Source organism: Thalassophryne amazonica, chromosome 8, assembly GCF_902500255.1.
Source record: "Thalassophryne amazonica chromosome 8, fThaAma1.1, whole genome shotgun sequence".
Taxonomy (NCBI): Eukaryota; Metazoa; Chordata; class Actinopteri; order Batrachoidiformes; family Batrachoididae; genus Thalassophryne; species Thalassophryne amazonica.
Genome location: NC_047110.1, coordinates 114,966,602 through 115,193,139, shown reverse-complemented (window position 1 = coordinate 115,193,139; position 226,538 = coordinate 114,966,602). Strand labels below are relative to the sequence as shown.

Sequence of the window (226,538 nt, the reverse complement as noted above, 5' to 3'; positions counted from 1 at the left end):
GTGTGCTTTTATATCCACCCATATAACTGCAAACACGTGGGTGTGTTAATTGTTCATCAGTGTGTCTCTGATGTGCACATCACTCTGATGACTTCATGTTTTCACACTATTAACAGTTCCCAGCATCACCTCTACGTGTCCACAGAGGAACAGTAGATGTAGAAACGTGCGCACACCAGCCAGGATTTGTTTGTGACTCTCTGCACATTTCCACTGTCATTTCACTTTTGATGTATCTAAACGTTAGCATGGAGGTTTTCTGTGTATGCACACTATGTACATGAGGCCCCTGGTCTGTGGTTCACATCGAGATTTTGACCTCCATTGGAGTCTTTATAGGTTTGAGTGTATTTCTAGAAGGAGAGAGCATATCTCACCCATATTGGCCTCTCTTCATTGGCTTCCTGTTAATTCTAGAATAGAATTTAAAATTCTTCTTCTTACTTATAAGGTTTTGAATAATCAGGTCCCATCTTATCTTAGGGACCTCATAGTACCATATCACCCCAATAGAGCGCTTCGCTCTCAGACTGCAGGCTTACTTGTAGTTCCTAGGGTTTGTAAGAGTAGAATGGGAGGCAGAGCCTTCAGCTTTCAGGCTCCTCTCCTGTGGAACCAGCTCCCAATTCAGATCAGGGAGACAGACACCCTCTCTACTTTTAAGATTAGGCTTAAAACTTTCCTTTTTGCTAAAGCTTATAGTTAGGGCTGGATCAGGTGACCCTGAACCATCCCTTAGTTATGCTGCTATAGACGTAGACTGCTGGGGGGTTCCCATGATGCACTGTTTCTTTCTCTTTTTGCTCTGTATGCACCACTCTGCATTTAATCATTAGTGATCGATCTCTGCTCCCCTCCACAGCATGTCTTTTTCCTGGTTCTCTCTCTCAGCCCCAACCAGTCCCAGCAGAAGACTGCCCCTCCCTGAGCCTGGTTCTGCTGGAGGTTTCTTCCTGTTAAAAGGGAGTTTTTCCTTCCCACTGTTGCCAAGTGCTTGCTCACAGGGGGTCGTTTTGACCGTTGGGGTTTTTCTGTAATTATTGTATGGCTTTTGCCTTACAATATAAAGCGCCTTGGGGCAACTGTTTGTTGTGATTTGGCGCTATATAAATAAAATTGATTCGATTTGATTTGTATCAAAGATTTGCTGTTTCCAGAGTTTAAAAAACATTAAATTTTAATGATGATGCAGACATGTATCCAGCATTTCATTACCAGTACTGATCCTCAAAAAAAAAAAAAAATCCAAAGTCCACTTTGCCGGTTCTGCTGTGCAGGAACACGCAGAGTTTTACTGAAATCATGTTTTTCTCAGACCCACGGTGCAAGAAAAGTAAAAAGGTGCAAACATATAAAAAGTACATTAAAAACTACTAAAAGTATGTACAAAATATGAGTTTGAATATGGAAATATGGAGACATTTTTAAATATATTTGCATTATATTTGGGGGGAGGGGTGGAAGTTCCAGAACAGAACATATTTTTCTTTGATCACCAAACATCATTTTTCATTTTTAATTTAATTATTTTCCTTTTAAGTGACTAAGGATCTTTTCCTTTTATTTATATTTAGATCACAAGGACGTTTTCCTTTTTTAATTTATTTTCTTAATTTTTAAATCGATTTTTATTTTTTAATCTGGCTGGTTCCCGCCTCCTCCGCTGGAAAGGAGGCGGGAACACGCTGGCAAAACCGGTGTCGCCGACCGAATGGTCCCCCCTAAAAATTGGTCTGCTCTGTCTTCACTGTGCATGTGTCATTTTGGACCACAGCAGCTCGTCTGAGTCTGACTCTCTTAAAGCAATCAAATGGATTAATAGGGTTATTAACCATCAGATGACAAAGTAAAACCTCTTAAATCATTTTAAAATCAAAGCAGAAACAAGGTGATAATCAGTGAATCACTGCTGATGGTATGACATGACGTAGGCATAGCAGCTGCTGCGGCGCTCTGATCGCTTCCCCCATCTTTTATTAGAATCAGAAACAGAAAAATCTTTATTGTCATTGCACACGTGCAACAAAATTTAAAAGCAACTCCACAATGACAGAAATCACACTCACCCATTTAAGAGTAACAAATTGGGACATTAAAATATTACACACACAATAGACACAGACTACAATGAATTCAGGGCACTTATTGCCCAAGGGAAAAAACTGTTCATCGGTCTGGTTGTGTGCCCCTTTAAAGCCCTATAGCGCCTCCTGGTGGCATAAGGGTGGACAATGAATGAGCCTGATGAGATGGATCCTGTATTATCCCTCTTGCCCGACGTAAGGATCTTGTTTTGTATATCTATGCGAGGTGGGAGATCAGACTTAATAATGTTTTGAGCAGATTGAACTCCTCTGTCCAGCGCCTTCTTGTCCGACACTGCAGCTGCTAAACCACACCAGCACGTCAGGAGTCAAAATCAAATCAAATCAATTTTATTTATATAGCGCCAAATCACAACAAACAGTTGCCCCAAGGTGCTTTATATTGTAAGGCAAAAGCCATACAATCAATCAATCAATCAATTTTTTATATAGCGCCAAATCACAACAAACAGTTGCCCCAAGGTGCTTTATATTGTAAGGCAAAAGCCATACAATCAATCAATCAATCAATTTTTTATACAGCGCCAAATCACAACAAACAGTTGCCCCAAGCCTGCAGTCTGAGAGCGAAGCGCTCTATTGGGGTGATATGGTACTATGAGGTCCCTAAGATAAGATGGGACCTGATTATTCAAAACCTTATAAGTAAGAAGAAGAATTTTAAATTCTGGAATTAACAGGAAGCCAATGAAGAGAAGCCAATATGGGTGAGATATGCTCTCTCCTTCTAGTCCCCGTCAGTACTCTAGCTGCAGCATTTTGAATTAACTGAAGGCTTTTCAGGGAACTTTTAGGACAACCTGATAATGAATTACAATAGTCCAGCCTAGAGGAAACAAATGCATGAATTAGTTTTTCAGCATCACTCTGAGACAAGACCTTTCTAATTTTAGAGATATTGCGTAAATGCAAAAAAGCAGTCCTACATATTTGTTTAATATGCGCTTTGAATGACATATCCTGATCAAAAATGACTCCAAGATTTCTCACAGTATTACTAGAGGTCAGGGTAATGCCATCCAGAGTAAGGATCTGGTTAGACACCATGTTTCTAAGATTTGTGGGGCCAAGTACAATAACTTCAGTTTTATCTGAGTTTAAAAGCAGGAAATTAGAGGTCATCCATGTCTTTATGTCTGTAAGACATTCCTGCAGTTTAACTAATTGGTGTGTGTCCTCTGGCTTCATGGATAGATAAAGCTGGGTATCATCTGCGTAACAATGAAAATTTAAGCAATGCTTTCTAATAATACTGCCTAAGGGAAGCATGTATAAAGTGAATAAAATTGGTCCTAGCACAGAACCTTGTGGAACTCCATAATTAACAGACTGTGAAAAAGACTCCCCATTTACATGAACAAATTGTAATCTATTAGATAAATATGATTCAAACCACGGCAGCGCAGTGCCTTTAATACCTATGGCATGCTCTAATCTCTGTAATAAAATTTTATGGTCAACAGTATCAAAAGCAGCACTGAGGTCTAACAGGACAAGCAAGGAGCCTGAGCTTATGCGGGAGGTTGAGAGATACCGACTAGAGATAGTCGGGCTCACCTCCACGCACAGCATGGGCTCTGGTACCCAACTCCTGGAGAGGGGCTGGACGCTTCATTTTTCTGGCGTTGCCCACGGGGAGAGGCGGAGAGCTGGGGTTGCATTGCTTATTGCTCCCCAGCTCAGTCGCCATGTGTTGGAGTTCACTCCGGTGAACGAGAGGGTCTTGTCCCTACGCCTTCGGGTCGGGGACAGGTCTCTTACCATTGTCTCGGCCTACGGGCCGAGCGGTAGTGCAGAGTACCTGACCTTCCTGGAGTCCCTGGGAGGGGTACTAGATAGCGCTCCGACTGGGGACTCCATTGTTCTCCTGGGGGATTTCAATGCCCACATGGGCGGCGACAGTGAGACCTGGAGGGGGGTGATTGGGAAGCACGGCCTCCCCGATGTCAGGGAGGTCTTCAACGCCCACCTCTGGGAGAGCTTCTCCCAGATCCCGGGGGAGGTTGGACACATGGAGTCCGAGTGGACCATGTTCTCCACCTCCATTGTTGATGCGGCCGCTCGTAGCTGTGGTCGCAAGGTCTCTGGTGCCTGTCGTGGCGGCAATCCCCGAACCCGGTGGTGGACACCGGAAGTAAGGGATGCCGTGAAGCTGAAGAAGGAGTCCTATTTATCTTTGTTGGTAGGTGGGACCCCAGAGGCAGGTGACAGGTACTGGCAGGCCAAGTGTGCCGCAGCCCGTGCGGTCGCAGAGGCAAAAACTCGGGTCTGGGAGGAGTTTGGGGAGGCTATGGAGGAGGACTTTCGATCGGCCTCGAAGAGATTCTGGCAAACCGTCCGACACCTCAGGAGGCGGAAACAGCTCTTCACCGGCACTGTTTACGGTGCGGGTGGGGAGTTGTTGACCCTGACTGGGGATGTTGTTGGGCGGTGGAAGGAGTACTTCGAGGATCTCCTCAATCCCATCGTCATGCCTTCCAAAGAGGAAGCAGAGACGGGGGACCCAGAGGCGGACTCATTCATTACCCAGGCAGAAGTCACCGAGGTGGTTAGAAAGCTCCTCGGTGGCAAGGCTCCTGGGGTGGATGAAATCCGTCCTGAGTACCTTAAGTCTCTGGATGTTGTGGGACTGTCTTGGCTGACATGCCTCTGCAACATCGCGTGGCGATCGGGGACAGTGCAGACCGGGGTGGTGGTCCCTCTGTTTAAGAAGGGGGACCGGAGGGTGTGTTCCAACTATAGGGGGATCACACTCCTCAGCCTCCCCGGTAAGGTCTATTCCAGAGTACTGGAGAGGAGAATTCGACCGATGGTCAAACCTCGGATTCAGGAGGAGCAGTGTGGTTTTCGTCCTGGTCGCAGCACACTGGACCAGCTCTACACGCTCCATCGGGTGCTTGAAGGTTCGCATTGCCGGTAGTAAGTCAAACCTGTTTCCAGTGCGCATTGGCCTCCGCCAGGGCTGCCCTTTGTCACCGGTTCTGTTCATTATTTTTATGGACAGAATTTCTATGTGCAGCCAGGATGTAGAGGGGGTCTGGTTTGGGAACCACAGAATCTCATCTCTGCTGTTTGCGGACGATGTGGTTCTGTTGGCTTCGTCAAATCAGGACCTTCAGCGTGCACTGGGGTGGTTTGCAGCTGAGTGTGAGGCGTCCGGGATGAAGATCAGCACCTCCAAATCCGAGGCCATGGTTCTCGACCGGAAAAAGGTGCTTTGCCCTCTTCAGGATGGTGGAGTGTCCTTGCCTCAAGTGGAGGAGTTTAAGTATCTTGGGGTCTTGTTCATGAGTGAGGGACGGATGGAGCGTGAGATCGATAGATGGATCGGTGCAGCAGCTGTAGTGATGCGGTCGCTGTATCGGACCGTCGTGGTGAAGAGAGAGCTGAGTAGGGGGGCAAAGCTCTCGATTTACCGATGGATCTACGTTCCGATCCTCACCTATGGTCATGAGATTTGGCTCATGACCGAAAGAACGAGATCGCGGGTACAAGCGGCCGAGATGAGTTTCCTACGCAGGGTGGCTGGGCGCTCCCTTAGAGATAGGGTGAGGAGCTCGGTCACTCGGGAGGAGCTTGGAGTCGAGCCGCTGCTCCTCCATGTCGAAAGGAGTCAGTTGAGGTGGCTTGGGCATCTTTTCCGGATGCCCCCTGGACGCCTCGCTGGAGAGGTGTTCCGGGCACGTCCCATTGAGAGGAGGCCCCGGGGAAGACCCAGGACACGCTGGAAGGATTACATCTCTCGGCTGGTTTGAGAACGCCTTGGGGTTCCCTCGGAGGAGCTGGGGGAGGTGTGTGTGGATCGGGAGGTCTGGGCGGCTTTGCTTGAGCTGCTGCCCCTGCGACCCGACTCCGGATAAAGCGGAAGAAAATGGATGGATGGAGTCTTCACAGCTTTAGGGTTTGACGATGGCTGAATCGAGACTTTGTAATGTTGTAATTCAAGCAAGTAGAGTTTGAACGAGGGCTTTTTTTTTCCTGAAAATTTACATTCATGAATATGAAATTTAGCAAATATAATTAAGAAATGTATAAGATAAGTCTTTCTTTTTAGAGTTACATACATTATAGAAACCAAAGAGCACATCAGAGTACATTAGACAGAAGTTACCAAGAATATTAGACTGTATAAAGCAAATGACATCTTTCCAAAATGCAACAGTTAGAGGGCAAGTCCAAAAGAGATGGATGAGAGTTTCACTGGCCTGAGAACAAAAAGAGCAGCTGCAGTCCATGTCCTTGTGAAGAGACTTTTTTGCAGGTAGCATCTGTGGAGAAGTTTGAAGCACACATCTTGAAATTTGTCTGTAGCACAAACTGCTTCCAATAATGAATAACATAAGGAATAGTGTTTTTCTGGAATAAAAATCTATTTTATTTCTCATGGAAGGGCTGGAAGATAAACATAATTTGCCCTGAGATGATTCAAAAACTGGCAAATCAGGGGGCCTCGCAGAAGATAGTACCCCTCCCTTAAACAGCATCAACACACCTTGGGGGGGGGGTTATTGCATCCATACCAACAGCGTATTCCTTTGGGGTAACTGGAATCTTATAAGATGATAAAAATTCAGAGTAAGACATCAGAAGCCCCTGACTATTGAAAAGTTGCCAAACAAAAATGATATTGTTATTGTACCAGTTAAGGAAAAATAGAGATTTGTTTTTATACAGTATATAACTATTGTTCCAAATTTGAAAAGTGTGGGGAGAGAATGAGTGTTTATACAACAGTGACCAGGCTAGAAGCATTTGATTATGAAAATTGGCCAATTTTATGGGTAATTTGTCAATTTTGTAGTGTGATTTTAAAACTAATGGGAGACCACCTATTTTTGAGAAAATAAAATTTGGAATGAAATTCCATATGGAATTGGGATTTAAGAAGAACTTTTTGAGCCAATTAATTTTAAAAGTGTAGTTTAAAGAGGTGAAATCTAAAAAGTTTAGACCTCCAGAGTCTAACAAATTCATTAGCACACTGTCTTTTATAAAGTGGGTCTTGTTTTTCCAAACAAATCTATAGAGCTATTTATCAATGATTTTACACTTTGAAGCATTGATGTTCAAAGAGAGAGCTGCATAGGTCAATCTAGAAATACCCTCTGCTTTAGATAACAGAATTCTACCTCTTAAAGATAAGTCTCTTTGAACCCAATGATTCAGTTTCTTTTTGGTTTTATCAATGACAGGATCAAAGTTCAAATTGCATCTTTCTTCTATGCTTTTGGAAATAACTCCAAGGTAGGTTTCTTGAGATTTGACAGGAATAGAGTAAAAGGATGATTGACAACAGCCTGAGCTCACGTTTATTTACATTAAGTTTAAGGCCTGAGGCTTCAGAGAAATTCTTTATGAGACCAATTGTTGTGAAAGTGTCGTGACACGGACCCACAACAGGGGGCAGTAATGAACGGACAATGGATAAGCCAAAAGTAACAATTTAATGTTGTGAATCGCACAACGACGTACAGACAATAACAATATGGTGGACTGTCAATCATACACCAGGTGACGTGTGGGCAGGCTCGACGATAGAAGACGCCTGGCGAGAGAAGAGCCGGATCCCACACAGCTTCCACCACCAACGGAGCTGAAGAACACCGGAGCCGCCAAGCCCTGCGCCCCAGGTGGCCGCTGTCTTCAGCAGTCAGACCCGGTACTGCTGGCAGAGAACAGAGACAGTCCTGATGAGTGTGAGTTCGCACACTCAGTAATCCCACAGTCAGTGTTCAGTAAAGGAGGGAGAACCTCCACCTCCAATCACACACTTGTGCAGCTCCTGTTTAACCACTTATCTTGGTTTGGGGTGTGAGGCGAAGCCATCGCTGATCACACCAAACGCCAATCCCACAGATAAGGCAGAACACCACAGGATAATGGCTGCAAAAGAAGTTCAGGTTATCACTCAATGATTTGAGTCAGCAGAGAAAGTTACCTGAATGGTAGCTGATTTCTCGGCGGGGAGGTGGAGTTGCAGTTCGGCCTTTATGGTGGTGGTGATGAGTAGTGGATGAGTGACAGCTGGTACGGATGATGAGTGACAGCTGTCACTCCTGGTTGCTCCGACGCCCTCTCGTGCTTGAAGCCCGCACTTCAAGCAGGGCGCCATCTGGTGGTAGTGGGCCAGCAGTACCTCCTCTTCAGCGGCCCACACAACACCAATAGTGATAAGAATTTGGTCAGAGTCACACAGTGGTGACATCAGCCACCTGACTGATACTAACTTCTCCATCAGCAATTGAGATGCCGCGAATGTTACTGTCCCAGATGTAAGTTGCAAGAATTTGCGCTGCAATCAAGAAAAACTACGGAGAAACTGGCCAGCTAGAATCTCGGATAATTTTACAGTTGGTAATAGAATTCAAAAACGGACTAATTTTTTTGTTCAGAATAGCAAGACAAGTAGAGATTGTTGTAAATATCTGAACAAAAAGATGCTACAGAAATGGAAATCAGTTACAATTTCATTGTTAAGTTTGATTGAGTCTAAGGTATTGATAAGTTTTGATTTTCTAAACCAAAAAAGTAAGAAGAGCATTGCTCACCCTCCTCTAACCATCTCAGTCTTGATCTGACAAACGCAAATAAATGTCATCAAGTTTGTCTTGGCAATCCACAAGGTGGATCATCCTCAGACATATTCTCACAATTCATATGGGATAAAGATGCAATCTGACAGCAGAGATCATCTTCCTCTTGTCTTCTGAGCTTTGCTGGTTCCTCCTACTGTAAGATCTCATAAACTTTCCAATGTCATATTTCAGTAATTCCCAGGTTGGACCGAAAGAACTGTTTTTACATGCGTCATGCCAGCGTGAGGAAATAAGACTTCTGATAGTTTCAGTAACAGTGACATGTGTCAAAAGGCTGTCATTGATCTTCCAACATACAGCTCTGGGGATGTTAATTTTGGGCAGAAGCCTCAAATCAAGGCTCACAATTTGTGATCGGAGAAAGGAGCTGTGTGTAGAACCACATTTGAATTATCCCTTACCAAAAAATAGTACTGATAAGTATATAAAAAGTAAACTAGAAGTATACTTGAAACATACTTGCATATACTACTTTTTGGTAAGGGATGATTAATCTTACTGGAAACCAACCGAAGTCAATACGAGACATTTTAGATCTTTTGTGCTCCAAGTAAAGGATTTTAGCGCCTAAAGACAACAACATCACATTTATCTGTAAAATCGGATAATCGATCTAAGTGGAAAAAGCTGCGTAACATAATGAGCACAGGGGAGGCGGGAACCAGCGCATCTCTGTGAGCCAATCAGAAGCGCTCAGTGCAAAGAAATCTCAGCCAATGAAATGGGGGGAGAGGTGGGACCTGTGCAATGACGTCACGTACTGTGAGCACCCCCCCCCCCCGCTGTCCTTTGTCATGCCTGATCTTAATTTTTAAAGGAAATAAATGTCTTGATGGTTGTTAAATTATTTCTACATTTTAGACTTTATTTTAGTCTTTTAATATAATCCTAATCTCTTGGCCAAAGCTTGTTTATGACGATTAAACTAATTGGAATCAGGCGTCTGCTCAGGCCGCTTCGGGTCTTCGTCTCGGTGACATTTCTGATTCAATAACTGCTCCGGATGACTTCCAGAAGGAGAAAATAACAGTCCGCCAGATTTCAGCCGGTTCTGGCTGACAGCCGGAGCAGGACGAAGCATGTCTCGGGTTCTCAGGCTGCTGGCTGCGGCCTGGCGGCCTCCGGGTCCCCGGGCTCGCCTGAGCTCGGTGTCCGCTCGAAGCTTCTCGTCAGGCGTCTGCTGGAGCTCCGAAACCCCGGTGAGAAAAAACACGCAAAAACAGCATTAATGTCTAATGGCCACTTGGGGAAAACCTGTAAATTCAGCACCGATAAAAGTCTGAGTCTTTGTGGAACATCACAAACTGGTAAATTTAGTAAGGTTTTCCCTCTGTGTCCGGGTCGCCTCAGGTGGATTTGGCACACGTTTATCGCCGGAAGCCTTTCCTGATGTAACTCCGCGTTCCGTGGAGACACACACCGGGAACTGTCCTCTTATAGTGTTTCTTAAAGCCAGAAAGTTGCCATTTGAAATGACTTTAGTTTTGTCTCATGTCTGTGATCTGCTTTTTTTCTACAAAATTAAACAACTGAATGAACATCCTCTGAGGCCGGTGATTCCATCATTTTTGCCAGGGGTTGTACTACAGCACTCAGTTTGGGATAAAGTAATTTTTAAAAATTTTGGAGAATTTTTGATTGTTTTATTTTTAATAGCATCAAAGTCATAAGATGTAGTGACACAAAATTTACTGCATACAACAGGGGTGTCCTGCTGATTATACTACAACAGTCACTTTGGGAAAAAGTAATTGTAAAAAAGTTTTGGAGAATTTTTTTATTGTTTAAATTTTCAATAGCATCAAAGTCATAAGGTGTAGTGAAACAAAATTTAATGCACACTGCACACAACAGTGGCGTCCTGTTGATTATACTACAACACTCAGTTTGGGGAAAAGTCATTTTCAAAAATTTTGGAGAATTTTTGATTGTTTAAATTTTCAATAGCATCAAAGTCATGAGGTGTAGTGACACAAAATTTACTGCTCACAACAGTGGTGTCTTGCTGATTATACTACAACACTGACTTTGGGGAAAAAGTCATTTAAAACATTTTTTGTGCAGTACATTTTGTGTCACTACACCTTATGCCTTTGATGCTATTGAAAATATAAACAATAAAAAATTCTCCAGTAAATTTTTAAAATTACTTTTTACCAAAGTGAGTGTTGTAGTATAATTGGCAGGACACCACTGTTATGTGCAGTGAATTTGGCGACACCACACCTTATGACTTTGATGCTATTGAAAATTTAAACAAAAAATTCTCCAAAAAATTTTAAAATGACTTTTTCCCAAAGTGAGTGTTGTAGTATAATCAGCAGGACACCACTGTTGTGTGCAGTAAATTTTGTGTCACTACACCTCATGACTTTGATGCTATTGAAAATAAAACAATCAAAAATTCTCCTAATTTTTTTTAATGACTTTTTCCCAAAGTGAGTGTTGTAGTATAATCAGCAGGACACCCCTGTTGTGTGCAGTAAATTTTGTGTCACTGCACCTTATGACTTTGATGCTATTGAAAATTAGAACAATCAAAAACTCTCCAATTTTTTTTTTAAAATGACTTTTTCCCAAAGTGAGTATTGTAGTATAATCAGCAGGGCACCCCTGTTGTGTGCAGTAAATGTGTCACTACATCTTATGACTTTGATGCTATTGAAAATATAATCAATGTAAAATTCTCCAAAATTTTTTAAAATTACTTTTTTCCAAACTGAGTGCTGTAGTATAATCAGCAGGACACCCCTGTTGTATGCAGTAAATTTTGTGTCACTACATCTTATGACTTTGATGCTATTGAAAATTTAAACAACAAAAAATTCTCCAAAATTTTTGAAAATGACTTTCTAAAAATGTAGTATAATCAGCAGGACACCACTGTTGTGTGCAGTAAATTTTGTGTCACTACACCTCATGACTTTGATGCTATTGAAAATAAAACAATCAAAAATTCTCCTAATTTTTTTTAATGACTTTTTCCCAAAGTGAGTGTTGTAGTATAATCAGCAGGACACCCCTGTTGTGTGCAGTAAATTTTGTCACTGCACCTTATGACTTTGATGCTATTGAAAATTAGAACAATCAAAAACTCTCCAATTTTTTTTTTAAAATGACTTTTTCCCAAAGTGAGTATTGTAGTATAATCAGCAGGGCACCCCTGTTGTGTGCAGTAAATGTGTCACTACATCTTATGACTTTGATGCTATTGAAAATATAATCAATGTAAAATTCTCCAACATTTTTTAAAATTACTTTTTTCCAAACTGAGTGCTGTAGTATAATCAGCAGGACACCCCTGTTGTATGCAGTAAATTTTGTGTCACTACATCTTATGACTTTGATGCTATTGAAAATTTAAACAACAAAAAATTCTCCAAAATTTTTGAAAATGACTTTCTAAAAATGTAGTATAATCAGCAGGACACCACTGTTGTGTGCAGTAAATTTTGTGTCACTACACCTTATGACTTTGATGCTATTGAAAATATAATCAATGAAAAATTCTCCAAATTCTTTTAAAATTACTTTTTTCCAAACTGAGCTCTGTAGTATAATCAGCAGGACACCACTGATGTGTGCAGTGAATTTGGTGATATCACTCCTTATTACAATGATTTATTCAATAATTTTCTGGTGTCTTTTTTTTTCCATGTATGCACTTTGTAGACGGTCCCTAAGCTTCGTTTCTCTGCCTCCTGCCAGTTCAGATCAGTGTTATTTTTTTCAGCTCAGAGGACGGCTCATATGGATAAAAATAAGGTTGTAGCTCGTTGTCTACCTTCCTGAGGTTAGAAACTAGTGGTGTTTGTCTTTCTACAATGTTTCTCTTAAGAGCTATTGAGCCGTGAACTTCGAATCTGTGAATATCTTTCTAACTTTACCTAAGTCCGTAGTGTGGGTTTCCTTTGGGTGCTCCGGTTTCCTCCAAAGACATGCAGTTTAGGTGGACTGGAAACTTCAGAATTGTCCAGGTCTCCCTTGTAAAAGAGATCTCGATCTCAATGGGACTAACCCGGTTAAATAAATAAAACTTGGTGTCCTTTAAAAACTGCTCTCACAAAACCACACATATGTACAGATGTTTCTTCATACATCTTTACTTTTCACTCTGCAAACTAACTCCACCGACCAGCTGCCTTTTTTTCAACGAGCTTGAATGGTTGTATCTCAAAAACGTAAAAAAAAAAAAAAAAAAAAAAAATTAAAGTAAAATTTACCAATAACTTCTCTGAAAATGAAAATGTGAAACATTGGTCACACTGTTCAGTTTGGAAGCATCTGAGTTTCAATATATGGAATATTTTGTCATTCTTTAGCCGGTGTTGTGAGTCTCCATGAAATTTTGTTGACATCGGCACAAATGACTCCGTTCTGGGGTTCTGCGTGTGCGTAGACAAGTAAACCCACCCTGTCAGGGTACAGGCTTGGGTACTGGTACTCTGACTGCCCCAAAAAGTCAAACTAAATCTACTCAAAAGTGTTCATCTTTTAGGAATTGGTCCTTCAACTCTTTGTCAAGCACTCTGTGTCTGAGTCCTTGTGCTCTGAGCGCTCCTTCGGGATGTTGGGTCTAATCCTGAAAATAGAATGTGGCTACAGTTACTGGACACGGAATGCCTGTGATTGGCTGATCATTATCACATGCCAAACCCAGTGCCATCGCTTTTCCTTGAGTTTCTCTAGATGAGGAAGATTCATTTGTTAGTCTTTTTATATCTGTTTATTCCAGTCAAGGGTTATGGGGGTGGAGCCTATCCAAGCGGTCATAGGGCATGAGGCGGGGTTCACCCTGGACAGGACGCCGGTCTGTCACAGGGCCACATACAGAGAAACACATTCACACCTACGGTCAATTTAAAGTGTCCAGTTCAGCGGACCTGCGTGTCTGTGAAGCCGGAGCACCTGGAGGGAACCCACATGAACACGGGGAGAACATGCAAACTCTACACAGAAAGGCCCCAGGTGGAAAGAGAACCTGAAACCTTCTATAGTGTGAGCCACAAAGACACCTCTCACTCACAGCAGAGTCCTTAACCCTTATTTAATTTTTTTACCTGTATGTAGGTTTTGGACCAGTGCACTGAAAGTTGGTGTGTTAGTACCAATTAAAACTTACCACCAAGCAGCAAAACCCAACAGGTCCTTGACTGGCCACTTGGGGCTAGCTCCAAAAGAGAGCACATTCCCATAGGAGTCCATGTTAAAATGTCCAACAGGTCCAGAGACTACGCTCGCTGCCCGCTGTTTTGATGCTGATGTTGACCGCCGCCGCAGAGTTCCGTGGCCACCGAGAGAGGACTTGGATTCTTTGCGGGTCCCGCATCCATACCTCCGAAGGCAGTGAGCGAAGGGAGAGTTTTGCGTGTGTCTGTTTATAATCTTCTTGCCCAGAAGAAAAAAGAGAGTGTTTACACATGAGAGAATGTTAATGCCTGTTTGAGAAAAGTGTGTAGTGTGGGGTTTTACAGCCTTAAAACATCTATAATAATTGCAAAAAATAGTGCTGACTACTTCTCAGATTTTGCTTATCGCTAGGGATGGGTATCGAGAACCGGTTCCTTTCGGGTATTGTTAAGAAGTGATTCGATCCACTGACATCAATAACCTTTTTACTTAACGATTCCCTTATCTGTCCTTCAGAGTGGCCGTTGTTTTTGGGGGTGTTTGTTAGGAAAATTATAATTTCTCGACATTGTTTACAGACCCTGCAGCGGGTCTGAATTAATGATCTATCTATTAAGCTCACAGAATCGGCAGGGAAGTCGCAAATATTACTGAACTTCAAGAGAGTCGAGTGTGACGGTGCTAACGTGCTGTATGCTGCTTGTTAAACGTGAGGAGAGGAGCGCCACCCTCAGTCCAGAAAATGTAGATGCACTTTTTATTCCTCCGTAGCAACATTTAACGTGTTTGATGTTAGTTCAACGTGATGATTCTGATAGTAGCCCTAATTAGTTTCTGTGCAGTGTTTTCTTACAAAGTAGGTCTGTCACAATTATTACAATATTCGTCAATCGCGATTATTTTTCATATTCGCGATTACTGTGAATTACTTATTTTATCCACAAAGCATAAAACAACTCAGAATCTGACATCATTGTGCTGCAGCCTCGCTCTCGTCTTAAGGCAGGACAATAACATGGAGGCTGAAGAGCGATCCGTCCTGCCGTTTGGATAAGACGGCAGATTAAAACAGTGGCTGTCTTCTTCAAAAGCCGTCTAAAATGCAGAGCTGTCGGGGTGTGTGTGCGTGTGCGTGTGTGTGTGTGTGTGCGCGCGCGCGCGGTCAACAGGCTGCAGACTGCGAGGGAGGGGGTGCGTGAGGGAGATTCCTGAATGCAGGCGCGACATGTTACAGTCTGAGAACCATCAGTGCGCAGCGAGCGCGGAGCAGAGAGGATTTTAACCCGAGTGAACATGTTAACAAAACACAGTGAAGCTGCTTTTACTTCTCTCCGAACTTTCTCTAAAGGTGTGATTCTGCCGTTACCGTCCTGTTCACACCATGTGCGTGTTGTATGCTGAATTTATGAGATCATGAGATGAAATAAATGGTCAAATATCTTTAAAAACATATTTAAAAATGAGAATATATGAATGAACTGAGCCACAAAAAAAAAAGTGTTCAGATGCACAGATCACAAAAAGCAGGTGAGAACTCTGAACTTTAACAGCTGTTACTTTCCAAAGGTATTTATTTGTTCAATCTTGAGCTTAATGTAGTGTTTAAGCACAAAACGTGACTGATGAGGAGAAACAATTTCAGAAATGCAACAGAAACAACCACAAATCAGAAAAAGTTGGGACTATAAAATGAAGATAAAAATGTTGCACCATTCCCAGTTTCTCCACTCAGAGAAGCCAAACATTCTTCCAGAGTTGTGTAATTATACTACGATAGTAGAATATAAAGAAGGGAAAAAAGAAACAAAAAAATAGACAATATATTCGTCAATCGCAATTATTTGTCTGACAATTAATCGTCTCCAGGAATTCCTAATCGTGACAGCCCTATTACAAAGCGACAGATATTCAAGTGTGCTGAAGAGTGAGGAAGTAGACCGATATGGCCACTGTATTTTTATTTATTTTATTTTTTTTAATATTTGCATCATATGCACTTTTGTTTTCTTTTGGGTTAGGGTTATCTTCATGTGTGTGGTCTGTCAGGTTTTGGAAACCTAAAGATAATTTTAAAATCCTGTCGTGTGAACTAGGCTTAAGGTAGACATGGTGTGACCCTTGTAGTATTATTATTTATTTATTGCTGTAACTGACCTCCAAAAGAGCTAGAAACAGGGACTTAGCACCTGGTCCTCCGTTGACCAGAGACCATGCATTATTTATGATTTGTCTTTTAGTGAAGTTTTTTTTTTCTTCATTTGGATTTAGGCAATAAGTGCCTCCCTGTATTACCACAGATGAACGGTTTCTGTTGCCATATCTTTTGAAATAAAGCTGCAAAACACAATAGATTATTTTATGTGACATGGGAGTAGATTTTCACTTCTGTGGAAGTGGGATGGAACAGGAGTGAAAATCTACCCCCATGTCACCCTCTAAAACAGTCTATGCTTCCTGCCCATAAATAACTAGGTATATATCACTAGTTAATATTTATTTTGGATAGCAATCCCAGGGTGGCAGGTCGGGTCAGTGAAGAAATACACAGGGGTCAAGATTTAAAATCGTATATTGAAAACTACCACATTTGTCTGATCCTAAAGAGTCCAAAAAGCTATAGTTTGGACTCTCTGTGACTGAGAGTTCTGGAGTAAAAACAGACAAAAAATAGTGAGAAAAGTCAATTTCAGTTTGTACAGAGGTCAAAGATTAAAGTTGCTCCAGTTTAGGTAAAAAGTGATGCAGAGATTATTAGTTGAGCTAATTGGTATTAAAAAGGAATAGTTTGCACCATATTATGGGGTAACGTGTTGACCTTATTTGACCTTTTACTTTAGAGACCAAACATCCAACATAGTCAGAACTCTTCCATTTATCTGATTAGCTCAATTAATTATTTGAGGTCAGAACCGTGTTGGACCTGAGATGAGATTTATTGTCATTACACGAGTGCAACAACAACGAAATCTGGTTTGTGTTCTTGGTGCAGTAACATTTCCACGCTCTCTGACAGAACGCCTCTTTGAGTCGGACGACCTTCCTCTGCTGCAGTAGACTCCAGTCACTTTACACACGTCTTTACTCCAGTCAGCCTAAAGGTGAGAGACGCCCATGTTACAATAAAAAAAAAAAGCCACTCCAGTGAGAGTCTGCTTTTCTTTTGAAAGGAACGTTTCAGTTTGTGCATCACCTGAATATTACGTCATCCCTCTTTGATCTTTTTTTTATTCCTCATCTGGTAAATTTCATTGTTATTTACATCACATCATTTAATATATGGCAGCGTTTAATCAACTTTTATTAAGAAAGGGGGCAGGCAGGTACTCAGATACGATGATTGAATATATGGAGCTGTTTCTAAGGTTGTGAGAGTCGGAGTGAGATTCTGAATCCTGGATGAGACATTAATGTCCTGTAGGATCTGGAGGGGAACTGTCCAACAGGGTGGTGGCAGGATTTAACACTCCAGTCGGTGTAACATGCAGCCACATGAGGACAGAGCAGGTGTGGTGCTGAGCCGCCGTCCTGTAGGAAGCACAAACTCCTCAGTCAGTCGGCGTAGAAGTTTGGTTTGATGATAAAGAGCATCATGTAAAACAAAAACAAAGCACAATCTTGGATTTATGAAATTAAGAAACGGTATAAAAAACTGTAACAACTCGGTAGTGAAAGTTATTTTCCATCTCTGTGCTCTGACTGAACTCTTGCTTGCATGTGTGATGTTTATAAGAATCTGAAGGCTTCCTTTGATAGTAAATGTAAACAGGAAGTCAGTGCAGAAACACTAACCAATCATCTTTGTGTTTCAGATGGCAAGGGAGGCGGAGAGAAGAGAGGTGGAGGAAAAGACTGGTGGAGTCGTTTTCAAAAGGTTTGAATCTTCACATGGAAAACTTAAAACTGCAGTAATGTGGTCAGGTCTGGGTGCGCTGATACATCGTGTTGCCGCATCTGCATCGCAAAACCACCCCATGTCCAGGATGGAAACCAACCACAGTTTGGTTGTACATGTGAATAAAATGATGTCATCAGCATAAAATGTAAAATTTACATTATTTCACAGATTATTTAAAAACAGCTGTAGTTCAGGAAGGGACACCTGAGGGACCTAATTTTTGGTTCATAAACTTTCATATGATGCTGCTCTTGGCAATTTCCTTGTGTTATCGGTAACTTCTTGTAGGTGTTTGCCCAGTCACTGTGCCGTGTTTTCACGTGGCCGTTGTTGTTATCTGTAACTTCTCGTAGGTGTTTGCCCGCTCACTGTGCCGTGTTGTCACGCGGCCGTTGTTGTTATCGGTAACTTCTCGTAGGTGTTTGCCCGCTCACTGTGACGTGTTGTCACGCGGCCGTTGTTGTTGTTGTTATCGGTAACTTCTCGTAGGTGTTTGCCCGCTCACTGTGACGTGTTTTCATGCGGCCGTTGTTGTTATCGGTAACTTCTCGTAGGTGTTTGCCCGCTCACTGTGACGTGTTTTCACGCGGCCGTTGTTGTTATCGGTAACTTCTAAAATAAATAGTAAATGGACTGCATTTATATAGCACTTTTCCATCTGCATCAGACACTCAAAGTGCTTTATGATGATGCCTCACATTCACTCTGTCAGGCTGCTGCCATACAAGGCGCTCTCTACACACTGGGAGCAACTAGGGGATTAAGGACCTTGCCCAAGGGCCCTTAGTGATTTTCCGGTCAGGCTGGGATTTGAACTGAGGATCCTCTGGTTTCAAGCCCAACAGTTTAACCACTAGACCATCACCTCCTCTTCCCTTCCCTACTTCTCGTAGATGTTTGCCGGTCACTGTGCCACATTGGTGTTCTTGTTATTGGTAATTTCTCACAGATTGCCTGGTCTTCACAGCCTTTGTGTTCTGTTGTGGGCTTCTTGCTGCTCTGCAGGGCGACTTTCCGTGGGACGAGAAGGATTTTCGCTACATTGCAGTCACTGTTGCAAGCATCAGTTCACTTCTGCTCTACAGCTACTTCAGAGACAATGGGCGCAAGGTCACCTGGAAGGATTTTGTCCATCGGTACCTGAGCAGAGGCGCGGTGAGGAGCGCTTTGTGCTTAAACTGAAGTGTTTAGGCTTTAAACATTAAGTAAGTGTGTTTGTGGTCTGTGATGTTTTTGTGCAGGTCGACCGGCTGGAAGTTGTCAACAAAGAGTTTGTCAGAGTTTTTCTGATTCCAGGAGCTGATGTTGACACAGTGAGAGAAACACATTAAATATCAGAATTCAAAGATTTTTAATAAAATTTAGATTTTTAACGTTTGTTGAACCAACTGCAGATAAAAATTCTGATTCAAACACAAGTCAGTGCAAAAAAAAAAAAAAATCTTGTCATAAATATGGAAAATAAAAATATAAAATAAATATAAAAGTTTTCACCTCATTTTAATGTGTATTTGAACATTCTTTTGATTTGTGGTTGCAGAGTTTTGTCTGGTTCAACATCGGCAGCGTGGAGACGTTTGAGAGGAAGCTCCAGTTGGCGTGCCTGGAGCTCGGACTGGAGCCGTCCAACCGTCCTGCCGTCGTCTACAGCAGCGAGATTGATGGGTTTGTTTTCTGGCACATTGACGTTTCCTTGCAGACTTCTTGTAAATCCTCTGATTAAAGCTTGTGTTGACGTGACCTTTAACATTCTGGCACAGTGGCGGGACAGTCGAGCCAAAGCTCAGCTATGAATGAATGAGCGAGTGCAGGAATTCTCCTGTCACATGAGGTTAATATTCAGCGGGTCGAGCTGCACGTCACGCGGTGCGCTCCTCTAGGCTCATTCACGCTCTCGGAAAACTGCTGAACATTAAATGAACAGCTTTGACTGGAAACCTACAAATAATTCACAAACATGGAAAATATAAAACAATTAAATATATACTTTAAAGATTGAAAAAAGTCATATGACTGCTGTCTGGAGAGAAGAGGGTACTTTTCTGTTTAGAGGCTCCCATGTTGCCACTCATTAGAAGAGATGCAAAGAGGGGAAACATTTGCAAATGGCCACCTTAAATACCCTTTCTCATGATTGGATTCACCTGTGTAAGGAGGTCAAGGGTCAATGAGCTTAGCAAACCCATTTTTTGTTCCAATAATTAGTGCTAAATGTATTGGAATCAATAAAATGACAAGTGCCCAAATTTATGTACCTGCCTAATTTTGTTTAAATAATAAGCGAAGTGCACAACGCATCTGCGCATGCGTGGGTCAGACAGGGGCAAACATTCCAGCTACCAAACACACACCGCTACTGTTGAATTTCGTATACAGTAGCATTAGCGGACTGTAAAAGTTAAGGCTTTCACAGGGATTGTTTCAAAGGCTTTAAGTGACACATACAATAATGACAGGGGCACATTGTGCTGTTTTCAAATGCTCAAACGGAATTTATAGGCTTGAAAGTTGGCTGAAAACACACGATTACAAAGCTTTGCCGAGTCCACATAAAGACAAAGAAGAAGAAATGTGGTTGTAAACCTCCGTTCATTCTACACAATTTCCTCACAGAAAAGAAAAATCCAGACGGACGTAAAAGACGGACTAAAATTGTAAGTTTCTTGCACACATTTATTTTGTCAATATCCTGAAACTGTGCCGAATTATAATGTGGCTGATGACGCCGTTTTTGTGCATCAGCCTATGACTGTAATGTCGCGCCATGAATGGCGTGGCGCGTAATATTGACATGTTCTATAAACAAACTGCATGCATGCACGTCATTGTATGTCAACTTATCAAAGCAAACGTGACACCAAAGAGGTTATATGTGAGACCCACCTTCCTTGTCGTCATTATGAAGCCGGCGGAGTCGTGATTTCTCATCCCTGGAGTGGATGTTCACTCCCGTCCCATCCCGCTCCCAGAAAAAAAATCCCATCCTGTCCCAATCCTGGACTGAAGTAAAAAAATAAATCCCATCCCATCCCACTCCTGTAAAGATGACTCCCAATCCCATCCTGCTCCCGCTCAAAATCAGTCCCACTCCCGTATGTCTCGCGCCGTGATGATCAATCAGGGACTGAATATGTAGTGACGTGGAGATGTCTGGACTTTGACTGAAGATGTGAACATGTCCTGTATCTGGTAGCAGCCTGTGAGCAGGACTTATGTCTCTTTTGTCCTTTATTTCACAATTATGACAGAGTTTTTGGAGCGAGCAGCAGCACCACAGCAGCGGGAGCGGAGTTTCTTTTTATTTTTATTAGTATTATTATATTAATAGTATAATATTATTATTATTATTTTTGATCAGGATATGTCATTCAATGCGCATATTAAACAAATATGTAGGACTGCTTTTTTGCATTTGCACAATATCTCTAAAATTAGAAAGGTCTTGTCTCAGAGTGATGCTGAAAAACTAATTCATGCATTTATTTCCTCTAGGCTGGACTATAGTAATTCATTATTATCAGGTTGTCCTAAAAGTTCCCTGAAAAGCCTTCAGTTAATTCAAAATGCTGCAGCTAGAGTACTGACAGGGACTAGAAGGAGAGAGCATATCTCACCCATATTGGCCTCTCTTCATTGGCTTCCTGTTAATTCTAGAATAGAATTTAAAATTCTTCTTCTTACTTATAAGGTTTTGAATAATCAGGTCCCATCTTATCTTAGGGACCTCATAGTACCATATCACCCCAATAGAGCGCTTCGCTCTCAGACTGCAGGCTTACTTGTAGTTCCTAGGGTTTTAAGAGTAGAATGGGAGGCAGAGCCTTCAGCTTTCAGGCTCCTCTCCTGTGGAACCAGCTCCCAATTCAGATCAGGGAGACAGACACCATCTCTACTTTTAAGATTAGGCTTAAAACTTTCCTTTTTGCTAAAGCTTATAGTTAGGGTTGGATCAGTTGACCCTGAACCATCCCTTAGTTATGCTGTTATAGACTTAGACTGCTGGGGGGTTCCCATGATGCACTGAGTGTTTCTTTCTCTTTTTGCTCTGTATGCACCACTCTGCATTTAATCATTAGTGATTGATCTCTGCTCCCCTCCACAGCATGTCTTTTTCCTGGTTCTCTCCCTCAGCCCCAACCAGTCCCAGCAGAAGACTGCCCCTCCCTGAGCCTGGTTCTGCTGGAGGTTTCTTCCTGTTAAAAGGGAGTTTTTCCTTCCCACTGTCGCCAAGTGCTTGCTCACAGGGGGTCGTTTTGACCGTTGGGGTTTTTCCGTAATTATTGTATGGCTTTTGCCTTACAATATAAAGCGCTTTGGGGCAACTGTTTGTTGTGATTTGTCGTTATATAAATAAAATTGATTTTATTTGATTTTACGTCCGCGTGCAAGCGAATCGTTCATGGAGATTATTTTACTTATTAACTACACAGATGTATAATAAAACAAATGGTGACTGGTTTCTAAACACAATTATGACAGTTTTTTGGTGGAAGAGCGAGCTGCAGCAAGCAGCGGAGTTTCTTTTTTTTTTTTTTTTTTTATTGTTTACATGTATGCGTGTGAACGGGACAGTTGGTCCTCAAATTGGGTCCTGCAGAGGAGGAAGGACCACTGAAAGCAGCCATCATCCAGACTCAGCTCCTGCAGCAAATTATGATCCTCTCTGTATTGGGAGCTTTCCACAACAACTCGCTCCGTGTGATCAAGGTCGGTCATCTTAACTTGACTGACCGGAGCCGGCGAGCGTAATGGAAGCTCCTCCTATTTGATGATGCACCGGGGCTAATTTTTGCAGCAAAAGCAGAGCGACACACCGGGGGAAGGAGGCGCATCCATCGCCACGTGACCCCCGCGAATTTGTAGCGTCTGATTGCGCCCGGTGTGAACGCGGCATTAAATAGATGAAAATCATCATCTATTTTTGGCATTCCCGTCCCATCCCAATCACGGGATTGATAAAATTTTGACTCCCATCCCGCGGGAATCCCGCAGGAATCACGTGACCCACGGGAATTCCCGAAAAATGTCATCCTCTAGTTGGCACCAGTGGTAGTTTCTGTACCGATGCAGCACACGCAAGCACAGCCAGCTCTTCTTTCTGTTTCTGTCCACTGCCGTACGTAGTCCTGGTTGTAACAGGTAATCTGCGGAGCTGACAAAAATGCTTTAAATCGTCAACTTTCCAGCGGTTGAAATGATCCAAATCATTGCACTCCTTGCTGCTTTCTGCCACCATAACATGTAGACTGGTAGTCGAAAAATTTAGCCTACCCATAATGCACCGTGTGGCCTGAGAAGTGCACTTTGGTTATTATTGCACAGTTTCCGTAAATCCTATAAACTTCATTTCACTTCTCAAATATCACTGTGTTTGTTTGCTATATGATATATTTAACTGAAATTTCTGATCCAAACAACCAATGATTTATAAAGGAAAATCATGGAAATTATCAGGGGGGCCCAAACTTTTACATACAACTGTAATTCATAAAATATGGACAACGTCTCATTTTGGGAGAAAAAAAATGGTTTGGTTTGTTGTCTGTATTACGTTTGGAAAGAGATGTCATTTGATTTAAAACAGCGATTCCCTTTTAAGTTAAAAATTACAACCTGGCAGAGAGCGGAGCAGTGTTTGGAGCGGTACAAACTGGACGATTCTCGTTTCTTGCCTGCAACAAGACAAGCGTCCCAGTTAGTGACTTTCATCTGCACAAAAGTGACATGACATTTTTAAATGGCTTTGAGAGTGGTTAAGAAGCAAACTTGCCACTTCTGAAAAGCAGCGAAGCGGTGAACCAACGAAGCAGTGGTTTGGAGCACTGCTTCACCCTGTCTCTGTGAGAGCAGATTTTAAGGTTTTATTATTGACTTGTAAAGTTGTTCATGGGCTGGTGCCATCTTATCTGGCTGATCTGGTGGAACCTTACGTGCCGGCCAGGGCTTTACGGTCACAGGATGCGGGACTTCTCTGTGTTCCCAGGGTGAAGAAGTCGTCAGTGGGTCAAAGAGCTTTTTCTCATCGTGCACCCACCCTGTGGAACAGTCTTCCTGCAACCGTGAGACAGTCGGAGTCCGTGGACATTTTTAAGTCAAGACTGAAAACCCATTTTTATTCTCTTTCTTATGAATAGTTTTTATTTTTTATCTGTTTTATTCTTTTACTTGTTTTTAATTATGTATTTGAATTTATTTTATTTTTTGATTAATTTTTAATTATTTATTTAATTTTTATATTGAATTGTTCTGTGTGAGGCGCCTTGAGATGGCTTTTGTTGTGATTTGGCACATTATAAGATGATTAAATTAAATTGCTTTGTTGGTTCTCTGCTTCAAACAGAGCTGCTGCAGAAGCGGTTGATTGCAGACCCTGCAGCGAGTCTACAATCAACGCAGAGAAATGATGGTTTTCCCGATAAACGACAGCCGCTCTGAAGGACCGATAAGGGAATCGTTAAGCAAAAAGGCTATTGATGTTGGTGGATTGAATCATTTCTTAACGATTCTCAAAAAGAATCGGTTCTCGATACCCAACCTGAGACAGGATCAGGCTGACACGGAGCAGACCAACATGATATTTTTAAGTTTATATAAAACATTCAACAGAAGGTGTGTAGCCAGAAAGTAAAAAATACATACATCCACACACAACTCGCACAAATGAAATGTGCGCTCTCACACAAACGCTCACCAATGCTGAGAGTGTGGAATCAGACGCTTTGTTCCCACTTGGCGCCTGTGTGGTTTGTGCTATCTGACCCGTTATATTTTTGGCTTCAGGCATTACGTCTGCAACGATAGGACGCAACACCTGAGAATTCATGTCGTCTCTGCGTTGTCACGTGTCTGCTGCATTCTTTTCTCAAAAAAACAAACAAACTGCAGAGCGCTCAAGTGAGGGAGGCGGGTTCGAGTCCCAACAGGGTCCTGAGCTGAGCTTTGGTCACCGACAGATTTTTATTCATCATGTGTTGACGATGGTCTTTGTTTAGTCTTCAAGACTCATTCAGACTAAACAGGAAGAACATGACGTCTGCTGCATCTCCACAGGTCCTTTCTGATGAGCATGGTCCCCACCGTGCTCACCATCGGCTTCCTGATCTTCATGTTGCGGAAAGGACTGCTTGGAGGTGGGGCTACAGGCGGAAAGGGCGGGATCTTCAGCATGAGCGAGTCAACAGCAAAGATGCTGATGAACAACATTGACGTGAAGTTTAAAGACGTGGCGGGCTGCGAGGAGGCCAAGCTGGAGATCATGGAGTTCGTCAACTTCTTGAAGAAACCGCAGCAGTACCAGGAACTGGGCGCCAAGATCCCCAAGGTACTGAGAACATGCTTCATTCATGCGTCAAGTCAAAATTGTTCTTTCCTGTCTGGGTTAAATTGTGTCTCTGTGGTTTCCCAGGGTGCCATGCTGACTGGACCTCCTGGGACGGGGAAAACCCTGTTAGCCAAAGCCACAGCCGGTGAGGCCAACGTACCCTTCATCACCGTCAACGGCTCGGAGTTCCTGGAGATGTTTGTGGGCGTTGGCCCTGCCAGGGTAAGTAAAGAGACATTTGAAGGGCGCGAGCCTCCACGTGTCCACCAAAAACCAACTTCCTTTCTCCTCAGGTGAGAGACATGTTCACCATGGCGAGGAAGAACGCACCGTGTATACTCTTCATCGACGAGATCGACGCCGTGGGCCGCAAGAGGGGCGGGAACTTCGGCAGTCAGAGCGAACAGGAGAACACTTTGAATCAGCTGCTGGTAGAGATGGATGGTACTGCAGGACCTCATGGCCTTTAAAAAGAAATAATAATAACTGAAGTGTTACAAAACGTGCACGGACAGTCACGTGACCTGTGGCTGAACCAATCACGAGGGATGGGAATTTAGGATTTTGTTTCTCTGTTCACGTCTCTATGTGGGGAAAAATGTCAGCCGGAGCAGGTTTTCAGTGTCTGCATTTGTTTTACTTTTTGACTTTGAGGGTCTGTCTGAAATTGCGCAAGTTTGTATGGAATTACATTAAAAGGAGCTGGCGGACATGCCTAGACGTCCGCCCTCAGAAGACCACTAGGGGGCATCCTCACGATGCCCCCTAGTGGTCTTCTGAGGGCGGACCACCAGGCACGTCCAACTGGAAGGAGACCCCAGGGAAGACTGGCTTGGGAGCCCCTCAAGATCCTCCAGGAAGAGTTCAGGGCTTCATGCTGAGGCCCATCGCGGAGCAATTTAAAACGTTGCTCTGAGACGCTCAGCTGCGCGTACCACACGCCACTTTTCACTTGTGAATGTGACAAAATGTTGCATCTGTGTATCTGATGTGAAGCTCTTGAGAGGACTTGGCCAAGCATGGGGAAGTGTGGGTCCTTGTACCTTTCAGTGGCTGTGACCGGAGAGTCCAGGTTCAAGTCCCCCATGTGTATTCTGACAAACTAAAACGTGCGTCGTAAGGTCACTTCAACCCTGGCCGATCGCTTTGTTTGATTGTTTCAGGTTTTAACACCGACACCAACGTGGTGGTCCTGGCTGGAACCAACAGACCTGACATTCTGGACCCGGCGCTGCTGAGACCGGGACGGTTTGACCGTCAGATCTATCTGGGTAATGCTGCTGTCTGATTGGTAATTTTAGTGACACTGGAAGTTTAAAAAAAATAGAAGTAAAACAGAAATTTAAAGCCTATTTAAGATCACTGACAAAACGATCACTGAGTGAGGCTGGAGCTGAAGTCCACCGCTCTGCTGGGTGCGGCAGAAAAACACTGGACTGGAGGATTCTACAGAACTCTTGGGTTCTTCTGGCTTCACTGATGAATGAAGTCTTGCAGGTGCCCAAGCATCCATGTGACCAGACTTCAAGATCAAAGCTGGATGGTTTTTACCAACACTTATTCAGTTGATCGGACTGAACTCTCGGACATCCTGAGGATTTGTGGGATCCCCAAGAAGTTGCCGGACAGCATCACCTGCCTGTACACAGATACTGAGTGCTGTATGGTTGAGTGTTTCCCAGTATAGTCTGGTGTTCCTCAGGGTTGTGTTCTTGTTCCTATACTGGTCAGTTCTTGCACAGACTGTGTGCTGGGTTGGGTTGTAGAGACCAGAGGTTTAGGTGTCTTTTTGAGCAAAGGTCTGCTCACCCTGACTTTGTAGACCCAGACTGGATGACCTGAGAAGCTGAGAGAGGAATCTGAGTGTCTGGGTTTGTGATGGTCCTGGATTAAGACTAAGATCCAGGTTTTCAGTGACTTCCTGGTAAGGATGCACCGATCCTGATACCAGTATCGGGTATCAGCCAGATCCCGTATTCATTTACTCGTAATCATAAAACATCTCCGATACTATGACACCCGATGCTCCTTTACAGCAGCGTGATGTCAACCTCTCAATGTGGGATTTTCACACACACACTGTAATTTCCAGACTATAAGTCATTACTTTTTCATACGCCATGTTCCACCTTTGGGGGGGAAAAACATCTACGGTTTGTATTTGTGTATGTTACACAAGATAGATAGATTGTCCCGCCTCCTCGTAGGTCCTCCAGACATCAAGGGCAGAGCGTCCATCTTTAAAGTCCACCTGAATCCAATCAGACTGGATCCCAGCCTGGACAAAGACGCCCTCGCCAGGAAGATGGCTGCAGCCACGCCCGGATTCACCGGTACCGCCCACCTACACTGCCCCGCGAAGTCTTACTGTGACAGCCATTTCTCAAATTCTCCAAAATTAAATAGAATAAAAACATTGTCCCGTTAACAGAATAAACGCAGGTCAAAGTACTTGATTTCTAAAAACTGATTCAGATACAGTTTATACCTGCTGGTCTCTGCTTCGCCCACAGTGGGTTAACTCCACCCACAGCATTATTCAGGTTCAGGGAGACTTCAAGTTTTAACTGGCTGCTTTTTTTTTTTTTTTTTAATAACTTTTATGTTTTTACTTCCTGATGGACCAATCAGGAGCTGACATCGCTAACGTCTGTAATGAGGCAGCGCTGATCGCTGCCAGACATCTGCACCCGTCCGTCAACAGCAGACACTTGGAACAAGCCATCGAGCGTGTCATCGGAGGTGAGCGCACCGCCGCCCTCAGACCGGTCCTGGTTTGTCTCCAACAGTGGCTGTTGTCATGGTTACGCTGTTTGTTTTTAACCAGCTGTCTGTGGTTTCAGGTCTGGAGAAGAAGACTCAGGTCCTACAGCCGACCGAGAAGAAGACGGTCGCTTATCACGAGGCTGGTCACGCCATCGTGGGCTGGTTCCTGCAGCACGCCGACCCGCTGCTGAAGGTGTGAATGTGTGAAACTCCAGGCACGCCTGTGATGGTGGAACCTGCAGCTTTAGGACCAGATTCTTCTCTGCAGTCACACAAAACCCATGAAATGCTTACGAAAATCATCCGCTCATAGTGATAATAACATGAATTAAAACATTCACAAAGCTGTTTAAAAAAAACTTCAGATGAAGTGTGTGGTGACAGAGGCATGGTGAGGGAAGCCACCGAGACACGCCGCAGTGCTGAAGGTTTTAACAAGCTTCATCAGTTCATCAGCTTCCCGGTGAAACAAGAATTTTGTTGAAGATGTGAAATTTCAGCTGCGTTTTGTTAGAAGGCACATGGGAGACTACAGCCTAGACAGTTTAAAAAAAAAAAAAAAAAAAAAAAAAAAAAACAGTTCCTGAACGATTAATCTGATATTTTTCATAAAAATCAAACTCAAGAACAACTTGAGGTTTTATTTCAGTTCTTTAAAATTAGAAAATGGTAAATGGACTGCATTTATATCGCACTTTTCCATCTGCATCAGACGCTCAAAGCACTTTACAATAATGCCTCACATTCACCCTGATGTCAGGGTGCTGCCATACAAGGTACCCACTACACACTGGGAGCAATAGGGGATTAAAGACCTTGCCCATGGGCCCTAACTGATTTTCCAGTCAGGCTAGGATTTGAACCAAAGATCTTTAGGTCTCAAGCCCAACACCTTAACCACTACACACCATCACCTCCCCTGGTGAAAAACTGGTTGCTGTTCAAATACGTCTGGACCTGACTGAGTGAATCCTCTAAAACGTAACATTCTGTGTGAGCGGGCAACGGCCGCGTCCATTAGCTTACTGCCATGAAACCGCCTAAAGGGCCGCGCAGCTCTTACAAAGACTGTAAAATAGTTTCTGGTTTTGACTCTGTTGCCGTGAAGCCGCCCTGCTGTCCTCACGTGTGATTGGCTGGAGAGCAACAGCCAGTTTTAAAACTGTCATTTTATTCTGGATGGATTTATTTACTTTGTTGATGATGTCACGCTGTGTCCAGGTGTCCATCATCCCGCGGGGGCGGGGTCTGGGTTACTCCCAGTACCTGCCCAGAGAGCAGTACCTGTACAGCAGAGAGCAGCTCTTCGACAGGATGTGCATGCTGCTCGGGGGTCGCGTTGCCGAGCAGGTTTTCTTCGGCAAGGTCACAACCGGCGCTCAAGATGACCTGAAGAAGGTCACGCAGTCTGCTTATGCTCAGGTACGCCACCTACCTGCCAGCTTCCTCTGCTCTGGTTCAGTCACTGTCAGCCTGCTGGACCAGCCTGGGAAAATGGATCAAACAGCACCCCCTGGTGCCAGTCTGTAACTGACAGCCAACACCTTTTATCCCCTGGGCATGAAACACGGGGTCCATGTCAGCTCCCTGCACTGTTCTACTACAGCAGTATAACATGTTTATATGGGGGGGAAAAACTATAGTTAGGAAGGATGAAATGCCACTTGCACAAATCCTTAAGGTAGCAAAAGTGTTAATATCGGGATGCAGCGATCATCAGTTTAGTGAGAATCAACTGCAAATGAAAACAAAAAATGTGCTGTGATAAATTGTTCACTGCATCGACTTGGTGATTAAACTTAAGTTCTGTTTATAGATTTATACTCTGATTAGCTCCCGTGTTTAGTGGAACAACAACCTTATTTATCACTACGGCGATGCATCAACTCCTCAACTAAGACTGAACTCGAAGCTGGACTGCCTGATGTCTTAGCTTCACATTTGGCTAAAACCCAGTCAGTAGACAGACTTGTGGATAGTTTAAACTCGGTGCTCAAAACTACACTCGACATGATTGCGCGCGACCTCAAGCATAAGACTAGAGGTCTAGAACGGAAATGGTGTAGTAAGTATTAGAAGTATTCCACCTTGTGTGGCGTGATGCTATCTTAGATTATAAACATGTATTACTGGCTACAAAGTGGACCTATTAATCTGGTTTGATCAACAAAAACAAGCATAACTCAAAGTTCTTGTTCGACACGGTGGCAACACTTATTCATGGACAACCACCTGTAGTTCACTCTCCTTTTACAGCTATTTTATCAAGTTCTGTTAACTTTAATAAATATGTGTATTAGCTCACTGTGTGCGACCATGGTGTAAGCGGATTAAACAACTCAAAGCCGTGCATTATACGGTTTGAATGCACTTCGCAGAGTAACACCACTCCGCTTCACGTCGTGGTGTTTTAGACTCCGCATCGTGCATTCACATTCCTAAATGTTTCAAATCTGCAGTGATTAAACCATTACTTAAGAAACCTAATCTTGACCCTAGTGTATTGAAAAACTATCGGCCGATATCAAATCTATCATTTTGCTCTAAAATTCTGGAAAAACTGGTTTCACAGCAACTCGTGGACTATCTTACTGAGAATAATCTCTTTGAGCCACTGCAGTCTGCTTTTAGAAAATATCATTCCACAGAGACGGCTCTCACTAAAGTGGTGAATGATCTTCTGCTTACAATGGATTGAAACACCACTACGGTTCTGGTGCTGTTAGATCTCAGTGCTGCTTTGATACAGTGGATCATCATATTCTAGTTAATAGGCTGGAAAATCATTTTGGGATTACTGGGAGTGCCCTTGCATGGCTGACATCATACCTGACTAGTCCTTCTCACTGTGCTTTGTACAGTAACACTACCTCTAACCTTAGTGGCATGAAATTTGAGGTTCCACAGGGGTCTGTCTTAGACAGCCTGCTCTTCTCCCTTTATATAGCACCCCTTGGACACATATTGCGGCGTTTTGAGATTACCTTTCACTGCTATGCTGATAATACTCAGTTATACATGCCGATAACTGCTGGTAATCTCATTCACATAAAATCCTGAGATGATTGCCTTGTATCATTGAGAAACTGGATGTCTGAGACCCTGATTCATGCATTTATCTCTTCTAGATTGGACTACTGCAATGTTCTATTTTCTGGTTTACTGCAGTCTAGCATTAGGGCTCTCCAATTGGTTCAAAATGATGCTGCCAGAGTTTTGACAGGAATCAATCAATCAATCAATCAACTTTTTTCTTATATAGCGCCAAATCACAACAAACAGTTGCCCCAAGGCGCTCCATATTGCAAGGCAAGGCCATACAATAATTATGAAAAACCCCAACGGTCAAAACGACCCCCCATGAGCAAGCACCTGGCCACAGCGGGAAGGAAAAACCCCCCCTTAACAGGAAGAAACCTCCAGCAGAACCAGGCTCAGGGAGGGGCAGTCCTCTGCTGAGACTGGTTGGGGCTGAGGGAAAGAACCAGGAAAAAGACATGCCGAGAAGGGGGGCAGAGATCGATCACTAATGATTAAATGCAGAGTGATGCATACGGAGCAAAAAGAGAAAGAAACAGTGCATCATGGGAACCCCCCCACAGTCTACGTCTAAAGCAACATAACCAAGGGATGGTCCAAGGTCACCCGATCCAGCCCCAACTATAAGCCTTAGCGAAAAGGAAAGTTTTAAGCCTAATCTTAAAAGTAGAGAGGGTATCTGTCTCCCTGATCTGAATTGGGAGCTGGTTCCACAGGAGAGGAGCCTGAAAGCTGAAGGCTCTGCCTCCCATTCTACTCTTACAAACCCTAGGAACTACAAGTAAGCCTGCAGTCTGAGAGCGAAGCGCTCTAATGGGGTAATATGGTACTACAAGGTCCCTAAGATAAGATGGGACCTGATTATTCAAAACCTTATAAGTAAGAAGAAGAATTTTAAATTCTATTCTAGAATTAACAGGAAGCCAATGAAGAGAGGCCAACACGGGTGAGATATGCTCTCTCCTGCTAGTCCCCGTCAGTACTCTAGCTGCAGCATTCTGAACCAACTGAAGGCTTTTTAGGGAACCTTTAGGACAACCTGATAATAATGAATTACAATAGTCCAGCCTAGAGGAAATAAATGCATGAATTAGTTTTTCAGCATCACTCTGAGACAAGACCTTTCTGATTTTAGAGATATTGCGTAAATGCAAAAAGGCAGTCCTACATATTTGTTTAATATGCGCTTTGAATGACATATCCTGATCAAAAATGACTCCAAGATTTCTCACAGTATTACTAGAGATCAGGGAAATGCCATCCAGAGTAACGATCTGGTTAGACACCATGCTTCTAAGATTTGTGGGGCCAAGTACAATAACTTCAGTTTTATCTGAGTTTAAAAGCAGGAAATTAGAGGTCATCCATGTCTTTATGTCTGTAAGACAATCCTGCAGTTTAGCTAATTGGTGTGTATCCTCTGGCTTCATGGATAGATAAAGCTGGGTATCATCTGCGTAACAATGAAAATTTAAGCAATACCGTCTAATAATACTGCCTAAGGGATGCATGTATAAAGTGAATAAAATTGGTCCTAGCACAGAACCTTGTGGAACTCCATAATTAACTTTAGTCTGTGAAGAAGATTCCCCATTTACATGAACAAACTGTAATCTATTAAACAAATATGATTCAAACCACCGCAGCGCAGTGCCTTTAATACCTATGACATGCTCTAATCTCTGTAATAAAATTTTATGGTCAACAGTATCAAAAGCAGCACTGAGGTCCAACAGAACAAGCACAGAGATAAGTCCACTGTCCGAAGCCATAAGAAGATCATTTGTAACCTTCACTAATGCTGTTTCTGTACTATGATGAATTCTAAAACCTGACTGAAACTCTTCAAATAGACCATTCCTCTGCAGGTGATCAGTTAGCTGTTTTACAACTACCCTCTCAAGAATCTTTGAGAGAAAAGAAAGGTTGGAGATTGGCCTATAATTAGCTAAGATAGCTGGGTCAAGTGATGGCTTTTTAAGTAATGGTTTAATTACTGCCACCTTAAAGGCCTGTGGTACATAGCCAACTAACAAAGATAGATTGATCATATTTAAGATTGAAGCATTAAATAATGGTAGGACTTCCTTGAGCAGCCTGGTAGGAATGGGGTCTAATAAACATGTTGATGGTTTGGATGAAGTAACTAATGAAAATAACTCAGACAGAACAATCGGAGAGAAAGAGTCTAACCAAATACCGGCATCACTGAAAGCAGCCAAAGATAACGATACATCTTTGGGATGGTTATGAGTAATTTTTTCTCTAATAGTCAAAATTTTGTTAGCAAAGAAAGTCATGAAGTCATTACTAGTTAAAGTTAATGGAATACTCAGCTCAATAGAGCTCTGACTCTTTGTCAGCCTGGCTACAGTGCTGAAAAGAAACCTGGGGTTGTTCTTATTTTCTTCAATTAGTGATGAGTAGAAAGATGTCCTAGCTTTACGGAGGGCTTTTTTATAGAGCAACAAACTCTTTTTCCAGGCTAAGTGAAGATCTTCTAAATTAGTGAGACGCCATTTCCTCTCCAACTTACGGGTTATCTGCTTTAAGCTACGAGTTTGTGAGTTATACCACGGAGTCAGACACTTCTGATTTAAAGCTCTCTTTTTCAGAGGAGCTACAGCATCCAAAGTTGTCTTCAATGAGGATGTAAAACTATTGATGAGATACTCTAACTCCCTTACAGAGTTTAGGTAGCTACTCTGCACTGTGTTGGTATATGACATTAGAGAACATAAAGAAGGAATCATATCCTTAAACCTAGTTACAGCGCTTTCTGAAAGACTTCTAGTGTAATGAAACTTATTCCCCACTGCAGGGTAGTCCATCAGAGTAAATGTAAATGTTATTAAAAAATGATCAGACAGAAGGGAGTTTTCAGGGAATACTGTTAAGTCTTCTATTTCCATACCATAAGTCAGAACAAGATCTAAAATATGATTAAAGTGGTGGGTGGACTCATTTACTTTTTGAGCAAAGCCGATAGAGTCTAATAATAGATTAAATGCAGTGTTGAGGCTGTCATTCTCAGCATCTGTGTGGATGTTAAAATCGCCCACTATAATTATCTTATCTGAGCTAAGCACTAAGTCAGACAAAAGGTCTGAAAATTCACAGAGAAACTCACAGTAACGACCAGGTGGACGATAGATAACAACAAATAAAACTGGTTTTTGGGACTTCCAATTTGGATGGACAAGACTAAGAGACAAGCTTTCAAATGAATTAAAGCTCTCTCTAGGTTTTTGATTAATTAATAAGCTGGAATGGAAGATTGCTGCTAATCCTCCGCCCCGGCCCGTGCTACGAGCATTCTGACAGTTAGTGTGACTCGGGGGTGTTGACTCATTTAAACTAACATATTCATCCTGCTGTAACCAGGTTAGGCAGAATAAATCAATACGTTGATCAATTATTATATCATTTACCAACAGGGACTTAGAAGAGAGAGACCTAATGTTTAATAGACCACATTTAACTGTTTTAGTCTGTGGTGCAATTGAAGGTGCTATATTATTTTTTCTTTTTGAATTTTTATGCTTAAATAGATTTTTGCTGGTTATTGGTGGTCTGGGAGCAGGCACCGTCTCTACGGGGATGGGGTAATGAGGGGATGGCAGGGGGAGAGAAGCCGCAGAGAGGTGTATAAGACCACAGCTCTGCCTCCTGGTCCCAATGCTAGACAGTCACAGTTTGGAGGATCCAAAAAATTGGCCAGATTTCTAGAAATGAGAGCTGCTCCCTCTAAAGTGGGATGGATGCCGTCTCTCCTAACAAGACCAGGTTTTCCCCAGAAGCTTTGCCAATTATCAATGAAGCCCACCTCATTTTTTGGACACCACTCAGACAGCCAGCAATTCAAGGAGAACATGCGGCTAAACATGTCACTCCCGGTCTGATTGGGGAGGGGCCCAGAGAAAACTACAGAGTCCGACATTGTTTTTGCAAAGTTACACACCGATTTAATGTTAATTTTAGTGACCTCCGATTGGCGTAACCGAGTGTCATTACTGCCGACGTGAATTACAATCTTACCAAATTTACGCTTAGCCTTAGCCAGCAATTTCAAATGTCCTTCGATGTCGCCTGCTCTGGCCCCCGGAAGACAATTGACAATGGTTACTGGTGTCGCTAACTTCACATTTCTCAAAACAGAGTCGCCAATAACCAGAGTTTGATCCTCGGCGAGTGTATCGTCGAGTGGGGAAAAACGGTTAGAGATGTGAACGGGTTGACGGTGTACACGGGGCTTCTGTTTAGGGCTACGCTTCCTCCTCACAGTCACCCAGTCAGCCTGCTTTCCCGGCTGCTCGGGATCTGCCAGGGGGGAACTAACGGCGGCTAAGCTACCTTGGTCCGCACCGACTACAGGGGCCTGGCTAGCTGTAGAATTTTCCACGGTGCGGAGCCGAGCCTCCAATTCGCCCAGCCTGGCCTCCAAAGCTACGAATAAGCTGCACTTATTACAAGTACCGTTACTGCTAAAGGAGGCCGAGGAATAACTAAACATTTCACACCCAGAGCAGAAAAGTACGGGAGAGACGGGAGAAGCCGCCATGCTAAATCGGCTAAGAGCTAGTAGCTGCGCTAAGCTTGCGGATTCCCAAAAACACACAAAGTGAATAATGTGCAAATAATCCAGAGGTGATTCAGCAGAAGGAGTGCCCCAATCAAGGCACCAAACAGGCCATGAAGCAGCACAGGCAACGCACGACAACAGCGAACGCACGACAACGGTGCTAAAATAAAATAAAAATAAAAAATAAAAACGAAAGCGTTAGCAAGCTAGTTAGCTTGCCAACGCTAATGAAAGTTAGCTGATAAAAGTGCTCCGTCGCGATGTTTCGACCGTTAGAGGTCTTCCTTAGGCGTTGGAGCACAGTAAAAAAGTTAAAAAAAGTAAAAAGGTAAAAAAGTCTTGAAAAAGACTGTTAGTTCAAGTCCAAAGCAGCAGGTAGCAGTCTCTGTGTAAACAGTCCCAACAGAGAGCCCACAAATGCTAAATCCAATCCAATTCTTTTATGAGAATAAATTCACCCAAGCAGAAAGTTTGACCACATTACACCCATTTTGGCTTCCTGTCCCACTGAGATCAGATTTTAAGGTTCTGCTACTAGTCTGTAAAATTATTCACAGACTGGCACCTCCCTACCTAGCTGACCTAATTAAACCCTACATACCAGCCCAGGCTTTACGTTCTCAGGGTGCAGGACTACTTTGTGTCCCTAAGGTGAATAAGAAGTCTGCGGGTCACAGAGCTTTCTCTTATTGTGTCCCTGTTCTGTGGAATGATCTCCCTGCATCAATAAAACAGTCAGATTCTGTGGAGATTTTCAAGTCCAGACTTAAGACGCACTTATTTTCCCTTTCATATGGCTAACATACTGGCATACTATGTTACTATGCTTTTTACTTTATTTTACTTTTATTGTGCCTTTTTAATCTTTTAATTAATTTTATTTTGGGTTTTTTTTTTATTATTGTTTTGTGTGAAGCACCTTGAGGCGACTGATTTGGTGCTATATAAAATGAATAAATTGAAATTGAATTGATTCCATTAAGGTCTTAATAAAAAAGTTTTTTATTGTATCTTAATTATGTGATGATGAAAATATGCGGTGAGTTGACTTGTTCCCTGAAACTCGCGGGTTTATATATGAAAATGAACTTTTATTTATAAATTTAAAATCACGCTCACAGAAAGTAATCTAATTACTCGCAGTTATTAGAGTTACACTAGTTTTAGCTGCCAAATCTGAATCTGAAGTTTTTAGCAGATATTGGCTTTGCTTATCAAACATGGAGGACAATCGTCTGGCTCATGCCGACCACAAAATACACATTAACGCTCCATTATTATGATTACTTAATTAATCCCCTGATTAATTTACCAATAAATAACCGGAAACTCATATTTACACATTTTATCATTTAAAAAAAAACTATACAAATAAGAAACAGTCAAAAGGTATCGGCATAAAACTTGCAAATCAGCAAGCAGATCCAGCTCAGATCTGCTGTGGGTCCCCCAAGTGGAAAACGGAGGGATTTACTATAGTTCACATTTCTGTCTGTCGGTCAGTGAGCTGGTGACTGTTTGTTCTGGTGTTAACAGATGATGTCACTATCTAAAGGTGTAATTTTTTGGGGGGGGGGGGATTGGTGTTGAAAGATTTAAAAAGGCCACTTGCTGTACCGACTCTGACCTGCAGGTGGTGCAGTTCGGGATGAGCGAGAAGGTGGGCCAGGTGTCATTCGACATGCCGCGGCAGGGCGAGACGGTCCTGGAGAAGCCCTACAGTGAAGCCACAGCGGAGCTAATCGACGAGGAGGTGCGAGAGCTGGTGGAGCGAGCACACCGGCGCACCCTACAGCTCGTCCTGGAGAAGAAGGAGCTGGTGGACATGGTGAGACCTGAAGAGTTTATGCTAGCTTGTCAGTGTTAGCGATGCCTTTTGGTTGTATTCTGCCTCAGCATGTTAGCGTTTGAGTTAGCATCCACTCCATCCTCAGGTGGGGACACGTCTCCTTGAGAAGGAGGTTCTGGACAAAGCTGACATGTTGGAGCTTCTGGGCCCGCGGCCGTTTGAGGAGAAGTCAACGTACGAGGAGTTTGTGGAGGGAACAGGGAGCTTTGAGGAGGACACGATGCTGCCCAAGGGCCTCCAAGACTGGAACCAGGAGCGGCGGGACAAGTTCCAGGACACTGAGCTGCCTCAGGACAAACAGTAGGCTGTGTAGGGTCCAAAAATGCATGGTGTCCTTGAACGCAGCACAGAGTCAGTGAAGGCATCAGGAGCAGTTAATCTCAAACATGTAATCCAGATTATCAGATGGACCAACTCACTGTGGATTTCTGGGATTTTTGGATCAGTCAGCGCAATAAACAGCAGCTTTTTCACATTTCAACACAAAGGCTGAGGGAAACGTGACTCAGTGATAAAGTTATTTATAAAGTCTGGGTTGAAATGTGAAGATTTTCTGAGAACTCGGTTTTTGTTTTGTTTTTTAATCTGACAGTTTGTGTGATGGTCGGACCGCTGATGATGTCATAAATAAAACCATGCGGGTCATCACCTCAGTCGTTTGTACTGATGACGAGGATCATGACGCCTTGTTTAAATATTAAAGAAGAAAAAAAAATCTGATTCTGTTGTATAATTTAAATGGTTCACAGATGCGTTGTGTTTAATATGAGGCGACTGCGCGCTCAGTGGCGGGATGTTTATGGACAGAAAATGGCTCAGAGAAGCCAGCCCCCCGATTTATTCAGCAGAACTTGAAGGCATCACAGATGAAGCGCTTTGACACGTTCACTGTGGGCCATCTATGACCATAAGAACCAGAGTGGTGGTTGTGTCCCAAGGTTCTGGATATGGAATATCGCCACCTGGTGGACATTATACAAATAATGTTTGAGTTCAATAGTACAAATATTTTATGAGGTGAAAAATTAACATGATTGATTTCAAGCTGCTGATTATTTTTAATGTTCATCCAGAGAACATGTAAAAAACCTTCAGTGGTCTGATTAAATCAGTTTGTGAACAGACTTTTCATACTTATTATAAATATTAAATGCCTTTTTAAAAACAAGTTTGCAGCTGTTCTTTGCTGAATCAGTGGAAATATTTATTCCCACTTTGAGGAAAACAGGGTTTTTTGGTTCTTTGTGACAGTAATGTGTCATAAAGCAGCTTCTGACGCTGCTTTTATTTTTTTGTTGTTAAAGGAGTCAGAATGCAAAGTTGGTTCTTAAATCTATATTTTAAGGTTGAAGACCACATTTAAACTTCTGTGACATGTCATGAAAGAAGGGGCGTGGCCAGCACCTGCTCCTTTCAGAACAGGTCATTTCTTCAGCGTGTAAACTTTGACTTTGAGGATGTTTAACCTGAAACCACGCCCACCTCTAAACAAAACCCCACCTTCTGTAAATACGAACACTGGCTGAAAATTTTTGGTCTGGAAGAAATTTCACTTGTTTGTATTTACACTTTAAATACCAACTTCTTCACATTTTTATTTTCTTTCTGGCTTTGTTCTGAAACTACTACTGTATAATAATTCCACCAAAATGCTACATTGTGCTGAAGGCTGACTGCTCTGTCCAGTAGGAGGCGCCACAGTCCAGTCTGGTTTGTGGAGGTGGTTTAAATCCTTTTAGCCCTTGAAGTCCCTGCGGCAGACTGACCGCAAGAGAAGAAGAAAAACCTTTTTGGTCCTTTCTGCTGCCCGTCTGTCTACAGCTCCTCAGAAGATCCTGATTGGTGCAGCTCTATGGAGAACCAATGAGATGACAGCGGAGGCGGAGAAAAGACTGCGTGACAAAAACATGGTCGCCGCGCTGCCACATTCCTTCGCGTCTTCCTGTAAAAGATTAGTAGCAGAAATACTTCAAAGTACCTCAGAGGGTAATATTTGTACTTTTGCCAACATCAAGATGATTTGTAAAATAGAAATAAAAAAGCACAGTTAGAATATGTTTACTGCCCCCTAGTGGGTGTTTGAAGGAACATCCACATTCTGATTTTGTCTTAGCAGCTGAAACCCAAAGGGGCGTGGTTGACATTTACCACGCTGTGATAGGCCAAGGCATCATGTTTAATCAAGTTTGAGTGAAGGTTTTACAGTTTATACATTTGCTGTATTTTCCTGGTCATTTTCCATAAATTAAATATTTCTTTGTTTTGTTTCAGTCAAAGGGGTGTGGCTTTGTATGCTACCATTAGCACTGAGGCGTGGTGTGTGTTGGCTATGGTATCAGCTGTATTAGCCTGCTAATGAACCAAAAGCTTGTGAAATGTCAATGATGTGTAAATAGTTGGGGGTGGGGGGGCAGCACCGACCTTGGGGTGGTAGGCGTGGCAGGACTCCGGCCGACGTCTCACTTTCTGTGACTTCATCCTGTTGCATTTGACTGTGGCGTTATGTTCACTGGCATTAAGGAAAACAGAGAGCTGATGCTGAGTCAGAGTTTGTTTCAGCCAGCAGGGGGCGTGCTGTGAAGGATATATTTCATCTCTTTGGGTTGGAGCAGGATGGGTCCATACTGACGGGAACAGTCACAGTCGGCCTGAGTCACGACCAGAACCAGGTTACTGTCAGGAACCTGCTGCACCACGAACATCCTGCAACAAAATCAAACCAGTCTGCCAACATTCCACTTATTCACTGATCATTTAAAGGTGGACAATTTATTTTTTGACTGACAGGTTTGTTTCTTTGTTTTTTGTCACAGGCTGTTTTATTGGCAATTATTTTATTGTGAACTAAATATTTCACACTGGACAGGCTGGCTGGTTATGAGCGACATTTTATTAAAGAGTCGCACATATCGAGGACTTGGAATCTCGCCTTTAAATAGTCGCTCACAGCGAAGGCTTGAAATCGCTCCTTTAAAGAGTCGCTCACATTGAGGGCTTGAAATCGCTCCTTTAAAGAGTCGCTCACATTGAGGACTTGAAATCGCTCCTTTAAAGAGTCGCTCACAGCGAGGGCTTGAAATCGCTCCTTTAAAGAGTCACTCACATTGAGGACTTGAAATCGCTCCTTTAAAGAGTCACTCACAGCGAGGGCTTGAAATCGCTCCTTTAAAGAGTCACTCACAGCGAGGGCTTGAAATCGCTCCTTTAAAGAGTCACTCACAGCGAGGGCTTGAAATCGCTCCTTTAAAGAGTCACTCACAGCGAGGGCTTGAAATCGCTCCTTTAAAGAGTCACTCACAGCGAGGGCTTGAAATCGCTCCTTTAAAGAGTCACTCACAGCGAGGGCTTGAAATCGCTCCTTTAAAGAGTCACTCACAGCGAGGGCTTGAAATCGCTCCTTTAAAGAGTCGCTCACATTGAGGGCTTGAAATCGCTCCTTTAAAGTGTCTCTCACATTGAGGGCTTGAAATCGCTCCTTTAAAGAGTCGCTCACATGGAGATCTTGAAATCGCTCCCCTAAAGAGTCGTACAGACCGAGGGCTTGAAATCGCCCTTTTAAAGAGTCGCTCAGAGCGAGGGCTTGAAATCACGCCTTTAAAGAGTCGCTCACATTGGGATCTTGAAATCGCGCTTTTAAAGAGTCGCTCAGACCGAGGGCTTAAAATTGCGCCTTTAAGAGTCGTACTTCTGACAGCGTCCACACTTGATCAGGCTGTTGGCCTCTTGGACTGTGGAGTCGTACATGAATCCAGGATAGGCTGTGTCACATGGCTGCAGAGGCTCCACCTTCTTCTGTTTGTGACCTGAGACACAAACAAAGTGGTTTAATTTAAACTCCGCCCCCTGATGCTGGACAGACTCACATTCTGGACTCACTTGTGTGATAATTCGCTTTGGCTGAATGAAGACACCAGAGACATTGAGACACCCAGAGACAAGATGAAGATGATGATGAAGATGATGATGATGTCATCATTGTGATACAGGAGTTGTAAATGAGACCAAAAGAAGAAAGAAGCAACTTATTTATTAGAATTTGATGCTAACAACACACTGTAGATTTTTGCTAGGTTAACCAATGCTAACAGTACACTATAGATTTTTGCTAGGTTAACCGATGCTAACAGTACACTGTAGATTTTTGCTAGGTTAACCAATGCTAACAGTACACTGTAGATTTTTGCTAGGTTAACCAATGCTAACAGTACACTGTAGATTTTTGCTAGGTTAACCAATGCTAACAGTACACTGTAGATTTTTGCTAGGTTAATCGATGCTAACAGTACACTATAGATTTTTGCTAGGTTAATCGATGCTAACAGTACACTGTAGATTATTGCTAGGTTAACCAATGCTAATAGTACACTGTAGATTATTGTTAGGTTAACCAATGCTAACAGTACACTATAGATTTTTGCTAGGTTAACCGATGCTAACAGTACACTATAGATTTTTGCTAGGTTAATCGATGCTAACAGTACACTGTAGATTTTTGCTAGGTTAACCGATGCTAACAGTACACTGTAGATTTTTGCTAGGTTAACCGATGCTAACAGTACACTGTAGATTTTTGCTAGGTTAACCGATGCTAACAGTACACTGTAGATTTTTGCTAGGTTAACCAATGCTAACAGTACACTATAGATTTTTGCTAGGTTAATTGATGCTAACAGTACACTGTAGATTATTGCTAGGTTAACCAATGCTAACAGTACACTGTAGATTATTGTTAGGTTAGCCTATGCTAACAGTACACTGTAGATTATTGCTAGGTTAACCAATGCTAACAGTACACTATAGATTTTTGCTAGGTTAACCAATGCTAACAGTACACTGTACATTTTTGCTAGGTTAACCGATGCTAACAGTACACTGTAGATTATTGCTAGGATAACCGATGCTAACAGTACACTGTAGATTATTGCTAGGTTAACCAATGCTAACAGTACACTGTAGATTATTGTTAGGTTAGCCTATGCTAATAGTACACTGCAGATTATTGCTAGGTTAGCCTATGCTAACAGTACACTGTAGATTATTGTTAGGTTAGCCTATGCTAATAGTACACTGCAGATTATTGCTAGGTTAGCCTATGCTAACAGTACACTGTAGATTATTGTTAGGTTAGCCTATGCTAATAGTACACTGCAGATTATTGCTAGGTTAGCCTATGCTAACAGTACACTGTAGATTATTGCTAGGTTAGCTAATGCTAACAGCAGACTAAATAAATATATATATAATATGATGACACAATCAGCGACAAACACGTTGCTCATTGACTAATCTTACCGTCGACCACCAAATCCGAGTGCCAAAGACCGCAAAGGTTAAAGTCCAGGAGGAACCTGAAAGGAAAATCACAGAAAAAAAAAAGAAATAATTAAACCCATCTATACCTTTTAGACATTAATCATTCCGCAGACTCCTTCAATTTAAAGAAACAGAACATTAATATTTTTGATGCTGTTTGTCAGAGGTGCAAAGTTTCAGCTTTTATTTGAGGATAAATCCAAAGTTTGACAATCAAAGTTTGACACAAAGTGTTTGGACGTTTGCTCAGCTAGCCCAATTAGCTCAGTTAGCTCAGTGTTACTTTTGCAACATCTCGCTCTAATTATTTCTGCCATTGTGAAATTAAATTAAAGTTACTGACACTTACATCAGAATGTTGTAGAAGAACCACCGTAATAGCGTGACCATGCTGTAGAACGGCTGCAGGAAAAAATTAAACATGATTTTCAAAGTAACTCTGACCAGTTTATTATCAAGAATGAATATCAAATGTTTAAGCCAAATAGTAGAACAGAGTGTTTATTGTACATATATATATATCAACATTTGTCCTCTGCATTTAACCATCCTAATTACAGTTAGACACAATCCAACCACTAGGGGCAGTGTGCAGCCACAGTGTGGCAGTGTAAAACTCCTAAAAAAAATCCAGCGCTTACTGATGAGTTGATCGGACTCACAGTGATCAAAGGTTGAGCGTCGCTGGCGTGATGATGATTGTTCTTACACATCCCCTGATAATCGAACAATGAAACCCTGAAAACAAACACAAGACAGAAAAATAACAACAAAACACATTCAGGGTGCCTACAATCAGCCACACCTTAGCAACAACCACGCCTTAGCAACAGCCATGCCTTAGCAACAACCACGCCTTAGCAACAGCCACGCCTTAGCAACAACCACGCCCTAGCAACAGCCACGTGTTAGCAACAGCCAGTCTGTAGTCAAAGGTGAGTGTTTGTCTGTCTGTATTTCTGTCTGTCTGTGTGTCTTTGTGCCAACACCACAGTGGTGGTGAAGAAAGCCCAGTAGAGACTTCGGTGGCTTTTCAGTCGTGTGACTATCCGAGAAATTGTGGAAGAGGTGGGCATGTCAGGGCATGTTACAACATGTCCTGTAAGACTTCAACACGGTGGCGCTTTTGCTCTGTCAGCTTTGTGCCGAAGCCATCGGCATGAATTTCGCTGCAACTCTTTTCATGGCCAAATCTTCTGTCACAGTGGAATGTGCTGAAAAATTGCTGATGTCCACCTCTTCCACAATTTTTTGGATAGTCACACGACGATCCCACATTACCACAATGTTCACTTTGGAAATGATCTGGTCATTTCTGCATGTTGATGGCCGACCGGAGCGTGGCACGTTCTCCACCGTTGTGCGGCCGTCTTTAAACCGGTTGTACAGCTCCTTAATCTGTGTGATGCCCAGAGGATCGTCACCGAAAGCCGTCTGAATAATCCGAATGGTTTCCACCTGGCTGTCGTTCAGTTTCTGGCAAAATGTGATGTGGCGCTGCTCCAATTGTTCCGTCTTTTTCCTTGGAATGAAAAAATGAAGAGCGCACGACACACACCTCACACAAAGGCTGGGACCACATCAGAGGGGGGTCTTGGCGACTGGGCAGCCCAGGAGCTCCATATACTTTGCCCAGGCTTGGGCCCTGGAGAGGTCACTCAGTGCTGCTGTTCCAGCGATAGAACCAACACTGGAGACGGCAGTTATGAGTTATAAGTCTAGAGCGTAGTGGCGTGAGCTCGGACGCTACGGGTTGTCTCTGACGGTGGGAGGGATCATCGTAGTCCCACTGGTCAGCTATCGCCCGCCTCAAGCTGGGCAGCCCCCGGCCAATAAGGTGCTGACCCGTCACGGTCTGCCTGCTTCAATGGGTGCTTGGAGCTCAGGACAAAAACCGAAGAGCAGACTGTAAACCCTGCATCAGGCAAGAAAGCCGCCAGTGCTGAGACTGGCAACCTGGAATGTTAGGACCATGTGTCCTGGCCTCTCCGACGACCTACAACAAGTCGATGATGCAAGAAAGACAGCCATCATCAAACGCGAGCTCAAGAGGCTCGACATTGATATTGCGGCCTTGCAAGAGAACAGGCTTGCATCCAGCGGCAGCATCAAAGATGCAGGGAGGCAGGGATCACTGAACTAGAGTCAGCAATCTCAGCTAAATGCGATGCACTGCTTGAGTACAAGAGAGACCCCTCTGAGAAGACACTTGCTGCACTTAGAAAGGCCAGAAGTGACACCCAGAGGATCGTCCGACGCTGCGCCAATGACTACTGGCTAAACCTATGCCGCGGCATCCAACTCTCCGCCAACTGCGGCAACGTCCGTGGGATGTACGAAGGACTGAAGAAGGCGTTTGGTCCAAGCGCCATCAAGATCACACCACTGAAGTCTGCCCCAGGAGATATCATCACGGACCGCGGCAAATGGATGGAGAGATGGGCGGAGCACTACCAGCAACTGTATTCATGGGAGAACATCGTCATCAATACAGCAGTCAAGCGCATCACCCCCCTGCCAGTCATGGATGAACGTGACGCCCCACTCAACTCAGCAAAGCCATCGACACCCTCGTCAGTGGCAAAGCTCCAGGTAGCGATGGCATTCCAACTGAAGTCATCAAGGCCGGCAAAAAGACTGTTCTCCTCGACCACCTCCACGAACTTCTGCTCCAGTGCTGGGAGGAAGGGTCAGTCCCACAGGACATGCGTGACGCCAACATCACAACGCTGTACAAAAACAAAGGAGACCGCAGTGACTGTAATAACTACTGTGGTATCTCCCTGCTCAGCATCGTCGGCAAGGTCTTCGCACGTGTGGTACTGGATAGATTCCAGCCGCTCGCGGAACGTGTTTACCCAGAGGCGCAATGCGGCTTCAGAGCGGGAAGGTCGACTGTAGACATGATATTTTCACTACGACAGCTGCAGGAGAAGATGAGGAAGCTGAGGAAGCTTCTGCGATTTGAAGTGAAACGTCCTCACATCAAGCAACCCAGTCCAGTCGAAGATTCAAGCTTCTCTGCTATGGAAACCACCTGGACAACTGAGAGCCTACACAGAAACAGCTGCAGGAGAAGTGTCGTGAGCAGAGACAACCACTCTACCTCGCCTTCATTGATCTGACGAAGGCGTTCGACCTGGTCAGCAGGAGTGGCCTCTTCACGCTACTACAAAGGATTGGATGCCCCCCCCGAGCTTCTGAGGATGATAGTCTCCTTCCACCAAGACATGAGAGGTACTGTCAAGTACGACGGCTCATCATCAGAACCCTTTCCCATCATCAGCGGCGTGAAACAAGGATGTGTCCTTGCCCCAACGCTCTTCAGCACCTTCTTCTCTCTCCTGCTGCAAAACGCCTTCGACCAGAGTGAAGACGGCGTTTACATCCACACTCGGAGTGACAGGAGCCTCTTCAATCTGGCCCGCCTGCGTGCCAAGACCAAAGTCCGCAAGGTCCTCCTCAGGGAGATGCTGTTCGCAGACGACGCTGCCCTGGCCGCACATTCTGAAGAAGCCCTTCAGCGACTCATAGATTGCTTCGCTCACGCATGTGATGAGTTTGGACTAACTATAAGCCTCAAGAAAACCAACATCATGGGCCAAGACGTCAGCAGCATACCCCGCATATCAATTGGTGACCACACACTGGAAGTGGTGGAGGACGTCACCTACCTGGGCTCCACCATAACCAGCAACCTCTCACTGGACACTGAGCTGAACACTCGCATCGGCAAAGCAGCAACAGCAACAGCCCGCCTGACAAAGAGGGTGTGGAACAACACCATGCTGACCACTAACACCAAGATGAGAGTGTATCAAGCCTGCATGCTGGGTACGCTCCTCTACAGCAGTGAGTCATGGATCCTGTACTCGCGCCAAGAGGGCAGATTGAATGCATTCCACCTGTGCAGTATCAGAAAGATTCTGGGCATCATCTGGCAGGACTGTGTCCCTAACAAGGACGTGCTTGCCAGAGTAAAAATCCCAAGCACGTTTGCCCTCCTTTCCGTGAGACGTCTACGTTGGCTCGGACACTTCGTCCGCATGCAGGATGGCCGAATTCCAAAAGACATTCTGTATGGCAAGCTAGCTACTGGCACCAGACCAACCGGCAGACAGTTTCTCAGGTTCAAGGATGTCTGTAAGAGAGACCTGAAACTCAGCAACATCCGCCCTGCCGACCTCGAATCCATAGCTGCTGACCGAGACGCCTGGAGGATCACAGTGAAGAGCAGCGTGCAGCTGTGCGAGAATAGAAGAGAGGACAAGTGGGAGGAGAAAAGACAACGCAGACGACAGAATGCAGCATCAGTGGCAGTACCGGGAGAGGCTGACGCGGGATACACCTGCAGAAATTGCAACAGGACCTGCCGCTCCCAAATTGGCCTGTTCAGCCACAGCAGGCGCTGCCACTTAACCACAGACTGACTTTACCAGGCGCAAAGACTCCATTGTCTTCCGAGACAGACAGATGCCAACAACATATACTCGGAATAATTTACCATTAAATTTCACTATCTTTTATATTGGCTAAAACTTACTCGCACCACAAAGCACCTTTTTGGAGTTGCACTCAAATCTCGTTGTAATTCAATTACAATGACAATAAAGGTGATTCTGATTCTGAATTCTGAATTATTTGTTTCTGTCTGTGTGTCTTAGTTTCTGTCTGTCTGTCTGTATGTGTGTCTGTCTATGTTTCTGTGTTTGTCTGTGTCTGTCTGTTTTTGTCTTTGTGTGTCTGTCTGTCTGTGTTTTTGTTTTTCTGTGTTTCTGTCTGTATGTGTGTCTGTCTTTTTGTCTGTCTGTGTTTCTGTCTTTCTGTCTGTTTCTGTGTGTCTGTGTGTCTGTGTTTCTGTGTGTCTGTGTTTCCGTCTGTGTTTCTGTCTGTGTTTCTGTGTTTGTGTTTCCGTCTGTTTCTGTCTGTTTGTGTTTCTGTGTATCTGTGTTTCTGTCTGTATGTGTGTCTGTCTTTTTGTCTGTCTGTCTGTGTTTCTGTCTGTGTGTCTTAGTTTCTGTCTGTCTGTGTTTCTGTGTGTTTGTGTTTCCGTCTGTGTGTCTGTTTGTGTTTCTGTGTATCTGTGTTTCTGTCTGTATGTGTGTCTGTCTTTTTGTCTGTCTGTCTGTGTTTCTGTGTGTTTGTGTTTCTGTCTGTCTGTGTTTCCGTCTGTTTCTATCTGTCTGTGTTTCCGTCTGTGTTTCTGTCTGTCTGTGTGTCTTTCTGTCTGTTTGTCTGTCTGTCTGTGTTTCTGTATTTCTGTCTGTGTGTGTTTCTGTCTGTCTGTCTGTCTGTCTGTGTGTATTTCTGTCTGTTTGTCTGTCTGTCTGTGTTTCTGTATTTCTGTCTGTCTGTGTTTCTGTCTGTCTGTCTGTGTTTCCGTCTGTTTCTATCTGTCTGTGTTTCCGTCTGTTTCTGTCTGTCTGTCTGTCTGTATTTCTGTCTGTCTGTGTTTCCGTCTGTGTGTCTGTCTGTGTTTCCGTCTGTTTCTATCTGTCTGTGTTTCCGTCTGTTTCTGTCTGTCTGTCTGTCTGTATTTCTGTCTGTCTGTGTTTCTGTCTGTGTTTCCGTCTGTTTCTATCTGTCTGTGTTTCCGTCTGTTTCTGTCTGTCTGTCTGTCTGTATTTCTGTCTGTCTGTGTTTCCGTCTGTGTGTCTGTCTGTGTTTCTGTCTGTCTGTGTTTCCGTCTGTGTTTCTGTCTGTCTGTCTGTCTGTCTGCGTTTCGGTCTGTGTTTCCGTCTGTGTTTCTGTCTGTCTGTCTGTCTGTCTGTTTCCGTCTGTGTGTCTGTCTGTCTGTGTTTCAGTCTGTGTTTCCGTCTGTGTTTCTGTCTGTCTGTGTTGTTTCTTTGCAGACTTTGATAGCATTTGATCGCGAACGTTCAACTGCGGATCAATAAAAGCTTCATTTGAAACGAACACTGTGTCGTACTTCCTGAACATTCCCATCTTCATCAGTGACGCCATGACGGAACCGTCCACCTGCCCGAAGAAACGTCCGACCTGGAAAAGAGGAAACGGGCAGAGTATTAGGAACGATAAACGTTCACCCACAGGACGAAGACAGCTCGGGACCACACAGACAAACAGACCGGGACCAGGACAGGGACCAGAAGACTTAGACCTCGTGGCTCCATATATGGAGCCCTGTCTGTTGTGAGAGGGGGCATGGCCAGCAGCAGCTCCTTTCCGTTTAAAGTAACAGTCACACAGATGATCTGATCTCACTGAACATGTGACCCTGTCAATCAAAATGATCGTTCTGCTGGTTTTCGGCAGAATGTCGGATTCGTCCAGGAGGCTTGACTCCTGAGCCTGTTTCCGTGACTGGCAGAACCAGAACACACACGTGCTGCACCACCAGTTAAAACCAGCTCCAGCAGAGACAGAAGCGGGTTCAGTTCTGTTCTGCTGACCCGGACAACAGCATCAACACCCGACACACTACTTACTGTGAAATCCGAGACGTGTTTCCGGTCTATTGACACAGCCGGACACTCTGCCTGTGAGGTTTTAGCAACGTGTTGAGCAACACCAGCAACTGAACATACGCAGAAACAAACTGGAACTGACATTTCATGACCAAATCTTTTTGTTTTTTGTTTTTTTTTTGCCGTAACCGAATCAATTGTTCCCCAACGCTGTTTTAGGTCACATCATGTGACCTTCGGCTCTCAGGGCCCGTAAGGTCGATGAGGTGAGCACTGATCTGGAAACAAACTGGGAGTGACGTCGTCACGGCCGAGTCCTCGTGGCGGATTCGGCGGACGGCCCAGTTGGATTTATTTATTTTAACTTCTGCCTCACTCCATGTTTGATGTTACGGCTTTTAAACATTTTACAAAACAGCTTTCTGACATTTAGTGATGCTGCACGTCCTCTCGCCTGCCACCGTCTGTTCGGTGGCCACATGAAGCCATTTGTTCAAAATCACCACGTTTAAAAAAATAAATGTGATTTTCAGACCGCAGGACTGATGCGTTTGTGGACCGATGGGACTAATAATGCAGTCAAACCGTCCAGAACAATGTTTACTGCAGAACCTTTCAAAAGGAACCAGTCTGAGCAGAAAGACTGTAAGTTATGTGATGTTTTGTCCTCAGGCTTCAGTCTGGTCTCAGGTTCATGCGTCCTGATTCTTCGCCTCTTTGTTTTTCGAGCAGCTGAAGTTTACTGAATAAAATAATGAGCGACGTGAGCGATGTGTCGTTTCTCGCTCTGACCCCGTTCGTCCGCACTGATTTATCTACGTCCCGCCATGTGCTCGCGGTGGCGTTTACACAGGAGGATTGTGGATGTTTGTGGAGCTCAGGAACATGACACAGAAGTTATTTATCATCAGAGGCGCTCGGTCCAGCTGTAGGACGCTCACTGAAGGACAGGAAGTGTCCTCAGGGATGGACTGAGTTTGTGTTTCCACTCGTAGTTCAGACGCTCACCTTCATTTAGAGGTCGACCCACGTGCCTTCTGACAAACTTCAGGTTGACTGAAAACAAACTTTGTGGTTTTCTCAGAAATGAAATATTTTAATCAATCAATCAATCAATTTTATTTATATAGCGCCAAATCACAACAAACAGTTGCCCCAAGGCGCTTTATATTGTAAGGCAAAGCCATACAATAATTACGTAAAAACCCCAATGGTCAAAACGACCCCCTGTGAGCAAGCACTTGGCGACAGTGGGAAGGAAAAATTCCCTTTTAACAGGAAGAAACCTCCAGCAGAACCAGGCTCAGGGAGGGGCAGTCTTCTGCTGGGACTGGTTGGGGCTGAGTGAGAGAACCAGGAAAAAGACATGCTGTGGAAGAGAGCAGAGATCAATCACTAATGATTAAATGCAGAGTGGTGTATACAGAGCAAAAAGAGAAAGAAACACTCAGTGCATCATGGGAACCCCCCAGCAGTCTACGTCTATAGCAGCATAACTAAGGGATGGTTCAGGGTCACCCGATCCAGCCCTAACTATAAGCTTTAACAAAAAGGAAAGTTTTAAGCCTAATCTTAAAAGTAGAGAGGGTGTCTGTCTCCCTGATCTGAATTGGGAGCTGGTTCCACAGGAGAGGAGCCTGAAAGCTGAAGGCTCTGCCTCCCATTCTACTCTTACAAACCCTAGGAACTACAAGTAAGCCTGCAGTCTGAGAGCGAAGCGCTCTATTGGGGTGATATGGTACTATGAGGTCCCTAAGATAAGATGGGACCTGATTATTCAAAACCTTATAAGTAAGAAGAAGAATTATAAATTCTATTCTAGAATTAACAGGAAGCCAATGAAGAGAGGCCAATATGGGTGAGATATGCTCTCTCCTTCTAGTCCCCGTTAGTACTCTAGCTGCAGCATTTTGAATTAACTGAAGGCTTTTCAGGGAACGTTTAGGACAACCTGATAATAATGAATTACAATAGTCCAGCCTAGAGGAAATAAATGCATGAATTAGTTTTTCAGCATCACTCTGAGACAAGACCTTTCTAATTTTAGAGATATTGCGTAAATGCAAAAAAGCAGTCCTACATATTTGTTTAATATGCGCTTTGAATAACATATCCTGATCAAAAATGACTCCAAGATTTCTCACAGTATTACTAGAGGTCAGGGTAATGCCATCCAGAGTAAGGATCTGGTTAGACACCATGTTTCTAAGATTTGTGGGGCCAAGTACAATAACTTCAGTTTTATCTGAGTTTAAAAGCAGGAAATTAGAGGTCATCCATGTCTTTATGTCTGTAAGACAATCCTGCAGTTTAGCTAATTGGTGTGTCCTCTGGCTTCATGGATAGATAAAGCTGGGTATCATCTGCATAACAATGAAAATTTAAGCAATGCCGTCTAATAATACTGCCTAAGGGAAGCATGTATAAAGTGAATAAAATTGGTCCTAGCACAGAACCTTGTGGAACTCCATAATTAACCTTAGTCTGTGAAGAAGATTCCCCATTTACATGAACAAATTGTAATCTATTAGATAAATATGATTCAAACCACCGCAGCGCAGTGCCTTTAATACCTATGGCATGCTCTAATCTCTGTAATAAAATTTTATGGTCAACAGTATCAAAAGCAGCACTGAGGTCTAACAGAACAAGCACAGAGATGAGTCCACTGTCTGAGGCCATAAGAAGATCATTTGTAACCTTCACTAATGCTGTTTCTGTACTATGATGAATTCTAAAACCTGACTGAAACTCTTCAAATAGACCATTCCTCTGCAGATGATCAGTTAGCTGTTTTACAACTACCCTTTCAAGAATTTTTGAGAGAAAAGGAAGGTTGGAGATTGGCCTATAATTAGCTAAGATAGCTGGGTCAAGTGATGGCTTTTTAAGTAATGGTTTAATTACTGCCACCTTAAAAGCCTGTGGTACATAGCCAACTAATAAAGATAGATTGATCATATTTAAGATCGAAGCATTAAATAATGGTAGGGCTTCCTTGAGCAGCCTGGTAGGAATGGGGTCTAATAGACATGTTGATGGTTTGGATGAAGTAACTAATGAAAATAACTCAGACAGAACAATCTGAGAGAAAGAGTCTAACCAAATACCGGCATCACTGAAAGCAGCCAAAGATAACGATACATCTTTGGGATGGTTATGAGTAATATTTTCTCTAATAGTTAAAATTTTATTAGCAAAGAAAGTCATGACGTCATTACTAGTTAAAGTTAAAGGAATACTCGGCTCAATAGGGCTCTGACTCTTTGTCAGCCTGGCTACAGTGCTGAAAAGAAACCTGGGGTTGTTCTTATTTTCTTCAATTAGTGATGAGTAGTAAGATGTCCTAGCTTTACGGAGGGCTTTTTTATAGAGCAACAGACTCTTTTTCCAGGCTAAGTGAAGATCTTCTAAATTAGTGAGATGCCATTTCCTCTCCAACTTATGGGTTATCTGCTTTAAGCTGCGAGTTTGTAAGTTATTAAGTTGTCTTCAATGAGGATGTAAAACTACTGACGAGATACTCTATCTCCCTTACAGAGTTTAGGTAGCTACTCTGCACTTTGTTGGTATATGGCATTAGAGAACATAAAGGAGGAATCATATCCTTAAACCTAGTTACAGCGCTTTCTGAAAGACTTCTAGTGTAATGAAATTTATTCCCCACTGCTGGGTAGTCCATCAGAGTAAATGTAAATGTTATAAGAAATGATCAGACAGAAGGGAGTTTTCAGGGAATACTGTTAAGTCTTCAATTTCCATACCATAAGTCAGAACAAGATCTAAGGTATGATTAAAGTGGTGGGTGGACTCATTTACATTTTGAGCAAAGCCAATTGAGTCTAATAATAGATTAAATGCAGTGTTGAGGCTGTCATTCTCAGCATCTGTGTGGATGTTAAAATCGCCCACTATAATTATCTTATCTGAGCTAAGCACTAAGTCAGACAAAAGGTCTGAAAATTCACAGAGAAACTCACAGTAACGACCAGGTGGACGATAGATACTAACAAATACAACTGGTTTTTGGGACTTCCAATTTGGATGGACAAGACTAAGAGTCAATCTTTCAAATGAATTAAAGCTCTGTCTGGGTTTTTGATTAATTAATAAGCTGGAATGGAAGATTGCTGCTAATCCTCCGCCTCGGCCCGTGCTACGAGCGTTCTGGCAGTTAGTGTGACTCGGGGGTGTTGACTCATTTAAACTAACATATTCATTCTGCTGTAACCAGGTTTCTGTAAGGCAGAATAAATCAATATGTTGATCAATTATTATATCATTTACTAACAGGGACTTAGAAGAGAGAGACCTAATGTTTAATAGTCCACATTTAACTGTTTTAGTCTGTGGTGCAGTTGAAGGTGCTATATTATTTTTTGTTTTTGAATTTTTATGCTTAAATAGATTTTTGCTGGTTATTGGTGGTCTGGGAGCAGGCACCGTCTCTACGGGGATGGGGTAATGAGGGGATGGCAGGGAGAGAGAAGCTGCAGAGAGGTGTGTAAAACTACAACTCTGCTTCCTGGTCCCAACCCTGGATAGTCACGGTTTGGAGGATTTAAGAAAATTGGCCAGATTTCTAGAAATGAGAGCTGCTCCATCCAAAGTGGGATGGATGCCGTCTCTCCTAACAAGACCAGGTTTTCCCCAGAAGCTTTGCCAATTATCTATGAAGCCCACCTCATTTTTTGGACACCACTCAGACAGCCAGCAATTCAAGGAGAACATGCGGCTAAACGTCATGATGACAAACAGAACTTTCTCTTTTCTAACTGAGGATGTTTTGTCCTGCAGCGCCACCAACAGTCACAACCTTCTGCAGTGAAGGTTTTGATAGAAAAACACAAGAACCATGAAGACACTTCTTTTTCCCCAGCACCGACCAGAACCCTGAACGTGAGCTGCAAGAACCTGTTTCATTTATGGATCCAAATCACAACAAACATATAGAACAGGTCCAGACTGGACTCTGCGGGTCCAGACTGTATTATTTACATCTCATTAACGGTCGCATTCCTCCCCTCTCCTCCTTTCTGTTCTCTATCTCTGCTCCGACCTTCAAAATCCCAGCTTCACCAGACTGAATTCTTCAAAGTAAGATTTGGATTAACTGTGGAATTGATCAGCTGGTCTCTCAACGCTATTGACACCATTTTTTTTCGACAAGGAAATCAGGGTTGGGGGACCCTGCGTGCACTGATGGAACCTACCCAGCGGGCTATGCTCTCGATGCCTGGGACAGACGGGGTGTGACATATGGCTCCACTTTCTGTGGAAGATGTTGAGGATTTATTTTTATTCGTTTTATGGTGGGAGGTTTGGCGCTGATTGGTTTGTGCGCTGCCCTGACCCACAGGAATATTAGCAAGATGGCTGCTTCAAGAATCTCATTCCCTCATCTGTCCGTCATGATTAATGAGATGGGCAATGCTGTGTAATATCAGCCTGCATGAACTCTTGAACTCAAATGCAAATTAGAGACCATCTTGGAGCATTTATGCTGCATTGCAAAGGAATGTACTGCTGAGGACCGGAGAATATTCTTCATAAATTTGGACTCTAGACGGTCAGAGGTGCAGTAAATGGAATTCTGTATCTCTCCACCTAACATCAACATGGCAGCCTTATCGGCTCGTGAAGGACAAATTCCCTGCGCTTCTCCCAAAAGGATCTACGGCTTTGGTGAAGGAATTCGGCTCCCCCTTCTCATCTATCTACCCCCCCAGCCTGCTGTTGCCTAGCAACGTCAGACTTTATACACACACAGACAGAAACTGACAGAAACTTAACTCATCTGCACACGACGCAAGTCTCCCTCCCTCCATCCCTATTACCCCGCGTGTCTCTCCACTCCCCTCACCCTGGCTTCCTCCCTGCCACCTCCAAGGCAGCGAGGTTTTTACTGCTGCAGCCTTCAACCCCCCCAAGCTGGGCGGCGTGGGCCCCTCCTGCTGCAGCCTTCACCCACTTTACCTCAATTCGGATGACGGACTGCTTCAAGTGTAGTGCACACAAACAATGTCAAATGTATATGTGTTGTCTTTAATTCTGATGTGTGCCATTATTAAGTAATAATTGTGGATTAATTGCTGTATCTTGTCTGAGGTAACTGGAGAGTAAACATAATTTCGTTGTTGTTGCACTTGTGTAATGACAATGACAATCTCATCTCATCTCATCTCATCTCAAATATCATAAATGCAAACACGGAAAAAAATCTCCCTTTTAACAGGAAGAAACCTGAAGCAGAACCAGAGCCTGTGAGGGGGTCGTCAGAGTCAAGCACCGTGCACATTAACAGATGGCTCGGGCTGCAAACACATTCAGGTTCTAATCCTTTGACCTTCAGTCCCGGTTCTGAAACTTAAACATCCTCAAACTTGGAAACTTCCTGCATCGCCAACTCCTGCTGACCCTGTCAGACACACCCACTGAGGCTGCCATGGCTACATGTCAACTCAGACAGACACCAACAGTTCTGGCCGCAAAACTCAGATCAGCCCAAGAACCAAAACCACCGCAAGCAGGTTTAAGTGGTTTTGCTGTTTTGAGTCACCAATTTAAAGAAGCGGACTGGATGGGTTCTGAACTCATCTTACCTCATCCCTCTCCTTTGATAAGACGATAAAACCGTTGTTATCGACCAGGAAACAGTTCAGGTCCTGGAAAGAAAACAGGTTTGTGTCAGATCAGGTTTTTCAAAGGGAGAATCTGTGGGTCAGAACCGGGTGGTACTCACCGCACTGTCACAGCTCAGAGGACAGACACCATCGATGTTTGAGCACTGAGGGACACAAAGACCACAGACAGCACAAGTCAGCGTCCTGATCTGAGTGAAAGTATCTTTGATCTTCAATCACTGCTGACACGGCCACAGTGGCAGCTCCAGGACTTTAAAGAGGAGGGGGCCAGAACCTCAGTCAGCGGAGACAAAACAAAAAGAAACACTGCTGGGGTTCAGAGGGCTAAAAACTAATGGATCTGTTTTATGATTTTAACTAAAGAGCTGTGATCATTAACACTCTTCAAAGTAAGTGGTGTTAAAAAGTCATTAGAATGATGGGTCCGGTAACCAAATTAAACCAGGTTTACTTACATCTGTGTCGCTGGGCTGGAAGGAACGAGAAGCCAAGAAAGACAGAGAAAAGAAAAACACACAATGATACGTCAGCTATCACCTGAACAACAAATAAACCCTGACAAAGAGACGTTCTGTGATGTCATAAAGCAAAGCGGCTGTTTGTTAGGTTTGTAGTTTCAGAGTAAACCCAAATATGCAGGTAGTAACTACACAACAAGAAAAATATGGTCTGAAAAACCTTTTTTGATGGATGATCTAATTTTTCTTGATCTTTGCTCAAACTACTCCTAAATGTAATCCCCTCTGGATATCTATCAAAGACATAGTCCTACCATTTTTGAAGGAAATCTGTCCATTCTTTAGTTATCTTCCACACACACACACACACACACACACACACACACACACACACACACACACACACACACACACACACACACACACACACACACACACACACACACACACACACACACACACACACACACACAGTAAAATAAATGATGACATCACCGTGTCTTCGGTTACCTGAATGGTGATGGACCACAGTCTCTTCTCCAGCAGGTCAACGGACATCTGCAGCCCGATGGCTAAAAACAGAAAAAGACAGAAACAGTGTTAAGACAGACGAGCGTGTTGTCCATGGGGATCCATGGGCTCTAGATTGGTCATGTTTATAAAATAGGTAGCTGGCATTTTTCAAGGGTGGTAATAAATTAAGCAAAGCTTGTATAATGAGTTGGAATGACGTGTGACTCCAGAATGTTTTTAGAACCTTGGACCTCGACAGTTTTTAGAGTAAGAACTCAACCCTTTTACTTCCAGATAATTATGCAATTGTTTAATGCTAATTTACTGCTTTAATGTATTTATAAATTGTTTGGTTTTTGTATTCTCACACACACCATGAATTATTATTATTATTTTGTTATTACTTCTATTTTGTCATTTTATTTTTAAATGGACCACAATGGAAATAAGTGTTTTCACTTTCTGGTGTCATCCACGTATTTTTAATGTATTTACAATTATCAATCAATCAATCAATCAATTTTTTTTTTATATAGCGCCAAATCACAACAAATAGTTGCCCCAAGGCGCTTTATATTGTAAGGCAAGGCCATACAATAATTATGTAAAACCCCAACGGTCAAAACGACCCCCTGTGAGCAAGCACTTGGCTACAGTGGGAAGGAAAAACTCCCTTTTAACAGGAAGAAACCTCCAGCAGAACCAGGCTCAGGGAGGGGCAGTCTTCTGCTGGGACTGGTTGAGGCTGAGGGAGAGAACCAGGAAAAAGACATGCTGTGGAGGGGAGCAGAGATCAATCACTAATGATTAAATGCAGAGTGGTGCATACAGAGCAAAAAGAGAAAGAAACACTCAGTGCATCATGGGAACCCCCCAGCAGTCTATGTCTATAGCAGCATAACTAAGGGATGGTTCAAGGTTATATTAATCAATCCATTATCAATTATATTATGTACTTCCATTGAACTTAAATTAAATAAAATCAAGGGCGCAATTTAGAACTTGAAATTGGGGGGACAAAGTGTGAGGCCCACAGGGCTGAAGCCCATAGGCCGGGGGTCTGTGGGCGGCTTTTGGCCCCCAGAAGCCAACGGTTTCTAGATAAGCTCAGATGCATTCTGAGCATCCAGAACAGTAATTTTAATGTTTTGAGATCATAAAGTGGACACCATTTGACTTATACAATTTGAAACTGTGGATATAAGTACTTTATTCTGAGAACAGCCAGCATTGATTTTATTAACATCCTGGTGTAAATATGGTATCACCACATGTGTAGAACTCAAAAAGAATGATAGGTTGAGTTTTCATTAAAAAAACAACTGCAATGTGGTAAAATGTATTCATAAATATGAAAGAACAGCCTCTTAATAATAATTAACTATCGCATACTGTATATTTTTTTTCTCAAGATTTGTTTTTGCATAAGTTTGAAAAAACAATGGATCATAAGTTTAGGATAAATTACTTATCATGAATTTAATTTTCGAAGTGGCACTAATGACAACACTCATACTGAACATAATTTCGCTTGCACAGACTGATTTTGGAGATCAAGCAATAATTGCAGATGGGCTTTCTGAGGTCCCAGATAGCTGTTCTGATTTCCTTTTCTAACTTTCAGAATTTAGTAAATTAGCATATGGTCCATTGATACTTATGTGTAGACACGAGTCCCTAGAGGCAACTACGAGGTCTCTCCATAAAGTAGGAACACAAAGGAACACCTCCGTTTCAGCGTGTCAGAGGACAAGTTTGGACATGTCCAGCTCTCCACAATTTCACTGATACTTACTGGACTGGTAAGCACTGAAAGCTGAGATAGACATGTCCAAACTTGTCCTCTGACACGCCAAAACGGAGGTGTTCCTTTGTCTTGCTTCCAAAGCGAATCGGTTGTGACGCGCGAAGCCTCCGCGCAGCTTTCCATGACAAAATCTCTTGTTAAAAGTGAAATCTGCCGGAAAATGGCTGATGTCCAGCTCTTGTGATAACCAGAGAAAGAGCACACAACGGTGTTGTAGCCACAGAGCCATCCGTTTAGAAATGGTCCGGTGGCTTGTGCCGCGTCGTCGCAGCTCGGAGCGCGGCGCGCCGAGCGTCCTTAAAGGGGTCCATAAAGCTGTACTAACAGACCTTATTCTTTGTGAAGCCCGTAAAATTTTCACCGAAAGCCAGATAAATTTTTCGAATGGTTTCCAGGTGCCAGTCTCTAACAGCTTCTGAAAAAAGTCTGATGGAAAAAAAACCCAAATCATTTCGCCATTTCCAGACAATGAAAATCCGACGACGGGGCGGGACCACTCCTTCCACAAGGCGTGCTCACAGGCGAATGACGTCACCGACAGACGTGGAAAAACTCACGCATGCGCACGAGGGTTCAAGCTTGTCTGACGTGAAAACATATGAATCAAATCCATATAGTTTAAAAATAAAAATAAAAAGGTACGATACTTTATGGACAGACCTCGTATTTTTGGTTTCAAATCTGGGCAAATGCAGTCCCAGAAAATTCCGAATGTGACAAACAAGAAACAGGTGTTGTAAAGAAGTCAGTGCTGCTAAAAATACAAACTTGCAGAAACAAAGATACTGTTCTGACATGGTTTGCACATAAGACTGACATAGCATGTTTCAAGTACACACATATATGTCAGAAGGTGGGGGGGACATACCATATTCTGTCCCCCCTGGTTGAAAAGGTGGGGGGAACATGTCCCCCCATCCCCCACCAAATGCACCCATGGTCACGGCATTCATTGTTGGTTTTTCGGCCTTGCCACTTACGTGTAGAAAGTTCTCCAGATTCTCTGAATCTTCTGATTATATTATGGACTGTAGATGATGGAATCCCTAAATACCTTGCAATTAAACATTGAGAAACATTGTTCTTAAACTGTTGGACTATTTTTTCATGCAGTTGTTCACAAAGTGGTGATCCTCACCCCATCTTTGCTTGTGAACGGCTGAGACTTTTGGGGATCCTCCTTTTATACCCAATCATGACACTCACCTATTTCTAATTAACCTTTTCACCTGAGAAATGTTCCAAACAGGTGTTCTTTGAGCATTCATCAACTTTCCCAGTCTTTTGCTGTAACTTTTTTGAAATGTGTTGCAGGCATCCATTTCAAAATGAGCAAATATTTGCACAAAAACAATAAAGTTTATCAGTTGAACATTAAATATCTTGTCTTTGTGGTGTATTCAATTAAATATAGGTTGAAAAGTATCTGCAAATCATTGTATTCTGTTTTTATTTACATTTCACACAACGTCCCAACTTCATTGGAATTGGGGTTGTAACATGAACCACAATAACAACATTTAAAATGCCAAAACCTGAACTCTCATGGTGCATTGCAGCACAACATCCATTGCTCACTGTGGTTAGCTAATATCACTAAATTCTCCAAAAATAATTGTCCTATCAATGTTCCATTTTTTTCAGCATTCATCCTTGACCCAATGTACATAAACATGACAAATGGCAAATGTCAGCTCTCCCGTTTCTCCATGATCAAAGCCAAATTTATCTTTATTAAATCTATAATATAGATTTAACAGAAACTGATCGATGTGGCAACAAGTCAATTCCAGCCGAAATCACATCTGTCATGTTCTGATACTGACGGCACACCAAGGACCCTGATCCCCACAACCAGGTGTGTCATTAAAGTCATCAGAGTGTCTCAGGTCACTTTGTTTTACTCAAATAATATGAGCGAAGTGGTGCGCAGCAGCGGGAACTCACTCATGGTACAGAGAATCCTAAACACACACTCACACACTCATCTTCAACTGCTTAGTCCAGTTAAAGGTTGCGGGGGGCTGGAGCCTATCCCAGCAGTCATAGAGCGTGAGGCCGGGTACACCCAGGACAGGACGCCAGTCTGACACAGGGCCACAAACAGACAAACAAACACAGTCACACCCACTTGCACACCTACGGACAATTTAAAGATTCCAATCCACCTAACCCACATGTCTTTGGATGTGGGAGGAAACCGGAGCACCCGGAGGAAACCCACGCAAGCATGGGGAACTCCACACAAAAAGGCCACAGGTGGGAATTGAACCCATGACCTTCTCGCTGTGAGGCAACAGTGCTAACCACTAAGCCACCGTGCTGCCCGAGTCCCAAACAGGAAGTGCCAAATTTTGAGTCCACAGTGAAAAGGGAAATGTCAAATGTTAAACACTTCCTGGATCAACACTTCCTGGATTGACAGATGAGATCCGACACAATCTCGTGGGAACTCGGTGGCAAGTTCACACTGAAACAGGAAGTGCCAAATTTCGAGTCCACAGTGAAACAGGAAATGTCAAATGTTAAACACTTCCTGGGTCGACACTTCCTGGATTGACAGATGAGATCCCACAGAATCTCATGGGAAATCAGTGGCAAGTTCACACTGAAACAGGAAGTGCCAAATTTTGAATCCACAGTGAAACAGGAAATGTCAAATGTTAAACACTTCCTGGATTGACAGATGAGATCCCACAGAATCTCATCGGAAATTGGTGGCAAGTTCACACTGAAACACGAAGTGCCAAATTTCGAATCCACAGTGAAACAGGAAATGTCAAATGTTGAACACTTCCTGGCATGGGTGGAGGTAGAGCGGAGGCCAGGGTTGCACTGAACTCCCCTGAAATCTGATTGGACACAGACGACTGCATTTTAAAGTGCTGTGTTCCTCCTGTACAGTAGTTGGTGCTGTGTATCACAAAAAGTTCTAATCCACATTAGTAGAAGAAGAAAAATGTTTTTTGAACTGAACATGTCATTTGATCCGTGAACTAATAATGACACCAGTTATATTGATGAGTAAACAACAGTATTTTATGTCAGAAATAAGGTCCAGGTGGTCAAAAGTGGCATTTCCCCTTTAATTTGGGTTGCCTTATATATAGTTGATTCTCCAGTGGTATTAAATGAGCAGGCAGCTGTTGATTCATGAGCTACAACATGAAGACGCTCAAGCTGAAAGAAATACAGGTAATTTACTCCTGCATAAAACCTGTGTAACCTCTTAATTTTGCTTTCTGAAGGACTTATTTTTAAATAACCTCTCAATTTTGCTGTCTGAGTGACACACCAGTGACACAACTTTAGATAAATAAAACTAAACTTATCTTCCTTAACTCAAACTGAAAGCAAATCTATACAACTTGATATAAATTAATTAAAAATATAATTAATATTAATTAAAAATGTAATGACTCGGTCTTGTCCCTCACTATGTAATGACTCAGTATTGCCCTTATTATGCCTGTTAATTGCAAAACGTGAAATACTGAAAAAATATCTCCTGAAATGTGAACTCAGGTCTCACAAAACATCAATATAATTCATGATATATATATATATATATATATATATATATATATATATATATACACTTGAAGGGAGTTTTTCCTTCCCACTGTCGCCAAGTGCTTGCTCACAGGGGGTCGTTTTGACCGTTGGGGTTTTTCCTGTTGGGAAAGTGTAGGAACACGGACCCACAACAGGGGGCGCAAATGAACGGACAATGGACGAAGTCAAATAACAACACTTTACTGTTGTGAATAAGCACAACAAACACAACAGATTACAACAATAGACAAAGAAGTCAATTCACAAAATGTGTCACGTGGGCAGGCTCGAAGATAAGAGACGTCTGTCCAAAGCAGAACCGGAACCACACGATTTCCTCCGCCACCGAACCCCGGCAATACTGGAGCCGCCAAGTCCCGAACTCCCAGGTGGCCACTGCCTCCGCGTGTCGGATCTGGTACTGCTGGCGAGGAACAAAAACAGTTAAATGTGGGTGCGTTTGCACCCAGCAACCCGTATGGCGGGAAAACCACCTCCACCTCTCGTCGGAAGAATGTCTGCTATTTAACGCACAAAAGTAACAAAGTGTTAATGTCAAAAAGACAACACAGTCGGCTGAGTACTGTACCTCCTAGGTAGAGCGATATCTCGGCAAAGAGGTGGAGATGTCGTCTTGCTGATATACCACTGCTGATCAGATGACTGGTGACAGCTGTCGTAGGCGAGAAGTGACAGCTGTCACCCCGGTTGCTCCTGTGAGGCGGCAGCGCCCTCTGGTGCCTGGAGCCCGCACTCCAGACAGGGCGCCCTCTGGTGGTGGTGGGCCAGCAGTACCTCCTCTTCAGCGGCCCACACAACAGGACCCCCCCCTCAACGGGCGCCTCCTGGCGCCCGACCAGGCTTGTCCGGGTGGCGGCGGTAGAAATCGGCCAGGAGGGCCGGGTCCAGGATGAAGCTCCTATTCACCCAGGAGCGTTCTTCAGGTCCGTACCCCTCCCAGTCCACCAAATACTGGAGCAGTCCTGATGCCCTGCGGTGGTCAGCCTTGCCCCTGGCGCAGGTGGTGCAGGCCTGGATATAATCCCGGACGTCGGCCTCCAGGGACGCCCACCAGAAGCGCTGCCGGACAACTGCCACGGTCCTACGCACCCCTGGATGACAGGAGAACTTGGAGCCGTGACAGAAGTCCAGGACTGCAGCCCTGGCCTCTGGTGGGACGTAAAGTTTGTTCTTCGGCCCAGTTCCGGGATCCGGGCTCCGTGCCAGGGCCTCCCGGACGGTTTTCTCTACGTCCCAGGTGAGGGTGGCCACGATAGCGGACTCCGGGATGACAGGTTCCGGTGGATCCGACAACTCCGTTTTGACTTCGTCTTCATGCACCCGGGACAAGGCATCCGATCTCTGGTTTTTGGTCCCGGGGCGGTAGGTGATCCGGAAGTCAAAACGGCCGAAGAACAGTGACCAGCGGGCTTGCCTGGGGTTCAGCCGCTTGGCGGTCCTGATATACTCCAGGTTCCGGTGGTCAGTGAAAACCGTGAATGGCACGGACGTTCCCTCCAACAGATGTCTCCACTCTTCAAGAGCCTCTTTCACCGCAAGGAGTTCTCGATTGCCGACGTCATAGTTCCGTTCAGCCAGGGTCAACCTGCGTGAAAAGTAGGCACACGGGTGAAGTACCTTATCGGTCTCTCCGCTCTGGGACAGCACGGCTCCTATCCCTGAGTCAGAGGCGTCCACTTCAACCATGAACTGGCAGCTAGGGTCGGGCTGCACCAAAACTGGCGCAGTAGAGAACCGTCGTTTCAACTCCTTGAACGCGGCTTCGCACCGATCCGACCAGGTGAAGGGGACTTTTGGAGAGGTCAGGGCTGTCAGGGGGCTAACTACCTGACTGTAGCCCTTAATGAACCTCCTATAGAAATTAGTGAAGCCGAGGAACTGTTGCAGCTTCCTACGGCTTGTTGGTTGGGGCCAATCTCTCACCGCCGCAACCTTGGCCGGATCAGGGGCGACGGAGTTAGCGGAGATGATAAACCCCAGGAAGGACAAAGACGTGCGGTGAAACTCGCACTTCTCGCCCTTCACAAACAGTCAGTTCTCTAACAACCGCTGCAGGACCTGACGTACATGCTGGACATGGGTCTCAGGATCCGGAGAAAAGATCGTCCAGATATACGAAGACGAATCGGTGCAGGAAGTCCCGCAAGACGTCGTTAACCAAGGCTTGGAACGTCGCGGGGGCGTTGGTGAGGCCGAACGGCATGACCAGGTACTCAAAGTGACCTAATGGGGTGTTAAATGCCGTCTTCCATTCGTCTCCCTTCCGGATCCGAACCAGGTGATACGCATTTCTAAGATCCAGCTTAGTAAAGATTTTGGCTCCATGCAGGGGGGTGAACACGGAATCTAACAATGGCAACGGGTATCGGTTGCGAACCGTAATCTCATTCAGCCCCCTGTAATCAATACATGGACGAAGTCCGCCATCTTTCTTGCCCACAAAAAAGAAACCTGCCCCCATCGGGGAGGTGGAGTTCCGGATCAGCCCGGCAGCTAATGAGTCCCGGATGTAGGTCTCCATTGATTCGCGCTCAGGTCGTGAGAGGTTGTACAGCCTGCTGGACGGGAACTCAGCGCCTGGAACCAAATCAATGGCACAATCGTATGGACGGTGCGGGGAAAGGGTGAGTGCCAGATCCTTACTGAAGACGTCAGCAAGATCGTGGTACTCAACCGGCACTGCCGTCAGATTGGGAGGGACTTTGACCTCCTCCTTAGCCTGTGAACCGGGAGGAACCGAGGATCCTAAACACCCCTGATGCCAGGTTTCGCTCCACTGAACCACCACCCCAGACGGCCAATCAATCCGGGGATTGTGCTTCAACATCCATGGGATGCCCAAAATCACGCGGGAGGTAGAAGGAGTTACAAAAAACTCAATCTCCTCCCAGTGGTTTCCAGACACCACCAGAGTTACTGGTTGTGTCTTGTGTGTGAGTAAAGGGAGGAGGGTGCCATCTAGTGCCCGCACCTGCAACGGCGAAGGAAGCGCCACCAGAGGGAGCCCTACCTCCCTTGCCCATCTGTTGTCTAGCAGATTCCCTTCTGACTCCGTGTCCATCAGTGCTCGGGCTTGAAGGGTTAAATCTCCGCTCAGGATTGTGACTGGGAGTCGTGTGGCAATTTGTGTGTGTCTCACTTGAATGTTTTGACCCCCCCTTAGCCCAGTCTCTAAGGGCGAGTGTTGTCGTTTTGGCCGTTTGGGGCAGTTTCTCTGTGTGTGCTCAGTTGAGCTGCAGAGAAAACACTCTCCACGGATCAGCCTCCCCATTTTGGCCCTGTGCATTTCCCTAACAACGTCAGCAGGGGGAGCTGTTGCCCCACAAAGCGCTGCGGCTGTGGAGCGTGGGGAGGGCGGCCCCTTATCGAACCCGGAAGGGAGAGGGGCGGCGCGTATCCGGTCACGTCCTTCGCCTCGCTCCCGACGGCGTTCCCCCAACCGATTGTCTAACCGTATAATGAGATCGATAAGCCCATCTAAATCCCGCGGTTCCTCCTTAGCTACCAGCTGCTCCTTCAGAACCAATGACAGTCCGTTTATGAAGGCGGCGCGGAGCGCAACGTTATTCCAGCCGGACCTCGCAGCCGCGATGCGGAAGTTGACTGCATAAGCGGCTGCGCTCTCGCGTCCCTGTCTCATTGACAGCAGCATGGTTGAAGCGGTCTCTCCTCTGTTAGGGTGATCAAACACTGTTCTGAACTCCCCCACAAACCCAGTGTATGCTGATAACAACCGTGAGTTCTGTTCCCAGAGCGCCGTAGCCCAGGCGCGTGCTTTACCCCGAAGCAGAGCAATCACATAAGCTATTTTACTAGCATCTGACGCATACATGACGGGACGTTGTGCGAAGACGAGCGAACGCTGCATAAGAAAATCCGCGCACGTCTCCACACAACCTCCGTACGGCTCAGGAGGGCTTATGTATGCTTCAGGGGATGGTGGGAGGGGTTGTTGAACCAACACTGGAACGTTTATATCCAGCACAGGGTCGGCAGGAGGACGAGCTCCAGCCGCTGCCTGTGCCTCATCGCCCCTGGTCCCACATCGGCCGAGATATCCTGTTGGGAAAGTGTAGGAACACGGACCCACAACAGGGGGCGCAAATGAACGGACAATGGACGAAGTCAAATAACAACACTTTACTGTTGTGAATAAGCACAACAAACACAACAGATTACAACAATAGACAAAGAAGTCAATTCACAAAATGTGTCACGTGGGCAGGCTCGAAGATAAGAGACGTCTGTCCAAAGCAGAACCGGAACCACACGATTTCCTCCGCCACCGAACCCCGGCAATACTGGAGCCGCCAAGTCCCGAACTCCCAGGTGGCCACTGCCTCCGCGTGTCGGATCTGGTACTGCTGGCGAGGAACAAAAACAGTTAAATGTGGGTGTGTTTGCACCCAGCAACCCGTATGGCGGGAAAACCACCTCCACCTCTCGTCGGAAGAATGTCTGCTATTTAACGCACAAAAGTAACAAAGTGTTAATGTCAAAAAGACAACACAGTCGGCTGAGTACTGTACCTCCTAGGTAGAGCGATATCTCGGCAAAGAGGTGGAGATGTTGTCTTGCTGATATACCACTGCTGATCAGATGATTGGTGACAGCTGTCGTAGGCGAGAAGTGACAGCTGTCACCCCGGCTGCTCCTGTGAGGCGGCAGCGCCCTCTGGTGCCTGGAGCCCGCACTCCAGACAGGGCGCCCTCTGGTGGTGGTGGGCCAGCAATACCTCCTCTTCAGCGGCCCACACAACATTTCCGTAATTGTTGCATGGCTTTGCCTTACAATATAAAGCGCCTTGGGGCAACTGTTTGTTGTGATTTGGCGCTATATAAATAAAATTGATTTGATTTGATATATATATATATATATATATATATATATATATATATATATATATATATATATATATATATATTTCAGTTTAAGTAGTTTTTGTATTTCAGTATTTCCTGCTTCAGCTTCAACGTGGTTTTCTGTGTCATCAGGAGCTCGTCAGTGATTTGACAGTAACCAGGCGGCGGCTTGCGGGACCAGAACTTGGTGAGATTTTCCTAAATGACGCTCAGACCTACTTTTTAGTCCTTTGGAGCTCATTAAAATCCAGCTGTGAACCAGACTGAGATCCAGAAGCAGAAAACTGTTCATGTTTGAAAAAATGTTTTCTTTTTCCAAAGTGATTTTAAAAAGTGATCAGTTTCCAGAAGGAACCAGCAGCTGTTAAATTCAGGGACAAATATTTCTTCACATCAGTCACATTAAATAATAATAATCATCATCATCATCATCAGCTGAAAAGCTGCTCACTATAAATAAAAATATTTTCTTTTATGTCTTGTCCTGAAATTTTATTGGCAGTTGTTTTTATTTTTTTGTTTGTTTATTTTCTTTCGTTATAATAACTCAGCCACATGGGGTGTACAGCCAGAACATTCTGAGTGCCGGTCCCAAGCCCAGATAAATGAGGAGGGTTGCGTCAGGAAGGGCATCCGGCGTAAAACAAGCCAACCCAACTATGCAGACTAAGAATCGAATTTCCATACCGGATCGGTCGCAGCTCGGGTTAACAACGTCCACCACCGGTGCTGTTGCCCAACAGGGTGCCGGTGGAAATTGGGCTACTGCTGGGCGAAGACGACGAAGAGGAGGAGAACGTTTCAACAAACAGCGGGAGAAGAAAAAAACTAGAAGAGTGGAAATGAGAGTGGGGACTTTGAATGTTGGTAGTATGACTGGTAAAGGGAGAGAGCTGGCTGATATGATGGAAAGGAGAAAGGTAGACATTGTGTGTGCAAGAGACCAAGTGGAAGGGAAGTAAGAGCAGGAGCATCGGCGGTGGGTACAAGTTGTTGTACCATGGTGAGGACAGGAAGAGAAATGATGTTGGGGTCATTTTCTGTAATTATTGTATGGCTTTTGCCTTACAATATAAAGCGCCTTGGGGCAACTGTTTGCTGTGATTTGGTGCTATATAAATAAAATTGATTTGATTTGATTTGATTTTAAAGGAAGTGTATGTTAAAAGTGTTGGAGGTTAAGCGAGTGTCTGACAGGGTGATGAGTATGAAGCTGGAAATTGAAGGTGTGATGATGAATATCATCAGTGCATATGCCCCACAGGTAGGTTGTGAGATGAAGGAGAAAGAAGATTTCTGGAGTGTGTTAGATGATGTGGTGGAGAGTGTGCCCAAGCATGAAAGAGTGGTGATAGGAGCAGACTTCAACGGGCATGTTGGTGAAGGGAACAGAGGTGATGAGGAAGTAATGGGTAGATATGGTATCAAGGATAGGAATGTGGAAGGACAGATGGTAGTTGATTTTGCAAAAAGGATGGAAATGACTGTTGTGAATACCTACTTTAAGAAAAGGGAGGAGCACAGGGTAACATATAAGAGTGGAGGAAGGTGCACACAGGTGGACTACATTCTTTATAGGAGATGCAAGCTAAAAGAAATCAGAGACTGTAAGGTGGTGGCAGGAGAGAGTGTCACTAGACAGCATAGGATGGTTGTTTGTAGGATGACTTTAGAGGTAAAGAAGAAGAGAGTGAGAGCTCAACAAAGGATCAGATGGTGGAAGCTGAAGGAGGAAGACTGTTGTGTGAAATTTAGCAAGCAGGTGAGAGAAGCACTGGTTGGAGGGGAAGCAGTTTTGGACAACTGGAAAAGTACTGCAGATGTGGTGAGGGAGACAGCTAGTACTGGGTATGACATCTGGACAGTGGAAGGAAGACAAGGAGACTTGGTGGTGGACTGAAGAGGTCCAGGAAAGCATAAGGAGAAAGAGGTTGGCGAAAAAGTTTTGGGATAGTCAGAGAGATGAAGAAAATAGACAGGGATACAAGGAGATGCGGCATAAGGCAAAAAGAGAAGTGGCAAAAGTGAAGGAAAAGGCATATTGCGAGCTGTACAAGAAGTTGAATAGTAAGGAAGGAGAAAATAACTTGTACTGATTGGCCAGACAAAAGGACAGAGCCGGAAAGGATGTGCTGCAGGTTAGAGTGGTAAAAGATGCACATGGTAATGTGCTGACAAGTGAGGAGTGTGTGCTGAGAAGATGGAGGGAATATTTTGAAGAGCTGATGAATAAAGAAAATGAGCTGGATGATGTGGTGAGAGTAAATCAGGAAGTACAAGAGATTAGTAAGGAAGACGTGAGGGCTGCTATGAAGAGGATGAAGAGTGGAAAGGCAGTTGGTCCAGATGACATTCCAGTGGAGGCATGGAAATGTCTAGGAGAGATGGCAGTAGAGTTTCTAACCAGATTGTTTAATAAAATATTGGAAAGTGAGAGGATGCCTGAGGAGTGCAGACAAAGTGTGCTGGTTCCTATTTTCAAGAACAAGGGTGATGTGCAGAGCTGCAGTAACTACAGAGGCATAAAGTTGATCAGCCACAGCATGAAGTTATGGGAAAGAGTAGTAGAAGCTAGGCTTAGAAAACAGGTGAAGATCTGTGAGCAGTAATATGGTTTCATGCCAAGAAAGAGCACTACGATGCAATGTTTGCTCTGAGAATACTGTTGGAAAAGTACAGAGAAGGACAGAAAGAGTTACACTGTGTGTTTGTGGACTTAGAAAATGCTTATGATAGGGTGCCAAGAGAGGAGGTGGTAGAGTATGAGGAAGTCTGGAGTGGCAGAGAAGTATGTTAGGGTAGTGCAGGACATGTACAAGAATAGTGTGACAGCGGTGAGATGCGCAGTCGGAATGACAGACTCATTCAAGGTGGAGGTGGGATTACACCAAGGATCAGCTCTGAGTCCTTTCTTGTTTGCAGTGGTGATGGACAGGTTGACGGATGAGATCAGACAGGAGTCCCCATGGACTATGATGTTTGCAGATGACATTGTGATCTGTAGTGAGAGTAGAGAGCAAGTTCAGTCTAGTCTGGAGAAGTGGAGATATGCTTTGGAGAGAAGGGGAATGAAAGTCAGTAGAAGCAAGACTGAGTCCATGTGTGTGAATGAGAGGGAGCCCAGTGGAATAGTGCAGTTACAAGGAGTAGAAGTGGTGAAAGTAGATGAGTTTAATATTTGGGGTCAACTGTTCAAAGTAATGGAGAGTGTGGTAGAGAGGTGAAGAAGAGAGTGCAGGCAGGGTGGAGTGGGTGGAGAAAGGTGGCAGGAGTGATTTGTGACTGAAGAATATCAGCAAGAGTGAAGGAGAGTTTACAAGACAGTAGTGAGACCAGCTATGTTGGACGGCTTAGAGACGGTGGCACTAACAAAAAGACAGGAGGCAGAGATAAAGATGCTGAGATTCTCTTTGAGAGTGATGAGAATGGACAAGATTAGGAATGAACATATCAGAGGGACAGCTCAGGTGGGACGATTTGGAGACAAAGTCAGAGAGGAGAGACTGAGATGGTTTGGACATGTGCAGAGGAGGGACCCAGGGTATATAGGGAGAAGGATGCTGAGGATGGAGCCACCAGGCAGGAGGAGAAGAGGGAGACCAAAGAGGAGGTTTATGGATGTGCTGAGGGAGGACATGCGGGTGGTTGGTGTGACAGAGGAAGATACAGAGGACAGGGTGAGATGGAAACGATTGATCTGCTGTGGCGACCCCTAACGGGAACAGCCGAAAGACAAAGAAGATTTTCTTTCATTATAATGTTAAAACTGACTAATTTCTTGAAATACAACCCCAATTCCAATGAAGTTGGGACGTTGTGTGAAATGTAAATAAAAACAGAATGCAATAGTAGAGAAGCTTGAACCTTCAACTGGACTGGGTTGCTTGACACAAGGACGTTTTGCTTCTAATCGCAGAAGCTTCCTCACCTAAAATTCTTGCTCTGGTAGTCTGACTTCTGTCTTGACTCTACAAGAGTCAAGCTTCTCTACTATGGAAACCACCTGGACAACTGAGAGCCTTCACAGAAATAGAATGCAATGATTTGCAAATCCTCTTCAACCTATATTCAATTGAATACACCACAAAGACAAGATATTTAATGTTCAACCCCACACACACACACACACACACACACACTCATCTTCAACCGCTTAGTCCAATTAAGGTTTGCAGGGAGCTGGAGCATATCCCAGCAGTCATAGAGTGTGAGGCGGGGTACACCCAGGACAGGACACCAGTTTGTCACAGGGCCACATATAGACAAACAAACACAGACACACCCACACGCACACGCACACCTATGGACAATTTAAAGATTCCAATCCACCTAACCCGCATGTCTTTGGATGTGGGAGGAAACTGAAGCACCTGGAGGAAACCCACGCAAACATGGGGAGAACATGCAAACTCCACACAGAAAGGCCACAGGTGGAAATTGAACCCATGACGACCTCGCTGTGAGGCAACAGTGCTAACCACTAAGCCAGCGTGCTGCCCTAATGTTCAAACTGATAAACTTTGTTTTGTGTAAATATTTGCTCATTTTGAAATGGATGCCTGCAACGCATTGCAAAAAAGTTGGGACAGGGGCAACAAAAGACTGGGAAAGTTGATGAATGCTCAAAGAACAGCTGTTTGGAACATTGCACAGGTGAACATGTTCATTGGAAACAGGTGAGTGTCATGATTGGGTATAACAGGAGCATCCCCAAAAGGCTCAGCCGTTCACAAGCAAAGATAGGGTGAGGATCACCACTTTGTGAACAACTGTGTGAAAAAATAGTCCAGCAGTTTAAGAACAATGTATCTCAATGTTCAGTTGCAAGGAATTTAGGGATTCCATCATCTACAGTCCATAATATAATCAGAAGATTCAGAGAATCTGGAGAACTTTGTACATGTACGCGGCAAGGCTGAAAACCAACAATGAATGCCCGTGACCTTCGATCCCTCAGGCGGCACTGCATTAAAAACTGACATCATTGTGTAAAGGATCTTACCGCGTGGGCTCAGGAACACTTCAGAAAACCATTGTCAGTTAACACAGTTCGTCGCTACATCTACAAGTGCAACTTAAAACTCCACCATGCAAAGTGAAAGCCAAACATCAACAACATCCAGAAACGCCGCCGCCTTCTCTGGGCCAGAGCTCATTTGAAATGGACAGACACAAAGTGGAAAAGTGTGCTGTGGTCTGATGAGTCCACATTTCAAATTGTTTTTGGAAATCATGGACGTCATGTCCTCCGGACAAAAGAGGAAAAAGACCATCCAGATTGTTACCAGAGCAAAGTTCAAAAGCTAGCATCTGTGATGGTATGGGGGTGTGTTAGTGCCCATGGCATGGACAACTTACACATCTGTGATGGCACCATCAATGCTGAAAGGTACTAGACTGGCCTGCCTGCAGTCCAGACCTGTCACCCATTGAAAATGTGTGGCGCATTATGAAGCACAAAATATGACAACGGATACCCCGGACTGTTGAACAACTGAAGCAAGAATGGGAAAGAATTCCACCTACAAAGCTTCAACAATTAGTGTCCTCAGTTCCCAAACGCTTATTGAGTGTTGTTAGAAGGAAAGGTGATGTAACTCATGTAATTCATTCAGCTTGGGACTCCGATGAAGGCGGTCACATCTCCTCCACTCTCCCTTATCTCTGTTCTCTGCCTTTAACCTTCAAGTCCCTACTTCATCAGACTGTGAATTCCTCAAATTATATTGGATTCTGGATCTATTGGACTACTATTGGATTAACCATGGAATTGATCAGCTGGTCTCTGAACGCTATTGACACCATTTTTTCTACAAGAAGGTCAGGACTGGGGGATCCTACCTGCCCAGATGGAACGTATCCTTCTGGCTATATCCTTGACTCCTGGAGTTCCTGGCATGTTGCATGCTTGGCGCCGTTCTCCATTGAGGACGTCGAGGATTTATTCATATTTGGTCTCATGGTAGCAGGGCTGGTACTTTTTGGCTTATGTGCTGCCCTGATCTACCAGAAAATTGGCAAGACGGCGGCATCAAGAACCACGGCAAGAATAATTATTCTTATTCTTCTCTACAAGAGTCAAGACAGAAGTCAGACCACCAGAGCAAGAATTTTAGCTGAGGAAGCTTCTGCGATTTGAAGCGAAACGTCCTCGCGTCAAGCAACCAAGTCCAGTCGAAGATTCAAGCTTCTCTACTATGGAAACCACCTGGACAACTGAGAGCCTACACAGAAAATTGGGAATTTTCTTAATTCATAATTGGGATTTGGTTGTGCAAGTGGAACTGCTAAAAAGTGTTTTTCACTGCTGTAACCATAACATTATAGGCTTATCAAGCCTGAAGGTCAAATTGCCCGACTGTTTTTCCTCCAGAGGGATTTGTTTTGGCCTGGGGAACATTGGCTGTTTCTTATCTCATCTCACAAAGACAATAAACTGCTTTTCACAGGACTGAAGCATGTTCCATTCCCTCCCCCACTCCCCTCCTTCCCCCATCAAAACCTCACCTTTCCGGCGCCCGCTAACGTCATTCCCTCCCTCTTCTGCTGGGGCGGTGCAGTTTTCGCTGCAGCCCACGTCTCCTCCCAAGCTGACGGCGGTGCATCTCAGGGTTGCTGCGTGGCCTTCACCCACTTGCCTCAATTCAGATAACGGACTTCTTCAAACTTAATGCACATAAACAGTCAAATGTGTATGTGCAGTCTTTAATTCTGATGTGTGCCATTATTACGGTAAACAAGTAATAATTGTGGACTAATTGCTGTCTGAGGTAACTGGAGTGGGGTTGTATTCTTTTTTGTTGCATTTGAGTTTTAGAGGAACAGAAAAAATTTTCTGACAATATTCTGATTTAAAATAACTCTGGCTGCCTAAAACTTTTGCACCATAGCGTACTACATCATCGACAAAAGACAAGAATGTAACTCAGATGAGTTAACAGAAGCAGATGGAGGACTAACTCGTACGGTGGTCACGTGGCCTTTGACCTCCTTGTTTTTTATTTTTTAGCTGCAGGCTGGACGCTGGCAGAGAAAATCCTCTGGGCAGCGATTCTGCGGCTCTTTTGCAGTTTCTTTTTTCTTCCTCACTGGCTTTTTATTTCACATTCACACTAAACATCAGCAAATCAAAATAAAGTGATGAAACTAAAAGCATTTTTTTCCCGCAGCACCGCCATTTGTACTGACCGTGTGGAAACAGGATTATTCTGCTTCTCTGCGTTTTCTGGTCCAAGCTGCTGATGTTTGTTCTTCTGAACATTTGCTGAGCTGCACTTAATCTCACACAGCTGCTCTCTTCACGGCGGCGCCGCTCTGCACGAGCTGCAGAAGGCGGTGCTGAAGGTGAACGGCTGAACGTGTCACATGATGAAGTGATGAAAGAGCTTAAAGCTTCCACAGGAGGATTATCTTTTGTTTTTCAGGATGCTGTCCACAGCTGGACGCTCGGCGAGGACGGCCTGAAGTCCATGTGACAGACATGAGGAACGTGGACCAGCATGGAGCAAACCGCCTGCAGGGTCCAGGTGGGTACTGGAGCTTCACGTGAGCTTCTGAAGAACATGAGGGTCCACAGATAAATGTCTCTGTAATTTACTGCATGCAAGTACCTGTGCAAAACAAAAGCTTCTTCCTGGCCGGTGAAGGAAGCCACCAAGGAGGCCTGACAAGCTTCAATGGCTGTGACTGAGACACTTCTGTCTTGCGTCTCCAGTCACAGCTTCATGGTAACACCGAGGACTTAAGATGAAATCTAGGCTGGAGTCTCCCATGTGCCTTCTGACAAACTTAAGCAGACTTTTAAATTTGATACGAGCACGTTGCCTGTGAGGATCCATAAAACAGTAGCTGACATTTTTCAAAGGTGGTAATAAATTGTGTAAAGTTTGTATAATGAGTGGGAAAGGTGTGTGAGTCCAGAATGTTTTTAGAACCTTTAGATCTCAACAGGTTTTAGAAGAAGAACTCAACCATTTTATTTACAGTGGCTTGCAAAAGTATTCAGCCCCTTGGTATTTCACACATTTTAATTTGTTTATGGCATTTCAAATACAAAAAGTAAACCAGGCTTCTCACAATAAAAATTTCAAAAATGATCTTCCTTAAACTCAAACTGAATGTAAATCTCTACAACCTAATATAAATTAATTAAAAATATAAAAGCCAAGATGATGGGTTGCATAAGTAATCAGCCCCTTTGGTATAATATCTGTAAATAATCAGTTTAATTGCCAGTTTTCCTCAGAGAAGTCAGGGGATGGAAACATAAACATTTCCAAGTCACTTTATTTACATCAGTTATGAAGAAATGCAAACAGCATGACACTCTGTGGTAAATCTGTGTGGAGTAGACAGTTCTCAAAAACTGAGTGACTGTGCAAGAAGGAGAGTGAGGAAAGCCACCAAGACACCCAGACAACCCAAAAGAATTTACAGGCTTCTGTGGCTGTGATTGAAGAAATTGTGCACAGTGCATGTTTTGCATTTTGTATCACCAGTTATACAGCTTCATGATGAAGTGGGACAGAGGAGGGTTTTCTTTCACCAAAACATGAAATCTAGGCTTGCATCTCAGCTGTACCTTCTGGCAAACTGTAGCTGAACTTTCAGGTCTTCTTTTTAAGAAAACCCTCCTCCGCCAAGGAGGTTATGTTTTCGGTCGTGTCCGTTTATTTGTTTGTTGGTTGGTTGGTTTGTTAGCAGGATTACTCAAAAAATCCTCAATGGATTTCAATGAAATTTTTACCAGGGGTGTATCTTGGCCTAACTTAGAATTCATTAAATTTTGATAATGATCCAGAACACGACCCGGATCCAGTAATTTTTTAAGGATTCTTTATCATTGCAGGATAAGGCCAATTTCAACATCTTTGCATTTAACTTCATGAAGACGGGTCACAAAGGCTGAACAAAAATTAAGTTATGACACAACAATAATTTAGCATTGGTTTCTCCTCATTGAATAAACTTATTAGAAAATAAAAATAACTTGTGTAGTTCATGCAGTTTCTCTTTATAAATACATTTGCTGAAGATCTAAGGGTTTAACCCTCTGGGGCCGATGCCGTCGTATATGACAGCTGAGACAAAGCTTTGCTAAATTATAAATAACTTTTTAATGATATGAGATAGAAACTTACTTTTTTTGCTGAAAAGTTAACTCTGCAGACTTTCGAGCCACTGTCCACCATCTTTGTACTCCTCATTAAAGCTGTGTGATGACGTGAGCAATGTGAGTGTCCAATTGGAATTGGTTCACCGTCACATGGTTTTCCAAAATCCAATTGTAGGGCAGATTTACCTCACGTGACACACCAAAGATTGTTTTTAGGAGTGATGTGTTACTAGCTGGCCCGTCTGAATAGCCCCCTGGCTGCTCCAATGCGCCCTACGCCATTACGCACAGCAAAAGTGAAAGTGAGCAGACAGAGAGCCTCTCATGCAATCTCACGTGCTCAAACAGTGTGTGAGTATCAGGCTTGCTCAACTAGTTTTCCTGTGAATGTTACTGGATAAGCCTGTGGCAAGCTCTCTCGCTCCGGCGTAAAGCACTGTTTACCATATCAATGGAGCGAGGGGGGAGGGGCCGCTCCTCAAACCTGAAACCTTTATTACACTTATAAAACCCAACTATAGCATATATATCTTGAAAGTACAGGTTGTCCTGGAAAAAAAAAGAGATATAAAACTTGATTGTGGGATGCAGGGAGAGCTGTTAACAGCAATAATAAAACATTTATGCCAGGCGAGTAAATTGTCCAAAAAATGCCCAGTAAATGGACTGCATTTATATACCGCTTTTCCATCTGCATCAGACACTCAAAGCGCTTTACAATAATGCCTCACATTCACCCTGATGTCAGGGTGCTGCCATACAAGGTGCTCACTACACACCGGGAGCAAAAGGGGATTAAGGACCTTGTCCAAGGGCCCTTAGTGATTTTCCAGTCAGGCGGGGATTTGAACTGAGGATCCTCTGGTCTCAAGCCCAATGCTTAAACACTACACTATCACCTCCTTTCCTGTAAATTACATAATTTTTAATGTTAATTTACTGTCTTAATGTAATTATGTTATTTATGTTCTTGTTATCATATGCACACTATTATTATTATTATTATTATTATTATTATTATTATTATTATTATTATTATAGCTGTGTCCAGCAACTTCCTCCATTTAAACTCTGATAAGACTGAAATGATGGTTCTTGGTCCAGTGAGACATCGGCATCAATTTGACCAGTTAACACTCAGCCTCGGCTCGTGTGTCATACATCACACTGACAAAGTGAGGAATCTTGGGGTAATTTTTGATCCTTCGTTGTCCTTTGACCTCCACATTAGAGATATTATGAGGACATCTTTCTTCCACCTGCGAAATATAGTGAAGATTTGTCCCATCTTGTCTATGGCTGATGCTGAGACCCTGATCCATGCGTCTGGGCTCTCCAATTCGTTCAAAATGCTGCTGGCAGACTTTTGACAGGAAGCAGAAAGGTTGACCACATTACACCCATTTTGGTGTCCCAGTGAGATCAGATTTTAAGATTCTGCTAATATGCATATGTCGCAGACATGAACAAGTGAAGCTCTTCAGCATCTCACCATCTCATTTAGGTCCTTCAGTAAATGCTTCTGGGGAGCATTAGCATGACTAAAAGCCTTCAGCTTCTGGGGAGGACTCCACCTCACAGACCCCCCTAATTACAGCCCTATTAACCCCGTACCACTTTAAGCATTTTTTTAAAATGCAGATGTAAATTAATATTCAAGGTTTTCAGCTAGTTGACAGTAGGGCTGTAAATTATGGCAAAATTATATCTCAATATTGTCATATTAATATGATATATGATATGATTTGACACAAAGTGCAGCAACAGTGAAAATTAAACCTTCTTAAACAAAACAGTAATAATCCCACACTCATTTTACACTCATCATAAGGTTAGGATACTGTGCCTTCCAAAAGTATTGGAACACTTGGAATTTCACACTTTTTAATTTCTTTATGCCATTTTAAATACAAGAAATACAAATAAATAAATAAATAAATAAAAAAATAAATAAAATTTTCTAAAATTATCTCCCTCAAACTCAAACTGAAAGCAAATCTCTAAAACTTGATCAAACCTGTAAATAATAATCAGTTTTATTGACAGTTTTCTTTAGACAAGTCAGGGGACGAAAACATGAACATTTCCAAGTCACTGAATATGTCTTGGACTTTATTTACATCAATTATGAAGAAATACAAAAGTTTCTTTCACCAAAACATCAGATCTAGACTTTCATCTCAAATGTACTTTCTGTCAAATTGTAGCTGAACTTTCAGGTCTTCTTTTGAAGAAAATCCTCCTCAACACCACTTCATTAGGAAGAAAGAGTTTAGATTTTTAATTCATTTCTATCAAGTTGTAGAGATTTGCTTTCGGTTTGAGTTTAAGGAAGATAACTTCAGATTTTTTTTTTTTTTTTGTATTTGTACGGAGCTCTAGAAGTGTCATTTCAAATGTGGAGAGAATGTGCACACGTTTTAAGCATTGTGAAATGATTGCACGATTTAGTAAACACAGTTATAAAACATTGTGCACGATCTACTTAAACGTGGCCACAATTTGTAAATCGTGCACTCAGTATATATTATGTTGACACACGTGGACATGAGCACCACATGTGAGCCTGACACAAAGATCCGCTGTCACCACCTGCCCATGATTATCATCACTTAATGTCAACTGTAAACTTACAGAGTTAAGTTGGAAAGATGTTCAAAGATTCGAAACCTGTGCTAAATCAACATGCAGATCCACCTCGGATTTGCTGTGGCAACCCTGAGTGCAAACAGGAGCAGCCGAAGAGACGTAATAACTTCAAAGCGAATCGCTGTTTTAAATCTAACGACACCTCTTTCCAAACGCTGTAACACAGACAAGAAACTACAACCGACCAACACCGATCTTTCTCCCAAAATGAAACGTCCTTCGTTCTTTATAAATTACAGTGAACTTGACGTGCAGCCAGGTGCGAGAGCGGAGTTTAGGGACTGTCAACAAATTACCACAGTGAAAGGAAATGCTTTGATGACAACTCAATAATGTCATATTTATGGTTTGTAGAGCCACCAAACTCACATCACACATCAGTGAGCTCCCTCTGACTGTACTACAGCACTTAGATTGAAAAATGTACCATTATATAATTTTGAAGATTTTTTTGCAATAAATTTGAATAAAATCTCTATAGCTTTTTATTTAAAGCTGGAGTTTATTGATGTGTGATGTGAGTTTGGTGGCACGACAAGCTATGACTTGACTCCGGATCCGGAGTCTTCCATGCCAAAAAGGTCATCAAAATCAGTGCAGTAGTTTTTGATCCTGCCAACAGTCAGACAGACAGACTAATAAATAAATGCTGATGATTTTATTATGTCCTTGGTGGACGTAATGAGTGCAAATAGGGAGGTTATCCAGGTACATCGAACTGGGAGGACAACCCGGGAAGACCCACTGGAGGGATTATATTTTTCCAGCTGTCCTGGGAACACCTCTGAATCCTCTGGGAAGAGTTACAGGACTCAGCCGAGTATAGGGAAGCGTGGGATGAGCTGCTGGGTCTGTAAGAATTAAGGTCCAGTTTTAATCTAAACATAGAGTGCTTATGAAAGACTTCTGTCTCTTGTCTGTCTCTGGGTGTGTGCAGGGTTGTCCAGTCTGGTGCTGGTTCTCCTGGAACTGTCCGCCTTGGTCCACGGCTGTCCTGAGGTCTGCTTGTGTTATGGCAATACCACTGACTGCTCCAGTGTTGGTCTGTCTTCTTTGATGTCCATCCTGTCATGGATAAACCTGGACTCTGTGGTCCTCCACCTGCCTAGAAACAACCTGTCCTCCCTGAGTGTCGCCCAGCTGTCCAACCTCGGCAGGCTGGAGCTCCTGGATCTGTCTCACAACCACTTTTACACCCTGAATCCTGGAGTCTTCTCTGGCCTTAGTGGACTACGCCGGCTCAACCTCTCCACTAACCACCTTGGTGGATCTCTGGAGACATCTGACCCAAGAAACAACACAGACGCTGTTCAGAATCTGAATGGACAAGCTGGTCTAAGCAAAGAAGTTTTTCAGGAGCTGAGGCAGCTACAGTGTTTGGACCTTTCCACCAATGCCCTCCTCTGGCTGCCAAAGGGACTCTTAGATGGACTTCATGCCCTGGCTTGGTTGTCCTTGGCTGGGAACAGGCTGAGGTCACTGGACAGAGTCACCTTTGAACCACTGACGGCGCTAAAGCAGCTGCAGTTGTGGGGGAACCCGTGGGAGTGCGACTGCAATCTGAGGGGCTTCAAGCACTGGATGGAATGGCTGATTTACCGCGGTGAGCAGGGAGACCAAGACAAGGTATTTAATGTTGAAACTGATAAACTTTATTGTTTTTGTGCAAATATTTGCTCATTTTGAAATGGGTGCCTGCAACATGTTTCAAAAAAGCTGGGACAGGGGCACCAAAAGACTGGGAAGGTTGATGAATGCTCAAAGAACACCTGTTTGGAACATTCCACAGGTGAACTGGTTAATTGGAAACAGGTGAGTGTCATGACTGGGTATAAAAGGAGCATCCCCAAAAGGCTCAGCCGTTCACAAGCAAAGATGGGGCGAGAATCACCACTTTGTGAACAACTTGGTGAAAAAATGGTCCAACAGTTTATGTTTCTCAACGTTCAATAGCAAGGAATTTAGGGATTCCATCATCTACAGTCCATAATATAATCAGAAGATTCAGAGAATCTGGAGAACTTTCTACACGTAAGTGGCAAGGCTGAAAACCAACATTGAATGCCCGTGACCTTTGATCCATCAGGCGGCACTGCCTTAAAAACTGACATCATTGTGTAAAAGATCTTACCGCGTGGGCTCAGGAACACTTCAGAAAACCATTGTCAGTTAACACAGTTCGTCGCTACATCTACAAGTGCAACTTAAAACTCTACCGTGCAAAGTGAAAGCCAAACATCAACAACATCCAGAAATGCCACCGCCTTCTCTGGGCCCAAGCTCATTTGAAATGGACAGACACAAAGTGGAAAAGTGTGCTGTGGTCTGAAGACACACACCACAAAAGAAACCTGGGGTTGTTCTTATTTTCACTAATTGAAGAAAATAAGAACAACCCAGGTTTCTTTTCAGCACTGTAGCCAGGCTGACAAAGAGTCAGAGCTCTATTGAGCCGAGTATTCCTTTAACTTTAACTAGTAATGACTTCATGACTTTTTTTGCTAACAAAATTTTAACTATTAGAGAAAAAATTACTCATAACCATCCCAAAGACGTATCGTTATCTTTGGCTGCTCTCGGTGATGCCGGTATTTGGTTAGACTCTTTCTCTCCGATTGTTCTGTCTGAGTTATTTTCATTAGTTACTTCATCCAAACCATCAACATGTTTATTAGACCCCATTCCTACCAGGCTGCTCAAGGAAGCCCTACCATTATTTAATGCTTCGATCTTAAATATGATCAATCTATCTTTATTAGTTGGCTATGTACCACAGGCTTTTAAGGTGGCAGTAATTAAACCATTACTTAAAAAGCCATCACTTGACCAGCTATCTTAGCTAATTATAGGCCAATCTCCAACCTTCCTTTTCTCTCAAAAATTCTTGAAAGGGTAGTTGTAAAACAGCTAACTGATCATCTGCAGAGGAATGGTCTATTTGAAGAGTTTCAGTCAGGTTTTAGAATTCATCATAGTACAGAAACAGCATTAGTGAAGGTTACAAATGATCTTCTTATGGCCTCGGACAGTGGACTCATCTCTGTGCTTGTTCTGTTAGACCTCAGTGCTGCTTTTGATACTGTTGACCATAAAATTTTATTACAGAGATTAGAGCATGCCATAGGTATTAAAGGCACTGCGCTGCGGTGGTTTGAATCATATTTGTCTAATAGATTACAATTTGTTCATGTAAATGGGGAATCTTCTTCACAGACTAAAGTTAATTATGGAGTTCCACAAGGTTCTGTGCTAGGACCAATTTTATTCACTTTATACATGCTTCCCTTAGGCAGTATTATTAGACGGCATTGCTTAAATTTCATTGTTACGCAGATGATACCCAGCTTTATCTATCCATGAAGCCAGAGGACACACACCAATTAGCTAAACTGCAGGATTGTCTTACAGACATAAAGACATGGATGACCTCTAATTTCCTGCTTTTAAACTCAGATAAAACTGAAGTTATTGTACTTGGCCCCACAAATCTTAGAAACATGGTGTCTAACCAGATCCTTACTCTGGATGGCATTACCCTGACCTCTAGTAATACTGTGAGAAATCTTGGAGTCATTTTGATCAGGATATGTCATTCAAAGCGCATATTAAACAAATATGTAGGACTGCTTTTTTGCATTTGCGCAATATCTCTAAAATCAGAAAGGTCTTGTCTCAGAGTGATGCTGAAAAACTAATTCATGCATTTATTTCCTCTAGGCTGGACTATTGTAATTCATTATTATCAGGTTGTCCTAAAAGTTCCCTAAAAAGCCTTCAGTTAATTCAAAATGCTGCAGCTAGAGTACTGACGGGGACTAGAAGGAGAGAGCATATCTCACCCATATTGGCCTCTCTTCATTGGCTTCCTGTTAATTCTAGAATAGAATTTAAAATTCTTCTTCTTACTTATAAGGTTTTGAATAATCAGGTCCCATCTTATCTTAGGGACCTCATAGTACCATATCACCCCAATAGAGCGCTTCGCTCTCAGACTGCAGGCTTACATGTAGTTCCTAAGGTTTGTAAGAGTAGAATGGGAGGCAGAGCCTTCAGCTTTCAGGCTCCTCTCCTGTGGAACCAGCTCCCAATTCAGATCAGGGAGACAGACACCCTCTCTACTTTTAAGATTAGGCTTAAAACTTTCCTTTTTGCTAAAGCTTATAGTTAGGGCTGGATCAGGTGACCCTGAACCATCCCTTAGTTATGCTGCTATAGACGTAGACTGCTGGGGGGTTCCCATGATGCACTGTTTCTTTCTCTTTTTGCTCTGTATGCACCACTCTGCATTTAATCATTAGTGATCGATCTCTGCTCCCCTCCACAGCATGTCTTTTTCCTGGTTCTCTCCCTCAGCCCCAACCAGTCCCAGCAGAAGACTGCCCCTCCCTGAGCCTGGTTCTGCTGGAGGTTTCTTCCTGTTAAAAGGGAGTTTTTCCTTCCCACTGTAGCCAAGTGCTTGCTCACAGGGGGTCGTTTTGACCGTTGGGGTTTTACGTAATTATTGTATGGCCTTGCCTTACAATATAAGCGCCTTGGGGCAACTGTTTGTTGTGATTTGGCGCTATATAAAAAAATTGATTGATTGATTGATCTTATCTTAGGGACCTCATAGTACCATATCACCCCAATAGAGTGCTTCGCTCTCAGACTGCAGGCTTACTTGTAGTTCCTAGGGTTTGTAAGAGTAGAATGGGAGGCAGAGCCTTCAGCTTTCAGGCTCCTCTCCTGTGGAACCAGCTCCCAATTCAGATCAGGGAGACAGACACCCTCTCTACTTTTAAGATTAGGCTTAAAACTTTACTTTTTGCTAAAGCTTATAGTTAGGGCTGGATCAGGTAACCCTGAACCATCCCTTAGTTATGCTGCTATAGACTTAGACTGCTGGGGGGTTCCCATGATGCACTGAGTGTTTCTTTCTCTTTTTGCTCTGTATGCACCACTCTGCATTTAATCATTAGTGATTGATCTCTGCTCTCTTCCACAGCATGTCTTTTTCCTGGTTCTCTCCCTCAGCCCCAACCAGTCCCAGCAGAAGACTGACCCTCCCTGAGCCTGGTTCTGCTGGAGGTTTTTCCTTCCCACTGTTGCCATAGGGGGTTGTTTTGACCGTTGGGGTTTTTACATAATTATTGTATGGCCTTGCCTTACAATATAAGGCGCCTTGGGGCAACTGTTTCTTGTGATTTGGCGCTATATAAATAAAATTGATTTGATTTGATTTTGGTCTGATGAGTCCACATTTCAAATTGTTTTTGGAAATCATGGACGTCGTGTCCTCCGGACAAAAGAGCTAGAATCTGTTCAAAAGCCAGCATCTGTGACGGCATGGGGGTGTGTTAGTGCCCATGGCATGGACAACTTACACATCTGTGATGGCACCATCAATGCTGAAAGGTACATCCAGGTTTTGGAGCAACACATGCTGCCATCCAAGCAACGTCTTTTTCAGGGACGTCCCTGGTTATTTCAGCAAGACAATGCCAAGACACATTCTGCAGTGTTACAACAGCGTGGCTTCGTAGTAAAATGTGTGGCGCATTATGACGTGCAAAATACGACAACCGAGACCCCGGACTGTTGAACAACTGAAATCGTACATCAAGCAAGAATGGGAAAGAATTCCACCTACAAAGCTCCAACAATTACTGTCCTCAGTTCCCAAACGCTTATTGAGTGTTGTTAGAAGGAAAGGTGATGTAACACAGTGGTAAACATACCACTGTCCCAGCTTTTTTGAAACGTGTTGCAGGCATCCATTTCCAAATGAGCAAATATTTGCATAAACAATAAAGTTTATCAGTTTGAACATTAAATATCTTGTCTTTGTGGTGTATTCAATTGAATATAGGTTGAAGAGGATTTGAAAATCATTGTATTCTGTTTTATTTACATTTTACACAACGTCCCAACTTCATTGGAATTGGGGTTGTAACCTGCTCGTTGGGTTTTAATCCAGACATGCTAAACATCAGCAGTTAATATGATCAAGTCCAGTCTGGAAGGCAACCACCCAGGCAGACAACCAGTCCATCCCCACCTCTCCAAAGTAACCATCTACCTGCTGCAGCCAGGTGAAATGAGGGCGTGTCCTTGACCAGGTGAAATGTGGGCATGTCCTTGATGAGGTGAAATGTGGGCATGTTCTTGACTAAGTGAAATGTGGGCATGTCCTTGACTAAGTGAAATGTGGGCATGTCCTTGACCAAGTGAAATGTGGGCGTGTCCTTGACCAAGTGAAATGTGGGCGTGTCCTTGACCAAGTGAAATGTGGGCATGTCCTTGACCAAGTAAAAGGTGAGCATGTCCTTGACCAGGTGGAATGTGACCATGTTCTTGACCAAGTGAAATGTGACCGTGTCCTTGACCAAGTGAAATGTGGGTGTGTCCTTGAACAGGTGAAATGTGGGCGTGTCCTTGACCAGGTAAAATGTGGGCGTGTCCTTGAACAAGTGGAAATGTGGGCGTGTCCTTGACCAGGAGGAATGTGGGCGTGTTCTTAAACAAGTGAAATGTGGGCGTGTCCTTGACCAGGAGGAATGTTGGCATGTTCTTAAACAAGTGAAATGTTGGCGTGTCCTTGACCAGGAGGAATGTGGGCATGTTCTTAAACAAGTGAAATGTGGGCGTGTCCTTGACTAAGTGAAATGTGGGCGTGTCCTTGACCAGGAGGAATGTGGGCACGTTCTTAAACAAGTGAAATGTGGGCGTGTCCTTGACCAGGAGGAATGTGGCCGTGTCCTTGACCAAGTGAAATGTGGCCGTGTCGTTGACCAAGTGAAATGTGGCCGTGTTCTTGAACAAGTGAAATGTGGCCGTGTCCTTGAACAGGTGAAATGTGGGCGTGTCCTTGACCAGGTGAAATGTGGGCATGTCCTTGAACAAGTGAAATGTGGCCGTGTCCTTGAACAGTTGAAATGTGGGCGTGTCCTTGAACAGTTGAAATGTGGGCGTGTCCTTGACTAAGTGAAATGTGGGCGTGTCCTTGACCAGGAGGAATGTGGGCATGTTCTTAAACAAGTGAAATGTGGGCGTGTCCTTGACTAAGTGGAAATGTGGGCGTGTCCTTGACCAGGAGGAATGTGGGCATGTTCTTAAACAAGTGAAATGTGGGCGTGTCCTTGACCAGGAGGAATGTGGCCGTGTCCTTGACCAAGTGAAATGTGGCCGTGTCGTTGACCAAGTGAAATGTGGCCGTGTTCTTGAACAAGTGAAATGTGGCCGTGTCCTTGAACAGGTGAAATGTGGGCGTGTCCTTGACCAGGTGAAATGTGGGCGTGTCCTTGAACAAGTGAAATGTGGCCGTGTCCTTGACCAAGTGAAATGTGGCCGTGTCCTTGAACAGTTGAAATGTGGGCGCGTCCTTGAACAGTTGAAATGTGGGCGTGTCCTTGACTAAGTGAAATGTGGGCGTGTCCTTGACTAAGTGGAAATGTGGGCGTGTCCTTGACCAGGAGGAATGTGGGCATGTTCTTAAACAAGTGAAATGTGGGCGTGTCCTTGACCAGGAGGAATGTGGCCGTGTCCTTGACCAAGTGAAATGTGGCCGTGTTCTTGAACAGGTGAAATGTGGCCGTGTCCTTGAACAGGTGAAATGTGGGCGTGTCCTTGACCAGGTGAAATGTGGCCGTGTCCTTGAACAAGTGAAATGTGGCCGTGTCCTTGACCAAGTGAAATGTGGCCGTGTCCTTGAACAGTTGAAATGTGGCCGTGTCCTTGAACAGTTGACATGTGGCCGTGTCCTTGAACAGTTGACATGTGGCCGTGTCCTTGAACAAGTGAAATGTGGCCGTGTCCTTGAACAGTTGAAATGTGGGCGTGTCCTTGAACAAGTGAAATGTGGCCGTGTCCTTGACCAAGTGAAATGTGGCCGTGTCCTTGAACAGTTGAAATGTGGCAGTGTCCTTGAACAGTTGAAATGTGGGCGTGTCCTTGAACAGTTGAAATGTGGGCGTGTCCTTGACCAGGTGAAATGTGGGCGTGTCCTTGAACAAGTGGGAATGTGGGCGTGTCCATGACCAGGTGAAATGTGGGTGTGTCCTTGAACAAGTGAAATGTGGCCGTGTCCTTGACCAGGTGAAATATGGGTGTGTTCTTGACCTTGACCGTCATGAGGTACGTACTGGACAGCAACCAGCACAAAGGTCTACATGACCAAAATGCCGTAGCTGTTTCTTCACAGTGACACTCCTCATCTGAACCTCTTAGTCTAGATAATAATATTAAACCAGACAACCACCAGGAAATGTTTCTTATTCAGCTAATAAATAAATAAACAAATATACAAATGTGCAGAATTTGATAATCAACTTCTCTGATCCACGGCAGCGTGGAAGCAGAGAACGTCGACCGTGAGCTCAGAGCAGGAAGTGAGACGTGAATGAAGTGAGTTAAACAGGAGTAAGCGCGAGTCAAACTGCAGCATGTCCTTCGGAACGTCCCGCTGGACAAGCACATTATCAAAAATAAAAACCAGCAGCACGAACACAGAGCCAAGAGGTCGAATCACAAAGGACGGAGTACGGAGGTGTGGAGGAAGAACCAATCAGATGAAGGAACAACGAACAAACACAAAAACGGCAGGGGTGGATCTAGCTTCAGGTTCAGGGGTCTGCCCCCCCCCCAGTAAACTTTTACAATTTACATCCTTTTTCCTCCATGAATGCTGACTCTCTGCTCCTCATTTTTAATGCACAATTTGTATTTTAAACACTGGAAACCTTCTCATTCTGCCAACAGCTGTACAAGAACGTTCCCAGATTTTATCTTCTTGCCTTCTTCTCCATTTACAGACGGGACAGTGGATGCCATGCGGTGCAGCGTCCCGCCGGATTTAAAGGGCTTTGACATCCGCAGCATGCCAGCAGAGATGTTCCACCACTGTCTGCAGAGTCCAACCAAGGACAGGTCTCCTGGCTCCGCCACCCGCCCTCCATGCCCACCAGGGAGGATCAGCAGCATGGAGGAGTGTGTTCGCCAAGGCCACCAGCCCATCAGTGTCCGCCGGGCACACGGGACACAGATCGTGGCGGGTGTGGTTTGCGGTACAGTGTGCATTATGATGGTGGTGGCAGCCACCTACGGCTGTGTCTACGCCTCACTGATGGCCCGTTACCTGAAAAAACTGAAGGCTCGTGGAAAGCCCCTAATGGCTGAGTGTGGCACCGAGACAGACGTGGAGGACGGGCAAACGTCACTGCTGATGTCACCACAGCAGACACCACTGCCCACAGACGCCTCCAGCATTGGGTATCAGATCAGTGGCTTCTAAAGGTGCTTGCCGGCTCCCCCAGTGGACTGAGACCGAACTGTCTTTAATATGATGTCCCTTTTAGACTCACTTTGCTGCATTTTAACGCTCCTTCTTAGGTTTCATGAAAATGGTCTTTGTATTTAGAGAAAATAAATTTAAAAAACTTAGAAATGTGACATTTCATTGACTATTCACATAGATTAATTTCCTGATTCTGTGTGGTTTTATTAAGTTTAAGATTCTTACCTGCTAAAAAGCACAAACTGAAACCTGATCAAGATCTTGTATCCCGATGAATTCTCCTCCAAAGCATTTTTTTTTAAGATGAGGGCTACTTTCCAGGTACACTGCTCAGCCACTACCCCAACCACTTACCCTAACCCAACCCAACCCTAACCACAACCCTAATCTCAACAATTTACCCTAACTCCAACCCAAACCACGTACCCCAACCCTTAACCCAACCCTTTATCCCAAGCCTAATCTCAACAATTTACCCTAACCCCAACCCAAACCACTTACCCCAAACCTTAACCCTAATCTCAACCATTTACGCTAACCCCAACCCAAAACCCAACACTTAACCCTAACCCCAACATTAACTATAACCCTAACTCTAGCCCTTAACCCTTGCCCTGCTGTACAAAACAAGCTTTCATCCAAGACACACATACAGAGGACTCATCAAATCACAGTTACAATTTCCATAAAATCTGCTCTACACCAGCAGATTTCTGGGAGGCTACAAGGATATTTTTCCGGGCCCTAAAATCCAGGGGGTACGCATGCTCCTTTCTGAGACAATCCCTCAAAACATTCCTACAACCAGTCAACAAAAAGGATGATAAAAGTAAAATCATCCCATTCCTCAGCACATTCTCACAGGCCAGCGTCCAGTTGAATAGGCATATCAAGGCGAATTTTGAAAAATTCCTCAAGGACACAGTTTACTTACACAAAGTGTGATTTTGGAATACAGGAAAAAAATTGCAATCGTCAAGACCTACTGGTGAAAAGCAGACTGGCCACATTACAAGTCACAGAACTCAGGACCAGCAATTCCAACACTTGACTTGGGTGAAAAGCAGCAAGCAGGTCTTCAAAGTCAGACCTACCTGGGATCTTAACACCAAAAACTCCATCTACATAATCCTGCGTGGAGAACGCGGAGCACAGTATGTGGGGTAAACTGGAAATACAATTAGAATGAGACTCGCACAACACAAAACAAAACAAAACACATATTGCACAACATTTTCAGCAACATTCAATGGAAAACATAAGGATCACAGGCCAACAAACCAACACAGGCTGGACTGTCAAACAGAGGAAACAAAGGGAGACGACCTGGATTAGAAAACCAACCACCCTGCAGGCCTGAATGATTCATATCGTGGTTCTGAGAGGATGGCCCGGGCACAAATGGGGGTGTGAACACTCCGGTACACTCTATCCTACAACGCTGACCTTAACCCCAAACCCTAACACTAACCTTAACCCTGACCCTAACCTCTAACACTGACCCTAACTCCAAACCCTAACACTGACCCCAACCCTAACCCTAAACCCCTAATCCCTATCCATAACCTTAACTCAAACTTTTAACCCTTAATTCTAACCCTATGACCAAACCCTAACCACTAAACCTGACCCAAACTGTAAAACTAACCCCTAAGCACGTATCCTTACACGTAACTCTAACCCTACCCCTATCCCTAATAATCCTAACTGTAGCCCTGCCCCTCACCCCCTAACCCCTGTCAATACACCTAACCCTAGCCCTAACTTTAGCTCTAGCACCAAACCTATCCTGAACCTTTGCCCTAACCACAACCTTAGCCATGCCCCTAACCCTAACCCGAGTGCTAACCCTAGCCCAAAGCCCAACCCTAACCCTTGACCTACCCCAACCATAACCCTAGCCCTAACTATAACCCCAAACCTAACCCTATCCCTAACCCCAACCTAAGCCCTATCCCTAACCTCAACCTGAGCCCTGAATCTAACTCTAACCTCTATCCCTAACCCTATCTGATTGTCACACTTGGACTCTAACCAGTGACCTAAGGTGACAACTGGTTATCTGTCTTGGTGGTTGCCATCCAGGATCCAAGACAGCTCAATAGCAAGGGGCGATTGAGAAGTTTTGGCTCAGAACTTCTTGATCACCCCTCATAGTATGGTGGATAAAGTGACATGCAGAATGATGCCTGACCATCAGGAGCTCAAAGTTTGGAAACATGGGGACCTTAAAGCCCGGTGAGTGTAGCTAATCATCAAATACAAATGTCAAACATTACTACAAAATATTTTTATAAAACTGCAAACTGTATGTAGCAACGTATTACATGATATTTGTTCACAAATTGCTTTGGGAAGTCTGTTTCTGAGAGGCTATGTCATTACATCACAGAGACTGGGCTAGGCTAACTAGCGTTCTAGCTAGCTCGCGGCTGTCATTGGCAGAGCAGAAATGATAACTGCATTAACGGAAATAATGATGAATATGACAGCAGCCACCCTGGACACAGTTTTTCTTCCATTGACCATTCAAAATTGGACTTTGACAAAAATTCACATGTGAAACTTTCCAAAGTTCAACTTGTTTTAAATAATCACACACGTCACTCAGTTACAGTCAAATAAAGTGAAATGTACTGTGAAATTTGACACCAAAGATGCTAACGAGAGTGGCTAATTATTAATGCTAACTTAGCCGCCTTAATGCTGATGAGTCAGACAAAAATCTGATGAAGGTGAACAACATGAAATTCTAAACTGTCAAACTGTTCAAGTTAATGGTTTTTGTGGCTTTAAAAGGAGTCATAAAATTGTTTTTCTATCTTAGACAAGTTAAACATCCTACATGCAAAACTTTGGCCTGGAATTACTAATTTAAGAATTATATATGTGCATTTGCTTTTGGACACGCCCACTGAACCAGCCTGTGCTATTGGACATGCCCACAAAGCCAACCTGCGCTTGTGGACACACCCACTGAGCCAGCCTGTGTTATTGGACACACCCATGGCGGGTTGCCTGTGCTACTGGACACACCCACCGAGCCAGCCTGTTTTATTAGACACGCCCATGGGCTTGCCTGTGCTATTGGACACGCCCATGGGGCCTGCCTGTGTTATTGGATATGCCCACCAAGCCTGCCTGTGCTATTGGACACGCCCCATTGAGCCAGTCTGTGGAATTGGACACACCCACCTAGTCAGCCTGTGCTATTGGACACACCCAGCAAGCCAGTCTGTGGAATTGGACACACCCACCGAGTCAGCCTGTGCTATTGGACACACCCATCAAGCAAGCCTGTGGAATTGGACACACCCACCAAGCCAGCCTGTGGAATTGGACACACCCAGTGGACCACTTAGTCACTTGGGGGGGGAGGGGGGTCTATTTCTTTAACAAATCATACCTTTTGGAACATATACATATATATACACATATATACAGTGGTGGGCACAGTTCTGATAATCCGATAACCGGTAATTATTGAAGATAATGTTTTCATTATCAGATTATCTTTTCAGATAACTTTGAAAACCATTATAGGACTTATTATCTCCCGATAAATGTTTGTCAGATAATTTTTAGACCTTTAATGTGGTAAACAAAGCTGAAAAGCTACAAACACTTATAAAATTTAAAATCAGTTGAGTGTTAAATGTTTTGTAGCAGATGTGTAGTTCTACCCTCTGCAAACAGAGGAGAGCTGCTTCTAGAAGAAACCGCTCTATCCTCTGTAGGCAAAGGAGAACTGGTTACACACACACCAAAAAAAACCTAATTTCTTTTAACCCCATACTGATACGCGGCCAATATCACACAAGTCATCCAGAGGCATACATTTTTAACTTATCGTTCAAATTTTAACCAAACTAATTTCGGACAAGTTTTTAAATTAATGTCATGTCTGAAGTTTTATAAAGTGAAAATATCAGATATATGTTTTAGTTTTAAAGTAATGCACTAATTTTTAAGGTTTTAGTGAGCACATGCTGTGTCCAGGTGCATTAGGGGGTGACAGTAACCTCTCAAAGCCTTTATGGGGTGACAGTAACTTCTTGATACCTTTAGGAGGTGACAGTAACCTCTCAATGCCTTTTGGAGGAGACAGTAACCTCTCAATATCTTTAGGAGGCGACAGTAACCTCTCGATGCTTTTAGGAGGTGACAGTAACCTCTCAATGCCTTTAGGAGGAGACAGTAACCTCTCAATGCCTTTAGGAGGCGACAATAACTTCTTGATGCCTTTAGGGGGTGACAGTAACCTCTCAATGCCTTTAGGGGGTGACAGTAACTTCTTGATGCTTTTAGGAGGAGACAGTAACCTCTTGATGCCTTTAGGAGGCAACAGTAACTTCTTGATGCCTTTAGGAGGCGACAGTAACCTCTCGATGCCTTTAGGAGGAGACAGTAACCTCTCAATACCTTTAGGAGGCAACAGTAACTTCTTGATGCCTTTAGGGGGTGACAGTAACTTCTTGATGCCTTTAGGAGGAGACAGTAACCTCTCAATACCTTTAGGAGGTGACAGAAACCTCTTGATGACTTTAGGAGGTGACAGTAACCTCTTGATGCCTTTAGGAGGAGACAATAACTTCTTGATGCCTTTAGGGGGTGACAGTAACGTCTTGATGCCTTTAGGAGGGACGTTTCTGTGTAGGCTCTCAGTTGTCCAGGTGGTTTCCATAGTAGAGAAGCTTGAATCTTCGACTGGACTGGGTTGCTTGACGCGAGGACGTTTTGCTTCAAATTGCAGAAGCTTCCTCAGCTAAAATTCTTGCTCTGGTAGTCTGACTTCTGTCTTGACTCTTGTAGAGAAGAAAATACAGAAGCCAACAAAAGCTGCAGTTTTTTAAACCTAACCAGACCCCTCCTACCGAGAGGCCGACTGTATAGGCTAGTGACTAAACAATAGCTCTAATTAGCACCTATTGTGCTCTAGTTAGCACCCTCCTAATGCCAGGGCAGCTGTTCCTCTTAATGATAGGACGGAAACATCTCCTGATGGCTCCCTTGACGACTCTCCTGATGATGTGAATGACTCATTACCATGAACAAAAGACTGAAACTGTTTTGACCTGAGTACCCCATTGTAAACAGGGGACAAAGCGTGTCTCAGACCCCCTCCCCGGTTAAGGCTGGGTTTCAACTGTTTCACAAAGAGCTGTTTCACTGCTGTTTCACAGCTGTTTCAACTGTTTCACACCTCTTGGGTGGAGTGGAGAAGACAGCCTTGACGTCTTTCACGGGCATCTCTCCCAGTCATTGGTTCAGATATGTCAATGACACATGGGTTAAAATCAAGCAACAGGAGGTTGAGGACTTTACAGAACACATCAACTCGGTGGATTCCAATATCAAGTTCACACGTGAGGATGCCAGAAACAACCATTTAGCCTTCTTGGACTGTGATGTTACGACTGGAGAGAACAGGCAGCTCCAGACAGGGGTTTACAGAAAACACACTGACCAATATCTGCTCTTTGGCTCAAACCACCCCCTTGAACACAAGCTCAGGGTGATCAGGACTCTTCAACACAGAGCCCTACAGGTGCCCACAACTGGAGAGGGAAGGGCTAAAGAACAACAACTTGTACAGAAACCCCTCACAGTATGTGGGTACCCACGATAGTCCCTGGACAAAGTGCAGAAGTCCCAGAAAAAAAAGAGACCAGATAGACAGGAGACGGAGACAAGAAGAAGAGGAGTGTCTGTCCCTTATTTAGCAGGAGTAGCGGAAAAACTACAGAGGATCTTCAGACAGCACAAAATCCCAGTTTACTTTAAACTAGTTAACACCTTGAGGCAGAAATTAGTTCACCCTAAGGACAGGATCCCTAGTTACAAACAGAGCAATGTAGTGTATTCTATCAGATGTCAGGAAAACTGTAATGAACACTACATAGGTGAGACTAAGCAACCTTTACACAAAAGGCTATACCAGCACCGCAGAGAGGGCGCAAATGGACCTCAGTCTGCAGTTCATCTCCACCTGAAAGACACTAACCACACATTTGAGAACAAGGAAGTTAAAATCTTAGCCAGAGAGAAGAAATGGTTTGAGAGAGGTGTCAAAGAAGCATTCTTTGTGAAACAGTTGAAACCCAGCCTTAACCGGGGAGGAGGCACGCTTTGTCCCCTGTTTACAATTGGGTACTCAGGTCAAAGCAGTTTTAGTCTTTTGTTCATGGTAATGAGTCATTCACGTCATCAGGAGAGTCGTCAAGGGAGCCATCAGCAGAGGCTTCCGTCCTATCATTAGGAGGGACAGCTGCCCTGGCATTAGGAGGGTGCTAACTAGAACACAATAGGTGCTAATTAGAGCTATTGTTTAGTCACTAGACTATAGCAGTCGGCCTCTCGGTAGAGGGGTCTGGTTGGGTTTAAGAAACTCCAGCTTTTGTTGGCTTCTGTATTTTCTTCTCTACAAGAGTCAAGACAGAAGTCAGACTACCAGAGCAAAAATTTTAGCTGAGGAAGCTTCTGCGATGTGAAGCGAAACGTCCTCGCGTCAAGCAACCCAGTCCAGTCGAAGATTCAAGCTTCTCTACTATTTAGGAGGAGACAGTAACCTCTTGATGCCTTTAGGAGGAGACAGTAACCTCTTGATGCCTTTAGGAGGAGACAGTAACTTCTCAATGTCTTTAGGAGACGACAGTAACCTCTCAATACCTTTAGGGGGTGACAGTAACTTCTTGATGCCTTTAGGAGGTGACAGTAACCTCTTGATGCCTTTAGGAGGCAACCGTAACCTCTCGATGCCTTTAGGAGGCGACAGTAACCTCTCAATGCCTTTAGGGGGTGTGGTAAGCAGAGAATACATTCACTCACCTCCAGCCATGGCCGTCTTTCCTTCAGAGGACACAGTCACGGCTGTCGTTGCTATGACATATTTCACTCCTGGGAAGAGAAAATATCATTGTTGTTGTGTTCTTGTAAAAACAAAGATCACAATAAGGATGATGACATGTGCCTTTCTCGCTGATGGGATAGTAGTAGAAACGTCCGGGCGTGTTTTCCACTGCCAAGCGGTACCACAGCGGGAAGTGATCGATGGTAAACAGGTTGTCTTTGTCAGCTGGAGTCAAAAACCTTCTGCAAAGACGAAGGTCAGAGTCAGATAATTAATCTGCAGGAAACACACATTCTCCAATCAGATCACACAGTCACCACCTAAATCAAAAACTTTAGGAGTCAATGTGCCTGTCGGACCTCACATCATTAGGTCGAAAAATGTTCCTGAACCCTTCAGCATTTCAATTTACAACATCAAAAATACGCGCGCACACACGCACGCATGCATGCACACACATCTATAACTCCTGTCTGGTCTTGATGGTTTCTCCTTTTTGCACAATCACTCAGTTTTTGTACCAGATTGTTTGTGTTTCTTAATAATTGATGAAAATTAAGCAGTGGTGGGCACAGCTAACCAAAAAGTTAGCTTCGATAACCGTTAATTGAAAAGTTAACTTTTATAATGCTAAACTGATAAACCACAAAATTTTTTCGCAGAAGTTACAGCTAACTGCTAACTTTTGGTATTGTTGGCTACTGATAAGTGTTTTGAGTTTAAGCACCGCCAAGTCTTCTGAGTAAAATCAAAAGCGATCATAAAGCCAAAAATGAACAATGAGCTTATGTAGTCATACGGCTGTGAACTCAGTCCTTCCTCAGCAGAAGAGAGTGGTTCATACTAGATTAAAACACTACTGGAAACAGCCACGACGACGCCCTTGTGCCACGCAGTTCAGCAGGCAGACGCAGCTGTCCATCAGTAGTGTTAACTAATTGTTATTTTAAATATTTTAGTCTTCAGAGTTTTCACAGTCCTGTTTTTGCTTTACCGTGTATCAACCTGTCTGCCTGTTTGTGGAACTTGTCTCTGCCAAATGCTTCGGTTACTGTTGCTATTTTTGGACTGTCTTTTTGTGTACCGACCCACGCAAGCCCTGACATTAAACTCTGTAAATCTGAGACCTGAATGCTGCATTTGTGTCTGACCACTTGGTGCCGACTGGCCCGTCAATTCCTTTAAAGGATATGTCATATGTGTAATATTTTCTCTCTGTAAAAATGACAGCGGTGCCGTTAATATCAATAACTGTTCGAAATTAGTTGTTTATGAGTAAAACCATAAGTGAAAAGTGTGTTGCACTTCATGTCTCCTCCACACTGACTGTCTTTTTGCATGTTGAAAGTAAATGACTTTTTATTTCTTTCTTCCTTTTGGGCAACAGCAGCCGGCTTGCTCCGCTCTCTTCTGCTGAGGGACGACTGAGCTCACAGCCGTCTGACTACTGGCAACAGGTAAGTACTAAAATATATGATTTTGATTTACTATGCCAGCAAAAAAAAGTTAGCAGACTGAAAGTTAGCAGAAGATAATTGGTTTGCTGATGGTTTTCAAAATTAGCTGAAAAGCTAATCTCCTAACAAAATAGTTAGCTTCACTAATTAGCGGTTAGTGGAACTGTGCCCACCACTGAAATTAAGTCTACGAAAATGTTCATGTATCCATCCCCTGATAACAACAAAACTGATGATTTAGGTGCTGTGCTAATGGGGTCACATTGTTTATTTTTCATTTTCATCTTAAAGGACATAATTTTAGAAATTAAAATGTGTAAAAGCTTTTTTTATGTACAATGGTCCCACAAAACAACAACAACAAAAAAAACAGAACTGAACTCCAAGCCGCCGGGCTAACGCTGAGCTTTGAGTGGATGTTTAAAATGATAAGCTCGCTAAACCACAGATTAAATTTAGAAAATTTGACCCAAACAAAATAAAACCTGTTCTAATCATAAATGATTGTAGTTTGTTGTAAATCAACACTGTCACTAGCTGTGCTAGTTAGCGTAGCTCAGTAAATGGCTGATGGGTTGAATGTATTTCATTTCTTTATTTTTCCATCAGAAGACTCACTCACTCATCTTCAAACGCTTACTCCAATTAAGGGTCGCGGGGGTGGAGCCTACGTATCCCAGCAGTCACAGGGCGTGAGGTGGGTTCACCCTGGACAGGACACCGGTCTGTCACAGGTCACATACAAACAAACACATTCACACCTACGGACAATTTAAAGTTTCCAGTCCATCCAACCTGCATGTCTTTGGATGTGGGAGGAAACTGGAGCACCCAGAGGAAACCCACACAAACACGGGGAGAACATGCAAACTCCACACGGAATGGCCACAGGTGGGAATCAAACCCATGACCTTCTTGCTGTGAGGCAACAGTACTAACCACTAAGCCACCGTGCTGCCCTCCTTCAGAAGAAGCGATATAAAATAAACATACACATATAGAAAAGTCACATTTAAATTTCAAACATCGCAATTAACAATACAGCTCCCGATGTGGAGGTCAATATATTTCTGGTCACATGGTCAGAGGTTTGAACTCTAACGAGTTTGATCCAGGCTCATTTTGTTTATTTCACTTTTTTTTTCGAGAGGATGATCAGGTGTTACTACAACAGCCTGTGAAATATTTATGGCCATGGAGACATTTACTGGATTTGTTTGTATGAAGATGACCACTATGTGTGTCAAAGGGAACAGCGCCACCATCTGGTGGAATTCCACTTCTTTCTTGTCTTGTGTTTTCAGATAAAGTCTCAGTTCCGGTGACAGCTATGACTTCGATTTCAGTCTTACTTTGCCACTCTAGATTCTGCTCCTGTGTATCTCATGACCCGCATCAGTCCGGCTCGAGTACCGAGGAACGCCGTTTCAACGCCCTCCTCCACCCTGGAGGACATAAACACACAAAATCACTCAGATTTTCTTTCACAATGGTTCATGTGCCACTTTTAAAAATAAAGTCTCACCCGTCGTCGAGCATCAGCGTGTTCCAGTACGCTTCCAGCGGCGCCGTGACCACAGCGTCAAATAGCGTCTGCTGAAGCAACAACTCATCACCTAGGCAACGGACAGACATCAGAACATCAGCCTCTTTTATTTTTGTTGGGGGTTTTTTGTTCATCACAGTATCAATAAACACAGAACCAAAGCATATGGAAGCTGCAACGACCATATTTGACCTTTAACCTTTTTGACTTTGGATTTCCAAAATTAAAGGCAGGAATTTATGAGGGGAAAAAACACTGAAAAATGTACAAGAAAAAATAAATGTTGAAATTTTAAAGTCATAAATTTCAAGAAATTCTCTGAAAGTCACAAATTCATGAGACAAGAACAAAGTACAGCGTGAAGTGCAAAGTGTGAGGCGCAAAGTGTGAAGCATAAAACATGAGACGTGAAACATAAAACACGAGGCATAGCTTCTGTTTCTATAATAAAATACCAGATTTATAGCTTAGCCTACTAACTATAATTTAATTTTACTACTAGTCTACATACTAAATTACCTATACTACAATCTTCTCCTGTATTAATATTTAGGTTTTAATACCTACTCCTGTATATTATATAGTACCATATTTATTGTATATGTTGTTTATTACCCTTAATATTTAAATATAAGTTATATATATGATGTCTTATCTTTCTTATGTCTATTTATTATTATATATACCTTTTTTCTTGAGCCGCTTAGGTGTGTAGGGACAGTTCCCATGGTATAAAAAAGCTTTTCAAACTACCATCCCTGGTTCTCAAGACCAGGCACCTAACTCTACTCTTTTCTACTCTTCCATTTTACTCTTCCTTTTTAGATATTTAAATATACCTTAGTATACTAGCATAGTTCCACCTCAGAACTGGAATATAATATATAAGATATACCTTACTGAATTTTCATGAAACATAAAACATGAGGTGTGAAATATAAAACATGAGGCGTAAAACATAAAACAGACGTGAAGTTTAAAACATGAGGCGTGAAACAAAATATGAGGCGTGAAGTATAAAACATGAGATGTAAAGCATAAAACATGAGGTGTGAAGGGGAAAGTGTAAAGTGTGAGGCATGAAGCAGAGCTCTCAAGTTCAGATATGCTCAAGGAGCTATTTTCCGCTGAATCTTGTCTTGCAGGTCATAGTGGTGAAATGTTAAAACATGTTGAGTCTCACTCCGAATGAGTGAGACTTGAGAGCTCTGATGAAGCATGAAGGGTAAAGTGTGAGGCATGAGGCGTGTGTTATGTGTCGACGCGGGTTGAGGAGCGGACCTGCGTCTGACGGAACCCAGCGCTAAAATAACCAGAAAGCGGTTCCAATAACAAAACAATTTATTTCTTCCACCCTTTGGTGCATAACAACGTGTACAAACTAAAACAGCGTCAGTCTGGTGGAGTGAAGGCTGGCACGCTCTCCAGCGCCCAAAAGGATCGAGGCCCGGCGCTTCTGGACTCACTTTTACCGCCAAACACCCCCCAGGTGGACACGACAAACCGACTCTCTGCGAAGGGTAGAAGAGGTGAGGTAAGTCAGCAGTTACAACTAATATCCTTCAAAAGGCACACACTATCAGCAACACATTCAGGTCTGTATTTAAGCTTTATGTAAATGAGCAGCTTCTCACAACAGGTGGAGGATCAGTTGTCCACACGCCACGGCAGTGAGAAGCGAGCTGCACAATTCTCATCACAATTCAAATATACTGCGTAACAAAATACCAAGTTACTATCAACAATTAGTCAAACAATTAATCACCTCTGATGTGTGCTGACAGCATGTGTCCCTCACCCTTCTTCCTTCACAGGCACGATGTGTCAAACACAGGCGCGGTCCTCAGCGTCTCACAAACGAACATCACAAGGTCGAGTTCCCGGCAATTCTGCTTGAATCACACATGGCTTAAATGCAGAATGCCATCTCATTATCTGCTTCAGCTGAAAGTCTTTAAGGTTGCACGTGAGCACCATCCACAGGTGCTGCACATAACGTTGATGAGGGTGAAGGACTCTTCTGCCAGTACCTTCTTCACAGACAATAAATCAGTTTTCATACCACCTGGAGAGCAAAGAAAAGAAAAGAACACCAACATATCCAGCCACACCCCCCCAACACACAACAGCATGAAGCATAAATCATGAGGCGTTAAACATAAAACATGAGGCGTAAAACATAAAACATAAGGCATGAAGCATAAAGCATGAGGTGTGAAGGGGAAAGTGTAAAGTGTGAGGCATGAGGCATGAAGCATAAAACATAAGGCATGAAGCATAAATCATGAGGTGTAAAACATAAAACATGAGGCGTAAATCATAAAACATAAGGCATGAAGCATAAAGCATGAGGTGTGAAGGGGAAAGTGTAAAGTGTGAGGCATGAAGCAGAGCTCTCAAGCTGAGGTGTGAAATATAAAACATGAGGCATGAAGCATAAAACATAAAGCATAAAGCATGAGGCGTGAAACATAAAACATGAGGTGTGAAGCATAAAACATAAAGCATAAAGCATGAGGCGTGAAGCATAAAACGAGATGTGAAGCATAAAGCATGAGGTGTGAAGGGGAAAGTGTAAAGTGTGAGGCATGAAGCAGAGCTCTCAAGCTGAGGTGTGAAATATAAAACATGAGGCATGAAGCATAAAACATAAAGCATAAAGCATGAGGCGTGAAACATAAAACATGAGGTGTGAAGCATAAAACATGAGGCGTGAAACATAAAACATGAGACGTGAAGTTTAAAACATGAGGCGTAAAACATAAAACATAAGGCATGAAGCATAAATCATGAGGCATGAAACAAAACATAAGGCATGAAGCATAAAGCATGAGGCGTGAAACATAAAACATGAGGTGTGAAACATAAAACATGAGACGTGAAGTTTAAAACATGAGGCGTAAAACAAAGCATGAGGCGTGAAACATAAAACGAGATGTGAAGCATAAAGCATGAGGTGTGAAGGGGAAAGTGTAAAGTGTGAGGCATGAAGCAGAGCTCTCAAGCTGAGGTGTGAAATATAAAACATGAGGTGTGAAGCATAAAACATAAGGCATAAAGCATGAGGCGTGAAACATAAAACATGAGGTGTGAAACATAAAACACGAGACGTGAAGTTTAAAACATGAGGCGTAAAACAAAACATGAGGTGTGAAGCATAAAACGAGATGTGAAGCATAAAGCATGAGGTGTGAAGGGGAAAGTGTAAAGTGTGAGGCATGAAGCAGAGCTCTCAAGCTGAGGTGTGAAATATAAAACATGAGGCGTGAAGCATAAAACATAAGGCATAAAGCATGAGGCGTGAAACACAAAACATGAGGTGTGAAGCATAAAACATGAGGCGTGAAACATAAAACGAGATGTGAAGCATAAAGCATGAGGTGTGAAGGGGAAAGTGTAAAGTGTGAGGCATGAAGCAGAGCTCTCAAGCTGAGGTGTGAAATACAAAACATGAGGCGTGAAGCATAAAACATAAGGCATAAAGCATGAGGCGTGAAACATAAAACATGAGGTGTGAAGCATAAAACATGAGGCGTGAAACAAAACATAAGGCATGAAGCATAAAGCATGAGGCGTGAAACATAAAACATGAGGTGTGAAACATAAAACATGAGACGTGAAGTTTAAAACATGAGGCGTAAAACAAAACATGAGGTGTGAAGCATAAAATGAGACATGAAGCATAAAGCATGAGGTGTGAAGGGGAAAGTGTAAAGTGTGAGGCATGAAGCAGAGCTCTCAAGCTGAGGTGTGAAATATAAAACATGAGGCATGAAGCATAAAACGAGACGTGAAGCATAAAGCATGAGGTGTGAAGGGGAAAGTGTAAAGTGTGAGGCATGAAGCAGAGCTCTCAAGCTGAGGTGTGAAATATAAAACATGAGGCGTGAAGCATAAAACATAAGGCATAAAGCATGAGGCGTGAAACATAAAACATGAGGTGTGAAGCATAAAACATGAGGCATGAAACATAAAACATGAGACGTGAAGTTTAAAACATGAGGCGTGAAGCATAAAACATAAGGCATAAAGCATAAAGCATGAGGTGTGAAACATAAAACATGAGGCGTCAAGCATAAAACATGAGTTGTGAAACATAAAGCATGAGGCGTCAAGCATAAAACATGAGGTGTGAAACGTAAAGCATGAGGCGTGAAACATAAAACATGAGACGTCAAGCATAAAACATGAGGTGTAAAACATAAAACATGAGGCGTGAAGTTTAAAACATGAGGCATGAAACATAAAACATGAGGCCTGAAACATAAAGCATGAGACATGAAACATAAAAATGAGACGTGAAGTATAAAACATGAGACATGAAGCATAAAGCATGAGGTGTAAAACATAAAACATGAGGTGTGAAGTTTAAAACATGAGGCATGAAACATAAAACATGAGGCCTGAAACATAAAGCATGAGACATGAAACATAAAGCATGAGGCGTGAAGCAGTGGTGAGCACAGTTCCGCTAACCACTAATTATCGAAGCTGTGTTTTCATGATCGGATTAGCTTTTCAGATAACTTTGAAAACCATCATCGGACCAATTATCTTCCAATAAATTTTGGCCTGATAATTTTTAGATTACTAACATGTTTTTGCAGGTGTAGTGAAAAAGCTTTAACAGTTAAAAACATTTAAGTCTAACATCAAAAATTTTAGTGCTTATCTGTTAAGTGTTTTATAGCAGATAAACAGCTCTATCCTCTGCAATCAGAGGAGAACTGGTCACAAGATAATTGCTCTTGACACCATACTAACTCACCGGCAAAATCACAGAGTCATCCATAGGCATACAGTTTTAACTTATTTGCATTTGCAGAAATGCATTTGAGATGCTCTGATCAGGCTCCACACAGACAACAGCATTAAACTCTGTATATTGTGCCTAAAACTGTGGTGAATATATTTTCTGGGTTTATAGACGTTATTGTGTTTGTTTTATGTAAAAAAAAAAATAAAAAAATACCAGAAGAAGCTCAGGTTGCTTCTCCATTATTTTCAATTGGAATCATTGTGAGCTGCAATCGCTTCCTGTTTGCTCTTTTACAACACTGTTTGTCATCTTTGTTCCAGAGTAATATATATAAGATGTCTGAAATTCGGTTTGTGTTTATTAAATTCCACGTGGATTAAACATAGCAGACACGGATTTGGAATAGTTGTTTTGGCAAGTTTTCACAGTCTCTACTGCCATCTACTGGCCAGTAGTGTTCATGGCAGTATGGGCATCTGGACGGCAGTAGATGGGGGTGTTCTATTCATTTTGACCCGGTTATATTAGGCGGTTGTCTAATCACAACTTGACTTTTGGCTTTTGCAAATGGCTTTTTTTTTTACATATGAATAAAATGTGATATTTTACAAAACATGACACGTGAAGTGTACAACATGAGGCGTGAAGCATAAAACACGAGGTGTGAAACATAAAGCATGAGGTGTGATGCATAAAACATGATGCGTGAAGTGTACAACATGAGGCATGAAGCATAAAACATGAGGCGTGAAGCATAAAACAAGAGGCGTGAAGCGTAAAACATGAGGCATGAAGCATAAAACATGAGGCGTGAAGCATAAAGCATGAGGCGTGAAGCATAAAGCATGAGGTGTGAAGTGTAAAACAAGAGGCGTGAAGCATAAAACATGAGGTGTGAAACATAAAACAAGAGGCGTGAAGCGTAAAACATGAGGCGTGAAGCGTAAAACATGAGGCGTGAAACGTAAAATATGAGGTGTGAAATGTAAAATATGAGGCGTGAAGTGTAAAACATGAGGCGTGCAGCGTAAAACATGAGGCGTGCAGCGTAAAACATGAGGTGTGAAGCATAAAACACGAGGCGTGAAGCATAAAACATGAGGCGTGAAGCATAACAAGAGGCGTGAAGTGTAAAACATGAGGCGTGAAGTATAAAACATGAGGCGTGAAGTGTAAAACATGAGGCATGAAGTATAAAACATGAGGCGTGAAGTGTAAAACATGAGGCGTGAAGTATAAAACATGAGGCGTAAAACATCAAATCAAATCAATTTTATTTATATACCGCCAAATCACAACAGTTGCCCCAAGGCGCTTTATATTGTAAGGCAAAAGCCATACAATAATTACAGAAAAACCCCAACGGTCAAAACGACCCCCTATGAGCAAGCACTTGGCGACAGTGGGAAGGAAAAACTCCCTTTTAACAGGAAGAAACCTCCAGCAGAACCAGGCTCAAGGAGGGGCAGTCTTCTGCTGGGACTGGTTGGGGCTGAGGGGAGAGAATCAGGAAAAAGACATGCTGTGGAAGAGAGCAGAGATCAATCACTAATGATTAAATGCAGAGTGGTGCATACAGAGCAAAAAGAGAAAGAAACACTCAGTGCATCATGGGAACCCCCCAGCAGTCTAAGTCTATAGCAGCATAACTAAGGGATGGTTCAGGGTCACCTGATCCAGCCCTAACTATAAGCTTTAGCAAAAAGGAAAGTTTTAAGCCTAATCTTAAAAGTAGAGAGGGTGTCTGTCTCCCTGATCTGAACTGGGAGCTGGTTCCACAGGAGAGGAGCCTGAAAGCTGAAGGCTCTATTGGGGTGATATGGTACTACGAGGTCCCTAAGATAAGATGGGACCTGATTATTCAAAACCTTATAAGTAAGAAGAAGAATTTTAAATTCTATTCTGGAATTAACAGGAAGCCAGTGAAGAAAGGCCAATATGGGTGAAATATGCTCTCTCCTTCTAGTCCCTGTCAGTACTCTAGCTGCAGCATTTTGAATTAACTGAAGGCTTTTCAGGGAACTTTTAGGACAACCTGATAATAATGAATAACAAACATGAGGCGTAAAACATAAAACATGAGGCGTGAAGTATAAAACATGAGGAGTAAAACATAAAACATGAGGAGTAAAACATAAAACATGAGGCGTGAAACATAAAACATGAGGAGTAAAACATAAAACATGAGGAGTAAAACATAAAACATGAGGCGTGAAACATAAAACATGAGTAAAACATAAAACATGAGGCGTAAAACATAAAACATGAGGCGTGAAACATAAAACATGAGGAGTAAAACATAAAACATGAGGCGTAAAACATAAAACATGAGGCGTGAAACATAAAACATGAGGAGTAAAACATAAAACATGAGGAGTAAAATATAAAACATGAGGCGTAAAACATAAAACATGAGGCGTAAAACATAAAACATGAGGAGTAAAACATAAAACATGAGGCATGAAACATAAAACATGAGGCGTAAAACATAAAACATGAGGCGTAAAACATAAAACATGAGGAGTAAAACATAAAACATGAGGCGTGAAACATAAAACATGAGGAGTAAAACATAAAACATGAGGCGTAAAACATAAAACATGAGGAGTAAAACATAAAACATGAGGCGTGAAACATAAAACATGAGGCGTGAAACATAAAACATGAGGCGTAAAACATAAAACATGAGGCGTGAAACATAAAACATGAGGCGTAAAACATAAAACATGAGGCGTAAAACATAAAACATGAGGAGTAAAACATAAAACATGAGGCGTAAAACATAAAACATGAGGCGTAAAACATAAAACATGAGGAGTAAAACATAAAACATGAGGAGTAAAACATAAAACATGAGGCGTGAAACATAAAACATGAGGAGTAAAACATAAAACATGAGGCGTAAAACATAAAACATGAGGAGTAAAACATAAAACATGAGGAGTAAAACATAAAACATGAGGCGTGAAACATAAAACATGAGGAGTAAAACATAAAACATGAGGCGTAAAACATAAAACATGAGGAGTAAAACATAAAACATGAGGCGTAAAACATAAAACATGAGGAGTAAAACATAAAACATGAGGAGTAAAACAAAACATGAGGAGTAAAACATAAAACATGAGGCGTAAAACATAAAACATGAGGAGTAAAACATAAAACATGAGGCGTGAAACATAAAACATGAGGCGTGAAACATAAAACATGAGGCGTAAAACATAAAACATGAGGCGTGAAACATAAAACATGAGGCGTGAAACATAAAACATGAGGCGTAAAACATAAAACATGAGGCGTGAAACATAAAACATGAGGCGTAAACATAAAACATGAGGCGTAAAACATAAAACATGAGGAGTAAAACATAAAACATGAGGCGTAAAACATAAAACATGAGGCGTAAAACATAAAACATGAGGCGTAAAACATAAAACAGGAGTAAAACATAAAACATGAGGAGTAAAACATAAAACATGAGGCGTGAAACATAAAACATGAGGAGTAAAACATAAAACATGAGGCGTAAAACATAAAACATGAGGAGTAAAACATAAACATGAGGAGTAAAACATAAAACATGAGGCGTGAAACATAAACATGAGGAGTAAACAAAACATGAGGCGTAAAACATAAAACATGAGGAGTAAAACATAAAACATGAGGAGTAAAACAAAACATGAGGCGTAAAACATAAAACATGAGGAGTAAAACATAAAACATGAGGCGTGAAACATAAAACATGAGGAGTAAAACATAAAACATGAGGCGTAAAACATAAAACATGAGGAGTAAAACATAAAACATGAGGAGTAAAAAAAACATGAGGCGTAAAACATAAAACATGAGGAGTAAAACATAAAACATGAGGCGAGAAACATAAAACATGAGGAGTAAAACATAAAACATGAGGCGTAAAACATAAAACATGAGGAGTAAAACATAAAACATGAGGCGTGAAACATAAAACATGAGGAGTAAAACATAAAACATGAGGCGTAAAACATAAAACATGAGGAGTAAAACATAAAACATGAGGCGTAAAACATAAAACATGAGGAGTAAAACATAAAACATGAGGAGTAAAACATAAAACATGAGGCGTGAAACATAAAACATGAGGAGTAAAACATAAAACATGAGGCGTAAAACATAAAACATGAGGCGTGAAACATAAAACATGAGGCGTGAAACATAAAACATGAGGCGTAAAACATAAAACATGAGGCGTGAAACATAAAACATGAGGCGTGAAACATAAAACATGAGGTGTGAAACATAAAACATGAGGAGTAAAACATAAAACATGAGGCGTGAAACATAAAACATGAGGTGTGAAACATAAAACATGAGTAAAACAAAACATGAGGCGTAAAACATAAAACATGAGGCGTGAAACATAAAACATGAGGCGTAAAACATAAAACATGAGGCGTAAAACATAAAACATGAGGAGTAAAACATAAAACATGAGGCGTGAAACATAAAACATGAGGCGTAAAACATAAAACATGAGGCGTAAAACATAAAACATGAGGAGTAAAACATAAAACATGAGGCGTGAAACATAAAACATGAGGAGTAAAACATAAAACATGAGGCGTAAAACATAAAACATGAGGAGTAAAACATAAAACATGAGGCGTGAAACATAAAACATGAGGCGTGAAACATAAAACATGAGGCGTAAAACATAAAACATGAGGCGTGAAACATAAAACATGAGGCGTAAAACATAAAACATGAGGCGTAAAACATAAAACATGAGGAGTAAAACATAAAACATGAGGCGTAAAACATAAAACATGAGGCGTAAAACATAAAACATGAGGAGTAAAACATAAAACATGAGGAGTAAAACATAAAACATGAGGCGTGAAACATAAAACATGAGGAGTAAAACATAAAACATGAGGCGTAAAACATAAAACATGAGGAGTAAAACATAAAACATGAGGAGTAAAACATAAAACATGAGGCGTGAAACATAAAACATGAGGAGTAAAACATAAAACATGAGGCGTAAAACATAAAACATGAGGAGTAAAACATAAAACATGAGGCGTAAAACATAAAACATGAGGAGTAAAACATAAACATGAGGAGTAAAACAAAACATGAGGAGTAAAACATAAAACATGAGGCGTAAAACATAAAACATGAGGAGTAAAACATAAAACATGAGGCGTGAAACATAAAACATGAGGCGTGAAACATAAAACATGAGGCGTAAAACATAAAACATGAGGCGTGAAACATAAAACATGAGGCGTAAAACATAAAACATGAGGCGTAAAACATAAACATGAGGAGTAAAACATAAAACATGAGGCGTAAAACATAAAACATGAGGAGTAAAACATAAAACATGAGGCGTAAAACATAAAACATGAGGAGTAAAACATAAAACATGAGGAGTAAAACATAAAACATGAGGCGTGAAACATAAAACATGAGGAGTAAAACATAAAACATGAGGCGTAAAACATAAAACATGAGGAGTAAAACATAAAACATGAGGAGTAAAACATAAAACATGAGGCGTGAAACATAAAACATGAGGAGTAAAACATAAAACATGAGGCGTAAAACATAAAACATGAGGAGTAAAACATAAAACATGAGGAGTAAAACAAAACATGAGGCGTAAAACATAAAACATGAGGAGTAAAACATAAAACATGAGGCGAGAAACATAAAACATGAGGAGTAAAACATAAAACATGAGGCGTAAAACATAAAACATGAGGAGTAAAACATAAAACATGAGGCGTGAAACATAAAACATGAGGAGTAAAACATAAAACATGAGGCGTAAAACATAAAACATGAGGAGTAAAACATAAAACATGAGGCGTAAAACATAAAACATGAGGAGTAAAACATAAAACATGAGGAGTAAAACATAAAACATGAGGCGTGAAACATAAAACATGAGGAGTAAAACATAAAACATGAGGCGTAAAACATAAAACATGAGGCGTGAAACATAAAACATGAGGCGTGAAACATAAAACATGAGGCGTAAAACATAAAACATGAGGCGTGAAACATAAAACATGAGGCGTGAAACATAAAACATGAGGTGTGAAACATAAAACATGAGGAGTAAAACATAAAACATGAGGCGTGAAACATAAAACATGAGGTGTGAAACATAAAACATGAGTAAAACAAAACATGAGGCGTAAAACATAAAACATGAGGCGTGAAACATAAAACATGAGGTGTGAAACATAAAACATGAGGTGTGAAACATAAAACATGAGGTGTGAAACATAAAACATGAGGAGTAAAACAAAACATGAGGCGTAAAACATAAAACATGAGGAGTAAAACATAAAACATGAGGCGAGAAACATAAAACATGAGGAGTAAAACATAAAACATGAGGCGTAAAACATAAAACATGAGGAGTAAAACATAAAACATGAGGCGTAAAACATAAAACATGAGGAGTAAAACATAAAACATGAGGCGTGAAACATAAAACATGAGGCGTAAAACATAAAACATGAGGCGTGAAACATAAAACATGAGGCGTGAAACATAAAACATGAGGAGTAAAACATAAAACATGAGGCGTAAAACATAAAACATGAGGAGTAAAACATAAAACATGAGGCGTGAAACATAAAACATGAGGAGTAAAACATAAAACATGAGGCGTAAAACATAAAACATGAGGAGTAAAACATAAAACATGAGGCGTAAAACATAAAACATGAGGTGTGAAACATAAAACATGAGGCGTGAAACATAAAACATGAGGTGTGAAACATAAAACATGAGGTGTGAAACATAAAACATGAGGTGTGAAACATAAAACATGAGGTGTGAAACATAAAACATGAGGCCTAAAACATAAAACATGAGGAGTAAAACATAAAACATGAGGCGAGAAACATAAAACATGAGGAGTAAAACATAAAACATGAGGCGTAAAACATAAAACATGAGGAGTAAAACATAAAACATGAGGCGTAAAACATAAAACATGAGGAGTAAAACATAAAACATGAGGCGTAAAACATAAAACATGAGGAGTAAAACATAAAACATGAGGCGTGAAACATAAAACATGAGGCGTAAAACATAAAACATGAGGCGTGAAACATAAAACATGAGGCGTGAAACATAAAACATGAGGAGTAAAACATAAAACATGAGGCGTAAAACATAAAACATGAGGAGTAAAACATAAAACATGAGGCGTGAAACATAAAACATGAGGAGTAAAACATAAAACATGAGGCGTAAAACATAAAACATGAGGAGTAAAACATAAAACATGAGGAGTAAAACATAAAACATGAGGCGTAAAACATAAAACATGAGGAGTAAAACATAAAACATGAGGCGTGAAACATAAAACATGAGGCGTAAAACATAAAACATGAGGCGTGAAACATAAAACATGAGGCGTGAAACATAAAACATGAGGTGTGAAACATAAAACATGAGGTGCAAAGTATAAAGCCTCAGGCATAAAATGTAAAGTGTGAAGCGTGAAGAGTGAAGCGCGGTGTACGCGCCTGTTCACAGGTTTTATGACAGTGGACGAGCCAGTCAAATGACACTTAGGAAACAACTGTCTTTGTAAATCTGGGACATAAACTCACACTCCAGGTCCAGTTCTTTTCCCAGCAGGTAGCGGACGGCAGCCTCAAGCTGAGTGTATTTACGATGGGCGGGGTCAATATCCGTCTCGCAGTACGTCCTGAGGAACAGACACCAGGTTGAAGAGCATCACAAAGACCAGTCTGGATGAAGCTGACAGCTGAAACATCTCAGACCTGAAACACGATTCTAAAAACAAATGATTCAATTCTCTGAGGAAAAAAGAATTCTGACTCCTGCTGGCCACGCCCACACTGGCCTTCTAACAACGATGAACACAGTCATTTTTTAAATCTCCCATTCTTCCGTTAAACACAGTGATCACATGGTTGTGGTTTCAGATCCCATGTAGAAACTCTCCAGACATATTTTGTGCATAATACAACTCATTTTAGATGTCTGTGACATATGTTACAAACTTCTGTTTGTTCTCTAAGACACGCCCACTGAGCCGGTCTGCACAGTAAGAGACACGCCCCCACACTCTGTGCCTCTGGAGAGGAGGCATGCCTGGGGTTTTTTAGTCTTCGTTGTTTTCGGGTGGTGCGGTTTGACTTCACGTTGAAGTGGTCAGTTATTTTCAGACGTACCACTCAGAGGCGATTGTCAGGTCCGGAGACGTGAGGTCATGCAAGCCTGCAGAGGTAAAAAGAAAGGAAGTAAAAATCACTGCTACACTTACCAGATCACTGTTTACATCTTCAAAAGTCAACTTCATGATTTCAATTGAAGTTATAACACATGACAAAAACACAGCTGTTTGCTCACTCAGGGCATTGTGGGAAATCTCACCTTCCTCCACAGACACGTTTCCCATGAACATCAGCTGGCCGTGATCCCGTGTCAGCACCATCCCAAAACTACACACAAGACACACCTTTAAAAGACAAAACTCACAAAATATGCTGCCACCTAGTGGACAACTCACATATACAAACTACTGTGTGAAATGTCATGGGGGGCATTAGAGTCCCTTAACTGAGGAGAGCAGCAGCAACTTAGAACATGGCGCCATTTTGGTTCCAACTGCGCTGAACTACAGAATGAACCTTTTTTAAATCATTTAACCACATACAGCAACAGATCCAGGTACAGGTGCTATCAAAATAAATATAAAAATAATGCAAAATGCTTCTCTCACCCCCGCACTGGTCAGCAATATTCCATTTCTTCCTTTATCAACTGTAGTAGTATGTATGTATTGTACCTTTTAAAGGGTCCCTGTGGACCGGCACATACAGGCCAAACACAACGTCAACTCAGCCTACGGACAGCTGAACGTAAAACAGACTTATACATTAGCTACTTTGGAACTGTTTGGTTTAAATGAGGACTTAAATCTAACTTGCTTTCTTTAATATTCATTGTTTTTCTTTGGGGTATATATTTTATACTTGTTTTTATTCAGTTGGGATGGTTTGTTTCCAATTATCAATCAATCAATCAATCAATTTTTTTTTATATAGCGCCAAATCACAACAAACAGTTGCCCCAAGGCGCTTTATATTGTAAGGCAAGGCCATACAATAATTATGTAAAACCCCAACGGTCAAAACGACCCCCTGTGAGCAAGCACTTGGCTACAGTGGGAAGGAAAAACTCCCTTTTAACAGGAAGAAACCTCCAGCAGAACCAGGCTCAGGGAGGGGCAGTCTTCTGCTGGGACTGGTTGGGGCTGAGGGAGAGAACCAGGAAAAAGACATGCTGTGGAGGGGAGCAGAGATCGATCACTAATGATTAAATGCAGAGTGGTGCATACAGAGCAAAAAGAGAAAGAAACAGTGCATCATGGGAACCCCCCAGCAGTCTACGTCTATAGCAGCATAACTAAGGGATGGTTCAGGGTCACCTGATCCAGCCCTAACTATAAGCTTTAGCAAAAAGGAAAGTTTTAAGCCTAATCTTAAAAGTAGAGAGGGTGTCTGTCTCCCTGATCTGAATTGGGAGCTGGTTCCACAGGAGAGGAGCCTGAAAGCTGAAGGCTCTGCCTCCCATTCTACTCTTACAAACCCTAGGAACTACAAGTAAGCCTGCAGTCTGAGAGCGAAGCGCTCTATTGGGGTGATATGGTACTACGAGGTCCCTAAGATAAGATGGGACCTGATTATTCAAAACCTTATAAGTAAGAAGAAGAATTTTAAATTCTATTCTAGAATTAACAGGAAGCCAATGAAGAGAGGCCAATATGGGTGAGATATGCTCTCTCCTTCTAGTCCCCGTCAGTACTCTAGCTGCAGCATTTTGAATTAACTGAAGGCTTTTTAGGGAACTTTTAGGACAACCTGATAATAATGAATTACAATAGTCCAGCCTAGAGGAAATAAATGCATGAATTAGTTTTTCAGCATCACTCTGAGACAAGACCTTTCTGATTTTAGAGATATTGCGTAAATGCAAAAAAGCAGTCCTACATATTTGTTTAATATGCGCTTTGAATGACATATCCTGATCAAAAATGACTCCAAGATTTCTCACAGTATTACTAGAGGTCAGGGTAATGCCATCCAGAGTAAGGATCTGGTTAGACACCATGTTTCTAAGATTTGTGGGGCCAAGTACAATAACTTCAGTTTTATCTGAGTTTAAAAGCAGGAAATTAGAGGTCATCCATGTCTTTATGTCTGTAAGACAATCCTGCAGTTTAGCTAATTGGTGTGTGTCCTCTGGCTTCATGGATAGATAAAGCTGGGTATCATCTGCGTAACAATGAAAATTTAAGCAATACCGTCTAATAATACTGCCTAAGGGAAGCATGTATAAAGTAAATAAAATTGGTCCTAGCACAGAACCTTGTGGAACTCCATAATTAACTTTAGTCTGTGAAGAAGATTCCCCATTTACATGAACAAATTGTAATCTATTAGACAAATATGATTCAAACCACCGCAGCGCAGTGCCTTTAATACCTATGGCATGCTCTAATCTCTGTAATAAAATTTTATGGTCAACAGTATCAAAAGCAGCACTGAGGTCTAACAGAACAAGCACAGAGATGAGTCCACTGTCCGAGGCCATAAGAAGATCATTTGTAACCTTCACTAATGCTGTTTCTGTACTATGATGAATTCTAAAACCTGACTGAAACTCTTCAAATAGACCATTCCTCTGCAGTTGATCAGTTAGCTGTTTTACAACTACCCTTTCAAGAATTTTTGAGAGAAAAGGAAGGTTGGAGATTGGCCTATAATTAGCTAAGATAGCTGGGTCAAGTGATGGCTTTTTAAGTAATGGTTTAATTACTGCCACCTTAAAAGCCTGTGGTACATAGCCAACTAATAAAGATAGATTGATCATATTTAAGATCGAAGCATTAAATAATGGTAGGGCTTCCTTGAGCAGCCTGGTAGGAATGGGGTCTAATAAACATGTTGATGGTTTGGATGAAGTAACTAATGAGAATAACTCAGACAGAATTATGTCTGCATAATTCAAGTGCAGCGCCTTGATTGAAGGGTGGTTAACGCCCCTTTACGCGCGATGACACCTGCTCCTGATTAGTATTTAAGGCTGTACCATCCATATTTTTCAAGGACCTTTAATAAACTTTTTGCACAGACAGACCAATGGTTCTCCTTTTCTAAAAATAAAAATAGTGAAGCTATCAAATTTACATGAATTTACAATTTATGATGACTTATTTAATTAATTTAAAGTCTGATTTATGCTTCTGTAACTCCGTGTCATACAATGACGTGTGTGACAGTTTTAAAGTTCTTCATCTCTGGATTTTGCTTTATTCTGGATTAATTTGACCTTCAACAAGCTTTTCTTTCTACAATCATCACCTACAAATCAAAGGTAAGATGAACAATTTCCTCTTTTACCGACTTAGTGCTGTAAAGTTGTGAACTTTTCTGATCCATTTGTAATCAGCGTGCACACTGAAAAAACTATTATAATATGATGGCAGACAAAGGATTAAAAGCAGAAAAGTGTCAAATCACAGTCTTTTGTGTCTGATTTAACAGGTGCATGTCAGGCTGCAGGTGCAAGTCTGAACACGGTGTGAAAAAGAATAAACGTCAGAGTTTTAATCACAGAAATGACTCTGGTCCCACTTTTCTCAAATCGGCAAGTGTCAGAGCTGAACTTTAATTTGTACCTCTGTTACTGTGCACATCCAGACTGATCGTGGTTTTTAATGGAAACACATTGTGATCAGACGGAACATTGAACATGTGAGCGTAAGAAGCCATTATATACGGTGTTTATTACATGGAAAACGATACAAAAACTTTGGGACTTTTTTTGTCCGGTGACTGTGAATATCTGTTTTATACGATGACGGTTTAGGTGAGTTTTACTGAACATGGGACTGAACAATAAATTTATCTCTCAAAGCTTTGATGATGAAGTCGCTTCCATCCCACACGGCTGACTTTATTTTCCCAAATGTTTTTTTTGTTCAGATCTGAAGGGAATCTGTACATGTTGAAATCCTTGTTGTGTCTGTTTGTGCCTCCAAATGCACAACAACCCATCATTTTCAGAGAATAAATAAATAAAAATACCTGGATTTAGATACAGACAGATTAACAGCGAACACTATTCTGGAACCAAGATGGCACCACAAGTCACATGACTGATTTTTTTCAACTTGTCACGTCATTACTCTCTCAATCAAGGGACTCTAGGGGACATCACCTGCTCCCACATCTGACCCTTCAACACTAAAATGTGGATGACAAACATAGCTGCTTGGGACTCCGGAGAGGGCGGTTGCATCTCCACCTCTTTCCTCTATCTCTGCTCCAACCGTCAAAGTCCTTACTTCATGAGGCTGTGAATTCTTCAAACTATATTGGATTAATCATGGAATTGATCAGCTGGTCGCTGAACGCTACTGACACCATTTTTTCTACAAGAAGATCAGGGCCGAGGGACCCTGCGTGCCCAGATGGAATCTACCCTGCAGGCTATGTTCTCAACGCCTGGGAGACGTGGCGTGTGGCATGCTTTGTGCCATTCTCTGTGGAGGACGTTGAGGATTTATTCATATTTGGTTCCATAGTAGGAGGGCTGGTACTTATTGGCTTATGTGCTGCCCTGACCTACTGGAAGATTGGCAAGACCATGACCCCTCACTTGTCCATCATGATTAATGAGTTGGGGAAGGCGATGCATTCTCAGACTGCGTTAATGAACTCAGACGCAAATTGGATCACATCTTGGAGCAAATGCACACCTTGCAGGGGAAGGTGAAAGATTTCAGAGACTGGGAAAATTTATATATTGGGATCTGGTTTGTTAATGTGAAGCTGTAAAAATGTTTTCACTGCTCAACCACAAACACAGCAGGCTTATCAGCCTCTGAAGGACAAAATGCCCCATTGTTTTTCCTCCAGAAGAATCTCTACGGCCTGGGGAACATTGGCTGCCTCCTTATCTCTCTAACTCCAGCACACAAGAAGAGATACTGACTCACACATGGACAGAGACTGAAGCATGCTCCACCTCTCGCCTACCTCCCCTCCTGCCCCCATCACACACCCCATCCCGGCCACCACTCACGCCATCCCTTTTCCCTCCAGGAGCTGCGACAGGTCCCCGTTCCCCCCAAGCTGGCGGCTGCGCGACTCCAGTTGCAGCGGCTACCACACACTCACATCACCTCAATTCTGAAAACGGACTGTTTCAAGTTTAGTGCACATAAACAATGTCAAATGTATATGTCTTGTCTTAATTCTGATGTGTACCATTATTATGGTAAACAAGTAATAATTGTGGATAATTATAGTGGGCAATTTTAACATCCACACAGATGCTGAGAATGACAGCCTCAACACTGCATTTAATCTATTATTAGACTCAATTGGCTTTGCTCAAAATGTAAATGAGTCCACCCACCACTTTAATCATATCTTAGATCTTGTTCTGACTTATGGTATGGAAATTGAAGACTTAACAGTATTCCCTGAAAACTCCCTTCTGTCTGATCATTTCTTAATAACATTTACATTTACTCTGATGGACTACCCAGCAGTGGGGAATAAGTTTCATTACACTAGAAGTCTTTCAGAAAGCGCTGTAACTAGGTTTAAGGATATGATACCTTCTTTATGTTCTCTAATGCCATATACCAACACAGTGCAGAGTAGCTACCTAAACTCTGTAAGTGAGATAGATTATCTCGTCAATAGTTTTACATCCTCATTGAAGACAACTTTGGATGCTGTAGCTCCTCTGAGAAAGAGAGCTTTAAATCAGAAGTGCCTGACTCCGTGGTATAACTCACAAACTCGCAGCTTAAAGTAGATAACCCATAAGTTGGAGAGGAAATGGCATCTCACTAATTTAGAAGATCTTCACTTAGCCTGGAAAAAGAGTCTGTTGCTCTATAAAAAAAAGCCCTCCGTAAAGCTAGGACATCTTACTACTCATCACTAATTGAAGAAAATAAGAACAACCCCAGGTTTCTTTTCAGCACTGTAGCCAGCCTGACAAAGAGTCAGAGCTCTATTGAGCCGAGTATTCCTTTAACTTTAACTAGTAATGACTTCATGACTTTCTTTGCTAATAAAATTTTAACTATTAGAGAAAAAATTACTCATAACCATCCCAAAGACGTATCGTTATCTTTGGCTGCTTTCAGTGATGCCGGTATTTGGTTAGACTCTTTCTCTCAGATTGTTCTGTCTGAGTTATTTTCATTAGTTACTTCATCCAAACCATCAACATGTCTATTAGACCCCATTCCTACCAGGCTGCTCAAGGAAGCCCTACCATTATTTAATGCTTCGATCTTAAATATGATCAATCTATCTTTATTAGTTGGCTATGTACCACAGGCATTTAAGGTGGCAGTAATTAAACCATTACTTAAAAAGCCATCACTTGACCCAGCTATCTTAGCTAATTATAGGCCAATCTCCAACCTTCCTTTTCTCTCCAAAATTCTTGAAAGCTAACTAAAACAGCTAACTGATCATCTGCAGAGGAATGGTCTATTTGAAGAGTTTCAGTCAGGTTTAGAATTCATCATAGTACAGAAACAGCATTAGTGAAGGTTACAAATGATCTTCTTATGGCCTCAGACAGTGGACTCATCTCTGTGCTTGTTATGTTAGACCTCAGTGCTGCTTTTGATACTGTTGACCATAAAATTTTATTACAGAGATTAGAGCATGCCATAGGTATTAAAGGCACTGCGCTGCGGTGGTTTGAATCATATTTATCTAATAGATTACAATTTGTTCATGTAAATGGGGAATCTTCTTCACAGACTAAGGTTAATTATGGAGTTCCACAAGGTTCTGTGCTAGGACCAATTTTATTCACTTTATACATACTTCCCTTAGGCAATATTATTAGACGGCATTGCTTAAATTTTCATTGTTATGCAGATGATACCCAGCTTTATCTATCCATGAAGCCAGAGGACACACACCAATTAGCTAAACTGCAGGATTGTCTTACAGACATAAAGACATGGATGACCTCTAATTCCTGCTTTTAAACTCAGATAAAACTGAAGTTATTGTACTTGGCCCCACAAATCTTAGAAACATGGTGTCTAACCAGATCCTTACTCTGGATGGCATTACCCTGACCTCTAGTAATACTGTGAGACTTCTTGGAGTCATTTTTGATCAGGATATGTCATTCAAAGCGCATATTAAACAAATATGTAGGACTGCTTTTTTGCATTTACGCAATATCTCTAAAATTAGAAAGGTTTTGTCTCAGAGTGATGCTGAAAAAACTAATTCATGCATTTATTGCCTCTAGGCTGGACTATTGTAATTCATTATTATCAGGTTGTCCTAAACGTTCCCTGAAAAGCCTTCAGTTAATTCAAAATGCTGCAGCTAGAGTACTAACGGGGACTAGAAGGAGAGAGCATATCTCACCATATTGGCCTCTCTTCATTGGCTTCCTGTTAATTCTAGAATAGAATTTAAAATTCTTCTTCTTACTTATAAGGTTTTGAATAATCAGGTCCCATCTTATCTTAGGGACCTCGTAGTACCATATCACCCCAATAGAGCGCTTCGCTCTCAGACTGCAGGCTTACTTGTAGTTCCTAGGGTTTGTAAGAGTAGAATGGGAGGCAGAGCCTCAGCTTTCAGGCTCCTCTCCTGTGGAACCAGCTCCCAATTCAGATCAGGGAGACAGACACCCTCTCTACTTTTAAGATTAGGCTTAAAACTTTCCTTTTTGCTAAAGCTTATAGTTAGGGCTGGATCAGGTGACCCTGAACCATCCCTTAGTTATGCTGCTATAGACTTAGACTGCTGGGGGGTTCCCATGATGCACTGAGTGTTTCTTTCTCTTTTTGCTCTGTATGCACCACTCTGCATTTAATCATTAGTGATTGGTCTCTTCGTCCCTCCACAGCATGTCTTTTTCCTGGTTCTCTCCCTCAGCCCCAACCAGTCCCAGCAGAAGACTGCCCCTCCCTGAGCCTGGTTCTGCTGGAGGTTTTTTCCTGTTAAAAGGGAGTTTTTCCTTCCCACTGTCGCCAAGTGCTTGCTCACAGGGGGTCGTTTTGACCATTGGGGTTTTTACGTAATTATTGTATGGCCTTGCCTTACAATATAAGGCGCCTTGGGGCAACTGTTTGTTGTGATTTGGCGCTATATAAATAAAATTGATTGACTGATTAATTGCTGTATCTTGTCTGTGGTAATTTGAGTGTGGATGTAATCTCGTTGTTGTTGCACTTGTAATCACAATGACAATAAATCTCATCCATCCAGCCATGTATCCACAAACACTAGGAAACCCAAAATTGATTGATTGATTGATTGATGCCAAAGTCAGGTGGACACTTTGATTTATGATGTATATTATTAAAGTGACATCATAAAGCAGCTCAGGCTGGAGGAGTTGTTCACTTTATGTGATTCAGGTGTTTAACACTGAAAAAAAATACTTTTGTCAACATAATATCACACGAATTTTGATTTTTTGTTTTTTTTTTAAACCCAGCTGATACGTGTGACATGACCTCTGGACCCAGTTAAAGATGCTGACCAGATCCATAGGTCTGTTTTTTATAACCTGCTCACATTTAAAATGTGTTTGAAATCTTCCACGACTCACCTGAAAGGTGTGTCATCAATATTTGTGTAGAAATAGTCATGGACGAGGAAGAGAGGTCGTTTCTGAAAAAAAACAAAAAAAACAAAAACAAAGAAATAAAACCAGCTGCTTTATTTCACAGAGAACCAAACGGTTAGCTTGAGCTAGCTTAGAGCTAACTGTTAGCTACCAAAGTGACCAGGATGAGATTACTGACACATTAAGGTCATTGTAACTACATCTTAACACCAAAAACTAATTTTAAATGAGCTGCTAGCTAAATGATTAGCCCATAAACTCAGTAACAGATTGTTACCATAGTGACATGGACATGCAAGAAAACACAGCGAAAGCCCCGCCCACTTCCTGAGCTCAACTCAGTGGCCGTAAAACTCCTTCAGACCTTCAAAGTTTTTAAATACCATAAAACAAACAGACAGACAACAACGTGTAATCCTGTGGTCTTTTCTCGCACACTGTTTGTGGGCTTCTGTGAGGTCAGTTTGAGGTCATTTATGTTCTTTCTCAGCTCTTTATTTAGATGACTTTACTGCGTTTCATGTCAAAACCTCAGAATAAGCGAAGTGCGCATCTCGGGCCACGCGGTGCATTATGGGTAGGCTAAATTTTTCGACTACCAATCCACATGCTATGGTGGCGGAAAGCACAGAGGAGTGCAATGATTTGGATCATTTCAACCGCTGGAAAGTTGGCAGTTTAAAGCATTTTTGTCAGCTCTGCGGATTGCCTGTTACAACCAGGACTATGTTACGGCAGTGGACAGAAACAGAAAGAAGAGCTGGCTGTGCTTGCGTGTGCTGCATCAGTACAGAAACTACAGTTGGTGCTGACAAAGGAGAGCTGCTGTCGAAAATGACCAGTCCTTGTTGATAGTTGGAGACAAACAAATTTCTGACCCCTTGAAGGCAACTGACAGATGGTTAGACAAAGTCCAAAGTCTGAAACTGTGGATTTTGCAGAATATTTGCTAAGCAGGGATGAGAAATCACTACTCCGCCAGCTTCGTAATGACTACAAGGAAGGTGGGTCTCACATATAACCTCTTTGGTATCACGTTTGTTTTGATAAGTTGACAGACAATACGAGGTCTGTTAGGAAGCTATCTGACCTTTTATTTTTTGCAAAAACTATACTCAACAAAAATATAAACGCAACACTTTTGGTTTTGCTCCCATTTTGTATGAGATGAACTCAAAGATCTAAAACTTTTTCCACATACACAATATCACCATTTCCCTCAAATATTGTTCACAAACCAGTCAAAGTCTGTGATAGTGAGCACTTCTCCTTTGCTGAGATAATCCATCCCACCTCACAGGTGTGCCATATCAAGATGCTGGTTAGACATCATGATTAGTGCACAGGTGTGCCTTAGACTGCCCACAATAAAAGGCCACTCTGAAAGGTGCAGTTTTTTTTTATTGGGGGGGGGGGGGGGGGGGATACCAATCAGTATCTGGTGTGACCACCATTTGCCTCATGCAGTGCAACACATCTCCTTCGCATCATCCGTGAAGAGAACACCTCTCCAACGTGCCAAATGCCAGCGAATGTGAGCATTTGCCCACTCAAGTCGGTTATGACGACCAACTGGAGTCAGGTCGAGACCCCGATGAGGACGACGAGCATGGAGATGAGCTTCCCTGAGACGGTTTCTGACAGTTTGTGCAGAAATTCTTTGGTTATGCAAACCGATTGTTCCAGCAGCTGTCCGAGTGGCTGGTCTCAGACGATCTTGGAGGTGAACATGCTGGATGTGGAGGTCCTGGGCTGGTGTGGTTACACGTGGTCTGCGGTTGTGAGGCTGGTTGGATGTACTGCCAAATTCTCTGAAACGCCTTTGGAGACGGCTTATGGTAGAGAAATGAACATTCAATACACGAGCAACAGCTCTGGTTGACATTCCTGCTGTCAGCATGCCAATTGCACGCTCCCTCAAATCTTGCGACATCTGTGGCATTGTGCTGTGTGATAAAACTGCACCTTTCAGAGGGGCCTTTTATTGTGGGCAGTCTAAGGCACACCTGTGCACTAATCATGGTGTCTAACCAGCATCTTGATATGGCACACCTGTGAGGTGGGATGGATTATCTCAGCAAAGGAGAAGTGCTCACTATCACAGACTTTGACTGTTTGTGAACAATATTTGAGGGAAATGGTGATATTGTGTATGTGGAAAAAAGTTTTAGATCTTTGAGTTCATCTCATACAAAATGGGAGCAAAACCAAAAGTGTTGCATTTATATTTTTGTTGAGTGTATATGGATTTGAATCATTTGCGCTTGCATCAGCCAAGCTTGAACCCTTCGTGCGCATGCATGAGTTTTTTCACGCCTGTCAGTTGCGTCATTTGCCTGTGAGCAGGCTTTGAGTGAGCAGTGGTCCAGCCCCCTCGTCGGACTTTTATTGCGAGGATTTGGAGCTTTGCTGCATCAAATTTTTCCATAAACTGTGAGAGACAGCCAGGTGGAAACCATTCGGAAGATTCAGACAGCTTTCAGGGACAATTCTATGGCGATCACACAGATTAAGAGTGTTACAACCGGTTTAAAGATGGCGCACAATGGCGGAGGGCATGCCGCGCTCCGAACGGTGATCGACAGGCTGAAACGACCAGATCATTTCCAAACTGAACGCTGTGTTGATCCGGGACATCGTCTGACTACTACAGAAATGGCAGAAGAGGTGGACATAGCACTTTTTTGGCACATTCCACTGTACGGGAGTTTTTGTCATGAAAAGATGTGCGGAGGAATTTGCGCGTCTGGACGGAGCCGCTAATTGGCGCGGGACAAAAAGCAGCGCCGTGATGAAGCCTCACAGGACATGTTTTTGCATGTCCAGCTCATCCACAATTTCTCGGGATAGTCACATGACTGAAAAGCCACCGAAAGTCCTGTGAGACCAACACGGAGGTGCTTTTGTCCCGCACCATTAGCAGCTCCGTGGCGAATTCCTCCGCTCCTCTTTCCATGACAAAAACTCCTTTAACAGTGGAATGTTATGAAAAGTGCTATGTCCACCTCTTCTGCCATTTCTGTAGTAGTCAGACGATGTCCCGGATCAACACAGCGTTCACTTTGGAAATGATCTGGTCGTTTCAGTCTGTCGATCGCCACTCGGAGCGCGGCGCGCCCTCCGCCATTGTGCACCGTCTTTAAACCGGTTGTAACACTCCTTATCTGTGTGATCGCTATAGAATCGTCCCTGAAAGCCGTCTGAATCTTCCGAATGGTTTCCACCTGGCGTCTCTCACAGTTTCTGGAAAAATTTGATGCAGCAAAGCTCCAAATCGTTCAGATATTTTCCTCACAATAAAAATCCGACGAGGGGGTGGACCACTGCTCACTCAAAGCCTGCTCACAGGCAAATGACGCAACTGACAGGCGTGAAAAAAACTCACACGTGCGCGAAGGTTCAAGCTTGGCTGATGCAAGCGCACTGATCAAATCCATATATTTTTTGCAAAAAATAAAAAGGTCAGATAGTTTTCTAACAGACCTCGTATGTGCATGCATGCAATTTGTTTATAGAAAATGTCAATTTTACAATATTACGAGCCACGTCATTCATGGCGTGACATTACAGTCATAAGCTGATGCACAAAAACAGCTCATCAGCCACATTATAATTCGGCACAGTTTCAGGATATTGACAAAATAAATGTGTGCAAGAAACTTACAATTTTAGTCCGTCTTTTACGTCCGTCTGGATCTTTCTTTTCTGTGAGGAAATTGTGGTAGCATGAACAGAGGTTTACAACCACATTTCTTCTTCTTTGTCTTGTGTGGACTCGGCGGAGCGTTGCAATCGTGTGTTTTTCAGCCACTTCAAGCCTATAAATTCTGTTTGAGCATTTGTAAAAACAGCACAATGCGCCCCTGTCCATTATTGTATGTGTCACTTAAGCCTTTGAAACAATCCTGTAAGCCTTAAATTTTACAGTCCGCTAATGCTACTGTATAAGAAATTCAGTGGGGAGCGGTGTGAGTTTGGTATGCTGGAATGTTTGACCCGTTTGACCCACGCATGCGCCGATTCGTTGCGCACTTCACTTATTCAAGACGCTGTTGGCCACAAAAGTTCCTGTTTCAAATACAGTCATCCACCACTAGATGGCACCACATTGTGACATTGTGACTTGCCAGCAGCAACCACTCATGTCATGTGACTATGATTTTTTTAATGGTGTAACGTTGACCATGGTCACCTGGAAACTCTGATCTTTACGGTCACATCTGGACAAATCACCAGATTTACCCACCATCTTTTATATTTTATTATTTCTAATAAGCACCACAGAAAACTTCTTTATTGTTCTTGAGGTATCGCAGCTTTAAAAATGGGGCACGGCACTGATTTTACTGTAAAAACGAGCAGAACAGAAACAAACGCTACATTCAATAAGTCGTAACTTTTGAGCTACTCGTGCTAAATGCATGAAACTTTCAGGAGGTGTTCTGTGGTAAGAAATGTCTGTAACTGCTATAACAGAAGACCTACAGTTGTGTATTTGTCAGTTTATAAATGGCTGAAAACTGTAAAAAGAAAAAAAACAAAAAAATCCAGGGCTTTGGAGCAGATTTGGCCCTCTGTATTTCCACATAGATGCTCATCAGCTCTTTCAAATTGTGATATTTATTTCTGGTGTTATAGGTGGCCAAGTGGTTAATGCGCTTGGTTTCAGTGCAGAAGGTTCCGGGTTCAAATCCCACCCGTGCCACATTTTTCCATGTAATGTGGAATTGCGTCAGGTAGGGCATCCGGTGTAAAACCTGTGCCAATTCAACATGCAGATCCACCTCGGATTTACTGTGGCGACCCCGAGTGCAAACAAGGGAGCAGCCGAAGGGACTTACTGTTTCTGGTGTTATAGTATGATTTTAGTGGCAAAGAATTTTTCTGAAAGAAATAAAATTTTTGATTTGTGGCATTTGTGATCACTGGGGCCCTTAGGTTGAAAGTGTACATGCACACACACACACAGTCGGTTTATATATTAGGTCATGACCCGCTCACTGGTGCCCTTATTTTCACAGTTCACGTGGTACTCAGGTCAGGTAGCAGCATCACACTTTACTTACTACGTAGTGGCGACTGGCTAGGGTACACTTTGATTACAATCCGAATGGCCAGCGAACATGTGCGAGTTTTAAGCCAAGCATTTTTTCATTTAAAATGGAGCTGGTGTGTGGCTGTCAGAGCGTTGCACCTTTTGCTGTCATTTTATCATCATTCATTGACTCTCATGAATGTTACAAATTGCTCTGTGAAAATTAATGATGACAACATACACACAATACAACGTAAATTATTACACCTTAACCATAGAAGTAGAGAGATGGAACACCAGTCTTTTGCTCTGCAACCAGCGCTTCGCTCACAGGTATTATAAACTCCAATTTTGCTGGGAACCGACGATATCAAACATCACAAAATAAGGTGAAAAATAAACATATATTGATCAATCAATGTGAATAATTTACAGAGCCTTACATTTTGTAGCTGCCGCGATTACCGTTCAGAGTCACTCTGCTCTCAAAATGAAAATGCTTTGTCGGTGCTGCAAAGGTGTGGAAACAAAAATCAAGATATAATCCACGTATCCCACATGTCAGGAACTATTCAGATGAAATATACCTTATAAAAATATAGATCTTGCAGTCGATTAGCAACAAGGCAAGTTTTAAGACAGTAAATTTCATTCAGTCAGCTAAGGGAAGAGGAACGCCACCCTTTTATTGTTTTTTTTAATGTGATATTACCATCTACTTCATTATTTTATAGTCTGATTCTCGGTGCTACTGTATTTATTGTTGTTTCGCTTCTCTGAAACTTGTTACTAAATTTGTTGTCCTCTACACTTCTACAGGGATACAGTTGCTATTTTCATTTATTAAGATCTTATTGCTCTCTGTTCAATTTGTACTTTATTTCATTGGTGTCCCCATGTAAATGATTACAGACGTTTTGATGATGCAGGGGCTCAGATGCTTCTCAAGCAATGTGTGCAGTTCTGAAACACAAAACTTTTATGTAAATTTAAATCATACAACCTTGCTGGTGATTTTTCCAAACATTTGGCAGCTTGATAGAAACTGAAGGCAGGTGTCCAGTACTTCATGATGCCTCTCATATGTTCTTTGATTTGTGTGGACTGAAATAATGATGCATATTTCATCATCTTGACTGTGTGATACCTCAATGATATTGAAATACAACCCCAATTCCAATGAAGTTGGGACGTTGTGTAAAATGTAAATAAAACAGAATGCAATGATTTGTAAATCCTCTTCAACCTATATTCAATTGAATACACACAAAGACAAGATATTTAATGTTCAAACTGATAAACTTTATTGTTTTTGTGCAAATATTTGCTCATTTGAAATGGATGCCTGCAACACGTTTCTAAAAAGCTGGGACAGTGGTATGTTTCCCACTGTGTTACATCACCTTTCCTTCTAACAACACTCAATAAGCGTTTGGGAACTGAGGACACTAATTGTTGAAGCTTTGTAGGTGGAATTCTTTCCCATTCTTGCTTGATGTACGACTTCAGTTGTTCAACAGTCCGGGTCTCCGTATTTTGCGCTTCATAATGCGCCACACATTTTCAATGGGTGACAGGTCTGGACTGCAGGTAGGCCAGGTAATAATCTGGATGGTCTTTTTCCTCTTTTGTCCGGAGGACACGACGTCCTCGATTTCCAAAAACAGTTTGAAATGTGGACTCATCAGACCACAGCACACTTTTCCACTTTGTCTGTCCATTTCAAATGAGCTCAGGCCCAGAGAAGGCGGCGGCATTTCTAGATGTTGTTGATGTTTGGCTTTCACTTTGCATGGTAGAGTTTTAACTTGCACTTGTAGATGTAGCGATGAACTGTGTTAACTGTCAATGGTTTTCCAAAGTGTTCCTGAGCCTGAGTTCCTGAGTAAGATCCTTTACACAATGATGTCAGTTTTTAATGGAGTGCCGCCTGAGGGATTGAAGGTCACGGGCATTCAATGTTGGTTTTTGGCCTTGCTTCTTACGTGCAGAAAGTTCTCCAGATTCTCTGAATCTTCTGATTATATTATGGACTGTAGATGATGGAATCCCTAAATTTCTTGCAACTGAACATTGAGAAAAATTGTTCTTAAACTGTTGGACTTTTTTCACACAGTTGTTCACAAAGTGGTGATCCTCACCCCATCTTTGCTTGTGAATGGCTGAGCCTTTTGGGGATGCTCCTTTTATACCCAATCATGACACTCACCTGTTTCCAAACAGGTGTTCTTTGAGCATTCATCAACTTTCCCAGTCTTTTGTGGCCACTGTCCCAGCTTTTCTGAAACGTGTTGCAGGCATCCATTTCAAAATGAGCAAATATCTGCACAAAACAATACAGTTTATCAGTTTGAACATTAAATATCTTGTCTTTGTGGTGTATTCAATTGAATATAGGTTGAAGAGGACTTGCAAATCATTGTATTCTGTTTTATTTACATTTTACACAATGTTCCAACTTCATTGGAATCGGGGTTGTAATTTTGAGTTTTGGTTCTTCTGGAATAATATCAGGATCTTCAAGATTGATGCCAGCCAATATTCTTTAAAATCCTGGGAAAAAAGAGAAATTGGTGCAGTGAGGCCGACAACCTTCTGATATTGCCCACATCTCTGCAAGTTGCCGTTGGACTGACTAAAATCTCCACCCCAATACACACACACATATATGTGTGTGTGTGTGTGTGTGTGTATATGTATGTATATATATATATATATATATATAGAGAGAGAGAGAGAGAGAGAGGAGAGAGAGAGAGAGAGAGAGAGAGAGAGAGAGAGAGAGAGGTTTTTTATGTTTGAGAGGTCACTCACATTTTTGAGGTGCAAAGGTGCAGATATTTTTTTCAAACTGAGTTGTAACTTTGTGGAAAGCCTTCCTCATCTGTGGTAAATGCTCCAAGTGTGATTACTTAAAAAAAAATACTATAATTATTTTACGGTGTTTGATTTTTATTGATTGGCGATTTTATTATGGTGTTTGATGACTTTTACTGTGCTATTTATGAGTTTTATAAGGTTATATTTATGAGTTTTACTATGATGGTGATGGTTCCCTCTCCGGGAACCATCACCTTATCGTGGTGGAGAGGTTTGTGTGCCGCTATGAAGCTCCAGACAAATTGGTCTCAGGCGAATGGTTCACAAGGCATCATGACAGAACGAGGCAGAGGAAACGTGACCCGGCCCGGAGGAAGCCCGGGGCCCTCATCTGGAGCAAGGCCCGGATGTAGGGCCCGTCACCGAGCACCTGGTGGCTAGGCTTGCCACGGAGCCCAGTCGAGCACAGCCCAAAAAAGCAACATGGACTTTCCATCTCCACCCTGTGGGCTCACCACCCACAGGGGAAACCGCTGGTGTTGGGTGCGCTGTCCTTTTTTGTGTGGCAGTGAAAGTTGAGGGCCTCGACAGAGCAGACCTGGGCAGCAGGGGCTAGCTCTGGGGGTGTGGAACATCACCTTGCTATGGGGGAAGGAGCTGGAGATTGTGCGGGAGGTGGAGTGGAGCAATACCAGTTAGATCTGGTGGGTCTCACGTCCACGCACTGCCTGGCTCCGGAACCACTCTCCTTGATAGGGGTTGGACGTTATCTCTGGGGTTGCCCAGGGAGTGAGGCGCCATGCGTGTGTGGGATACTCACTTGTCCCCGGCTGAGTGCCGCTACGTTGGAGTTTACTCCAGTAGACGAGAGATCGCCTCACTGCGTCTTCGGGTGGTGGGGGGAAAACTCTGACTGTTTGTGCATATGCACCGAACAGCATTTTGGAGTATTCGGCCTTCTTGGAATCCCTGAATGGAGTCCCGTATGGGGATCCGGTAGGGGATTCCACTGTTTTGCTGGGGACTTCAACGCACACATGAGCAATGACAGACACACCTGGAGAGGTGTGATTGGGAGGAATGGCCTCCCTGATCTAAACCCAAATGGTCGTTTGTTACTGGACTTCTGTGCTAGTCATGGACTGTCCATAATGAACACCATGTTCGAACATAAGGATGCTCATAAGTGTACATGGTACCAGAGTACCCTAGGCCGAAAATTGATGATCGATTTTGTGATCGTATCATCTGATTTGAGGCCGCATGTTCTGGACACTCGGGTGAATAGAGGGGCAGAGCTGTCAACTGATCACCATCTGGTGTTGAATTGGATCTGAGGGTGGGGGAGGACTTTGGACAACCCTGGTAAGCCCAAACGGATAGTGCGGGTGAACTGGGAACATCTGGAGGAGCTCACTGTCTGACAGTTCTTCAACTCACACCTCAGGCAGAGTTTCTCAAGCATCCCTGTGGACGTTGGGGGCATTGAACCAGAATGGGCAATGTTCAAAGCTTTCATTGCTGAAGCTGCAGTGGGGAGCTGTGGCCTGAAGGTCTTAGGTGCCTCAAGGGGCGGCAACCCTCAAACACCGTGGTAGACACCAGTGGTCAGGGAAGCCGTCTGACTGAAGGAGTCCTTCTGGTGCCCTCTATAATACGGGCAGAGCTGGAAGCTGATGGAGGATTTTCATCAGTTTCCCTGGTGGAAGTCACTGAGGTAGTCAAACAAGTCCGCAGTGGCAAGGCCCCAGGGGTTGATGAGATCTGTCCAGAAATGCTGAAGGCTCTGGGTGTGGAGGGATTGTCTTGGATGAGATGTCTCTTCAACATTGCGTTGAGGTTTGGGACAGTGCCAAAGGAGTGGAAACTGGGGTGGTGGTCTCCATATTTAAAAAGGGGGACCAAAGAGTGTGTGCCAACTACAGGGGCATCACACTACTCAGCCTCCCTGGTAAAGTCTACTCCAGGGCGCTGGAAAGGAGGGTTCAACCTATAGTTGAACCTCTGATTGAAGAGGAACAATGCGGGATCTGTCCTCGTCGTGGAACAACCGACCAGCTCTTTACTCTCTTAAGGATCCTGGAGGGTGCCTGGGAGTATACCCACCCAGTCTACATGGTTTTTTGGACTTGGAGAAGGCGTATGATTGGGTAGGGAGATACTGTGAGAAGTGCTGCAGGAGTATGGAGTGAGGGGGTCCCTTCTCAGGGCTACCCAATCTCTGTACTCGAGAGCTGTGTTCAGGTGCTCGGCAGTAAGTCGGACTCGTTTCCGGTGGAGGTTGGCCTCCGCCAGGGCTGGGCCTTGTCACCAATCCTGTTTGTGATATTCATGGACAGGATATCAAGACGTAGTAGGGGGTAGGAGGATTTCCGGTTGGTGGGCTCAGGGTCTCATCGCTGCTTTTGCAGATGATGTGGTCCTGTTGGCTTCAGCAGCCGGTGACCTCCAACACTCACTGGATCGGTTCACAGCCGAGTGTGAAGCAGCTGGGATGAGGATCAACACCTCTAAATCTGAGGCCATGGTTCTCAGCAGGAAACCGATGGATTGCCTACTCCAAATGAAGGAGTTCAAGTACCTCGGGGTCTTGTTCACGAGTTAGGAGATGATGGAGCGTGAGACTGGCCAGAGAATCGGCGCAGCAGCAGGGCGGTGTTGCATTCGCTCTACCATACTGTTGTGACGAAAAGGGAGCGGACCCAAAAGGCGAAGCTCTCGATCTACTGGTCAATCTTCGTTCCTACTCTCACCTATGGTCATGAGGGTTGGGTCATGACCGAAAGAACTAGATCGCGGGTACAAGCGGCTGAAATGGGCTTCCTCAGGAGGGTGGCTGGTATCTCCCTTAGAGATAGGGTGAGAAGTTTGGTCATCTGTGGGGAGCTCGGAGTAGAGTCGCTGCTCCTTTGCATTGAAAGGAGCCAGCTGAGGTGGTTCGGGCATCTGGTAAGGATGCCTCCTGGGCGCCTTCCAAGGCGCCTCCCTAGACCCAGGACTAGGTGGAGAGATTATATCTCCATGCTGGCCTGGTAACGCCTAGGGATCCCCCAATCAGAGGTGGTCAATGTGGCACGGGAAAGGGAAGTCTGGGGACCCCTGCTGGAGCTGTTGCCCCCGCGACCCGAACCCGGAAAAGTGGTTAATGATAAGTGACTATGATGCTTTTTTAAATGATTAATGATGTGTGCTTTTATTGTATTTTTATAGATGTTTTATGAATAATTAATGATTACTGATCGTGATTTTCCATCACAGTTGTTGACCGTCTGTATGCTCTTATCAATAATATTATCAAGTTTTGTCCTGAATACGATTTAAAATCAACAAGCACTTCATTCAAGCTACACTTTGAACATACTTTGAGGGGAAAACTTGCTGAAGCCACGGCAGATAAAGCAAGAAAACACCCAGAAACTGTACTTTAAAAGCGCAACTGCTGTTATTTCTGGCAGACTACCGGGCATTAATTAACCCAACTCTCACAGCTGAGTGGCTGAAATCTCGGGGTCGCTAACTCACAAACAGAACTCAATGGAATGAGATCTTGAGTTGGCATTCCAGTCCCTCTACACTTATGACCTTAACTAAGGGGACATGAAATATACAATGACATGGATAAATCTCAGCTCTATTACCCGTGTGTAGAACGGGGAACTCAGCTAGTCTAATATATAAGGGACTGTGTGTGTGTGTGTGCATTGTTGATTGCTGTGCATAGCGAACACTCTCTCTCTCTCTCTCTCTCTCTCATATATATGAGGTCTTTTAGAAAACTATCCTACCTTTTTATTTTTAAAAAAACTATATGGATTTGAATGACGTGCGATTACACCAATCATGCTTGAACCCTCGTGCGCATGCGTGAGTTTTTTCACGCGTCGGTGACGTCATTTCCTTGTGGGCAGGCCTTGAGTGAGATGTGGTCCCGCCCTCTCGGCTGAATTCCTTTGTTTCACACGCTGCTCGAGACGGCGCGCGTTGCTTTATCAACATTTTTTCTGGACCTGTGAGGAATATCCGAGTGGACACTATTCGAGAAATTAAGCTGGTTTTCGGTGAAAAGTTTAATGGCTGATGAGAGATTATAGGGTGTTTCTGTCGGTGTAAGGACTTCCCACGGAGCGGGATGTCGTGCAGCGCTTCAAGGCGCCGTCGTCGGCCGTTTCGAGCTGAAAACATCCTAATTTAAGGCTTAATTCACCCAGGACGTCGTGAGAGAACAGAGAAGATTCAGAAGAGGCCGGCATGAGGACTTTATGCGGACATTCCACTGTTTAAGGACATTTTTTAATGAAAGACGTGCGCGCAAATTCGCCGAGTCGTTTCCGTGACGACTCGGCAAATCTGTGTGCGCCGTGACAGGAAAAACACCTTCGTGTTGAAAACCATTTGTAAAATTCAGGCGGCTTTTGATGGCTTTCAACAAGTGAATAACTGAGAAATTGTTTAACAGCTTGGGCATGTTCCAACTTGCCCGTTAAGGTTTCCAACGGAGGTGTTTTTCCTGTCGCGACCCCCCGTGGTCGGGTCCGGCCCGACATGCGACTCTGCCCGCACGTTTTTCATTACAAAATGTCCGTTAACAATGGAATGTCCGAATAAACTCCTCATGCCTTCTTCTGAAAGTTCTCTTCTCTGATGACTTAGGGTCAACAGAGCCTGAAATGTGGAAGTTTTCAACTTGAAACGGTGAGACGCTGCCGCCTCGAAGCGCAGATCGCCGTCAGGTGCCGTGGGCCATCCTTACGGCGACACTACCAGACCAAAATCTCTCATCAGCTGTTAAAATTTTTACGAAAAACCAGCTGAATTTATCGAATGGTGTCCACTCAGTTGTGCCTTACAGTTTGAAAAAATTTTGATCAAACAAGCAGCAGTCTCTGAGCCATTCCTAAACACAGTTTTATGACAGTGGACGAGCCAATCAAATGACACTTGGAAACAACTGTCTTTGTAAATCGGGACATAAACTCACACTCCAGGTCCAGTTCTTTCCCAGCAGGTAGCGGACGGCAGCCTCAAGTGAGTGTATTTACGATGGGCGGGGTCAATATCCGTCTCGCAGTACGTCCTGAGGAACAGACACCAGGTTGAAGAGCATCACAAAGACCAGTCTGGATGAAGCTGACAGCTGAAACATCTCAGACCTGAAACACGATTCTAAAAACAAATGATTCAATTCTCTGAGGAAAAAAGAATTCTGACTCCTGCTGGCCACGCCCCACTGGCCTTCTAACAACGATGAACACAGTCATTTTTAAATCTCCCATTCTTCCGTTAAACACAGTGATCACATGGTTGTGGTTTCAGATCCCATGTAGAAACTCTCCAGACATTTTGTGCATAATACAACTCATTTTAGATGTCTGTGACATAGTTACAAACTTCTGTTTGTTCTCTAAGACACGCCCACTGAGCCGGTCTGCACAGTAAGAGACACGCCCCCACACTCTGTGCCTCTGGAGAGGAGGCATGCCTGGGGTTTTTAGTCTTCGTTGTTTTCGGGTGGTGCGGTTTGACTTCACGTTGAAGTGGTCAGTTATTTTCAGACGTACCACTCAGAGGCGATTGTCAGGTCCGGAGACGTGAGGTCATGCAAGCCTGCAGAGGTAAAAAGAAAGGAAGTAAAAATCACTGCTACACTTACCAGATCACTGTTTACATCTTCAAAAGTCAACTTCATGATTTCAATTGAAGTTATAACACATGACAAAAACACAGCTGTTTGCTCACTCAGGGCATTGTGGGAAATCTCACCTTCCTCCACAGACACGTTTCCCATGAACATCAGCTGGCCGTGATCCCGTCAGCACCATCCCAAAACTACACACAAGACACACTTTAAAAGACAAAACTCACAAAATATGCTGCCACCTAGTGGACAACTCACATATACAAACTACTGTGTGAAATGTCATGGGGGGCATTAGAGTCCCTTAACTGAGGAGAGCAGCAGCAACTTAGAACATGGCGCCATTTTGGTTCCAACTGCGCTGAACTACAGAATGAACCTTTTTTAAATCATTTAACCCATACAGCAACAGATCCAGGTACAGGTGCTATCAAAATAAATATAAAAATAATGCAAAATGCTTCTCTCACCCCCGCCACTGGTCAGCAATATTCCATTTCTTCCTTTATCAACTGTGTAGTAGTATGTATGTATTGTACCTTTTAAAGGGTCCCTGTGGACCGGCACATACAGGCCAAACACAACGTCAACTCAGCCTACGGACAGCTGAACGTAAAACAGACTTATACATTAGCTACTTTGGAACTGTTTGGTTTAAATGAGGACTTAAATCTAACTTGCTTTCTTTAATATTCATTGTTTTCTTTGGGGTATATTTTTATACTGTTTTTATTCAGTTGGGATGGTTTGTTTCCAATTATCAATCAATCAATCAATCAATTTTTTTTATATAGCGCCAAATCACAACAAACAGTTGCCCCAAGGCGCTTTATATTGTAAGGCAAGGCCATACATAATTATGTAAAACCCCAACGGTCAAAACGACCCCCTGTGAGCAAGCACTTGGCTACAGTGGGAAGGAAAAACTCCCTTTTAACAGGAAGAAACCTCCAGCAGAACCAGGCTCAGGGAGGGGCAGTCTTCTGCTGGACTGGTTGGGGCTGAGGGAGAGAACCAGGAAAAAGACATGCTGTGGAGGGGAGCAGAGATCGATCACTAATGATTAAATGCAGAGTGGTGCATACAGAGCAAGAAAAGAAAGAAACAGTGCATCATGGGAACCCCCAGCAGTCTACGTCTATAGCAGCATAACTAAGGGATGGTTCAGGGTCACCTGATCCAGCCCTAACTATAAGCTTTAGCAAAAAGGAAAGTTTTAAGCCTAATCTTAAAGTAAGAGGGTGTCTGTCTCCCTGATCTGAATTGGGAGCTGGTTCCACAGGAGAGGAGCCTGAAAGCTGAAGGCTCTGCCTCCCATTCTACTCTTACAAACCTAGGAACTACAGTAAGCCTGCAGTCTGAGAGCGAAGCGCTCTATTGGGGTGATATGGTACTACGAGGTCCCTAAGATAAGATGGGACCTGATTATTCAAAACCTTATAAGTAAGAAGAAGAATTTTAATTCTATTCTAGAATAACAGGAAGCCAATGAAGAGAGGCAATATGGGTGAGATATGCTCTCTCCTTCTAGTCCCCGTCAGTACTCTAGCTGCAGCATTTTGAATTAACTGAAGGCTTTTTAGGGAACTTTTAGGACAAACCTGATAATAATGAATTACAATAGTCCAGCCCTAGAGGAAATAATGCATGAATTAGTTTTTCAGCATCACTCTGAGGACAAGACCTTTCTGATTTTAGAGATATTGCGTAAATGCAAAAAGCAGTCCTACATATTTGTTTAATATGCGCTTTGAATGACATATCCTGATCAAAATGACTCCAAGATTTCTCACAGTATTACTAGAGGTCAGGGTAATGCCATCCAGAGTAAGGATCTGGTTAGACACCATGTTTCTAAGATTTGTGGGGCCAAGTACAATAACTTCAGTTTTATCTGAGTTTAAAAGCAGGAAATTAGAGGTCATCCATGTCTTTATGTCTGTAAGACAATCCTGCAGTTTAGCTAATTGGTGTGTGTCCTCTGGCTTCATGGATAGATAAAGCTGGTTATCATCTGCGTAACAATGAAAATTTAAGCAATACCGTCTAATAATACTGCCTAAGGGAAGCATGTATAAAGTAAATAAAATTGGTCCTAGCACAGAACCTTGTGGAACTCCATAATTAACTTTAGTCTGTGAAGAAGATTCCCCATTTACATGAACAAATTGTAATCTATTAGACAAATATGATTCAAACCACCGCAGCGCAGTGCCTTTAATACCTATGGCATGCTCTAATCTCTGTAATAAAATTTTATGGTCAACAGTATCAAAAGCAGCAACTGAGGTCTAACAGAACAAGCACAGAGATGAGTCCACTGTCCGAGGCCATAAGAAGATCATTTGTAACCTTCACTAATGCTGTTTCTGTACTATGATGAATTCTAAAACCTGACTGAAACTCTTCAAATAGACCATGCTCTGCAGTTGATCAGTTAGCGTTTTACAACTACCCTTTCAAGAATTTTTGAGAGAAAAGGAAGGTTGGAGATTGGCCTATAATTAGCTAAGATAGCCTGGGTCAAGTGATGGCTTTTTAAGTAATGGTTTAATTACTGCCACCTTAAAAGCCTGTGGTACATAGCCAACTAATAAAGATAGATTGATCATATTTAAGATCGAAGCATTAATTAATGGTAGGGCTTCCTTGAGCAGCCTGGTAGGAATGGGGTCTAATAAACATGTTGATGGTTGGATGAAGTAACTAATGAGAATAACTCAGACAGAATTATGTCTGCATAATTCAAGTGCAGCGCCTTGATTGAAGGTGGTTAACGCCCCGTTTACGCGCGATGACACCTGCTCCTGATTAGTATTTAAGGCTGTAACCATCCATATTTTTCAAGGACCTTTAATAAATTTTTGCACAGACAGACCAATGGTTCTCCTTTTCTAAAAAATAAAATAGTGAAGCTATCAAATTTACATGAAGTTACAATTTATGATGACTTATTTAATTAATTTAAAGTCTGATTTATGCTTCTGTAACTCCGGTCATACAATGCGTGTGTGACCAGTTTTAAAGTTCTTCATCTCTGGTTTTGCTTTATTCTGGATTAATGTGACCTTCAACAAGCTTTTCTTTCTACAATCATCACCTACAAATCAAAGGTAAGAGGAACATTTCCTCTTTTACCGACTTAGTGCTGTAAAGTTGTGAACTTTTCTGATCCATTTGTAATCAGCGTGCACACTGAAAAAACTATTATAATATGAGGGCAGACAAAGGATTAAAAGCAGAAAAGTGTCAAATCACAGTCTTTTGTGTCTGATTTAACAGGTGCATGTCAGGCTGCAGGTGCAAGTCTGAACACGGTGTGAAAAAGAATAAACGTCAGAGTTTTAATCACAGAAATGACTCTGGTCCCACTTTTCTCAAATCGGCAAGTGTCAGAGCTGAACTTTAATTTGTACCTCTGTTACTGTGCACATCCAGACTGATCGTGGTTTTTAATGGAAACACATTGTGATCAGACGGAACATTGAACATGTGAGCGTAGAAGCCATTATATACGGTGTTTATTACATGGAAAACGATACAAAAACTTTGGGACTTTTTTTGTCCGGTGACTGTGAATATCTGTTTTATACGATGACGGTTTAGGTGAGTTTTACTGAACATGGGACTGAACAATAAATTTATCTCTCAAAGCTTTGATGATGAAGTCGCTTCCATCCCACACGGCTGACTTTATTTTCCCAAATGTTTTTTTTGTTCAGATCTGAAGGGAATCTGTACATGTTGAAATCCTTGTTGTGTCTGTTTGTGCCTCCAAATGCACACAACCCATCATTTTCAGAGAATAAATAAATAAAAATACCTGGATTTAGATACAGACAGATTAAACAGCGAACACTATTCTGGAACCAAGATGGCACCACAGTCACATGACTGATTTTTTTCAACTTGTCACGTCATTACTCTCTCAATCAAGGGACTCTAGGGGACATCACCTGCTCCCACATCTGACCCTTCAACACTAAAATGTGGATGACAAACATAGCTGCTTGGGACTCCGGAGAGGGGCGGTTGCATCTCCACCTCTTTCCTCTATCTCTGCTCCAACCGTCAAAGTCCTTACTTCATGAGGCTGTGAATTCTTCAAACTATATTGGATTAATCATGGAATTGATCAGCTGGTCGCTGAACGCTACTGACACCATTTTTTCTACAAGAAGATCAGGGCCGAGGGACCCTGCGTGCCCAGATGGAATCTACCCTGCAGGCTATGTTCTCAACGCCTGGGAGACGTGGCGTGTGGCATGCTTTGTGCCATTCTCTGTGGAGGACGTTGAGGATTTATTCATATTTGGTTCCATAGTAGGAGGGCTGGTACTTATTGGCTTATGTGCTGCCCTGACCTACTGGAAGATTGGCAAGACCATGACCCCTCACTTGTCCATCATGATTAATGAGTTGGGGAAGGCGATGCATTCTCAGACTGCGTTAATGAACTCAGACGCAAATTGGATCACATCTTGGAGCAAATGCACACCTTGCAGGGGAAGGTGAAAGATTTCAGAGACTGGGAAAATTTATATATTGGGATCTGGTTTGTTAATGTGAAGCTGTAAAAATGTTTTCACTGCTCAACCACAAACACAGCAGGCTTATCAGCCTCTGAAGGACAAAATGCCCCATTGTTTTTCCTCCAGAAGAATCTCTACGGCCTGGGGAACATGGCTGCCTCCTTATCTCTCTAACTCCAGCACACAAGAAGAGATACTGACTCACACATGGACAGAGACTGAAGCATGCTCCACCTCTCGCCTACCTCCCCTCCTGCCCCCATCACACACCCCATCCCGGCCACCACTCACGCCATCCCTTTTCCCTCCAGGAGCTGCGACAGGTCCCCGTTCCCCCCAAGCTGGCGGCTGCGCGACTCCAGTTGCAGCGGCTACCACACACTCACATCACCTCAATTCTGAAAACGGACTGTTTCAAGTTTAGTGCACATAAACAATGTCAAATGTATATGTCTTGTCTTAATTCTGATGTGTACCATTATTATGGTAAACAAGTAATAATTGTGGATAATTATAGTGGGCAATTTTAACATCCACACAGATGCTGAGAATGACAGCCTCAACACTGCATTTAATCTATTATTAGACTCAATTGGCTTTGCTCAAATGTAAATGAGTCCACCCACCACTTTAATCATATCTTAGATCTTGTTCTGACTTATGGTATGGAAATTGAAGACTTAACAGTATTCCCTGAAAACTCCCTTCTGTCTGATCATTTCTTAATAACATTTACATTTACTCTGATGGACTACCCAGCAGTGGGGAATAAGTTTCATTACACTAGAAGTCTTTCAGAAAGCGCTGTAACTAGGTTTAAGGATATGATACCTTCTTTATGTTCTCTAATGCCATATACCAACACAGTGCAGAGTAGCTACCTAAACTCTGTAAGTGAGATAGATTATCTCGTCAATAGTTTTACCTCCTCATTGAAGACAACTTTGGATGCTGTAGCTCCTCTGAGAAAGAGAGCTTTAAATCAGAAGTGCCTGACTCCGTGGTATAACTCACAAACTCGCAGCTTAAAGTAGATAACCCATAAGTTGGAGAGGAAATGGCATCTCACTAATTTAGAAGATCTTCACTTAGCCTGGAAAAAGAGTCTGTTGCTCTATAAAAAAAAGCCCTCCGTAAAGCTAGGACATCTTACTACTCATCACTAATTGAAGAAAATAAGAACAACCCAGGTTTCTTTTCAGCACTGTAGCCAGCCTGACAAAGAGTCAGAGCTCTATTGAGCCGAGTATTCCTTTAACTTTAACTAGTAATGACTTCATGACTTTCTTTGCTAATAAAATTTTAACTATTAGAGAAAAAATTACTCATAACCATCCCAAAGACGTATCGTTATCTTTGGCTGCTTTCAGTGATGCCGGTATTTGGTTAGACTCTTTCTCTCAGATTGTTCTGTCTGAGTTATTTTCATTAGTTACTTCATCCAAACCATCAACATGTCTATTAGACCCCATTCCTACCAGGCTGCTCAAGGAAGCCCTACCATTATTTAATGCTTCGATCTTAAATATGATCAATCTATCTTTATTAGTTGGCTATGTACCACAGGCATTTAAGGTGGCAGTAATTAAACCATTACTTAAAAAGCCATCACTTGACCCAGCTATCTTAGCTAATTATAGGCCAATCTCCAACCTTCCTTTTCTCTCCAAAATTCTTGAAAGCTAACTAAAACAGCTAACTGATCATCTGCAGAGGAATGGTCTATTTGAAGAGTTTCAGTCAGGTTTTAGAATTCATCATAGTACAGAAACAGCATTAGTGAAGGTTACAAATGATCTTCTTATGGCCTCAGACAGTGGACTCATCTCTGTGCTTGTTATGTTAGACCTCAGTGCTGCTTTTGATACTGTTGACCATAAAATTTTATTACAGAGATTAGAGCATGCCATAGGTATTAAAGGCACTGCGCTGCGGTGGTTTGAATCATATTTATCTAATAGATTACAATTTGTTCATGTAAATGGGGAATCTTCTTCACAGACTAAGGTTAATTATGGAGTTCCACAAGGTTCTGTGCTAGGACCAATTTTATTCACTTTATACATACTTCCCTTAGGCAATATTATTAGACGGCATTGCTTAAATTTTCATTGTTATGCAGATGATACCCAGCTTTATCTATCCATGAAGCCAGAGGACACACACCAATTAGCTAAACTGCAGGATTGTCTTACAGACATAAAGACATGGATGACCTCTAATTTCCTGCTTTTAAACTCAGATAAAACTGAAGTTATTGTACTTGGCCCCACAAATCTTAGAAACATGGTGTCTAACCAGATCCTTACTCTGGATGGCATTACCCTGACCTCTAGTAATACTGTGAGACTTCTTGGAGTCATTTTTGATCAGGATATGTCATTCAAAGCGCATATTAAACAAATATGTAGGACTGCTTTTTTGCATTTACGCAATATCTCTAAAATTAGAAAGGTTTTGTCTCAGAGTGATGCTGAAAAACTAATTCATGCATTTATTGCCTCTAGGCTGGACTATTGTAATTCATTATTATCAGGTTGTCCTAAACGTTCCCTGAAAAGCCTTCAGTTAATTCAAAATGCTGCAGCTAGAGTACTAACGGGGACTAGAAGGAGAGAGCATATCTCACCCATATTGGCCTCTCTTCATTGGCTTCCTGTTAATTCTAGAATAGAATTTAAAATTCTTCTTCTTACTTATAAGGTTTTGAATAATCAGGTCCCATCTTATCTTAGGGACCTCGTAGTACCATATCACCCCAATAGAGCGCTTCGCTCTCAGACTGCAGGCTTACTTGTAGTTCCTAGGGTTTGTAAGAGTAGAATGGGAGCAGAGCCTTCAGCTTTCAGGCTCCTCTCCTGTGGAACCAGCTCCCAATTCAGATCAGGGAGACAGACACCCTCTCTACTTTTAAGATTAGGCTTAAAACTTTCCTTTTTGCTAAAGCTTATAGTTAGGGCTGGATCAGGTGACCCTGAACCATCCCTTAGTTATGCTGCTATAGACTTAGACTGCTGGGGGGTTCCCATGATGCACTGAGTGTTTCTTTCTCTTTTTGCTCTGTATGCACCACTCTGCATTTAATCATTAGTGATTGGTCTCTTCGTCCCTCCACAGCATGTCTTTTTCCTGGTTCTCTCCCTCAGCCCCAACCAGTCCCAGCAGAAGACTGCCCCTCCCTGAGCCTGGTTCTGCTGGAGGTTTTTTCCTGTTAAAAGGGAGTTTTTCCTTCCCACTGTCGCCAAGTGCTTGCTCACAGGGGGTCGTTTTGACCATTGGGGTTTTTACGTAATTATTGTATGGCCTTGCCTTACAATATAAGGCGCCTTGGGGCAACTGTTTGTTGTGATTTGGCGCTATATAAATAAAATTGATTGACTGATTAATTGCTGTATCTTGTCTGTGGTAATTTGAGTGTGGATGTAATCTCGTTGTTGTTGCACTTGTAATCACAATGACAATAAATCTCATCCATCCAGCCATGTATCCACAAACACTAGGAAACCCAAAATTGATTGATTGATTGATTGATGCCAAAGTCAGGTGGACACTTTGATTTATGATGTATATTATTAAAGTGACATCATAAAGCAGCTCAGGCTGGAGGAGTTGTTCACTTTATGTGATTCAGGTGTTTAACACTGAAAAAAAATACTTTTGTCAACATAATATCACACGAATTTTGATTTTTTGTTTTTTTTTTAAACCCAGCTGATACGTGTGACATGACCTCTGGACCCAGTTAAAGATGCTGACCAGATCCATAGGTCTGTTTTTTATAACCTGCTCACATTTAAAATGTGTTTGAAATCTTCCACGACTCACCTGAAAGGTGTGTCATCAATATTTGTGTAGAAATAGTCATGGACGAGGAAGAGAGGTCGTTTCTGAAAAAAAACAAAAAAAACAAAAACAAAGAAATAAAAACCAGCTGCTTTATTTCACAGAGAACCAAACGGTTAGCTTGAGCTAGCTTAGAGCTAACTGTTAGCTACCAAAGTGACCAGGATGAGATTACTGACACATTAAGGTCATTGTAACTACATCTTAACACCAAAAACTAATTTTAAATGAGCTGCTAGCTAAATGATTAGCCCATAAACTCAGTAACAGATTGTTACCATAGTGACATGGACATGCAAGAAAACACAGCGAAAGCCCCGCCCACTTCCTGAGCTCAACTCAGTGGCCGTAAAACTCCTTCAGACCTTCAAAGTTTTTAAATACCATAAAACAAACAGACAGACAACAACGTGTAATCCTGTGGTCTTTTCTCGCACACTGTTTGTGGGCTTCTGTGAGGTCAGTTTGAGGTCATTTATGTTCTTTCTCAGCTCTTTATTTAGATGACTTTACTGCGTTTCATGTCAAAACCTCAGAATAAGCGAAGTGCGCATCTCGGGCCACGCGGTGCATTATGGGTAGGCTAAATTTTTCGACTACCAATCCACATGCTATGGTGGCGGAAAGCACAGAGGAGTGCAATGATTTGGATCATTTCAACCGCTGGAAAGTTGGCAGTTTAAAGCATTTTTGTCAGCTCTGCGGATTGCCTGTTACAACCAGGACTATGTACGGCAGTGGACAGAAACAGAAAGAAGAGCTGGCTGTGCTTGCGTGTGCTGCATCAGTACAGAAACTACAGTTGGTGCTGACAAAGGAGAGCTGCTGTCGAAAATGACCAGTCCTTGTTGATAGTTGGAGACAAACAAATTTCTGACCCCTTGAAGGCAACTGACAGATGGTTAGACAAAGTCCAAAGTCTGAAACTGTGGATTTTGCAGAATATTTGCTAAGCAGGGATGAGAAATCACTACTCCGCCAGCTTCGTAATGACTACAAGGAAGGTGGGTCTCACATATAACCTCTTTGGTATCACGTTTGTTTTGATAAGTTGACAGACAATACGAGGTCTGTTAGGAAGCTATCTGACCTTTTTATTTTTTGCAAAAACTATACTCAACAAAAATATAAACGCAACACTTTTGGTTTTGCTCCCATTTTGTATGAGATGAACTCAAAGATCTAAACTTTTTCCACATACACAATATCACCATTTCCCTCAAATATTGTTCACAAACCAGTCAAAGTCTGTGATAGTGAGCACTTCTCCTTTGCTGAGATAATCCATCCCACCTCACAGGTGTGCCATATCAAGATGCTGGTTAGACATCATGATTAGTGCACAGGTGTGCCTTAGACTGCCCACAATAAAAGGCCACTCTGAAAGGTGCAGTTTTTTTTTATTGGGGGGGGGGGGGGGGGGATACCAATCAGTATCTGGTGTGACCACCATTTGCCTCATGCAGTGCAACACATCTCCTTCGCATCATCCGTGAAGAGAACACCTCTCCAACGTGCCAAATGCCAGCGAATGTGAGCATTTGCCCACTCAAGTCGGTTATGACGACCAACTGGAGTCAGGTCGAGACCCCGATGAGGACGACGAGCATGGAGATGAGCTTCCCTGAGACGGTTTCTGACAGTTTGTGCAGAAATTCTTTGGTTATGCAAACCGATTGTTCCAGCAGCTGTCCGAGTGGCTGGTCTCAGACGATCTTGGAGGTGAACATGCTGGATGTGGAGGTCCTGGGCTGGTGTGGTTACACGTGGTCTGCGGTTGTGAGGCTGGTTGGATGTACTGCCAAATTCTCTGAAACGCCTTTGGAGACGGCTTATGGTAGAGAAATGAACATTCAATACACGAGCAACAGCTCTGGTTGACATTCCTGCTGTCAGCATGCCAATTGCACGCTCCCTCAAATCTTGCGACATCTGTGGCATTGTGCTGTGTGATAAAACTGCACCTTTCAGAGTGGCCTTTTATTGTGGGCAGTCTAAGGCACACCTGTGCACTAATCATGATGTCTAACCAGCATCTTGATATGGCACACCTGTGAGGTGGGATGGATTATCTCAGCAAAGGAGAAGTGCTCACTATCACAGACTTTGACTGGTTTGTGAACAATATTTGAGGGAAATGGTGATATTGTGTATGTGGAAAAAGTTTTAGATCTTTGAGTTCATCTCATACAAAATGGGAGCAAAACCAAAAGTGTTGCATTTATATTTTTGTTGAGTGTATATGGATTTGAATCATTTGCGCTTGCATCAGCCAAGCTTGAACCTTCGTGCGCATGCATGAGTTTTTTCACGCCTGTCAGTTGCGTCATTTGCCTGTGAGCAGGCTTTGAGTGAGCAGTGGTCCAGCCCCCTCGTCGGACTTTTATTGCGAGGATTTGGAGCTTTGCTGCATCAAATTTTTCCAGAAACTGTGAGAGACAGCCAGGTGGAAACCATTCGGAAGATTCAGACAGCTTTCAGGGACAATTATATGGCGATCACACAGATTAAGGAGTGTTACAACCGGTTTAAAGATGGCGCACAATGGCGGAGGGCATGCCGCGCTCCGAACGGTGATCGACAGGCTGAAACGACCAGATCATTTCCAAACTGAACGCTGTGTTGATCCGGGACATCGTCTGACTACTACAGAAATGGCAGAAGAGGTGGACATAGCACTTTTTTGGCACATTCCACTGTTACGGGAGTTTTTGTCATGAAAAGATGTGCGGAGGAATTTGCGCGTCTGGACGGAGCCGCTAATGGCGCGGGACAAAAAGCAGCGCCGTGATGAAGCCTCACAGGACATGTTTTTGCATGTCCAGCTCATCCACAATTTCTCGGATAGTCACATGACTGAAAAGCCACCGAAAGTCCTGTGAGACCAACACGGAGGTGCTTTTGTCCCGCACCATTAGCAGCTCCGTGGCGAATTCCTCCGCTCCTCTTTCCATGACAAAAACTCCTTTAACAGTGGAATGTTATGAAAAAGTGCTATGTCCACCTCTTCTGCCATTTCTGTAGTAGTCAGACGATGTCCCGGATCAACACAGCGTTCACTTTGGAAATGATCTGGTCGTTTCAGTCTGTCGATCGCCACTCGGAGCGCGGCGCGCCCTCCGCCATTGTGCACCGTCTTTAAACCGGTTGTAACACTCCTTAATCTGTGTGATCGCTATAGAATCGTCCCTGAAAGCCGTCTGAATCTTCCGAATGGTTTCCACCTGGCTGTCTCTCACAGTTTCTGGAAAAATTTGATGCAGCAAAGCTCCAAATCGTTCAGATATTTTCCTCACAATAAAAATCCGACGAGGGGGTGGACCACTGCTCACTCAAAGCCTGCTCACAGGCAAATGACGCAACTGACAGGCGTGAAAAAACTCACACGTGCGCGAAGGTTCAAGCTTGGCTGATGCAAGCGCACATGATTCAAATCCATATAGTTTTTGCAAAAAATAAAAAGGTCAGATAGTTTTCTAACAGACCTCGTATGTGCATGCATGCAATTTGTTTATAGAACATGTCAATTTTACAATATTACGAGCCACGTCATTCATGGCGTGACATTACAGTCATAAGCTGATGCACAAAAACAGCATCATCAGCCACATTATAATTCGGCACAGTTTCAGGATATTGACAAAATAAATGTGTGCAAGAAACTTACAATTTTAGTCCGTCTTTTACGTCCGTCTGGATCTTTCTTTTCTGTGAGGAAATTGTGTAGCATGAACAGAGGTTTACAACCACATTTCTTCTTCTTTGTCTTTGTGTGGACTCGGCGGAGCTTTGCAATCGTGTGTTTTCAGCCAACTTTCAAGCCTATAAATTCTGTTTGAGCATTTGTAAACAGCACAATGCGCCCCTGTCATTATTGTATGTGTCACTTAAAGCCTTTGAAACAATCCCTGTAAGCCTTAAATTTTACAGTCCGCTAATGCTACTGTATAAGAAATTCAGTGGGAGCGGTGTGAGTTTGGTAGCTGGAATGTTTGACCCGTTTGACCCACGCATGCGCCGATGCGTTGCGCACTTCACTTATTCAGACGCTGTTGGCCACAAAGTTCCTGTTTCAAATACAGTCATCCACCACTAGATGGCACCACATTGTGACATTGTGACTTGCCAGCAGCAACCACTCATGTCATGTGACTATGATTTTTTTTAATGGTGTAACGTTGACCATGGTCACCTGGAAACTCTGATCTTTACGGTCACATCTGGACAAATCACCAGATTTACCCACCATCTTTTATATTTTATTATTTCTAATAAGCACCACAGAAAACTTCTTTATTGTTCTTGAGGTATCGCAGCTTTAAAAATGGGGCACGGCACTGATTTTACTGTAAAAACGAGCAGAACAGAAACAAACGCTACATTCAATAAGTCGTAACTTTTGAGCTACTCGTGCTAAATGCATGAAACTTTCAGGAGGTGTTCTGTGGTAAGAAATGTCTGTAACTGCTATAACAGAAGACCTACAGTTGTGTATTTGTCAGTTTATAAATGGCTGAAAACTGTAAAAAGAAAAAAAAACAACAAAAAATCCAGGGCTTTGGAGCAGATTTGGCCCTCTGTATTTCCACATAGATGCTCATCAGCTCTTTCAAATTGTGATATTTATTTCTGGTGTTATAGGTGGCCAAGTGGTTAATGCGCTTGGTTTCAGTGCAGAAGGTTCCGGGTTCAAATCCCACCCGTGCCACATTTTTCCATGTAATGTGGAATTGCGTCAGGTAGGGCATCCGGTGTAAAACCTGTGCCAATTCAACATGCAGATCCACCTCGGATTTACTGTGGCGACCCCGAGTGCAAACAAGGGAGCAGCCGAAGGGACTTACTGTTTCTGGTGTTATAGTATGATTTTAGTGGCAAAGAATTTTTCTGAAAGAAATAAAATTTTCTGATTTGTGGCATTTGTGATCACTGGGGCCCTTAGGTTGAAAGTGTACATGCACACACACACACACAGTCGGTTTATATATTAGGTCATGACCCGCTCACTGGTGCCCTTATTTTCACAGTTCACGTGGTACTCAGGTCAGGTAGCAGCATCACACTTTACTTACTACGTAGTGGCGACTGGCTAGGGTACACTTTGATTACAATCCGAATGGCCAGCGAACATGTGCGAGTTTTAAGCCAAGCATTTTTTCATTTAAAATGGAGCTGCTGTGTGTGGCTGTCAGAGCGTTGCACCTTTTGCTGTCACCTTTTATCATCATTCATTGACTCTCATGAATGTTACAAATTGCTCTGTGAAAATTAATGATGACAACATACACACAATACAACGTAAATTATTACACCTTAACCATAGAAGTAGAGAGATGGAACACCAGTCTTTTGCTCTGCAACCAGCGCTTCGCTCACAGGTATTATAAACTCCAATATTTTGCTGGGAACCGACGATATCAAACATCACAAAATAAGGTGAAAAATAAACATATATATTGATCAATCAATGTGAATAATTTACAGAGCCTTACATTTTGTAGCTGCCGCGATTACCGTTCAGAGTCACTCTGCTCTCAAAATGAAAATGCTTTGTCGGTGCTGCAAAGGTGTGGAAACAAAAATCAAGATATAATCCACGTATCCCACATGTCAGGAACTATTCAGATGAAATATACCTTATATAAAATATAGATCTTGCAGTCGATTAGCAACAAGGCAAGTTTTAAGACAGTAAATTTCATTCAGTCAGCTAAGGGAAGAGGAACGCCACCCTTTTATTGTTTTTTTTAATGTGATATTACCATCTACTTCATTATTTTATAGTCTGATTCTCGGTGCTACTGTATTTATTGTTGTTTCGCTTCTCTGAAACTTGTTACTAAATTTGTTGTCCTCTACACTTCTACAGGGATACAGTTGCTACTTATTTTCATTTATTAAGATCTTATTGCTCTCTGTTCAATTTGTACTTTATTTCATTGGTGTCCCCATGTAAATGATTACAGACGTTTTGATGATGCAGGGGCTCAGATGCTTCTCAAGCAATGTGTGCAGTTCTGAAACTACAAAACTTTTATGTAAATTTAAATCATACAACCTTGCTGGTGATTTTTCCAAACATTTGGCAGCTTGATAGAAACTGAAGGCAGGTGTCCAGTACTTCATGATGCCTCTCATATGTTCTTTGATTTGTGTGGACTGAAATAAATGATGCATATTTCATCATCTTGACTGTGTGATACCTCAATGATATTGAAATACAACCCCAATTCCAATGAAGTTGGGACGTTGTGTAAAATGTAAATAAAACAGAATGCAATGATTTGTAAATCCTCTTCAACCTATATTCAATTGAATACACCACAAAGACAAGATATTTAATGTTCAAACTGATAAACTTTATTGTTTTTGTGCAAATATTTGCTCATTTTGAAATGGATGCCTGCAACACGTTTCTAAAAAGCTGGGACAGTGGTATGTTTCCCACTGTGTTACATCACCTTTCCTTCTAACAACACTCAATAAGCGTTTGGGAACTGAGGACACTAATTGTTGAAGCTTTGTAGGTGGAATTCTTTCCCATTCTTGCTTGATGTACGACTTCAGTTGTTCAACAGTCCGGGTCTCCGTATTTTGCGCTTCATAATGCGCCACACATTTTCAATGGGTGACAGGTCTGGACTGCAGGTAGGCCAGGTAATAATCTGGATGGTCTTTTTCCTCTTTTGTCCGGAGGACACGACGTCCTCGATTTCCAAAAACAGTTTGAAATGTGGACTCATCAGACCACAGCACACTTTTCCACTTTGTCTGTCCATTTCAAATGAGCTCAGGCCCAGAGAAGGCGGCGGCATTTCTAGATGTTGTTGATGTTTGGCTTTCACTTTGCATGGTAGAGTTTTAACTTGCACTTGTAGATGTAGCGATGAACTGTGTTAACTGTCAATGGTTTTCCAAAGTGTTCCTGAGCCTGAGTTCCTGAGTAAGATCCTTTACACAATGATGTCAGTTTTTAATGGAGTGCCGCCTGAGGGATTGAAGGTCACGGGCATTCAATGTTGGTTTTTGGCCTTGCTTCTTACGTGCAGAAAGTTCTCCAGATTCTCTGAATCTTCTGATTATATTATGGACTGTAGATGATGGAATCCCTAAATTTCTTGCAACTGAACATTGAGAAAAATTGTTCTTAAACTGTTGGACTATTTTTTCACACAGTTGTTCACAAAGTGGTGATCCTCACCCCATCTTTGCTTGTGAATGGCTGAGCCTTTTGGGGATGCTCCTTTTATACCCAATCATGACACTCACCTGTTTCCAAACAGGTGTTCTTTGAGCATTCATCAACTTTCCCAGTCTTTTGTGGCCACTGTCCCAGCTTTTCTGAAACGTGTTGCAGGCATCCATTTCAAAATGAGCAAATATCTGCACAAAAACAATACAGTTTATCAGTTTGAACATTAAATATCTTGTCTTTGTGGTGTATTCAATTGAATATAGGTTGAAGAGGACTTGCAAATCATTGTATTCTGTTTTTATTTACATTTTACACAATGTTCCAACTTCATTGGAATCGGGGTTGTAATTTTGAGTTTTGGTTCTTCTGGAATAATATCAGGATCTTCAAGATTGATGCCAGCCAATATTTCTTTAAAATCCTGGGAAAAAAGAGAAATTGGTGCAGTGAGGCCGACAACCTTCTGATATTGCCCACATCTCTGCAAGTTGCCGTTGGACTGACTAAAATCTCCACCCCAATACACACACACACATATATATGTGTGTGTGTGTGTGTGTGTGTGTGTGTGTGTGTGTGTGTGTGTGTGTGTGTATATATATATATATATATATATAGAGAGAGAGAGAGAGAGAGAGAGAGAGAGAGAGAGAGAGAGAGAGAGAGAGAGAGAGAGAGAGAGAGTTTATTTATGTTTGAGAGGTCACTCACATTTTTGAGGTGCAAAGGTGCAGATATTTTTTTCAAACTGAGTTGTAACTTTGTGGAACAGCCTTCCTCATCTGTGGTAAATGCTCCAAGTGTGATTACTTAAAAAAAAATACTATAATTATTTTACGGTGTTTGATTTTTATTGATTGGCGATTTTATTATGGTGTTTGATGACTTTTACTGTGCTATTTATGAGTTTTATAAGGTTATATTTATGAGTTTTACTATGATGGTGATGGTTCCCTCTCCGGGAACCATCACCTTATCGTGGTGGAGAGGTTTGTGTGCCGCTATGAAGCTCCAGACAAATTGGTCTCAGGCGAATGGTTCACAAGGCATCATGACAGAACGAGGCAGAGGAAACGTGACCCGGCCCGGAGGAAGCCCGGGGCCCTCATCTGGAGCAAGGCCCGGATGTAGGGCCCGTCACCGAGCACCTGGTGGCTAGGCTTGCCACGGAGCCCAGTCGAGCACAGCCCAAAAAAGCAACATGGACTTTCCATCTCCACCCTGTGGGCTCACCACCCACAGGGGAAACCGCTGGTGTTGGGTGCGCTGTCCTTTTTTGTGTGGCAGTGAAAGTTGAGGGCCTCGACAGAGCAGACCTGGGCAGCAGGGGCTAGCTCTGGGGGTGTGGAACATCACCTTGCTATGGGGGAAGGAGCTGGAGATTGTGCGGGAGGTGGAGCAATACCAGTTAGATCTGGTGGGTCTCACGTCCACGCACTGCCTTGGCTCCGGAACCACTCTCCTTGATAGGGGTTGGACGTTATTCTTCTCTGGGGTTGCCCAGGGAGTGAGGCGCCATGCGTGTGTGGGGATACTCACTTGTCCCCGGCTGAGTGCCGCTACGTTGGAGTTTACTCCAGTAGACGAGAGGATCGCCTCACTGCGTCTTCGGGTGGTGGGGGGAAAACTCTGACTGTTTGTGCATATGCACCGAACAGCATTTTGGAGTATTCGGCCTTCTTGGAATCCCTGAATGGAGTCCCGTATGGGGATCCGGTAGGGGATTCCACTGTTTTGCTGGGGACTTCAACGCACACGTGAGCAATGACAGACACACCTGGAGAGGTGTGATTGGGAGGAATGGCCTCCCTGATCTAAACCCAAATGGTCGTTTGTTACTGGACTTCTGTGCTAGTCATGGACTGTCCATAATGAACACCATGTTCGAACATAAGGATGCTCATAAGTGTACATGGTACCAGAGTACCCTAGGCCAAAAATTGATGATCGATTTTGTGATCGTATCATCTGATTTGAGGCCGCATGTTCTGGACACTCGGGTGAATAGAGGGGCAGAGCTGTCAACTGATCACCATCTGGTGTTGAATTGGATCTGAGGGTGGGGGAGGACTTTGGACAACCCTGGTAAGCCCAAACGGATAGTGCGGGTGAACTGGGAACATCTGGAGGAGCTCACTGTCTGACAGTTCTTCAACTCACACCTCAGGCAGAGTTTCTCAAACATCCCTGTGGACGTTGGGGGCATTGAACCAGAATGGGCAATGTTCAAAGCTTTCATTGCTGAAGCTGCAGTGGGGAGCTGTGGCCTGAAGGTCTTAGGTGCCTCAAGGGGCGGCAACCCTCAAACACCGTGGTAGACACCAGTGGTCAGGGAAGCCGTCTGACTGAAGGAGTCCTTCTGGTGCCCTCTATAATACGGGCAGAGCTGGAAGCTGATGGAGGATTTTCATCAGTTTCCCTGGTGGAAGTCACTGAGGTAGTCAAACAAGTCCGCAGTGGCAAGGCCCCAGGGGTTGATGAGATCTGTCCAGAAATGCTGAAGGCTCTGGGTGTGGAGGGATTGTCTTGGATGAGATGTCTCTTCAACATTGCGTTGAGGTTTGGGACAGTGCCAAAGGAGTGGAAACTGGGGTGGTGGTCTCCATATTTAAAAAGGGGGACCAAAGAGTGTGTGCCAACTACAGGGGCATCACACTACTCAGCCTCCCTGGTAAAGTCTACTCCAGGGCGCTGGAAAGGAGGGTTCAACCTATAGTTGAACCTCTGATTGAAGAGGAACAATGCGGGATCTGTCCTGGTCGTGGAACAACCGACCAGCTCTTTACTCTCTTAAGGATCCTGGAGGGTGCCTGGGAGTATACCCACCCAGTCTACATGTGTTTTTTGGACTTGGAGAAGGCGTATGATTGGGTACCCCGGGAGATACTGTGAGAAGTGCTGCAGGAGTATGGAGTGAGGGGGTCCCTTCTCAGGGCTACCCAATCTCTGTACTCGAGAGCTGTGTTCAGGTGCTCGGCAGTAAGTCGGACTCGTTTCCGGTGGAGGTTGGCCTCCGCCAGGGCTGGGCCTTGTCACCAATCCTGTTTGTGATATTCATGGACAGGATATCAAGACGTAGTAGGGGGGAGGAGGATTTCCGGTTGGTGGGCTCAGGGTCTCATCGCTGCTTTTTGCAGATGATGTGGTCCTGTTGGCTTCAGCAGCCGGTGACCTCCAACACTCACTGGATCGGTTCACAGCCGAGTGTGAAGCAGCTGGGATGAGGATCAACACCTCTAAATCTGAGGCCATGGTTCTCAGCAGGAAACCGATGGATTGCCTACTCCAAATGAAGGAGTTCAAGTACCTCGGGGTCTTGTTCACGAGTTAGGAGATGATGGAGCGTGAGACTGGCCAGAGAATCGGCGCAGCAGGGGCGGTGTTGCATTCGCTCTACCATACTGTTGTGACGAAAAGGGAGCGGACCCAAAAGGCGAAGCTCTCGATCTACTGGTCAATCTTCGTTCCTACTCTCACCTATGGTCATGAGGGTTGGGTCATGACCGAAAGAACTAGATCGCGGGTACAAGCGGCCGAAATGGGCTTCCTCAGGAGGGTGGCTGGTATCTCCCTTAGAGATAGGGTGAGAAGTTTGGTCATCTGTGGGGAGCTCGGAGTAGAGTCGCTGCTCCTTTGCATTGAAAGGAGCCAGCTGAGGTGGTTCGGGCATCTGGTAAGGATGCCTCCTGGGCGCCTTCCAAGGCGCCTCCCTAGACCCAGGACTAGGTGGAGAGATTATATCTCCATGCTGGCCTGGTAACGCCTAGGGATCCCCCAATCAGAGGTGGTCAATGTGGCACGGGAAAGGGAAGTCTGGGGACCCCTGCTGGAGCTGTTGCCCCCGCGACCCGAACCCGGAAAAGTGGTTAATGATAAGTGACTATGATGCTTTTTTAAATGATTAATGATGTGTGCTTTTATTGTATTTTTATAGATGTTTTATGAATAATTAATGATTACTGATCGTGATTTTCCATCACAGTTGTTGACCGTCTGTATGCTCTTATCAATAATATTATCAAGTTTTGTCCTGAATACGATTTAAAATCAACAAGCACTTCATTCAAGCTACACTTTGAACATACTTTGAGGGGAAAACTTGCTGAAGCCACGGCAGATAAAGCAAGAAAACACCCAGAAACTGTACTTTAAAAGCGCAACTGCTGTTATTTCTGGCAGACTACCGGGCATTAATTAACCCAACTCTCACAGCTGAGTGGCTGAAATCTCGGGGTCGCTAACTCACAAACAGAACTCAATGGAATGAGATCTTGAGTTGGCATTCCAGTCCCTCTACACTTATGACCTTAACTAAGGGGACATGAAATATACAATGACATGGATAAATCTCAGCTCTATTACCCGTGTGTAGAACGGGGAACTCAGCTAGTCTAATATATAAGGCTGACTGTGTGTGTGTGTGTGCATTGTTGATTGCTGTGCATAGCGAACACTCTCTCTCTCTCTCTCTCTCTCTCATATATATATGAGGTCTTTTAGAAAACTATCCTACCTTTTTATTTTTAAAAAAACTATATGGATTTGAATGACGTGCGATTACACCAATCATGCTTGAACCCTCGTGCGCATGCGTGAGTTTTTTCACGCGTGTCGGTGACGTCATTTCCTTGTGGGCAGGCCTTGAGTGAGATGTGGTCCCGCCCTCTCGGCTGAATTCCTTTGTTTCACACGCTGCTCGAGACGGCGCGCGTTGCTTTATCAACATTTTTTCTGGACCTGTGAGGAATATCCGAGTGGACACTATTCGAGAAATTAAGCTGGTTTTCGGTGAAAAGTTTAATGGCTGATGAGAGATTATAGGGTGTTTCTGTCGGTGTAAGGACTTCCCACGGAGCGGGATGTCGTGCAGCGCTTCAAGGCGCCGTCGTCGGCCTGTTTCGAGCTGAAAACATCCTAATTTAAGGCTTAATTCACCCAGGACGTCGTGAGAGAACAGAGAAGATTCAGAAGAGGCCGGCATGAGGACTTTATGCGGACATTCCACTGTTTAAGGACATTTTTTAATGAAAGACGTGCGCGCAAATTCGCCGAGTCGTTTCCGTGACGACTCGGCAAATCTGTGTGCGCCGTGACAGGAAAAACACCTTCGTGTTGAAAACCATTTGTAAAATTCAGGCGGCTTTTGATGGCTTTCAACAAGTGAATAACTGAGAAATTGTTTAACAGCTTGGGCATGTTCCAACTTGCCCGTTAAGGTTTCCAACGGAGGTGTTTTTCCTGTCGCGACCCCCCGTGGTCGGGTCCGGCCCGACATGCGACTCTGCCCGCACGTTCTTTCATTACAAAATGTCCGTTAACAATGGAATGTCCGAATAAACTCCTCATGCCGACTTCTTCTGAAAGTTCTCTGTTCTCTGATGACTTACTGGGTCAACAGAGCCTGAAATGTGGAAGTTTTCAACTTGAAACGGTGAGACGCTGCCGCCTCGAAGCGCAGATCGCCGTCAGGTGCCGTGGGCCATCCTTACGGCGACACTACCAGACCAAAATCTCTCATCAGCTGTTAAAATTTTTACAGAAAACCAGCTGAATTTATCGAATGGTGTCCACTCAGTTGTGCCTTACAGTTTTGAAAAAATTTTGATCAAACAAAGCAGCAGTCTCTGAGCCATTCCTAAACAATGAAAAAATCGACGAGAGGGTGGGCGACTCCTCACTCAAAAACTGCCCACAGGCGAATGACGTAACCGACAGGCGTGAAAAAACTCTTGCATGCCCACGAGGGTTCAAGCATGTCTGATGTAATCACACGTGATTCAAATCCATATGGTTTTTGAAAAAAATAATAAGGTCGGATACTTTTCTAATAGACCTCGTATATATATATATATATATATATATATATATATATATATATATATATATATATATATATATATGTGTGTGTATGTGTGTATGTGTGTGTGTGTGTGTGTGTGTGTGTGTATGTATTTATGTTTAAGGACTGTTTAAGGACCTGTGGTCCACTCTTGGGCCGATTCTGCAGGAAATTATTAATCTCTCATTAACTTCTGGATCTGTTCCTAAATGTTTCAAATCTGCAGTGATTAAACCATTACTTAATAAACCTAATCTTGACCCTAGTGTATTGAAAAACTATTGGCCGATATCAAATCTATCATTTTACTCTAAAATTCGGGAAAAGGTGGTTTCACAGCAGCTCGTGGACTATCTTACTGAGAATAATCTTGAGCCACTGCAGTCTACTTTTAGAAAATATCATTCCACAGAGACGGCTCTCACTAAAGTGGTGAATGATCTTCTGCTTGCAGTTCTGCAGTTCTGCACCCCTTGGGCACATACTGCGGTGTTTTGGGATTACCTTTCACTGCTATGCTGATGATACTCACTTATACATGCCGGTAACTGCTGGTAATCTCATCCACATAAAATCCTTAGAAGATTGCCTTACATCACTGAGAAGCTGGATGTCTAACAACTTCCTGCTTTTAAACTCTGATAAGACTGAAATGATGGTTCTTGGTCCAGTGAGACATCGGCATCAATTTGACCAGTTAACACTTAGCCTAGGCTCGTGTGTCATACATCACACTGACAAAGTGAGGAACCTTGGGGTAATTTTTGATCCTACGTTGTCCTTTGACCTCCACATTATAGATATTACGAGGACTGCTTTCTTCCACCTGCGAAATATGCAAAGATTTTTCCCATCCTGTCTATGACTGATGCTGAGACCCTGATTCATGCGTTTGTCTCTTCCAGATTGGACTACTGCAATGTTCTATTTTCTGTTTTACCACATTCCATCCTTAGGGCTCTCCAGTTGGTTCAAAATGCTGCTGCCAGACTTTTAACACGAAGCAGAAAGTTTTACCACATTACACCCATTTTGGCGTCTCTTCACTGGCTTCCTGTCCCTGTGAGATCAGATTTTAAGGTTCTGTTACTAGCCTATAAAACTGTTCACGGACTGGCACCTCCCTACCTAGCTGACCTGATTAAACCCTACGTACCGGCCTGGGCTTTGCGTTCTCAGGGTGCAGGACTACTTTGTGTCCCTTGGGTGAATAAGAAGTCTGCGGGTCATAGAGCTTTCTCTTATCATGCTCCTGTTCTGTGGAATGATCTCCCTGCATCAATAAAATAGTCAGATTCTGTGGAGACTTTCAAGTCCAGACTTAAGACACACTTATTTTCCCTTTCGTATGGCCAGCATACTGGCATAGTATGTTACTATGCTTTTTACTCTTTTAAATTCATTTTATTAGGAAACGGAGCATGCGGCGGCCTCAACTTTATCTAAAGTCTGAGTCTGTTAGTGAAGCTTAGGGCTAGTGGTGATCACCTTAGTATTTCTTGTTTTTTTGTTGCTTAATGCTGACAAATTATACTGTATTTGTTGTCTTTCTGATGCTTGATTCAGCTTTTTTTTCTTTTCCCTCTGTTTGAGGTGCAGCTCCATCCAGAGATGGGTGTGGTATCTGTTCTGGAAACCGCCCTGTGCACGGCAACATTTCCTGTATATTTGTTTTGTGAACTGTTTTGTAATTTATGTCTGTATCATGGCCCAAGCAGAGGGTCACCCCTTTAAGTCTGGTCTGCTTGAGGTTTCTTCCTCAGAGGGAGTTTTTCTTACCACTGTTGCTCTGGGGGTTAGTAAGGTTAGACCTTACTTGTGTGAAGCGCCTTGAAGCAACCTTGTTGTGATTTGGCACTATATAAATGAAAATAAAACTGAAATTGAAAAATGCCCCTGGAATGCCAGGAAGCCCAGTGTGGTCAGCACCTGTGTGGGCACAGGCAACCCCTGGCTCCTCGCTCTATTGCACTCTGGGCCAGTTCTGTGTGAAACCTTGGTAATCGGAATCGCTTTATGAGCCAATTATCGTCATTCAGAAGTAAATCCTCATGGTCCCTGAATACTCGCTCACATCAGATTACACCATTTGTAAGGTCCTCTAACAACGCTAACGCAGCCACTGTTAGTGCCATTTTATGCATCACTTTGCGCATGTTTTTATATCCACCCATATAATTTCAAACAAGTGGGTGTGTTAATTGTTCATCAGTGTGTGTCTGATGTGCACATCACTCTGATGTTTTCACACAATTAATGGTTCCCAGCATCACCTCTACATGTTGGCAAAAGAACAGCTGTGGAAATGTGCGCACGCCAGGCAGGATTTGTGTGTGACGCACCGCACATTTCCACGGTCATTTCACTTTGGATACATCTGAACGTTGGGATGGGACGGAAGTACTCCATGTTTTTGTGCGTAAGCACGCTTTGAACACGAGGCCCCAGGCCCATTTGAAGTTCACCAGTGACCACCTGGATGATTATATATATATATATATATATATATATATATATATATATATATATATATATAAGGTTAGGGTTAACCAGCTTGTGATGGAATCTTGCTGTACCCATCAACATTTCATCACAAGCTGGCAATGACAGGAAGTTGGTATTGCCATGGGATGTTCAATCTCCCCCATCCTGTTCGTTACAGCCTTTGAGATCATCCTCACAGGGGCAAGGAAGATGGTGGGAGGGGTGAAATTACCATCTGGACAAAGGCTGCCACCAGTGAGAGGCTATATGAACGATGTCACCACCATCCTCCAGACAGCAGCATGCACGGCGAGACTGCTGAAGTGGATCGACGAGCTTGTGGGCTGGGCAAGAATGAAAATCAAACCTGCGAAGTCACGTAGCCTGTCCCTAAGGAAAGGGGTCAGGAGCGACCATACCATCTTTGTCGCAGGTGGCGAGGAGATCCCGTTGCTGGCTAGCCAACCCGTCCGCAGCCTCGGGCGGACCTATATGGTAGACCTCTCCGACAAGCAGATGGGGGATGCAGTGAGGAAGCAGCTTGCCGATGGCTTGGCAAGGATCAGCAAGAGCCAGCTCCCTGGCAATACAAAGTATGGATCTACCAACTCATGCTGTATCCCAGGGTGATGTGGCCGCTGAAAATGTGTGAAGTCCCCTCGTCAGTGGCAGATAAGATGGACAGATTAGCAAACCTGTACATCAAGAAGTGGCTGGGACTGCCGAGATGCCTTTCGGACGAGGGGCTATTCGGGAGGAACACGCTGCAACTGCCTTTTCAATCCATCAGCCAGGGATACAGGCAGGAAAAGGCCTGACTGGTGCTGGAGCTAAGGGATTCCACTGACCAGCTAGTGAGAGCAGCTGGCTATCAAGTGCGAACAGGGAGGAAGTGGAAAGCCCAGGAGGAGGTTGACATGGCCGTCAGCAGGTTGAAACACTGGGAGGTCATTGGACGAGTCTAGGAGGGTCGAGCAGGGTTGGGCAGAGGCGAGGCCCCCCATCTTCTGGTCCAAGGCCTCCAAGGAACAAAGAAGAGCCATGGTGGTGGCAGAGGTGGCAAGGACGGAGCAAGACCGGCTACATGTCAAAGTGGTGGCTCAAAGCCGTCAAGGAGGCTGGATGACTTGGGAAGGCGTCACAGAAAGACCCATGTCATGGGCTGACCTGTGGAAGATCCCCCAGGCCAGACTCAGCTTCCTTATCAGGGCCATCTACGACACCCTGCCTTGTCCCCGAAACCTCCACTTATGGTTTGGTACGGAAGAAAGCTGCCCCCTGTGCAACACCATCAATGCAGGCCTCCAGCATATCCTCTCAGGCTGCAAGACCGCACTATCTCAAGGCCGCTACAGGTGGCGGCATGACCTGGTGCTGAAAAAGCTAGCAGAGGTGGCAGAGGCATGCAGACAACGGGTCAAGAGCAAACCTCCTGTCCCAGCGAGACCTCCCATCCCTTTTGTAAGAGCTGGGGAGAACCCCAAACTCACCCACCAGAGAGTAACATCAAGATTCCTCTCACCCGGTGGTGAGTGGACTATGAGGGTTGATCTGGGGAGGCAGCTCCAGTTTCCCAGGGAGATAGTGGAAACATCGCTCCGGCCAGACCTGATCTTGTGGTCAGTCCCACACAAGACCATCCTGCTGGTAGAACTAACTGTCCCGTGGGAACAGGGGATGGAGGCTGCTAATGAACATAAGCGTTCCAAGTACGCTGACCTGGTGGTGGAGTGTCAGGAGGCTGGCTGGAAAGCCATTACATGCCCCATTGAGGTGGGGTGTAGGGGCTTTGTGGGCTCCTCAACAGTTCGTCTGTTGCGAGACACTGGCTGCACAGGGGCAGGGAGCCACAAAGCCATCAAGGAGCTAGCAGAGGTGGTGGAGAAGGGCAGCTTCTGGCTATGGCTAAGGAGGAGAGGTAGGGGGTGGGGGCAGAACACCTAGGGCATCAGCAGGGGGTGGCAGGTGAAGACACCTGCCATCGCTCCGCCACCAAGAGATGTACTGGGGTTAAAGGAGCGAAACATCGATGACTGGTGGTCCCCAGCTGATGACCCGTTCCTGCCCATAGGTGTATGGGGGAGCACACTTGCATAGAATGCACTGGTGGAAGTGCGTCAGGCAGCAATGCCCAGCAGGTATTCCAACAGCCTGTATCTTCAAATATAAGGTTAGGGTTAACCCTAACCCAATAGGACCCCCAGTTTTGTTTCCAAAATTTCCAATACCTGAATACATATATTTAGTCACCTAAATGATGTTTTTAACCTTTTCAGAAGCAAAAATGGGTAAAAAAAAATAAAATAATAATAATAATTGAAATTCCAACCATTTTGGACGCCATCTTGGATTCTGAAAAAGCCACATGAGAGATTTTCAAGGATTTTTAGTTTGAGATTTGACACGTTTTCCTGGATCCATCCTGAAAATTTCAGCTTATTCTGAGAATTTCATTTTGAATTAAACCTGTTGCTGCATAAATCAAATCAACATTTCTTTTGACGGAATCTTTGATTCTTTGTGGGTTTTTTTTTTTTGAGTGTTCAGCAGGATCAAAGATGCATTTTATAAAAAGTCAGTGATGTTTGGTGAAGTTAAGTGAAATGGACGCCTCACCCCTTCGTCCACGGACGCTCGGACATTGAGCGTCAGGCTGCCCGTCTCGCCCTTCACCATGGCCGTCCTCAGCTGCCAAACCACAAACAACATCTTTAAATCAAAGTCTCATTCAGATCAGATCTGATCCAGATTACAACAGCTTTCCATCCAGAATCACCTTCATCCATATTTTCATCCAGGATTCCTTCCTGAAACCCTGCCCACTGAGACATGAAGAGACTTAGTTCTCGTCCATTGGTCCCATGTTTATGTGGATCGATGGTTCTGATGGATTTTCTTGGTCTTGTACCTGCTGTCTTTCCCTCTTTCTCTTCTGCATCTCTCTTTTTCTCCATCATCTTCATCATATCATCTCCTCACATGTCCAAACCATCTCAGTCCTCTTTCCTGGATAATTCCATAATTCTCTGATTTTCTCATTTTGTCTTCTGTCCAGCTTTGAAGGTCCACATCCATCTCAGTGTCCTCACTGGGCTGCTGCACCGCCCTCACCATCCACGTCTCAGACTCACAGCGTTTTGGGGTTTTGGCAGAAGGTTTGTCACCTGTGTGCTGTCCCAAGTGTCAGGATTTGGGACTGGCACCAAAGGGAGAAAACTGACCTCTGAAAAGACTTTCACACTTCTGTGTCTTTGGTTGTTTGTGTGCTCCCTGATAAAGTACAGATCTGTGACAATCTGTGACCGATGAAGCAACAGACAAAAATCTCTCCAATCACAGCCACAAAAGCCTGTAAGACCTTCATAGGTGTCTTGTTTTTCATTGTATCATTTTATTTACATTATCTCACTCTTTAATAATTTGTTTGCACTTTGAGTTTAAGGTGAAGTCAGCGTGTGGGCGGAGCTACCTTCTCGTCCGCATCCTCCCACTCCACCTCGGACAGATCCACACTGTTGTAGTTTGGCTTTAGCTTCAGTTTCTTTCCGTCTTTATACTGTGAGACAGACGAGGCACTCGTTAGGTCCTGCACTCATTAATACAACAAAGACTGTTTGAAGACAGGACATGAGCTGATAAGAGAGGACTTAATGAGTTGATAAGAAAGGACTTAATGAGTTGATATAAAATGACTTAACGAGATGATAAGAAAGGACTTAATGATTTCATATGAAAGGATTTAATAAGATGATATTAAAGGACTTAATGAGCCGATATGAAAGGACTTAATGAGCCAATATGAAAGGACTTAATGAGCCAATATGAAAGGACTTAATGAGCCAATATGAAAGGACTTAACAAGCTGATAAGAAAGGAATTAATTACTTAATATGGAAGGACTTAACGAGCTGATATGAAAGGACTTAATGAGCCGTTAGGAAAGGACTTAACAAGAATATAAGAAAAGACTTAACAAGCTGATAAGAAAGCAGTGACGTGCAGTGAGGTTGATGGCTGGTGAGGCACTGACTTCATCACAATCAGATTTACAAACATATGAACCCCACAGAGTAGCTTATTCAATGTGTGATTGGCAGCAGTTAACCGGTTGTTTAAAATCTCATATCAGCATTCTTTACATATACAAACTGTAGCACACAAAAAGCACATTTAATAAAAAAAACATTATTATGGTCTTAACTTTACTTATAAATGAAAACCATGTGCCGCTCCTTCTGAACAAAAACATTAATGACTTGTTTGTAGAAGTTTTCCTTATCTTCCTTCAGTTTTAAAGTCTCTCTGTCTTAGTGGAGATCACTGCCAGAGAAGAAAGTCATCCTTCATCAGTCCTGTTCTGACTGTATGTTTGGAGACTTGTCTGGTTTTGAATGTGAGCGGTCGACCGCTCCTGTTTGATGAGAAAATTCTTCAGGTCACAATATTCCATCTGAGTCCAGACAGTCAGAAGTTGAGAAAAGAAGGCAGGAAAAGCAGAAAAGGCAGTTTCTTGCTGGATGTCCACACAGTCAGACTTTAGTGTGTCCCACTCTATTTGAAAAGAGCAGCTCTTCTGTTGTCTGAAACAAACCTTTCAGTTCCGGTCTTTGGTCATCCTTTATTTATTACCTCCTGCTTCGACTGAAAGTCCAGTTTAGATTATTGTTTCAGTTGGGATCTGTAATCCTCCATTCTGAAAGTAGTTTGCTGCCACTTATTCTGCAGCTGAGGAATTGCTGCAAGAAGAATCTCTGGGCTCACTAGTGCCCCCTAACATGAGGCAGGAGAACTGCGTGCCTCACTTGGTGCGTTTTTGCAGCCCTTTTCTGATCGCTCAGCACACGAAACATATTACACACACATACAGCTGTTGACAAAAAACACTGTACATTATGTACATCAGCTAAACTATAGAATTTAAGTTCATACAGCCAAAGTGTTTGTCCATTTTAATGAAGACATACAGAGAGACAGTGAGACAGTCTGACTGCACAGCATGTCAGCAGATAGTCCAGTGATTGAACAATCCAAGGTGAGGCTTGGCTGGCTGCTGCCTCACCGCACATCTCTGCTCAGTATCTGAACGGCAAATGGGAAAATTCAGCAATTTTGAATATAAAAATCATCTAAAACTGGTGAAGGTAAAAGGAAAATAACTTTATAATACAAACCACTGGATAAACATAAGCATTTAATTTATTTTTTAATTTTACATTTTTTTCTTTCCATGATGACAGGTGAGGCACAGCATCACCTGCCTCCCCTGACCGCACGTCACTGTAAGAAAGGACTTAATGAGCCAATATGAAAGGACTTAATATGATAAGAAATGAATTAACAAGCTGATATGAAAGGACTTAATGAACCGATAGGAAAGGACTTAAATGGATAAGAAAGGACTTAACAAGTTGATATGAAAGGACTTAACGAGTTGATATGAAAGGACTGAACAAACGGATAAGGACTTAAAGAGCTGACATGAAAGGACTTAATGAGCTGATAGGAAAAGGCTTAAACAGATAAGGAAGGCCTTTATGAGTTAATAAGAAAGGACTTAACGAGTTGATATGAAAGGACTTAATGAGCTGATATGAAAGGACTGAACAAGCTGAAGGAAGTGACTGAATGATTTTAAAAATATCATCGAATCATGTTGACATTCATACACCTGGGTTGTCACAGCATGAGACAGCTGGAACCAGGAACTCCCCCAGGAACCTCAAAACACATCAAGAGGCCAGGAACTCCCCCAGCAACCTCAAAACACATCAATGGGCCAGGAACTCACTCGGGAACCTCAAAACACATCAACGGGCCAGGAACTCACTCGGGAACCTCAAAACACATCAACGGGCCAGGAATTCCCCCGGCAACCTCTAAACACATCAACGAGCCAGGAACTCCCCAGACAACCTCAAAACACATCAATGGGCCAGGAACTCCCCCGGAAACCTCTAAACACATCAACGAGCCAGGAACTCCCCCGGCAACCTCAAAACACATCAACAGGCCAGGAACTCACACGGCAACCTCAAAACACATCAATGGGCCAGGAACTCCCCCGGAAACCTCTAAACACATCAACGAGCCAGGAACTCCCCCAGCAACCTCTAAACACATCAACGAGCCAGGAACTCACACGGCAACCTCAAAACACATCAATGGGCCAGGAAGTCCCCCAGCAACCTCAAAACACATCAATGGGCCAGCAACTCCCCCAGGAACCTCAAAAAACAGCACTGGGCCAGACACTCCCCAGTGAACGTCAGAACACATCAACGGGCCAGGAACTCCCCCGACAACCTCAAAACACATCAATGGGCCAGGAAGTCCCCCAGCAACCTCAAAACATATCAATGGGCCAGGAACTCCCCTGTGAACCTCAAAAAACATTAACAGGCCAGGAACTCCCCCGGGAACCTCAAAACAGTTCAACAGGCCAGGAACTCACCCATGAACCTGAAAACATTGAGAAGATGACACCTAGTGGTGTGGAATGTGAAATGTCAACTTGTCTCACCAAAGGTCGAAGGTCAGGATGGGCCAGAATGTATCCATTGTTAGTGATGAGGAAGGCGTAGCCGTGTGCTCCAAGCTAAAGAGGGGAAACACACACACATCCATCCATCCATGGATGGATGGATGATATTCACAGATAAAATCATCAATCCAGTGATCCATTGATTGATCCATTGATCAATCTATTGATCTATCTATAATAATTTTAACATTTTAATCTTGATAAGTCAAACTTTTTGATGTGCTGTGACAAACTCACGATGTATCTCGGCGCCAGCTTCATCACTTCCCTCAGTGGAATGTCGGATCCGACCACACCCAGCAGGATCCCATGGGACAGCTGGAGAGATGGGCAACACAGTCAAATTCAGTTCTGCAGCATGAATGAAACACCATTAAAACCTCCAGGTGTGTGTTTCGCTTGAAAACGGACCGTCTCCTTCTTCTTGCTGAACACCGGCATGGCCACCGAGGTCATCAGGAGGAGACTCTGGGCTTTGGTGTTAAACAGCTGTGACACACAGGACACACCTTTAGTTTACACAGTCTCAACGTGAAGACGATATCCTGAATATCAAATCGTTACAATAATGATACCAAATAAATATGAAACTCAGTAATTCAATTCAAAGTTTCTATTTTTACAGTGTTGGGTTTCTTGGACCTCGTGTCTAAGGTGTCAGGTCAGCAGCTCCATACATGGGCCAAAACCAGAACATGCTATTGTGTTGACACCTGAGCTGGCAGCATTTGATCCAAATGTGACCTTTCTTGGCCCCACCCCCTCCCCTGGATGACGACGGTAACGGGCTATTTTTGGGTTTCATCCGTCTCACCAGGTTTTGTATTTTGTTCACAGCAGCTCACAAACGTCAACGTTTCTACGTAATCTGCTACAGAGAAACAGAAAACCCGTCGCCTTTACCTCTTTAGTGTTTGGGAGCTGGTGGAGCCGCGGAGCAGGAGCCCAGAGGATCATGGGAAAATAAGGTGAGACACAATGAAGCAGAAGATGACGTGACAAGAAGATGTGATGGAGACATGATGGAGACATGATGGAGACGTGATGAAGACGATGATGATGACGATAAGTGCACAACCCTGTGGGCTTAAAACAGCAGCTAACAAAATGTAAATGATAAATACATCAAAGATTGTTCCTGATTTTCTGATTTTTGTTTTAGATTGTTGTTACAAATTTTCTGATTTTTGTTTTGAATTTTTGGATTTTAGTTCTGATTTTTGTTCCTGATTTTCTGACTTTTGTTTCAGATTGTTGTTTTCTGATTTTTGTTGCTGATTTTCTGATTTTTTTTTTTCCCTTCACATCTTCTGATTGTTGTTGCAGATTTTCTGATTTTTGTTTTTAATTTTTGGATTTTATTTCTGATTTTTGTTCCTGATTTTCTGACTTTTGTTTCAGATTGTTGTTTTCTGATTTTTGTTGCTGATTTTCTGATTTTTTTTCCTTCACATCTTCTGATTGTTGTTGCAGATTTTCTGATTTTTGTTTCTAATTTTCAGATTTTATTTCTGATTTTTATTCCTGATTTTCTGACTTTTATATCAGATTGTTGTTGCAATTTTCAGATTTTTGTTGCCGATTTTGTCTGATTCTGAGTTGGTGTCTTGGTGGCTTCCCTCACTTGTCTCCTTTGTGCATGCTCACGATGACCTGCTCCAGACAAATTTCCTGTATTATGTCATACTAGTGTGTTGTCTGTGAGGATCCATGGGCTCTAGATTGGGTCGTGTTTATAAAATGGGTAGCTGACATTTTTCAAAGGTGGTAATAAATTATGCAAAGTTTCTATAATGAGTTGGAATGATGTGTGAGTCCAGAATCTAATGATCAATGTCCACTATTCACTGTTGTTAGCTAATATTCATAGTTTCTCCAAAAATATTAGTCCTATCAACATTCGGTTCTGGCGGCGTTCATCCTTGACCCAAAATACATAAACACACCAAACGCCAAATGTCAGCTCTCCCCAGCTTGTCTGAGATCAAAGTTACACACACACACACCACTTGCCTATTAGAACGTAGATGTTCTCCTGTCCTCTGACTCCACTTGTGATGTCATAAAGTATTTAGATTGCCACATTAAAGGAGTGATGTTTATTCCATGTTTTTAAATTCATGTTGCAGAGATTTGTTTCCACCTTGAATTTAAAAAGTAGAACTTTTTCAGTACTGTGAAGAATGTTTTGATTTTGACTGATCATAATGAAGAAATCAGAACGTTTCAAACTCAGTCAGGCGCTTCTGAAGAAACCGCGAGGAGACTTTAGGTTTCACAACACACTGACCTTTTTATTCCCTCATCAATTTTAATGATTAAAGATCGTTTTTGTCAGGTCTTGCCCCTGCTCAGTCCTCACCCATTATGTTTTTTGTCAGTCTTTTTATTGATTTCCTTTTGTCTGCTTTTTTGACAGTCTGGTTATTTCACTTTTGTCACAGCTGCTTGTTTTCTGTTCATCACACTTCAGTCACATGTTGAGTTCCGTTCTGGTTTAGTTTAGTTTTGATCCACTGTTTTTGATTGCATTTGATTACTTGTGTCACTAAGTTTATTTGTCAGATTTACCACATTTGTCTTCAGTTATATTATTCATGTCAGTTCTAGTTTTAGCTCCTGATTTTCTTGTTCTCCAACCTGATTCTGTTCATGTTTAGTCTCTATGCCGTCTTGGATATTTTAGTATCATTTGTCATGTCCACCTTGTCACTGCTCTTCTGTGTCTCTGTTCTCATATTTTCACATCCCGTTTCATTTGGATCACAGTCACGCCCTCAGATCACTCCACTCTTGTCCATCACCTTCTCAGCTCTGTTGGCCACTCCCAGTTTTGTTTGTCACCTCCTTGTCCACCTGTCACAGCCTTCTCTTGTCTCACAGCCTCTCCTCTCTGTTAGGCCACGCCCTCCTCCTGCCTGTTTTTGATGACGCCTCTGCTTATCACCTGCCTGTACCTCTGCAACGCTGACTGCCTTTCTGTGTACCAGACCCTGCCTGATTTATTGATAAAGCCTTTATCTTAATCCACCACCTGCCTGTGTGTCTGCATTTTGCTCCCTACCAACTGCTGTGCCCTGACTACCTGTGAATCATGACAGTTTTAGGGTTGTTTTTTTTGTTTTTTTTTAGCAGCTGTCATGTGAACAGTGATCGGCCCCTTGAAGCCGTCTGATTGGCTGATGCAGCTCACCACAGTGTCCATGTAGGCTTCAGTCCAAATTATGTCATGGTCATGGTTGATGACCATCGGCCGACTGAGCACGTGCAGATACTCCATGACGTTCTCCTGAACATCCGCCAGCGTGGAGATGTGTGTGTAGTACCCTGAAAACACACACACCGTAAAAACACACAAACACACGTCTGCGAGTAGCTAAATGTACGCTCAGAACCCTGACCTTTGTTGTTACAGGCGATCCACTTCATGTTCTGGGCAAAGGTCATTTCTCTGCCAATCAAGTAGGTAAAGACTCGAACCTGGTGGAGCCAGAGTCCACGTTAAACCACAGCTGCAGAGGTGACACACCCTAAAAAACTTTCTTGGTTGACTTTAATATTTTTTATTCTGAGGAGAGCCACAGCAGATCAGTCAGTCTTGTCTCTCTGACTTTGTCTCCAAACCGTCCCACCTGAGCTGTCCCTCTGATATGTTCATTCCTAATCTTGTCCATCCTCATCACTCTCAAAGAGAATCTCAACATCTTCAGCTCTGCCTCCTGTCTTTTTGTTAGTGCCACTGTCTCTAAACCATACAACATAGCTGGTCTCACTACTGTCTTGTAAACTTTCCCCTTCACTCTTGCTGATATTCTTCGGTCACAAATCACTCCTGCCACCTTTCTCCACCCACTCCACCCTGCCTGCACTCTCTTCTTCACCTCTCTACCACACTCTCCATTACTTTGAACAGTTGACCCCAAATATTTAAACTCATCTACTTTCACCACTTCTACTCCTTGTAACTGCACTATTCCACTGGGCTCCCTCTCATTCACACACATGTACTCAGTCTTGCTTCTACTGACTTTCATTCCCCTTCTCTCCAAAGCATATCTCCACTTCTCCAGACTAGACTCAACTTGCTCTCTACTCTCACTGCAGATCACAATGTCATCTGCAAACATCATAGTCCATGGGGACTCCTGTCTGATCTCATCCGTCAACCTGTCCATCACCATTGTGACCAAGAAATGACTCAGAGCTGATCCTTGGTGTAATCCCACCTCCACCTTGAATGAGTCTGTCATTCCGACTGCACATCTCACCGCTGTCACACTATCCTTGTACATGTCCTGCACTACCCTCACATACTTCTCTGCCACTCCAGACGTCCTCATACAATACCACAACTCTTCTCTTGGCACACTGTCATACCCAGACAGCAAACAGATCCAGGCCGGATGTAGTCCAAGATCTGGTACCAATCCTGAAAACAGATCCGGTCCAGACAGTTTTTGCACCCTGGCCCAGATCCGGCATGGCTCTGCTTTACAGTTCTGGAACAGATCCGGACCGGATCTGCACTGGATCCGCAAAAGACCAACCGTTTACAGACCATATCGGGCACGGATCTGGGGCAGATGTGGACCGCATCACAGCACCGTGGCAGGAACAAGTTTTACAGGGGTAAGTTCCGTGGATCCAAGGAAACTGATCTGTATCTATAACACACAGATCAGTGTCCCTGGACTTATAAAACTTGATTGTCGTAAAGAAACAAACCGCTTTGCAATAAGCATTTAAAAAAAGCCTCAGTAACGATCACGATTACAGAGTACAGAGTTTACAACCTCTAATGGATAGTTTCTACCGAGTGCAGATAAAAATTGCTTATCGTTATGCCCCATGTTCCTGCCACGGTGCTGTGATGCGGACCACATCTGTCCCAGATCCGTGCCAGATATGGTCTGTAAACGGTTGGTGTTTTGCAGATCCAGTTCAGATCTGGTCCAGATCTGTTCCAGAACTGTAAAGCGGAGCCGTGCCGGATCTGGGCCAGGGTGCAAAAACTGTCTGGACCGGATCTGTTTTCAGGATTGGTACCAGATGTTGGACTACATCCGGCCCGGATCTATTTGCTGTCTGGGTAAGCTTTCTCTAAATCCACAAACACTCATTGTAACGCTATCTGGCCTTCTATTCAATTCAATTTAATTTTCAATTTATTTTCATTTATACAGCACCAAATCACAACAAAGTTGCCTCAAGGTGCTTCACACAAGTAAGGTCTAACCTTACCAACCTCCAGAGCAAGAACACAGATGACAGTGCTCCCGGTGTGTAGTGGGCACCTTGCATGGCAGCAGCCTGACATTGAGGTGAATGTGAGGCATTGATGTGTAAAGCACTTTGAGCATCTGATCCAGATGACAAAGAGCTATATAAATGCAGTCCATTTACCATTTCACCATGAGAACGAAGAGCACGGGCCGGTACGTACGGTTTAATTAGGTCAGCTAGGTAGGGAGGTGCCAGTCCATGAACAGTTTTATAGGTTAGAAGCAGAACCTTAAAATCTGATCTCACTGGGACAGGAAGCCAGTGAAGAGATGCCAAAATGGGTGTATTGTGGTCAAACTTTCTACTTCGTGTCAAAAGTCTGGCAGCAGCATTTTGAACCCATTGGAGAGCCCTAATGCTGGACTGCAGTAAACCAGAAAATAGAACATTGCAGTAGTTCAATTCTCTATACTTCTCCATCAGTACTCTCCACATTTATTACAGCAGTATTTTTTATTTTTTTGTTATGCTTCTGTTGGTGGAACCAGCCACTGTTTATCATGGAAATGTGTTGGAGGACTTCCCTGGTCCGTACCCTGCGCTCAGGCCAGTTGAATTCTTCAAAGACAGACTCAAAGTCCTCCATGGCTCCGTCAGTGATCAGCATGATGGCCTGGTTACACATGCTGCCCTGACCGTTTATCCTCGCCTGCACACAAACAGACCCCATTCATTTGACAGACCTCCGCCCTTCCTGGTGTTATAATTACAGATATGTTTCCAGAAAGTATTCACAGCTCTTCACTTTTTCCACATTGTCTTGGGGAGGTGATGGTCTAGTGGTTAAAGCCTTGGGCTTGAGACCAGAGGATCCTAACCGGAAAATCACTAAGGGCCTTTGGGCAAGGTCCTTAATCCCCTATTTGCTCCCGGTGTGTAGTGAGAACCTTGTATGGGCATTATTGAGGCATTATTTTTAAAGTGCTTTGAGCATCTGATGCAGATGGAAAAGCGCTATATTTGTGTTATGTTACAGCCTTATTCCAAAATGGATGAAATAATTTTTTTCCTCAGAATTCTACACACAGTACCCCATAATGACAATGTGAGCAAAGTTTTTTTTTTTTGCTAATTCATTAAAAATATTCAAGAAGACTCGAGGCTGTAATTGCTGCCAATGGGCATCAACAAAGTATTGAGCATAGGCTGTGAATACTTATGTACGTGTGATTTCTTAGTTTTTAGTTTTTAATAAATTAGCAAAAACTTAAAAAAAACAACCCTTTTCATGTTGTCATTATGGGGTGTTGTGAGTAGAATTTTGAAGGAAAAAAAATGAATTTACTCAATTTTTGGAATAAGGCAGTAACATAAAATGTGGAGAAAGAGAAGTGATGCCTTCCAGATGCACTGTAAAAATAAGCAGTTTTCTTAATATTCTCAATGAAATATGTGCAGTAACATTTAATTACAAATTTATCTCCAGAAAACGTAACAGCAGAGCTGCAACTTCCTGTTGAAGTCTTTAGGGCAGACTTATGCTGCGTTCAAGGGACGTCAGAAAAGTTAGGACACATGTATCAAATATGATATATTTTGTCATATTTTCTGATATTTGAAAACCTGCAGCAATAAAATTCCTCAAATGTTTTACTTTCCAGCATGTCAACAGTCTAACATCAGCGTGAGGTGTTTTAAACTGTTTGCATAGTCGACAATTTGCAAAAAAAAAAATTAAATTTTGTTTAATTTAAAAAGATATTGATTAGATTCCAAAATTTACATTTTTACACGTTAGAATTTTTTCCTCATTTATGATTTAACTTGATCAAAATAGTGGCTAATTATATTTGGTGCCTGTTTTATAAGCTGTAGACTTGACCTCTGACCCACAGCACGGACCTCGTTGAGGATCTTGAAGGACTCTTTCATGGCATTCTTCAGCTTTGCTTCTCCTTTGACGTGCAGCTCGTCCACCAGGATCTTAAAGTGCTGACACAACAACAAATGCATCAGCAACGCAATATTTCAACCCTCAGATATGAATAATCCACTGACTGTGATCCATCTCCACAGCACCATCAGTGCCACGCCCTCACGCACCCAGCTCAGAGCTGATTGGTCCTTTTCAGAAGTTGGCCTGCAGGCCGTGTGGGCATGTCCGGTTCCAGCGCTTTAAGCTTGTTAAGCGTGCGTGACGATAATGATGAAGCGTGCGTGAAGATAATGGTCTTACCTCCCTGTTATCCAAGTCGGCCTGAACCAGAGTTCCCTTGAAACACGGCTCCACGTAGCGCACGTAGTCCGTGTACTGCAAAACCAAACACAGGACCCGTGAGCAAAGAGCAGTGGCTGGTTCCACGCCGCGCTGCCTCAGCTGTAACTGAAACACGTCTCACTGCAATGACGTTGACAAAGTCGTTTTCTCCCAGCGTGTCCAGGATGGTGTTGATGGTGTGCTTAGCGATGGTCATCTTCAGGCCTTTCATGCTGCCGCTCACGTCCAACATGATGATGATGTCCTTTGGAGACGTGGCGGCCTGAATGTACCTGCATGCACGCATGGAAACACACACACACACACACACACACACACAGACACAGTGTGGTAAAGATTGTGATGGCCTTCATACAACTAGCAAGAGGTAGAAAATGTCCAGATAAAAAGTTAAAGGTTTATCACCACACGCCGGCGGTGTGTCAACTTTCAAAGGGGTCACAATGACAATACAGACACACAAACTGTTCCACAGGTGATTCTGAGGGACATAGTCCAGGTCCAAGGACACACTGACTCAAACTCACCAGTTTCTGTTCCTGCAGTCAAACGTGGCCACACCGTTGGAGTCTGGAATCCATTTAATACCTGACAGAGGACAACAGGTTCAGCTGGCACCATCGAACTATAACCGACACGTACAGTAGTGTTCAGAGTAATAGTAGTGCTTTGTGACTAAAAAGATTAATCCAGGTTTTGAGTATATTTCTTATTGTTACATGGGAAACAAGGTACCAGTAGATTCAGTAGATTCTCACAAATCCAACAAGACCAAGCATTCATGATATGCACACTCTTAAGGCTATGAAATTGGGCTATTAGTAAAAAAAAAAAAGTAGAAAAGGGGGTGTTCACAATAATAGTAGCATCTGCTGTTAACGCTACAAACTCAATTATGTTCAAAATGCTTTTTTATCAATCCTGTGACTCACTAAACTAGTATTTAGTTGTATAACCACAGTTTTTCATGATTTCTTCACATCTGTGAGGCACTAATTTTGTTGGTTTGGAACCAAGATTTTGCTGGTTTACTAGTGTGCTTGGGGTCATTGTCTTGTTGAAACACCCATTTCAAGGGCATGTCCTCTTCAGCATAAGGCAACATGACCTCTTCAAGTATTTTGACATATCCAAACTGATCCATGATACCTGGTATGTGATATATAGGCCCAACACCATAGTAGGAGAAACATGCCCATATCATGATGCTTGCACCACCATGCTTCACTGTCTTCACTGTGAACTGTGGCTTGAATTCAGAGTTTGGGGGTCGTCTCACAAACTGTCTGTGGCCCTTGGACTCAAAAAGAACAATTTTACTCTCATCAGTCCACAAAATATTCCTCCATTTCTCTTTAGGCCAGTTGATATGTTCTTTGGCAAATTGTAACCTCTTCTGCACATGTCTTTTATTTAACAGAGGGACTTTGCGGGGGATTCTTGCAAATAAATTAGCTTCACACAGGTGTCTTCTAACTGTCACAGCACTTACAGGTAACTCCAGACTGTCTTTGATCATCCTGGAGCTGATCAATGGGTGAGCCTTTGCCATTCTGGTTATTCTTCTATCCATTTTGATGGTTGTTTTCTGTTTTCTTCCACGCATCTCTGTTTTTTTTTTTTTTTGTCCATTTTAAAACATTGGAGATCATTGTAGATGAACAGCCTATAATTTTTTGCACCTGCGTATAAGTTTTCCCCTCTCCAATCAACTTTTTAATCAAACTACGCTGTTCTTCTGAACAATGTCTTGAACGTCCCATTTTCCTCAGGCTTTCAAAGAGAAAAGCATGTTCAACAGGTGCTGCTTCATCCTTAAATAGGGGACACCTGATTCACACCTGTTTGTTCCACAAAACTGACAAACTCACTGACTGAATGCCACACTACTATTATTGTGAACACCCCCTTTTCTACTTTTTTTTTTACTAATAGCCCAATTTCATAGCCTTAAGAGTGTGCATATCATGAATGCTTGGTCTTGTTGGATTTGTGAGAATCTACTGAATCTACTGGTACCTTGTTTCCCATGTAACAATAAGAAATATACTCAAAACCTGGATTAATCTTTTTAGTCACATAGCACCACTATTATTCTGAACACTACTGTAACACCATTAAAACACAGAACTGCTTTCTTTACATTCTAAATCCATTTAGTTGTTATTATTTTGTTTTTTAATTGTTAGTAGAGAAGCTTGAATCTTTGACTGTACTGGGTTGCTTGATGTGAGGACGTTTCGCTTCAAATCACAGAAGCTTCCTCAGCTAAAATTCTTGCTCTGGTAGTCTGACTTCTGTCTTGACTCTTGTAGAGAAGAATAAACCAGAAGCCAACAAAAGCTGGAGTTTTTAACCTAACCAGACCCCTCCTACCGAGAGGCCGACTGCTATAGGCTAGTGACTAAACAATAATTCTAATTAGCACCTATTGTGCTCTAGTTAGCACCCTCCTAATGATAGGATGGAAACCTCCCCTGATGGCTCCTTTGACGACTCTCCTGATGACGTGAATGACTCATTACCATGAACAAAAGACTGAAACTGCTTTGACCTGAGTACCACATTGTAAACAGGGGACAAAGCGTGTCTGAGACCCGCTCCGCGGTTAAGGCTGGGTTTCAACTGTTTTACAAAGAATGCCTCCTTGACCCCTCTCTCAAACCATTTCTTCTCTCTGGCTAAGATTTTAACTTCCTTGTCCTCAAACGTGTGGTTAGTGTCTTTCAGGTGGAGATGAACTGCAGACTGAGGTCCACTGGCGACCTCTCTGCGGTGCTGGTATAGCCTCTTGTTTAAAGGTTGCTTAGTCTCACCTATGTAGTGTTCATTGTTCAAATATGGTATAAAATCTCACACAGAATTCATTAAAACGTCTTCAAATTAGTTAGGGTTTAAATCAAGTTTGAAAGCAGATAATGTCAGGTCACCAGTTTAAACTTTTGGACAGGGACAAGGGTGAGACTTTGGGCCTATTTGCAGCTTAAATAAAGTGGGACTCATTTTAAACTTGGTGTTTGCTTGATTGTTTGAACTGACCAGGGTAGATCCTAAAGAAACCGGTCGAGCTGCCGAAGTACTGCCAGGTGAGCGTTGGATCCTTTTGGAAGTTGTTGATGAAGACGTCATTTAAAGCCTCTGAGTTGTAGATGGCATTGAGGATGTCAGGATCTGTACAGTCAGACAGAATTGAGACATTTATGACGGCAGCTCGACTAAAAGCAGACAGAAAAAGTGTCAAGTTTTTACTGTTCTGTGCTCACGGCTCGTCAGCTCAGTGCAGCTGCTTATTTAACACTTAAACTGTGAAAAGTCCTGTTCAGAATCTGCACAGATACTGTAACTGAGATGTTCAGAACTCTTTACGCTGCTACGAGATGTTCTAAAGTTTTTTTGTCCCGCTGAAGACGGTGCAGCAGAGGTCACACAGGTGGAGGTCCTGACCTTTGTTGTAAACATTGGTGGGAACCTGGATGTCGCTTTGCTGTGTGTTGACGGGCAGGTTGTTGAAGTGTTCGTTTTCCTCGAGGGGAAACTCTCCGCCCAGAGCCAAGTAGTTTCCGTCCTCTTCCATGGTGTTTATCAGCATGGAGTTGTAGTACTCAAACTGAACGGAGACACGAGCACAAAATCCAGATGTTTATTCAGCAGCAGCCTGCGCAGAGTCAAAAACTAAAACTGCAGAAATGTGCATGTGCATTAGTACACGTGCGGTTCTCTTTTCTGGTCCTGGAAGTGCACGTCCATGCACAAGCCTGCTGTGCACTCCCAAATTGTTCAATGCACGGACACATGCATGCATCAAAAACTCATATGGATGTGTGACCCGTCTCCACCTGTCAGTCACCGGATCCACTCTGTCACCAAGAGGAGAACAACACCAAACTCAAAGGCTGCGTTCACCGAGTGCACGTGTCCCAGAGGCGGGACGAGGGCGTCTCACTCTGAAGGAGCCCTGGACTGTAACCAGTGAATGCAGCCTACTCTTCACTGAAAAACAAAGGATACAACAGGTGCATCTGCTGCAGCTCAAACAATCCCACGAGTCACTGCTCCACTTTCTCTCCCTCAAGACTAAACAGTTGGTAAATTTCAAAACAGGATCATTTCAGGCTCCATATATACAAGTAGAGTAAATTATAAAGAAGTGTTGAAAAAAGACTTGGGTTACACCCACTATGCTAGTTTGTCCAGTGAAGCTGTCAATGTTGCTAGGCAACAGGAAGTAGTGCTGTGGTAAACTAATGACAAAATAGCTAAATGCACCACGGGTTAGACCGTCTCATTTCAAAACAGTTGATTCAACCACCGTGGTCTCAGGAGGACAGATGGTCGTAGAATGCAGCCTTCAAAGGATGTGATCCCTGAATTAAGACACAGCCAGTCCTCAGACAGGTGGGGACAGGACAGTCTGTGGACAATGTGTGTGCAGTCTGTGTACAGTCTGTGTACAATCTGTGTACCGTCTGTGTGCAATCTGTGTACAGTCTGTGGACAGTCTGTGGGCAGTCTGTGTACAATGTTTGGACAGTCTGTGTACAGTCTGTGTACCATCTGTGGGAAGTCTGTGTACAATCTTTGGACAGTCTGTGTACAGTCTGTGTACCGTCTGTGGGAAGTCTGTGCACAATCTGTGGGCAATCTCTGTACAGTCTGTGTACAATCTGTGTACAGTCTGAGGGCAATCTGTGTACAATCTCTGTACAGTCTGAGGGCAATCTGTGTACAATCTGTATACAGTCTGAGGGCAATCTGTGGAGTGTCTGTGTCCAGTCTCTGTACAATCTGTGGGCATTCTGTGTACTGTCTGTGTACAGTCTGTGTACAGTCTGAGGGCAATCTGTCGACAGTCTGTGTCCAGTCTCTGTACAGTCTGTGGGCATTCTGTGTACAATCTGTGGGCATTCTGTGTACAATCTGTGTACAGTCTGTGTACAATCTGTGTACTGTCTGTGTACGATCTGTGTACAGTCTGTGTACAGTCTGTGGGCAGTCTGTGTACAATCTTTGGACAGTCTGTGTACAGTCTGTGTACCATCTGTGGGAAGTCTGTGTACAATCTTTGGACAGTCTGTGTACAGTCTGTGTACCGTCTGTGGGAAGTCTGTGCACAATCTGTGGGCAATCTCTGTACAGTCTGTGTACAATCTGTGTACAGTCTGAGGGCAATCTGTGTACAATCTCTGTACAGTCTGAGGGCAATCTGTGTACAATCTGTATACAGTCTGAGGGCAATCTGTGGAGTGTCTGTGTCCAGTCTCTGTACAATCTGTGGGCATTCTGTGTACTGTCTGTGTACAGTCTGTGTACAGTCTGAGGGCAATCTGTCGACAGTCTGTGTCCAGTCTCTGTACAGTCTGTGGGCATTCTGTGTACAATCTGTGGGCATTCTGTGTACAATCTGTGTACAGTCTGTGTACAATCTGTGTACTGTCTGTGTACGATCTGTGTACAGTCTGTGTACAATCTGTGTACAGTCTGTGTACAATCTGTGGGCAATCTGTGGACAGTCTCTGTACAGTCTGGGCAGTCTGTGTGCAATCTGTGGACGGTCTGTGTGCAATCTGTTGGCGGTCTGTGGGCAATCTCTGTACAGTCTGTGGACAGTCTCTGTACAGTCTGTAGACAGTCTCTGTACAGTCTGTGGGCAGTCTGTGGGCAATCTGTGTACAGTCTGTGGACAGTCTCTGTACAGTCTGAGGACAGTCTGTGTATGGTCTGTGTCCAGTCTGTGGGCAATCTGTGTACAGTCTCCGTACAGTCTGAGGGCAGTCTGTGGGCAATCTGTGTACGGTCTGTGGACAGTCTCTGTACAGTGTGTGCACGAGCGTGTGTGGGCGTGCACGTACTGGTGCACACGCACGTGTACGTGTGATCACGTGTGCACGATCATGTGAGTGCGCGCATGCACGAGGATGTGCACATGTGCGTGTGTGTGCGCAGAGTGCAATGGTACCAAACGTATGGAACCAAATTTGCACTCTAAATGGAACCAAGCCGCACTCTAAATGCAATGCAACACAAATGGGATGAATTAATCCATGTCATGTGACATACAAAGCACCAATCAAATGACAAGGATCCACTCAGCCGTTATATAATGTATTTTAATATTTAAATGGCGGTGGGAGTTTCTGTGTTTTCTTCTTCTGACTCCTTTTCCAGAATCATTTCTTGTTTGACATATTTTTCTTGTTGATTATTTTTTCTGTTCTGTGTTCTTTGTTCAAAATAAATTCATTCATTAATTCACAAATAAGAGACATTTTTCATGATTTATTACACATTAAATTATATCATAAGATAATAATACAGTCTGGACTGAAAACATTCAAACTGACCTGTAAGGAAGCGTTGAATTCATGGTACAAATCCGCGTCTTCCGCAGACTCGGCTAACCTCTGATAACAAACAAGCAAACAAATATATAAATACAGACTAAAATGTCTGTTTTTTCAGTGCTGATGGTTTCCTTCTGAATATGAAGTAACGTGGAGTTTACAGTCATGAAGCTTCAGAAAAAGCACTCTGCAGCTCTCCAAGAGCCAGAACCAGAACCAGAACTAGAACTCAACAACCACCAACAGCTTGGAGAAATAATAACAGTCAAAAACGGAGATTTTTCACGAGAACCCGTCTTTATTCTCACCTTCACTGACTTCATTTTGCTTCCCAACATTCGTTCGATGTCTTTGGAATAATCCTTCACTAAGTCTTCACCGTCCAGCTCCACAATCTTCACAATGGACTCCACATCCTTCAGTTTCTAAAAGAGAAATGAAAGTCCTCACAGGGTGGACTCACACCTCGCCTACAAGTAAATATACATCTGTCTGTAACGGCATTTTGGACTCTTAATTACTTCATCATGAGACTTCATTATGAAGTTATTTATACCAACCAGAAATGTGATCAATGTGCTCTTCATCTCTGTTTTCACCTTAAGACGTTTCTGCTGCCAAATGAATAACAGGAAAGCTCAGGGACCCAACAACAGTCCTCTGCAGTTTTTGATACACTGTGGCCCAAAGATGCCAGGCTTGGCTCCAGGAGTTCTACCAAAACCAAACAAATATGCTGTGTGGGCCGCCAGAAGAGGAGGTACTGCTGGTCCACCACCAGAGGGCGCCCTGCCTGGAGTGCAGGCTCCAGGCACCAGAGGGCGCAGCCGCCTCACAGGAGCAGCCAGGGTGACAGCTGTCACGCATCACCTGCAACAGCTGTTACCAATCAGCAGGGTTACATCAGCAGGACTACGTCTCCACCTCTTTGCCGAGATATCGTTCTACCTGGAAGGTAACATTCTCAGCTAACTGTGTGACAGTAACCTTTTTTGACTTTTGTGCGTTGTATAACAGACTCCTTTTCCAACGAGAAGTGGAGGTAGTTTTCCTGCTGTGCGGATTGCTGGGTGCAAACGCGCCCACATTTAATTGTTTCTTTGTTCCTCGCCAGCAGTACCAGGTCCGACACGCGGAGGCAGTGGCCACCTGGGAATTCGGGACTTGGCGGCTCCAGTATTCCCGGGGTCTGGTGGCGGAGGAAATCGTGTGGTTCCGGTTCTGCTTTGGACAGACGTCTCCTATCTTCGAGCCTGCCCACACGACACCTTTTGTGATTTGGCTTTTTGTCTGTTGTTGTAATCTGTTGTATTTGTTGTGCCCATTCGCAACAGTAAAGTGTTGTTATTTGACTTCCTCCATTGTCCGTTCATTTGCGCCCCCTGTTGTGGGTCCGTGTACCTACACTTTCCCAACAAAATATCTACAGACCCATCTCACTTCTCTGTGTCCCTTTCAAAGTCCTTGAACAACTCCTCCTGGCATGGCTGGAACCAATCACTGACCCCCAACACTAACGGCACTGAAGAGAGCATTGAAAACGTCTACAAGGCGGGCACTGTTCACCTTACGTATGACACTGTGTGGCATCAGGGCCTGACCCTGAAGCTCCGGTGGACCATTCCAGATCAACATCTACTGTCACGTGGACCATTTCTATCATCCCAGCCCAGCCTAGCCTTGACACCACAGAAATGGAGTTGTCCCAGGCTCAGTACTGGCCCTCATGCTATTCAATGTGTACATCAGTGACCTGCCACATACAACATCAGACAACCTTGGTAAAATGTACAAGAAGTACTGATGACAGATATGGCATAAGTGACAAAGTTTTTTTTTTTTTTTTTTTTTTTTAAACTTTGTCACTTTGTCACAGATATGGCATGAGTAGCAAGTGTACCTCAAAACTTGGAGATTGAAGTTGAGTGTGTCAAAAACACCTCAAAAGTCTTCTGTTTCAACACTAAAGAGGCAAAACACCAAAGAGGCTTAACAACGTCCGCCACCGGTGCTGTTGCCCAACAGGGTGCCGGTGGAAATTGGGCTACTGCTGGGCAAAGACAACGAAGAAGAGGAGGAGAACGTTTCCACAAACAGGGGGAGAAGAAGAAAACTAGAAGGGTGGAAATGAGAGTAGGGACTTTGAATGTTGGTAGTATGACTGGTAAAGGGAGAGAGCTGGCTGATATGATGGAGAGGAGAAAGGTAGACATATTGTGTGTGCAAGAGACCAAGTGGAAGGGAAGTAAGAGCAGGAGCATCGGCGGTGGGTACAAGTTGTTGTAACATGGTGAGGACAGGAAGAGAAATGGTGTTGGGGTCATTTTAAAGGAAGAGTATGTTAAAAGTGTGTTGGAGGTTAAGCGAGTGTTTGACAGGGTGATGAGTGTGAAGTTGGAAATTGAAGGGGTGATGATGAATATCATCAGTGCATATGCCCCACAGGTAGGTTGTGAGATAAAGGAGAAAGAAGATTTCTGGAGTGTGTTAGATGAGGTGGTGGCGAGTGTGCCCAAGCAGGAAAGAGTGGTGATAGGAGCGGACTTCAATGGGCATGTTGGTGAAGGGAACAGAGGTGATGAGGAAGTAATGGGTAGATATGGTATCAAGGATAGGAATAGGGAAGGACAGATGGTAGTTGATTTTGCAAAACGGATGGAAATGTTGGGAAAGTGTCAGTACACGGACCCACAACAGGGGGCGCAAATGAACGGATAATGAAGAAAGTCAAATAACAAAGCTTTACTGTTGTGAACACGCACAACAAACACAACAAATTACAATTTTGGTCACAAGTCGAATTCCAACGGTGTCGTGTGGGCAGGCTCGACGATAGGAGACGTCTGTCCAAGTCGAACCGGAACCACCTGATTTCCTCTGCCACCGAACCCCGGGAATACTGGAGCCGCCAAGTCCCGAACTCCCAGGTGATCACTGCCTCCGCTCGTCGGATCCGGTACTGCTGGCGAGGAACAGAAACAGTCAGATTTGGGTGCGGTTGCACCCAACAACACGTGGGGGTGGAAAACACCACCTCCACCTCTACTCAGAAACAACGCTGTAATGTGGGAATCAGAGTACTTATCCAAATACGTCCCTTTTCAGTCTTCAGTCATTTTACACACAAGCAACAATGGATTAATCCGTATGGCTGGCTGAGTTCGTTACCTCCTTGGTAGAGCGATATCTCGGCAATGAGGTGGAGATGCCGTCCTGCTGATATACCTCCCTGTTGATTGATATCAGCTGTCTCAGGTGATGGGTGACAGCTGTCAACCTTGGTAAAATGTACAAGAAGTACTGATGACAGATATGGCATAAGTGACAAAGTTTTTTTTTTTTTTTTTTTAAACTTTGTCACTTTGTCACAGATATGGCATGAGTAGCAAGTGTACCTCAAAACTTGGAGATTGAAGTTGAGTGTGTCAAAAACACCTCAAAAGTCTTCTGTTTCAACACTAAAGAGGCAAAACACCAAAGAGGCACAACATCAAAGAGACAAAAGAGGCACAACACCAAAGAGACACAACACCAAAGAGACAAAACACCAAAGAGGCACAACACTAAAGAGGCAAAACATCAAAGAGGCACAACACTAAAGAGGCAAAACACCAAAGAGGCACAACACCAAAGAGACACAACACCAAAGAGACACAACACCAAAGAGGCACAACACTAAAGAGGCAAAACACCAAAGAGGCACAACACTAAAGAGGCAAAACACCAAAGAGGCACAACACCAAAGAGACACAACACCAAAGAGGCAAAACACCAAAGAGGCACAACACTAAAGAGGCAAAACACCAAAGAGGCACAACACCAAAGAGACACAACACCAAAGAGACAAAACACCAAAGAGGCACAACACTAAAGAGGCAAAACACCAAAGAGCCACAACACCAAAGAGACAAAACACTAAAGAGGCACAACATCAAAGAGACAAAAGAGGCACAACACCAAAGAGACAAAACACCAAAGAGGCACAACACTATAGAGGCAAAACACCAAAGAGGCACAGCAATAAAGAGCCACAACACCAAAGAGCCACAACACTAAAGAGGCAAAACACCAAAGAGGCACAACACCAAAGAGCCAAAACACCAAACAGGCACAACACCAAAGAGGCAAAACACCAAAGAGCCAAAGAGGCACAACAACAAAGAGACACAACACCAAAGAGGCAAAACACCAAAGAGGCACAACACCAAAGAGGCACAACACTAAAGAGGCAAAACACCAAAGAGGCAAAACACCAAAGAGGCACAACACTAAAGAGGCAAAACACCAAAGAGGCACAACACTAAAGAGGCAAAACACCAAAGAGGCACAACACTAAAGAGGCAAAACACCAAAGAGGCACAACACCAAAGAGACAAAACACCAAAGAGACAAAACACCAAAGAGGCACAACACTAAAGAGGCAAAACACCAAAGAGGCACAACACTAAAGAGGCAAAACACCAAAGAGGCACAACACCAAAGAGACACAACACCAAAGAGACAAAACACCAAAGAGGCACAACACTAAAGAGGCAAAACACCAAAGAGGCACAACACTAAAGAGGCAAAACACCAAAGAGCCACAACACCAAAGAGACAAAACACTAAAGAGGCACAACATCAAAGAGACAAAAGAGGCACAACACCAAAGAGACACAACACCAAAGAGACAAAACACCAAAGAGGCACAACACTATAGAGGCAAAACACCAAAGAGGCACAACACTAAAGAGCCACAACACCAAAGAGCCACAACACTAAAGAGGCAAAACACCAAAGAGGCACAACACCAAAGAGCCAAAACACCAAACAGGCACAACACCAAAGAGGCAAAACACCAAAGAGCCAAAACACCAAAGAGCCAAAAGAGGCACAACAACAAAGAGACACAACACCAAAGAGGCACAACACCAAAGAGACACAACACCAAAGAGGCACAACACCAAAGAGGCAAAACACCAAAGAGGCAAAACACCAAAGAGGCAAAACACCAAAGCGGCACAACACCAAAGAGCCAAAACACCAAAGAGGCACAACACCAAAGAGACACAACACCAAAGAGGCACAACACTAAAGAGCCAAAACACCAAACAGACAAAAGAGGCACAACACCAAAGAGGCAAAACACCAAAGCGGCACAACACTAAAGAGAAACAACACCAAAGAAGCAAAACACTAAAGAGGCAAAACACCAAAGAGGCACAACACTAAAGAGGCAAAACACCAAAGAGCCACAACACCAAACAGACAAAAGAGGCACAACACCAAAGAGCCACAACACCAGAGAGGCAAAACACCAAAGAGGCACATCACCAAAGAGCCAAAACACCAAAGAGGCAAAACACCAAAGAGGCAAAACACCAAAGAGGCACAACACCAAAGAGACAAAAGAGGCACAACACCAAAGAGACACAACACCAAAGAGGCAAAACACCAAAGAGCCAAAACACCAAAGAGGCACAACACCAAAGAGGCAAAACACCAAACAGCCAAAACACCAAAGAGACAAAAGAGGCACAACACCAAAGAGACACAACACCAAAGAGGCACAACACCAAAGAGCCAAAACACCAAAGAGCCAAAACACCAAAGAGCCAAAAACACCAAAGCGGCACAACACCAAAGAGGAAAAACACCAAAGAGCCAAAACACCAAAGAGGCAAAACACCAAAGAGGCAAAACAACAAAGAGGCAAAACACCAAAGTGGCACAACACCAAAGAGGCAAAACACCAAAGAGTTTTTATTTATGACAGCAAACAGACACACGCACGTCACAGTGGTCAGTTGTTAATCCATGTACGTCCACAGTACTGTCCAGGTGGGATGTCCAGAATGACAGATCTTCAAAGCCGCTTCTGTCATAGCCACACCTCCTGTCAGTTCAGCACACACACCAAAGCCACACTCGTGGGGCACTTAGACAAATTTCATTGCAAGTACAACAGTGATTGTCTGCAGTCTGTTGTCATGCCAAGAGTGTGACTGGCCACACATTTTCTAAGTGCCATGCAAGCGGTGTTAGATGTTCATGCATGTCAGCTGGAATTTGGTTGACACCTGCCATGACAGGGATCAATGGCCTTGCACAGCACACACTCTGTCTTTCAGCCGCTGGTGTGTGCAAATAGTTGTAGCAACAGGTGTATCAGGCGTTAGAGGCAGCTACAAAATTACACTGTTTGCATACGATTCCTGCTTCATGCGCAGTTAATGTGCAATTTGACCAAATTCGCACGATGTGTGAAGGGGCCCTTAAAAATAAGTCCTCCAGAGAGCAAAATTAAGAGGTTACGCAGGTTTTATACAGAACAGAGGAGGAGTCAATTACCTGTGTTTCTTTCAGCCTTAGCATCTTCACGTTATATCTCATCAATCAACAGCCTGCTCATTTAAAATTACTGGAGAAACATGTATATACGAGGCAACTCCAAATAAAGGAGAAATGCCGCTTTTAACAAACTGGACCTCATTTCTGGCATAAAATACAGTCGTTTACTCAACAATATAACTTTGGTGTCTTCAGGAGTCCACGGTTCAGACGATGTGTTCAGGTTCAAATCTGCGTCAAAGATTTTTCTTTTTCTAATAAAGTGAACTTCTTGTTTAACACATTGCCAACTGGACAGGAAGGACCTAGTAGTGCCACCAATTTGAAAATACAGCTCTTTTTTTTGTTTGTTTTTTTGCATGTGCCGTGACATGTCAATCATCTGTGTCCAATCAGATTTCAGGGGAGTCCAGGGCAACCCTCTGCTCTAGCTCCACCCATGGCAGGAAGTGTTCAACATTTGACATTTCCTGTTTCACTGTGGACTCAAAATTTGGCACTTCCTGTTTCAGTGTGAACTTGCCACTGAGTTCCCGCGAGATTCCATAAGATCTCATCTGTCAATCCAGGAAGTGTTGATCCAGGAAGTGTTCGACATTTGACATTTCCTGTTTCACTGTGGACTCTGGAAAATTTGGCACTTCCTGTTTGGGACTCAGTGTACCATGAGCGAGCTGTGCATCGCTTCACTCGTATAAAAGATGAGTGCAGTAAAAACAGTTTTCAGAGTATCAATGAACAGATTTCTTCCATTTTATTTTTCAAGTCAACAAGAACAACAATAAACGTGACGACACGCAAAACCTTGTGTGCATCAGTGTGTATAAATCTGCAAATCCGACATTTACTGGTGAATCGTTCATGTGCAAGGCAGCCGCTAATCTGCACCACCAACAGAGTGTTAAATTAACACTGCAGCTAAAATTTACAGTCCCGTTTAAATCGAAATGAAATCACTTCATTCAGAAACTCTCGATTACAAATATCAAGTTTCTGTTCATAATCTGTTTTGGGGTGAAAGGTCACCAAAATGCTGTTGTTCTTGTTTGTACCTCACAATGGCTGCTGCCGTCCTGGTGGCTGAACCGTGGCATGCTAACATTCGCTGGTTTCTAAATTTTACCCTAACATTAGCTAGCTAGCTAAGAAGACTTTCACCTAACCAAACATTAGCTAACTAAGCTAACATTTGCCTTGTCTAACATTAGCTACGTAACTAAGCTAACATTTGTCTTGTCTAATGTTAGCTAACTAAGCTAACATTCACCTTGTCTAATGCTGGCTAACTAAGCTAATATCTGCCTTGTCTAACATTAGCTAACTAAGCTAATATCTGCCTTGTCTAATATTAGCTATTAATGCTAACATTTGCTTTTTCTACTGTTAGCTAACTAAGCTAACATTTGTCTTGTCTAACATTAGCTAACTAAGCTAACATTCACCTTGTCTAATGCTGGCTAACTATGTTAATATCCACCTTGTCTCAAATTAGCTAACTAAGCTAATATCTGCCTTGTCTAGCATTAGCTAACTAAGCTAATATCTGCCTTGTCTAACATTAGCTAACTAAGCTAATATCTGCCTTGTCTAACATTAGCTAATAAAGTTTCTGTGTAGGCTCTCAGTTGTCCAGGTGGTTTCCATAGTAGAGAAGCTTGAATCTTCGACTGGACTGGGTTGCTTGACGCGAGGATGTTTCGCTTCAAATCACAGAAGCTTCCTCAGCTAAAATTCTTGCTCTGGTGGTCTGACTTCTGTCTTGACTCTTGTAGAGAAGAATAAACCAGAAGCCAACAAAAGCTGGAGTTTTTAACAGATCTCAACATTGTTCACCTGCATCCCCACCGCTGAGGCCATCTCAGCTATGAGGCAGAGACTGCTGGAGGATGTGTCTCTACTTGAAAGGACCAAACTCACCCCAGACCACATCTGCCAACTCTTGGAGATCTGTCTCAACACCACGTATTTCCTGTTTAGGGGGAATTACTACAGGCAGATTCATGGTTGTGCGATGGGGTCTCTGGTATCCCCCATTGTAGCCAATCTGTACATGGAGCGAGTGGAGAAGACAGCTTTGATGTCTTTCATGGGCATCTCTCCCAGTCACTGGTTCAGATATGTTGATGACACATGGGTCAAAATCAAGCAACAGCAAGTTGAGGACTTTACGGAACACATCAACTCAGTGGACGCCAATTTCAAGTTCACACGTGAGGATGCCAGAAACAACCATTTAGCCTTCCTGGACTGTGATGTTACGATTGGAGAGAACAGGCAGCTCCAGACAGGGGTTTACAGAAAACCAACTCACACTGACCAATATCTGCCCTTTGGCTCAAAACACCCCCTTGAACACAAGCTCAGGGTGATCAGGACGCTTCAACACAGAGCCCTACAGGTGCCCACAACTGCAGAGGGAAGGGCTAAAGAACAACAACGTGTCCGTAAAGCCCTCACAGTATGTGGGTACCCACGATGGTCCCTGGACAAAGTGCAGAAGTCCCAGAGAACAAAGAGATCAGATAGACAGGAGACGGAGACAATAAGAAGAGGAGTGTCTCTCCCTTATTTAGCAGGAGTAGGGGAAAAACTACAGAGGATCTTCAGACAGCACAAAATCCCAGTTTACTTTAAACCGTTTAACACCTTGAGACAGAAATTAGTTCACCCTAAGGACATGATCCCTAGTTACAAACAGAGCAATGTAGTGTATTCTATCAGATGTCAGGAAAACTGTAACGAACACTACATAGGTGAAACGAAGCAACCTTTACACAAAAGGTTATACGAGCACCGCAGAGAGGGCACCAGTGGACCTCAGTCTGCGGTTCACCTCCACCTTAAAGACACTAACCACATGTTTGAGGACAAGGAAGTTAAAATATTAGCCAGAGAAAAGAAATGGTTTGAGAAAGGGGTCAAGGAGGCATTCTTTGTGAAACGTTTGAAACCCAGCCTTAACCGGGGAGGGGGTCTGAGACACACTTTATCCCCTGTTTACAATGGGGTACTCAGGTCAAAGGAGTTTCAGTCTTTTGTTCATGGTAATGAGTCATTCACGTCATCAGGAGAGTCATCAAGGGAGCCATCAAGAAAGGCATCCATCCCATCATTAGAGGGACAGCTGTCCTGCCATTAGGTGTGCTAACTACAGCACAATAGTTGCTAATTAGAGCTATTTTTTAGTCACTAGCCTATAGCAGTCTGCCTCTCAGTAGGAGGGGTCTGGTTAGGTTTAAAACTCCAGCTTTTGTTGGCTTCTGTTTTATTCTTCTCTACAAGAGTCAGACAGAAGTCAGACTTCCAGAGCAAGAATTTTAGCTGAGGAAGCTTCTGTGATTTGAAGCGAAACGTCCTCGCGTCAAGCAACCCAGTCCAGTCGAAGATTCAAGCTTCTCTACTGTTAGCTAATAAAGCTAACATTTGCTTTTTCTAATGTTAGCTAACTAAGTTAACATTTGCCTTGTCTAACATTAGCTAACTAATAATTTTGATACTGTTTCCATCATACTGTATTTTGCGTTCTGGAGTTGTCCAGTTGGGAGTTTGGGCGCATGCGCCCGCAGCGACCGGCAGCGAGAGTTTGGCGTTCCGGCTTATTGTCTAAAATGTTTTTTCTTTGTTTTATTTTGGAGTGTTTTATGTTCTCACTGTGTGGTTATTGCTGTGTGAAGGACTATTCTGCTGCCAACGGAAATGGATCCGCTTTATTTTGTTGCATTGTGGCTTTTATTGTGTACCCTGTTTGTGAGGGATCTCACCGGAGCTGTCAATCCGACAGGGACACGTCATACTTATTCCAGAGATGTGTTAATGCAGTTGAACTGTGTCAGTCTGAACCGCGTTATGGATGTTATATTACCAGAATTTATTCCGAGGGATTTTAATTATCTGGTTTTTAACAAAGGTGATTCGATAAAGAAGAAGAGGAGAAAGCGGGCGAGACGAGGTGGTGTGAGGCTGCGTGTGCGTAAACAGCAGCTTACCAGGATCCCCTTGCCTGTCGTGATTATGGGAAATGTTCAGTCCCTGAGAAATAAAGTGGATGAACTTCAAGGAAATGTCCACTTTCAAAAGGACTTCAGGAACACTTGTGTCATGGCCTTTACGGAGACATGGCTTACTGAGAAGACCGAGACGCCGATCCGCTCATCGATGGTTTTGGAGCTCCGCTTCGTCTTGATCGTCAGACTGAAGTGACGGGAAAAACGCAAGGAGGTGGGGTATGTTTGTATGTCAACAAACAATACTGCACCTCTGTGAGTGTCAGAGAGAAAATCTGCACACCAGATGTTGAACTTTTATCTGTGTCATTGCGTCCTTTTTATCTGCCTCGTGAATTCCCACAACTTTTTATAACAGTACTATACATTCACCCAAAGGCAAATGCTGCCTGTGCTTCTAGTACTGTTTTTAATGTTGTTCAAAAATTGCAGTCCATTTCACCTGATGCCCCGAATTTTATTTTGGGAGATTTTAATCAAGTCTCCTTGGAAAAACCCTAACAAACTTCTATCAATATGTTACCTGCCCAACCAGGCGTGGCAAGACTGTGGATTTATGTTATGGGTCAATTAAAGACGCTTTTAAATCACTCCCTCCGTTGGGTTTTGCAGATCATAATTGTGTGCATCTTCTGCCAACCTACAAGACTGTTTTAAAGAGGGGAAAAGTACAAACCAAGGAGGTTAAAGTTTGGACTGCTGATTCTGAGCTTTGTTTGCAGGAATGTTTTGACTGTACTGACTGGGACATGTTTAAGCAGTCCTCTGATAACCTGGATGTTATATGTTCTTATGTCACTTTTTGTAGAGACATGATTGTTCCCTGTAAGAAAGTTAAAATTTATCCTAATTATAGACCCTGGGTTACTAAATCAGTGAAATCTTGTATAAAGAAAAAGAAGGAGGTCTTTAAAAAGGGAGTAGACTCGGACCTTCTTTTAGTTACCAAAGCGCTTAAAATAGAGATTCTTAAAGCAAAACAGACCTATAAGTCTGAGTTGGAGAAGAGGATGGCTGCTCATAATCTTGGGTCAGCTTGGTCTAGTATGAAGGCCATTGCAGGCCTCCAAAATATGGAAAGCAGCACAAATATTACTTTAAATGGCTTCAACTCAGATATTGAACTAGCTAATGTTCTTAATTGTTTTTTTAATCGTTTTAACATATCTGATTTTAGTAAGGAAACTCAGGAACTTGGTCTCAGGCTCTGTGACTCTCAACACTTCTCCCTTCACCAATGGGATATAGAAAAAGCTTTTCTTAGCACAAAGGTAAATAAGAGTCATGGTCCAGATAATATCTGTGGCCATTTACTTAAATCTTGTGCAAAAGAGCTGAGTCCAGTTTTTTATTATATTTTAACTGGTCCTTGGAAACACAGCATGTCCCCAAAGTGTGGAAAGATGCTGTTGTGGTCCCAGTTCCTAAATCTAGTAATCCTACATCACTGAATGATTTTAGGCCTGTTGCTCTAACATCAATTTTGATGAAGATCTTTGAGAAATTGGTACGGTCGGTAATGCTAAAAAATACTATGCATGCACTCGATCCATTACAATTTGCTTACAGGCCTAATAGAGGAGTGAAGGACGCCACACTCACTTTGCTTAATCTGCTTCTCAGGCATTTGGAGGGCAGCGGGTGTCATGCCCGGCTTTTATTTGTTGCCTTCTCTTCAGCTTTTAATACAATTCAACCCTGTATTTTAACCCAAAGGCTTTTAGAACATTTTAAATTAAGTAATAATCTCGTGGGTTGGATTTTAGACTTTTTAACAAACAGAACACAGAAAGTTAGAGTGAACGGGATTTTATCAAACACAGTGTGTTCTACTGGCTCGCCACAAGGGTGTGTGCTCTCACCTCTGTTATTTATTCTCTATACCAGTATGTGTCAGAGCACCTTTAAAAACAGGTTCATTTTAAAATACGCGGATGATACAGTGATTGTCAGTCTGCTGCGGGATAACGAGAGTAGCAACGGTCCTGTAGTTGACCATTTTGTTAAATGGTGTGAGGACTCATATCTTCAGATTAATATATCTAAAACTAAAGATATGGTCATTGATTTTAGGAAGAATGGTAGCACACCTGGCAACACAACAATGAATGGTCAACCAGTTGGAATTGTGCAAACTTATAAATACCTTGGGACTATTATTGATGACTCGCTGAAGTTTGAGGCAAACTGTGAGGCGGTGTGTAGGAAGGGACATCAGCGCTTGTTCTGTCTCAGGAAACTGTCGTATTTTCACATTGGCTGAACCATGTTAACACTATTTTATTGTGCTTTTATTGAATCTGTTTTAGCTTTTTCTTTGGTGGCCTGGTTTGGCAGTTTGACATTGAAGGACAGGAACAGACTGAGTCAGATCATTAAATGGTCCAGTCGGTTGATTGGTGAATCACAGCTGAGTTTAGAGTCCCTGTACACTAAACAATTACAGCGGATAACCAACTGCATTATAGTTGATGACTCCCACCCCCTGGCTAATGAATTTCAGCTTTTACCTTCTGGCCGTAGGTTTAGAGTCCCAAGGTGTAGAACAAAACGCTACAGGAGTAGTTTTGTCCCAGCAGCAATTGTGCAACTGAACAAATCTTAGTAGGTTTGCATATGGTTATATTTAGATATTTATATACTTATTTATTTATTTGCCCTTTGCACACTAGTTTTAAGCTGACCATCTTTTTAGTGGTTTTAAGGTTGTGAGTCCTTGGTGGTGTTTGTTAACTTGTTTTGTGTATGTTCTTTGTTAGTATTTTTAGTGTTTTTTTTATTGTTGACACCTTTTTTCTGTTTTCTGTTTGCTGCAAGCCAAATCTACCTACGGGTCCAAATAAAGTTACCTGAACCTGAACCTGTCTTCAGTATTTTCAAAAAATATTAGTAGAAAGGTTTGTGAGAAAAACAAAACTACAGATGTTACATCTTTGTCACAACATATCACACGTTTGTCATTTCTCTCAGTAAAATTGTAATAGATTATTTTAATCTAAATGTTTGGTTTCATTTACCTTCTGGAGCAGCAAAGATCCGGAGTATTTAGTGGAGAGTTGCTGAAGCTCAACAGAGAAAACGGATGCCCAAACCTGAACCCTGAAACAAACAAACAAAAACAGCAACAACAGATGAAACAGATATTGATGTACTGTGACACCAGGAACAAACGTGCACGTGAGTTCGTCTCCTCACACACTCTCGTCACGTGAAATTGATCAGTGGATCGGTTTGATCAGTGGATCGATGTGCTTCGTGCTGCTGTAAACTCATGTTACGACTCTGAGTTGTCTTTCTGACGCATAAAATGCATTTATCTTTGTTTACTTGAAGATACAGCCTTTTTTAGAACTTCTTCCAAGTTTTCATGTTGCGGTTCTCTGTCCAGTGATCAACATGTCATCTAAATAACAGAGACACAACACCAAAGAGCGTGAGATCGATAGATGGATCGGTGCAGCGTCTGCAGTGATGCGGTCGCTGTATCGGACCGTCGTGGTGAAGAGAGAGCTGAGTAGGGGGGCAAAGCTCTCAATTTACCGATCGATCTACGTTCCGATCCTCACCTATGGTCATGAGATTTGGCTCATGACCGAAAGAACGAGATCACGGGTACAAGCGGCCGAGATGAGTTTCCTCCACAGGGTGGCTGGGCGCTCCCTTAGAGATAGGGTGAGGAGCTCGATCACTTGGGAGGAGCTTGAAGTTGAGCCGCTGCTCCTCCACATCGAAAGGAGTCAGTTGAGGTGGCTCGGGCATCTTTTCCGGATGCCCCCTGGATGCCTCGCTGGAGAGGTGTTCTGGGCACGTCCCATTGGGAGGAGGCCCCGGGGAAGACCCAGGACACGCTGGAAGGATTACATCTCTTGGCTGGCTTGGGAACGCCTTGGGGTTCCCCCGGAGGAGCTGGAGGAGGTGTGTGTGGATCGGGAGGTCTGGGCGGCTTTGCTTGAGCTGCTGCCCCCGCGACCCGACTCCGGATAAAGTGGAAGAAAATGGATGGATGGATGGATGGACAACACCAAAGAGCCAAAACACCAAAGAGACACAACACCAAAGAGACAAATGAGGCACAACACCAAAGAGCCAAAACACCAAAGAGGCACAACACCAAAGAGACAAATGAGGCACAACACCAAAGAGGCAAAACACCAAAAAGAGCCAAAAGACCAAAGAGACAAAACACCAAAGAGACAAAACACCAAAGCGGCACAACACCAAACAGACAAAACAACAAAGAGACACAACACCAAAGAGGCAAAACATATTACTCCATCTAACCCCTGTAGAACTTGATCCATCAGGTCATACAGGCATTCAAATCAGTCAAGGTGCATTCAGATGGTTTTAACTCTGCACATAATTCCATCAGCAGGCCATGGCTCTGTTTTCTGTCCACCATCAAAAACACTGCTTTTGACTTTTCATCACCATTTTTCAGTGCGTTTGCCACAAATAATTGCTCTATCTAGCCTTTCTTGATAAGTGCTGAATTCTTCCTCCACTTCAACAAAATGAAGGTCTTCACCGCCACCAAACGTGGTCGCCATTTTCTCCATGTGCTTGCTTTGTCTCAGTGGAGTTGAGTCTTCGACATTAAACTATTCTTCAAAGCTAAATCCGCTCCTCATCGCCAATTTCTGCTGTGTAGTGCTCAGTTTAGGTTCAGTAAGCTTGAAGACATGATGAAGTAGCACTGAAACTATGGATATTTATTTATAGCAATTTATCTTGTTCTTGTCTCCTGGCTTCCTCTCTGCTTCTGCGACTGGCTGCACTGCCCTCACAGCCTTTTATATTGTTGCTTAGCACCACCTGCAGGTAACGCTGGTTACTGCAGTATCAGAATCTTTCAGAATACCACATAAATTCTAGCTTTTCTTTTCATGCAGTGTCAGAGGACCATGTTCTTGAGATCCTCCAGTGTCTAAATTAGAACAAAGCCACCGGTTTGTACAATATCCCATCACTTTTCCTCACAGACTGTGCTTTGTTCATGACACCAGCACTTACATATATTCTGAATTTGTCTCTATCACCAGGTTTGCTCCCCTCTGATTTTAAAAGTGCCAAAATTACACCCATCCACAAGAACTTGAATGGAAACTGGTAACTATAGGCAACTCAACAATATCTGACAGATCACCAGCTCCTGTATGAGCTCCAGTCAGGCTTCAGGTCCTCTTAGATGCTTGATACACCTCATAGACTATATCAAGCTTGAAAAAGACAAAGACACCTGCACAGCTATGGTGGTACTTGATCTACCGAAAGCCTTTGACACTGTGGACCATAGTACTCTAATCCAAAAACTCTGGGTAATTGGCCTACATGAGCCTGCTGTCAACTGGTTTATGGCCTATGTATATGGAAAGGAGCAGTGTGTTGGAGTTGGTGATGTTTAATCCTCACCTGTGATCTGTGGTGTCCCTCCAGGTTCTATATTAGGACCACTTTTGTCCCGGCCCGGGATTCATGTCTGGGTTTTCCCACATTTTGGTCTAGGCTTACACTGAGGATTTTACGGTCTTGGTTGGGTTCTGGTCATTTCTTTACTTTTTGTAATGCTTTTGTTACAGGTTTTATTCTCTGTATCATTTATTTATGGTTTAGTCATTCATTGCATTACCTAGTCCCTGGTTTTGATTTGTTCATCATTTATTTCCTATTCTGTCAATAGTTTGTTTTGTCATGTTTAGTGTATTCACTTTCCTGTATCACGTCCTCTCATTTTAATTATTATCACTGGTTTTCCACTCTTGGACTCGCCACCTTAGTTTTTAGTTTCACCCCCTCTGTTTTGTTCATGTTTATTACGGTTAGTCAAGCACGTCACGTTTTGCACCGTTGGGTTTTCTGTCACTTAATTATCTTGCCCCAGTTCACTTTGCTTTTGTCTTACTGCACTCTCTTGCACTTACCTTTGTCTTCCCTGGTCACTCCCCTGTACAGCACTCTCTACACACCTGTTCCTCATTTCACACTCTGATTCTTCCACTAGTATTTAAGCCCTCACAGTCTCTCAGTCCCTCGCCAGATTGTTGCATTTCACACTTTCCAGCCTCATGCCATTGTCCTGTTGTGCCTTGTTGTATTTCTGGCCTTGCCAATGTTACCAACCTCCGCCTCGTCTTATCCCTGAACTCTGCTCGTTTTTTGACTTTGCCTCTGCCTCAGCCCTGTGAACTCCTTGATGCTGTGTATTTGGAACTTTGCTTGTTTTTTGGACTCTGCCTCAGCTTGCTACCTGCCTGTACCTCCACCACGTTGATTGACTGCCTGTGTACTGAACCTGTTGCCTGCCTATCAGATAAAGCCATTTTTCCTGATCTACACCTGTGTCTGTGAGTTTGCATATGCCTCCTACAACCTTCAGGGCCAAGCCACCACAAGCCATGACACAAAGTCTATTTTAAATCAGTTCTTAAAGATGCTTCTATTCCATAATGTTTTTTATCACTGAATCCATTTCTTTTATTTACTCCTAGTCATGTTGTCTCATCCCTTTTATTTGTTAACATTTATTTATTTGTTCATAATTATGTCATTTTTTTTCACAATTTACTTGCTTAACTAGTCAATATTTATTATTATTATTTTCTCCTGTTCATTTAGTTACCTCAAGTTTAAAAGACCCACAGTGGAAATAAGTGTATTTGTCACTTTCTTGTCTTATCCTTGTGAATTTTAATGTACATGTATACAATATATCATTGAATTTCATTAAATAAAATCAATCAATCAAACTTATGTCAAATTAACATGTGGATCCTTACTGGACATGATGTGTCATGTGACTGTTGTCTGTCTGAGGCAGAAAAAGAGAGTTAAATGTCACGGTGATGTGACAGATTTGAATAATCTGTTCCTCTGACATCTGGGTCAGCGTACAAAGCCGCAGGTGTCACTAATCTCCAAACACACAAACGTACAATAAAAACAGTAAAGTTTATCAGTTTGAACATTAAATATCTTGTCTTTGTGGTGTATTCAATTGAATATAGGTTGAAGAGGATTTGAAAATCATTGCATTCTGTTTTTATTTGTGTATGACCACCGGACTGTGGTCCCCTACAGAGTGTCCAAGACCAAAGGAGATGGACCAGGTCCATTATTGTGGCTTTGATGTTGATCATTGCAGCGAACTGGTTGCTGCAGGTTCAGATATACCTTTGCTGTGCATTGAACCTTCCTCAAATATTGGACGATCCTGACGAGGAGGAAGTGTCTCTAACAGTGACATTGGACGTAACGACACGGTGCATTGGTCAGGATCAACCACTGCAAATACGGTTTGGCAGACCTTTAACTGGAGAAGTCTGCATATCCTTCATCTGAATATCAGAAGCCTGCTTCCTGAGATAGATGAGGTACGAGTTATTTCACCCAAACTGAATACTGGCGTCTTGTGCTTCTCTGAGACACGCCTCGACCATTCTATCCAGGATGCAAAGATAGAGATTGTAAACTATACGTGCACAAGAAAGGACATATCTCGCAGTAGCTTGGGGGGGTATGTATTGTTAGATATATCTCTGTGTTTAATTATGGTTTTTTTATTTGTTTTCTGTACTTGTTTTGGTATTAAGGTAGTTATTATATTTAGGGTTATATTTTTTGTTTCATTCTTATTCTAATTTTCCTTTGTTCTTTCTTGGTATGTGCATGTAGAACTGGATTTAAGTGGTTTGTACCGCTTAGGATAAAGAGAGTTCGGTTACAATTATAAATCATATGTCCCTCATTATTGCGCGGGCCTGGGGCAAGGGGATGGACCGCCCTCGAATGCCCACGGCGGCCAATAAGAGAAGGATTTTGCGAAATAATACTGCTTGTATCCATTGTCCAGGGTTCTGCAAGAGCAGATCTTGTCTGTAAGAGAAGTTCTTGCAGGGCCCAGGCCTGATTATTTTTGCTGTGACTTTAATTAAATTTAAAAGTGCAGAATAGTTCGAGTTTGTACTTTGTAAGGGGCAATATTACAGAAAGAACTAGTATGTACATCTGTGATGTCATCACTTTTGACAACAGAAGTGACATGAACTGTGATGACCTGGAAGCACAATGGACCAACATACATCTACAGAAACCCAGGTCCATCCTCGTCTGGACCTTCTCAGACCTGCTTCTATAATAAACTCCAGGAGTCATGTTGTGCCTCAAATTTTTTGAACTCAGAAGTTGTGATCGTTGGTGATTTTAATATCAGTGTTTCAACAGGCAGCAATCTGCTGGTTAAAAACTTGGGCTCACACTGTTCAGTGTTTGATCTGCAACAGTTAATGAGTTTCTAAGACAAATGAGTCCATTATAGAAAACAATGATATACAGAAAATCACACAAAGTGGTGTAATAACATTTGAACTGAGCGATCATATGTAAGGTAATAAAAAAATGTCAGTTCAAGAAGTAAATTTCTGGCTAGAAAATCCAAATATTTAGATACGGATACAATGAAAGTGTACTGGTCCAGAGTCACGTAGACAATGGTTGTACTTGTACTTCACAGTACACCAGTTTGTCACAAGCTGTCAAGAACAAACTACAAGTATGTCAAAACTTAGAACTGTACTCTGTCTTCCAGCCACAACCCATTTAGTTTACTCCATCTTTGCTCAACTTAAACAGAGAAACATGTAACTCATCTTAATCTATACTCTAAAAAATTAACCGATGTCTCAAGGAGAAATAGTCATGTAACAATTTGCAAAGATTTTTTTTTAAGTTAACGAGAGATGTTTTGTGGCATTAACTCAGTTGAAAGTTGAAATAATGTAAAAAAAAAAAAATCTATGGAAATTGTTACGTTTTTTTCTCCTTGAGACAGCGGTTCCTTTTTTACAGTGTACATAATGTTCATCACATTGTTCATGGTAAATGTACATGGTGATGTCATCTCTGCTCAACAGTGTTTTAGAAAGCCAATATGTGTAAATTTGTCTTATTTTAAGTGCTTCTCTGTTTTAGTCTGTTTTTAGTTTTTGTTTTTATTGTATTTTTTTTATTGTTTATTTTTGATTTACTACTCACTACTGCTACGCTATGCCTTCCGACAATCTGAGGATGACATCTTCCTTCATACCGGGAGTGACGGCAGCCTCTTCAACCTGGCACGTCTGTGAGCCAAAACAAAAGTTTGCAAAGTCCTCATCAGGGAGATGCTCTTTGCAGCTGCTCTCACCAAGGAAGCACTGCAGCAACTCATCACCTGCTTTGCGGATGCCTGCATGTAGTTCGGCCTCACCATCAGTCTGAAGAAGACCAACATTATGGGCCAAGATGTCAGCAACATCCCTCAGATCACTATTGACAACCATATTCTCAAAACTGTTGAGAACTTTACCTACCTCGTCGAACAGAACATGGGACAACACCATGCTGAGGATCAGCACTAAGATGAAGGTATACCAAGCATGTGTGCTGAGTACCCTCTCTGTGGCAGTGAAGCATGGACCCTATACACCCACCAAAAACACAGACTGAACACGTTCCACATGTGCTGTCTCAGACGACTCTTGGGCATTAGATGGCAGGACCGTGTCACAAACAAGGATGTCCTGGGACAGGTTGGGATGCCAAGTATGTTCACCATAATCACACAAAGACGCCTGCGCTGGCTCGGCCACATCTGCCGCATGGACGATGGCTGCATCCCCAAAGACATGCTATATGGTGAGCTGGCTACCAGTTTCAGGCCCAGAGGACGTCCTGCACTTCATTTCAAAGACGTGTGCAAATGCGACCTACGGGCAGGTGGCATAAACCCTGCTGACCTGGAGATGGCAACATCTAACCGTACCAGCTGGCGATACATCATGAAGGCTGGGATCCAGCAAGCCGAGGAAAATAGGAACATCGAGTGGGGGGAACGAGGACACACAGACTACAGAGTCAGCCGTCTGCTCCTGCTGCTACAACACCACCAACAACTACAACTACAGCAACTGTAACAGGACGTGCCGATCGCACATCGGGCTGTTCAGCCACAGCAGACGCTGGAACACAAAAACGGACTGATCCATGGCGCAACACTTCATTGTCTTCCGAGACAGAAGGATGCCAACAATTTTATTGTATTTCTTTTTTTATTGTTTATTGTTGTGGGAAAATGGTAAATGGACTGCATTTATATACCGCTTTTCCATCTGAATCAGATGCTCAAAGCACTTTACAATTATGCCTCACATTCACCCCGATGTCAGGGTGCTGCCATACAAGGCGCTCACTACACACCGGGAGCAATAGGGAATTAAAGGCCTTGCCCAAGGGCCCTTAGTAATTTTTCAGTCAGGTGGGGATTTGAACCCATGATCTTCTGGACTCAAACCCAACACCTTAATCACTAGACCATCACCTATATTATAGATATATCTAGATTTTATTCATCTTTGCTGCCTATTTTGTAGTACTTTGATGTGAAGAACCACAATGGAAAGACGTCATTCTTGAAATTCCATGATCAATGTGTTCTGCAGGCAGATGGTTTAACACGTAGTGTTTTGTTGTACATCTTATGTGGAATTTCTAAATCTATCAATCAAACAATCAATCAGTGATTTGTGATCTTAATGTGTTATGAGTTTTATGAGGTTACAGCAATAACTCCTGATTCACCTCACTGTTTTTTTTTTGTTTGTTTGTTTGTTTTAAGCTTGCAAACCAAATTCACATTTCAGGAGTCTTGAGAAGAGAAAACCCCCTGAAGATCACTTACGTCTCAGGTGGGATCTTCATCTGAGCCCGAGCTAGAGTCCAAAGGCAGCAGAGTCCCAGAATCCTCAGCAGCCTTCTCATGTGCAGCCTCCCGTCCTCCATCCTGCCTCCAGCTCAGCCTCAGGTCTTCAGGTCCTCACAGTGCTGCTTCAAATCGTGGCCTTTTACAAGTTTGGAAGGTGTGTTTAAAGTTCAGAAATGGTTTGGACTGGATTCTGAGTCCTCTCGGTCACCTCAGGATAAACTCATCTTGCTGCACAACCTCACCTTCTCATTTAGCTTCTGATCCTGCTCAGGAACATTTCCATAAGATCTGGATGACACTAACCTGTGCAAGTGTTTGAGAAGATTCACCAACGTTTCAGTGCAAGAAGCTTTGAAGGTTTCTGTCAAAGAGAACATTCCATGAAAACAGAGGATTTGGCTGGATCTGATCCACGTTCATCCATGTTCTTCCTCTTCAGACCCAACATTTGAAACAATTTCTTCAGATGTTTAGGAAGACAAAAAAAAAGAATGTGTCAGCATGGATTTTGTAGCCGTTTACGTCCACAGTAGCACAATTTGTGCCATAATCCACCTGGATTAAAAACTTGCCTCCAACACCATGAGAGGGAGTGGAAGGATTGGAACAGGACTGAACGAGGACTGTTTCATCTAAGAGGATTACGGTGATGTGTGGAGAAAGAATCCTCTCTGACCAATCAGGAAGACCCGGGGACGTACGCGGCTCCGCCTGACATCAGGCTCTGACGCACGCCGGTAAAAGCACCTGATGAGGTATAAATGTGCTCTAATGAGTCTGACCCCAAATGACCAGGGTCACAGCCTGAACAAGGCCTTTAGTCTCCACTCCCACTGTCCACTAGGTGTCACCGTTGTAACGGTTTTAGGGTTTTACCCCAAACAATCATCTCCTGAATAATAATAATAATGTCATCGTACATACAGATAGTGAAATGTGTCCTCTGCATTTACACACAATCCAACCACTAGGGGCAGTGTGCAGCCTCAGTCCGGCACCCAGGAACCAACTCCAGATGTAGAGATGCTGCCTTGCTCAGAGGCAGAGAAACGAGCAGACCCTAAATAAGCAGGTTCGTGGCTGTGGGACGAAACCCACGCAGAAAAAAACGTGCAAACTCCACACAGAAAGGCCGGGAAGTGATGCCACGACCTCCTCACTGTGACAGATCAGTGCTAACCACTGAGCCACCGTGCCGCCACTGAAGCAACTGTTTCATGAAGCAAATGATTTAAGTCTAAAAAAAAAAAAAAAAAAAACTGTTACCATCGATCACTATGTCTAAAAAAAAAATCAGATTAAAAGCCCAGCGTTTGCGCAAATTAATGTATTTGCATAATCATATTTATTTTTACTGAAAATGTCTTTTATTTATTTAGCAATATGAACACCTCTGTCATTAGATAGTGAAAATAAAGAAAAAGAGACATAAATATACCCAGTAAATACGTCACAATGTGCACACTATTCATTTATTACATGAATGCTGATTTAAGTCAACATTTTACCAACAATTGTTTGTAAAAATCCCCGAATAATTCTGGATAAACAGCGCCCTCTCGTGTTAAGAGACAAAACAAACACCTGTTTCCACAATGACCATTTTGACCTTTTTTTTTTTTTTTTTTTTTTGGTTTTTATTCTTGTCTTCTTGTTTTGTTCCTTTTCTGGTGGATCGAGATGTCCCTGTGTCATACACACTGAACGTGTTCTCAGGAGGATCCACGTGTTCTGCGGTCACGAACCCAAAGGACCCGGAAACACTCGAATCCATTTTCCAGCTAAAATCACAGCTGCTGCATGATGGAGGCGATTATTATTGTGTTTATTACGTCACCAACATCAAAGAGACGAACGTGGTGAAGTGAAGCAGTGACTTCATCGGGTCTGATGCGTTCACGTCGTCCAGAAAAGATCTGATTCAAATCACCTGATACAAAAATAAACACAAAATACATTATACCGAGTGTTTACACTCACAAATGTTCAGATTTAGGACAGAAGTCAAAATGACATAAATAGAAATTCAGTCTCAACAAATTCTATGTTGAAAGTTGACATTTTTTAAATAATCACTATTTAACCTCAAATAAACAAATGCAAATGTAAAGATTAGAACAGATACTCAAACTAAAAAGGTTCATTTCTTCTGGTTTCATGTAATAATAGTTACAACAAAAATCACAAATATTTTCATAACTTTGAAAATTGCTTGAACTTTAATTTATTAATGTGTAACATGAATTTTTGCCTTTTCTGCATTTTTTTTAATTTTTGTTCAGTTTCAAAATGTCTGAATTTGACTTTTGTATGGTGAATAAAATTTCCTGTAATTTCCTTTTTCTTTAATAAACTTTGAGGACAAGATATGAATAAAAGTCGATGTCCTGAATAAATGAACAGGTTGACTGTGTTCAGGTACTAGTTCTTGTTTTATTCTGTTTTTTTGGGGGGGGGGGGGGAGGGGGATCTTGTGAAGCTGTCAGGTTTTCTCTGTAATGAAACATGCTTCATAAGTAAATCTGACTCCTGAAGCAATTGTTTCATTTAATGTTTCACGTGTTTGCAAGAAATCATTCACATTTTTAGCACAACAGAATTCCTTAGAATCACAAAATGTGTATTTAGCCAGTGGAACGGAGACCTGAGGTCGCCTCGAACCCGAGTCACTGAAAAACTGCCATTTTTACAAATCCAATATGGCTGCGATGGTGACTTCCATGAACACGCCAACATCCAGTTTCTGATTGGCTGTCGCATGCAGGTCCCAAAAGTGTCTAAATTTACTGATCTTCATAGAATTCCAGTGAAAAGACACAACAGACTCAAGGAAAATGAGAGAAAATGTTGTTGTGCAAAAGTTGCATCAACTCCACTCAGAATCGACTTTCCAGTCATTTTGTCATGTGACTGAAGCATCATGGGAAAGTGGTGCATTCATGTCCGCCTGGACGGAAACAACCTTCCACAAGTCATAACACCAGGACGGTTCCAGCTCCGCCTCTTCCCAGCGATGAAAGGATGAAATTCAGGTTGCAGAAAACGTTTGTGCAGAAAAGAATTTCAAGCAGAAGTGGGCGGAGTCTAAAGAGCTGCTCAGCGATGGAACACGTGTCGCGGTGGAACAGATGCACGACAACGACGGTGTGTTTGATTTTGCTCTGCTGAGGCTTCACGTGACTCCAAGCAGCTGCTGCTCCGACAGAGTCCTGAACACGCCTCTGTCCCGGCGAGCCTCAACCCTCTGACACGGACGGCTTAGACCTCAACAATGACGCTATTGAGGGGGACGCGGCCCGCGTGGCCTGGCGTTGATGGAGGGTTATGGGGGTGATGGGATGTTTTTTGGTGGTGGGGGGCTGTTGTGTGCAGAGACCCTGATCCCTGCAGCTGTTGCCTGGCACACTCCAACCTCAGGGAGAACCTGCCGCTTCGTGCCAAGCGCCCTGCTGCGGTTTGAGGAGGAGGCCTCTGTCATCGGGGGGCATCTGGAGGGGGGACACAAACCAGCAGCACTCGCCACAAACCACAACTTACCCCCTGGAACCCCGCCTCCTGACCCCGCCCAGCCCAGTCCTTGGTCCCTGGGCTGTTCGTCACTTGGTTCCCTCAGGCTTCCTGTTAAGACATGACAGGCTAGTTTGTGTCATTCATAGCATTCACGTGTGCTCGCGTCACCAAATTACACAGCCGTCAATCTGTCTGACATCAGGAAAACAACAGCAACCAGGAAACATTTAAATAAAGCTGAAACAAGCACATCACTAAGACAAATCTTCATCAAACATCTCCCCCTCAGCCCCTCACCTACGGCGGCCTCCCCCCCTCGGCCCCTCACCTACGGCGGCCTCTCCCCCTCAGCCCCTCACTCCCCCCCTCGGCTCCTCACCTACGGCGGCCTCCCCCCCTCGGCCCCTCACCTACGGCGACCTCGGCCCCTCACCTACGGCGGCCACGACCTCGGCCCCTCACCTACAGCGGCCTCTCCCCCTCAGCCCCTCACCTACGGCGACCTCGGCCCCTCACCTACGGCGGCCTCTCCCCCTCAGCACCTCACCTACGGCGACCTCGGCCCCTCACCTACGGCGGCCACGACCTCGGCCCCTCACCTACAGTGGCCTCCCCCTTGGCCCCTCACCTATGGCGGCCTCTCCCCCTCGGCCCCTCACCTATGGCGGCCTCCCCCCCTCGGCCCCTCACCTATGGCGGCCTCTCCCCCTCGGCCCCTCACCTACAGCGGCCTCCCCCCTCAGCCCTGGCTCACAGCGCATTGTCCCTGTCTTTCCCACTTCTAAATGGCCTGAAATGTCAGTTTGCTCCGTCCTCAGCTGCAACATCCGTCTCCTCTTTATAGACCGACACATTCTGCTGACATTTTCTGCTCAGAGATCTTCTGCATGAGATCATAAATCTAAATCTGCAAACCAACTAACTGCAACAGTATACAAATAATGAATGTTTATGAGTTCAGTGGTACCAATATTTCATGACGTGAAAGCTGGAATGTTCCATTCAATGAAGCGATAAATCACGCCAGCTTTTCCTCTTAACAGCTCTTCATGCTTCCAGACGGCTCATAGTGGAGTGGATTTGTTTTTTCTCTCTCTGTGTGTGTGTGTGTGTGTGTGTGTGTATTTTAGAAGAATTAGCAAATCGTCGTCCGTCAGCAAAACAAACTCCGCATGTTTAGCTAAACGTAGCCCCCACTAGTGGGCGGGGTTCCCAGCATGCAATGCTACAAAACGTATGGAACGAAACTGCACGCTAATTGCAAAGCAATACAAATGGGACGAATAATCCATGTCATGTGACATATAGAGCACCAATCAAATGGCAAGGATCCACTCAGCCGTTCTATAATCATAAATGTAGTGGAATTAAAAGGTGGGTCACCCTGTGAGACAAAGAGCAGAAGACATTCCATCAAACTTAAAAACTGCTTCATAAATACAACAGAATCTGCAAAGTTTCTATGTTACTTATGATGATCAATAAAAGCAGAACAAATTGTCAAACTGTGACGTTAAACATGTCGGTGAGTAAATCGTGAGCTTTGTGAGGACTCTGACTCGTCCAGACCGGTTCAAGGCTGGATTTACCGCCTGCCGCTGCGCTGACCATCGATTTAAAAATAACTCTGGAATCAAATGTATTTATGGGAAACGTTTCATACAGTGACGCCGTGAAACTGTGAAACTCGCAACAAAGTAAAATAAAAACACAGACACACAAATGGGAAACTTCACGTTTGGAGGAAACACTGAAGTCACAATTCTAACAATCGGCTAAAGTTTTAAAACAAATCTTCTCGGTTGCGAGTTGCCGTTAGTGCGTTTTGAACGTTCCATGTTATTTGTTGATCACTGCGCGTATGACATCACCGCCTTTCATATCATGTTCCACAAAAGTTGAAATATTCACGGAGACACCTGTTAGAATAAAAATCCAAACCCAATCAGTTTAATCCCGGTCTCTTGGCACGCCGTCATCCTGCCCGCGTCCAGCCCGAAGAGCTCACAGGCAGGTTATTATTTATCAGCCAACAGTTGCCGTTTTGCCTGTTGTCCTCTCTGAAGCCACCTGGAGCTGTCACTTCACTTCTGCAGCCAGGAAAACCACTTCAGCCTGAAGGGATTCTTCTTCAGGCAGCAGGTTTAAGACAACACACTCTGTAGGCGTCTGTCCCACGATGGGAAAATTTGATCCAGACAGTTCCTAAAATTAAACCTTGACTGTACTTCAATTAAAAATAAAAATATATTATACACAATTACACACAATGTAGGTCCTCGGCATTTCAAATCAAGAAGCATCTGGGAAGATCAGAAGTCATGAGGTTGCTGGACGGAGGTGTTTGGTGAGGCTGAGATCTTTGCAGGAGAGCAAAGGTCAAAGTCTTGATGGTCCTGATGCTTCTTGTCTTACTATATGGTCATCAGACATGTACACAGATGCTATGTTTTGGCCATGTGGAGTGTTACAGGTGGTTCAATGCTGAGGATCTCAGTGGCTGAAGAAGGCCAGGGTGGCAACAAATTAGCAACAAAGAATAAAATAATAAACTCCGAGTGATGTGAGAGGCTGGTGTCTCAGACTGAACGGTCCCCCTGATGATGCGGTTCACCGATTGTCACCTCATTTCTGCTTCAAACTGCCTCCAGTCATCATCTATCTGAAGCTTTTCTACAACAATCATTTCCACATAAATTGAGCATTATTTCATTATAAAAGGCAGCGGATGTGATCAGAGCGCCGCGGCTAAATGAGCTGCTAGCTGATGATGTTCACTGCGCGTCAGACATTTCAAACTGTCACGGAATTTCGCCTAGTTTCTGCTTAAAACTGACTTTAGGATGATTTCAGAGGTTTTACCTTCATCTGATGGTTAAAAATCCCATTAATCCATTTGATTGCTTTGAGTGAACAGACTCCGTCTCAGACGGGCTGCTGTGGTCCAAAATGACGCATGCGTAGATGCAAAAGGCGGACCGATTTCTAGGAGTGGACTGTTCGGTTTGTGACACTGATCTGGTCTTAACATCCAGTCTGACAAAGTCCTGAAGTATTTTAAAACTTCAAACTGAATCAGAGCGTCACAGTGACCATTAACCTGATTCACTTTAGAGGAATTTATCTTCACAGTCTCACACGGACTGTGCAGTCAGAGAGACTTTAACCTCTTTATTGCCAATTTAACTTGTAAAGTTGAGTTCAACATCCAGAACTTGTAAGAGCTCTTCATGTTAGAGGTAGGACATAACCAAACACAGCTGTGATGTTTTAGAGGGCAGCAAACTTTATTTCAAACCCCAGAACAACACTGTGGCATTTAAACTGTTCAAAATATAACATAAATGTGTAAAAATACAACTGTGGCCAGAGGTTTACCCACAGTCCATCGTGGACGCCGTGACATGAGACTTTGAAGTATTTCTTTGAACTGTTCATTTTCTTGGGCAGAATTAATTGTACAACTCACATCCTTCAAATAAGAGAATCAGGTGTTTGAGTTTATTTGTAGTTTTCTAAATCAATGGAGGGTCAGAATTACACACACACACCAAACACATGGTCTGTGTCGCTGCAGGCCGGAGGCGCCCGTCTCACACGAGCTTTCACACACTGACAGAACGACATTTATACGGCTTCCATCACGGTCTGCATCTTTATGTCGCGTGGCCTCAGATCACTGAAATAATCTGGTTTACATCAAAGACCAGGGTTTGTTTCAAACGAGCATTAAGTTGTTTAATGTTACTGGAAAAAACTAAACCCTCATCGTGCCCTTTTGACATCATGCCCACATCTTTACTGTAACTGACCTTGTTGCACCACATATTATGAACGTGCTCAATCTTTCTCTGTCCACTGGATCTGCTGTCTACTTACTGCTGAGCAGCAGTAAGTCCTATTCTCAAAAAGCCTAATTTAGATCCAGCTGAGCCTGGCAATTATAGGCCTATTTCAAAGCTGCCCTTTCTTTCAAAGGTTGTGGAGAAGGTGGTAGCAGTTAACTGCTTTTCTATATAATAATGAAATGTTGGACAAATTTCAATCTGGCTTTCGTAAGATGCATTCTACTGAAATGGCACTGCTAAAAGTGTCTACTGACATCTGGATGGCTGCTGACCGTGGTCAATCAATCAATCAATCAATTTTATTTATATAGCGCCAAATCACAACAAACAGTTGCCCCAAGGCGCTTTATATTGTAAGGCAAGGCCATACAATAATTATGTAAAACCCCAACGGTCAAAACGACCCCCTGTGAGCAAGCACTTGGCTACAGTGGGAAGGAAAAACTCCCTTTTAACAGGAAGAAACCTCCAGCAGAACCAGGCTCAGGGAGGGGCAGTCTTCTGCTGGGACTGGTTGGGGCTGAGGGAGAGAACCAGGAAAAAGACATGCTGTGGAGGGGAGCAGAGATCAATCACTAATGATTAAATGCAGAGTGGTGCATACAGAGCAAAAAGCGAAAGAAACACTCAGTGCATCATGGGAACCCCCCAGCAGTCTAAGTCTATAGCAGCATAACTAAGGGATGGTTCAGGGTCACCTGATCCAGCCCTAACTATAAGCTTTAGCAAAAAGGAAAGTTTTAAGTCTAATCTTAAAAGTAGAGAGGGTGTCTGTCTCCCTGATCTGAATTGGGAGCTGGTTCCACAGGAGAGGAGCCTGAAAGCTGAAGGCTCTGCCTCCCATTCTACTCTTACAAACCCTAGGAACTACAAGTAAGCCTGCAGTCTGAGAGCGAAGCGCTCTATTGGGGTGATATGGTACTACGAGGTCTCTAAGATAAGATGGGACCTGATTATTCAAAACCTTATAAGTAAGAAGAAGAATTTTAAATTCTATTCTAGAATTAACAGGAAGCCAATGAAGAGAGGCCAATATGGGTGAGATATGCTCTCTCCTTCTAGTCCCTGTCAGTACTCTAGCTGCAGCATTTTGAATTAACTGAAGGCTTTTCAGGGAACGTTTAGGACAACCTGATAATAATGAATTACAATAGTCCAGCCTAGAGGAAATAAATGCATGAATTAGTTTTTCAGCATCACTCTGAGACAAGACCTTTCTAATTTTAGAGATATTGCGTAAATGCAAAAAAGCAGTCCTACATATTTGTTTAATATGCGCTTTGAATGACATATCCTGATCAAAAATGACTCCAAGATTTCTCACAGTATTACTAGAGGTCAGGGTATTGCCATCCAGAGTAAAGATCTGGTTAGACACCATGTTTCTAAGATTTGTGGGGCCAAGTACGATAACTTCGGTTTTATCTGAGTTTAAAAGCAGGAAATTAGAGGTCATCCATGTCTTTATGGCTGTAAGACAATCCTGCAGTTTAGCTAATTGGTGTGTGTCCTCTGGCTTCATGGATAGATAAAGCTGAGTATCATCTGCGTAACAATGAAAATTTAAGCAATGCTGTCTGATAATACTGCCTAAGGGAAACATATATAAAGTGAATAAAACTGGTCCTAGCACAGAACCTTGTGGAACTCCATAATTAACCTTAGTCTGTGAAGAAGATTCCCCATTTACATGAACAAATTGTAATCTATTAGATAAATATGATTCAAACCACCGCAGCACAGTGCCTTTAATACCTATGACATGCTCTAATCTCTGTAATAAAATTTTATGGTCAACAGTATCAAAAGCAGCACTGAGGTCTAACAGAACAAGCACAGAGATGAGTCCACTGTCTGAGGCCATAAGAAGATCATTTGTAACCTTCACTAATGCTGTTTCTGTACTATGATGGATTCTAAAACCTGACTGAAACTCATCAAATAGACCATTCCTCTGCAGATGATCAGTTAGCTGTTTTACAACTACCCTTTCAAGAATTTTTGAGAGAAAAGGAAGGTTGGAGATTGGCCTATAATTAGCTAAGATAGCTGGGTCAAGTGATGGCTTTTTAAGTAATGGTTTAATTACTGCCACCTTAAAAGCCTGTGGTACATAGCTAACTAATAAAGATAGATTGATCATATTTAAGATCGAAGCATTAATTAACAGTAGGGCTTCCTTGAGCAGTCTGGTAGGAATGGGGTCTAATAAACATGTTGATGGTTTGGAGGAAGTAACTAATGAAAATAACTCAGACAGAACAATCTGAGAGAAAGAGTCTAACCAAATACCAGCATCACTGAAAGCAGCCAAAGATAACGATACGTCTTTGGGATGGTTATGAGTAATTTTTTCTCTAATAGTTAAAATTTTATTAGCAAAGAAAGTCATGAAGTCATTACTAGTTAAAGTTAATGGAATACTCGGCTCAATAGAGCTCTGACTCTTTGTCAGCCTGGCTACAGTGCTGAAAAGAAACCTGGAGTTGTTCTTATTTTCTTCAATTAGTGATGAATAGTAAGATGTCCTAGCTTTACGGAGGGCTTTTTTATAGAGCAACAGACTCTTTTTCCAGGCTAAGTGAAGATCATCTAAATTAGTGAGACGCCATTTCCTCTCCAACTTACGGGTTATCTGCTTTAAGCTGCGAGTTTGTGAGTTATACCACGGAGTCAGGCACTTCTGATTTAAAGCTCTCTTTTTCAGAGGAGCTACAGCATCCAAAGTTGTGCTCAATGAGGATGTAAAACTATTGACAAGATACTCTATCTCACTTACAGAGTTTAGGTAGCTACTCTGCACTGTGTTGGTATATGGCATTGGAGAACATAAAGAAGGAATCATATCCTTAAACCTAGTTACAGCGCTTTCTGAAAGACTTCTAGTGTAATGAAACTTATTCCCCACTGCTGGGTAGTCCATCAGAGTAAATGTAAAAGTTATTAAGAAATGATCAGACAGAAGGGAGTTTTCAGGGAATACTGTTAAGTCTTCAATTTCCATACCATAAGTCAGAACAAGATCTAAGATATGATTAAAGTGGTGGGTGGACTCATTTACATTTTGAGCAAAGCCAATTGAGTCTAATAATAGATTAAATGCAGTGTTGAGGCTGTCATTCTCAGCATCTGTGTGGATGTTAAAATCGCCCACTATGATTATCTTATCTGAGCTAAGCACTAAGTCAGACAAAAGGTCTGAAAATTCACAGAGAAACTCACAGTAACGACCAGGTGGACGATAGATAATAACAAATAAAACTGGTTTTTGGGACTTCCAATTTGGATGGACAAGACTAAGAGTCAAGCTTTCAAATGAATTAAAGCTCTGTCGGGGTTTTTGATTAATTAATAATCTGGAATGGAAGATTGCTGCTAATCCTCCGCCTCGGCCCATGCTACGAGCGTTCTGGCAGTTAGTATGACTCGGGGGTGTTGACTCATTTAAACTAACATATTCATCCTGCTGTAACCAGGTTTCTGTAAGGCAGAATAAATCAATATGTTGATCCATTATTATATCATTTACTAACAGGGACTTAGAAGAGAGAGACCTAATGTTTAATAGACCACATTTAACTGTTTTAGTCTGTGGTGCAGTTGAAGGTGCTATATTATTTTTTCTTTTTGAATTTTTATGCTTAAATAGATTTTTACTGGTTGTTGGTGGTCTGGGAGCAGGCACCGTCTCTACGGGGATGGGGTAATGAGGGGATGGCAGGGGGAGAGAAGCTGCAGAGAGGTGTGTAAGACTACAACTCTGCTTCCTGGTCCCAACCCTGGATAGTCACGGTTTGGAGGATTTAAGAAAATTGGCCAGATTTCTAGAAATGAGAGCTGCTCCATCCAAAGTGGGATGGATGCCGTCTCTCCTAACAAGACCAGGTTTTCCCCAGAAGCTTTGCCAATTATCTATGAAGCCCACCTCATTTTTTGGACACCACTCAGACAGCCAACAATTCAAGGAGAACATGCGGCTAAACATGTCACTCCCGGTCCGATTGGGGAGGGGCCCAGAGAAAACTACAGAGTCCGACATTGTTTTTGCAAAGTTACACACCGATTCAATGTTAATTTTAGTGACCTCCGATTGGCGTAACCGGGTGTCATTACTGCCGACGTGAATTACAATCTTACCAAATTTACGCTTAGCCTTAGCCAGCAGTTTCAAATTTCCTTCAATGTCGCCTGCTCTGGCCCCCGGAAGACAATTGACTATGGTTGCTGGTGTCGCTAACTTCACATTTCTCAAAACAGAGTCGCCAATAACCAGAGTTTGTTCCTCGGCGGGTGTGTCGCCGAGTGGGGAAAAAACAGTTAGAAATGTGAACGGGTTGGTGGTGTACACGTGGCTTCTGTTTAGAACTACGCTTCCTCCTCACAGTCACCCAGTCGGCCTGCTTTCCCGGCTGCTCGGGATCTGCTGGAGGGGAACTAACGGCGGCTAAGCTACCTTGGTCCGCACCGACTACAAGGGCCTGGCTAGCTGTAGGATTTTCCACAGTGCGGAGCCGAGTCTCCAATTCGCCCAGCCTGGCCTCCAAAGCTACGAATAAGCTACACTTATTACAAGTACCATTACTGCTAAAGGAGGCCGAGGAATAACTAAACATTTCACATCCAGAGCAGAAAAGTGCAGGAGAGACAGGAGAAGCTGCCATGCTAAACCGGCTAAGAGCTAGTAGCTACGCTAAGCTAGCGGATTCCTAAAAACACATAAAGTGAATAATGTGTAAATAATTTAGAGGTGATTCAGCAGAGGGAGTGCTTTAGTTAAGGCACGTGAAGATTACACTGTGAAACAAATCGTTATCTAGTTAACTAGATCAATCTAACTGCGCAGATTAAACAGCTAACAGATACAGAAAAACACCGCTGTGCTCCGGAACAGGAAGTGATACAATACCGCAGTGAGAGCCAGTAGAGCTTGCCTCTACTGGTCAGTATTCAGTTTTAATTCTACTGGATTTATCTGCAGCTTTTGACACCGTAGACCATAAACTGTTGCTACAGAGAATGCATTGTGACTTTGGCATTCCTGGGACAGTCCTGAAGTGGTTTTCCTCCTATTTGATAAATAGAACTTTTTCTGTCTGCGACAGACTGGCGTCCTGTCCTGGGTGTACCCCGCCTCGCGCCCTATGACTGCTGGGATAGGCTCCAGCCCCCTACAACCCTTAATTGGACTAAGCAGTAGATGAATGAATGAATTAACTTTTTCTGTGTGTGTAAATAATATTATGTCTGGAGCGTCTCCTTTGCTACATGGAGTTCCTCAGGGATCTCTCCTAGGTCCAATCCTGTTTTTATTGTACATCAGTCCTCTTTGTAAAATCATTAGCAATTTTAAGAATGTGTCCTATCACCTTTATGCAGATGATATTCAGTTGTACCTTTCCTTTAAAGGAGTCAGAGTTACATAAACTGTCTGAGCTCATGGATTGTTTTGTGAGTGTAAAGTCCTGGCTCACTAGAAACTCTCTTCAGTTGAACTGTAAAAAGACTGAGACTCTGATTATTGCTCCAGAGCAGAAAATTCCTTTGATTGTGAACCACCTCGGTTCTCTGGGCTCTTTTGTTCAGTCGAGCATCAGAAATCTTGGTGTTTGGTTTGATGAGTCGTCGTCTCTTGATAACCATTCTAGACTCTTGGTCAAAAACTGTTTTTACCACTTGAGAAATATTGCCAAGTTGAGGCCAATTCTGTCAAACTCTGATCTGGAAGTTGTGAGTCATGATTTTATTTCTTCTCGTTTAGATTACTGCAACTCGCTTTTTACTTGTTTTAACAAATCTGCCTTTAATCGTCTTCAAATGGTCCAAAATGCTGCAGCAAGACTTTTAACAAGATCTAGCAGATGGACTCACATTACCCCCATTCTATCATCCCTGAACTGGCTTCCCATCAAATTTTGTATCGATTTTTCAAATTTTGGTTTTGACTTTTAGAGCCTTGTATGGTCAGGCCCCCAAATATATGTTGGACAGCCCCTACATCTCTGGTCGCTCCCTTCGGTCCTCGGAGCAGAACCTCCTCACAGGTCGAAGTATCCGCTTTAAAACCAGAGGAGTCTTATCCTTTCAAGCTGTGGCTTCTAAACTTTGGAATAATCTCCCTCTGTCCCTTCGTGTGACCGTCTCTGTGGATTCTTTTAAAAGGTAGCTGAAGACATTTTTGTTTCGTCAAGCTTTTAGCTGATTGTTCTCTTAATCACTGTTTTTTAACATGGTGTGTTTTTTCATTTAGTGATTTTTATCTGTGAAATGTGCTATATAAATAAAGTTTCTTCTTCTAAAATGTACAGTAAATGAACTGCATTTATATAGCACTTTTCCATCTGCATCAAACGCTCAAAGCGCTTTACAATAATGCCTCACATTCACCCCGATGTCAGGCTGCTGCTGCCATACAAGGCACTCACTACACACTGGGAGCAACTAGGGGATTAAGGACCTTGCCCAAGGGCCCTTAGTGATTTTCCGATCATGCTGGGATTTGAACCGAGGATCCTCTGGTCTCAAGCCCAACGCTTAACCACTAGACCATCACCTCCCCTACAGTAAATATATATTAAAACAAAAACACCAAACAGGCCAAATTTTGTTTGCCTGCCCAACTCTAGTTTTACCTATAAAATACACTTTAAAATTGCCCAATCTGGCAACACGGCTCTGCCTCAACCAGGAACTTCTACTGCACGTGAAAGTGTGGCCTTCCAAAGCATGTGTGAAGTCACCTAAACACGCCAGAACGTCACAGTGCACATTGTGAAAACAAGTCACGATAAATATGGAAGTAACTAAATATGGCAGCTCCTCAGAGGGGCAGAAATCCCCTGCGTGCCCTACGAGCTCCTCTTACAGCTCGATTTCAGGGGTTTTAGCCTCTTCCTGTGGAAATCGGTTTCTTCTCCGTGGCCAGAATGATTCATGGTGAACGTCTGGCCGAAGCGAATCTCTAGAGCTCTGCAGCCGCCCGCTGCTGAAAGGCCGCACTTCAAATTCCTCATCCAGAAACCGTCACATCAAGCCCGAATCAACGGCTCACATCTGGACATGTTTTACCAGATCACACCGCATCATAGCTGCTTCATCAGCCGTCGAACAGACGGGGTTTGTCCTGACCTACAGCTGCAAATCCAACGAGCCGCACCCCAACAAAAACTGTGCGACCGCGTCTGAGGCTTTGGACCACGAGGGGACGGATGACTCCAATATGTGGAGATCCTGAGCTGCTCCCTGACTCTGGTTACAGACCAGGTAGACGATGCGTTTCATGGGGAGTCCAGATACAGACCCACCCTCTAACTCTGCCTGAAGCGGAGATGGGTGGATGCACGAGTGCCGTCAACATTCCGTTCACTGGGGGCGCCCACGTCCATATATTTCAATAAAATAAAGAAATGAATCACACATAACTCACCCGTTTCGTGTCAGATCCATTCCACCTCACGACCAAATCTCAAGTTGATGTCACTGTCATGTGACTGCTATCAGCGCACATTGATGACATCGTCACAGGTAAAGATGTGGACGTGACAAGAAAAACTTCATGAAAAGTAATTATTTTTGTTTTGATTTTTTTACGATGTTTTGGGGTCACGATCGAGTGAGGATTTTCACCTAACAGGCCAATGTGCTGGATTTTTAAATTATTTTAGTGTTTGCTTTCCATTATTTTCACATGCGTTATCTCCAAGCCTGTTGCCAGGGAGGAGCGCGAACATTTCAGGACTACGACGGTCTGACCGCTGAGATAATGTCTGAGTGGAAGGGGCAGTCCCTGCAGTGCAAAACCACACCGAGAGCCGGTGAGTTTTGCGGAAAAAGCTGCACACATTTGTCCAATTTTGGAGAAGCGTGAGTGGAAAAGTCTGAGAGAAAGCGACGCGGCGGGTCGGCTCTGTCTGCGATCTCAACAGGGCAGCTGTGACGTGGACACAGGACAGGGATGCGGTTGTGTTTCAGGGTTTGCATTTATTACTACTTTGTTTGTTCTGAATACACAGCAGGTTACACACAAGCTGGAAATACATTTACTGACCAACCTCAGGCCACAACAACCAGTGCACCCCCTCTGGTGGTGTGTAGTACCTGTATGCAGTAGAGAGAATCACAGGTGTCTTATTTATTGCTCACATGTATGACTGTGTGTTATTTCTGTTCCCCTAAACATGCTGCTGCACAGTAAGATGGACCCTCTGTGATCAGGGGCTCGACCTCTGCATTCAGCTACCCCTGGTTCTGATACTCATTTAATCACATGTGTGATGCAACTTTTGCTCTGTATTTTAAGAAACTCTGAGGTCTGTGAAGCATGAGTACAACTACGTTATTCACCAGGGTTCATGTGCTCTGCTGCTGCTGAAGGTCCACATGTAGACATTCACGACGCCGCTCTGAACTACTGCAGCCACATAACTGAGCCAGTTCACGCGCTGTAAAAAATAAAAATAGGAAATTTCAGACAACTGCCCCAACGAGGACAAAATGAGTCATTATTGATCCTGCAATATTCATTCAAAGGACTTTCTTTCACCAAAACATCAAATCTAGGCTTGCATCTCAAATGGACCATCTGGCAATTTGTAGCTTAATTTTCAGGTCTTCTTTTAATAAAATCTCCTCTGTGCCACTTCATCATGAAGCTGTATAACTGGAGATACAAAATGCAAAACATGCACTCTGCACAATTTCTCCAATCACAGCCACAGAAGCCTGTAACAACTTCTGGGTTGTCTGGGTGTCTTGGTGGCTTTCCTCACTCTTCTCCTTCAGTTTTTGAGAACTGTCTACTCCACACAGATTTACCACAGAGTGTCATACTGAAGAAAACTGGCAATTAAACTGATTATTTACAGATATTATACCAAAGGTGCCCATTACTTATGTAATCCATCATCTTGGCTTTTATATTTTTAATGAATTTATATGAAGTTGTGGAGATTTATGTACTTTCAGTTTGAGTTTGAGGAAGATAATTTTAGAAATTGACATCAACAAAGTTAAATGTGTGAAATACTAAATGGCCAAATACTTTTGGATATATATATATATATATATATATATATATATATATATATATATATATATATATATATATATATATATATATATATATATATATATATATTACACGAGTACATACATACATATATGTGTGTGTGTGTGTGCGTGTGTGTGTGTTGCTTTTGGCTGAGATTTCAAAGTTACATTAACTTTCAGGATTACAGTCTTAAAATGACTACACAACTTTTTCTGAAAGTAAACAGCTTCTGTCTTTCAGTTTTTCTTTCATTAAAACCAATTTCCTAGAAAAAGTGAAGCAGAATGTGCCGTCAGACAGACTGTAGGATCCAGGACCGGGTGCCCAGTCTGCCCAGGGTTAAGATGTCCCATGGGACAGGGACACACACACACACACACACACACACACACACACACACACACACACACACACACACACACACACACACACACACACACACACACACAGTCACGGTCTAATCCGTCCAAAGCTCAGCTTTAGTGTAATTCTGCTGCAGCTGTCTGCTGCTGGAAGAATCGACAAATTGTCCTGCACATGTTCCGCTGCAGGAACAAATGTCACGGAGCACAGCAAATGAAAAAACAAGATAGACGAGGGAATGCCCCCATGGCATGCACACATACACACGCACACACACACACACACACACACACACACACACACACACACACACACACACACACACACACACACACACGTCACAGACGGACCACAGCTTCACAGTGAGTCACCGTGGATCATGTGACCACACCCTCAAAGAAAACCAGGAGTTTTCAACAAACCGTGAAGTTCTGATGTCAACAGTTTATACCTTGGCGGGAAAGAAGCGTAACTGACAGCTCTCTTCTGATTGGTGGAGACAATAACAGTTCAATCTGTTGAGGCGGGTACATAATAATAATAATAATTATTATTATTATTATGTTTTCACACATACTACAATATGTTAGATATTATATTACTGTCACAACATCAAATAAAACAAACAGAAAAATTAAGTTCTAATTACAAACAATAAAAGGCAAGAACAGTGGAAAAGGAAAACTGCAACATACTGGTTTGTTTTTCTTTACACTCTAACATCTCCTCCGTCAGATGTCTGTAAATCAGTGCAGAGGTGTCATCTGGTGTCAAAAACAGAGTTTTAGGATTTAGAAGTTTGGATCACTGGGCTCAAGGTCACGTCTACACGTCCGTTTGACCCTGGACTCCTCTCAGTGTCCCCAGAACTGCCTTCAACCCTCAAAGGTTCAGAAACAGAAAAAAAAAAACATTCCATTGGTAAAGATCAAAAGGTCAAGGTCGTTGTGGTCAAAGGTCAAAATTTTGTTTTTATCCCAGTGTCCACCACACGTGCTACAGATACTTTAGTGGGTCCTGGAATTGTCAAAGCAATTTTTTTTTTTCTAATTTATCGAAGGCCAAAGTCCTGCTCCTCTCAGGTTCTTTTGCCAACCGTACGTCACCCCAGCAGGCGACCTGATCCGGTGTCACGACGCAGACGACACTCACTGATTTCTACCAAACCATTTATGTTACTGCAGGTCAAACCCAAAACACCACAGAAAAAATCATTTTGGCAAAGCTCAAGGTCAAGGAATTACATTTTTAACGCCTAAGTGGATTTCAGTATCATCTTGGCGAGATCAGTCACAAGTCAATCATTTGGGTGAAGGTCAGACACACCTGGTCTCTTTGAATGAGGGCAGAGCTGACCTGTGTGCACGTGCATGTACGTGCTGACAGAGCAGAGCCTGTTTTCTGGGACAGACTAGAACCAGTCCAGCACTGAGAGACCACATGCTTCACAACTGCTCACTTATTCTCCGGACTGGATTTAATGTGTGCAGTGAAATTTTAGCAGACTGAATAGACAAATGGCTTTGATCCTAGTACGAGGGTAGGCTGAAAAGTTCTAAGGCTCCCCATGAAGGAGTAATGCATTAACTGCATTATAGTGAGCCTTAGAACTTTTCAGCCTACCCTCGTATGACTCAAATCCCTTCTTTCATCAGAAAGACCTGTTGAAAAGAATCATATTATTCACAAATGACAAAACACTACTACTGAGATTCAACAATCACCAATCAGGATCAAAGGTCAGCAGTAAACATCAAAGATAAGTAATCAGGGTCAAAGGTCAGTGATAATGATCAAATGTCATTAATAATAATCAAAAGTCAGCAGTCAGGATCAAAGATGAGCATTTAGGATCAACAATGTGTAATGCAGGCTATAGGTCAATGATAAGGCTCAAAGGTCAGCAATATGGATCAACCATCAGCAGTCAGGATCAAAGATGAGTAATCATGATCAGTGGTCAGCGATATGGATCAAAGGTGAGTAAACATGATAAAAAGTCAGCAATTAAGATGAAAGATGAGTCATTAAGATCAAAGGTTAGAAATCAGGGAATCAGAGATCAGCAGTCAATGTGAGCGCTCAGAAACAAACATCAGGGTCACAGATCAGTCATCAGGATTTAAGAATATTTGGGAATTGATCAAAGGAAAAGGGAGGCAGCACTTAATGATTAACTTTAAATTGCTCACAGAGCAGGTGGAAAAGAGCCATTTGTTGATTTGACACGTTGGCTGCAGCACTGACGCAACTCACAGATGGTTTATGGATCAAAGTCCAGCCTGCCAGGGTCGTGCACCAACAACATCCGACACTCAGTCAAAAGGGCTTCAAGTGGCTGAGCAGCAGAACTGTGTCCGGTGTAAAACCTGTGCCAGATCCCCAGTGGGGACCCTGTCAAGACAGGGACAGCCCAAAGTGTCCACTGAGTCGTGCATCAAAGACATCGAAGACATCGTGAGTGGGGCCGCAGTCGTATCAAACAGTCAAAGTTACCAACACATTAAAATATGAAGCACAGAAAACAAATAAATTAAAGGAGAAAAAAGTGAAACAAATGATGAGCGAAGACAAATAAGCAAAAAATAAAGATCAAAGACAAGAAATTATGATCAATCATTCAGAGCAGGAATATTGTACATTTCTTATTTTCATAACATCAATGTTCAATCTGACAAAATATTTCAGATGAACCGCCGTAAGAAATAAAAACAAAACAAACGGCGGCTTTGGTGTTTCACCAAAAAACCTGAGTGTAAATCAGCGTTTTTAACACCACAGAGTAATTTTATCACCTGCTGCTGATGTCACTGCGGTCCAGCGGAATGTTCTGGATAATCCTGGGGATCTGCGAGTGGCCTCAATGTGGATCCATCAAACTGCCGTCCTGACGCTTTTCCCGAGAAGACGTGTCCACAGAAAGGTCACGTACCCTGGACCCGGGCCGCCTGGCACTCAGCGACACCCCCAGACCAAAATAGTGTCAAGAAGTCATCAGTCAAACAAGTCGTCCAAAGGCTGAAAACCAGGACGCACAGTAAACCTGAAGCCACCAGGACCACATTCCTGAATCCACCTCACACGAAAGAAACACTTTGTTTCCTTTGTTGGAGAAGTAATATAATATTATAGTAACTGTGGGGACTGTTGTCATTTTTCTTGGTGGTCCAGAGTAGGCGGAGTGACTATGATAAAACAGGTAGCTCCGCCTCTTTTCACTCAGTTTTACCCATAAACTGTCTCTATCCTGGACAAATTCAATTTATCCGTGAGGAGCTCGGAGTAGAGTCACTGCTCCTTCGCGTTGAAAGGGGCCAGCTGAAGTGGTTCAGGAATCTGGTAAGGATGCTTCCTGGGTGCCTCCCTAGGGAGGTGTTCCAGGCACGTCCATCTGGGAGGAGACCCTGGGAAGACCCAGGACTAGGTAGAGAGATTATATCTCCACACTGTCCTGGGAACACCTCAGGATCCAGTCAGAGGTGGTCAATGTGGCCCGGGAAAGGGAAGTCTGGGGTCCCCTACTGGAGCTGTTGCCCCCACGATCCGAACCCAGAAAAGCAGTTGAAGATGAGTGAGTGTATATAGCACCAAATCACAACAAAGTTGCCTCACGGTGTTTCACACAAGTAAGGTCTAACCTTACCAACCCCCAGAGCAAGAACACAGTGGTAAGAAAAAAACTCTCTCTGATGATTTGAGGAAGAAACCTCCAGCAGACCAGACTCAAAGGGGTGACCCTCTGCTTGGGCCATGAAAATTCAGTAAGGTGTATCTTATATATTATATTCCATTTCCAAGGTGGAACTATGCTAGTATACTAAGGTATATCTAAATATCTAAAAAGGAAGAGTAAAATAGGAGAGTAGAAAAGAGTAGAGTAGAGCCACTTAGGTGCCTGGTCTTGAGAACCAGGGATGGTAGGTTAAAAAGCTTTTTTATCCCATGGGAACTCTCCCTACACACCCAAGCAGCTCAAGAAAAAGGTCTATATAATAATAAATAATGAGACATAAGAAAGATAAGGCATTATATATATAAGTTATATTTAAATATTAAGGGTAATAAACAACATATACAATAAATATGGTACTATATAATATACAGGAGTAGGTAATAAAACCTAAATATTAATACAGGAGAAGATTGTAGTATAGGTAATTTGGTATGTAGACTAGTAGTAAAATTAAATTACAGTTAGTAGGCTAAGCTATAAATCTGGTATTTTATTATAGAAACAGAAGCTATGATGTAATGTGTATTGGTATCAATCTAAAGTAACTCTGCTAGAATACTATAGGAAAATAAAAAGCATAATCGATTTTGCTATCAAATGGAAACCTAAGAACTTAGGTACTATATGTTGATATCTTTAAAGGAACACATAAACTGATGAATCATTAAAAATCTACACCATGTAAAATAAAATTGTAAATAATGAAAATAAGCTAGTTTTAGTTAGAAGAGCTAAATTAGCGGTGAATAAGCCAACCATACCCAGCAAGCTAACAAGATAAACAAAAATGGTAATTAGTGTATAAAGTATAATAGCGTAGTTAAACCTACAGTAACAGTATTAACAAATACGTATAAAATAAATGTGGACAAAAGTATGAATTAATGTGGGTTATCAAACAGAAAAGAACCAATTATTTTGTAAGCTACGATAAATGGTGCTACAGCCGGCTAGATAAGCTAATGTTAGCTGTTAGGTATAACTAATTGTACCCCACTCCTCCAGAGAGCTCGAGGCTCATGGCTGCAGCAACATGTAGGCCAGGTTAGCCTATAACTAACATGATGGAGAGGGATAAATTCTAGGTAAGCTAACGAACATTTATGTAGCTAACGTAAACAGTAGTAGGCCTGGTAACCACTTAAAACATTAAACATTAAACTGGCATATATATATATATATATATATATATATATATATATATATATATATATATATATATATATACAAGGTGAATGAGGGTGAGGCAGGTTATTAGATAATTAATAGCTAATAGGCTAAGCTATAATAGTAGCAGTATAACTATATAAACAAAAGCTCACATATAATATGTTATAGGTTTTATCTAACGTTTATCCTATTTGTTAGGTTATGGTTAGCTAATATAGGTAGAAGAAATTCCATCTTCTACATGCTTTTTAATGGGAACCCCAAACTTAGATATTATTTCTTGATATAAATTAAAAAATCTTTTGAACCGATGAACCAATTTGTTATACAGAAACCCTTGTTTAACTAATCTACTTGTAAGTTTATGGTGTCTAGTGGAAAAACGTTGGTAATTATCACAGATTCAACCAATTCTGACTAATTGAGAGGTGTAAACACTGTATGTAGGTTTACTCAGTATGTTACTACTCATACAAGGAAATTTTACAATATGAAAGTTAAAATTGTCCCGTTTGTGGAAAACGGCTGTTTTAAGCTGTCTATCTATAATGCTCAACTCTATATCTACGTATGAGAGTTTTTTTTATTGTTTTCTGTCATCTTTTTAAGTTCTAATTCTGATGGATAAATATTTTTAATTTCATTCTTAAAATTAGGGTTATTTAAAGTAAGTAGGTCATCAGTGTAACAGAAGGTATTATTAAAGGTTTTTGCTGACTTGCTATTAGTTTTAAGTTTATCTTTCATAAATTTGTATTCATAATAAAAAAGGAAAAGGTTTGCTAAAAGTGGAGCACAATCTGTTCCCATAGGTATCCCTATTGTTTATTTGAAAATTCTGTTGCCAACCTCTATATAGATATTGTCTACAAGGAATTCTATATGCTCAATCATATTTTCCTCAGTTATATTATGATACCGTGTTGATGCTACAGACACAGTTGACAAAACAATTCACAAAACGAACAAACAGGAAATGTTACCGGTGAACAGGACGGTTTCTGAAACAGACACCACACCCATCTCTGGATGGAGCTGCACCTCAAACAGAGAGAAAAAAACTGAATCAGGCATCAGAAAGACAACAAATACAGTATAATTTGTCAGCATTAAACAACAAGAAAAACAGAAGAAATACTAAGGTGATTGCCGGCCACTAGCCCTAAACTTCACTAACAGACCCAGACTTTAGATAAAGTTGAGGCCGCGACACGCTCTGTTTACTAATAAAATGAATTAAAAGAGTAAAAAGCATAGAAACATACTATGCCAGTATGCTAGCCATACGAAAGGGAAAATAAGTGCGTCTTAAGTCTGGGCTTGAAAGTCTCCACAGAATCTGACTGTTTTATTGATGCAGGGAGATCATTCCACAGAACAGGAGCACGATAAGAGAAAGCTCTGTGACCCACAGACTTCTTATTCACCCTAGGGACACATAGTAGTCCTGCACCCTGCACAAAGTCTGCGTGATGTCACCCGTAGGTTTTCTATGGAGACCTGGAACAGCTGACATGAAGCCCGTAACTGATTCACGATGAACTCATTAATGCTTAAAGGGGTGGAGCATAGGTGGATCAGCGTGTGACAGAAGAAGCCTGAACATGCCTCTCTCAGAGTCTGAACCAGCTAAGCTAACAGGTTAGCCTCAGTTTATTAAATCTTATTTTTGGGGACTGTGTGGTGGTTCTCTGAATGGTCTTCTTTGTTGTGGGCATTAAAAATTATGAGCCACTTATTTTCTCATGAATCATGCATTAACAGGGTTTAAGGGATCAGACTACCAACTGCCGCTATAACACTGTTAGCATACAACATTAAATCCGAGGAGTTTCACTCAGTGTGAAAATTAGCGCAGAGACATCTTAGATCATCCGTTAGGACATTTGTCCACAACAAGAAAGATTATTGCAGGAGTTTGTCAGAAAATACTACAAATGCTGTCATTCAAAGAGACCACACCCACAATTAAACTAAGAAGTTAGAAAAAAATCCCCCCCCCCCAGTTGTCATGGAGACCAAAACCATTTTCTGTACAAGGGTTGTAAACATGTTTTTTTCTGCTCTAAAGTCAGACATTTTAACATGGTCTTCTATGGGAATGTGCTTTGTTTTGGAGCCAGCCTCAAGTGGCCAGTCAAGGAGCTGCAGCTTTTTCTAGTAGAGCTTCGTGTGAGGCCATTGAGGTTTACTGCTTGGTTGGCGACATCAACACAAAGCTTGAGAAAACCCCTCCCCCTTCTGTCTGACCGCGCAGACGTGTCCCTCTGAAACTGATCTCGGGGTTTGAACTGAAAACAAAATGAAAACCAAACAAATGACGGCCCTTCCCATGGTCCCCTCCATCCATATTCAGAAAATAACAAACCTATTAGAGCCCATCGTCAACCATAAATATCAAACAATCACCAAGCCCAGATGGGAGGATTATGTCGCCTTAAAGTCATTACCATCACATCCTCTCCTTAAGCTTCCATTTCACTCTCTCAGCTGCAACGTAATACCCGCCGGGATCACGTTCCTGTATTAAACTCTGTTTGCCGATGAGCTTATGATTAATGCTTTTGTTTCCGTGTGCCAAAATAAATCACCGCACTCAGACACATCAAAGTCCAAAGTGGATTTAATCCAATTTGGTGACAAACTGGTTCGAGTGGAGCTGCAACAGGATTCGTTCTCGGTGGCGACGAGATGCTGGTCTCGTTTCCTGCCTTGAGTGAAGTTGGGCACAATACTGGTTTCATGTCTGAAATGTGTCTCTGGAGCCGTCGTATACCAGCTGTAACCAGAGACCTCAGAGGGTTTTGCCGTCCCTCACCAGGACTTTAATATCAATTATACCTGCCGTTACCTGATACAGGCACGGCCCGGAACTGAACATCTGTACTGGATAACGAGGAAGGCCGTGGTACCTTGGCACTGCCTGAACACTTATCAGCCCACACCAGGTGGATTTGATCCACAGACCACCACAACAAACCAGCTGCACGTGAACCAGCAGCGGCTCGCTCAGTTGACCATCAACTTGACAGTTACACCACGAAACCCAGAGAGTGCAAACACTCATCACCGGCCTGACAGCTTCATCATCGTGACATCACTCTGTGAATGAAGGTGATGAAGGTGGTGCTGGAGTTTATTCAGTGCTTCCATAACCTGAATCAGAATCAGCGGTATAAATAGACACGAAACACTACATAAGGGTGGGAGGGGTCTGCAGAGATGTTACCAGCTCACTTCCTGGTCCTGGACCGGTATAGGTCCTGAACTCCTGGACGGAGCGCAGGCTAGCTCTGAGGATTTTCTTCTGCAGACCTGACAGTTGGTTGAAGTCTGTGCCTGTCGTGTCTGGAGGCAGAGGGAAACAAAACAGAGATGGAGATGCTCAGGACGGACTGGATGATGGATGTGTAGAAGATGATGAGCAGTTCCTGGGGCAGGTTGCACTTCCTGAGCTGTCTGAGGAAGCACATCCTCTGCTGAGCCTTTTTCCTGATGGAGTCTCTGTGGGAGGTCCACTTCAGATCACGGGAGATGGTGGATCCCAGAAACATGTCCACAGTAGACACAATGTTGTTGAGGATGTGGGGGGAGTGATGGCAGGTTCCTCCTGATGTCAGCTATCATCTCCACAGTCTTGAGCAAGTTCAGCTCCAGGTTGTTCCGACCACACCAGAGGACCAACTATTCCACCTCCTGTCTGCATGCAGCCTCATCACCATCCTGGATGAGTCCAGTGATGGTGGTGTCATCTGCAAACTTTGGGGGTTTAACAGAGAGGTTCCCTGAGGTGCAGGCATTTGTGTAGAGGGAGAGGAGCAGTGGGGAGAGCACACACCCCTGAGGGACGCTGGTGCTGATTGTCTGTGTGCTGGATGTGAAGCTCTCCAGCTTCACCTGCTGTGTCCTGTCCATCTGGAAGTTGGAGATCCACTGACAGGTGGGAGCTGACACAGAGAGGTTGGAGAGTTTTTGGTGGAGAATGTCAGGGATGATGGTGTTGAACAGCAAACTGAAGTCCATGAACAGGATCCTCACATACGTCTCTGCAGAGTCCAGGTGCTGCAGGATGTAATGCAGACCCATGTTGACTGCATCCTCAACTGACCTGTTTGACCAGTAGGCAAACTACAGGGGGTCCAGTAGGGGTCCTGTGATGAAGATGGGCACCAGCTGATCAGCCCAGACTCTCAGACATGATGGGGAGAAACCATCAGGTCCTGGAGTCTTTTGTCTGTGTAACTGCTGGCAAACATCCTCTTTGCAGATTGTTAGTGTGGGTGGTGTTGCAGAGGGGAGGGGGGAAGAGGTGTGCAGGGGGGCCGGTAGTCCGTTGTTGCTGGAGTGGGTGAGGGTCTCTTTCAAACCTAGAATAAAACAGGTTCAGATCCTCAGCCAGTTGGGGGTTGTCCACAGGTAGGGGGGTTGGTCTGCTGTAGTTTTTGGCATGCTGAAGACCTCTCCACACTGTTGCAGGATCGTTGCCTGAAAATTGTTTTTTCAGCCCATCAGAGTAGCTGACCTGCTTGTACAGGAGCTCCTCTCCACTTCTCTAGGTCTCCTCCTGGGCCTGGTGGAGCTGCCTCAGTTTCCCAGTTTCCCAAGGTTTGTTGTTGCTGTATGTGCAGAAGGTTTTGGTCTGCACACACTGGTCCTCACAAAAACTCATGTAAGACATCACAGTGTCACAAAGTCCACAAATGTCTGTAGATGCAGCTTCAAAGACGCTCCAGTCTGCAGTCAGAACACACCTGTAGCTCCTGCCTCGACTCATCCATCCACTTCTTCACCGTCTTCACTACAGGCTTTGCAGATTTGAATTACAGCCTGTAAGTGGGGACGAGGTGGATCAGACGGTGATCAGAGTCCCAGAGCTGCACGGGGAACAGAGCGGTACTCGTCCTTCATTGTGGTGTAGCAGTGGTCAAGGATGTTCTCGTCCCTGGTGGGACACATGATGTCTGTATTTACAGGGTTCATGGCTGAGATTTGCTCAGTTTAAATCCCCCAGAATAATGAGCAGGGAGTCTGGATACTTCTTCATGCACTCCTGAGGTGGAATATAACCTGGAACAACAGTTCAAAGATTATGAAGGTGTTGGTCCATGATGACTGCAGGCTCACTCGTAGCTGATGAGGCTGATTCATGGCAAACTGGTCTGACTGCAGACAAACGTCTGGTCAGGATTCGATGTTGTAGAGTCTCTGTTCTTCCTCCTGGGTCTTTTGACCTTAAGGATGGTTCTGCAGGTGTCTTCAAAAGAGAAAGTATGGTTGATGGTGTTAAGCCAGACATGGGGCAGACCACTGTGATGGACAATGTAACAAACACAGAGGGACTTCTTCAAACAGTTCTTGTGTTGGTTCTTCAGTGTTCCCCTGTCACGATGGCCAGTGGACAGCTCATCGTACAAGATGATCTCGGGGAGGTGATGGTCCTGGAGACTTGACCTGCCCAGCGTAGCTACAGCTTCAGCAATATGGCTTCAATGCTGGTGACCTCTGCCTGCTTGAGGACTTCACCGTTGGTGACTTAGTCACTCCAGTGGATGTTGAGGATGGTGTGGAGGTGGACTGTCAATTTATCAGGAGCTATTGCACAACTTAGCCTAGCATTGTTGCTACTGTGGTTCAGTAGTCTTGGCTAGTTAGCATGTAGCTGGCTGAAAAACATATTCTTCTAACATCTGTTCATTGGGCAACTACCCAGCTAGTGGTTTTAGTAATTTGTTGTTCCTTTTGCCATTTTCAAGTGATGATTAACTGTGGTGATGAACACAGTCAGAGTCCTGTGTCGTGCTGATTCCACCACCTGTGCTCTCACTAAGGCTGGTGTACTAATGTACTGTATTTCAGACAAAAAGCAGTACGTCACAATGTGTAGAGTATGTGAATACTCAGGGGAATCTAACAGTAGTTGACGGTACCTGGATATGACACTACGCTATCCCATGATGCAGCTGGAGCCTGGATCAGGAACCCATTAAAAGAAAAGTCTTGCATTTTAAAATAAAAGTTTGCACGGCCTAAGTGGGTATGGTCACGGTATCACCATCATCATCTTGGATATCCATCATCTGAACATATTTGCACCATGGGATGGTAAAACGGCAGAGCAGTATAGTACGTCTGAACGGCGTATCTCAGACTCGCTCACTTTCTTCTAGCAGGTGCAACAGCAACAGCTGTGAAGGGATACAGGACAAGTCCGGTCCAGAGCTAACCTCACCCCTACCTGGGCTGAGTTCTAGTTCAGACCACTAACCAGCGTTGGTACATACTGAGTGTTCAGATGCTGGGTTAACTGTGTTTTTTGAGGTCTTCTGTCCGGTTTGGTTTTCTCACTTCAGTTTACAGTACTTACAGAGCGCCAGATCACAACTCAAGTCGCACCAAAGCTCTTCACAGGAGGAAGATCTTCACCCGCTCTGCTCAGAGCCAGGAAAGAACCTTCACCACACATCAGGTGTGTACAGAGCAGGTGGAGGTGGAACAGTGGAGCTGATCCTCAGGAACACGGCTTGATTGGCGTCTGGGCCACACCCACAAAAAGCAGGTTGTGGACTGTTTTTGTAAATCGTTTCAGGCCGACTGACTGATTTTGAGTGACGTGAAGAAAAACAGACACAGAGCAACTGTGAAGAACAAGGCGATCACCGAGAACGCCAAGACCAGACAAAATGGGAAGTCCGGGTCTCCGGGGACGCCGGCTGAGCCTGGGCTGTAATTACTGTGGGTCACATGACTCCACCAAACACAGGCAGGCGGCACGCAAACAAGCCTTTGGCCGTGTTGCGTTTCAAAGTCAAGTCCTCA

General features: G+C 43.1%; 3 protein-coding genes and 1 long non-coding RNA gene across 4 annotated transcripts; 2 read left to right on the top strand and 2 right to left on the bottom strand.

Annotated features, from left to right (window-relative positions):
• The first annotated feature begins 9,657 nt into the window (after positions 1 to 9,657).
• si:ch1073-174d20.2 (AFG3-like protein 1) lies at positions 9,658 to 38,492 on the top strand. The gene is made up of 16 exons (XM_034177331.1): positions 9,658 to 9,900; positions 16,845 to 16,929; positions 17,641 to 17,702; positions 18,732 to 18,881; positions 18,968 to 19,039; positions 19,267 to 19,391; positions 24,777 to 25,047; positions 25,132 to 25,269; positions 25,341 to 25,491; positions 26,211 to 26,318; positions 27,255 to 27,380; positions 27,679 to 27,789; positions 27,891 to 28,006; positions 29,035 to 29,235; positions 37,068 to 37,262; positions 37,369 to 38,492. Exons 1-16 carry the CDS (start codon positions 9,781 to 9,783, stop codon positions 37,585 to 37,587), a joined length of 2,250 nt encoding a protein of 749 aa, XP_034033222.1. The 5' UTR covers positions 9,658 to 9,780; the 3' UTR covers positions 37,588 to 38,492.
• A 426-nt stretch (positions 38,493 to 38,918) lies between these two features.
• LOC117516367 (voltage-dependent calcium channel subunit alpha-2/delta-4-like) lies at positions 38,919 to 198,652 on the bottom strand. Its single transcript, XM_034177332.1, has 40 exons — positions 198,029 to 198,652; positions 190,332 to 190,413; positions 177,289 to 177,405; positions 176,981 to 177,040; positions 174,084 to 174,246; positions 173,679 to 173,810; positions 171,167 to 171,227; positions 170,761 to 170,911; positions 170,598 to 170,672; positions 170,264 to 170,353; positions 168,957 to 169,070; positions 166,540 to 166,618; positions 166,332 to 166,465; positions 164,042 to 164,059; positions 163,550 to 163,627; positions 163,376 to 163,456; positions 163,118 to 163,192; positions 160,067 to 160,153; positions 159,214 to 159,285; positions 141,062 to 141,123; positions 110,944 to 111,011; positions 110,742 to 110,787; positions 110,154 to 110,251; positions 97,752 to 97,842; positions 97,579 to 97,671; positions 94,890 to 95,011; positions 94,748 to 94,816; positions 56,637 to 56,698; positions 56,124 to 56,138; positions 55,767 to 55,811; positions 55,627 to 55,689; positions 48,526 to 48,596; positions 43,259 to 43,334; positions 42,946 to 42,998; positions 42,576 to 42,631; positions 41,160 to 41,180; positions 40,969 to 41,086; positions 39,871 to 39,986; positions 39,705 to 39,787; positions 38,919 to 39,225 (listed from the first exon to the last, which is right to left on the bottom strand). Exons 1-40 carry the CDS (start codon positions 198,127 to 198,129, stop codon positions 39,109 to 39,111), a joined length of 3,315 nt encoding a protein of 1,104 aa, XP_034033223.1. The 5' UTR covers positions 198,130 to 198,652; the 3' UTR covers positions 38,919 to 39,108.
• LOC117515264 (leucine-rich repeat and transmembrane domain-containing protein 2-like) lies at positions 71,544 to 87,916 on the top strand. The gene is made up of 6 exons (XM_034175746.1): positions 71,544 to 71,560; positions 74,174 to 74,228; positions 74,323 to 74,429; positions 74,599 to 74,611; positions 79,537 to 80,251; positions 87,438 to 87,916. Exons 1-6 carry the CDS (start codon positions 71,544 to 71,546, stop codon positions 87,914 to 87,916), a joined length of 1,386 nt encoding a protein of 461 aa, XP_034031637.1.
• On the bottom strand, positions 132,111 to 132,878 carry LOC117516368. Its single transcript, XR_004562375.1, has 3 exons — positions 132,830 to 132,878; positions 132,628 to 132,673; positions 132,111 to 132,143 (listed from the first exon to the last, which is right to left on the bottom strand). It is a non-coding gene; the product is annotated as an uncharacterized LOC117516368 (long non-coding RNA).
• Positions 198,653 to 226,538: the final 27,886 nt, after the last annotated feature.

Coding starts and splice junctions, on each gene's coding strand:
- si:ch1073-174d20.2 (XM_034177331.1), top strand. CDS start 9,781: ATGTCTCGGGTTCTCAGGCTGCTGGCTGCGGCCTGGCGGCCTCCGGGT. Junction 27,381..27,678: donor AGCCACGCCCGGATTCACCG/GTACCGCCCACC, acceptor TGGACCAATCAG/GAGCTGACATCGCTAACGTC. Junction 29,236..37,067: donor CGCAGTCTGCTTATGCTCAG/GTACGCCACCTA, acceptor TCTGACCTGCAG/GTGGTGCAGTTCGGGATGAG.
- LOC117515264 (XM_034175746.1), top strand. Junction 74,229..74,322: donor TGCAGAAGGCGGTGCTGAAG/GTGAACGGCTGA, acceptor TGCTGTCCACAG/CTGGACGCTCGGCGAGGACG. Junction 80,252..87,437: donor GGAATGGCTGATTTACCGCG/GTGAGCAGGGAG, acceptor CTCCATTTACAG/ACGGGACAGTGGATGCCATG.
- LOC117516367 (XM_034177332.1), bottom strand. CDS start 198,129: ATGGAGGACGGGAGGCTGCACATGAGAAGGCTGCTGAGGATTCTGGGA. Junction 163,193..163,375: donor AGCTGGCGCCGAGATACATC/GTGAGTTTGTCA, acceptor TCCCCTCTTTAG/CTTGGAGCACACGGCTACGC. Junction 39,226..39,704: donor GCCACGCCTACCACCCCAAG/GTCGGTGCTGCC, acceptor AATCTTTTACAG/GAAGACGCGAAGGAATGTGG.